Below are 288358 nucleotides of genomic sequence, written 5' to 3' on the forward strand. Positions count from 1 at the left end.
GTTTATGATCTAGAAGCTTCATTGTTTTACTTCTCACATTTAGACATACAATTACTTCCCTGCTTTGATTATTATCATTTTTCTTACCTGTAGCTACTGAATTCTTCCTCTGCTGCTGCTGCTGCTAAGTCATGTCAGTCATGTCCGACTCTGTGCGACCCCATAGACGGCAGCCCAACAGGCTCCTCTGTCCCTGGGATTCTCCAGGCAAGAATACTGGAGTGGGTTGCCATTTCCTTCTCCAATGCATGAAAGTGAAAAATGAAAGTGAAGTCGCTCAGTCGTGTCTGACTCTTAGAGACCCCATGGACTGTGGCCTACCAGGCTCCTCCGTCCATGGGATTCTCCAGGCAAGAGTACTAGAGTGGGGTGCCATTGCCTTCTCCAGTTATACTAAATACTTACTTTTCTAGATACTCTTTTTGATTTTCTTGTATTATCTGCTTGTCTTCCTATTTTTCATCCTTTCTAAATCACTATAAGGAATTCAATATAAAAATTATATTTACCTATTTCTTTAAATTGGCCAGCAAGTTCAAGTGAAATATTTCATTTGGTATTTGCCGTTTATACACAATTTGGATAAACTTGACCCAAAGTCTCTAAAAAATAATTAAATCTTCTCTTTCCTGATCATGAGGTAATTCCTTTTAATTTAATGAAAGAAATGGTGTTACTTAGTGAAGAGTACACATTTTAAATTCCACACAAGGGAAAATATCATTCTAGTGCTAGGTATGATAGAATAATGGGGTGGTGTTAGTGGTAAAGAACTCGCCTGCCAATACAGGAGACAAGAGACACATGTTCGATCCCTGGGTCTGGAAGATTCCCTGGAGGAGGGCATGGCAACCCACTCTGGTATTCTTGCCTAGAGAATCCCATGGATTGAGGAGCCTGAAGAGCTGTGATTCACAGGGTCACAAAGAGTCAGACACGAATGAAATGACTTAGGGTGGACGATGACAGAATAATAGTATTTGGGATAGTTAATAAGTCTGAACTACCAGAAGTCAACATATCTGAATTTTAAGCAAAATGATTCTCTCAGCTAATATCCTAATAAATTGTAGATTTTTTGAAAGTGTTTAGTGGATGAATGACCATGTAAAAGCCCTCTGCATACTCCTACTCCCCTCCCCTACTCATTTAATCAATGATCATAATACTAGCAACTTTCCCTTTGGCATGTCCTTAAACAGAGTTTATGAATATCTGATAATATTAAAAGCATGAAGAATTAGGATGGGGAATATGCCTTTCCAGTTGAATACTTGGAGAGTGTTGGCTTGATTATCTTTTTTTGCTCTGGCTCTTTTGTTTTGATTGTGTAAAAACTATCATCATCCAAATTTCTGTTCCATTTCATGAAGGGGCAGATATTCCCTGTAGCATCCTTCATGCCATTTGTGCATCCAATTGATTGCAGCTGTATCCAGAAGAAAGGGAACAAATGTTTTGCTGATTCTACTGCCAAGAAGTAGATTAAATTTGGAAACATATCATTGATGGATGATTAAAATTCAGAAACATAGGATTTGCTAACTTAAAGCCAGGAAGCAAAGGTAAGAGACATCACTGTGCTTTCAGACATGGTTCTGGTTTAGGTGACTATAGTCTGAATATTTAGACTTAACATTTAATGGAAAAGGTTTATTTTTCAATCATTTTTGTTCATTTTCTAGAGAATTGATTCCTTCCTATAGTGGCATATTTAAATTATCTTTTTCAAAGATATAGTTTATATACATTAAAAGCAAGACTCATCTGTTTGCAAAAAGTTTACATCTAAAACCTACCTGTGTGCATGCCCTCCCCCACTACAAACACACATATAAACAGAGTTGTATTTTAAATGTGTTTTGTGAAATGACAGTAGAAAAGGGGGTTTTCTGAATCAGATTTTTTGAGATAAGAATAAAAATCCATTTTATTTGAAATGTATTGTGCCAGAGTAATTTCTCAAAACAAACAGAAAATGTAATCTGTTTACTTGTTAACTTTAGAACTTTGAGTATCATTTATTTTAGGATACCTAGGTCTCAGACATGGGAAAAGTCCCTAAACCTCTTTTCAAATGATGTTCTTGCCTTGCTTTTTCTCTTCCTCTGTTGGAGATTTGGCCTAACTCTGTAGAGTGCTTGATTATCTCTATTTGAGGGGCTTCTCTCATCAGAAGAAATGTGTTATAGATCATCACGCTGTCAGAAATCCATGCCTCTTCAATTTGATGAAGGCACTGGCAATATTTGAGGCTGGATGGATATCCTGAAGGTTTCTCAGAGAAATCTGACAAATACTTGGCAGAGTGGTCACCATTTCTAACAGATTTTATCAGCACTGCTCTTTCAGATGGAGGAACATTTAAACACCAAAAGGGTATATGGAACACCAGAGCTGCAGAACTGGCAGCATCGCATACATTTGTGAGAGAACATTGGGATGAACTTGCAACAATCATCAAATAGCTTCAATCAACACCCAAGTCATGGGAACACATTTTTCTTCTTACTGCAACATGTCAAAACAAAAACCCATCACAAGAGGCCAATGGGAAAACTGTATGAATCCCAGGATTTAGATAATTGGGTAAGGTTTTGAGAGTCCATTTGAAAGTCCACCTTTGAAAAAAAAATAATGTATTGAGTGTGAGACACGTGCATGCTTAAAATGCCCCCTCTTCTACTTTAGAGCTAGTAGATAGCTTTTCAGTAAATGCCAGCTTTTCTTCTCTTAATAGCTTACCTCTGATTTCTCCTTTCTTTCTCAATACTCTAGCTGTTTTTCAAGGCCTAGTTGGCAAAACAGAAGATAATTACATCTTTTCCCTGAGACTTGTGTCATAATTTGACTTTTGTGGATGACCCTTGTATCAGGGTCAAAGAATAGTGCTATAGGGTTCTGGGAGTTTCTGTAACATAGACGGTAGTTCCTTTCTAGAATGAGCTGCTTTTATCTGTTATATCATCTCTTAAAAACGTATATCAAAATGACATGGAGAATTTAGGTGAATAGAAACATAATCTGGGATTCCCTGGTGGCTCAGTGGTAAAGAATCTGCCTGCAGTGAAGGATAACTGGGGTTTGATCCCTGGGTCAGGAAGATCCCCTGGAGAAGGGAATGGCAACCCATTCCAGTATTTTGCCTGGCAAATCCCATGGACAGAGGAGCCTGGTGGGTACAGTCCATAGCATCCCTAAGAGTCAGACATGAGTGGGCATGCATGCAAAGCAAAGTAATGATACATAATGAGTATAAATACATAAAGTTTACCAGAAATCACAATGTTCTTTACTGGAAAAAAAATTCCTTCCAAATATAGACCACGGTGAATGAGAGTTTAAGGTAATCTACTATTAGATGAAGATTTTCTTTAGATTTCTTTAGATCAAAGGAGATAATTAGAATTCCTTTGTTTCATACATAAAAAATAGAAATTACTTTGAAGAATTGAATTTTTGTTTATCAAAAAATGATTTTTGAAATATTTAGCAACATAATTAAACCAAGGCTAATCTTGTAGTTAATGACATTAGTGTGGTTGTTAGTGATTTGATATAATAGTATGCACGGCCAATGGTGAGTGATAAGAAATAAAATCTGGAATGATGCCCCTCCTTCAAAATCAGGATTTAAAAGTAGATCACCATTAACTAGATAAAGCTCTGTGAACAATGAGCTGTTTTACAGCCTTTCCAAATATTTGGAAGTAAATATTTGTTTGCACATAATCTCTAGATGAGATAAAATCTACAACTTGCTATGGCTATGAAACAGTAGAATTTCTTCATGCCATTTAATCTATAGAAAATCTAACTAACTGTCTTTTCCCTGATTGAGTGGTCTTGACATCCTTGGTTAAGATCATTTGGCCAAAAAGTTAGGGTTTATTTCTGGGCTCTCTATTTTATTTCATTGGTGTATTTATCTGTCTTTATTTCAGCACTACAGAGTTTTGATTACTATAGTTTTGTAATACATTTTGAAATCAAGTGTGAGTTTTCCAACTTTGTTATTCTTTTTCAAATTATTTTCGCTATTTGGAGTCCCTTGAGGTTTCATATTAATTTTGAAATTTTAAAAATTTCTGTAAAAAATGCCATTGGGTTACTGATAAGGATTGCTTTGAATCTGTAGATTGCTTTGTGTAGTATGGATATTTCAACATTAGTCTCCCAATCCATAAACATGAGGTATCTTTCTATTTACTTCTGTCTTCTTTAAATTTTTTCAGCATTATTTTGAGGTTTTAGAATTTTCTTGATTTCTTTTTTGGACAGTTAATTGATAGTGTACAGAAACATAACTGATTTTCATATGTTGATTAATTCTGTTTTGTGTGTGTGTGTGTGGAATCTTCAGAATTTTTCTACATATAAGATCATTCATCTGCAATCAGGGATAATTTTACTTCTTCTTTTCAGATTTGCATGCATGCTTAGTTGTTCAGTCATGTCCTACTCTTTGTGACCCCATTGACTGTAGCCTGCCAGGCTCCTCTGTCCATGGGATTCTGCAGGCAAGAATACTAGAGTGGGTTGCCATTTCCTCCTCCAGGGGATTTTCCAGACCCAGGGATCAAACCTAAATCTCCTGCATTGCAGGCATATTCTTTACCACTGTGCCACCTGGGAAGCATTTTCAGATTTGGTTGCTTTTTATTTATTTTCTTGACTAATCACTCCAGCTAGGACAGTCAGTGCTATGTTCAGTAGAAGTGGCAGGAGTAAGAATCTTTGTCTTGTCCCAGATCTTAGAGGAAAAGCTTTCAATTTCTCAGTATTGAGTATATTAGCTGTGGGTTTTTCATATATGGTTTTTATAGTGTTGAGGTAAATTCCTTCTATACACTTAATTTGTTGACAGTTTTTATCATGAAAGTATGTTAAATTTTGTCACTTGCTCTTTCTGCATCTATTGAGATGACCTTATGATTTTATCTATCATTCTATTAATGCAGCATATCACAATGATTGTTTCGTATGTGTTGAAACATCCTTGAACCCCAGGATAAATCCCTTTTGGGCATGGTGCATGATCCTTTTAATGTGCTGTTCAGTTTGGTTTGCTAATATTTTGTTGAAGATTTTGCATCCATGTTTATCAGAGATATTGGTCCATAGTGTTTTACTGGTATCTTTGCCTGGCATGGTATCAGAGTGATGCTGGCCTCATAAAATGGGTTTTTAGTGTTCCCTCATCTTCTGTTTTTTGGAAGAGTATAAGGAAAATTAATATTAATTCTTTGCTTATTTGGTAGAATTCACCTGTGAAGGCATTTGGTCCTGGATTTTTCTTTGTTGGGAAATTCTTTATTACTGATTCAATCCCCTTTTTATTGGTCTATTTGGGCTTTTTGTGTTTTCGTGATTCAGTCTTGATATGTTGTATGTGTCTAGGAATTTATCCATTTTATCTAGGCTGTCCAATTTTTTGGCATACAATTACTAATAATAGCTGCTTTTTATCTTTTATTTCTATGCTATCTGTTGCAGTCTTGTAAAGGTTGTAAAGCCTTGTAGCTTCTTAGCCCACCAATTTGCTGATGTATCCTTGTATTTACACATCACATACATGTGTAAATTTTATACATACATACATGTGTAAGATTAAATATACATGTGTGTATATTTAATATTGTTTCATTTTGCATTTTAAATAAATAGTATATCATATACACATATGAACATATATCTTTCTGAAATTTGCCTTTTAAACACACAATGGTTTTGAGATTTATCCATGTAAAATATACAGCTCTAGTTCATTCATTCATTTTCTGCTGTTGTTTCACAGTATTGCGTTATATGAATATGCTTCTATTTATTCAATCAATTCCTGTTGCTGTGAGTTTAAGTTGTTTTCTCTCTGTCACTATTACAATGTTGCAATGAGAAAGGTTCCCACTTGTGATAGTTTTCTAGGTTTTACAGCAAAAAGTAGACTTGCAGAGTCACACACTACACATGTCCTCAAATATAGTAGCTATTCCCAAATTTCTCCCCTAATGGATATACAATTTGCACTCCTGTAAGCAGAGTATGATAATCTCTCTTCTGCATTCTCACTAATTGGTATTTTGCATTCAATTGTTATGAATCTGAGGAATATAAAATCACATCTTAATTTGCATTTACATAATTAATAATTTACATAATTAATACTTTACATAATTAATGAGATTGAACCCATGTTATCTGGCTATTGGTATTTCCTTTATATTCTATAAAATTCCTGTTAGCACAAATTTTATAAGCATAAATTTAGGGTTATATTACTAAAATTTAGGGTTATCTTGCTTAAACCGTTGTACTGGTGCTGCATGAGATGATACATAGGTAACCAAAGTAGCTATACGTTCTCCAATTTTCTGGATTCACTTTTTTCCCTTATCCTTTCCTTTACTTCTGTGCTCAGGCAAATTAAATTTATTCCCACATTTCATATATTGTTGGACTATCGTCAAGCTCCACAATATTTCCAAGCATTCATGAAAAGAGCAGATCCGTGCATATGTGTGTGGGTGGTTCATATATGCATAATAGTGTTCTGCTCTCCTATTACTCTCTCCAAATTGTTAGTGAACATTTGTTTCCAGATTCCTGGTGTCATTTTGTTTCCTGTATCTGCTACACAGTGTCTGGTCTATATCATTCTAATTAAGGAAATTAATCTAGTTAATCTCTTCTTCAAAAAGAGTTTATCAAAAAGCTGCTGTGTATAACCAAAATGCATGAGATGATTTACAGAAATGATAGGTAAGTTTGCCCAAGAAGGGAAAGTATCTAATGAAAGTTATATATCACTGTTCAAAAAATTTTACTGGCAGTTTCCTTCACCTGAGAAATGTAATATGTCTGCCCTTAGGAACACATCTGCTGACATTTTGCTAGACTCCCAGAGCCACCTCTCATCTCTTTCCTTGATGATTTTTCTGATATTCTTTGAATTTCACTTTCAATCCTCTGATAACAAATCCAAAGTTATTGTTCTGCAGCACACAGATTATATATTTGTCTGTGTCTCAAAACTCTCAAATTATTGTGAGAGGAACATTCTGGGTCAGGAATGGCTTAGTTTCAACTACAAGGGCCAATCATGAAGTGTTCTTAAAGCAAAATGTACAATCTAACCTGAGTATATGCAGCCCAAAATCCCCAACATATTTAAAACTTACTGGAAAAAACAGAGGTAAAATATTTATTTATACTAGAGAGCCAAGCCAGTGTAGTAAGGTAAGAAATAAATATTACAAAGCATAAAGATGTGAAAGGAAAAAGTAAAATAACTATTAACATACATTATCAATTTTAATGTAAAATATTATATTAAAATATAATGTTTAAAGTTAAAGCATGACTCACGTTAATAATAAATACAAGTCACACATTTATTTGACTCATTAATGAAAGAGGGATCCAGTAAGTTTTTAACAGTGGTGCAAAAGGAAAATTGAGAGACAAAGATTTACATAGTCAAAGTCCTACTAAGACAAATTTGCTAATAAATGCAAAATAGTTAATATCCCAAATAAAAATAAACTATATTTATCTTTTCTACTGGGTAGAAATGAATTGCATCTGGCTGCATAAAATTCATGTGCATGCCATGAACAGGAATCATTTGCATTATCCTCTGACAAGAATTATTTTAATTGTTATTTTTTCTACAAGGTAACTTCTACCTCTATAGAGATAAAAAATAACAATCAATAGAATCATTAAGAGGTACAGGCATACCTTGTTTTCTTATGCTTCACTGTATTCTACTTCACAGATACTGAATTTTTTACAAACTGAAATTTTCTGGCAATCCTGTATGTAGTTGAGTAAGTCTATCAGTTAGCCAAATTGTGAATACAAAGGAAATTTTCTTAAAGAAAATTAAAAATGCTAGTCTAGTGAACACATAAATGAAAAGAAAGTAAAATGGGCTTATTGAAAATGTGGAGAAAATTTTAATGATCTAGATAGTAGATCAAACCAGCCACAACATTCCCTTAAACCAAAGGCTAATCCAAAGCAAGGCCCTAACTCTCTTCAATTCTATGAAGGCTGAAAGAGATGAGGAAACTGAAGAATAATGGCAAAACCAATACAATATTGTAAAGTAATTAGCCTCCAATTAAAATAAATAAATAAATAAAATATTTGAAGCTAGTAGATATTGGTTCATGATGTTTAAGGAAAGAAGCTGGCTCCATAACATGAAAGTACAAGGAGAAGCAACAGATCCTGATGTTGAAGATGCAGCAAGTTTCCCAGAATATCTAGCTAATAGAGTGAAGGTGGCTACATTACACAACAGATTTTTGATGTAGATGAAAGAGCCTTCTTTTGGAAGTAGACCCCATCTAGGACTTTTGTAGCTAGAGAGGAGAAGTCAATGCCTGACTTCAAAGTTTCAAAGGATCGGCTGACTCTCTTGTTAGGGGCTAACACACCTGATGATTTTAAGTTGAAGACAGTGTTCATTTACCATTCTAAAAATCCTAGGGTCCTTAAGAATTACACTAAATCTTGACTGTACTCTCTAAATGGAACAACAGAGCTTGGATAACAGCACTTATATGTTTATAACATATATTATAAACATTAATAACAAATATTTTAAGACCACAGTTGAGATCATAAAAAAGATTCCTTTCAAATTATTACTGCTTATTGACAATATATGTGGTCTCCCAGGATCTCTGATGGGGATGGACAAAGAGATTAATATTGTTTTCATGCCTGCTAACACGGTATCCATTCTGCAGCCTATGGATCAACAAGTAATTTTGACTTTCAAGTCTCATTATTTCATAAGAGTATTTCTGCCATAGAGAGTATTTCCTCTGATGGATCTGGGCAATGTAAATTGAAAACTTTCTGGAAAGCATTCACCATACTAGATGCCATTAAGAACATTAATGATATATGGGAAGAAGTCAAAATACCAATGTTCACAGAATTTTGGAAGAAGCTGATTCCAACCCTCATGGATGACTTTGAGGGAGGCAGAACTTCAGTGGAGGAAGTCACTGTATATGTGGAAATATAGAAATAGAACTAGAATTCTAAGCTGAACCTGAAGATGTGATTGAATCCCTGAAATCTCATGATAAAGTCTTATGGACTCTGTGGGAGAGGGAGAGGGTGGGAAGATTTGGGAGAATGGCATTGAAACATGTAAAATATCATGTAAGAAACGAGTTGCCAGTCCAGGTTTGATGCACGATACTGGATGCTTGGGGCTAGTGCACTGGGACGACCCAGAGGGATGGTATGGGGAGGGAGGAGGGAGGAGGGTTCAGGATGGGGAACACGTGTATATCTGTGGCGGATTCATTTTGATATTTGGCAAAACTAATACAATTATGTAAAATTTAAAAATAAAATAAAATTAGAGAAAAAAAAAACTTGAAAGAATAAGGAGTTACTTCTATGGATGAGCAAAAGAGGTGGTTTCTTGACATGGAAACTGCTGGTGAAACAACTGTGAAGATTTTTGAATGACAACAAAGAATTCAGAATATCTCTTAAACTTAGCTGCTAAACCAGAAGTAGGGTTTTAGAGGATTGACTCCAATTATGAAAGAAGTTCTACTGTGGGTAAGTGCTATCAAATAGCTTTGATTGCTACAGAGGAATGAGAAGAAGAGTAAATTGATGGGGCAAATTTTATTGTTGTCTTATAGGAATAATTTTCCCTAGCCACCCCAGTCTTCAGCAACAACCGCCCTCATTGGTGAGCAGCCATCAACATCAAGGCAAGAACCTTCACCAGCAAAAAAATTATAATTTGCTGGAGGCTCAGATTATGGTTAGCATTTTTTATAAATAAAATATTTTTAATGAAGATGTGCATTTTTTAGACATAATGCTATTGCACACTTAATAGAGTATAGTATAGTGTAAACAAAATTTTACATGACCTGGGAAATGAAAAAAAAATTCACATGACTCATTTTATTGAGATATTTGTTGTATTGCTGTGGTCTGGAGCTGAATCTACAGTATCTCTGAGGTCTACCTGTATATTTATACTTTAAACAGTTAATCCCCAGAGGTTCTGCTAAACTAGGAATCTGAAATCTCTAGTTCTATAGCCAAATCTGTTTTTATAAGTAAAGTGTTATTGTTACACAGCCACAGTCTGTGTTGTCCATAGTTGCTTTTGGAATATAGTGACAGATTTTAGTGGTTGTCACAGAGGTTGTATGCCCCTAAACCTAAAATATTTACTATTTTACCTTTTACAGAAAAAAGTTGCTAACCCTTGCACAAGACATTACACAGAACTCCATTGAAAAGGCATCCAGCCATCTCTTTTACCCATTTCCAAAATTTGGATGAATATTCTTTAAAATCCTATGGATATTGAAATAGAGTGAAATTAGCAATGTCACAACATACAAATCAAAATGAAAAAAGTGTATCTCTCTATAGTAGCATAAAAAAATTGGAAAATAAATATTAGGGACAGGAGGGTGAGTGTGGCTATAAAGGGGTAGCACAAAGGAGCCTTATGGGGATGGAAGAGTTCTAGATCTTGACAGAGTTATGGTTTCATGAATCAACACATGTGATAAGCCTGCATCAGACTACACACACACATACAAGTACATGTAAAACTGGTGAAGTCTTAATAAGCTCTGTGGATTATACCAAAGTCTCTTTCCTGGTTTTGATATGATTGTGCTATCATTCAAGATGTCACTATTGGGGGAAGTTGTGAGAAGTATACATAGGATCATGTATTTATTTGAAAAGTCCTATAAGTTTATATTTCAAAATAAAAACTACATATATGCTCAAAAAATCATAGTTTTCACAAAAGAGTTGTTCTTCTAGAATGTTCGTACCAGCTTTATTAACAATAGCAAAAACCTGGAAAAAACTCAAATATCCATCAGCTGGAGAATGGATAAAGGGATTATAGTGTATTCATTAATGGAATACTACTCAATAATGAAAAGAACTTCTGATACATGGAATAACATCAATAAATCACATGGATATTATGTTCAGGAAAAGCTGAACTCAAATATATCCATACTATGTGATGCATATGTAGCTCTAAAACAGGTTAGAAACACAATATAAGAAATGACATATGGTTGTCTTTAGATAAAGGTGGGGTGGTGGGATTGATTTAGAAGGGGCAAAAAGGAACTCTCTCAGGATATAGAAATATTTTGTATCTTGCTAAAGAGTAGGTTACATAGATGTAAATTTTACAAAAAGCATTAAAAAATAAGTATTAAGGTTAGAAAATTTTCATTGTTGGTGGTATATTTTAGACTGGAGCCAATGAATAGATAATTTGAGCATAATGAAACCAGTGTTTTCAAAGTAGAGAACAGAGGTACTAATATGCAAAGGGGGGATATTAGGACATACTTTGTAATTTTTTATTGGGTTTCAACATATTATTTATATATATATATGTATATCTATATATATCTATATATCTATATCTCTATCTCTATATATATATCTGTGTTACCTCTATGGGCCTGGAAGCAATTCCACACTGACACCAATGAGCACAACTAGGTCCCAGATCTTTAGTTATAAATTCCAGATAGTACAAGATGACCCAGGAATAGCTCATTGTTCCAAAAAGTAGGGAAGACCCCCCAAAACGATGGAGACAAATCAAAATGACACTGAAGCTAGCTGGGAGTGTTTTCACTAGACAAATCTAGAATGATTTGAAAATCAAAACTAATAATGAGGTTACTGGTTTGTAGCCCATTGAGTAAAATAAGAATCTATGAATAAATACTGATAAAAGTAGTCAGTTATTTAATAAGCCAGTGAATGAGAAGGAAAAGCTCTTTCTTACAGTAGATTTCCATTAGAAAGCATGATTGAGTAGGAAATCATCAATAAATGTTAAAATTACTGGGCAAAACTTTGATGAAAAACAGGATATATGCATAATTTCAACACATCTCTCCACAAATCATTAATTGTAAGTGAAAGATTAGTAAATTTATAATGAAGAAACTTGGCATTCATTAAGTTAACTAATTGATCAAAGTTATTATCATCAATTATGGAGCATATCAACATCATGTACTTCCTGATATTATATGCTGAGAAGGATATTAATCCCTCTGCAGTATTTCTGCCAAAGTATATAGCTTGAATATATTCATGAGGACACATCCAACACATCCAAATTTAGAAATATCCTACAAAATAATTGTCCCATACTATTAAAATATTAATTAAAAAATGTCAAGGTCAACGAAGGTAAAGAAATACTGGGAGACTGATTTAGATGAAAGGATACAAGGCAAATAAATACAATGTTTGATCTTAATTGGATCCTGGACTAGGAAAAATAGATAAAAATGTTACTTCACTGAGACAATTGACACAATATGGTTATGACAAGAATTTTGTGTTTTTAGGAAAAACATACTAAAATGTTTAGGGATAAAGTGGCAAAACATATCCATAGTGATTCCAGCTTGCTCTCAAACAGTTAAAATTTTTTTTAAAATGTGCATGTGTGTATATATATGTGTGTGTGTGTAGGGAGAGAGAGAGATTATAAACAATCAGTGAATCTGGATACAGAATATACAGAAATTCCTAATACTGCGTTCAATGCTTTACTTTAAATGCAAAATTATATAAAAATACATAGTTACAAAAATCAAATACTTGCTTAGCTCTTCATGGGTCATTTTCTTAGACATCAGAACTTTGGTACCAATAGTTTGCAAATGGAAGAATGGGGAGAGAGTATTAATAGACACTGATTTCCCTCTGAGCTCTAGGAGGCATTTTGATGTTTTTCCCTGGTACATACATAAAGTATTTGCCACATAATAAGTACTTGAGGACATGTAAGCTGTTGATATTATTACGGATATTAAGATAGCAGATTTGTTTTCATTTCCTATACAGTGGGCCTAAAATAAGTGCTCTTTGTCTCTAGGCTCTTCATTTATCTTGGTGGAGAATTACACGGTCTTCTTAAGTTGTATCATCTCAGTGCTCCTACTGAGTAACAGTACTCAGTACTCCAGTAACAGTAACTCAGTACTCCAGGCTGAGTAACAAACTGCCTCAAACATAATGATGTAAAACAATAAGTATTTTATGTTTCATGGACACTGTTAGATCAAGTATTAGGAAAGGATGCAGGGAGAACAGCTTGTCTCTGCTGTATAATATTCAGGACCTCAAGTGGGAAGGCTGACAGGCTGGCTGTAACTTGATTTTGGGGATCAGGATCATTTGAAGCTTAGGATGGTCAGTGGGAGCATCTACATGTGGCTTGTCTGTGTGGCTTGGTTTCCTCCCAGCATGGAGGACTCTGGGTAGTCAGACTGTCTGTGGTGCCTCAGGAATCCAGACAGGTGTCTTCTGAGAACAAGGTGGAGGTTGCACTGCCTTTGCTGACCTCGCCTCAAAAGTCAGGAACTCATGTGGCTCCTCTTCTGCAACATTCTTTTGATTACAAGGAAGTCAAAAACCCACCTAGATTCAAGGGAAGTGTACATAGATCCCCACCTCTCAATAGGAGGAGCATCAAGTTTATATCATAGAAAAGCAGGTAGGATGGGAATTATTGTTTAAGTCATTTTGGGAAAATGCAATCAATCACACCAAATATTTTTCATTTCAAGGAACCACTCATCTGCCTTAGACCATTTAGATTTCTCACCATTTGCTACAATTTCTTCTTAATTTTACTGAAAGATTCCAGAAAAGCTGTTCTCTAAAGACTTTCTATACGATATCAATGGTAACTATATCAATCCTTCAAAAATCAATCTAAAAAAATTTGGTAACAGAGAGTGACCAAAAGAATGTAGATCTATTGAATGTATTATAGATGCATTCCTTTAAGTTGCAAATATATTCCTATTCTACTGATGTAAGAATCTATGGGATGGGACTTATGAATCTATCATGTAATAGCTTTTCTAGCATCACTTGGGAGCTTATAGAAATGCAGAATATTAGGTTCCCTCCCAGATACACTGAATCAGAATCTACATTTTAACAGGATCCTCAGGAAATTGGTATGCACTTGAAAGTTTGGGATGCTCTTGCTAAGTAGTTATGATAATCTTCAAGGTATGAAACCAATTTATTTAAAACCAGTGCTCATTAGAATGTGGTTTACCAGGACCACCTGCAGCAGAATCATTATAAGCTCTACAAGTTGATGCCTTGAAATCTAACTCAGTCAGTTATGAATCTGCCTGTAATAGGGGAGACCTGGTTCAATCCCTGGGTGCAGAAAATCCCCTGGAGAAGGAAATGACAACCAACTCCAGTATTCTTACCTGAGAAATCCCATGGACAGAGGAGCCTAAGGGGCTACAGTCCATGGGGTTGCATACAGTCCATGGGGTCGCAAGACTTGGACACAACTTAGTGACAAAGCCACCACCCCCACCTCAAGTGATTCTTATGTAATTGAGGTTGGAGAACCACTTCTCTTAAGCAGTGTTCTCAGCTTGGGCATCACACCAGCAGCATTAGTATCACCTGAGAACTTAGAAATTCATTCTTTTAAAATTTTTTGTTGTAGTTGACTTACAATGTTATGTTAATTTCTGCTATACAGCAAAGTGATTCATATATATATATATATATATATATATATATATATATAAAGTGAAGTCGCTCAGTTGTCTGACTCTTTGCGACCCCATGGACAGTAACCTACCAGGCTCTGCTGTTCATGGGATTTTCCAGGCAAGAATCCTGGAGTGGGCTGCCATTTCCTTCTCCAGGGGATCTTCCCAACCCAGTGATCGAGCCCGGGTCTCCTGCATTGCAGACAGACGCTTTACCATCTGAGCCACTAGAGAAGCCGTATACACACACACACACACACACTTTTTCATATTCTTTTCCATCATGGTTTATCACACAATATTGAATATAGTTCCCTGTGCTATACAGTGCATGTGTGCTAAGTCATTCAGTTGTGTCCAACTCTGCGACCTTATGGACCATAGCCCACTAGGCTCTTCTATACATGGGGATTCTCCAGGCAAGAATACTGGAGTAGAATGCCATGCCCTCCTCCAGGGGATCTTCCTAACCAAGAGATCGATCCCGCATCTCTTATATTCCCTTCATTGGCAGGTGGGTTCTTTACCAGTAGTGCCACCTGGGAAGCCAAGTGCTATATAGCAGGACCTTGTTATTTATTCTTTCTATATATAATAGTTTACACCTGCTAATCCAAAACTCCCAGTCTTTACCTCCCCCACCCCACCCACCCCTTGGCATCCATCAGTCTGTTCTCTATGTCTGTGAGTTTGTTTCTGTTTCCTAAATACATTCGTTTGTGTTGTATTTTACATTGCTCATATAAGTGATATCATATTATATTTGTCTTTCTTCATCTGGCTGACTTACCTTAGTATGATAATCTCTAGGGCCTTCCATGTTGCTGCAAATGGCATTAAGAAATGTACATTCTTAGGAGTGATTCCAGACCAACTGGATCAGAAACTCTAGGAGTTAGGCCCAGCAATCTGTTTTAACAAGCCTTCTGGATGAATCTCATGTCCACTAATCTGACAAACACAAGTCTAGGCAATGTACCCAGAAATGGTTAATGTCAGATTATTAGTTTACCAGACCCCAGTTTGTATTGCTGACAGTAAAGGATTTCACTTAGTTTTCTGAACATTGTTCATTACTTTAGCGAAAAATTATGAAAAAATATTTTTTATCATGGCAGTGCTTCTATAGGAAAACCAATCTATTGTCATGATTACATTTTGGCTGAGTATTTTCATTTAAATTTTCATTCCAGGTATAGTTTTGCTTTTTCCAGTTTGTCATATGCACTTCATGAATATTGAATAGCATACAATATTGGCATATAACCCATTTCTGTCATATAATTTACTGTTACAGATGAGTGACAAGTGTAGTCCTTTCAAATCATATACAAGTAAATGGTAGCCCACCTGTATCTGTTGTCTACCAACTGTTTGGTTGTCACGGTGTGACAGTGTGTTGAAAAGCCTGAATAGACCCAGTGTTAATGAAAAGGAACACCTGAGAAGAGCAGAGTCTCTGATCTTTACCCCATCAGTTGAAACAGCTGTGATCTACAGCCTGCCAAGAAAAGGTCAAGAAGGGCAAGCAAGCTTTGTTAGAAAGAAAAAAAATAAATTAAAAGAGGACACAGCTTACACTCCTCTAAGTAAACTGGTCCCACTGAATATGAGAGAATGACTGTAAAATGTTCCAAGAGGTGTCTCTGGAGAATGGGTTTAAAAAGAAATGCAACACTCTGTAGACATGAAATATATTCTTGAGTAGAGGAGATCCTACCTCTGTCTCCACTGCATATGCAGTTATGACATCATTATAATACTTGTGGTATACCACATTTCAAGGTTTTATAGAATTATCACTGTTTTGTGTTTCATGGTTTAGATAACCAGCTGTGAGGTTGCTGTGTGTCTGATAGCTGGTATTTTACCCAAAGTTCTGCCTGGTGGATATGTCTGGGATGAAATACATTATTTGGATATGATAGAAAACTGAGTTGCAGCAGTGTGAGATGGTCTAGATATGGTTGGTAAAATGAAATGGATAGTAAAATATCCATTTTATAAAAATAGATGTATGTGCCCTGAAAAAAGACTGGAAGTAAATAGAGCCATATGTGAGTAATAGTTATGTCTGAATGGTCAGATTATGTTAATTTAGTCTCTTGACTTATCTGGCTTTCCAAGTTATCCATTAAAAAAAAAAAAGTATGACTACTGTCACTTCTTTACAGAATTTTGTTGTTTTCTGTCAAACCTCAACATGAATCAGCCATAGGTGTACATATATCCCCTCCCTTTTTAACCTCCCTCCCATCTCCCACCCTTCTAAATTGATACAGAGCCCCCATTTGAGTTTCCTGAGCCATACAGCAAATTCCCGTTGGCTATCTATTTTACATATGGTAATATAAGTTTCCATGTTACGCTTTCCATACATCTGACCCTCGCCTCCCCTCTCCCCATGTTCATAAGTCTATTCTCTGTCCATAAGTCTATTCTCTATGTCTCTTTCTCAGTTGATCTCCTATAAATAAACTCCTCAGTACCATTTTTCTAGATTCTGTATATATGTGCTAGAATATGATAGTATAACTTTCTCATTCTGACTCACTTCACTCTGTATAGTAGGTTCTAGGTTCATGCATCACAGAAGGCAATGGCAACCCACTCCAGTACTCTTGCCTGGCAAATCCCATGGACGCAGGAGCCTGGTAGGCTGCAGTCCATGGGAGTTGGACACGACTGAGCGACTTCACTTTCACTTTCATGCATTGGAGAAGGAAATGACAACCCACTCCAGTGTTCTTGCCTAGAGAATCCCAGGGACAGGGGAGCCTGGTGGGCTGCCATCTATGGGGCTGCACAGAGTCGGACATGACTGAAGTGACTTAGAAGCAGCAGCAGCAGGTTCATCCATTGCTTCAGAACTGACTCAAAAGTATTTCTTTGTATGGCTGAGTAATATTCCATTGTGTATATGTATCACAGCTTCTTTATCCATTCATCTATCGCTAGACATCTAGATTGTTTCCATGTTCTAGCTATTGTAAATAGTGCTGCAATGAACAATGGGGTACATGTGTCTTTTTCAGTTTTGGTTTCCTCAGGTTATATACCTAAGAGTGAGATTGCTGACTCATATGGTGGTTTTATTCCTAGTTTTTATTTTATTTTTTATTATTATTATTTTTTTACTTTACAATACTGTATTGGTTTTGCCACGCATCAACATGCAACTGCCACGGGTGTACACATGTTGATGCTCAACATCGCTCATTATTAGAGAAATGCAAATCAAAACTACGATGAGATATCACCTCACACCGGTCAGAATGACCCTCATCAAAAAGTCTACAAACAATAAATGCTGGAGAGGGTGTAGAGAAAAGGGAATGCTCTTGCACTGTTGTTGGGAATGTAAATTGATACAGCCACTATGGAAAATGGTATGGAGATTCCTTAAAAAAACTAGGAACACATGTTCAGGATGGTGAACACTTTTTGATGAGGGTCATTCTGACTGGTGTGAGGTGATATCTCATTGTAGTTTTGATTTGCATTTCTCTAATAATGAGCGATGTTGAGCATCTTTTCATGTGTTTGTTTTAGCCATCTGTATGTCGTTTTTGGAGAAATGTCTGTTTAGGTCTTTTTCCCATTTTTCGATTGGGTTGTTTGTTTTTCTGGTATTGAGTTGTATGAGCTGCTTGTATATATTGGAAATTAATCCTTTGTCCATTGTTTCATTTGCTATTATTTTTTCCCATTCTGAGGGTTGTCTTCACCTTGCTAATAGTTTCCTTTTCTGTGCAAAAGCTTTTAAGTTTAATCGGGTCCCACTTGTTTACTTTTGTTTTTATTTCCGTTACTCTCGGAGGTGGGTCATAGAGGATCTTGCTTTGATTTATGTCATTGAGTGTTCTACCTATGTTTTCCTCTAAGAGTTTTATAGTTTCTGATCTTACATTTAGGTCTTTAATCCATGTTGAGTTTGTCTTTGTGTATTGTGTTAGGAAGTGTTCTAATTTCGTTCTTTTACATGTAGCTATCCAGTTTTGCCTGGGCTCCAAAATCACTGCAGATAGTGATTGCAGCCATGAAATTAAGACACTTACTCCTTGGAAGAAAAGCTGTGACCAACCTAGATAGCGTATTCAAAAGCAGAGACATTACTTTGCCAACAAATGTCTGTCTAGTCAAGGCTATGGTTTTTCCAGTGGTCATGTATGGATGTGAGAGTTGGACTGTGAAGAAAGCTGAGTGCCAAAGAATTGATGCTTTTGAACTGTGGTGTTGGAGAAGGCTCTTTAAGTCCCGTGGACTGCGAGGAGATCCAACCAGTCCATTCTAAAGGAGATCAGTTCTCGGTGTTCTTTGGAAGGAATGATGCTAAAGCTGAAACTCCGGTACTTTGGCCACCTCATGGCAAGAGTTGACTCATTGGAAAAAACTCTGATGCTGGGAGGGATTGGGGGCAGGAGGAAAAGGGGACGACAGAGGATGAGATGGCTGGATGGCGTCACTGACTTGATGGATGTGAGTTTGAGTGAACTCTGGGAGTTGGTGATGGACAGGGAGGCCTGGCATGCTGCAATTTATAGTTGCAAAGAGTGGGACATGACTGAGCGACTGAACTGAACTGAACTGATCCAGTTTTTCCAGCACCATTAGAGGCCATCTTTGCCCCATTGTATCTTCTTGTCTCCTTTGTCAAAGATAAGATACCCATAGGTGCATAGGTTTATCTCTGGGCTTTCTATCTTGTTCCATTGGTTTATATTTCTGTTTTTGTGCCAGTACCATACTGTCTTGATGACTGTAGCTTTGTAGTATAACCTGAAGTTAAGAAGGTTGATTCCTCCAGCTCCATTCTTCTTTCTCAGGACTGCTTTGGCTATTTGGGGTCTTTTGTGTTTCCATATGAATTGTGAGTTTATTTGTCCTAGTTCAGTGAAAAATGCCATTGGTAATTTGATAGGGATCACATTGAACCTGTAGATTGCATTTGGTAGTATAGTCATTTTCACAATATTGATTCTTCCTATCCAGGAACATGGAATATCTCTCCATCTGTTTATGTCATCTTTGATTTCTTTCATTAGTGACTTATAATTTTCTGTATACAATTATTTTGTCTCATTAGGTAAGTTTATTCCTAGATATTTAATTCTTTTGTTGCAATGGTGAATGGATTGATTCCTTAATTTCCCTTTCTGATTTTTCATTGTTAGTATATAGAAATGCAAGTGATTTCTGTGCATTGATTTTGTATCCTGCAACTGTGCTAAATTGATTAGATCTAGTAATTTTCTGATACTATCTTTAGGGTTTTCTATTTATGGTATCATGTTGTCCGCAAACACTGAGAGCTTTACTTCTTTTCTGATCTGGATTCCTTTTATTTCATTTTCTTCTCTGATTGCTGTAGCTAGGACTTCCAGAATTATGTTGAATAATAGTGGTGAAAGTGGACACCCTTGTCTTGTTCCTGATCTTAGGTGGGGATGCTTTCCATTTTTCACCATTGAGAATAGTGTTTGCTGTAGGGTTATCATATATTGCTTTTACTATGTTGAAGTAGATTCCTTCTGTGCCCGTTTTTTGAAGTTTTGATCATAAATGGGTACTCAATTTTGTCAAAGCCTTTTTCTGAATTTATTGAGATGATCATATGGTTTTAATCTTTCAATTTGTTAATATATTGTATCACATTGATTGATTTGCATAAATTGAAAAATACTTGAATTCCTGGAATAAACCCAACTTGATCATGGTGTATGAGCTTTTGGATGTGTTGCTGAATTCAGTTTGCTAAAATTTTGTTGAGGATTTTGCATCTATGTTGATCAGTGAAACTGGTGTAGTTTTATTTATTTATTTATTTTTGCTGTCTTTGGTTTTGATATCAAGGTGATTGTGGCTTCATAGAATGAGTTTGAGTTTCCACATTGTCTGTTGTACCTCTCCTTTTTCATTTCTAATTTTGTTGATTTCATTCTTCTCTCTGTTTTTGTTGATGAGTCTGGCTAAAGGCTTGACAATTTTGTTTATCTTCTCAAAGGACCAGCCTTTAGTTTTATTAATCTTTACTATTGTTTTTTTTTTTTTTCATTACTTTTTCATTTATTTCTGATAGGATCTTTATGATTTCTTTCCTTCTACTAATTTTAGGGTTTTGTTGTTGTTGTTGTTATTTTTTTCCCAGTTGTTTTAGGTGTAAAGATAGGTTGTCTGGTCGATGTTTTTCTTGTTTCTTGAGGTACGATTGTATTGCTATAAACTTCCCTCTTAGAACTGCTTTTGCTGCATCCTATAGGTTTTGAATCATTGTGTTTCCATTGTCATTTATTTCTAGAAATTTTTTGATTTCCCTTTTGATTTCTTCAGTAACCTGTTGGTTATTATAGAAACGTTTTGTTTCATCTCCAGTGTTTGTGTTTCTTACAGATTTTTTTCCCCTTGTAATTGATATCTAGTCTCATAGCATTGTGGTTGGAGAAGATGCTTGATATGATTTCAATTTTCTCAAATTTACTAAGGTTTGATTTGTGACCATGATGTGCTCTATCCTGAAGAATGTTCCATGTGCACTTGAGAAGAAGGTGTACTCTTTTGCTTTTGGATGGAATGTCCTGAATATATCAAAGAGATACATCTTATCTAATGGATCATTTAAGACTTGTGTTTTCTTATTAATTTTCACTTTTGATGATCTGTCCATTGGTGTGAGTGCAGTGTTAAATTCTCCTACTATTATTGTGTTACTTTCAATTTCTCCTTTTATGTCTGTTAGTGTTTGTCTTATGTACTGGGTGCATAGCTATTTACAATTGTTATGTCTTCCTCTTGGATTGATCCCTTGATCATATGTAGTGTCTTCCTTATCTTTTGTAATCTTTATTTTAAAGTCTATTTTGTGTGATATAAGGATTGCTAATCCAGCTTTCTTTTGCCTCCCATTTACATGGAATATATTTCTCCATCCTCTCAGTTTCAGTCTATATGTGTCTTTAGATCTGAAGTGGGTTTCTTGTAGATAGCGTGTATATGGGTCTTGTTTTTGTATCCATTCAGCCAGTCTGTGTCTTTTGGTTGGAGAATTTAAACCATTTACATTTAAAGTAATTATTGATATATATGTTCCTATTGCCATTTTCTTAATTGTTTGGGCTTGATTTTGTAGATATTTATTTTCTTCTGTTATATTTCTTGGCTATATAAATCCCTTTAACATTTGTTGTAAATCTGGTTTGGTGGCACTGAATTCTCCTAACTTTTGCTTATCTGAAAAGCTTTTTATTTCCCCATCAATGTTAAATGAGATCTTTGTCGAGTACTATAATCTTGGTTGTAGATTTTTCCCTTTCAGTACCTTAAATATATCCTGCCATTCCCTTCTGGCCTGCAGAGTTTCTGCTGAAAGATCAGCTGTTAAGCATATGGGGTTTCCCTTGTATATTACTTGTTGCTTTTCTCTTACTGCTTTTAATATTCTTTCTTTGTATTTATTCTTTGTTAGTTTGATTAGTATGTGCCCTGGCATGTTTCTCCTTGGGTTTATCCTGTAAGGGACTCTTCGTGCCTCCTGAACTTGATTGACTATTTCATTTTCCATATTGGGGAAATTTTCAACTATAATCTCTTCAAAAATTTTCTCATACCCTATCTTTTTCTCTTCTTCTTCTGAGACCCCTATAATTCAAATGTTGGTGTGTTTGATATTGTCCCAGAGGTCTCTGAGACTATCCTCAGTTCTTTTCATCCTTTTACTTTAATCTGTTCTTTGGAAGTTATTTCCAACATTTTATCTTCCAGCTCACTCATTGGTTCATTTACTTCAGATATTCTACTATTGATTCCTTCTGGAGTATTTTTAATTTCAATAATTATTTTGTTTGTCTCTGTATGTTTATTCTTTAATTCTTCTAGGTCTTTGTTAATTTATTCTTGCATTTTCTCCATTTTGTTTTCACAGTTTTTGATCATTTTTGCTATCATTATTCTGAATTCCTTTTCAGGTAGTTTGCCTATCTCCTCTTTATTCATTTGGACTTCTGCATTTCTAGATTGTTCCTTAATTTGTGTAGTATTTCTCTGCCTTTTTTCATTTTTAAAAAACTTAATGTGTTTGAGGTCTCCTTTTCCCAGGCTTCAAGGTTGAATTCTTTCTTCCTTTTGGTTTCTGCCCTCCTAAGGTTGGTCCAGTGGTTTGTGTAAGCTTTGTATAGGGTGAGATTTGTGCTGAGTTTTTGTTTGTTTGCTTTTCCTCTGATGTGAAAAGCTGAGTGAGGGATAATCCAGTCTGCTGATGATTGGATTTGTATTTTTGTTTTGTTTGTTGTGTAAAAAAGGAGTCCTGCACAGGGTAATACTGGTGGTTGGGTGATGGCAGGTCTTGTAGTCAAGTGGTTTCCTTTGTGTGAGTTCTCACTATTTGATACTCTCTAGGGTTAGTTCTCTGGTAGTCTAGGGTCTTGGAGTTAGTACTCCCACTCCAAAGGCTCAGTGTTTGATCTCTGGTCAGGAGCAAAGATTCTACAAGTGGTTTATTATGGTGTTAAGTGAGATTAAAACAAATATCCAAAATCGAGAAACCAAAGATGAACCCCACACAAATAGCAGTTACAAAATCAGGCAAATAATAACTAAAATAATAGAATATACACATATAAATATACACCCATGAGCAAAGTCAAAACAGTCTGACAGAAATAAAGTATAGTAGATTGACTGGTGAACAAAGGAAATTAAAAATTATATTTACCAGTTAAGAACAAAACTAACTAAAGCACAAACTGGAAAATGAAACTAAAGCAAGGTTCCAAGTGGGAAATAAAGCAATGAAAACAAAACTAACAAATATGTTGAGAGGAAAGGATAGAAAGAAAAGAAATAAAGAATAGATATGCAAAGTTATATAGAGGTAGATTATATAGAGGTAGATGAAGAAGATTTATATACATTAAAGATTAATTGCAAGGGGGAAAGAACAGTAGGAAAGGCAAACAAAGGAATAAATGTAGAAAAAATATGATAGGTTTAAAAAAATTAAAATTTAAAAAAAGAGAAAAGGAAAACAAACAAACAGAAGAAGAAAGAAAAAAGGAAAACTCCACAGAGCTGAAAAAGCCCAACGTGGAGACAGAGGTTTATAGCAACAATAAAGAGTGTGACTGAATATACACACATACATATACACCCATAAGCAAAATCAAGACATTCCAACAAAAATAAAGTACAGTAGATTGACCCAGCTAACAAAGAAAACCAAAAAATTATATCTACCAGAACAAAACTAACTAAAGCACAAACTGGAAAACAAAACTAAAGCAAGGTGTCAATTGGGCAATACAACAATGAAAATAAAGCTAATAAAATGTTGAGAGGAAAGGAAAGAAATAAAAGAATGGAAGAATAGATATGCAAAGTTATATAGAGGTAGATGAAGAAGATTTATATACATTAAAGGTTAACTGCAAGGGGGAAAAGAACAGTAAGAAAGGCAAACAAGGGGATAAATGTAGAAAAAATAATAAAAGGTTTAAAAAATTTAAACAAGAGAAAAGAAAAAAAAAAAAAGGAATACTCCACAGAACTTCAAAAGCCCAACATAGAGGCAGAAGTTTATAACAATAAAAAATGTGATTGAGAAAAAGAAAAAGTAAAAGCTCAAAAGCTTAATTAGATTTCATAGTGTCAATAAAAACAACTACAACAGAGGGGGAAAAATGAAAGAAAAAAAAAAAAGAAAAATCCAGAAGAATCTACAGAGCAAGTCAAAACATAAGAATAATAAATGTTTTTCTTGAGTCACTGTTGTTAGAGTCCTTTCCCTCGCTGGGAGTCACCATCCACCTCACCTCCCTAGGATGCCCTTCAACACTGTGCTGATCTCTGGATCTGCTGTGGGGGCGACTCAGATTCCAATCTGGTCCTATTCCTATGTGTTCTTGCCTCCAATGTCCACAGCTATCAGAACTAGTGTGTTTTCTTTGGTGGGAGCTCTCAATGACCTTTTATATATTCCATAGACACACAATCTGCCTAGTTGATTGTGTAGATTTAATCTGTAGCTTGTATAGCTGGTGCGAAGGTTTTGGGTCTTCATCCTTAGCCACACTGCCCCTGGGTTTTAATTGTGGTTTTATTTCCACCTCTGCATGTGGGTCATCCACTGGGGTTTGCTCCTGAGGCTGCCCTGGAGGACTTGGGTTTGCCCTGGTGAAGGTCAGGTGTGGAGTTCGTGGAGCTGCTTAGGTCGCAGGGGTTTTGGCAGCACCAAGTACTCAGGGGAGTTGGCGGCTAAGGCAGCAGGAAATATAGTGCTCTAGAAGGGTATGGCCAATATACTCCAGTATTCTTGCCTGGAGAACAGGCCCCCCACCCCCCCACCGCCCCGACAGAGAATCCTGGCAGGCCACAGTCTACAGGGTCAAGAGTCAGATACTACCGAAGTGACCCTGCATGCACAGATGCAAGACTTCTGTGGCAGCTCTGCCCCAGTGAGAATTGAGCATGAAGGTGGTGCAGCTGCTTGCCTTGCAGGGACCCTTGCAGCGTCAAGTGTGCAGGGACACGGACTGCCTCCACCATAGGAGTTATGGCACTATCAGAGTCTTAATTTTTGAGTCTCTTGTAGGTGGCGATCAGAAAGCCTCTTTGGTCAGTCTTTCTCTGTAACTCTGCCTGTTCAGGCACTTAGAGGGCTCCCTTTCCTGGGGTCCTTCTCTGTTGTTTGGTATGTCAGGCACATAGAGGGGCCCCCCGGCTGGGGTCTTACTCTGTAGTTCGGGGCACCAGTCACTTAAAGGAGCACCTGGGTAGGGTCCTGCTCTGTAGTTCAGTGCATCAGGCGTTTGATGGGCCAGCCTCTCTATTGTTCAGCTGTCAATGCTGGCGTGTGGGGAGAGAGAGGCTATGGTGATGGCTCCACCCTGTACGCATGACTCAGCAGTATCACCTTGCTTCCATGGCTGCCTGACTTTCCCCCGCAGGCATTTCCCACCACAGTCTCTTACCTTACTTCCCCTCGATTGGTCTCCATGCAGTCAACAGCAGCCCTACCTCTGGGATTGCTCAAAAACCCCTAAACTTCAGCTCCCAGCTGCTGTGCCTTCCAGGAAACTTGCATCCCTGTCCGGGGTATGTATGGCTGCGGCAAGTACTGTCTGATTCTCATTCCATTTAGGCTGCCACAGACCAGCTGTTTCACTCTCAGCCTTAAATGTTTCTCCTCTGACTCAGACAATTGCCCCAATGTGGGGATCAGACCCCTATTTCAGTTCCCCCACCAGCTGAGGGCAGGTCCAGTCCTACCCTACTAATACTCCTATTTCCCCCCCTCGTTTCTTCATCCTACTGAATTTTGCATGGTTCTGTATATTCTTTTCCTCTGGTCAGGTACTCCTGTCTGCTCTCAGCTGGTATTCTGCATGCACTTTTGTGTCTGAAGATGTATTCCTGATGTATCCGTGGAGAGTTGTACTCCACATCCACCTACTCCTCCGCCATCTTGTTCTCTGTCATTTTTACAGTATAATTTTATAAGATAACCTAGTTTTGCTTAATGAAAAAAGGTACATGTTTCAAAACTGCTAAATTACATGTAGTGTCTTCTCTTCACTATATGTATAGTGATATCTTGAGCCAGGAGCAATGACATCACTTGGAATGTTATCTGTAGAAATGCACCCAAGTATAACTGAATCAGAATCTTCAATTTTATGAGATTCCCAGGTGATATCTGTGCACAAAAATTTTGGAGAAACATTGAGGCATTAGTCTCATTAGCCTTAGGAAAGAGAATCATCTTTGCTAAAAATGTTTAATTCCTGTATCAGGTATGGCTTTCAGATAAACTCTACTGAAAGTAGAATTTTCAAATTGAGTTAGTCTACTTAATTTAAATGTTACCTATACATAAGATGTATGCATGTGTTCTAGGTCGCTTCACTCATGTCCAACTCTTTGTGACCCTGTGGACTGTAGCCTGCCAGCTCCTCTGTCCATGGGATTCTCCAGGCAAGAATACTGGAGTGGGTTGCCATTCCCTCCTCCAGGGGATCTTCCCGACCCAGGGATGGAACCGATGTCTTTTATGTCTCCTACAATGGCATAAGTGTTCTTTACCACTAGCACCACCTGGGAAGCCCATAAGATGTTTAGGTTAAAGGAAATTAAAGAATCTATAGTAGAGAAAATGTATTAAGGAGGGAAAATGAGACCAGATGCAGCCTTTTTTTCTCATTTGGTTTTCTTTCTCACTAACATCCCTTTGGATTGCAGTGGCCTAGCACCTGGAAATAAAGTTTACTGCCAAACAAAAGTAATGGTAAATGTATATAAATATCATGAATTCCCATGGCACCCTCGTTTCTGCTGTTTCAGGGAAAATAGCTTATTGAAAAGCTTGGATTATAATTATTATAGCTGGTGGGTTTTCTAACGCCACAGCTATTCAAGAATCATTTGTAATTGCTAATGTACTTATACCAAAGTGTGGAGCACAGCAAATCCAGACTCTTGCTTTTTAAAATATGATTTATGTCTCTATTCTTTCTCTTTTTATGCTCTCCTATAAGCCTAATGTAATACATTCCATTTCCCCCCAAATATTTCCCTAATGTGTTATTTAGTAAACACTTCAGAATCTCAATAGGTGATAGAATATATATCTATGCAGTTTTAAAGACCCGGTTTACAAATGCATCCAATATTTACATAGGTTGTTGGAAAAGAAAGGTGTATTGCTACTTTTTTAGTAGATAGATACTTACAGTGCTTCCTCTCCCCTAACCCCTATTCTGTGTGTGAGTATGTTTGTGTGTTTGACTGAAACAGAAGGAAAACAGCATGTTGTGTAGCCTAATACAGTGCTTTTCCAATTTAATGTGCAAGGAAGCACCTGGATATCATGTTAAAGTGCAGACCCTGAATATTTCCTTAGCAAGATTGTAAAGGAAAGAGCCCAGAACTCTGAGGCAAGAGAAGACCAAAATTGAACAAACAAACAAACCAAAAAAACCCTCAAAAAACAACAACAAAAAACCCCACACAACTTAGCCCAGGTAATTGATCTTGTGTAAGACCCTGAAGCTGGAAAATATTGAAGGCAGGAGGAGAAGGGGATGACAGAAGATGAGATGGTTGGATGGCAGCTCAGTGGACATGAGTTTGAGCAAGCTCTGGGAGTTGGTGATGGGCAGGGAAGCTTGGTGTGCTGCAGTCCATGGGACTGCATAGAGTGGGACATGACTGAGCAACTGAACAACAAACAAGAACAAAAGTTACTTCAATTCTCTGATTAACTCTTGGATTTCATCATCTGTAAAACGGGGTTAAAAATTGTGAGGATTCAAAAAACAAAACACCATTTGTAAAGCATCTGACACATGAGAGAAACACTGTAAACAGTCATTGCATTATTGCCATTAGATGAGTGGTCTGGGATTTCCAGTAGATTGAAGGGAAAATAATGAATGAAACATTCAAATGAAACATCTAATGTATGTCATGATGTAAAATCTCAAACTTGCTTATATTTGATCCTTTCTGGTTCCATTAACTGCAAGAATTACCCCCTGGGATATGAACTGACAGAGAAGAAAAATGGGACACTAATATCATTTCAGCATTCCCAAGTTCAGTCCAGAGCCTGGATTGCACCAATATCAGTTTCAGATATCATTTTTTGAGGGATCTTAGTTCCCAGTACGGGGATCGAACCCATGCCCCCTGACGTGGAAGCACAGAGTCCTAACCACTGGACTTGTAGGGAAGTCACTTGGATATCATTTTTATTCTCCTTTAACAATGAATAGTAGTGTTGAGCTGCACTCCACAGGCCTACAAGGCTTGTGTTTGCCCAGCTTCAAGACCTAAAAAAGAGCCCAGAGTCAGTAAGAGACATCAGTGGTTTAATGGATGGGGGAGCTTACATGTCTGAAGCAAGGTCCTGAAGAGATACCCCGTCCCTTGTAGTGAATAGCAGGCAGGACATGGTGGTAGTCTTCACTCCTGGCGAGAAGGGGAGACTACCATTTATAGGGGAATTGAAATCAGGTGTGCTTATTAGTTACCAAGAAAACCAGTAGACGGGCACTTCCCTCATCACCTCTTTGATAAAAGCAATCACTAGCTGGGGCCTGGGACAAGTATGTAGGAAGGTCAGCCATGTGAGTAGAGTATGGGTAAAGTAGGCACTGTTTGGAGAGGAGATGTACAGAGAGCAAGAGAACAACCATCGTGAGTGGCCTGACCATACAAGTAACACCTAACCTTTTGGACTTCATAAACTTCTAATTTTCTTTACTATAACCTCATATTACTTTTGTTTTTAGTTTTTGTTCTTTTTGTTTCTTGGTTTTGGATAAGAATTAGATTTCTTCCTCTGGCTAAGTTGCCTTAGGCTTCCTTGCAATTCCAGAAATACTCCAGTTCCAACTCAGGCTAATCCTATGATAGTCCTTGGGTTTACCCCAATACTTGGAGACAACCAGATTGTTTTAGACTTGCCAGTTTGAGTAGAATTATCAGGCAACTATTTCAGCCTCTGGTTGCACATAGAAATGCCCACACAAAATTCCCTGAACATTTGCAAAATCATTCCCTCATGCATCCTGTTTGTATTATACTAGAATGGCACACTCAAAAGACAGGAAGGGTAAGAAAGTGAGTTTCAGCCTTGTATGTTGGTGGTTTGCTTCCCAGGAGTTCTATTTCCTTGGACTGATTTTATACAATATAGGATTAGTACTCAGGTAGCCTTCACACATTGAGATGTTGTGAGTTAAAACTGTACTTTTTTCTTAGTCAGGATTGAGTGTCTGATTTCTCTTTTGACATCTAACCTTCAGTGAATTGTTCTGAAATCTCATCAGTTGGGTATCTTATTAGGTCCAGAATGGCTAGTTGGATGCATTTTTTATTTAGCTCTCGTTGGACTTATTCATGTTAAGTAGTGTTAAAACTTTTCTCACACTTGTCCTATTTTTCTGGTAAACTGAAAGTCGCATTTTTCATTTTCCATAATCACACATATGACTTAGTTTTATTTTACTTCTGACTGACCTACTGGCAAACAGTTATCACTCTATCTACAATTATTATGATGCATCTATTGAAAATTTATCAAGGCTTAATACTAATATTAAACATCACATGCTGCAGTCCATAGGGTTGCAAAGAGTCAGATATGACTGAGTGTCTGAAGTGAACTGAACTGAACTGAATATTATCTATACTAATACAATTGGTATTGCATTATCACTAGCCATGAACACTATTGTTTTTTTAATGTTTATTTATTTTCTGTGTTGGAACTTAGTTTTGGAGCATGGGATCTTTCCTTGTGGCACATAGGAGTAGTTGCCCCTTGACATATGGGATCTTATTAATAGTTCCCCAACCAGGGGTTGAACTCATGTCCCCTGCATTGCAAGGCAGATTCCAAACCACCAGGGAAGTCCCAAACACTATTATTAATATACAAGCATAACTTGTGCTTTGCTTTATTATGATTTGAAGATACTGTAATTTTTATTTTTAAATATAAATTTATTTATTTTAATTGGAGGCTAATTATTAAACATTGATATGAATCTGCCACAGGTGTACATGTGTTCCCCATCCTGAGCACCCCTCCCACCTCCCTCCCTATCCCATCCCTCTGGGTCAACCCAGTGCACCAGTCCCGAGCATCCTATATCATGCATCAAACCTGGACTGGCGATTTGTTTCACATATGATAATATACATGTTTCAATGCCATTCTCCCAAATCATCCCACCCTCACCCTCTCCAACAGAGTCCAAAAGACTGTTCTATACATCTGTGTCTCTTGCTGTCTTGCATACAGGGTTATTGTTAACATCTTTCTAAATTCCATGCTGCTAAGTCACTTCAGTCGTGTCCAACTCTGTGCGACCTCATAGACGGCAGCCCACCAGGCTCCCCCGTCCTTGGGAGTCTCCATACATATGTGTTATTATACTGTATTGGTATATTTCTTTATGGCTTATTTCACTCTGTATAATAGGCTCCAGCTTCATCCATCTCATTAGAACTGATTCAAATGTATTCTTTTTAATGGCTGAGTAATACTCCATTGTGAATATGTACCACTGCTTTCTTAACCATTCGTCTGCTGATGAATATCTAGGTTGCTTCCATGTCCTGGCTATTATAAACAGTGTTGAGATGAACATTGGGGTACATGTGTCTCTTTCAATTCTTGTTTCCTCAGTGTGTATGCCCAGCAGTGGGATTGCTGGGTCATATGGCAGTTCTATTTCCAGTTTTCTCAAAGAATCTCCACACTCTTCTCCATAGTGGCTGTACTAGTTTGCATTCCCACCAGGAGTGTAAGAGGGTTCCCTTTTCTCCACACCATCTCCAGCATTTATTACTTGTAGACTTTTGGATAGCAGCCATTCTGACTAGTGTGAAATGGTACCTCATTGTGGTTTTGATTTGCATTTCTCTGATAAGGAGTGATGTTGAACATCTTTTCATGTGTTTGTTAGCCATCTGTATGTCTTCTTTGGAGAAATGTGTGTTTAGTTCTTTGACCCATTTTTGATTGGGTCGTTTATTTTTCTGGAATTGAGCTGCAGGTGTTGCTTGTATTTTTTCAGATTAATTATTTGTTGGTTGCTTCATTTGCTATTATTTTCTCCCATTCTGAATGCTGTCTTTTCAACTTGCTTATAGTTTCCTTTGTTGTGCGGAAGCTTTTAAGTTTAATTAGGTCCCATTTGTGTATTTTTGCTTTTATTTCCAATATTCTGGGAGGTGGGTCATAGAGGATCCTGCTGTGATGTATGTCAGAGAGTGTTTTGCCTATGTTCTCCCCTAGGAGTTTAATAGATTCTGGTCTTACGTTTAGATCTTTAATCCATTTGGAGTTTACTTTTGTGTATGGTGTTAGAAAGTGTTCTAGTTTCATTCTTTTACAAGTGGTTGACCAGTTTTTCCAGCACCACTCGTTAAAGAGATTGTCTTTTCTACACTGTATATTCTTGCCTCCTTTGTCAAAGATAAGGTGTCCATAGGTGCGTGGATTTATCTTTGGGCTTTCTATTTTGTTCCATTGATCTATATTTCTGTCTTTGTGCCAGTACCATACTGTCTTGATGACTGTGGCTTTGTAGTAGAGCCTGAAGTCAGGCAGATTCATTCCTCCAGTTCCATTCTTCTTTCTCAAGATTGCATTGGCTATTCGAGGTTTTTTGTATTTCCATACAAATTGTGGAATTATTTGTTCTAGTTCTGTGAAAAATACCATTGGTAGCTTGATAGGGATTGCACTGAATCTATAGATTGCTTTGGGTAGTATACTCACTTTCACTATATTAATTCTTTTGATCCATGAACACGGTATATTTCTCCATCTATTAGTGTCCTCTTTGATTTCTTTCTCCAGTGTTTTATAGTTTTCTATATATAAGTCTTTTGTTTCTTTCAGTCAGTTCAGTTCAGTTGCTCAGTTGTGTCGGACACTTTGCGACACCATGAATCACAGCACGCCAAGCCAGCCTGTATATCACCAACTCCTGGAGTTCACTCAAACTCACATCCATCGAGTCGGTGATGCCATCCAGCCATCTCATCCTCTGTCGTTCCCTTCTCCTCCTGTCCCCAATCCCTCCCAGCATCAGGGTCTTTTCCAATGAGTCAACTCTTCGCATGAGGTGGCCAAAGTACTGGAGTTTCAGCTTTAGCATCATTCCTTCCAAAGAACACCCAGGACTGATTTCCTTTAGAATGGACTGGTTGGAACTCCTTGCAGTCCAAGGGACTCTCAAGAGCCTTCTCCAACACCACAGTTCAAAAGCATCAGTTCTTTGGCTCTCAGCTTTCTTCACAGTCCAAGTCTCACATCCATAAATGACCACTGGAAAAACCATAGCCTTGACTAAACAGATCTTTGTTGGCAAAGTAATGTCTCTGCTTTTGAATATGCTGTCTAGGTTGGTCATAACTTTCCTTCCAAGGAGTAAGCATCTTTTAATTTAATGGTTGCAATCACCATCTGCAGTGTTTTTGGAGCTCCACAAAATAAAGTCTGACACTGTTTCCACTGTTTCCCCATCTATTTCCCATGAAGTGATGGGACCAGATGCCATGATCTTTGTTTTCTGAATGTTGAGCTTTAAGCCACTTTTTCACTGTCCTCTTTCACTTTCATCAAGAGGCTTTTTAGTTCCTCTTCACTTTCTGCCATAAGGGTCGTGTCATCTGCATATCTGAGGTTATTGATATGTCTCCCAGCAAACTTGATTCCAGCCTGTGCTTCTTCCAGTCCAGCATTTCTCATGATGTACTCTGCATATAAGTTAAATAAGCAGGGTAACAATATACAGCCTTGATGTATTCCTTTTCCTATTTGGAACCAGTCTGTTGTTCCATGTCCTGTTCTAACTGTTGCTTCCTGACCTGCATACAAATTTCTCAAGAGGCAGGTCAGGTGGTCTGGGATTCCCATCTCTTGAAGAATTTTCCACAGTTTATTGTGATCCACACAGTCAAAGGCTTTGGCCTAGTCAAAAAAGCAGAAATAGATGTTTCTCTGGAACTCTCTTGCTTTTTCAATGATCCAGCGGATGTTAGCAATTTGATCTCTGCTTCCTCTGACTTTTCTAAAACCAGCTGGAACATCTGTAAGTTCACGGTTCACGTATTGCTGAAGCCTGGCATGGAGAATTTTGAGCATTATTTTACTAGCGTGTAAGATGAGTGCAATTGTGTGGTAGTTTGAACAATCTTTGGCATTGCCTTTCTTTAGGACTGGAATGAAAACTGACCTTTTCCAGTCCTGTGGCCACTGCTAAGTTTTCCAAATTTGCTGGCATATTGAGTGCAGCACTTTCACAGCATCATCTTTCAAGATTTGAAATAGCTCACCTGGAATTCCATCACCTCCACTAGCTTTGTTCATAGTGATGCTTTCTAAGGCCCACTTTACTTCACATTCCAGAATGTCTGGCTCTAGATGAGTGATCACATCATTGTGGTTATCTTGGCTGTGAAGATCTTTTTTTGTACAGTTCTTCTGTGTATTCTTGCCACCTCTTCTTAATATCCTCTTCTTCTGTCAGGTTCATACTATTTCTGTGCTTTATCGAGCCCATCTTTGCATTAAATGTGCCTTTGGTATCTCTAATTTTCTTGAAGAGATCTCTAGTCTTCCCCATTCTGTTGTTTTCCTCTATGTCTTTGCAGTGATCACTGAGGAAGGCTTTCTTATCTCTCCTTGCTATTCTTTGGAACTCTGCATTCAGATTCTTATATATTTCCTTTTCTCCTTTGCTTTTGCTTCTCTTCTTTTCACAGCTATTTGTAAGGCCTCTCCAGACGGCCATTTTGTTTTTTTGCATTTCTTTTTCTTGGGGATGGTCTTGATCCCTGTCTCCTGTACAATGTCACGAACCTCCATCCGTAGTTTTTCAGGCACTTTATTTGTCAGATCTAGTCCCTTAAATCTATTTCTCACTTCCACTGTATAATCAAGGAATTTGATTTAGGTCATACCTGAATGGTTAGTGGTTTTCCCTACTTTCTTCAATTAAGTCTGAATTTGGCAATAAGGAGTTCATGATCTGAGCCACAGTCAGCTCTTGGTCTTGTTTTTGCTGACTCTATAGAGCTTCTCCATGTTCGGCTGCAAAGAATATAATCAGTCTGATTTCGGTGTTGACCATCTGGTGATGTCCATGTATAGAGTCTTCTCTTGTGTTTCTAGGTAGATATATTCCTCAGTTTTTTATTCTTTTTGTTGTAATGGTGAATGGAATTGTTTCCTTAATTTCTCTTTTTATTTTCTCATTATTAGTGTATAGGAATGCAAAGGATTTCTGTGTGTTGATTTTATATCCTGCAACTTTTCTATATTTATTGATTAGCTCTAGTAATTCTGGTGGAGTCTTTAGGGTTTTCTGTGTAGAGGATCATGCCATCTGCAAACGGTGAGAGTTCTACTTCTTCTTTTCCTATGTAGATTCCTTTCATTTCTTTTTCTTCTCTGATTGTTGTGGCTAAAACTTCCAATACTATGTTGAATAGTAGTAGTGAGAATGGGCATCCTTGTCTTGTTCCTGACTTTAGGGCAAATGGTTTCAATTTTTCACCATTGGGGATAATGTTTGCTGTGGCTTTGTCATATACACCTTTTATTATATTGAGGTATGTTCCTTCTATTCCTGCTTTCTGGAAGGTTTTTTATCATAAATGGATGTTGAATTTTGTCAAAAGCTTTCTCTGCATCTATTGAGATAATCATATGCTTTTTATCTTTCAATTTGTTATCTTACATTGATTGATTTGCAGATATTGAAGAATCCTTGCATCCCTGGGATAAAGCCCCCTTGGTCATGATGTATGATCTTTTTAATGTGTTGTTGGATTTTGTTTGCTAGCATTTTGTTAAGGATTTTTGCATCTATGTTCATCAGTGATATTAGCCTGTATTTTTCTTTTTTATGTGGCATCTTTGTCAAGTTTTGGTATTGAAGGTTTGTAGCAACACTGTATCTTTCAAAAGTCTATCAGTGCCGTTTTTCCAAAAGCATTTGTTCATTTCATGTATATGTGTCACATTTTGCTTATTCTCACAATATTTCAAACTTTTTCATTATTATTATATTTGTTATAGTGATCTATAATGTTACTATTGGATAAGATAATGACTTGCTGAAGGCTCAGGTGATTCCATGTTTTAGCAATACCTATTTTTCAGTTATAGTATGAACATTTTTTAGGCATTGTGCTATTGAACACTTAATAGACTATAGTATAGTGTAAACATAGCTTTTGTATACACTGAGAAACCACAAAATTACATCTACTATATTACAGATCCAGAGCTAGAAGCCAAGGATATGTAGAGATTTCAAAGTTCAGGCCTCTAAGAAGCTTATAGTCCAGGTGGGAAGATAAAGCACATCAAAAATCAGAAAATACGTGGGTGGAAAAAGCCCCTGTCTACAACCGCATAAAATAATCACATAATCTCTTATTAAGTATTCCCAATAGCAGTTGTTGTTATTCCATCACTGAGATATGTCCGACTCTTTGTGGCCCCATGGACTGCAGCATGCCAGGCTTCCATGTCCTTCACTATCTCCTGGAGTTTGCTCAAACCATGCCCTTTGAGTTGATGATGCCATCAAGCCATCTCATCTTCTGTTTTCCCCTTCTCCTCAAGCCTTCAGTCTTTCTCAGCATCAGGGTCTTTTCCAGTGATTCAGCTCTTCACATCAGGTGGCCAAGTATTGGAGCTTCAGCTTCAGCATCAGTACAGCCATTGAATATTCAGCGTTGATATCCTTTACAATTAACTGGTTTGATCTCCTTGCTATCCAAGGGACTCTCAAGAGTCTTTTTCAGCACCACAGTTTGAAACCAACAATTCTTTGGCACTCAGCTTTCTTTATGGTCCAACTCTCACATCTATACATCACTACTGAGAAAAACATAGCTTTTACTATACAGATCTTTGTTGGAAAAGTGATGTCTCTGCTTTTTAATATGCTATCTAGGTTTGTCATAACTTTTCTTTCAAGGAGCAAGCATCTTTTAATTTCATGGCTGCAGTCACTGTCCACACTGATTTTGGAAGCCAAGAAAATGAAGTTTGTCACTGTTTCTGTTTTCCCCCCATCTATTTGCCATGAAGTGATGGGACTGGATGCAATGATCTTAGTTTGTTGAATATTGGGTTTGAAATAAGATTTTTCTCTCTTCTTTCACCCTCACCAAGAGGCCCTTTAGTTTCTCTTAGCTTTTTGCCATTAGAGTGGTATCATTTGCATGTCTGAGGTCATTGATATTTCTCCTGGCAGTCTTGATTCCAGCTTGTGATTCATCCAGCCCAGTATTTTGTGTGATGTAGTATGCATATAAGTTAAATAAGCAGGGTGACAATATACAGCCTTGTCGTACTCCTTTCCCAATTTTAAACCAGTCTATTTTTCCATGTCTGGTTCTAACTGTTGCTTCTTGACCTGCATACAGGTTTCACAGAAGGCAGGTAAGGTGGTCTGATATTCCCATCTCTTTAAGAATTTTCCATACTTTGTTGTGATCCACACAGTCAAAGGCTTTAGTGTAGTCAATGAAGCAGAAGTAGATGTTTTTCTGGAATTGTCTTGCTTTTTTCTATGATCCAATGGATGTTGGCAATTTGATCTCTGGTTCCTCTGCATTTTCTAAATCTAGCTTTCCTCAATAGCAGGGACTTTTATCTACTGAAGTAGTGGCCAATTCTGTGTTGAATCACTTCTGACTATTAGAAATTTCCTTTTCAACTTGAGTTGAAAGTGATTCCCAGTAGTTTTTCACCATTGGCCCATGTTCTATCTTTTGGAGCCTTGAGAACCCCTGTATTTACCCCACATACAGGAGTACTTAGAACAGTCAAAAATAATGAGCATATTGCCCTTTGCAATAGCTTTTCTTGTAAGATTCCTCAGAAATTCATTTTGTGCAAAGTCATGGTTTTAATTTTTCTAAGGCTCCTGGACGCTGGCCTTTCTGCATGTGTAAAATGTCAAATAATAGTAGGAGAGTGTATACATTAAGTGCCTAATAAGTAATTCATACAATGAGATTTATGGGAATTCAAAGACAGAATATAATCTGAGGACCAAGTGACTGGGCAGGGTTTAGTGGATGAAGTCATTCTTTCATTGTTCCTTAGACACATGAAAATAAGAGAGGGTAATGTGAAAAAAAGGCCCCAAAGTTGCATTGTTTGTGTCTACTTCAGGAACCAAATTCAGATCAGTTTGCCTCAGTCGTGTACCAAGTATGGGCATTGAATCATTTCACTGAAATCCATGTAAAAAAATATCTGTACCACAGAATTGAAAGAGACATATGTACCCCAGTGTTCACTGTAGCACCACAATGTTCACAGTAGCTAGGTCATGGAAACAACCTAGATGTCCATCAGCAGACAAATGGATAAGGAAGTTGTGGTACATGTACACAATGGAATATTAGCTATAAAAAGGAAAACATTTTAGTCAGTTCTAATGAGGTGGATGAAACTTGAGCCTATTAGTCAGAGTGAAGTAAGTCAGAAGGAGAAACAAAAATACTGTATATTAACACATATATATGGAATTTAGAAAGAGTAATGATGATTCTATATATAGGTCAGCGAAAGAGACACAGATGTAAAGAACAGAGTTTTGGACTCTGTGGGAGAAGGAAAGGGTGGGATGATTTGAGAAAATAGCATTGAAACAGGTATATTACCATATATTAAATAGATGACCAGTGCAAGTTCTATGCATAAAGCAGAACATCCAGAGCTGGTGCTCTGGGACAACCCAGAGAGATGGAGTGGGGAAGAGGTGGGAGGGGGGTTCAAAGTGGGGGGACACATGTGTATATGTGGCTGATTCATGTCGATGTATGGCAAAAAACATCACAATATTGTAAAGTAATTATCCTCTAATTAAAATTAATTAATTAAAATGTTATAACACACAAAAAAACTGTATCAAAGTTTAATTTGTCCTACATTTTCCTTAATTAATAGTCAATTTTCTATGTAAAGAAAGAGGCAGATGTATCTAAATTTCAGTGACTTATCTCAGTTTTAAGAACACCTCAGGAAAGTTTTAAATGGATTATTTTGAGTGGGGTGATTTCCTTGTGATGTGATTTCCTATGTAGAGACCTTCCCTACCATGATTTAGATTAGGGCTTCTCTGGTGGCTCAGATGGTAAAGAATCCATTTGCAATGCAGGAGATAGATGTGGGTTCAATCCTTGTGTCAGGGAGACCCCTGGAGGAGGAAATGACCACCCACTCTAGTATTCTTGGCTGGGAAATCCCATGGACAGGGGAGCCTGGCGGGCTAAATTTGGGGTCACAAAGAGTTGGACACAACTGAGGATTAAGCACATACAACATACAAAGAAGAAGGTTCTGATGAAAACACCAAATTTTCTAAGCTTTGGTTTCAATGGAGTCCAGTCAATTCAAGACCTAAACATATATGACATATTCAAGGAAACTTTCACTGACTTTCACCAGCTGGAAGTACAAATTACTAAGGAAAGGAAAGAGAATATGGGGTCATGATGAACAAGGATACATTAGTGTACTTATGGGGTAAGCTTTGGGTAGAATACATGTACTGTGCTAGAACATATGGTCTTCAAAAGCTGGGTTTCATGTATCGACATGGGATAGTATTTTTATGATATATGTTGTGTAGCCTGTGTGGTGGAGTCATGTATCTGGCAATGGCAGCGCATATGTTAGATTTATCTACTTAGGTCAGAGGATAGCTGTCTGTATTGGGATGCGTGAACTATGTTTTTAACATTTTATTGAAGTATAGTTGATTTACAAAGTTGTGTTAATTTCTACTGTACAGCAAAGTGACTCAATGATATACTTATATATGTATAATTTTTCAGATTTTTTTCCCTTATCACTTGTCACAGGATATTTAATATAGTTCCCTGTGCTATACAGTAGGAGCTTGTTTATTCAGCCTATATATACTAGTTTGTATCTGGTAATCCCTAACACCCAATCCTTCTTTCATCCAGACCCCCCTCTCCCTTGGCAACCACGAGTCTGCTCTCTATGTCTGTGTGTCTGTTTAATAAATATATTCATTTGTGTCATATTTTAGATTCCACATATGAGCAATATCATATGGTATTTGTCTTTTACTTAGTATGATAATCTCTAGTTCCTTCCATGTTTCTACAAATGACATTATTTCATTCTTTTTTAGGACTGAGTAGTATTCCATTGTTCCACATCTTCTTTATCCACTCATCTGTCGAGAAACATTTAGGTTGTTTCCATGTCTTGCTTACTGTAAATAGTGTTGCTGTGAACATTGGGGTTCACATATCTTTTTGAATTGTAGTTTTGTCTGAGTATATGTCCCATGAGTGGGATTGCTGGATCATAAAGTAACTCTATTTTTACTTTTTAAGGAACCTTCATACTATTTTCCATAGTGGCTACATCAGTTTACACTCCCACCAACAGTGCAAGAGTGTTCCCTGGTAAACTATTTGAATGAAAATCTAAGAAGTAGCTTGTCAGAAGGGCCAAGTTCAAGCTACTGATATTGTGTGAAGGATGTCATAACAAATCTCTTCCTGTAGCTTGAAAGCATTTGTTCATTACTTACCAAATAATAACTGACCATTTCTTCTATGTCAGCAATCTAGTAGACCCTGGAGATGGTGAACCAAAACAGACAAATCTCTTTTTTCAAGGTTCTCATGGTTGAGCATGAGAGACAAGCATTCATATGATAATCACATGAAGAACTGTTAACCTAACTGTTCCAAAGAAAAAGAAAAGGTGCTATGAGAATAGCATGACTTGTGTTCTTTGTGTGTTCTGTGTATTCTCTACTGAGAGACACCAGCTAGGTGCTGCTGCAGACCTCAGTGGGGTGACCCTCAATTGGCTGCTGCTTTATTTGGGCCCTCACAATACTCAAGCCACGTCATTCTTAATTTATGATACTGACTCGGATGTTAGTGTAATTAGCCATTTACACATTGTCTCCCCAAGTAGAATGAGAGCACCTGGAAAGATGCTCATGTATATCAGCCCTGTATTCCTAGCCCAATTCTTGGCACACAGTAAGGGTCCAATCAGTGTTAGCTGGAGGACTAAATAAATCCTATTGCAATATTAACCAGCTTAAAATTATATCCTGAGCCAGCATTTTTTCAACAATAATGCAGAACCACCAGACCTTTTTACCTTAGTTATGTTCTCATTTTCCTGTATATCCGATGGTACTGTTTCACTGTAGAATGAAACTTCATAAGTGCCATTCTTTTTAACTCTATGCTCAATCTCAAAGTATGCATTTGAAGCTCAGTTAGAGATCTATACATCAAAAAATATTTAGGAGAGGAGCCAAGATGGCGGAGGAGTAGGACAGGGAGAACACTTTCTCCCCCACAAATTCATCAGAAGAGCATTTAAACGTCGAGTAAATTCCACAAAACAACTTCTGAATGCTGGCAGAGGACATCAGGCACCCAGAAAAGCAATCCAACTCTTCGAAAGGAGGTAGGAAAAAATATAAAAGACAAAAAAAGAGACAAAAGAGGGAGGGACGGAGCTCCATCCCGGGAAGGGAGTCTTAAAAAGAGAGAAGTTTCCAAACACCAGGAAACCTTCTCACTGCCGAATCTGTGCCGAGCTTTGGAAGCACAGAGGGCAACATAACAGGAAGAAAAAATAAATAAACAATTAAAACTCGAAGATTGCGAGTCCTACGATAACTCCCCCAGCGGAGAAGCAGCGCAGACGCCTGCAGGCGCCATTAACAAGCGGGGGCTGGGCAGGGAGGCGCAGCGCGGGCTGCATCGCTTAGAGTAAGAATCTGGCCTGAATACCCTAAGCACTATCTGAGCGAAATAATTTGGGCTAACAAACCAGACTGTGGGATATCTACCACGCGAAAAGCCAGCCCCAACCTAAGACCGCCAGGCCCGCGCACGGAACAAAGAATTGAACAGAGATAGCCGGCTGCAGACCTTCCCCCTCCGGTGACAGGCAGCCAGAGCCGGAAGGGGGCAATCGCAGCCCCAGAGAGACAGTATCTATAAAACTGTAAGCAGGCTTCTTTGCTAACTAAAACTTCTTGGGGGTCTCGACGGTTAACATCTGCCTAAGAAGGTGCGCCGGTTTTGCGCCCAGATAACCGAGTGGCGGGGAGGCGATAAGTCGCAGCATTGGCGCTCGCCAAACACCTCATCACTTGAGCTGCTCGGACCTGGGAAGAACACAATACTCAGGCCCAACTGAGTCTGCGCCTCTGAGGACTACCCGAGTGCCTGAACCTGAGCGGATTGGACCTGGGAGGTACATACAACCCAGGGCCAGCCTCGGATTGTTCCTGGCGGAACAACCTAGAGCCCGAGCAGTGTGGGCAGGGAGGCTACACGCGCAGTGAGCGGGGGCAGACCCAGTGTGGCTGAGGCACTGCGAGCGCACGCCAGTGTTATTTGCTTGCAGCATCCCTCCCTCCCTCCCCACAGCGCGACTGAACAAAGAGAAGAAATACAGTTCCACCCATCAGAACACTGACACAAGCTTCCCTAACCAGGAAACCTTGACAAGCCACCTGTACAAACCCACACACAGAGAGGAATAGCCACAATAAAGAGAACTCCACAAACTGCCAGAATACAGAAAGGACACCCCAAACTCAGCAATTTAAACAAGATGAAGAGACAGAGGAATAGCCAGCAGATAAAGGAACAGGATAAATGCCCACCAAACCAAACAAAAGAGGAAGAGATAGGGAATCTACCTGATAAAGAATTCCGAATAATGATAGTGAAATTGATCCAAAATCTTGAAATTAAAATGGAATCACAGATAAATAGCTTGGAGACAAGGATTGAGAAGATGCAAGAAAGGTTTAACAAGGACCTAGAAGAAATAAAAAAGAGTCAATATACAATGAATAATGCAATAAATGAAATTAAAAACACTCTGGAGGCAACAAATAGTAGAATAGCAGAGGCAGAAGATAGGATTAGTGAATTAGAAGATAGATTGGTAGAAATAAATGAATCAGAGAGAATAAAAGAAAAACGAATTAAAAGAAATGAGGACAATCTCAGAGACCTCCAGGACAATATTAAATGCTACAACATTCGAATCATAGGGGTTCCAGAAGAAGAAGACAAAAAGAAAGATCATGAGAAAATACTTGAGGAGATAATAGTTGAAAACTTCCCTAAACTGGGGAAGGAAATAATCACCCAAGTCCAAGAAACCCAGAGAATCCCAAACAGGATAAACCCAAGGTGAAACACCCCAAGACACATATTACTCAAATTAACGAAGATCAAACACAAAGAACAAATATTAAAAGCAGCAAGGGAAAAACAACAAATAACACACAAGGGAATTCCCATAAGGATAACAGCTGATCTTTCAATAGAAACTCTTCAAGCCAGGAGGGAATGGCAAGACATACTTAAAATGATGAAAGAAAATAACCTACAGCCCAGATTATTGTACCCAGCAAGGATTTCATTCAAGTATGAAGGAGAAATCAAAAGCTTCTCAGACAAGCAAAAGCTGAGAGAATTCTGCACCACCAAACCAGCTCTACAACAAATACTAAAGGATATTCTCTAGACAGGAAACACAAAAATGGTGTATAAATTCGAACCCCAAACAATAAAGTAAATGGCAACGGGATCATACTTATCAGTAATTACCTTAAACGTAAATGGGTTGAATGCCCCAACCAAAAGACAAAGACTGGCTGAATGGATACAAAAACAAGACCCCTACATATGTTGTCTACAGGAGACCCACCTCAAAACAGGGGACACATACAGACTGAAAGTGAAGGGCTGGAAAAAGATTTTCCATGCAAATAGGGACCAAAAGAAAGCAGGAGTAGCAATACTCATATCAGATAAAATAGACTTTAAAACAAAGGCTGTGAAAAGAGACAAAGAAGGTCACCACATAATGATCAAAGGATCAATCCAAGAAGAAGATATAACAATTATAAATATATATGCACCCAACACGGGAGCACCGCAGTATGTCAGACAAATGCTAACAAGTATGAAAGGAGAAATTAACAATAACACAATAATAGTGGGAGACTTTAATACCCCACTCACACCTATGGATAGATCAACTAAACAGAAAATTAACAAGGAAACACAAACTTTAAATGATACAATAGACCAGTTAGACCTAATTGATATCTATAGGACATTTCATCCCAAAACAATGAATTTCACCTTTTTCTCAAGTGCACATGGAACCTTCTCCAGGATAGATCACATCCTGGGCCATAAAGCTAGCCTTGGTAAATTCAAAAAAATAGAAATCATTCCAAGCATCTTTTCTGACCACAATGCAGTAAGATTAGATCTCAATTACAGGAGAAAAACTATTAAAAATTCCAACATATGGAGGCTGAACAACACGCTGCTGAATAACCAACAAATCACAGAAGAAATCAAAAAAGAAATCAAAATTTGCATAGAAACGAATGAAAATGAAAACACAACAACCCAAAACCTGTGGGACACAGTAAAAGCAGTCCTAAGGGGAAAGTTCATAGCAATACAGGCACACCTCAAGAAACAAGAAAAAAGTCAAATAAATAACCTAACTCTACACTTAAAGCAACTAGAAAAGGAAGAAATGAAGAACCCCAGGGTTAGTAGAAGGAAAGAAATCTTAAAAATTAGAGCAGAAATAAATGCAAAAGAAACAAAAGAGACCATAGCAAAAATCAACAAAGCCAAAAGCTGGTTCTTTGAAAGGATAAATAAAATTGACAAACCATTAGCCAGACTCATCAAGAAACAAAGGGAGAAAAATCAAATCAATAAAATTAGAAATGACAGTGGAGATATCACAACAGACAACATAGAAATACAAAGGATCATAAGAGACTATTATCAACAATTATATGCCAATAAAATGGACAACGAGGAAGAAATGGACAAATTCTTAGAAAAGTACAACTTTCCAAAACTCGACCAGGAAGAAATAAAAAACCTTAACAGACCCATCACAAGCATGGAAATTGAAACTGTAATCAAAAATCTTCCAGCAAACAAAAGCCCAGGTCCAGACGGCTTCACAGCTGAATTCTACCAAAAATTTAGAGAAGAGCTAACACCTATCCTGCTCAAACTCTTCCAGAAAATTGCAGAGGAAGGTAAACTTCCAAACTCATTCTATGAGGCCACCATCACCCTAATACCAAAACCTGACAAAGATGCCACAAAAAAAGAAAACTATAGGCCAATATCACTGATGAACATAGATGCAAAAATCCTAAACAAAATTCTAGCAATCAGAATCCAACAACACATTAAAAAGATCATACACCATGACCAAGTGGGCTTTATCTCAGGGATGCAAGGATTCTTCAATATCCGCAAATCAATCAATGTAATACACCACATTAACAAATTGAGAAACAAAAACCATATGATTATCTCAATAGATGCAGAGAAAGCCTTTGACAAAATTCAACACCCATTTATGATAAAAACTCTCCAGAAAGCAGGAATAGAAGGAACATACCTCAACATAATAAAAGCTATATATGACAAACCCACAGCAAACATTATCCTCAATGGTGAAAAATTGAAAGCATTTCCTCTAAAGTCAGGAACAAGACAAGGGTGCCCACTTTCACCATTACTATTCAACATAGTTTTGGAAGTTTTGGCTACAGCAATCAGAGCAGAAAAAGAAATAAAAGGAATCCAAATTGGAAAAGAAGAAGTAAAACTCTCACTATTTGCAGATGACATGATCCTCTACATAGAAAACCCTAAAGACTCCACCAGAAAATTACTGGAACTAATCAATGAATATAGTAAAGTTGCAGGATATAAAATCAACACACAGAAATCCCTTGCATTCCTATACACTAATAATGAGAAAACAGAAAGAGAAATTAAGGAAACAATTCCATTCACCATTGCAACGAAAAGAATAAAATACTTAGGAATATATCTACCTAAAGAAACTAAAGACCTATATATAGAAAACTATAAAACACTGGTGAAAGAAATCAAAGAGGACACTAATAGATGGAGAAATATACCATGTTCATGGATTGGAAGAATCAATATAGTGAAAATGAGTATACTACCCAAAGCAATTTATAGATTCAATGCAATCCCGATCAAGCTACCAACAGTATTCTTCACAGAGCTAGAACAAATAATTTCACAATTTGTATGGAAATACAAAAAACCTCGAATAGCCAAAGCAATCTTGAGAAAGAAAAATGGAACTGGAGGAATCAACCTACCTGACTTCAGGCTCTACTACAAAGCCACAGTTATCAAGACAGTATGGTACTGGCACAAAGACAGAAATATAGATCAATGGAACAAAATAGAAAGCCCAGAGATAAATCCACGCACATATGGACACCTTATCTTTGACAAAGGAGGCAAGAATATACAGTGGATTAAAGACAATCTCTTTAACAAGTGGTGCTGGGAAATCTGGTCAACCACTTGTAAAAGAATGAAACTAGAACACTTTCTAACACCATATACAAAAATAAACTCAAAATGGATTAAAGATCTCAACATAAGACCAGAAACTATAAAACTCCTAGGGGAGAACATAGGCAAAACACTCTCTGACATACATCACAGCAGGATCCTCTATGACACACCTCCCAGAATATTGGAAATAAAAGCAAAAATAAACAAATGGGACCTAATTAAACTTAAAAGCTTCTGCACATCAAAGGAAACTATTAGCAAGGTGAAAAGACAGCCTTCAGAATGGGAGAAAATAATAGCAAATGAAGCAACCGACAAACAACTAATCTCAAAAATATACAAGCAACTCCTCCAGCTCAACTCCAGAAAAATAAATGACCCAATCAAAAAATGGGCCAAAGATCTAAATAGACATTTCTCCAAAGAAGACATACAGATGGCTAACAAACACTTGAAAAGATGCTCAACATCACTCTTTATCAGAGAAATGCAAATCAAAACCACTATGAGGTACCATTTCACACCAGTCAGAATGGCTGCGATCCAAAAGTCTACAAATAATAAATGCTGGAGAGGGTGTGGAGAAAAGGGAACCCTCTTACACTGTTGGTGGGAATGCAAACTAGTACAGCCACTATGGAGAACAGTGTGGAGATTCCTTAAAAAACTGGAAATAGAACTGCCTTATGATCCAGCAATCCCACTGCTGGGCATACACACTGAGGAAACCAGAAGGGAAAGAGACACGTGTACCCCAATGTTCATCGCAGCACTGTTTATAATAGCCAGGACATGGAAGCAACCTAGATGTCCATCAGCAGATGAATGGATAAGAAAGCTGTGGTACATATACACAATGGAATATTACTCAGCCATTAAAAAGAATACATTTGAATCAGTTCTAATGAGGTGGATGAAACTGGAGCCTATTATACAGAGTGAAGTAAGCCAGAAGGAAAAACATAAATACAGTATACTAACGCATATATATGGAATTTAGAAAGATGGTAACGATAACCCTGTGTACGAGACAGCAAAAGAGACACTGATGTATAGAACAGTCTTATGGACTCTGTGGGAGAGGGTGGGAAGATTTGGGAGAATGGCATTGAAACATGTGAAATGTCATGTATGAAACGAGATGCCAGTCCAGGTTCAATGCACGATGCTGGATGCTTGGGGCTGGTGAGCTGGGAAGGCCCAGGGGGATGGTATGGGGAGGTTGTGAGGGAGGAGGGTTCAGGATGGGAATTTAAAAAAGAAAAAAAACAAAACAAAACAAAACAAAAAATATTTAAAGATATCATTTAGAAAATCCGTGCTTTTTATTAGAGAGTGAAGTTCACTTAATTATTGGTTTGGGAGTAAAGCTTTAAAATGCCAAATAAATTCCGAATGTCTTCAGTGAATGTATTGGGCAGATTGTGATGTTGCTAAATGTAAGCTTGATTGGGAGTGTGGTGATGGGTTTGAAAAATTTACACCATGATTAATGTTTCTTTTTTTTGCGGGGGGGGGAAGGGAGTTAATTGTTTTTAATAGACATCCAGTTTACTGCTTCATCAGCCCTTTTGCATTTCAGTTTTACTAATAATACTTCTTCTGAAAGTCTTTCCAGAGGCTAAAATGTGTCTGCATGTGTCCTAAAATGTGTCCTCATGATGGAGACCTCAATTCATCAGCCAACTTGAGTTCGGTCAAGGAAATAATAGACTCCCACAGAAGCAAAATTCTCCTTAATGAGCTGTTAATTGTTTACATGTATCAGAAGTTGCCTGATATTTCTTTTAATTTAATGTATTCCTGGCCCTGCTGCTTTGATGGCTTCAGGAAAACTCTTATCATAAAAATGCAGGTGTGCTTAGCAGGTATAATAAAAGTATAATAAAAGTGCAGATGTGCATAGCAGGTTTGTCAGTTGATATGCTCATATCAGCTTAAAAGAATTTCACATTTCTATAAATTAAGAAATGAATCAGTGCTGTGCTGATTCTCTGATTGCCCTCTCTTCATCATTTTCTCTGCAGGCCCAGACTGACTAAGCTATTTTATGGGAGCTGGAGATGACTCATTACCTCACATTACTTTGTCTCACAGATGGCATCATTTTATCTTAGGCACAAAGAGACTGACAAGTGACATTGTTGCAGTGATTTTATTGTATTAGGCTGTGGAGAGCACTGGATGTGATGAATATATAATGTGAGGCTGGAGTTTGCATTTGAGACTTGGGGCTTTGGTAGGATAGAGGGAGATAAAAAGGGAGATTTTCAAAAAGGGCATACAGAGGGTGGAAAGGAAGAAGTGTTAAGAGAGAACGTATTCCTCCATAAGCAAGATAGTATTTTCTATACATCAGGAAATACTGAAGACCCACAGATAGTTCTCAGGATAATCCAGTAATTTGGCACTGAAAAATGGTTTTTAAACCATGCTTAAACTGTTGACCCAAGGCTTTTCAATTCCTGCCTATAGTTATAGATTTGCTGGTAATTTTCATTAAGCCAAGGAACCTAGGGATGCTGTAGGGCTCAGCTAAAGGTTGGCTTCTTGCCAATGCTAAAATGATAGGGCAGTAATTTCCACCATGAGGTCAAATATAAGAATCCTCTAAAATGTTTATGTGTATGTGTGGTTGTGTGAGTGTGTGTGCATGTATGTGTTTATGCGCATGCTTTTCTGATTGCATGTGTGGAAGGAGTAGGAATATGTGGAAATTTAAAAGAAATACAAATTTTATCTGATCAGGTAGGAAGAGTCAAGAATAATTTTGTACTTTATTCTGACATATTCAGGGGTGAAAACTTTCAACTAGGTAGAATCCTCTGTCTAGTTCTTCTGTTGGAGAGCTATATTTTTTGTTATAGGTACTTGCCATTGAGTGAATGGAATTGTCAAAGATTGCTGTTACACAAAAAGGGCCCATTATTCTCAGCAAAGCATGAAAATACCAGCATAATTTACTATCATAGCCAATAACAAAGTGCTCTTTTAAGAAACTTAATGCCACCTGTTAAAACTCAGGTTTTCCAGATCAGAGCCTGAGATGCTTTCCTGCTAGTATATCAGGTATTAATTTTACTCCATCACAAGATTTCTAGATACAAGAAATATCCTATTATTTTCTAAACCAAATTAAATCTGACATGAGGTCCCATTTGTGGGGACTGTAGAATGATCTAATATCACTCATTATCGGATCTCCCGTCCCACCTCCCCAGGGTTATGGGAAAGCTATAGGGGATTATTCAATCCAAAGTTTGAGAAAGTCCCTGAGTTTACCAAGTGGCTCAATGGTAAAAAAAATCTTCCTGCCAATGCAGGAGATGAAGGTGACACGGGTTCCATCCCTGGGTTCAGAAGATCTTCTGGAGAAGGGAATAGGTACCCACTCCCGTATTCTGGCCTGGAGAATCCCATGGACAGAGGACCCCTGGTGGGGTCACAAAAAATTTGACGACTGAGCATGCACACACACAGTGTCTTGGTCCACAAAGTTTCCAAGCCTTCATTTTCCATTGGGAAGGAGAGGTGGTGCTGCTGCTTCTTTGACTGGGGCACAGGATTTGGAACTGGGATGGAAGGACTAGTGTATTCATTCTCTTGATGGAACTCACCTGAGGTTCCATCTCTTCCCTATTGACTTAGGGATTAAAAGCATATGTCCCAGCCCTGTGGGGACACAAGAAGCACAGTCACTTTCCAGTCTCGGAGACTCTCTCATAGACCCAGAGTTGTCTATTTTGTCTGCCTGTCTCTATAAACACTTCTAATTCATCCTGTCTCTCTTTGGGATGATTTTTCATAATCCCTTCCCAGTGAGACATATTTGCCACTTTCTCCAGTGGGAGAGTGGGGCTAGAAATATTGAAATCAGTCTGTTTCATTCACATTATCTGATCCTAATAGCAGTAGTTACCTGAACTCAAAAACAGTGGCTCTTATCACTGCAAAGTGAATAATTGTTCATGACAGAGAGGTAGACAGTGTCTCAGACTAAAAGCTCTTGGAGAGTAATATTCCCAAGACATGGCACCTTTGCACCACTCCCCTCCTTTAAAAAATTAGTGTTCAACTGAAACAGAATCAAAGACATAGAGAACAGACTTGTGATTGCCAAGGGGGAAGGGTGTGGGAAAGGGATGGACTGGAGTTTGGGTTAGCAGATGCAAGTTATTATATATAGAATAGAAAAATAACAAGATCCTACTGTATAGCACAGGGAATTATATTCAATATTCTGTGATAAACCATAATAGAAAAGAATATGAAAAAGAATGTGTATATATACTGGGCTTCCCTGGTGTGGTTCAGTAAAGAATCTGCCTGCCAATACTTGCGAGTGCAGGAGATGCGGATTCACTCCTGGGTTAGGAAGATACCCTAGAGAAGGGAATAGCAACCCACTCAATTATTCTTGCCTGGAGAATTCCATGAATGGAGGAGCCTGGCAGGCTACAGTTCATGGGTTGCAAAGAGTCAGACATGACTTAGTGAGTAAACAACAACAGCAATATATATGTATATATGTAACTGAATCGTTTTTCTGTAAAGTAGAAATTTGTACAGCATTGTGAATCAACTCTACTTCAAAAAAGTAATTTTTTTAAAAATTAATGTTTCTCATTGACTATCAGAATGAAGCTATTCTCACCTCTTCAGCATAGTTTCAACTTACTTTTTCAGGTTTTTTTAGCAGTTTAAAAGATTTTTAAATATAAATTTATTTATTTTAATTGGAGGCCAATTACTTTGCAATATTGTAGTAGTTTTGCCATACATTGACGTGAATCCACTACGGGTGGACATGTGTTTCCCATTCCGAAACCCCGCCCACCTCCCTCCCCATCCCATCCCTCTGGGTCATCCCAGTGCACCAGCCCTGGGATGGGATACAGGGAGCACCCTGTATCATGCATCAAACCTGGACTGGTGATCTATTTCACATATGATAATATACATGTTTCAATGCTATTGTCTCAAAACATCCCACCCTCACCCTCTCCTACAGAGTCCAAAAGACTGTACTATATATCTGTGTCTCTTTTGCTGTCTCATATATAGGGTTATTATTATCATCTTTCTAAATTTCATATATATGCATTAGTATACTGTATTGGTGTTTTTCTTTCTGGCTTACTTCACTGTGTATCAGTTCAGTTCAGTTCAGTCGCTCAGTCGTATGTGACTCTGTGGCCCCACGAAATGCAGCATGCCAGGCCTCCCTGTCCATCACCAACGTGCAAAGTTCACTCTGTATAATAGGCTCCAGTTTCATCCACCTCACTAGAACTGATTCAAATGTATCCTTTGTAATGGCTGAGTAATACTCCATTGTGTATATGTACCACTGCTTTCTTATCCATTCGTCTGCTGATGGGCATCTAGGTTGCTTCCATGTCCTGGCTATTATAAACAGTGCTGCAATGAACATTGGGATACACGTGTCTCTTTCAGTTCTGGTTTCCTCGGTGTGTATGGCCAACAGTGGGAGTGCTGGGTCATATGGCAGTTCTATTTCCAGATTTTTAAGGAATCTCCACACTGTTCTCCATAGTGGCTGTACTAGTTTGCATTCCCACCAACAGTGTAAGAGGGTTCCCTTTTCTCCACACCCTCTCCAGCATTTATTGCTTGTAGACTTTTGGATAGCAGCCATTCTGACTGGCATGAAATGGTACCTCATAGTGGTTTTGATTTGCATTTCTCTGATAATGAGTGATGTTGAGCATCTTTTCATGTGTTTGTTAGCCACCTGTATGTCTTCTTTGGAGAAATATCTGTTTAGTTCTTTGGCCCATTTTTTGATTGAGTCATTTATTTTTCTGGAATTGAGCTGCAGGATCTGCTTGTATATTTTTGAGATCAATTCTTTGTCCATTGCTTCATTTGCTACTATTTTCTCCCATTCTGAATGCTGTCTTTTCAACATGCTTATTGTTTCCTTTGTTGTGCAAAAGCTTTTAAGTTTAATTAGGTCCCATTTGTTTATTTTTGCTTTTATTTCCAGTACTCTGTGACATGGGTCATAGAGTATCCTGCTGTGATTTATGTCACAGAGTGTTTTGCCTATGTTTTCCTCTAGGAGTTTTATAGTTTCTGGTCTTACGTTTAGATCTTTAATCCATTTGGAGTTTATTTTTGTGTATGGTGTTAGAAAGCGTTCTAATTTCATTATTTTACAAGTGGTTGACCAGTTTTCCCAGCACCACTTGTTAAAGAGATTTTCTTTTCTCCATTGTATATTTTTGCCTCCTTTGTCAAAGATAAGGTGTCCATAGGTGTGTGGATTTATCTTTGGGTTTTCTATTTTGTTCCATTGATCTATATTTCTGTCTTTGTGCCATTAACATTACTGTCTTGATGACTGTGATTATGTAGTAGAGCCTAAAGTCAGGCAGGTTGATTCCTCCAGTTCCATTCTTGTTTCTTAAGATTTCTTTGGCTATTCGAGGTATTTTGTATTTCCATACAAATTGTGAAATTATTTGTTCTAGTTCTGTGAAAAATACCATTGGTAGCTTGATAGGGATTTCACTGAATCTATAGATTGATTTGGGTAGTATACTCATTTTCACTGTGTTGATTCTTCCAACCCACAAACATGGTATATTTCTCCGTCTATTTGTGTCCTCTTTGATTTCTTTCATCAGTGTTTTATAGTTTTCTATATATGGGTCTTTTGTTTCTTTGGGTAGATTTATTCCTAAGTGTTTTATTCTTTTCATTGCAATGGTAAATGAAATTATTTCCTTAATTTCTCTTTCAGTTTTCTCATTGTTAGTGTATAGGAATGCAAGGGATTTATGTGTGTGAATTTTATATCCTGCAACTTTACTATATTCATTGATTAGCTCTAGTAATTTTTTGATGGAGTCTTTAGGGTTTTCTATGTAGAGGATCATGACATCTGCAAACAGTGAGAGTTTTACTTCTTCTTTTCCAATCTGAATTCCTTTTATTTCTTTTTATGCTCTGATTGCTGTGGCTAAAACTTCCAAAACTATATTGAATAGTAGTGGTGAGAGTGGGCACCCTTGTCTTGTTACTGACTTTAGGAGAAACGCTTTCAATTTTTCACCATTGAGGATAATGTTTGCTGTGGGTTTGTCATATATAGATTTTATTATGTTGAGGTATGTTCCTTCTAATCCTGCTTTCTGGAGTGTTTTTAATCATAAATTGTTGTTGAATTTTGTCAAAGGCTTTCTCTGCATCTATTGAGATAATCATATGGTTTTTATCTTTCAATTTGTTAATGTGGTGTATTACATTGATTGATTTGTGGATATTGAAGAATCCTTGCATCCCTGAGATAAAGCCCACTTGGTCATTTTGTATGATCTTTTTAATATGTTGTTGGATTCTGTTTGCTAGAATTTTGTTAAGGAGTTTTCCATCTATGTTCATCAGTGATATTAGCCTGTAGTTTTCTTTTATTGTAGCATCTTTGCCAGGTTTTGTTATTAGGGTGATGGTGGCCTCATAGAATGAGTTTTGAAGTTTACCTTCCTCTGCAGTTTTCTGGAAGAGTCTGAGTAGGATAGGTGTTATGTCTTCTCTAAATTTTTGGTAGAATTCAGCTGTGAAGCCGTCTGCTCCTGGGCTTTTGTTTGTTGGAAGATTTCTGATTACAGTTTCAATTTCTGTGCTTGTGATGGGTCTGTTAAGATTTTCTATTTCTTCCTGGTTCAGTTTTGGAAAGTTGTACTTTTCTAAGAATTTGTCCATTTCTTCCAAGTTTTCCATTTTTTTGGCATAGAGTCCTGATAGTATTCTCTTATGATCCTTTGTATTTCTGTGTTGTCTGTTGAGGTTTCTCCATTTTCATTTCCAATTTTGTTGATTTGATTCTTCTCCCTTTGTTTCTTAATGAATCTGGCTAATGGTTTGTCAATTTTATTTGCCTTTGTTGATTTGTGCAATGGTCTCTTTTGTTTGTTTTGCATTTATTTCTGCCCTAGTTTTTAAGATTTATTTCCTTCTAGTAACCCTGGGGTTCTTCATTTCTTCCTTTTCTTGTTGCTTTAGGTGTAGAGTTAGGTTATTTATTTGACTTTTTTTCTTGTTTCTTGAGTTAAGCCTGTATTGCTATGAACCTTCCCCTTAGCACTGTTTTACAGTGTTCCATAGGTTTTGGGTTGTTGTCTTTTCATTTTCATTCCTTTGTATGCATATTTTGATTTCTTTTTTTATTTCTTCTGTGATTTGTTGGTTATTCAGCAGTGTGTTGTTCAGCCTCCATATGTTGGAATTTTTAATAGTTTTTCTCTTGTAATTGAGATCTAATCTTACTGCATTGTGGTCAGAAAAGATGCTTGGAATGATTTCAATCTTTTTGAATTACCAAAGCTGGATTAATGGCCCAGGATGTGATCTCTCCTCGAGAAGGTTCCATGTACACTTGAGAAAAAGGTGAAATTTATTATTTTGGGGTGAATGTCTTATAGATATCAATTAGGTCTAAGTGGTCTATTGTATCATTTAAAGTTTTTGTTTCCTTTTTAATTTTCTGTTTAGTTGATCTATCCATAGGTGTGAGTGGGTTATTAAGGTCTCCCACTATTACTGTGTTAGCTTTTCAGTTTTGTCTCCTGTTCATACTCCTTACTCAGTCAAAATGGACTCTTTTAATCTGAATATTCTGATATCTGATCAGTATCACATGCAGGCCTTTGTTCTTGCTTTTTTGACACAAATGCCCTCCCTTTATATTTGCCTTTTGAGATCCTACTCATTACTCAAAGTTCAGCCAAGATGCTATTTCCTGCAGGGATTCTTTCCTGATTCCTTTTATTTGACTTTCTTTCTCCTTTGAACCTGAGAACGTTTAGTTTGTCCTTGTCTTTTTATAATTCTCATATTCTTACACTGTAGACTGTAGTTGGTTATATTTTTTACTCTAACTTTTCAGTTGGATTGAACATTTCCTGATGGTAGACACTGTGACCAAGGGCTGACTGATTTCTTAGCAAAGTGCCTTGAGATGCTAGATATTTGACAATTATTTTGAAATTAGTTGATCATATCCCAAGCTATTTTTAGGTCAGACATTGTTTTCTCTTTCTTCTCATAGCGCCTCCAGATGTTTAAGGCTCTGTTTTTATACATGTGAATTTCTCCAACATTTTTTTACACCTTGGCCTCCTGCATAGTAAAAACATACCTAGCTGTTTGTACCTGGTTGGTTTTTTTTTTTTTTTTTTAAATTTTATTTTATTTTTAAACTTTACAATATTGTATTAGTTTTGCCAAATATCGAAATGAATCCGCCACAGGTATACCCACGTTCCCCATCCTGAACCCTCCTCCCTCCCCTACCCTCCCTCTGGGTCGTCCCAGTGCACCAGCCCCAAGCATCCAGTACCGTGCATCGAACCTGGACTGGCGACTCATTTCATACATGATATTATACATGTTTCAATGCTATTCTCCCAAATCTCCCCACCCTCTCCCTCTCCCACAGAGTCCATAAAACTGATCTATTGTTTTTGTTAGAGTTCTCCTTGTAGTTTCTGTTCTGATTTTTTATTGACAAACCTTTTCTTTGTCCCTTTTGCTATGTTTCTCTTGGATGTCATTCCATTGTATTGGAATAGAAGAGGTAATTCTAGACTCCACATTTATCTAACTTTTTTAAAAAGTTGACATAAACTTCTAGGCATCACAAAATAATTCTAAAACAAGCAAGCAAGCAAAATAACATTGTAGCTTTTTATTTGAAAGGGGGAAAGAGAACTGTTCCAAACTAGAAGGACCTTAATTTTTACCTTTGTGAATGCTGGCTCCCCTGCTTTTCATACTATTCTTTTCCACCTTGAAAACTCTTATACATGTTCCTGTTCAAGTAACCTTTTTAGTAAAATTAGTTCCATTTGGTGTGTGCTACTACTTTACCTTTTATTAGTACGAAATATAACAAGTATCACATTGTACTGTCTCTTTAAAATACTCCTATTTTTAAAAAAATATTTTATTCATATATAGTTAATTTACAGTGTTGTGTTAATTTCTGCTGTACAGCAGAGTGATTCAGCTATACATATGTTTATGTATGCATTCTTTTTCATATTCTTTTCCATTATGGTTTATCACAGAATATTGAATATAGCTCCCTGTACTATATAGTAGGACCTTGTTATTTATCCATTCTATATATAATAGTGGGAACCTGCTAATCCCAAACTCCCAATTCATTTCTCCTCCAGCCCCCTCTTGCCTGGCAACCAACAGTCTATTCTGTAGGTCTGTGAGTGTGTTTGATAAATAAGTTTATTTATGTCATATTTTGTATTCCATATATAAGTGGTACTATATAGCATTTGTCTTTTTCTTCACTTAGAATGATTATCTCTAGGTTTGTTCACGTTGCTACAAATACTCCTCACTGTTGTAATGAATTATTTTATGAATATTATTTAAACATAGACACTGCCATTAGACTATGATTCCATAAGGTAGATAGCACTTCTCTTTGTCAGTTAAAATCCCAAGTGCTTGCCATTTAATGGACTATTCATAACAGTTTGTTGCATAGGATGTGCCAATATTTCTTTTGTTTACTAACTTTTCTTCCCTATTCAGCCTTACAGTCATTATCTTCATTTTTGTTGTATGCCGAGCACCTAGTTCAGCACCTAAAACATAGACAACACTTAGCATGTGTTTGATAAAAGACATATTAGTGAATTATAAGATATGTGTATCAGGTCTAAAATATTTCTTTCACCAGAGTCATTGCTTTTCAAAGGTATGGTTGGACCCAACTCGTTTTTGTTTCTCTCCAGAATGTAACATAGAACCTAAGGAATTGATGGTAATCAATAAAGATTAAAGAACCTCTAATTCTAAATTCTAATGCTAATCTGCTCTGTATCTCAGTAAATCATTTACTTAGTACATATCAATTCAGTGTTTACTGGGTGGAAGGCCCTTTACTACCTTCTAAATTTTCCTATGTTTCATAAATGAAGAAAATATTTTCTGGATTTTGTATAGTCTGGGATATTATGTAATATTGAAGATACTGCTAGCAATATTTTGAAAGTAGGGAAAGTGTAGCAAATAGTGAACTTGCCGTAACCTGAGTATTTTGGTTAATTTCATATTCATGATAGTTAAATGTTGCCATATACACAGTTTCCATTTCTCAAACCATTGAAATAAAACAACAGAACTTAACCCTAATACTATCATGAGTTCATTTTTTTTGCTTTTGATTTTGAAGGATTTCTGAACACCTGCCAATGCAGGAGTCATAAGAGCCATGGATTAAATCCCTGGGTCAGGAAGATCCCCTGGAGAAGGGCATGACAACCCACTCCAGTATTGTTGCCTGGAAAATACCATGGACAGAGGAGCCTAGTGGATTACAGTTCATAGGGTCGCAAAGAGTTGGACATGACTGAAGAGACTTAGCATGCATGACTGAAGAGACTTAGCATGCATGCACTGGATTTTAGAGTACTTCTGAGGCATGTCAGAACTGGATGATTTGTCACTAGCTTGATTTTCAATCTATAGACCTAGCATGCATAATCTTGGGAAGACAAATCCTTGGTTTTTCTAAGCTAGAGCAATAATGATTTAACCCCATGTACTGCCCCTATGTACTGCTGTGAGGCCCCCATGTAGCAACCTTTCCCAAGCATGTTATACATAAGAAGCAAATCCATACTTTTGGCCAGTGCATAGCCTTTGACTGTGTGGGTAAATTGCTAACAATCTTAGATAAGCCTCTCTATAATACAAAAGGAGAAAAGGTCTGGAAATATAGATATCTGAGCCCTTCTGTGTAAAGAGGTCTGTTGAGAAGTTTAACTCATGCTGTAAAAAGCCAAACAACAAAAAATTGTGTAAAAGAAAACAGTCTCACATACCAAAAGAAAAGAGTTCTGTTTGCACACTATAAAACTTCCAATGTTGTGCCATTAATCACCCCAACAGTTTGCTTTATTCAAAACTAAAAGTCACATGTCATGATCATAATAGCCTGAAGAGGGAGGGAGGAAGGGAGACAACATTAAACATAATCATTATGCAAAAAGTCACTTTATATAACGGGTAATGAACATTTATGATCATCCAGAGACAGAACCTCTGGTGAGAATGAGGCAGTGCTAAATGCATGCTAAACAAATGATAGGTGCAGAATCTTGATTTGAGTTAGTGAAGTCGCTCAGTCGTGTCTGACTCTTTATGACCCCATGGACTGTAGCCCACCAGGCACCTCCCTCCATGGGATTCTCCAAACAAGAGTACTGGAGTGGGTTGCCATTTCCTTCTCCAGGGGATCTTCCCAACCCAGGGATCGAACCCGTGTCTCCTGCATTCCAGGCAGACGCTTTAATCTCTGAGCCACCAGGGAAGTTGAATCTTGATTTAATACCATTTAAAAATAAGCCTCTGTGATGCCAAATGAGTATCTAATTATGAAATATTGTTAACATGTTTCACAAAGAGTGAGAGATTTATTTGAAACCATATTTCCATTGCAAACACAGAGGCCCAGTATTTCAAGAATGAAAAACTTGTTTCCCTATCTGGCTAATATACCCATTTTAATTAATTTAATTGTATTTTATGCATTTACTAATCTCTATGTGGAAAAATGTTCAGGATTAGAATCATCTAATCACCAAATGAAACTATTACTGGTTTCATTTTACATTTTCTTGGTTTTCATATAATCCAAGGAGAGATTTTTTTAAAATCTAAATTCCTTAAAAGTTGAAATAATGAAGTGTACAATATGTACTATTTCTATAAGTAATCCTTATGGATTACTCATGGATTACTGTTAACCTTATAATGGAAGTAAATATTAAAATGCAGACTCTGTTACTGAGGAGATTAAATATGATTTTATTGTAAAACTAGTGAAATTAATCAAAATTTCAATGTTATTCTGACCTTGATATAATGATAATATATGAACACAAGCCATAGTATATGAACACAAGCCATCAACATGTTTTTCATCTTCTATTTTTAGTTTTTCTTTTTTATTTAAGAGAAATGAAATTTGAAGTTAAAATGGGGTATTAGTAAAACTTGTTCATTCTGGAAAAAGCCCCAAGCTATATAGGTCCTGTTTCTGTCGTTAACTAGTATATATGGCTTTGAATAAGTCCCATCTCATTCTAAGTCATTTTTTCATTTATAAGTTTATTCTTGAAATACCAATATTCCATAATTCTAAATACATGAGAAGACTAGGGCTTTGCTCTCCTGACAATACTTAAAGAATGGTAGGAACATCTTATGGTAGGAACATCTGGGTAGGTACTTTACCTGACTGAATTTTTCTTGAAAGTCATTGATGTTGAAATCTCAGTTTCTCTGTGTACCAGTGCCAAATCAAATCTGAGACTGAGTTTTTCATGATGTAGAAGAGAATAGCTATTTGCTTTTCCAGGCAAAAGGGGACACAGTGGTCTCCTGCCCCAACCAGGAAAGATTTGGTTAGGAGTTTTATAGCCATGGTTTTTGGGTGGGGTTGCTAATAAAGATTAGGATGTGTCCAGGCCCTGCACTCCTTTAATCTCGTCTCAGGTGGTCTCCTGATGAGCTTCTCTGGTTATCAAACTGATCTCTGGAATGAAGAATTCTAGCATCTTCCATTTGTTGGGGGAGTTTAGTTCTGTAAAGGCCTCAGATACTGTTATGTGTATCCCTTGAGGTAGAACCAGAATATTGCCCCAAGGCTACACTACTGTTTCTTAACTGCTCTCCCCTTGTCTCTGTGTCCCCTTCCTTCCCTGATTAGCAACTGCTTAAAAGACTACCCTGCCCAGGAGCTCCACAGGATCCTGCTTGGTTTCACTGGGTCAGAGCTGGGTTCCCTTTTAATTTGTTTTCTGAAATTTCCCTAACACCATTTTGGACCCCATATTCTTAATTTAAAACAAATGAGGTGTTTTACAGCTTGTTTTCAATGCTTAACACCTTCAATGAATTAGGTTCCCTAAATAGCTCTCCTTATGGGGCCCTTTTAGAACTAACACCCAAAAAAGATGTCCTTTTCATTATAGGGGACTAGCATGCAAAAGTAGGAAGTCAAGAAACACCTGGAGTAACAGGCAAATTTGGCCTTGGAATACAGAATGAAGCAGGGCAAAGACTAACAGAGTTTTGCCAGGAGAACGCACTGGTCATAGCAAACACCCTCTTCCAACAACACAAGAGAAGAATATACACATGGACATCACCAGATGGTCAACACCAAAATCAGATTGATTATATTCTTTGCTGCCAAAGATGGAGAAGCTCTATACAGTCAGCAAAAACAAGACCGGGAGCTGACTGTGGCTCAGATCATGAACTCCTTAATGCCAAATTCAGACTTAAATTGAAGAAAGTAGGGAAAACCACTAGACAATTCAGGTATGACCTAAATCAAGTCCCTTATGATTATACAGTGGAAGTGAGAAATAGATTTAAGGGACTAGATCTGATAGATAGAGTGCCTGATGAACTATGGAATGAGGTTTGTGACATTGTACAGGAGACAGGGATCAAGACCATCCCCATGGAAAATAAATGCAAAAATGCAAAATGGCTGTCTGGGGAGGCCTTACAAATAGCTGTGAAAAGAAGAGAAGTGAAAAGCAAATGAGAAAAGGAAAGATATAAGCATTTGAATGCAGAGTTCCAAAGAATAGCCAGAAGAGATAAGAAAGCCTTCCTCAGCAATCAATGCAAAGAAATAGAGGAACACAACAGAATGGGGAAGACTAGAGATCTCTTCAAGAAAATTAGAGATACCAAGGGAACATTTCATACAAAGATGTGCTCGATAAAGGACAAAAATGGTATGGACCTAACAGAAGCAGAAGATATCAAGAAGAGGTGGCAAGAATACACAGAAGAACTGTACAAAAAAGATCTTCATGACCTAGATAATCACTATGGTGTGATCACTGACTGAGAGCCAGACATTCTGGAATGTGAAGTCAAGTGGGCCTTAGAAAGCATTTCTACGAACAAAGCTAGTGGAGGCGATGGAATTCCAGTTGAGCTATTTCAAATCCTGAAAGATGATGCTGTGAAAGTGCTGTACTCAATATGCCAGCAAATTTGGAAAACTCAGCAGTGGCCACAGGACTGGAAAAGGTCAGTTTTCATTCCAATCCCAAAGAAAGGCAATGCCAAAGAATGCTCAAACTACTGCACAATTTCACTCATCTCACATGCTAGTAAAGTAATGCTCAAAATTCTCCAAGCCAGGCTTCAGCAATATGTGAACCGTGAACTTCCAGATGTTCCAGCTGGATTCAGAAAAGGCAGAGGAACGAGAGATCAAATTGTCAACATCTGCCGAATCATCGAAAAAGCAAGAAAGTTTCAGAAAAACATCTATTTCTGCTTTACTGACTATGCCAAAGCCTTTGACTGTGTGGATCACAATAAACTGTGGAAAATTCTGAAAGAGATGGGAATCACAGACCACCTGACCTGCCTCTTGAGAAACCTATATGCAGGTCAGGAAGCAACAGTTAGAACTGGACATGGACCAACAGACTGGTTCCAAATAGGAAAAAGAGTATGTCAAGGCTGTATATTGTCACCCTGCTTATTTAATTTAGATGCAGAGTACATTATGAGCAACACTGGGCTGGAGGAAGCACAAGCTGGAATACAGATTGCCTGGGGAAATATCAATAACCTCTGATATGCAGATGACATCACCCTTAAGGCAGAAAGTGAAGAGGAACTAAAAAGCCTCTTGATGAAAGTGAAAGAGGAGAGTGAAAAATTTGGCTTAAAGCTCAATATTCAGAAAATGAAGATCATGGCATCTGGTCCCATCACTTCTTGGCAAATAGATGGGGAAACAGTGGAAACAGTGTCAGACTTTATTTTTTGGGACTCCAAAATCACTGCAGATGCTGACTTCAGCCATGAAATTAAAAGACGCTTACTCCTTGGAAGAAAAGTTATGTGTGGCAAAATCAGTACAATATTGTAAAGTAAAATAAATAAATAAATACTAAAAATAGGCAAGAAAAAAAAAGTAAACTTATGACCAACCTAGATAGCATATTGAAATGCAGAGACATTACTTTGCCAACAAAGGTCCATCTAGTCAAGTCTATGGTTTTTCCAGTGGTCATGTATGGATATGAGAGTTGGACTGTGAAGAAAGCTGAGCACTGAAGAATTGATGCTTTTGAACTGTTGTGTTGGAGAAGACTCCTGAGAATCCCTTGGACTGCAAGGAGATCCAAGCAGTCCATTCTGAAGGTGATCAGCCCTGGGTGTTCTTTTGAAGGAATGATGCTAAACCTGAAACTCCAGTACTTTGGCCACCTCATATGAAGAGTTTACTCATTGGAAAAGACTCTTATGCTGGGAGGGATTGGGGGCAGGAGGATAAGGGGAAGACAGAGATGAGATGGCTGGATGGCATCACCGACTTGATGGACATGAGTTTGAGTGAACTCCGGGAGTTGGTGATGGACAGGGAGGCCTGGCGTGGTGTGATTCATGGGGTCACTAAGTGTCAGACACGACTGAGCGACTGAAATGATGGGGCCTACAGCCCTGAAATTAAAAGTAACTTGCTCCTTGGAAGGAAAGCTATGATAAACCTAGACAGCATATTGAAAAGCAGAGACATCACTTTGCTGACAAAAATCGCTATAGTGAAGCTATGGTTTTTTAAAGTAGTCATATATGAATGTGAGAATTGGACCATAAAGAATGCTGAGCACCGAAGAATTGATGCTTTCAAATTGTGGTGTTGGAAAAGACTCTTGAGAGTCCTTTGGACTGCAAGGAGATCAAACCAGTCAATCCGAAAAGAAATCAACCTTGACTATTCATTGGGAGGAGAGATGCTGAAGCTCTAATACTTTGCCCACCTGATGCAAAGAGCCGAGTCATTGGAAAAGACCCTGATGTTGGGAAAGATTGATGCAGGAAAAGGATTGATGCAGGAAAATAGAGGATGAGATGGTTGGCTGGCATCACTGACTCAATGGATCTGAATTTGAGCAAACTCCAGGAGACAGTGAAGGACAGGAATGCTGCAGTCCATGGGGTTGATAAGAATCGGAATTGACTTAGTGACCGAACAACAAAGAAATGGAATCTGAGAAGGCATTTTTGTCATTAGAGGGTCAATATCCAATACATAGGGACAGATTTCTGCTTTGGTGATGGAAGACACAGTTTTTATGATAGCATTTAGGGTTTCTCACTGTGCCTGGGGTACAACTTGATTATACTTCTTCCACCCCAACCTCAATCCCCACCACCACACAAACACATTCTTTTCAACCTATTAGGTATCTGAAACTATAAACTACAAATCAATATATAAAATAGAAATGTAAAAGTGAATATGTTACCTGAAGACACTGTCTTTCTAGATATGACTTTTATAACTACTGGTCCTCAACTGCTATAATTGTATTAATACTTCTAAAGAATTGAGTTCTTATATAAAGAAAATGTTTCCTTTGATTGCAGTTAGAAACAAATATATTATAATTGAATGTAAATACTTAGAATGACCTTTTCCTTCATATATATTAAGATAGTTTCTTTCATCTGAGAATCACTGGTTATCATCATAAGATTCATAAGGATATCACAAGGATAATGGTAGTAGAGTTAGGAGGAAGAAGTCCAGAAAGAAAAATTATATTCTGTAAACCTTTTTTTTTTTTTTTTTTTTTTTTGTACAAAGGTGCCATTGTATTACAGTCAGAGAAAAAGAAAACTTTCCTCTACCCTTCTAGGTTCTTCAGGCTAGTTAAGTATTCAATTGACATGAGACAGATTGAAAGGAAAAAATCAAATTTACATTAATATATACAGAAACCCCACATATATGAGATCATCAGAGATCCCACATTCATGAGAGGCTCAGAGACAGACAGGTAACATTATATATATATATATATATATATATATATATATATATATATGCCATCTTGAGCTGCAGAATAGGATAGGGGCCTGAGACTTTCAAGGACAGGTGGGTCATTCACAGGACCATGGTGTTAACAAACAAAGTTCATATGTTTAATGCACTGTGAGGCCAAATAAACTGAAATACTGGAATCTGGAGCAGTGTGCTGTGTGTTAAGTTGCTTCAATCATGTCTAACCCATGAACTATAGCCTGTCAGGCTCCTCTGTCCAAGGGATTCTCCAGGGAAGAATACTGGAGTGGATTTCCATGCCCTCCTCCAGGAGATCTTCCTGACTCAGGGACTGAACCTACATCTCTTATGTCTCTTGCATTGTCAGGCAAGTTCTTTACCACTAGTGCCACCTGGGAAGCCCAATCTGAAGCAGAGAAAGGTTTATTGCAGGGCCATGCAAGGAGCTCATTCTCAAAACCCCCAAACTCTGCAATGGACTTGGGGGAAATTTTTTATAGGCAAAATTTGAGATTAGGGCTGCAAGTTGTGTGGCTTTCTCCTGATTGGTTGGTGGTAAAATAATAGGGTGGTCCTCTAGGAGTCTTGTGTTCAGTTTGAAGTTACCAGTCTCAACCTGGCAGGGAAGCCTTAGTTCCTGCTGAAGAGCTCAAAGATATTATCATGTATATTCCTTGAGGAGTAACCAGAACCCTGCCCTAAGGCTGTATCCCCACTTGACTATTCCTCCCCCATTTCTGCCTCCCCTCCCTTCCCTGATGAGCAGCTGTTTGAATCTGCCCTTTGAAACTCGAGGAAGGTCATGGAAGCTGAATAAAGCCTATTTCCTACAAACAAGAAGCAGGGCATACAGAAAGGATTTGTACCCAAAAGTTTTGTTGGGTCATACTTGGCTTCAGTAAGAAAAGCAGATGTCTGGTGGTTAGATGTTTGCCTGGCTATACAGTTGGTAGATAAATTTTTTCTCTGATAATAACTCTTTTTTTTTTTTTTTTCTGGGAAAATCCCCAATTTAAATTCTTCTAGGTAGTTACATGCATACTAAGTCACTTCAGTTGTGTCCAACTCTTTGTGACCCTATGGACTGTAGCCCACCAGGCTCCTCTGTCCATGGGGATTCCCCAGGCAAGAATATTAGAGTGGGTTGTCATGCCCTCCTCCAGGGGATATTCCTGACCCAGGGATTGAACCCACATCACCTGTGGCTCCTGCATTGCAGGCAGATTTTTTACCACTGAACCACAGGGGAAGCCCCAGTCAATATTCCTCCTCCTCCAAAACTTGCCTGATAGGGAGTGACATATAGTCCCATGTTTCAGAGTATACTAGAGAAAACTTTTAATTAAAGTTTGAAAATACATTATTAGTTAGCTTTGACTATGATTGGTACAAAATGAAAGAGGTTTGTAACTATTTATTTATTTGTAGTTGTTTACTTATATTCTAGGCTGATTCCTTTAAAACTATTTAATGTATTTATAAATATATTAATTATGATTACATTAATTTATTTATTTTACTCAGTAATTGTGTTTAACTTCAGTTCTTAAAATAGCAATTTTATTAATTTTTAAAACTAATGTATGTAACATTTTTATTTCAGTTTAAACCTCTGTTAAATTTTATGATTTGTAGTTCAAATGTAGACCTATATCATTCAGTTAAGTTCAGTCGTGTCCGACTCTGTGACCCCATGAACTGTACCACACCAGGCCTCCCTGTCCATCACCAACTCCCGGAGCTTACTAAGACTCGTGTTCATTGAGTCTGTAATGCCATCCAACCATCTTATCCTCTTTCGTCCCCTTCTCCTCCCACCTTCAATCTTTCCCAGCATCAGCGTCTTTTCAAATGAGTTAGTTCCTCGCATTAGGTGGCCAAAATATTGGAGTTTCAGCTTCAGCACCAGTCCTTCTAATGCATATACAGGACTGATTTCCTTTAGGATGAACTGATTTGATCTCCTTGCTGTCCAAAGGACTCTCAAGAGTCTCCTCCAACACCACAGTTCAAAAGCATCAATTCTTATGCACTCAGTTTTCTTTATAGTCCAAGTCTCATATCATTACATGACTACTGGAAAAACCATAGCTTTGATTAGATGGACCTTTGTTGGCAAAGTAATGTCTCTGCTTTTTAATAAGCTGTCTAGGTTGGTCATAACTTTTCCTCCAAGGAGCAAGCATCTTTCATGGCTGCAGTCACAATCTGCAGTGATTTTGGAGCCCCCTCAAATAAAGTCTGTCACTGTTTCCATTGTTTACTATATCACTATTGGTGACAATATATTCTGAAGCTGATAGAAAATCAAATTGGGAAAGAAAGATCTCATAAGAATTGAAAGTGTATTCTAAAACTATCAAGTGACAGAAACATTACAGCATGTGTGAAAATGAATGTATACTTCAAAATCTGAGCTGAAGTAAATATAACAATGTTACATGTGCTGTGCTGTGCTGTGCTTAATCACTCAGTTGTGTCCAACTCTTCATGACCCCATGGACTGTAGCCCGCCAGGCTGCTCTGTCTATGGGGATTTTCCACACAAGAATGCTGGAATGGGTTGCCACATGCTCCTTCAGGGGATGTTCCCAACTCAGGGACTGAACCCAGGCCTCCCACATTGCAAGCAGATTCTTTACTGTCTGAGCCACCAGGGAAGCCCATGTTCCGTACTTGACTGAAATATATTGGTGGCCTTTGAGGGTAATAATAAACATTAGCAATCAACAAAAATATCCCAATCTCTTTATGTAGTGAATAGTAAAGTTTTTAACTGTGCATAATCAGCATGACATTTTGCAACTTTAATAATTAGCTCAAGTTCAAAACAATATTCCTCCAAATTGTTGTCTGTCTTCAACTCCTAGTTGAGTTTTCCTGTGGAAGAAGATAGTCTTTGAAGTCACTGAAGCTCTGCAAGAATGATGATGAAAATTTAGTCATTTATATTTAACAAAACAGATATTTCGAGTGCCACTATCTTTGCAAGCTTTATTGAAATCCTTAGATGTCTTCTTTTTCCCAAGTTCTAAATGAACAATATGCTACCAACTTAACTAAGCAATAGTGTATGCTTTCATGAATTGTCAAATAGCTGAAGTACTCTTTTAGTGGAAAATATTTTTCTTTTGCCTGTGCTAGCTAAAGAGTGTGGTATACATAGTAAACATAGTCCCAGGGCTGGGACTAACTCACTGTGTGACTTTAGGAAAGCTGCCTTCTCAGGTTCTCTGGGTACCCATTTGTGAAATGAACAGGTTGGACAAGTCAATCACTTCAATTCTTTTCAGTACTAATATTCTATGACTATATTGTTCAGTGTTTCAGATGATAGGTGGCCATCAAGTAATAATGAGAATCTCTCTCAATTAAAAATTTCATGGTTTGATCACAAAATAAAAAACAAGAGCACCACACAAAACAGATATATAGTTTAATGAGTTATTGTAAGTGGAGCAGGTGTGTACCCACCATCTGGTTCAAGAAATAAAACACTGACAACCTCCCCCATGAACATTTTCATGTGCTGCATCTCAATATCAGTTTCATCTTTCTTCCTCTTCAAAATAACCACTATCTTCACTTTTAAAATACTTAGTCATTCTCTTGCATTCATTCAATTCAATGGTTATCTATACTTTGTAAATCAACTTTATTGATGCATGATTTGCTAATGATAAAATGCACTTATCATAAGTGTTTGGTTGCTTTTAACGAATGTATGTACTTATGTAACCAGCAGCCAAATCCTTATGTAGAACATTTATTTTGATAGAGCCTAAATGATTTCTTTTTACTCTTTTGCAATCAGTTTACCTCCCTTCTCCATTCTCAGTCCCAGGCAATCTCTGTTCTCTTTGAGAACATTCTATGTGAAAGTCACTGTTTCAGAGAGTAAAATAATGAATTCATCCAGGCTTTTCCATCAAGAAACTTGTAAGACAATTGCCATTTCTATTTTTCTCACCAATGTATCACCTAACACCAAGTATTGTTTAGTTGTCAAGTTGTGTCTGACTCTTTTGCAACCCCATAGACTGTAGCCTGCCAGGCTTCTCTGTCCATGGGATTTTCCAGGCAAAAATACTGGAGAGGGTTGCCATTTCCTCCTCCAGGGAATCTTCCTGACCCGGGGATCAAAGTTGCATCTTCTGCATTGGCAGGTGGATTCTTTACCATTGAACCACCAGGGAAGCCCAACACCAAGTATCAGTTCAGTATAGTTCAACTGCTAAGTCATATCCGACTCTTTGCGACCCCATGAATTGCAGCACGCCAGGCCTCCCTGTCCATCACCAACTCCCGGAGTTTACCCAAACTCATGTCCATCCAGTCAGTGATGCCATCCAGCCATCTCATCCTCTGTCGTCCCCTTCTCCTCCTGCCTCCAATCCCTCCCAGCATCAGAGTCTTTTCCAATGAGTCAACTCTTCATATGAAGTGACCAAAGTATTGGAGTTTCACCTTTAGCATCAGTCCTTCCAAAGAACACCCAGGATTGATCTCCTTTAGAATGGACTGGTTGGATCTCCTTGCAGTCCAAGGGACTCTCAAGAGTCTTCTCCAAACCACAGTTCAAAAGCAACAATATTTCGGCGTTCAGCTTTCTTCACAGTCCAACTCTCACATCCATACAAGACCACAGGAAAACCATAGCCTTGACTAGATGGACCTTTGTTGACAAAGTAATGTCTCTGCTTTTGAATATGCTATCTAGGCTGGTCATAACTTTCCTTCCAAGGAGTAAGCGTCTTTTAATTTCATGGCTGCAGTCACCATCTGCAGTGATTTTGGAGTCCAAAAAAAAAAAAAATAAAAATAAAGTCTGACACTGTTTCCCCTGTTTCCCCATCTATTTCCCATGAAGTGATGGGACCAGATGCCATGATCTTCGTTTTCTGAATGTTGAGCTTAAGCCAACTTTTTTGCTCTCCACTTTCACTTTCATCAAGAGGCTTTTTAGTTCCTCTTCACTTTCTACCACAAGGGTGGTGTTATCTGCATATCTGAGGTTATTGATATTTCCCCCAGCAATCTGGACTCCAGCTTGTGCTTCCTCCAGCCCAGCATTTCTCATGATGTACTCTGCATATAAGTTAAATAAGCAGGAATAGCAAATGTCAATAACAACTACTCAATAAATATCTATAAAATGACAGTTCAGGGAGTCTACAGATAAATACACAGTAGAATGTTACAAAAACTATAAGAATGAAACAAACAAAAGTTTTACATTAGGCAAAACATAAAATACATGACAGCATTTCCCCAGTGGCTCAGTGGTAAAGACTTTATCTGTCAATGGAGGAGACACAAGTTCTATCCCTGGGTTGGGAAGATCTTCTGAAACAGGAAGTGACACTCTCTCCAGTATTCTTGCCTGGAAAATTCCATGGACAGAGGAGCCTGGCAGCCTATAGTCCACGGGATCACAGAGTTGGATGTGACTGAGCACACACACACACTCAGACACACATGCACAAAATACAGGAAAGATTTGAGGTAAGGCTTAAAAAATAGATGGAAGCTTATATAATGAACAGCTTTGAAAATTATACTCTTTTTCTTTATTTCTAAGTAGTGGGACAATCATTGAAACTTACGGACAGGGAAGTGATATAATTACATTTATACTTCAGGAAGATGAAATATGTGGCAGGGTATAGGATACATCAGAAAGGAAGAGACAGTTGGCAAAGACTAGCAAGGAGATAATTATGGTTGCCCAGACATGAAATCGGAGACAGCAATGGCACCCCACTCCAGTACTCTTGCCTGGAAAATCCCATGGACGGAGAAGCCTGGTAGGCTGCAGTCCATGGGGTCATGAAGAGTCGGACATGACTGAGTGACTTCACTTTCACTTTTCACTTTCATGTATTGGAGAAGGAAATGGCAACCCACTCCAGTGTTCTTGCTTGGAGAATCCCAGGGACGGGGGAGCCTGGTGGGCTGCCGTCGATGGGGTCGCAGAGAGTCGGACACGACTGAGCGACTTAGCAGCAGCAGCAGCAGCAGACAGGAGATAATGAGGGACCAAACTTTGTAGTAGGAGAGGATTTTGAGAAGATGCACTCTATAGACCATTGTTCCTACCATACAGAAATCTTCTCCACTGAGTGGCCATTTTTTTCTTCAACTAGAAGAATACTGGGTAAAACTATGAACATTTTTCTAATTCAGTAGTTTTACATCTATGCTGTTGTTGTTGTTCAGTTGCTAAGTCTGGTCTGATTCTTTGTGACCCCATGTATTGCAGCATGCCAAGCTTCCCTGTCCTTCACTGTCTCCTGCAGTTTACTCAAACTCATCTCCATTGAGTCAGTGATACCATTCAACCATCTCATCCTCTGCCACCCTCTATTCCTCCTGTCCCTAATCTTTCCGAGCATCAGGGTCTTTTCCAATGTCAGCTCTTTGCATCAGCTGGCCAAACTATTGGAACTTCAGCTTCAGCATCAGTCCTTCCAATGAATATTCAGGGTTGATTTGCTTTACAGGGTTGATTTGATCTCCTTACTGTCCAAGGGACTCTCAAGTGTCTTCTCCAGGACCACAATTTGAAAGCATCAATTCTTTGGTGCTCAGCCTTCTTTATGATTCAACTCTCATATCTGTACATGACTACTGGAAAAACCATATCTTTGACTATACTGACCTTCATCGGTGAAGTGATGACTCTGCTTTTTTATATACTGTTGAGGATTGTCATGGCTTTTTTTTTTTCCCCCAAGAAGCAAGCATCTTTTAATTTCATGGCTGCAGTCACTGTCCACAGTGATTTTGGAGCCTAAGAAAATAAAATCTGCCACTGTTTCCACTTTTTCCCATTCTATTTGCCATGAAATTATGGGATCAGATAGAATGATCTTAGTTCTTTGAATGTTGAGTTTTAAAGCAACTTTTTCATTCTCCTCTTTCAGCCTTATCAACAAGCTCTTTAGTTCCTCTTCACTTTTTGCCATTATGGTGATATTATCTGCATAACTGAGGTTATATATATTTTTCTGGCAATCTTGATTCCAGCTTGTGATTCATCCAGTCCAGCATTTTGCATGATGTAATCTGCATATAAGTTAAACAAACAGGGTGACAGTATTCAGCCATGTCATACTCCTTTCCCAATTTTGAACCAGTCAATTGTTCCATGTCCAGTTCTAACTGTTGCTTCTTGACCTGCATACAGGTTTATCAGGAGGCAGGTAAGGTGGTCTGGTATTCTCATATCTTTAAGAATTATAGCTATAGTGCATATCTAGTTTCTCAATGAAAATATTGGTGTCATTTTCTTTTCTAGCTATATAGGCTGCAGATATATACCATGACACACTTGCAGACTCCCCAAGGATTTTCCCTTAAACATAGTAATGAATTATGAAAATTCTTCCTGTATTTGCCAAAATTTTACAGTGTGGCATTTCAGAAATTTGTATCCCCTTCCCCCTGAAATAACCTCTTTTTTTCAATCTTGTAAAATCCGGGTAAGTTACTTAACCTATATGAGTCTCCGATTTTTTTTTTCTATTTATAAAATGTAAATGATATTTTCTAACTTAGAGAGCTATTTAAAGATTAAAATTATTCTTCTAAAGTGCTGAGCCTGCTGAGCAGCATGTTTTGCATATAGCAAAAGCTCAGGAAATCTTAAATACTATTGATATTATTATTATTTTTTTTCACTGTTAATCATGTAGCAAAAACAATTCACACAACTTCTATTAGTATGAGCACAGCATGTAAAGAATTGGGCATTGGTAATCAAGTCTCTTTGTTCTCAAAATTAAAATTCTCATCATCAGTGGAGCTAAAATATACCTCGTAATGATCACTGTCTTTTGTTTAGAGGAAATATGTCAGGGTAATAGTCACAGTTATTTTTTAAAATAACTTCGTTTACTTTTGGAAGATAGAGAAAATGAGAATATTTACGTTTTTTTCTCTTTTCCCTGTGCTTCTAGTTCTCTCATTGTCATCTGTTCATTTTCTCCTTTTGTGACAAACAGGTTGGTGTCAAGTTTGAAAATCAGTTTTCTAGAGCTATTTCTTAAAACACAGATTTTTCATGACTTGGATAGAGGTGGGCTAGTTCAATATCTCATGAAATCAATTGGAATTCCTCTGAATATAATAATGCTTTTTTTTGGACTCACTAATGCACTTTATTTTATTTTTTTAATTTATTTATTTATTTTAATTGGAGGCTAATTACTTTACAATATCATAGTGGTTTTTGCCAAATATTGAAATGAATCACCCATAGGCATACATGTGTTCCCCATCCAGAACCTGGCTTCCACCTCCCTCCCAATCCCATCCTCCAGGGTCATCCCAGTGCACCAGACCTGAGCACCCTGTTTCACGCATCGAACCTGGACTGGCGATCTGCTTTACATATGGTAATATACACGTTTCAACGCTACCCTCTCAAATCATCCCACCTCACCTTCTCCCACAGAGTCCAAAAGACTGTTCTTTACATCTGTGTCTCTTTTGCTGTCATGCATATAGGGTCATCATTACCATCTTTCTAAATTCCATATATATGCATTAGTACACTGTATTGGTGCTTTCCTTTCTGACTTACTTCACTCTGTATAATAGGCTCCAGTTTCATCCACCTCATTAGAATTGATTTAAATGCATTCTTTTTAATGGCTGAGTAATACTGCATTATTCCATGTTCAAGGTCATGGGCATCGGCAGAGAGGAGCTACCTCACGTCCAAGGTCAGGAGCAACAGCTGCACTTTGCTGGAACAGCCGTGAAGAGATACCCCATGTCCAAGGTAAGAGAAACCCAAGTAAGACAGTAGGTGCTGAGAGAGGGCATCAGAGGGCAGACAGACTGAAACCACAATCACAGGCAACTAGCTAATCTGATCACACAGACCACAGCTCGTCTAACTCAGTGAAACTAAGCCATGATGTGTGGGGCAATCCAAGACAGACGGGTCATGGTGGAGCAGTCTGACAGAATGTGGCCCACTGGAGAAGGGAATGGTAAACCACTTCAGTATTCTTGACTTGAAAACCCCATGAATAGTATGAAAAGGCAAAAAGATAGGACACAGAAAGATGAATTCCCCAGGTTGGTAGGAGCACAATATGCTACTGGAGATCAGTGGAGACATACCTCCAGAAAGAATGGAGGGATAGAACCAAAGCAAAACCAGCACCCAGTTGTGGATGTGACTGGTGATAGAAGCAAGGTCTGATGCTGTAAGAGCAATATTGCATAGGAACCTGGGATGTTAGGTCCATGAATCAAGGCAAGTTTGAAGTGGTCAAACAGGAGATGGCAAGAGTGAATGTCGACATTCTAGGAATCAGCAAACTAAGATGGACTGGAATGGGTGAATTTAACTCAGATGACCATTATATCTACTGCTGTGGGCAGGAATCCCTTAGAAGAAATGGAGTAGCCATCATAGTCAACAGAAGAGTCTGATATGCAGTACTTGGATGCAACCTCAAAAACTACAGAAATGATCTCTGTTTGTTTCCAAGGCAAACCATACAATATCATGGTAATCCAAGTCTATGTCCCAAACAGTAACGCTGAAGAAGCTGAAGTTGAACGGTTCTAAGAAGACCTACAAGACCTTTAAGAACTAACACCTAAAAAAGATGTCCTTTTCATTATATGGGACTGGAATGCAAAAGTAGGAAGTCAAGAAACACCTGGAGTAACAGGAAAATTTGGCCTTGGAGTACAGAATGAAACAGGGCAAAGGCTAATAGAGTTCTGCCAAGAGAATGCACTGGTCATAGCAAACACCCTCTTCCAACAACACAAGAGAAGACTCTACACATGGACATCACCAGATGGTCAACACTGAAATCAGATTGACTATATTCTTTGCAGCCAAAGATATAGAAGCTCTATACAGTCAGCAAAAATAAGAATGGGAACTGACTGTGGCTCAAATCATGCACTCCTTATTGCCAAATTCAGACTTAAATTGAAGAAAGTGGGGAAAACCACTAGACCATTCAGGTATGAACTAAATCAAATCCCTTATAATTATACAGTGGAAGTGAGGAATAGATTTAAGGGACTAGATCTGATAGACAGAGTGCCTGATGAACTATAGATCGAGGTTTCTGACATTGTACAGTAGAGAGGGATCAAGACCATCACCAAGAAAAAGAAATGCTAAAAAGTAAAGTGGCTGTCTGAAGAGGCCTTACAAATAGCTGTGAAAAGAAGAAAAGTGAAAAGCAAAGGAGAAAAGGAAGAATATACCCATATGAATGCAGAGTTCCAAAGAATAGCAAGGAGAGATAACAAAGCTTTCCTCAGTGATCAATGCAAAGAAATAGAGGAAAACAATAGCATGGGAAAGACTAGAGATGTCTTTAAGAAAATTAGAGACACCAAGGGAACATTTCATGCAAAGGTGGGCTCAATAAAGGACAGAAATGGTATGGACCTAACAGAAGCAGAAGATATTAAGAAGAGGTGGCAAGAATACACAGAAGAACTGTACAAAAAAATATCTTCACAACCCAGATAAGCAACCTAGACAGCATATTAAAAAACAGAGACATTACTTTGTCAACAAAGGTCCGTCTAGTCAAGGCTATGGTTTCTCCAGTAGTCATATAAGGATGTGAGAATTAGACTATAGATTCATTTTGATATATGGCAAAACCAATGCAATATTGTAAAGTTAAATAAAATAAAATAAAAAAAACCCAAAAAACTCACACACAAAAAAATTTTTAAAAAAAGTTAAAAAAAAAAAAAAAAAAGCTAAGTGCTGAAGATATTATGCTTTTGAACTGTGGTGTTGGAGAAGACTCTTGAGAGTCCCTTGGACTGCAAGGAGATCCAACCAGTCCATCCTAAAGATATTAGTCCTGGGTGTTCATTGGAATGACTGATGTTGGAGCTGAACCTCCAATACCTTGGCCACCTGATGCGAAGAGCTGAGTAATATGAAAAGACCCTGATGCCTGGAAAGATTGATGGTGGGAAGATAAGGGGATGAAGAAGAATGAGATGGTAGGATAGCATCACCAACTCAATGGACATGAGTTTGGGTGGACTCTGGGAATTGATGATGGACAAGGAGACCTAGCTTGCTGCAATTCATGGGATCGCAAAGAGTCGGACATGACTGAGTGACTGAACTGAATTGAATATTCCATTGTGTATATGTACCACAGCTTTCTTATCCATTCGTCTACTGATGGACATCTCGGTTGTTTCCATGACCTGGCTATTGTAAACAGTGCTGCGATAGACACTGGGGTACACATGTCTCTTTCAAGTCTGGTTTATTTGGTGTGTATGCCCAGAAGTGGGATTGCTGGGTCATATGGCAGTTCTATTTCCAGTTTTAAGGAATCTCCACTGTTCTCCATAGTGGCTGTACTGGTTTGCATTCCCACCAACAGTGTAAGAGGGTTCCTTTTTCTCTGCACCCTCTCCAGCATTTATTGTTTGTAGACTTTTGGATTGCAGCCATTCTGACTGGCGTGAAATGGTACCTCATTGTGGTTTTGATTTGCATTTCTCTGATAATACGTGATGTTGAGCTTCTTTTCATGTATTTGTTAGCCATCTGTATGTCTTCTTTGGAGAAATGTGTGTTTAGTTCTTTGGCCCAGTTTTTGATTGGCTCATTGATTTTTCTGGAATTGAGCTGCAGTAGCTGCTTATATATTTTTGAGATAATTCTTTGTCAGTTGCTTCATTTGCTATTATTTTCCCCCATTCTGAATGCTGTCTGTTCACAGCAATGATTTTTGATGAATGAATTATACTAAAATTTTTTCCAAACTATATATTTGCAATGCTGTTTATGAACCAGAGATAGTTATTATTTGCTATAGAAAGACATAGTTTGGGTTCATGTCATGTAAAAAAAAAAAAAAAAAAAGACAAAAGTATAGGTGAATAACCCAGGTTGTACAGACAGTCATTAAATTAACACTGTTAAGTTCTGTTTGTTTCTTAAATACAATTTTGGAGAATATCAGTTATGGATAATTTAAAAACATTAGAGTGAGCTAATTATGCAAACTTTCATGGTCAATTTCAACTTGCATATGTTAATATTAAGTGCAATTTGATTTCTACACATTTATTATAATTGTGTATGATTTATCGGTGATGATTATCCCAGCAAGGAAAAATCAAAAATTAAAAGAAAATGAAATATACATATTTAATATTCAAAGTCCGTATTAACTCTAGTCTCCCTTTTGAGACTATATAATAAAGGTAAAATGCCACAATAAAAGCTTGGGGAACTAAATCCGATTAGGGTAGTATATTTAAAGGATAAATGAGCTCATTTTATAAGAATCTAATAAAATATCATAGTGGAAAGAAATGTTTCTTCCTCCCCATTGATGTCAATTGTCAGATTAGTTCTAGATTTTAAACTTAAATTTGTTCTTGCTGGTTTTGAAATTTTGTTTAAAGTTGAGAGTTTTTATCTTTTGTTGACCTATGCTGTCATGGATGGGATGCTTTTGATTTTGCTTCCAGCTTATATAATGGAGCTTTTCTTTTTGGAACCTGGTAATTTTAAGATTAGAATTCTTTGTTCGAAAGGAACCAACCATTGGCTGACCTCAACCCTTTTCATTTTTGATCTCAGGTTCATCTAAACCCCATGATAGCACCAAAGTCCAAAGTTTTTAAAGATACAAATTTCTTTTATTCTCTATTCTCCTTTAGAGAAAATAACGTCAACTAAAAACTCCTTCTGTCTGAAATTCTTCCTCTTTGTGTTTGAGGAAAGTTAAAATGGCTCTTAAATCTCTTTATGCAAAGGTGTTATTTCAGTGTCTTGACCCTCGAGTCTTCAGCTTCAGTTAGAGCAAGTGCTTTATTGTTAAAAGATGATTCATTCTTCAATACTAATTAATGTGGAAATTTAGTTAAAATATGTGAAATATTCTGTAATTAGAGGTAGAACTTCTAAAACACAATTTCATGATGGTCTATAATTTCTGGAAACGGATAAGAGCAAATCACGTTACAAATACAGGGTTTAAGCTTTTAAAAATAGTATATTAAACATTTTTTAAAAATATCAAAGAACTTGCTAAATAGGAAAACAGGAATGAATCAGTGTATCAGTAATCCACAGGCCTGAAGCCCACAATTCACCTGAAATTCTGTCTATTGGAACAAAAGGAAGTATAAGAGAAAAAAATTAATAGATAAACAACATCGATTCACAAGTTCCAAGATAACTATGAATGGCATTCTTTGAATATAAACAGAATAGAAGAAATGAAATAAAGAGTAATAAAAGAATACATACATTAATTCCTTTATTAAAAAAAATTAATACCATATCCCGGGTACTGTTCCAGACTCAGGGAAACACTGATAATAGTATTAAATAGTCAGACAAAAATATCTGCATTACATTCTTACATTCTTCTTGGTGCTTACATTCTTCTTGGAAAGACCTACACTAAGCAGGTTAAATAAATAAAACATAAGATATTAGAGTATGAAATGGGACAAGAAGAAAAAAATAAGTGAAGATTAAGAATTTGAGATAGTGAGGTAATTTTTTTGTTTTGGATATGATAGTCAAGAAGTTCTCACTTACCTAGAGACACATGGGCATTGATGTAATGTGGGGACATGAACCATGCTGCAGTCTATAGGAAGGGCATCCCAGATAGAGGTAATTATGAGTATGAAGACCCTTGAGTCAAGAGCTTATGAAATATGTTCAAGGAACAGAAATGCGTTTCACTCTGGAGAGAACTAGGGAAGAGTAGTAGGAGATAAGGACTTCCCTGATAGTTCAGATGGTGAAGAATCCGCCTGTAATGCAGGAGATGAGGGTTAGAATCCCAGGTTGAGAAGATCCCCTGGAGAATGGAATGGAAACCCACTCCAGTTTTCTTGCCTGGGAAATCCCATGGACAGAGGGGCCTGGCAGGCTACAGTCCATGAGATCACAAAGAGTCAGACATGACTGAGTGACTAAGTGCACACACATACACACACACACACACACACTCACACTCACACATATACTGTATGTAGGAGGTAACGTCAGAAGAAAGGAAGGACAGCTTGTGTAGTTTTGGTTGTCACAGTAAGAACTTTGACTTAATATGGAAAGCCATTGTAGGTTTTTGAGAAGAGGTGTGACAGTATCTGAAAGGTGTTAACAAGATTATAGATCATAGCTCAACATAATAAAACCTATTTATGGCAAATCCACAGCCAACATAATACTCAACAGTGAAAAGCTGAAAGCCTTCCCACTAAAATCTGGAACAAGACAAGGATTCCTAGTCTTACCACTTCTATTCAATGTAGTTTTGGAAGTCCTAGTCACAGCAATCAGACAAGAAAAAGAAATAAAACATATATATGTTGAAATGGAAGAAGTAAAATTGTCATTACATGCAGATGACATACTATATATGGGATCAGAGACAACTCTTTAATTTTTTTTTTTTTATAAAAAGAAAGAGATGTAGCCTGGTAGCTAGAGGGGAAATGGGTCAGAGAAGTTTTGTGTGTGTAATGGGAGAAGTAACAATTTATGTACCAATGGGAATTATTCCATAAAGAAGAAAAAAATTCATAATAAAAATGGGAGGATGTCCAGAGCAATGTTTTTGGATGGTAGAGTGAAGCAAAGGGCTTATTCACAGGGAGAGACATAGGCTAGGAGGATGTGTAGTCTATTTATAGAAATAGAATGGAAGTAGAATATATGGGTAGAGATAACAGTAAGTAAATAAATGTGGTGGTGAGAATACATTGAAGGTCTCATCTGATTATTTTCTCAAAGGAATAGTTAGTTTTCTCAATACAATAGGAAGCAAAGTCATCATCTGAGCATGAGGATGGGAGAACAGACACTAAGGGTTTAAGAGCAGAGCAAATATATTAATAGAATAGTCAGCTAGAAGTGTTGGGAGTGAATGCACTAGGGGAAATATGGCATGCTACCCATTCAGCATTAAGGGCTTTTGTGAGGTGGATAGTCATGAATTAAATGTGAGACCATTCAGTGTGACTGTGTGTTTCCTATGGCCATGTCCAGCTGTAGGGGTTGCAAGTATAATAAGTAGCTGGAAATTTTGATTTCATCAAGGTTTTAGTCTCACCAGCTGAGTAAAATTAAGTGAGAAAGCGAGACACTGGAGGTAAAGGGAAGACATAGAATATGCATAAGATTCATTATAGTAATTGACTTTGGAATTTAAGTTGCATCATGAGGGAAGGTGAGATTTCAAGGGGGTGATGGTCAGTGAAAAGGTTTGTGCTTCTTACTTCAATGGAATGATTATTGGGGTCAAGGTAGCAGAGGAAGTTAGGTGGAAAGATAAGAATTTGTGGCTTAATATTGGAATGTTTGAAATGAAAATTATGGAGTAATTTCAGTTATTTTAATTCTAAGATCAAACTTATAACTACGGAATTAAAGTGATTGGATAGGATGGAGGAGCAGATTCTGGGAGAGAAGAATGTCTGGAAACTGAGAGACTGATTTATTGGAACAATTTTCTAGGTGAAATTTTAAATCTCCAAGAATTATGACAATTAGTGTTTGAAGGTGGCAGTCAGGCAGGAGCTAAAGAAATGAGAGTGAGTGAACTGGAGATCTGCAGACTACTAATATAAGAGTGTAAGTAGGTGTTTTTATGGGGATAAAAAGAGTATGATCTCAAAGAGTCTAGATAATGGTAATGAGGAAGGGGTGCCACTGTCCCAACTCCAAGCCCTATGAAATGAGAATTATAGGAGCAAAACCATGTGTGTACTCTGGTTTTGTTTATTTATGAAATAATAAAATTGTTTATTTATTTGTAGTTGAATAGCTGAAATAGGGGGCTTCCCTGGTGGCTCAGATAGTAAAGAATCTGCCTGCAATGTGGGAGACCTGGGCTCAATCCCTGGGTTGGGAAGATCCCCTGGAGAAGGAAATGGCAACCCACTCGATTATTCCTACCTGGAGAGTTCCATGGACAGAGGATCCTGTGGTGCTACAGTCTATGGTGTGGCAAAGAGTCACACACAACTGAGCAACCAAACACAACAGCTGAAATAATTCATAATCTGCAATAAAAGGACATTAAAAACACTCAGACTAAAAACAGAACCTGTCCGCCAAAATTAGACATGATATTTGCCTCATATAAGACCAATTCATATACATGTGTAGAAACATGATTTATTGGGGAGTTTTCAGGGTTATTGATGAGTCAACTAAATGCTTGTAGGGAATCTGCCTAGAAGAAGAAAGCTATGCTTTTCTTTAGTTACAGTGGCTTCTACCAAAACTGTTTGGCTAGCTTTGCACTCCTGTGACAAGGTTCTCCTGAGGGTGTAAGCTAATGATTTTTTTGCCTTGTAGACAAATTTACCTGTGTGAACTTGACTGTGTCATTTAAGTTTGAGAATATCTTAACTGCAGTGCTTTCCCAAGTAGCAATTCTTGTATAAACCTCAGACTGGCTGCTCAAACCTCAATCCTGCCTACAGCTGAAGCTCTACTATTTCTAGTTTTTTTTTTTTTCTCCCTAGTTTTGAAATATTTCCACACTATTAAATATAGAATATTTGTGGACCTTTGTGGTAGCTCTCTATGATTGTGGGGGTTTTGTGGCTATTATTACTATTAAAATGTTTTATGTCTTCATTTATTGAGTACTATTTTATTTATTTCCCATTACTCTTTTTTAAATTTTTTAAAACATATTTTTTGATAAAAATGTAGTAGGAATACAATTTTATTATTATTGTATTTATTTATTTTTCTGCTTTACAATATTGTATTGGTTTTGGCATATATCAACATGAATCCACCACGGGTGTACATGTGTTCCCCATCATGAATCCCCCTCTCACTTCCCTCTCTGTACCATCCCTCTGGGTCATCTCAGTGCACCAGCCCCAAACATCCTGTATCTAGCATCGAACCTGGACTGGCGATTCATCTCTTATATGATATTTTACATGTTTCAATGCCATTCTCCCAAATCATCCCACACTCTCCCTCTCCCACAGAGTTCAAAAGAGTGTTCTATACATCTGTTCATCGCAGCACTGTTTATAATAGCCAGGGCATGGAAACAACCTAGATGTCCATCAGCAGATGAACGGATAAGAAAGCTGTGGTACATATATACAATGGAGTATTACTCAGCCATTAAAAATAATACATTTGAATCAGTTTTAATGAGGTGGGTGAAAATGGAGCCTATTATACAGAGTGAAGTAGGCCAGAAAGAAAAACACCAATACAGTATACTAATGCGCATATATGGAATTTAGAAAGACAGTAACGATAACTGTGTATGCGAGAGAGCAAAAGAGACACAAATGTATAAAACATATTTTTATTGAGTTTTTACTGAAGTATAATTGACATACTGGAGACTTCCTAGGGGACCAGTGGTTAAGACTCCATGCTGCTGACTCAGGGAGTGCATGATTGATACCTCTTCAGGGAACTAAGATCCTGCATGCTGCAGGGCACAGCCAAAAAGATTAAAAAAAAAAAAGATAAAAATGTGTATATATATAAACAATTTACCAAAAAATCTGTTAACTGACATATAGGACTGTGTAAGTTTATAAGGTGTACAACATAATGACTTGACACATATATTATGAAGTGATTATCACAATAAATTTAGTGAATATTTGCTGCGCGGGCACAGGAGGGCCTAGAGGAGCTATCCCATGTTGAAGGTCAGGAAGGGGGGCGGTGAGGCAATACCCCTCATCTAAGGTAAGGAGCAATGGCTGCACTTTGCTGGAGCAGCTGTGAAGAGATACCCCACGCCCAAGGTAAGAGAAACACAAGTAAGACCATAGGTGTTGCAAGAGGGTATCAGAGGGTAGACACACTGAAACCATACTCACAGAAAACTAGTTAGTCTAATCACACTAGGACACAGCCTTGTCTAACTCAATGAAACTAAGCCATGCCAGTGGGGCAATCCAAGATGGGCGGGTCATGGTGGAGAGATCTGACAGAATGTGGTCCACTGGAGAAGGGAATGGCAAACCACTTCAGTATTCTTGCCTTGAGAACCCCATGAACAGTATGAAAAGGCAAAATGATAGGATACTGAAAGAGGAACTCCCCAGGTCAGTAGGTGCCCAATATGCTATTGGAGATCAGTGGAGAAATAACTTCAGAAAGAATGAAGGGATGGAGCCAAAGCAAAAAGAATACCCAGCTGTGGATATGACTGGTGATAGAAGCAAGGTCTGATGCTGTAAAGAGCAATATTGCATAGGAACCTGGAATGTCAGATCCATGAATCAAGGCATATTGGAAGTGGTCAAACAAGAGATGACAAGAGTGAATGTTGACATTCTAGGAATCAGCAAACTAAAATGGACTGGAATAGGTGAATTTAACTCAGATGACCATTATATCTACTACTGTGGGCAGGAATCCTTCAGAAGAAATGGAGTAGCCATCATGGTCAACAAAAGAGTCCGAAATGCAGTACTTGGATGCAATCTCAAAAACGACAGAATGATCTCTGTTAGTTTCCAAGGCAAACCATTCAATACCACAGTAATCCAAGTCTATGCCCCAACCTGTAATGCTGAAGAAGCTGAAGTTGAATGGTTCTATGAAGACCAACAAGATCGTTCAGAACTAACACCCAAAAAAGATGTCCTTTTCACTATAGGTGACTGGAATGCAAAAGTAGGAAGTCAAGAAACACCTGGAGTAACAGGCAAATTTGGCCTTGGAATATGGAATGAAGCAGGGCAAAGACTAATAGAGTTTTGCCAAGAAAATGCACTGGTCATAGCAAACACCCTCTTCCAAAAACAGGAGAGAAGATTCCACACATGGACATCACCAGATGGTCAACACCAAAATCAGATTGATTATATTCTTTGCAGCCAAACATGGAGAAGCTCTATACAGTCAGCAAAAAGCAAGACCAGGAGCTGACTGTGGCTCAGATCATGAACTCCTTATTACCAAATCCAGACTTAAATTGAAGAAAGTAGGGAAACCCACTAGACCATTCAGGTATGACCTAAATCAAATCCCTTATGATTATACAGTGGAAGTGAGAAGTAGATTTAAGGGACTAGATCTTATAGACAGAGTGCCTGATGAACTATGGAATGAGGTTCATGCCATTGTACAGGAGACAGGGATCAAGACCATCCCCATGAAAAAGAAATGCAAAAAAGCAAAATGGCTGTCTGGGGAGGCCTTACAAATAGCTGCGAAAAGCAGAGAAGTGAAAAGCAAAGGAGAAAACGAAAGATATAACATCTGACCACAGAGTTCCGAAGAATAGCAAGAAGAGATAAGAAAGCCTTCTTCAGCAATCAATGCAAAGAAATAGAGGAAAACAGCAGAATGGGAAAGACTAGGGATCTCTTCAAGAAAATCAGAGATACCAAAGGCACATTTATTGCAAAGATGGGCTCGATAAAGGACAGGAATGGTATGGACCTAACAGAAGCAGAAGATATCAAGAAGAGGTGGCAAGAATACACAGAAGAACTGTACAAAACAGATCCTCACGACCCATATAATCTCAGTGGTGTGATCACTGACCTAGAGCCAGACATCCTGGAATGTGAAGTCAAGTGGGCCTTAGAAAGTATCACTACAAACAAACCTGGTGGAGGTGATGGAATTCCAGTTGAGCTATTCCAAATCCTGAAAGATGATGCTGTGAAAGTGCTGCACTCAAAAGTCCAGCAAACTGGGAAAACTCAGCAGTGGCCACAGGACTGGAAAAGGTCAGCTTTCATTCCAAACCCTAAGAAAGGCAATGCCAAAGAATGCTCAAATTACCGCACAATTGCACTCATCTCACATGCTAGTAAAGTAATGCTCAAAATTCTCCAAGCCAGGCTTCAGCAATATGTGAACCGTGAACTTCCTGATGTTCAAGCTGGTGATAGAAAAGGCAGAGGAACCAGAGATCAAATTGCTAACATCCGCTGGATCATGTAAAAAGCAAGAGAGCTGCAGAAAAACATCTATTTCTGCTTTATTGACTATGCCAAAGCCTTTGACTGTGTGGATCACAATAAACTGCAGAAAATTCTGAAAGAGATGGGAATACCAGACCACCTGACCCGCCTCTTGAGAAATTTGTATGCAGGTCAGGAAGCAACAGTTAAAACTGGACATGGAACAACAGACTGGTTCCAAATAGGAAAAGGAGTACGTCAAGGCTGTATATTTAATGTATATGCAGAGTACATCATCAGAAACTCTGGGCTGGAAGAAACACAAGCTGGAATCAAGATTGCCAGGAGAAATATCAATAACCTCAGATATGCAGATGACACCACCCTTATGGCAGAAAGTGAAGAGAAACTAAAAAGCCTCTTGGTGAAAGTGAAAGACGAGAGTGAAAAAGTTGGCTTAAAGCTCAACATTCAGAAAACGAAGATCATGGCATCCGGTCCCATCACTTCATGGGAAATAGATGGGGAAACAGTGGAAACAGTGTCAGACTTTATTTTTTTTGGCTCCAAAATCACTGCAGATGGTGACTGCAGCCCTGAAATTAAAAGATGCTTACTCCTTGGAAAGAAAGTTATGTCCAACCTAGATAGCATATTCAAAAGCAGAGATGTTACTTTGCCAACAAAGGTCCGTCTAGTCAAGTCTATGGTTTTTCCTGTGGTCATGTATGGATGTGATAGTTGGACTGTGAAGAAGGCTGAGCGCCAAAGAATTGATGCTTTTGAACTGTGGTGTTGGAGAAGACTCTTGAGAGTCCCTTGGACTGCAAGGAGATCCAACCAGTCCATTCTGAAGGAGATCAGCCCTGGGATTTCTTTGGAAGGAATGATGCTAAAGCTGAAACTCCAGTACTTTGGCCACCTCATGCGAAGAGTTGACTCATTGGAAAAGACTCTGATGCTTGGAGGGATTGGGGGCAGGAGGAGAAGGAGACGGCAGAGGATGAGATGGCTGGATGGCATCAGTGACTCAATGGACGTGAGTCTGTGTGAACTCCGGGAGCTGGTGATGGACAGGGAGGCCTGGCGTGCTGCGATTCATGGGGTCGCAAAGAGTTGGACACGACTGAGTGATTGAACTGAACTGCTTGGGGCTGGTGCACTGGGACGGCCCAGAGGGATGGTATGGGGAGGGAGGAGGGAGGAGGGTTCGGGATGGGGAACACATGTATACCTGTGGCGGATTCATTTTGATATTTGGCAAAACTAATACAATTATGTAAAGTTTAAAAATAAAATAAAATTGGAAGAAAAAAAAATTAAAGGAATAGAAAACAAATGTTTTCCTTGTGATGAGAACTCTTAGGATTTGCTGTTTTAACAACTTTTCATTTATTACATACAACAGTGTTAATTGTATTAATTATGCTTTATATTTAGTCCATAGTACTTATTTTATCTTGTAACTGGACGTTTGTACCTTTTTACCACCTTCATCCAACTCACCCTCCCTTCAAATTCCACCTCTGGTTACCACAAATCTGATCTTTACTCAATTAATTTGTATGCTTTTGAACTATAATTGACCACTATGTTGTGTAGAAGGCACTATGTTAGTTCCTCCTACACAACATAATGATTTGATATTTCTATGCATTTCAAAAATAATTTCTATGATAAGTCTAGTTATGGTGTCACCACACAAAGATAGTCCATAGTTATTTACGGTATTCTCCGCACTGTATATTTCATGCGAACGAGTCATTTATTCAACTGGAAGTTTGTACCTTTTAATATCCCTACCAATTCTTTCCTTTTCTTTACCCTCCACTCTGGAAACCACCTGTTTGTTCTTTGTATCTGTAACTCTGTTTCTGTTATGTTTATTTATTTTTAAAATTCTACATATGAATGAAATCATACAGTACTTATTTTGTTTCCCTTAGCATAATACCCTCCAATCCATCCATATTGTTGCAAATTCATTCTTTTTTATGGTTAAGATAAATTGCATTGTGTGTGTGTGTGTGTGTGTGTGTGTGTGTGTGTACACACCACATCTTCTTTATTCATCCATCTATTGGTGGGCACAGAAATTGCTACCATATTTTGGCTACTGTAAATTATCCTACAATGAACATAGAAGTGCATAGATGTTTTCAAATTAGTGTTTTCATTTTGTTTAGATAGATACCAGGAGTAGAATGGCTGGATCACATTGGTAGTTCTATTTTTAATTTTTTGAGGAAACTCTACACTGTTTTCTACAATAGTTCTACCCATTTACGTTATCACCAAAAGAGCACTGTGGTTCTCTGTTCTCCATATCTTTGCCAACACTTGCTATTTGTTTTTGTTGCTTATAATAGTCATTTTGACAGGTAAGAGCTGATATCTCACTGTGGTTTTAATTTGCATTCCCTGATGATTAATGATGTTAAGCATCTTTTCCTGTGCCTCTTGACCATCTGTGTGTCTTCTATAGAAAAATATTCAGATTATTTGCCATTTTTTAATTGGTTTGTTTGGATTTTTGATGGTAAGTTGAGTTCTTTGTATATTTTGGATACTAACCAACCCTTTATTGAATATATCATTTGCAAATATCTTCTCCCATTTAGTAGGTGGCCTTTTCGCTTTATTGGCAGTTTCCTTTGCTGTGCAAAAGCTTTTTAGTTTGATGTTGACTCATTTGTTTATTTTTGCTTTTGTTTTCCTTGCTTGAGGAGACATAGCCAAAAAAATATTACTAACACCAACATCAAAGAGTGTACTTCCTATGTCTTCTTCTAGAAGTTTTATGGTTTTAGATCTTACATTTAAGTCTTTAATATATTTTGAATTTATTTTTGTGCATGGCATGAGAGAGTAGTCCAGTTTAATTCTTTTACTTGTAGCTGTCCAGTTTTCCCAACATCACTTATTTAAGTGACTATGTTTTCTCTATTGCATAATCTTGCATCTTTTGTCATAGATTAATTGAACATAAGTGTGTGGGCTTATTTTTGGGCTCTCTATTCCTCACCACTGATCGATGTGTCTGATTTTGTGCCAGCTCCATACTCTTTTGATTACTACAGCCTTATAGTATGGTTTTAAATCAGGTAGTGTGATACCTCTAGCTCTGTCCTTCTTTCTCAAAACTGTTTTGGGGTATTTTAGGTTTCTACAAAAAATTTAAAAATCATTTATTTTAGTTATGTGAAAAATGCCATTAATATTTTGATAGAGATTACACTGAATTTGTAGATTGCCTTTGGTAGTATTGTCACTTTAACATTAATTATTTTAATCCATCAACATGGTTTGTCTTTCCATCTCTTTCTGTTATCTTCAATTTTTTTCATCAGTGTCATAGCTTTCCAAGTATGAGTCTTTTACCTCCTTAGATTTTTTCCTAGGTTTTGTATTCTTTTTGATGAGATTATAAATGTGATTGCTTTCCCCATTTTCTCTAATAGTTCATTATTAAGTGTCTAGAGATGAGAAAGATTATGCATAGAAATGAGACAGATTTCTGTATACTAATCTTATTTACTCAGTTTAAACAAATTCATTGATGAGTTCTATTAGGTTTTTAGTGGTGTTTTTAGGATTTTTTACGTATAATATCATGTCATTTGCAAACAGTGACAGTTTTATCTATTCCTTTCCAATTTGGATTCCTTTTATTTCTTTCTCTTGTCTTATTCCTGTGGCTAGAACTTGCAATTGTATGTTGAATACAAGTGGTAAGAGTGGGAATCCTTATCTTGTTTTTGACTTTAGAGGAAATTATTTCAGCTTTTCAATGTTGAATGTGATGTTAGCTGTGGATTTCATTTCTTGTTTAGTTGCTCAGTCATGTCCAACTTTTCCATGACCCCATGAACTTTAGCCCATGAGGCTCCTCTGTCCATGGAATTTTCCAAGCAAGAATACTGCCATTTCTTACTCCAGGATATCTTCCCCATACGGGGATCAAACCTGAGTCTCCTGCATCGGCAGGCGGATTCTTTACTGCTTTGTGTTGATGCATGTTCCCTCTATATTTGCTTTGATGAGAGTTTTTTCATCATAAACAGATGTTGAATTTTGTCTACCATTTCATCCTTGGGAGAAATCCCATTTGATTATGGTGTATGATCCCTTTAATGTATTGTTGAATTTGGTTTGCTAATATTTTATTGAGGGTTTTTGCATCTATGTTCATCACTGATATTGATTTGTAATTTGTATGTGTGTGTGTGTGATATCTTTGTCTGATTTTGGTATCAGGGTGAAGTTTACCTCCAAGAATGAATTTGGAAGCATTTCTTCCTCTGCAATTTTTCAGAACTGTTTGAGAAGTATAGGTGTTAACTCTTCTCTAAATGTTTGGTAGAATTCAACTGTGAAGCCACCTGGTCCTGGACTTTTGTTAGTTGGGAATCACTTTATTACTAAGTCAGTTTGATTACTGATATTAAACTGCTCATATTTTCTATTTCTTCTTGGTTATTTCCCCCTTACACTTTTATCACTGTAAAACGGGGAATACAAAATGTAGTGCAGAAAGTCAAGGAAGAACAATTCATGACCAATCAATGGAAGTCACTTGTCATACTTTTTCCCTCTGATTAGGTCTTCAAAGATTTTTCCTGAACTTCCAAAGAGACTTCTCTAGGTAAATTTTATTTCTCTGTAAAGTTTACTTAGGCACTTAGTAATAGCTAATCACATTATCTAGGTGAATCAGAAGAACATCAGCCATAATAGCTGAAACAATTCATTCTTTTTAAAAAGGTATTCAGTATATCTATCTGTAAGGATATACACGAACTAAAAATTATGGAGTTTGATACATACACACACACATACACACACATGTGTATATATATATATGTGATATATATATATGTTATATGTGTATATATATATATATATATGTGATATATATATATATGTTATATGTGTATATATATATATATATATATATATATATGTGATATGTATATATAGCTGATTCAGTGGAGAAGGCAATGGCACCCTACTCCAGTATTCTTGCCTGGAGAATCCCATGGACGGAGGAGCCTGGGAGGCTGCAGTCCACGGGATCGCTAAGAGTCAGACACGACTGAGCAACTTCACTTTCACTTTTCACTTTCATGCATTGGAGAAGGAAATTTTTGCCTGGAGAATCCCAGGGACGGGGGAGCCTGGTGGGCTGCCGTCTATGGGGTCGCACAGAGTTGGACACGACTGAAGTGACTTAGCAGCAGCAGTAGCAGCTGATTCAGACAGTTTTTCTAAGGAGTCTACACACAGATAGATAAGGAAGTAAGAGAAAAAATTAGTATAGAAGGATCCTGCAATGATACTACAACAGCCTTTATACAAGAGAAGAACAATGCGGTTTGAAACATCCTTTGAAACAAAACAATAGACAATAAACTTTATGACTATAACTAGGCTTTTGAAATTTCTTTTATGCTCGCCTGTCTTTATGATAAAGTGAACTGAAAATCAGAGATGCAAAAGAATTATACTTTTGTGTATGAATTTTCAGTACTTCTAGTCATCTTAAATAAGAAGAGCCTAGGTATGGCTGAAACCATCTTCAGTAGAGATTTTTAGAAAGGTGGTTGTTTTTCAACTTATGTCTCTCTGCCTCATGAAAATTTTCTATGATTAAAACCTGAATAGAATGCTAGACTGAAAATTCAAGGTGCCTTTTGACCCTATGATCATCTACACCCTTCTCAAAATGAGAATAGGATATCCTAGAGGTCTACAAAAGATGATTAATCAAGGCTTTAAGCCTTGGCATTCATTCTCCCGATAAAAAGCCTTTTTACCCAAGTGAACTTATCAAACTTCAACTCAAATTTCTCTTCACTACTCCATCTAGAACACTGTTTCACCTGTGAATTTTTTAAAGTTGATAGCTGTTAACATCTCAAAATATGATCACTATTTTTTCCCCACGCTCTCTTTTGCTCAAACTTCTAGAAGTGAAGTGAAAGTGTTAGTTGCCCATTCATGTCCTACTCTTTGCGATCCCATGCACTGAAGCCCACCAGGCTCCTCTGTCCATGGAATTCTCCAGGCAAGAATGCTGGAGTGGGTTTCTGTTTTCTACTCCAGGATGTCTTCCTGACTGAGGGATTGAACCCGGGTTTTCTGCATTGCAGGCAGATTTCTTACTGTCTGAATCACCAGGAAAATGCTTGAAGCTATTAATATTTTACTTCCTCCTCCATTTTCACTCTGAGAATTACCAAAATATCAGTCTTCAGAGGCTATTAACTACAAAGGAATATACCTTTGTTCCTTCAATCAGATCAGATCAGAGCAGATCAGCTGCTTAGTCGTGTCCGACTCTTTGCGACCCCATGAATCACAGCACGCCAGGCCTCCCTGTCCATCACCAACTCCCGGAGTTCACACAGACTCACGTCCATTGAGTCACTGATGCCATCCAGCCATCTCATCCTCTGTCGTCCCCTTCTCCTCTTGCCCCCAATCCCTCCAAGCATCAGAGTCTTTTCCAATGAGTCAACTCTTCACATGAGGTGGCCAAAGTACTGGAGTTTCAGCTTTAGCATCATTCCTTCCAAAGAAATCCCAGGGCTGATCTCCTTCAGAATGGACTGGTTGGATCTCCTTGCAGTCCAAGGGACTCTCAAGCGTCTTCTCCAACACCACAGTTCAAAATCATCAATTCTTTGGCGCTCAGCCTTCTTCACAGTCCAACTCTCACATCCATACATGAGCACAGGGAAAACCATAGCCTTGACTAGACGAAACTTTGCTGGCAAAGTAATGTCTCTGCTTTTGAATATGCCATCTAGGTTGGAAATAACTTTCTTTCAAAGGAGTAAGCGTCTTTTATTTTTTTATTTTTATTTTTTTAATTTTAATTTATTTTTAAACTTTACAAATTGTATTAGTTTTGACAAATATCAAGATGAATCTGCCACAGGTATACATGTGTTCCCCATCCTGAACCCTCCTCCCTCCTCCCTCCCCATACCATCCCTCTGGGTGGTCCCAGCGCACTAGCCCCAAGCATCCAGTATCATGCATTGAACCTGGACTGGCAACTCGTTTCGTACATGATATTATGCATGTTTCAATGCCATTCTCCCAAATCTTCCCACCCTCTCCCTCTCCCACAGAGTCCATAAGACTGTTCTATACATCAGTGTCTCTTCTGCTGTCTCGTTCACAGGGTTATTGTTAGCATCTTTCTAAATTCCATATATATGTGTTAGTATACTGTATTGGTGTTTTTCTTTCTGGCTTACTTCACTCTGTATAATAGGCTCCAGTTTTATCCACCTCATTAGAACTGATTCAAATGTATTCTTTTTAATGGCTGAGTAATACTCCATTGTGTATATGTACCACTGCTTTCTTATCCATTCATCTGCTGATGGACATCTAGGTTGCTTCCACGTCCTGGCTATTATAAACAGTGCTGCGATGAACATTGGGGTACACGTGTCTCTTTCCCTTCTGGTTTCCTCAGTGTGTATGCCTAGCAGTGGGATTGCTGGATCATAAGGCAGTTCTATTTCCAGTTTTTAAAGGAATCTCCACACTGTTCTCCATAGTGGCTGTACTAGTTTGCATTCCCACCAACAGTGTAAGAGGGTTCCCTTTTCTCCACACCCTCTCTAGCATTTATTGCTTGTAGACTTTTGGATCGCAGCCATTCTGACTGGTGCGAAATGGTACCTCATAGTGGTTTTGATTTGCATTTCTCTGATAATGAGTGATGTTGAGCATCTTTTCATGTGTTTGTTAGCCATCTGTATGTCTTCCTTGGAGAAATGTCTATTTAGTTCTTCAGCCCATTTTTCGATTGGGTCATTTATTTTTCTGGAGTTGAGCTGGAGGAGTTGCTTATATATTTTTGAGATTAGTTGTTTGTCAGTTGCTTCATTTGCTATTATTTTCTCCCATTCTGAAGGCTGCCTTTTCACCTTGCTAATAGTTTCCTTTGATGTCCAGAAACTTTTAAATTTAATTAGGTCCCATTTGTTTATTTTTGCTTTTATTTCCAATATTCTGGGAGGTGGGTCATAGAGGGTCCTGCTGTGATGTATGTCAGAGAGTGTTTTGCCTATGTTCTCCTCTAGGAGTTTTATAGTTTCTGGTCTTACATTGAGATCTTTAATTCATTTTGAGTTTATTCTTGTGTATGGTGTTAGAAAGTGTTCTAGTTTCATTCTTTTACAATTGGTTGACCAGATTTCCCAGCACCACTTGTTAAAGACATTGTCTTTAATCCATTGTATATTCTTGCCTCCTTTGTCAAAGATAAGGTGTCCATCGGGTGCATGGATTTATCTCTGGGCTTTCTATTTTGTTCCATTGATCTATTCTGTCTTTGTGCCAGTACCATACTGTCTTGATAACTGTGGCTTTGTAGTAGAGCCTGAAGTCAGGTAGGTTGATTCCTCCAGTTCCATTCTTCTTTCTCAAGATAGCTTTGGCTATTCAAGGTTTTTTTGTATTTCCATACAAATTGTGAAATTATTTTTTCTAGGTCTGTGAAGAATATTGTTGGTAGCTTGATAGGGATTGCATTGAATCTATAAATTGCTTTGGGTAGTATACTCATTTTCACTATATTGATTCTTCCAATCCATGAACATGGTATATTTCTCCATCTATTAGTGTCCTCTTTGATTTCTTTCACCAGTGTTTTACAGTTTTCTATGTATAGGTCTTTAGTTTCTCTAGGTAGATATATTCCTAAGTATTTTATTCTTTTCATTGCAATGGTGAATGGAATTGTTTCCTTAATTTCTGCTTCTGTTTTCTCATTATTAGTGTATAGGAATGCAAGGGATTTCTGTGTGTCGATTTTATATCCTGCAACTTTACTATATTCATTGATTAGTTCCAGTAATTTTCTGGTGGAGTCTTTAGGGTTTTCTATGTAGAGGATCATGTCATCTGCAAATAGTGAGAGTTTTACTTCTTCTTTTCCAATTTGGATTCCTTTTATTTCTTTTTCTGCTCTGATTGCTGTGGCCAAAACTTCCAAAACTATGTTGAATAGTAATGGTGAAAGTGGGCACCCTTGTCTTGTTCCTGACTTTAGGGGAAATGGTTTCAGTTTTTCACCATTGAGGATACTGTTTGCTGTGGGTTTGTCATATATAGCTTTTATTATGTTGAGGTATGTTCCTTCTATTCCTGCTTTCTGGAGAGTTCTCATCATAAATGGATGTTGAATTTTGTCAAAGGCTTTCTCTGCATCTATTGAGATAATCATATGGTTTTTATTTTTCAATTTGTTAATGTGGTGTATTACATTGATTGATTTGCGGATATTGAAGAATCCTTGCATCCCTGGGATAAAGCCCACTTGGTCATGGTGTATGATCTTTTTAATGTGTTGTTGGATTCTGATTGCTAGAATTTTGTTAAGGATTTTTACATCAATGTTCATCAGTGATATTGGCCTGTAGTTTTCTTTTTTTGTGGGATCTTTGTCAGGTTTTGGTATTAGTGTGATGGTGGCCTCATAGAATGAGTTTGGAAGTTTACCTTCCTCTGCAATTTTATGGAAGAGTTTGAGTAGGATAGGTGTTAGCTCTTCTCTAAATTTTTGGTAGAATTCAGCTGTGAAGCCGTCTGGACCTGGGCTTTTGTTTGCTGGAAGATTTCTGATTACAGTTTCAATTTCCGTGCTTGTGATGGGTCTGTTAAGATTTTCTATTTCTTCCTGGGCCAGTTTTGGAAAGTTGTACTTTTCTAAGAATTTATCCATTTCTTCCACGTTTTCCATTTTATTGGCATATAATTGTTGATAGTAGTCTCTTATGATCCTTTGTATTTCTGTGTTGTCTTTTGTGATCTCTCCATTTTCCTTTCTAATTTTATTGATTTGATTTTTCTCCCTTTGTTTCTTGATGAGTCTGGCTAATGGTTTGTGAATTTTATTTATCCTTTCAAAGAACCAGCTTTTGGCTTTGTTGATTTTTGCTATGGTCTCTTTTGTTTCTTTTGCATTTATTTCTGCCCTAATTTTTAAGATTTCTTTCCTTCTACTAACCCTGGGGTTCTTCATCTCTTCCTTTTCTAGTTGCTTTAAGTGTAGAGTTAGATTATTTATTTGACTTTTTTCTTGTTTCTTGAGGTATGCCTGTATTGCTATGAACTTTCCCTTTAGCACTGCTTTTACAGTGTCCCACAGGTTTTGGGTTTTTGTGTTTTCATTTTCATTAGTTTCTATGCAAATTTTGATTTCTTTTTTGATTTCTTCTGTGATTTGTTGGTTATTCAGCAGCGTGTTGTTCAGCCTCCATATGTTGGAATTTTTAATAGTTTTTCTCCTGTAATTGAGATCTAATCTTACTGCATTGTGGTCAGAAAAGACGCTTGGAAATATTTCTCTTTTTTTGAATTTACCAAGGCTAGATTTATAGCCCAGGATGTGATCTATCCTGGAGAAGGTTCCATGTTCTCCTGAGAAAAACGTGAAATTCATTGCTTTGGGATGAAATGTCTTATAGATACCAATTAGGTCTAACTGGTCTACTGTATCATTTAAAGTTTGTGTTTCCTTGTTAATTTTCTGTTTAGTTGATCTATCCATAGGTGTGAGTGGTGTTTTAAAGTCACCCACTATTATTGTGTTATTGTTAATTTCTCCTTTCATACTTGTTAGCATTTGTCTTACATAATGTGGTGCTCCCTTGTTGGGTGCATATATATTTATAATTATTATATCTTCTTCTTGGATTGATCCTTTGATCATTATGTAGTGACTATCTTTGTCTCTTTTCACAGACTTTGTTTTAAAGTCTATTTTATCTGATATAAGTATTGCTACTCCTGCTTTCTTGTGGTCCCTATTTGCATGGAAAATCTTTTTCCAGCCCTTCACTTTCAGTCTGTATGTGTCCCCTGTTTTGAGGTGGGTCTCCTGTAGACAACATATGTAGGGGTCTTGTTTTTGTATCCATTCAGCCAGTCTTTGTCTTTTGGTTGGGGCATTCAACCCATTTACGTTTAAGGTAATTACTGATAAGTATGATCCCGTTGCCATTTACTTTATTGTTTTGGGTTTGAATTTATACACCGTTTTTGTGTTTCCTGTCTAGAGAATATCCTTTAGTATTTGTTGGAGAGCTGGTTTGGTGGTGCAGAATTCTCTCAGCTTTTGCTTGTCTGAAAAGCTTTTGATTTCTCCTTCATATTTGAATGAGATCCTTGCTGGGTAGAATAATCTGGGCTGTAGGTTATTTTCTTTCATCATTTTAAATATGTCTTGCCATTCCCTCCTGGCTTGAAGAGTTTCTATTGAAAGATCAGCTGTTATCCTTATGGGAATTCCCTTGTGTGTTATTTGTTGTTTTTCCCTTGCTGCTTTTAATATTTGTTCTTTGTGTTTGATCTTTGTTAATTTGATTAATATGTGTCTTGGGGTGTTTCGCCTTGGGTTTATCCTGTTTGGGACTCTCTGGGTTTCTTGGACTTGGGTGATTATTTCCTTCCCCATTTTAGGCAAGTTTTCAACTATTATCTCCTCAAATATTTTCTCATGGTCTTTCTTTTTGTCTTCTTCTTCTGGGACCCCTATGATTCAAATGTTGTAGCGTTTAATATTGTCCTGGAGGTCTCTGAGATTGTCCTCATTTCTTTTAATTCGTTTTTCTTTTATCCTTTCTGATTCATTTATCTCTGCCATTCTATCTTCTAATTCACGAATCCTATCTTCTGCCTCTGTTATTCTACTATTTGTTGCCTCCAGAGTGTTTTTAATTTCATTTATTGCATTATTCATTATATATTGACTCTTTTTAATTTTTCTAGGTCCTTGTTAAACATTTCTTGCATCTTCTCAATCCTTATCTCCAGGCTATTTATCTGTGATTCCATTTTGATTTCAAGATTTTGGATCAATTTCACTATCATTATTCGGAATTCTTTATCAGGTAGATTCCCTATCTCTTCTTGTTTTGTTTGGTTTGGTGGGCATTTATCCTGTTCCTTTATCTGCTGAGTATTCCTCTGTCTCTTCATCTTGTTTAAATTGCTGAGTTTGGTGTGTCGTTTCTGTATTCTGGCAGTTTGTGGAGTTCTCTTTATTGTGGCATTTCCTCGCTGTGTGTGGGTTTGTACAGGTGGCTTGTCAAGGTTTCCTGGTTAGGGAAGCTTGTGTTGGTGTTCTGGTGGGTGGAGCTGTATTTCTTCTCTCTGGAGTGCAATGAAGTGTCCAGTAATGAGTTATGAGATGTCTATGTTTTGGGGGTGACTTTGGGCAGCCTGTATCTTGAAGCTCAGGGCTGCGTTCCTTTGTTGCTGGAGAATTTGCTTGGTATGTCTTGCCCTGGAACTTGTTGGCCCTTGTGTGGTGCTTGGTTTCAGTGTCGGTATGGAGGCGTTTGATGAGCTCCTGTCAATTAATGTTCCTTGGAGTCAGGAGTTCCCTGGAGTCAGGGTTTAGATTTAAGCCTCCTGCTTCCAGTTATCGGTCTTATTTTTACAGTAGTTTCAAAACTTCTCCTTCTATACAGCACCATTGATAAAACATCTACGTTAAAGATGAAAAGTTTCTCTACCATGAGGGTCACCCAGAGAGGTTCACAGCATTACATGGGGAAGAGAAGAGGGAGGAGGGAGTTAGAGGTGACCCGAATGAGATAAGGTGGAATCAATCGTGGAGAGAGTGGACTAGCCAATAATCACTTCCTTATGTGCACTCCACAACTGGACCACTCAGAGATGTTCACGGAGTTATACAGAGAAGAGAAGAAGGAGGAAGGAGACAGAGGTGGCCAGAAGGAAAAAAGCGGGGAATGAAAAGGAGGGAGACAGATCCAGCCAGTAATCAGTTCCCTAAGTGTTCTCCACCATCTGGAACACACAGAAATTCACAGAGTTAGGTAGAGTAGAGAGGGGTTAGGGAGGGGACACAGGCGACCTGGTGGAGAAAAAGTAGAGTCCAAAGGGAGAGAGAGCAGTTAAGCCAGTAATCTCGTTCCCTAGTGAAAAATGGGTACTGAAGATTGGGTTCTTAAAGGTACAAAATTGGTAATAAATACATAAAAGCAAAAATTAAAAATCTAGAGTTGAGTTTGGAATTTTAAAAATACGATGTTAAAGAAAAGAAGAAGGAAAAGAAAGAAAAAAAACAAACAAAAACAAACAAGGTAGTGAAAATTATAAAGAAAATAAAGGTACAAAATTGATATCAAATACCAAAAAGCAAAAATTAAAAATCTAGAGTAGAGTTTGGAATTTCAGATATACAGTGTTATATAAAAGAAGAAGAGAAAGAAACAGAGGAGAAAAAAAAGTCACAGAAATTATAAAAAAACTATAGGTACAAAATTGATAACAAATACCAAAAAGCTAAAATTAAAAATCTAGAGTACAGTTTGGAATTTCAAAAATACAATGTTAAAGAAAAGAAGAAGAATAAAAAAAAAAACAAGGTCAAAAAATTATAAAAATATATATATATGAAGTTTGCTGAAGAGAAAAAAAAATAGTTGTTTTTTTTTTTTTTGCAAAGTAATAGGTTATAGAACTGAAAATTAAAGGAATAATAGAGGACTTAAAATTTTCTTTAAAAATTAAAAAAAAAAAAGAAAGAAAGAATTATCGTAAAAATAGTAAAAAAAATATATCAAGGACTTTCTCTGGTTTTGTTGTGAGTATTGTGGATTCAGCTCACTTTTGGCTAGTTCCTTGGTCCGACTTTTATTTCTCAAGATCTATAGGCCCCTTCCTATGTAGTCGGTAGTAACCACAGGGTTTTAATCTATTGCCTGTAGCTTCCAAGGCGGTTCCCTCTGTTATAGCTTCTTCTGTTTGCTGGACTCTTCAGTGTCTGGTTTCCGCCCTGACACAAAGGGGACGGTGGAGGACACTTTTTTTTTTTTTTTCTTTTTAGGCTCACTTGTTCAGTTGCGCTCTGGGGAGGGAGGGAGGGATGCTGCAAACAAGAAACACAGCGTGTGCTCGCAGTGCCTCAGCCACACTGGGCCTGCCCCTGCTCACGGCCCGTGTAGCCTCCCTGCCCAACTGCTCAGGCTTTAGGTTGTTCCACTGGGAACCATCCGTGGCCGGCCCTGGGCTGCCTGCACCTCCCAGTTCCAAGCCGCTCAGGTTCAGGCACTCGGGTAGTCCTCAGAGGCGCAGACTCAATTGGGCCTACGTTCTGTGCCCTTCCCAGGTCCAAGCAGCTCAGGTGATGAGGTGTTTAGCGAGCGTGATTGCTGAGACTTATCACCTCCCCGCCACTCGTTATCTAGGTGTAAAACCGGTGCACCTTCTCAGGGAGATGTTGACCGTCCAGACCCCCAAGAAGTTTTAGTTAGCAAAGAAGCCTGCTTACAGTTTTATAGATAATGTCTCTCTCAGGCTGCGATTGCCCCCTTCCGGCTCTGGCTGCGTGTCACCGGAGGGGGAAGGTCTGCAGCCGGCTATCTCTGTTCAGTCCTTTGTTCCCTGCGCGGGCCTGGCGGTGTTTTAGGTTAGGGCTGGCTTTTCACGTGATAGATATCCCACAGTCTGGTTTGCTAGCCCAGATTATTTCGCTCAGATAGCGCTCAGGGTATTCAGGCCAGGTCCTTACTCTAAGCGAGGCAGCCCGCGCCGTGCCTCCCTGCCCAGCCCCCACTTGCTAATGGCGTGTGCAGGTGTCTGCGCTGCTTCTCAGCTGGGGGAGTTACCGTAGGGCTTGCAATCTGCAAGTTTTGATTGTTTATTTATTTTTTCTCCCTGTTATGTTGCCCTCTGTGCTTCCAAAGTTCGGCACAGATTCAGCAGTGAGAAGGTTTCCTGATGTTTGGAAACTTCTCTCTTTTTAAGACACCCTTCCTGGGACAGAACTCCGTCCCTCCCTCTTTTGTCTCTTTTTTGTCTTTTATATTTTTTCCTACCTCCTCTCGAAGACTTGGGTTGCTTTTCTGGGTGCCTGATGTCCTCTGCTGGCATTCAGAAGTTGTTTTGTGGAATTTACTCCACTTTTAAATGCTCTTTTGATGGATTTGTGGGGGAGAAAGTGTTCTCCCCGTACTACTCCTCCACCATTTTGGCTCCTCCTCCGCGTCTTTTAATTTTATGGCTGCAGTCACCATCTGCAGTGATTTTGGAGCCCAAAAAAAGAAAGTCTGACACTGTTTCCACTGTTTCCCCATCTATTTCCCATGAAGTGATGGGACCGGATGCCATGATCTTAGTTTTCTGAATATTGAGCTTTAAGCCAACTTTTTTACTCTCACCTTTCACTTTCACCAAGAGGCTTTTTAGTTCCTCTTCACTTTCTGCCATAAGGGTGGTGTCATCTGCATATCTGAGGTTATTGATATTTCTCCCGGCAATCTTGATTCCAGCTTGTGTTTCTTCCAGTCCAGCATTTCTCATGATGTACTCTGCATATAAGTTAAATAAGCAGGCTGAAAATATACAGCCTTGACATACTACTTTTCCTATTTGGAACCAGTCTGTTGTTCCATGTCCAGTTCTAACTGTTGCTTCTTGACCTGCATACAAATTTCTCAAGAGGCAGATTAAGTGGTCTGGTATTCCCATCTCTTTCAGAATTTTCCACAGTTTATTGTGATCCACACAGTCAAAGGCTTTGGCATAGTCAAAAAAGCCGAAATAGATGTTTTTCTGGAACTCTCTTACTTTTTCCATGATTCAGCGGATGTTGGCAATTTGATCTCTGGTTTCTCTGCCTTTTCTAAAACCAGCTTGAACATCAGGAAGTTCACGGTTCACATATTGCTGAAGCCTGGCTTGGAAAATTTTGAGCATTACTTTACTAGCGTGTGAGATGAGTGCAATTGTGCGGTACTTTGAGCATTCTTTGGCATTGCCTTTCTTAGGGATTGGAATGAAAACCGACCTTTTCCAGTCCTGTGGCCACTGCTGAGTTTTCCAAATTTGCTGGCATATTGAGTACAGCACTTTCACAGCATCATCTTTCAGGATTTGAAATAGCTCAACTGGAATTCCATCGCCTCCACTAGCTTTGTTCATAGTGATACTTTCTAAGGCCTACTTGACTTCACATTCCAGAATGTCTGGCTCTAGGTCAGTGATCACACCATCGTGATTACCTGGGTCTTGAAGATCTTTTTTGTACAGTTCTTCTGTGTATTCTTGCCACTTCTTCTTGATATCTTCTGCTTCTGTTAGGTCCATATCATTTCTGTCTTTTATCGAGCCCATTTTTGCAATAAATGTTCCTTTGGTATCTCTGATTTTCTTGAAGAGATCCCTAGTCTTTCCCATTCTGTTGTTTTCCTCTATTTCTTTGCATTGATTGCTGAAGAAGGCTTTCTTATCTCTTCTTGCTATTCTTTGGAACTCTGTGGTCAGATGTTATATCTTTCCTTTTCTCCTTTGCTTTTCACTTCTCTTCTTTTCACAGCTATTTGTAAGGCCTCCCCAGACAGCCATTTTGCTTTTTTGCCTTTCTTTTCCATGGGGATGGTCTTGATCCCTGTCTCCTGTACAGTGTCACAAACCTCATTCCATAGTTCATCAGGCACTCTATCTATCAGATCCAGTCCCTTAAATCTATTTCTCATTTCCACTGTATAATCATAAAGGATATGATTTAGGTCATACCTGAATGGTCTAGTGGGTTTCCCTACTTTCTTCAATTTAAGTCCGAATTTGGTAATAAGGAGTTCATGATCTGCGCCACAGTCAGCTCCCAGTCTTATTTTTGCTGACTGTATAGAGCTTCTCTGTCTCTGGCTGCAAATAATATAATCAGTCTGTTTCTGGTTTTGACCATCTGGTGATGCCCATGTGTAGAGTCTTCTCTTGTGTTGTTGGAAGAGGGTGTTTGCTATGACCAGTGCCTTCTCTTGGCAGAACTCTATTAGCCTTTGACCTGCTTCATCCTGTACTCCAAGGCCAAATTTGCCTGTTACTCCAGGTGTTTCTTTGCTTCCTACTTTTGCATTCCAGTCCCCTATAATGAAAAGAACATCTTTTGGGGGTGTTAGTTCTAAAAGGTCTTATAGGTCTTCATAGAACCGTTCAACTTCAGCTTCTTCAGCGTTACTGGTTGGGGCATAGACTTGGATTACCGTACTATTGAATGGTTTGCCTTGGAAATGAACAGAGATCATTCTATTGTTTCGGAGATTGCATCCAAGTACTGCATTTCAGACTCTTTTGTTGACTATGATGGCTACTCCATTTCTTCTAAAGGGATTAAGGTCTTTTCAAAACGCTTCTAAGGAGGCCCTCTGATGGTCAGACATTGCTTGACATTGGTAATTAAGTAATCTTAGCCTTTCATTTGCTTTCTTCAAAGTATCAGTGGTGCTTAGCAGCAGCCATCCAAAACCAGTCTGAATAGTTACTAAGCTCTGTATATTTTGCATACACCAGAGACTTAACAAAAGCTAGTGCATCTCTGAATTCCGCCTACCACTACTAATGAATACTACTCACCATTTATCCACGGAGATGCTTTTCTACATCCTCTTGTGATACTAACTGTATTAGTTCTTATTTCATCGAAGATAGCCTGAAATGTGATTTTTGAGAAATTGATTTATTGAGGGATCACTTGCCAGTAAATCCTTTAAGGGAGTGAGGAAAACCGGTTACATGGAGGAAGATCCATGGCAAAGATGTGTAGTCTAACTTGCTCCAAGTGTAAAGCCCAGGAACATGAATGATACCACAGAGTTATTCCACCTTGAGACAGTGGTCTGACATTTTGCACTATAAACTCCCAGGCATTTCCAGGAAAGAGCTTCTTGCTGCTAAGCATATTCTCAAGAGGAGACAGATATATAAAACAAAAGGTACAGTACATTATGACTTATTCAACATAGAGTGAGAACATAATAGATGTTATTGTCAATTTTACCTAGTTTAGCAGGAAAGTCTTTTTCTGAGATTATGGTGGAGATAACACTGAAGATGAATCTTCAGATCTGCATGCATGTTTGGCAGGCAAGCAAGAAAAGACCCTTGCAGGCAGAAAGAGCAGCATGAACACATCTCTCTGTAGGTGTAGTGGTGGAGATTGCTAATTGACCCCTGAAAATTCATTCTTACTTTCATATATAGGAATGGAATTTTTGTTGGGCACATGATCAACATAAATGTCAAAGACTACATTTTATGGGCTCTGCAATAGTTATGTAAGGCTAGCCACGTGACCAGGTTTTGGTCAATGGAATATGAACAGAAGCGATGTGTCTCATGTCTAGACCATTCATTTAAAAGAAAGGGAAATCTCCTGTCTTGTGTCTTTATGTCCTTCCTTTAGGCTGGAATGTAAGCATGATAACAGGAGCTATAAGACTTTCCTGGACAAGTAGATGGTAGCTATGTATTGATGATATCTGATCAGTATGCTTGAAGGAACCAGGATCCCTGCTGATTTTGAAACTGCCTACCCAAGTTCTGATGTGAAAGAAAAATAAATCTCTCTTATTTAAGCAGCTAGTATTCAAGGTTTTACTTTATAACAGCCAACACTGTATTTAATATAACATAGGCACTATTTCTAGAAAAGGATTAGAAGAAATTCTTAGTGATTGTGGACTTGTCAATAAGTGAACCAACAGATCAAAATGAGAATTCTGCATTGGTAACCTTGGCAAAGGCTCATAAAACAGAGAACTCTGCTGTACATCTCTCTCCATGTATAATGGAGAAAATACTTAAAGCAGATTTTATTTTCATAGTTGAAATTTGTCAAATTACACAGGAAATATTTTTCATGTATTGACAGAATTAACACTAAAATAAATGTAGTAGTTACTGGGAGGGAATTTCCCCAATGTGGCATGAAAATAATATATAAAATTAAACATATGTATTGATTAATCTACTTCTGACCTATTGTTCAGAAAAAGTAAAAAGAAAAATAATCATCTCAGTGCCATTCTAAGCCCTTAGAGGGATGTCTTCATACTTGCAAGGAGCAGAGGACTTTGTGCCTGATAATTTTGCTCAGAATGATCAGTAGGAGAAAACGGAGGTTTTGAATTTAACAGATGGCTTTAAAATTTCTCCTTTTGACAAGGAAAGCAAAGCAAGCTGAAAATTTATCAACAGAAATGTTGATCTGTAAAGGTAGTACAGCTGGTGAACTACTATAGGATGAATCAATAATTAAAGGATGATTTCCATTTTTCTGTGATACACAAAGCAATAATTGACTGTTGAGATTAATTAATAATTAACTTGAAATGAAAGGTTTTAATCTACCCTGAATGCTGCTTATTGTAAGCATACCACAACCAAACACACATATCAAAACAGAGAAAATTCTATTCAACTAGCAGGTTTGGGAAACATCATACTTACTTTCTGAAAAGTATCCCAGGGAGATGCTGATTAGTCAAAAAAAAAAAAATGACTGATCAAATGTATAGTTAAAAGAGGGAACACTTTTTAAAAATATCAGCTCAAAAGACTGAATTATGTTTGATAAGGGATTTGGAATGAGTGATTATTTTAGAAATGATATTATTTAGGTCTTTTGTATAATTGGTGATTTAAAATATCCATTGCAACCAATTGAATACAATCAGATTTCTTTGAGCCTTTGATGCTGCAAATAAATCATTGGTTATATGGAGAAGTAGTGTCAGCATTAGTTGTTGTTTTTTAGTTTTTAAGTTGTGTCTGACTGTTTTGCGACCCCATGGAGTGTAGCCCACCAGGCTCCTCTTTCTGTGGGGTTTCCCAAGCAAGAATACTGGAGTGGATTGTCATTCCCTTCTCCAGTGGATCTTCCCAGCCTAGGGATCAATCCTGCATCTCCTGCATTGGCAGGTGAACTCTTTACCACTGAGTCACTGGGGAAGACCTTCAGCAGTAGAGAAAACACTAAAATGGGAAAACATGAAGCCGAGGGTCTTGTCCTAGCTCTGCCAATAACTCAGTGTTGCCAAAGGTCTCTTCTAATTTTGAATTCTGTGATTTCCAAAAGAAATCTTAGTCTTGCCAATGATAAAATTTTGTTATGTATGTTCCTGAATTTGAAATTTGCATGGAAAAGGATTTAGAAAATTTATTCCGCTACCCATTATGATTCAGATCTTAAAATTCAGACCTCAATTAATGAATGAGAGAATAATTTTTCTGGTTAAGGTTGATAAAGAGCCAATTAAAACTGTATTTACCTGATTGGGACCATTCGTAAATACAAACAACTCTATTTTAGGAGAGCAAAAGAGGTTACATCTGCTTATTATAGGGGGAAATGACTTGTGTTTTATTAAAAACAATAGCTTGCTCATAAGTATTATGAATAGCATACATGGGTTTGCTTTTCTCAGAGATTTAAGAGTGAAATGATACTTAAAACACTGGAATGTGGCAAAGCATTTGATTTTGAAGAAAGGAATTTTTATGTTTCAGGTTTTCCGGGCTTTTGGTTTTTAGGAGAACTTCATTAAATGGACTATAACCATATATTCTCAACTCACAGCCCACATAATGAGCGATTCCATAAAGTCACCCTTCTTTATATGATTGTAAAGTATTAAACCAGAGAAGGCAATGGCACCCCAGTCCAGTACTCTTGCCTGGAAAATCCCATGGATGGAGGAGCCTGGTAGGCTGCAGTCCATGGGGATCGCTGAGTCAGATACGACTGAGTGACTTCACTTTCACTTTCACACGTTGGAGAAGGAAACGGCAACCCACTCCAGTGTTCTTGCCTGGAGAATCCCAGGGACCGGGGAGCCTGGTGGGCTGCCATCTATGGGGTCGCACAGACTCTTTGGACACGACTGAAGCGACTTAGCAGTGGCAGTAAAGTATTAAACAGAGTGGTGGCCTGGTATCATTACTATTATCTACTTGTGATCATTGAAGAATCATTGAAGAACTGAAAAACTCTCACTACCCTACCACAGAACACTACATGAGAAAGATAAGAGGATACCACGAATTATACTTTTATTTACATGAGCTAATGATTTTCTTAAAACAAGGGCTGAAAGGTATTCGCTTAGAACTAGTCCCAGTAATAGAGTGACAACTCCATATATTCCTTCTAGACTCTTATTTTATAATGATACTAACTTTATTTCATTAGCAGAGAAGAATACCCTGAAAGTTGCCTTAGTACTTGGCAACATTCAAAGTCGCACCAATCAGTGGCAGCTACTTCTGTCAATCTTTAGAAGCAAAAATTAAATTAAAATGAATTTTACCCCTCAACTGTCATATTCCATGTCAGTAGTATTCTTTATTTGCCAAGATACTTTTTAACTGAGTTAAACAGATGGTTGTCTCTCTTTGAAATACATGGCAAAAAGCCAAAATAAAAATTACCAAAATAGCATGCTTCTATTAGAAATAGGAATTTTGGGATTTTCTATGTTTGAAGTATATTATCTGGAGGCTTAAAATATCATTTTTAAAGAAAAATAAGCTTATAAATCCAAACGTATAAGATGCAGACTTATACCTTGTTAAACTTGAAGCTTAGGGTACTGTATGCATAATAATAGTGTGAATTATAAGCTACAGAGCTAAATCAGAGTGTTATGGGTTCAGTTAACCCCTCCCCCCAAAAAAAAGAATAATGAAGTTCTCCTCGTAGTACCTGTAATGTGACTTTATTTGGAAATAGGATCTTTGTAGATTTAATCAGGATAAGTTGAGGTCATACTGGATTAGAGTGAGACCTGAACCCCATGACTAGTGCCTTTGTAATGGGAGAGATATTTAAAGATGACATGCGAAAAGGGAAGAAGGCTATGTGAGGACAGAGGAAGAGATTGGAGTGATGTTACTATAAGTCAAGAAATGCCAAGGATTGCATTAACCACCAGAAACTAGGAGAGGAGCGTGGGACAGAGTCTCCCTCAGAGCCCCTAGAAAGAACCAGTCCTGCCCACACCTTGATCCGATTTCTGAACTCCTGAAGAGTTAAGATACTACTCTTTTGTTATTTTAAGCCACCTGGTTTGGGGCACTTTGTTGAGGCAGCCCTACCAAACTAATACTGAAGATATTTAGCTAAAGAATACTTAGGGAATGGGGGCTTCCCCAGTGGCTCAGCGGTAAAGAATCTACTTGCAGTGCAGAAGCTGCTGGAGACGTGGGTTTGATCCCTGCATCTGGAAGATCCCCTGGAGGAGGGCATGACAGCACACTCCAGTATTCTTGTCTGGGAAAACCTATGGACAGAGGAGCCTGACGGGCTATAGTCCATGGGGTCACAAAGAGTCGGACATGACTGAAGCGACTAAGCATGCATGCACTTAGGAAGTGAGTGGGGAGAAGGAAGGAGAAAATTTAAAGATTGTATGCCTATAGTATTTGTCTTTCTGTTACTGGCTTATTTCACATAGCATGATGTCTTCCAGAATTATCCATGTTGTCACAACTGGCAGGATATCCTTATTTTTCAAGGCTACATAATGTTCTATTGTATGTATATAGCATACTTTTTTGATCCATTCATCTGTCAGTGGACATTTAAATTGTTTACATATTGTGATTGTTGCCGATATGGCAATAAACATGGGAAAGCAACTATCTCTTTGATATCCTGACTTCTATTCTTCTATATACCCAGAGGTGGGTATACAGCTGGATCGTATTTTTAATTTTTAGAGAAACCTACTTTTACTGTTTTCTATAGCTGATCTAGCATTTTACATGCATACCAATAGAGTACAAGAGTTCCAAGTTCTCTACACTTTTGCCAGCACTTACTTTTCGTTTTTATTTAGCATGGTTTTGATTGGCATTTCCCCGATGATTGGTGATGGTGCACACCTTTTCATGTACCTGTTAGGGCATCTGGATATCTTCTTTGGAGAAATGCCTATTCAAGTACTTTGTCCCATTTTTAGTCAAGTTATTTGGACTTTTGAATTATAGGAGTTTATTTCAGACATTAACTCCTTATCATTTATATGGCTTGCAAATGCTTTCTCTCATTCCATAGATTGCCTTTTCATTCTGTTGATTAGTTGTTTTGCTGTGCAGAAACCTTTTAGTTTGATATAGTTCCTTTTCTCTATTTTTGGTTTTATTGCCTGTGCTTTTGGTGTCATAGCTAAGAAATCATTGCCAAGACTAATGGTTCCATTTGTATGAACTTGTTGCTGTTGTTCAGACACTAAGTTATGTTCTACTCTTTGTGACTGCATGGAATGTAGCATGCCAGGCTTCTCTATGTTTCACTATCTCCCAGAGTTTGCCTATATTCATGTCCATTGAGTTGGTGATGCTATGTAACCATCTCATCCTCTGCCACCCCCTTCTCCTTTTGCCTTCAGTCTTTCCCAGCCTCAGGGTCTTTTCCAGTGAGTCAACTCTCTGCATCATGTGGCCAAAGTATTGGAATTTTAGCTTCAGCAACAGAACTTCCAATGAATATTCAGGGTTGATTTCCTTTAGGATTGATGTGATTTGGTCTCTTTGCAAGGGACATTCAAGATGCTTCTCCAGCACCACAATTCAAAAGCATCAATTTTTCAGCACTCAGCCTTCTTTATGTTCCAACTCTCACATACATATATGACTACTGGAAAAACCATAGCTTTGACTATACAGATCTTTGTCAGCAAAGTGATGTCTCTGTTTTTTAATATGCTGTCTAGATATGTTGTAGCACTCCTTCCAAGGAGCAAGCATCATTTAATTTCATGGCTGCAGGCATGGTCTGCAGTGATTTAGGAGCCCAAGAAAGGAAAATCTATCACTGCTTCCACTTTATCCTTTTCTAATATTTGCCATGAAGTGATGGGGCCAGATACCATGTTCTTAGTTTTTTTGAATATTGAGTTTTAAGCCAGTTTTTTCACTCTACTTTTTGACCCTCATCAAGAAAGTCTTTGGTTACTCTTCACTTTATGCCATTACACTTGTATTATCTGCATATCTGAGGTTGTTGATATTTCTCCTGGCAATCTGGATTCCAGTTGTGATTCATCCAACAAGGCATTTCACATAATGTATTTTACATATAAGTTAAATAAGCAGGGTGACAGTATACAGCCTTGTTGTGCTTCTTTCCCAATTTGGAACCAGTCTGTTGTTCCATGTTTGGTTCTAGCTGTTTCTTCTTGACCCACGTACATGTTTCTCAGGAGACAGGTAAAGTGGTCTGGTATGCCAGTCTCTTTAAGAATTTTCCACAATTTGTTGTGATCCACACAGTCAAAGGATTTAGCATAGTCAATGAAGCAGAAGTAAATTGTTTTCTGAAATTATCTTGCTTTCTCCATGATCAAGCCAATGTTGGCAATTTGATCTCTGGTTCCTCTGCCTTTCCTAAATGCAGCTTGTGCATTTGGAAGTTCTTGGTTCATGAACTGCTAAAACTTAGCTTGAAGGATTTTGAGCATAACCTTGCTAGCATGTGAAATGAACATAATTTGCAGTAGTTTGAACTTGCTTTGGCATTGCCTTTCTTTGGGATTGGAATAAAAGCTGATCTTTTCTAGTCCGTGTCCACTGCTGAGTTTTCCAGATTTGCTTACATATTGAGTGCAGCACTTTTAAGGCATTATCTTTTAGGATTTTATTTTATTTGTAATTTTAATTTTATTTTATTTTTAAACTTTACATAATTGTATTAGTTTTGCCAAATATCAAAATGAATCCATCACAGGTATACATGTGCTCCCCATCCTGAACCCTCCTCCCTCCTCCCTCCCCATACCATCCCTCTGCTCATCTGAAATTTCATCACCTCTACTAGCTTTGTTCATAGCTGCTGCTGCTGCTACTGCTAAGTCACTTCAGTCGTATCCGACTCTGTGTGACCCCATAGACGGCAGCCCACCAGGCTCCCCCATCCCTGGGATTCTCCAGGCAAGAATACTGGAGTGGGTTGCCATTTCCTTCTCCAATGCATGAAAGTGAAAAGTGAAAGTGAAGTCGCTCAGTCATGTCCAACTCTTAGCGACCCCATGGACTGCAGCCTACCAGGCTCCTCCGTCCATGGGATTTTCCAGGCAAGAGTACTGGAGTGGGGTGCCATTGCCTTCTCCATGCTTCCTAAAGCCCACTTGACTTCACACTCCAAGATGTCTGGTCCTACGTGAGTGACCACACCATCATGGTTCAGTTCAATTCAGTTTCTCAGTAATGTCTGACTCTGCAACCCAATGGACTGCAGCATGCCAGGCTTCTCTGTCCATCACCAACTCCTGGAGCTTGCTCAAACTTATGTCCATCGAGTCGGTGATTCCATCCAACCATCTCATCCTCTGTCGTCCCCTTCTCCTCCTGCCTTCAGTCTTTCCCAGCATCAGGGTCTTTTCCAATGAGTCGGTTCTTCGTGTCAGGTGGCCAAAGTGTTGGAGATTCAACTTCAGCATCAGTCCTTCCAATGAATATTCAGGACTGATTTCCTGAATATTAACCATCATGGTTATCTGGGTCATTAAAACTGATCTTGTATAGTTCTTCTGTGTATTCTTGTCACCTATTCTAATCTCTTCTACTTCTATTAGGTTCTTACTGTTTCTGTTCTTTATTTTGCCCATCTTTGCATGAAATGTTCCCTTTATATCTTCAATTTTCTTGAAGAGATCTCTAGCCTTTTCCAAATATCTTGCTTTCTTCTATTTCTTTGCATTGTTCATTTAAGAAAGCCTTTTTATCTCTTCTTGCTATTCTCTAGAACTCTGCATTCATTTGGGTATATCTTTCCCTTTCTCCATTGCCTTTCACTTCTTTTCTTTCTTGAGCTATTTGTAGAGCCTCCACAGACCACCACTTTGCCTTCTTGCAATTTTTTTTTCCCTTTGAGATGGTTTTGTCACTGCCTCCTATACAATGTCATGAACCTCTGTCCATACTTCTTCAGGCACTCTGTCTACCAGATCTGATCCCTTGAATCTATTTATCAACTGCACTATATAAACATAAAGGATTTGATTTATGTCATAACTCAATGGCCTAGTGGTTTTCCCTACTGTCTTCAGTTTAAACCTGACTTTTCCAATAAGGAGCTGATGATCTGAGCCACAGTCAGCTCCAGGTCTTGTTTTTACTGACTGTATCAATATCTAAAATTGTCAACTCACAGAAGCTGAGAATACGATGATACTTGCCAGCAGCTGGAGGGATAGGGAAATGGGGAGTTGTTTTATGGGTATAAAGTTTCACTTATGTAAGATGAATAAATTCTAGAGACCTACTGGCACCCTACTCCAGTACTCTTGCCTGGAAAATCCCATGGACGGAGGAGCCTGGTGGGCTGTAGTCCATGGGGTTGCTGAGAGTCAGACATGACTGAGTGACTTCACTTTCATTTTTCACTTTTCACTTTCATGCATTCAGAAGGAAATGGCAACCCACTCCAGTGTTCTTGCCTGAAGAATCCCAGGGATGGTGGAGCCTGGTGGGCTGCCATCTATGGGGTCACACAGAGTCAGACACGACTGAAGCGACTTAGCAGCAGCAGCACTGTACAAGAATGTCCCTATATCTAACAAAACTGTATAGTGGGAGTGGTGGAGGAAAGAAATAGGTGAGGGAGATTAAGAGGTACAAATTTCCAGTTGCAAAATAAATGACACACAGATATAAAAAATATAGTGTGGAAGATATACTAAATAACTATGTCATATATTTGTATGGTGACAGGTAGACTTGTGGTGATCATTTTGAAATGTATAGAAATATTGAATCACTGTGTTGTGTAATGGGAACTAACATAGTACTGTAGGTCAACTATACTTACAAACAAATAAACAAACTCATAGAGAAAGAGTTCAGATTTGTGGTTACCAGAGACAAAGATTGGGAGAAGAGGGAATTGGATAAATGCAGTCAAAAGGTACAAATTTCCAGTTAAAAGATAAATAAGTACAAAGGATGTAATGTACAACATGCTAAAGATAATTTACGCTGCTGTATACTACATATGAAAGTTGGTAAGAGAGAAAATCCTAAGAGTTCCCATCAGAAGGAATTTTTCCCCCATTTCTTTAATTTTGAATCTATATGAGATGATGGATGTTCAGTAAATTTAATATGATCATCTTCATGATGTATGTAAGTCAAATCATTATGCTATACACTCTAAACTGTATGTCAATTATATATCAATAAAATTAGAAGGAAAAAACATGGAATATAAAAAAAATGAACAAGAACAAAAGCCCCACTAGGAAACTTTTGGAGGGGATACATATGTCTGCTACTTTGATTCATGATGGTTTCATGGGTGTATGCAAAAGTCCAAACTCATTATATTGTATATATTAAATATGTGCAGTTTATTATATATCAATTATGGCTTCAAAAATCTATCAAGAGATCATATACTTTATAATTCAGTTCATATAACAGTCTTTGTTTTGGGGATGTGTACATCCAATTTCACCAGCCTATGGTTGAAAGAGGAGGTGGTTTATTTTATATTTTACATAGATATATTTTTATTTTGGGAAGACTCTTTGCCCTATAAACATCTACTTCATGCTTGTTAAGAATTTTGGCAAACTTAAATTCATAGTAATCTACCAAGCCTTTCTTACTTCCAAGGATATTATATCACTTCTAAGTGGAAATATTACCACATTGGCCTGGAAAATTCAAGCCACAAAATGGTGTGTCTGTCTGTCTATCTATTTGTCAGTCTATGATTTTGGGTTTTTTAAATGTAGACTACTCTATAATTGGAATAAGGCCCTTAATTGTGTTTCCTGTTCCACTTTTGGTGACCTCATGTAATCACTCCCCATATTTGCCATGTGTTTGAATTTGTATACATATACATAAAAGTATCATAGTGAGTCTGTTAAAAATCTTTATTGAGCACCTATCATGGTACAGATGCTTTCTAGGTACTAAAGACCCTGTGCTAAGGATTCAAGATGGACTTGGTCCCTGTTCTCAAGGAACTTACATTTCAGTGGGAAAGACAGAGCATAAAATGCAAATAAATGAGAATATTTCTAGCTCTTAAAGTAATAAGAACTGTCATACTTTTGCAGAGGTGGCCAATTTAGCCAGGGTGGTTGGGAAAACCCTTTGTGGAGAAATGGTGTTTTACTTGAGACTGGAAAGATGAGAAAGAGGCAGCTATGTAAATATTTGAGGAAAAAATCATCCAAGCATAAATATCTCTTTCTGTATATCAAAATATATATATTTGATATATATTTCAAAGTCAGGTGGCGCTAGTGGTAAAGAACTCACCTGCCAATGCAGGAGGCATAAAAGATGCAGGTTCAGTCCCTAGGTAAGGAAGATCTTGTGGAGAAGGGCATGGCAACCCACTCCAGTATTCTTGCCTGGAAAATCCCATGGACAGAGGAGCCTGGCATGCTACAGTCCATAGGGTCATGCAGAGTCTGACATGATGGAAGTGACTTAGCACACACAGCACATTTCATATATATTTATTTATTCTATTTCAAAGTCCCTGAAACATAAATAAACTTACTATGTAAGAAGAACCAATCTAACTGGAGCATAATTAATGAGGGGGAGGGAGTGTAGATACAGAAAGAAGCTATATCACATACAAGTTGTAGTCCAAGATAAAGAGTTTGTATTTTATGTTAGGTTTCATGGAGAGACACTGGGAGGTTTTAACCTGTGAAGCACCATAGTTTTCACAAAATTATGAGAGGTATTATAAAGAAGATAAGTTGTATGGGGAAATAAATAGAAACAGGGAGACAAATTAGGGGACTATTTCAGTAGTCCAGATGAGAGATGATAGTGCCGTGGACTGGTATTTTAAAATCCAGTGGAAACGAATTTGAAACATTTCAAGGGTAGAAATACCTTTGGAAATTGATTTTTGGAGATATGACGGGACTTACTGATGGATAGACCTGAAATTTGATGGAAAAAGAAGAATCAAGGAAGACTCCTACATTTTGTTTTAGTCTCAAGAACTGGGTGTTTACTCAAAAGGAGATGGGTTGGCCAGGAGCAGATATAGAAGTAAAACTCTGTAATCCTATTTGCATTTTATTAAGGTTGAGAGGTCCATTAGACTTTTCAAGTGGCAATGTGGAGTAGGGAGTTGTGTATATATGATATGATTTCTAAAGTTCAGGAGAGCAGTGCAGGCTGGAGCTACAGATTTGACAGGCATCAGTGTATAGATTTGAACTCTTGGTACTGGATGAGATAGCTTAGGGAGAGTGTATATAGAGGAAATGAAGGGTAAGGAAAGACTCCCGAGGTACTCTAACTTCTAAAAGTCTTATCCAGAAGGAGACTGAGAAAAAGTATCTAGTGAGATAGAAAACAAGACAATGATTAAAAAAAAAAGCCAAGTGCTATTCATGGGTCAATAAAATTAGTCAGAGATCTCTGCATTGGCTTGGGCAAAATGTAAGTCATTGGTTTCTTTGGTGAGAGCTTTTACAAGACAGAAGGGATTGAGTTACTGAATATAGATAAATATGTGGAAGAGCATTTCAATACCATGTTTTGAAAAATAAATGAAGAAATTTAGTTAGTGAGTAGAGACAAATATTTGGAGAATTTGTACCATAGAAGGAGAGATTAAGAGATTTTTGTTTGTCATGTTTTTAAAGTGTATGTTGCTGCTGCTGCTGCTAAGTCGCTTCAGTTGTGTCCAATTCTGTGTGACCCCAGAGACAGCAGCCCACCAGGCTCGCCATCCCTGGGATTCTCCAGGCAAGAACACTGGAGTGGGTTGCCATTTCCTTCTCCAATGCATGAAAGTGAAAAGAGAAAGTGAAGTTACTCAGTCATGTCCGACTCTCAGCGACCCCATGGACTGCAGCCCACCAGGCTCCTCCATCCATGGGATTCTCCAGGCAAGAGTACTGGAGTGGGGTGCCATTGCCTTCTCCAGTTAAAGTGTGATAGTGATACATATTTGAATGACAATGAGAGGAAGAAACTGATAGTTGAGTAGAGGTAGGGAAGATCCCCTGGAGAAGGGAATGGCAACACACTCCAGTATTCTTGCCTGGAGAATCCCATGGACAGAGGAGCCTGTCAGGTTACAGTCCATTGGATCACAAAGAGTTGGACATGATTGAAGCCACCTAGCATGCACTTGACATAATTACAGGAGTAAAGTCTTTCAGAAGGTAAGAGGGGTTGAGATTCAAGGAAGGCACAAGGAAGAATACTCCTAGAGGACTCTTCTATAATAGCAGCAAGACAATTGAGTATGGAGTTGAGTTAGTCTGGAGGCAGACTTTCTGGGTTCAGATCCTATGTTTGCCATCTGTGGTTTGTCTGTTTGTTTGTTTTTGGTAAACCTAGATGAATGCTTTCATTTCCTCATCTCTAAAATGGGGCTGATACATGGTATCTGAAAAAAAAAAAAAAAAACAAACATATCAAAACAGAGTTAGGGTTACTGTTAGATTGGTGGTTGCACAAGACAGTGGGTGGGGGAACTGGGTGAAGGTGGTCAAAAGGTACACATTTCTATTTAAAAGATAAATAAGTACTAGAGATGTAATGTACAACGTTGTGACTATAGTTAGCAGTCTTATATATTTGAAATTTGTAAGAAAGTAAATCTTTAAAGTTCTTATCACAAAGAAAGAAACTCTTTTTAACTATGTGAAGTGATGGATATTAACTAAACATATTATGTCACCATTTCACAATATATACATATATCAATCATTATGTTGTAAATCTTAATCTTAAAATATTATATGTCAATTGTGTCTCAATAAAAGTTGAAAAATTAAATACGGAGGATATAATAGCACTTACCTCATAGAGTTATAAATGTTGAATAGGTCAAATTGGATCAAGTGCATGGTCTTCCCAGGTGGCACTAGTGGTAAAGAACCCTCCTTCTATGCAGGAGACATAAGAGATGTGGGTTCTATCCCTGGATCAGAAAGATCCCCTAGAAGAGGGCACAGCAACCCACTCTAGTATGCTTGACTGGAGAATCCCATGGACAGAGGAGCCTGGCGGACAATAGTCCATAGGGTCAAAAAGAGTTGGATACTACGGAACACAACACAGGGATGGATGAAGTGCATAAAGTAGTACTTGGCAAATGGCAAGTTCTCAGTAAAACCCAGCTATTGTTGTTGTTGTCGCTGCTGTTATATGGGAACAGATGCAACTGTGTGGGTGAAATTGTTGATGGGAAGATGAGGCAGTTATCAGCTGACTGTACCCATTATGTCTAAGAAGAATGCCATAGGATTGTCAGATGAATTAGTGGGAAAAAAGTTGAAAATTTAAAGAGAAAGGAGAAGGTATTAAATGGTTATTTTTTTCTAATTAAGTAATTCTAGTATCATTGAGACTAATCTAGTACTAGGAATTCTGTATCATTGAATTGTTATGAGGAATAAATGAGATAATGTTTAAAAACACTTTAAAAGCACCATATAAGTGGAATTATTATTTTGTCAGCATAGGTAGTTGTAAAGTGAAATGTCTCCTCAATCAATATGAGTAAGGAAATGGTAAGGGACATTGTGTAATTGGTTTGATTTTGCTCCCTGATTCATCAAACTATTTTTTAACATTTCATAAACATTAACTATATTACAGGATATCTTTTCTTATTCATATAGATTTCATTTTTACTAAGTTTGAGCAAGAAATAAAGTCCATAAATTCAACATTTATTTAGGTAATGAAGGATTACAGTCTCAAAATATAGAATATGCCACTTAGCATTTGCAGTTCTTTTATACTCCAAATGTGACTATTTAACAGGCTAAGTTTATTTTAAAACAAGACTTAGGTATTCATGTTTGTAGCAGATAAAAGGCATCTAAAACTTCTGCCAAAGTTACCATTTTGACAACATGAAATTTTCCCATCCAGCTGGTCATTAGGCCTTTCCAACTGTCAATGTCTTTTGCAATCTGCTCTAATAGTAGCATATAATTAGCTTTATACAGATCAGAGACATCGGGGGGTAATATTCCAATGCAAATATCAAAATCCCAAGAAAGCTAACTCAAAGAGACATATGTCCCCACCATCCTTCATGACAGTCTTTAGCTCTGAAGGCTGTAGCAGTTGATTTGTGTAAGGTACTTTGAATCATAATTTGGAAATATTGTAATTAAATACCTATTGGAGTTCTGGAAAATATATTCAGGAGAGTGATATAAGTAGCAATATGTTATTAATGTACATTGTCTTTGCATATATAGTTCAGTAATCACTTCAAAGAAATGTGCCAGATAATTGGGGAAAAATGATTTCTAATGCTAGAGTGAATTTTTCAAGGTTTGATTATATGGGGAGTTTAAAATAAGCACAACTTTATTTTTAAGGTAATGTATTGTCTGACTGATTTAAAATTAATCTAATTTTAATGTATCACAGTGAGTTCTGTGTACATTTCCACACCTATACACATAGACACATGAAAGCTCTCTAGGTTCAAAATATGTCACTTTAAAGGGGACAAGATTGTTATGCTCAAATAGAATTTGAGACATCTTTTTATCTCTTGAGTTAAGGAATTCCATTTTGTAACTTTAAGAATTCAGCACCTAATGTCTTTAATTCTCCTTTAATAAGAATGTCTTCATCCTTGAGTAGTTTTGCACTTCCGTAGAAAGGTTTCTGCCTTTATGAGATTAATCTTTAGAGTGTCTAGTAGGTAGAACTAGTCGGCTGTTTTCCAGACTGTTTAGGTGGAAGTATTCACAATAGTTCTTTGTGAAAGTGTTGTCTAAGCAGAGGACTAATGGCAAAACTGTGAATAAGACATATCATGTGTGTGCAGAATATGACTTTTCACTAGCAGAGAAAAGAGAGAGTTTCTGTTGCTTTGCAAGAAATTCATTTGAGGACTATCAATAATTAAATATTCCTGTTCAGTGATAAATGGAATCTACCAGACTTCAAACCTGCCCATAGGAAACTTGCTGTTTAGCAGAACAAGTCCAAGACACCAACCGTGTGTCTCAGCTTATTACTTAGCCAGGTCCATAATGCCAACTCACACGAGAGTAGTGAGTTTACCATATACTGAAGACTAGCATTGGCTTTATTACAGTTGCTAATGATGAATTGGGCAATAACCAGAACCCATTGACAGTAAGAAGGAAACTGCAGTCTGGAATTTACATGTGAATATCATAAGTGAAAAATGTTCACTAATAAAGTCTGAAGTAAATGTCAGATGGGATTTGCACTGGGATGACCCAGAGGGATTTCTTTATTCCTTCTGAGTTTTTCATAAGCCTGTACCCCAGAGAGATGACAAGAAATTCCTGACTTGAGTTTCTCATCCTCCATCTATTTATTTGTGTCCCTTGATGTGTATACTTTTGTCATAAAACCATACTCATTTTCTGGCTAGGATCTTAAAATTTGTTTACAAACTCATTTGTGTTTCTGTATAATCCACATATTCTAGCTCCTGGTAGTCCCTATAGTGGACTAAGGATGTGAAGGACAAGCATTCTCATTCATCTTTGATGCTTGCTGGTAGCTCATTAGATGCTCGAGTGACTGAGATTTTAGACAAGTCAGGACAGGCAAGGGACAGAGCAGGGATCTTATATTAATTTCCCCACTTGATGGCTGAAAACTGGGAAACACAGAAAAGATAAGTGATTTGTCAGAGGTAAATTATTAGTTGCATTCAAACACTCATTAGGAAATAATAGGTCCTAGTTTTGATTATTTTCCATCACTTTATTTGACCTTTAATATCTTATGGCAACATATAGCGAGCCTACTGTGCTACATACAGTTCATAGGGTCTCAAAGAGTTGGACATGACTGAAGCGACTTAGCACACACACAAGTACAGCTTATTTCCATCCCTGATTTCTCAGTCACAATTCAAGAGTGTATTCTATGTAGACAATATATCCCCAAGGAGGGGGGATGATTTGGGAGAATGGCATTAAAACATGTATAATATCATATAAGAAATGAATTGCCAGTCCAGGTTTGATGCAGGATACAGGAAGCTTGGGGCTGGTGCACTGGGATGACCCAGAGGGATGGTAAGGGGAGTGGGGTGGGAGGGGGATTCAGGATGAGGAACACATGTACACCCGTGGCAGATGCATGTTGATGTATGGCAAAACCAATACAATATTGTAAAGTAAAAAATAAATAATAATGATAATAAATTAAAAAAAAACAATGAAAATAGATCCCCCTAGTTTCAGTGAACTATAGAATATAATGATTGCCTTGCAGTAAATGGGCTTCCCTGATAGCTCAGCTGGTAAATAATCCATCTGCAATGCAGGAGACCCTGGTTCAATTCCTGGGTTGGGAAGATCTGCTGGAGAAAGGATAGGCTACCCACTCCAATATTCTTGGGCTTCCCTTGTGGCTCAGTTGGTAAAGAATCCACCTGCAATACGGGAGACCTGGATTCAATCCCTGGGTTGGGAAGATCCCCTGGAGAAGGGAAAGGCTACCCACTCCAGTATTCTGGCCTAGAGAATTCCATGGACTGTATAGTCCATGAGGTCACAAAGAGTCTGACATGACTGAGAGACTTTCACAATTGCAATAAATAAACCCTAATATAAATTCCACAAATACTGCAACATGTGAATATATTAATGAAAGATTTAAAATCTTCTACTAAAAAAGTTATTTTTTTGAATATTTCTGTTACCTGGCCATGACACATGCCACCTAATTGATGATTCAGCTGATATAGCTGTTAAGCTGGATGTCCTCCTGCTTCCCTTAAGATTCCTGCTGAAGCCACATACACTTCCTAGTGTTGCTTTTTTGGTCATAGTTCCGTATACCTTGAGCAAGTGATAAGCATATATAAATATTGAGAAGATTACAGACCTTCCAATTACATAGCACTTATAGTCTCCCAGAGATCACGGCAGTTCACTAATTTCACCTCCAAAGGACACAATTATACAATGGTTAAGTGCATAACTTCCAGAGTCAAATGGCCCTGGGTTTAAATCTGAACATAGGTTGATCTCTTTATTAGCTGTCTGACTTTGACCAAGTTACTTAATCTCTCTTGTTCTTCTTTTTTTTTTTTTATCTGCAAAAAGGGAAAAAGACTGGTAGCTGCCTCTGAGCATTGAGGAAAAAGGTAGCTAATTAATTATTGTAAAGGGTTGAGCAAAATACTAAGTATGTATTATGTAGTCAATATCTAAATGATAGCTGCTGTTGCCACCACCACTGCTGCAGCTGTTCTTGTTATTAGAGCATCATTAGAAATCCCACAGAAGCAAATCAGGAAGGGAAAAGGACAGGCAGAGAATAAGGAATAAGTAGAAGAAAATAATGGTTTATTAGCTAATTTCATGAACTTTCCCACATCATTCTGAAGACAATAAAGTGCCCTTTCTGGGATTCGGCAAGCATTTTTGCTTTTCTTTTAAAGTATATGCCACATGCTTAGAAGAAATTTAATCAATTGATGATGATTCACATATTCCTAAATCTTCACAACTGAATATGGGAAAGTCTTTTGATAGTCAAGAGAGCTTTTTACTCTTGTTATAATCAGACAATCTCTCCTACGGAAAAGTAGGTTATATTTCTTAAATAAATGTATTTGACATGAATGATTCAGTTTCAAACTCTGAATTTATTGATTAGGGGGTGGAGGGGACACGGGTGAGTTTTGAACATTGTAGAATGAGCATTTCTATCCATAAGAAAGAATTCTGATAGACAGATTGCTTGAGTATGAGGCGATTATACAACAGAAACTTATTTCCTGTCTCTTTCTTCTCCTGAACACCCACAGGATACTTAGAAACATCCATCTGAAGGTATTTTAACTAACCTAGTGGCACAGAATGTCACAGACAAACATCTGAGTGACAAAGTAATTGTAAATGGACAAGACTGGTATAAACATGTAAAAGAGCAGGAATAATGGTGCTTATGCCAAGCAACTGATACTTAAGATCATAAGAGGAAGTTGAAGAACAAGTCAAAATCTGTATAATTACGATGTTTTGTCATGGATAGTGGGGCTTCCTAAGTAGTGCTAGTGGTAAAGAACCCGCCTGCCAGTGCAGGAGATGTAATAGCCTGGAGTTTGATGCCTGGGTCAGAAAGATCCCTGAAGGAAGGCATGGCAAACCATTCCAATATTCTTGCCTGGAGAATCCCATGGATAGACAGAGCCTGGCAGGTTACAGTCCATAGGGCTGTAAAGAGTCGGACACAACTGAAGTGACTTAGAACGCACGTCATGGATAGAATAATACCTTAAAAAAGGAGCTTTTGACTGCAAAAATACTCTTTGTATGGTATGGGGAGACATTTATTATTTGACATAACTCCGAACACGATTAAGTGGCCACAAAATGATAGGTCTAGTCCATTTATTTCCTGGGCAAGTACGATCTTTTACCCTCTGTGAAGTCTTTACCAAGATTTTGTTCCAAGGTCCTGCCAAGAAACATGATTGGTATAAAATTGCTTCCCCTAGTCTAGCAGCCTATATTCTTCTAAGTGTTCCTCAATACATTAGGTATTATAGTATAGAATTTCAAAATAGTAAGAACAAGCTACAGGTAGTCCAAGGCCTTGCCTTCAGAATCTTGTTGTTAATAACACACCTAAAGAAGACAAATATCTCAAGAAAGCACTTCTATTTAACCAAGTCATAATAGCAAAAACATAATGGCTATTTATTAGTTTGCAGTGATTAAAAAAAAATAATCACAGTTACTGGAATATTTGAAGCCTGTATATTCCCTCTTGTTAGCACTTATATGAAACCCAAGTTATAGTCAGAAAGTTGCTTGGCAAGAATGGAATAAAAATGAGACATTAAAGTTTTGATGTTATCAAGCTGAAATAGATAATCACAATAAAATGGATCTTACTAATAGAATTAAAATTATTGACTCTGGGGTCAGCAATATCCTGTCTCCATTTTCACACTGGAAATAGCTGTAAATATGAAAAGTTATGATTAAAGACCCTTTCTCTATTGGCCAGTGCTGTACAGTCTCTACCCACCTTTGCCATTGTGGTGCTCCTTCTCCATTTCAGTGACTCACCTTTCCTTACCACCTTCTCATTTAACTTCAATTTGACAATAACTTCAAGCAAATTAGAATAAATCCTATGGGCTCTGGAGTTGTATCAGTCAGGGCTTCAAGAAATAAGACCACACTTTAGATGGTTCAAATGAAGAAGCATTAATAAATGGATGTAAATTACACAGAAACTATCACTAGTTAAAGGGCTTCCCAGGTGGCACTTAGTGGTAAAGAGTCTGCCTAATGACACAAGAGATGTGGGTTCAGTTCCTGGGTTGGGAAGATCCCCTGGATGAGGAAATGGTAACACACTCCAGTATTCTTGACTGAAGAATCCTATTGACAGAGGAGCCTGGCAGGCTAGAGTCCATGGAGTCACAAAGAGTTGGACACAACTGAGTAACTGAGCACACACCACTAATTAAAAGTTGTTGAAATATGAAAAAAGTGAAAGTGTTAGTCCCTCAGTCATGTTCAACTCTTTGTGACCCCATGGACTGTAGCCAACCAGGCTCCTCTGTCCATGGAATTCTCCAGGCAAGAATCCTATAATGTTTACCCATTCCCTTCTCCAGGGGATCTTCTTGACCCAAGGATTGAACCCGTGTCTCTTGCATTGCAAGCAGATGCTTTGCCATCTTAGCCACTAAGGAAGCCCTAAAAATTATTACAACCACTAATCTTAAAGGTACTGAAGGTAGCTGAATAAAAACAGGAACCTTGGAGGACACACTTAAAGGCAGAAGGTGAAATCTCTGAGGGGCTTTAGTACCTCTAGTGACAAGGTGCTGAAGTAAGAAGGTCTGAGGGAAGGACTCTGACCTTTTAATTCTCCTACCCTAACATTTCCTGCTAGTGCCTCCTGTTTGCCTAACCTCATGGAAAGGTAGCTGGCAAGGGAGCATGAGCAATTTAGTCCATAGAAGTCAACCTCCCAGGAAACAAAGCAGGAAAGAAAAGGGTGGAAGTGGATATTGCTGGTGATTGTGAGAGAGGAACAAAACATAATAACCAGCGTAGGAGACATAGTCCATCTTTCTAGAGACCTTTTTGTCTTAGTTTGCTATGGCTTCTCTAAAAGTCTGGGTATTATACCATAGCCTAGGTGACTTATAGACAGTAAAATTTATTGTTCATAGTTTTGGAGGCTAGAAGTGCAAGATCAAGGTGCCATCATGCTCGGGTTCTGGTGGGTGCTCTCTTCTGAGTTGTAGGCTGCAACCTTATTGCATCCTCACATAGTGAAAAGGGACAAGGGCGCCTTAGGGGTTAGGATTTCAACAGGTGAATTTATGATGGACATAAACATTTACATCACAGTGCCCTTTTTATGATCATCTGGCTCACTGTGTCCTGATCTTATGTTCTCTCAAAGGAAAGTCTTGTTTATCTCATATCTGATGTCTTTATCACATGTTTACTGTAGTCCCTCAAACACTGAAATCATAATCTATAAGAATATAACTGGTTCATAACTGAGAACCATAGAACTAGTGAACATTGGGAGCATATCTAAAAGCCAAAGCTGAATTTGCTTATTTTCTAATCTAGAACAGAATAGAAGAATTAGAATGATAGAAAGGAAGAAGATGGGTATGGTGGTTAGAATACATGTGTGATGGGAATGAATGTGATCCATGGGCCTGAATCATCATTGCCCATCAAGACACAGGAGTTTTTGTCTGCTTTAATTGTGCGGTAACTAGTACTCTGCAGTCCTACATACTCAGAGATTCTCAAGCAGAGGAGAGAAAAGAGAGAAAAAATGATAGGGTTTGTTGGAAAGACAAAACCACTGAGTGAATTCTAGGGAGAAAAATAGAGAAACATTGATTTTGACATTGCTTTCAAATAATTATCATGCAAGCCCACCACTACTGTTGGCTGAAATATGCAATGACCAAGGCAGGGAATGTTTCCTATTTTTAACTTCTTTCAAGTATAATCATATCCTCCTACATAACATATACTCTAACCAAGCTGGATTTTTTGTCATTTCCTTGCTTTCTCTACTCTAATACATTTTACTCATTTTGTTTCTTCATCTTTATCTATTGAAATTCTGTCCATCCGTAAAGATTTATTTCAATATTACTTTTGATCTTTGGTGAAACCCCCTAGTGGTTCAGATGGTAAAGCGTCTGTCTGCAATGCAGAAGACCTGGGTTCGATCCCTGGGTTGGGAAGATCCCCTGGAGAAGGAAATGGCAGCCCACTCCAGTATTCTTGCCTGGAAAATCCCATGGATCTTGGAGCCTGGTAGGCTACCATTCATGGGGTCACAAAGAGTCAGACATGATGGAGCGACTTCACTTTCACTTCACTTCTGGATCAACTTGTATTACTATGTATTCTTCCTATGTAATTGATCACTTTTTTCATTATTTTAAAGTTTACTGTAAGATCTTTGAGAGTGGAGGCAGTATCGAATTAATCTTTGTTTTCTCTGCAACCACTAGCATAGTGCCTAGGATACACATCTTTGGTGTAAAGAGCCTGTTGTTGTTCAGTTGCTAAGTCCTGTATAACTCTTTGTAAACCAATGGACTGCAGCACAGCAGGCTCCTGTGTCCTCCACTATCTCCCAGAGTTTGCTGAGACTTATGACCATTGAGTCACTGATGCCATCTAACCACCTCATCCTCTGTTGCCTCCTTCTCCTCTTGCCCTCAGTCTTTCCCAGCATCAAGGTCTTTTCCAATGAGTTGGCTCTTCACATCAGGTGGCCAAAGTATTGGAGCTTCAGCTTCAGCATCAGTCCTTCCAACATAGTGGGTGTAGCTTTTTGTTAGTGTGATGGACAACTGTGGAATCATTATGTATGTTAATAGAAACCATGAAAGATGTTCTTAGGAGTAAGGATTTAAAATGTCAGTGGATATGGATGATTTGAAAACATCTGTCTTCATAAGACTGAGTTTCCCTCACAGAATGCTAACACTTCTGTTACTTTTATGAGCACTTTTTTCCTTATAAATCACCTATTTCATAAAACTTTTTAAAGTTATCCTCAAGTTCTATAAAGAATAAAAAATGAAGATGATGTTCTTTTCTAATTTGGGACTGTTCACCAGCATGATTCCCAGTTCGTTACTTACACCCTAGCAGGTATTCTCTATCACAGGATCTATTTACAAGAGATAATATGCATTCTAACTGGATCCTTGTTATCTATCTAAAAACTGCAAATGAAATAACTACTTAACATTCTGCCTTCAACATTTTATCCATTTTCAATGACTAAATTCTTTCACATTAAAAAATTTAGCACTTATCAGCAATTATGAATATAAAAATAAAGTCTAATGATGTAATAAAATACAGTACATAAAATAGTGCAGAAATGTAACTGGTGGTTAATTAAGAGATAATGCCTGCAGTACTGAATAGTGTCATCCTTTGGCACAAATGTTTAGGTGAAAGAAAGAAAGAAAGTGTACTCAGTCATGTCCAACTCTTTGCGACCCCATGGACTGTGGCCTATCAGGCTCCTCTGTCCATGGGATTTTCCAGGCAATAGTACTGGAGTGGATTGCCATTTCCTTCTCCAGGGGATCTTCCCGACTCAGGGATCAAACCCAGGTCTCCTGCATTGTAGACAGACGCTTTACCACCTGAGCCACCAGGGAAGCACCATGTGAAAGAAAGTCATTATTTTAAGAGCAGAAAAGTAATTTATAAACATATTTATGCTGCAGCCTGATTTAGGAATACCACTGGATGACAAAGACAAGGAGGGTTATGTAGAAGAATGGTGTTCTTGTGCCCATCTACTCTGCAACAGAATGCTTTTCTGTTCTAATACAAAGTGCTCTATCTTGAGTTGAATTTTCTTCTTTGTAAAATAAAGAACACATCTCTGCTTTAATTACTTCATATGGTTTTTATGATTTCAAACTAAAGAAAAAGAGAGAATATTGACAAGTTAAGCAATGTTATATAAATGTGAGAGAAGGCACATGCACACACACATACACACAAACACAGAACAGATGTAAGCTGCACTGGTATTGGTTTTTCCTTTTTTTTTTTTTTTTGAATTGAAGTATAGCTGATTTACAATATTGTGATAGTTTCAGGTGTATAGCAAAGTGATTCAATTATAAATATGTATCTATTTTTTCAATTTATTTTCAATTATAGGTTATTATAAGATATTGAATGTAGTTTCCTGTGCTATATGGTAGGTTCTTACTGTTTATCTGTTTTATATTTAGTAATGTGCATCTGTTAATCCCAAGCTCCTAATTCATTCCTCCCCTGCCTTTCACCTTTGGTAACCATAAATTTGCTTTCTATGCCTGATTCTTTTTCTATTTTGTAAATAAGTTCATTTTTATCATTTTGTAAGATTCCACATATAAGATATCATATGATATTTGTCCTTCTCTGTCTGACTTACTTCACTTAGTATGATAATCTTTAGATTTGGTTTGTAAAAGGGCTGTTTTAGTCCTTTAGAAGACAATGTATGCTTCACAGTAATTTTCTTAACTATTCCCTGGTATTTGCTCTGGGACACATATATGACTAAGATTTAAGGTAAAACAGAGAGTACTTAAAGTTACCCATTCCTGAAAAAAATATATGAACTCACTAGGGACTTGAATGATATATTTCCTAGGTCACTTGTAAGATGGACTCCCCAGGTCATTTCCAAGATTCAAAATCCCTAATTTTAGTTAAAAAATAATATTTGAAATAATTTTAGCACAGGATTATAAAGAATATAAAATTATATAACAAATATTAATATATGAGATCAAGCCAATAAGGTGACCAAATATAGAGCAATTAAATATGTCCTTTAAATGATTTTCAAAAACACTGTAGTGAATCAAAGACCAGTTTAAGAAAGGCTTTCTAGGTGTGAGTTGAAATTTTATTTATATATCTATTATAGGTTGAAATATTATGATTTCAAGGGGAAAATATGTATATATATTTGGTAATTCAGATGACCAAAATATATTTCTCATATATATTTGGTCTTCATTCATATTTCCAGGCTTATAGCTCCCCAAACCCTTAGAATTTCCTGAGCAATAAGACCAAAGGGAGCATCTCTTGTTATAATATTTGGTATCTTTTCCTCAGTTCTTGAAATCACTTCAGAGCCATAAAGCTGAAATGGGTATCATGTTACTTTTACAAGTCCCTTTCCACCATAACTGGGCTTGTGTTTATGAAGATAACTTTTGGAAAGAAACTAAGGATGGGGGCTGGTTGCCAGGGTAACTAATCATGAATAAAGAGTTGAAACTTTCAGTCCCACCCCTTGATTTCCAGAGAGGGGCAAGGAGCTGCAGGTTGAATCAATCAGCAATTGCCAATGAGTTCATCGACTATGCCTATGTAGTGAAGCCTCCATAAAAATCCAAAAACAGGGGATTTGGAAAGCTTCTAGATCAGGGAACCAGAATGTTTTCATGTGTGATTGTGCTGGACCCAAAGCTCCACTAGGACAGAAGGTGCTTTGTTTAGGACTTCACCCTATGTATCTCTTTATCTGGCCATTGATTTGTATCCTTTAATACCATTTGTAATAAATTGGTAATCTTGTGAGCAATAGAGTTTCCAGGGTTTCCCCCATGGCTCAGCAGTAAAGAATCTGCCTGCAATGCAGGAGATGCAGGAGGCCTGGGTTTGATCCCTGAGTCAGGAAGATCCCCTGGAGGAGGGCATGGCAGAAGTTGGTTATCAACCTGGAATCATGATTGGCATCCTGAGTTGGAGGAAGTCATTGGAAGCTCCAATTTGTTGCTGGTAGGTCAGGTAATATCCTGAGCTTACAATTGGTGTTTGAGGTGGAGGGCAATCTTATGGGACTAAGCCTTTTACCTGTGGAATCTGATTCTATTTCTGGGTAGATAGTTTCAGAATTGACTTGAATTCTCAGATATCTTGAATTCAGTGTCCAAGGATTGCTTGTTGGTGTGGGCAAGGCTCCCTACACATGTTGGAATTGGGTCCAGGAACCCAAAAAAACTAACCATTTAAATCAAATAAATATCTAGTATTTATAATAATACTAGTTTTGATATATTAGTCAGTGATTAACCTGTTGTTTGACAATCAGTTATAACAACAAAAAGAATCAACAATGATAATGATCAATGAATACGTATAGATATGGCACTTGAAAGTCTGTAATGTGTTATAATCAGATACCATATAATGAGGTTTAATAAGTTTTTTGAATGAATAAATAAACATTAGAGATTCTCATCACTCATTCAGCAATTTTGTTTCTGTTTTCATGTGTTATACTTCCTTGCAATAAATAGTGTACATATAAATACATATGAGTGCAGGTATACAATCTCATGGGGGTAGATGTATTTTGAAATTCAGAAGTTTATTTTAGAAAAGTGATACGGAGTATACTGATTTGGGGTAACAGCTCAAGTGGGTCTGAATCAGCACCTCGTCCAAATATTTACAGTATATGGGAAACATAAAGTTTATGAAATACAAACCTCAGTCAGTATCAGTTCAAATTTTGCTGAACTGAATATGTTGGGCACCAAATTTGAAGAAACCCTCTTTTCAGAGCATTTTATTTTATTTATTTTTTTTGCTTCTTTTTTTAATATTTTATTTTATTTTTTAACCTTACAATATTGTATTGGTTTTGCCATATATCAACATGAATCCGCCACAGGTATACACGTGTTTCCCACCCTGAACCCTCCTCCCTCCTCGCTCCCCATACCATCCCTCTGGGTCATCCCAGTGCACCAGCCCCAAGCATCCAGTATCGTGCATCGAACGTGGACTGGTGAATCATTTCATATATGATATTATACATGTTTCAATGCCCTTCTCCAAAATCATCCCACCCTCTCCCTCTCCCACAGAGTCCAAAAGACTGTTCTATACATCAGTGTCTCTTTTGCTGTCTCGTATACAGGGTTATTGTTACCATCTTTCTAAATTCCATATATATGTGTTAGTATACTGTATTGATGTTTTTCTTTCTGGCTTACTTCACTCTGTATAATAGGTTCCAGTTTCATCCACCTCATTAGAACTGATTCAAATGTACTCTTTTTAATGGCTGAGTAATATTCCATTGTGTATATGTACCACTGCTTTCTTATCCATTCATCTGCTGATGGACATCTAGGTTGCTTCCATGTCCTGGCTATTATAAACAGTGCTGCGATGAACATTGGGGTACACGTGTCTCTTTCAATTCTGGTTTTCTCAGTGTGTATGCCCAGCAGTGGGATTGCTGGGTCATGAGATAGTTCTATTTCCAGTTTTTTAAGGAATCTCCACACTGTTCTCCATAGTGGCTGTACTAGTTTGCCTTCCCACCAACAGTGTAAGAGGGTTCCCTTTTCTCCACACCCTCTCCAGCATTTATTGCTTGTAGACTTTTGGATTGCAGCCATTCTGACTGGCGTGAAATGGTACCTCATAGTGGTTTTGATTTGCATTTCTCTGATAATGAGTGATGTTGAGCATCTTTTCAAGTATTTGTTAGCCATCTGTATGTCTTCTTTGGAGAAATATCTGTTTAGTTCTTTGGCGCATTTTTTGATTGGGTCATTTATTCTTCTGGAATGGAGCTGCAGGAGTTGCTTGTATATTTTTGAGATTAGTTCTTTGTCAGTTGCTTCATTTGCTATTATTTTCTCCCATTCTGAAGGCTGTCTTTTCACCTTGCTTATAGTTTCCTTTGTTGTGCAAAATCTTTTAAGTTTAATTAGGTCCCATTTGTTTATTTTTGCTTGTATTTCCAATATTTGGGGAGGTGGGTCATAGAGGATCTTGCTGTGATGTATGTCGGAGAGTGTTTTGCCTATGTTCTCCTCTAGGAGTTTTATAGTTTCTGGTCTTACGTTTAGATCTTTAATCCATTTTGAGTTTATTTTTGTGTATGGTGTTAGAAAGTGTTCTAGTTTCATTCTTTTACAAGTGGTTGACCAGTTTTCCAAGCACCACTTGTTAAAGAGATTGTCTTTAATCCATTGTATATTTTTGCTTCCTTTGCCAAAGATAAGGTGTCCATAGGTGCATGGATTTATCTCTGGGCTTTCTATTTTGTTCCATTGATCTATATTTCTGTCTTTGTGCCAGTACCATACTGTCCTGATGACTGTGGCTTTGTAGTAGAGCCTGAAGTCAGGCAGGTTGATTCCTCCAGTTCCATTCTTCTTTCTCAAGATTGCTTTGGCTATTCGAGGTTTTATTTGTATTTCCATACAAATTGTGAAATTATTTTTTCTAGGTTTGTGAAAAATACCATTAGTAACTTAATAGGGATTGCATTGAATCTGTAAATTGCTTTGGGAAGTATACTCATTTTCACTATGTTGATTCTTCCAATCCATGAACATGGTATATTTCTCCATCTATTAGTGTCCTCTTTGATTTCTTTCACCATTGTTTTATAGTTTTCTATAAAACTTTAGTTTCTTTAGGTAGATATATTCCTAAATATTTTATTATTTTCTTTGCAATGGTGAATGGAATTGTTTCCTTAATTTCTCTTTCTATTTCCAAAACTGGACCAGGAAGAAATAGAAAATCTTAAGAGACCCGTCACAAGCACAGAAATTGAAACTGTAAACAGAAATCTTCCAGCAAACAAAAGCCCAGGTCCAGACGGCTTCACAGCTGAATTCTACTAAAAATTTAGAGAAGAGCTAACACCTATCCTACTCAAAGTCTTCCAGAAAATTGCAGAGGAAGGTAAACTTCCAAACTCATTCTATGAGGCCACCATCACCCTAATACCAAAACCTGACAAAGATCCCACAAAAAAAGAAAACTACAGGCCAATATCACTGATGAACATAGATGCAAAAATCCTTAACAAAATTCTAGCAATCAGAATCCAAAAACACATTAAAAAGATCACACACCATGACCAAGTGGGATTTATCCTAGGGATGCAAGGATTCTTCAATATCTGCAAATCAATCAATGTAATACACCACATTAACAAATTGAAAGATAAAAACCATATGATTATCTCAATAGATGCAGAGAAAGCCTTTGACAAAATTCAACATTCATTTATGATTAAAAACTCTCCAGAAAGCAGGAATAGAAGGAACATACCTCAACATAATAAAAGCTATATATGACAAACCCACAGCAAACAGTATCCTCAATGGTGAAAAACTGAAACCATTTCCCCTAAAGTCAGGAACAAGACAAGGGTGCCCACTTTCACCATTACTATTCAACATAGTTTTGAAAGTTTTGGCCACAGCAATCAGAGCAGAAAAAGAAATAAAAGGAATCCAAATTGGAAAAGAAGAAGTAAAACTCTCACTGTTTGCAGATGACATGATCCTCTACATAGAAAACCCTAAAGACTCCACCAGAAAATTACTAGAGCTAATCAATGAGTATAGTAAAGTTGTGGGATATAAAATCAACACACAGAAATCCCTTGCATTCCTATTTTCAGAGCATTTTAGATTTTGGAATTACAGATGAGGTATAGTGCCCTGTATGGTAATGAATCTACCTGAAAGTGCTGGAAACGAAGGAGATGTCAGTTCAATCCCTGGGTCGGGAAGATCCCTTGGAGGAGGAAATGGCAATCCACTCCAGTATTCTTGCCTGCATAATCCCATGAACAGAGTATCCTGGCAGGCTATGATCCATGGGGTTGCAAAGAGTTGGACGTGACTGAGAACACACAGAGAGAGAGGGTAGCTAGTGAGTGCTGCGTTAGGTTGCTTCGGTCATGTCCGACTCTTTGCAACCCCGTGGACTATAGTCCATCAGGCTCCTCTGCCTGTGGAACTCTCCAGGCAAGAATACTGAAGTGGGTAGCCATTTCCTACTCCAGGGGATCATCCCAACCCAGGAATCGAACCCACGTCTCTTATGTTCACTGCATTGGCAGGCGGGTTCTTTACCACTAACACCACCTGGGAAGCCCAGAAATTCTTACCAAATCTAATTGAAATGACTAGTATGATTATGTTGGCTTTGTTTCAATCTTTGAAGTTTTATTAACCCCTTTTTTAGCTGAAGGAGGGCTTCAAGTTGACTTGAGATTCCTTTGGAATATGAAGGGGATGGTTTGGAGTCCTTCTGATGGTGCCAAAGGCAGAATCAGAGGCAACTCTTTCCATGAGGGGATCTCAGTGAACCAGCTTGAGAATGCCACAGAGTGGGAGAAAGACAATTTCTCCGTTTTTGCTCGGAACACACCATGGCTCAGTCAGACCCGAGTCCTGAAGCCTGAATATGGAACAGTGCTATTTCTGCACCTCAAAATGTTGTGCTGCTTTAAGAAGCACAGGGAGGCAGCACTGCAGTGGTGAGACCACTCTCAAGTGGATTTGACCAGTAGTGCACATGGACAAAAAAAAAAAAAAAAAATCCTTAAATTACCATGAGAAAAGATTTTCCCTGCAGTTGGAATAGGGATGGGGGGCTCTCAGGAATTTCCAGAAGTGGGTGAATTTGGTGGGAGCTTGAGATCTAATTGTGGTCTGGTGAATGTAAAAAGCTAGTAAGATTTGAGCATTAATGTTATTATGACTCTTTAATACAGTGCAAATTGGAAAATCCTGAGGAAGTTTTGGTTACAAATACACTTCCAAGAATTGCATGTTTAGGCTTAAAATGCAACTTTCATATCATCATAAACTAAAGTTATTGACAATATGATTATTTAGCAGATGTGGTGGCAGAGGCGTGGGTGAGTTGCAGAACTGTTTGTTGTTGCTCAGTCTCTCAGTCATGTCCAACTCTTTACAACCCCATGGACTGTAGCACGCCAGGCTTCCCTGTCCTTCACTGTATCCCAGAGTTTGCTCAAACTCACCTGCATTGAGTCGTGATGCCATCTAACCATCTCATTCTCTGTTGCCCCCTTCTCCTCCTGCCTTCGATCTTTCCCAGCATCAGGGTCTTTTCCAGTGAGTTGGCTCTTCCCATCACTTGGCAAAAGTATTGGAGCTGCAGCTTCACCATCAGTCCTTACAATGAATACTCAGAGTTGATTTCCTTTAGGATTGACTAATTTGATCTCCTTGCTGTCCAAGGGACTCTCCAGCACCACAATTCGAAAGCATCAATTCCTCAGTGCTCAGCCTTCTTTATGGTCCAACTCTCACATCCTTACATGACTACTGGAAAAAACATAGCTTTGACTATACAGACTTTGTCAGCAAAGTGATATTTTTGCTTTTTAATATGCTGAATAGGTTTGTCATAACTTTACTTCCAAGGAGCAAGAATCTTTTAATTTCATGTCTGCAGTCACCATTCACAGTGATTTTGTAGCCCAAGAAAATAAAATCTGTCACTGTTTCCATTGTTTCTCCATCTATTTGCCATGAAGTGATGGGACTGGATGCCATGATCTTAGTTTTTTGTATGTTGAGTTTTAAGCCATCTTTTTCACTGTCCTCTTTCACTTTCATCAAGAGGCTCTTTAGCTCCTCTTCACTTTCTGCCATAAGGGTGGTGTCATCTGCATATCTGAGGTTGTTGATATTTCTCTTGGCAGTCTTGATTCCAGCTTGGACTTCATTCAGCCCGGCATTTCACATGGTGTACTGTGCATATAAGTTAAGTAAGCAGGGTGACAAGATACAGCCTTGACAAACTCCTTTCCATTTTGAACCAGTTCATTATTTCATGTTCGGTTCTAACTATTGCTTTTTGACTTACATACAGGGTTCTCAGGAGGCAGGTAAGGTTGTCTGATATTCCCATCTCTTTTAAGAATTTTCTGCAGTTTTTTGTGAGCCACACAAATACTTTATCATAGTCTATGAAGCAGAAGTAAATGTTTTTCTTGAATTCTCTTGATTTTTTCTATGATCCAACAGATGTTGTCAATTTGACCTCTGCAGAACCATACTGCCACCTAAATGAGAACTTCCATTTGGTTAATAATTATTTTAGAATAAAAATTATATGGGACCAAAGAAAATGTTACACTTCTCCCATCCCCAAAGTAACCAAACAGAAAAACAGTCAAAAATACTGTCAGTGTGAATATGTGGGTTAAGAAGGAGGGATGGACTTGTGCTTGGCCAGTGACCATCCAAATGTTAATCTGGTGTTTAAAACAATCATTTAGTTTGTTATTCCATTAGTATTCACTCTCTAAGTAATAGTTATCCTTCTAAGAATCATGGTTGACCAATTTTGTTTTGTGGGGGCATTTTTATCTCATTCAGTTCAGTTCAGTTGCTCAGTCATGTCCTACTCTTCGTGACCCCATGAACCTCGGTACGTCAGGCCTCCCTGTCCATCACCAACTCCCGGAATCCACCCAAACCCATGTCCATTGTGTCAGTGATGACATCCAACCATCTTTACCTCATTATTGAGTACATTTAAGAAAAAAGAAACATATTCAGAGGGAATGATCAGGGTCATTTCCATGATATCCTAAGTAATACAAATGAGTAATAAAAGACATTGATTAAAGTCTTTTAAGACAAATTGAATAGAATAATTTGGAATTTTAATTTCAGAAAGTTATTGAAGCAATATAAAAATCACTGTGTTCATTTGTATTTAGTTGAATGTGAATTAATAATGTATATTTATTTTATTCCCTGTAAAAGATTTTTAATACCAGCAATTATAATCTTAGAAATATGGAATTCAATTAAGAACTAATTTTTCCTCTAAGTATCAAAGTCATTTTCAGTATATAAGAAACATTTTCTTTTTTTTAATATAAATTTATTTATTTTAATTGGAGGCTAATTACTTTGCAATATTGTATTGGTTTTGCCATACATCAACATGAATCCACCACGGGTGTACACATGTTCCCCATCTTGAACCCCCCTCCCACCTCCCTCCCCATACCATCCCTCTGGGTCACCCCTGTGCACCAGCCCCAGGCATCCTGTATCATGCATCAAATTGGATGCAACTGTTTATATGAACAGAACAAGCTAAACCAAAAAAACATGCAAAGACATTTTAATTTGAAAAAAATGTCAATGGAAACAACCTTATAAAGATATATCAGTTTGCAGCCAAAAAAGCCAATTCTAATGTCAGGAAAATAAACTTCCACAATAAGAATTTATTTAGGAAAGAGTGGCGTTACCTTTAGAAGTTCAATTACATATTCACTGAATGCAATCATTTGTTAAAACTCTAGTCTGTCTGTTCTAATTTGTTTTTGATAAGCCACTAATATGGTTCCTATCACTTCTCTTCAAAGCTCTTTTTATGGGGTTTTCTCTTTGTTCTACAACATTACCATTAGTAAGAGATTTCAATTGTGTAAAAGAAAGAATGGCTAAAAATTCTGTTGATTCATTGTTAACCGGAAAGCACTGAAGAGTCACCTGAAAGTTATGTGGAATGGTAACAGATTTGAGACTGAAAAGAAAGAAAGAAAATAAATGTAAATATTAGTGAACTCATTTTCCCTGTAGGAGTATTGATTTCATTCATCTTGCTTGATAAATGGGATGGCTAAGCAAAAATCCAAATCTAAAGCCATCAATTGAACAGGAATCAGGAGTGGAGTAGAGGAAGGGTGAAATGATGAATGTTACTTTGTTAAAAGAAGAAAAAATGCAATCCTTCTTGATGAGGGATTCATCATTTTTCTTGTTTTCAAGCCACTTAATAAGCATTTGATAAATGCCCATTTAGGTATAAGAGAAAAATTATGTTTAAAACTTAGTTCATGGGTCATCTTTCAAATATTTCATTATAATAAATAAAACAACTTTATCACATTCCCTGTATGATTATTTAATGCCTTGGCTTTAACTTTTCTAATAGTAATAGAGAAATACTAAGAAATTTCATCATGAACAATAGCAAATTTATGAAAAAATAGTGTGTCATATGTATTTCCTTAGCAACATTGAGAACAGTTTGTATGAAACTTTCACCACAGATATTGGTCTCAGTAGATAGCACATTATTCCAACTGCATATATGCAGAGTTAAGATGATGCTATTCTCACAGGAATTCTATAATATTAAAATGTGGGGGGTTGTGAAAATTATAAAATCTGTGGAATGAAGTTTGAGAATACAAATGTTTACAACTGTTAGTGGGCATGCCAGCTATCATAGACATACATATGGAAGTTTCAGAATTAATTGGAAGGGATAAAAGAACAATCACGGTTTCTCTCATTTCATATAGAATGCTGCTGCTGCTAAGTCACTTCAGTCTTGTACGACTCTGTGTGACCCCATAGACAGCAGCCCACCATGCTCCCTTTTTCCTGGGATTCTCCAGGCAAAAACATTGGAGTGGGTTGCCATTTCCTTCTCCAATGCATGAAAGTGTAAAGTGAAAGTGAAGTTGTCAGTCGTGTCTGACTCTTAGCGACCGCATGGACTGCAGCCTACCAGGCTCCTCTGTCCATGGGGTTTTCCAGGCAAGAGTACTGGAGTGGGGTGCCATTGCCTTCTCCAATGTAGAATGCTAGTCTTTCCATTTATATCCATTGAGTAGGTTGTCTATTCCAGATAGTTGTGCTAGAAGACATTTTTCTAGCAAAATTGTATTATATTCAGCATGAAAATAAAAGGATAAACAAAGATTTATTTAAGTTTTTATTGGCCAGATTGGGAAGATAGAATCTATTTGAAAAAAAAAATACATGTAAAAGTAAGATATTATGTGCACAACCTAAAAGTCTTCAGTGGTATCTAAACATTTGTTCCCCTGATTGCAATAGTACACATTTAATGTCTAAGCAAATAACCAATATTTTGTATGACTTTACTGAGAAAAATATAGCATTTGATCTGACCACATCCCTAATAAGTAAAACTATGAGGGAGTGAGAAATGAATAATCTGTTTGCAAAGGCATCTTTGTTAAGTAGGAAAATAAATATAATTTGGATGACATTCCAGGCAACAGCTACTCTGAATTTAGTTCCTATTCTTTGGCAGGAAGTTTACAGATTTAGAATATGTAATTATCAAAATATTCCAGCAAGGTATTACGAGTACCCCTCCTTTTTGAAAGTATGCTTTAAGTAATTTCACTTTACTTAAAAGCTACATTAATACCAGTTTTCTCTAATGGAAAGAAATCCAAAGAAGGTTTTACTTTTATGGGAAAAAAAGTGAAAAGCAAAAATAGTGCTCAGTATTTGCTTTCTAGCAAGCTAAAGGCAGCACAAACCCTGAGCAAGAGAAGTGGCACTGCCAAGCTCCTTCCCAGACAGATACACTTGGCCTCTCAGCATTAAGTCACCAGAGCTTTGAGCTGTGTCTCTGAGCGTTTGTGCTTTGTCTTGATTTATTTTGTGTATCTGTTAGCAAGATGTGATAAAATCATTGCTTCTTTGCTTTATGCCATTTTGGAGTAGGGCATGGGAGAACCTGTGTTATTATTATCAATGTTGTCTCCAAATTACAAATCTGCTATAGAAGCTCAGAGAGAGCACATGACTTGCCCACGTTTGCATAGCTAGTCAATGACAGAGTTGGAATTCAGACCCAGATGTTATTCAACTAAGTTTGCCTGAAAGCAAGTACCTTAGCTTTTAACAGTGAGACATCAATCTTGGGGAATGGGTATAATGCAGGGTTATTTGAGAGCAGGGAGAGAGCATTAGGTCTGCAGTATTTTGAATTTTCCCATTGTTTAAGGGAAATAGAGTAAAAACGTCAGCCTTCTTACCTGGAAATGTTTATCTGAAATGAAGTAAACTAGCTGAAATTCCTACATGGGTCTTTGCGATATGAGCACACACAGATGACAAGGGAAAAGTCATTCTGGGGTTGCAGAGCATCATCAAATATTTTGCAAAAGATTGAAAATGTAATAATAATAATACTTTTTCCAAGATAGATTTAGGTGGTCAGAGATAATTTGTTCATTAAGTTAGAGAGTCACCTAGTGACCCATCTCTAGTGGGTTTTAGCAGCTGGACCTATTTAATTTGTGTCATCTAGACATGGCTTTCTCAGTAAACTTACAGACAAATAAAACTACTTTTTAATGGCGTGCATGATCATTAATTACAAAAGGCAGCTGATGTTCCAAGAATGTTATATGTATTTCACCTCACTTAATGAAACCATAGTATTTCCTTTGTATTTCTCATCCAAAATTACAAACACCAGCTCTGGATATGCATTTGCAGTGTTGTATCCAGAATAATTTGCACCAGACAATGTGGATGTTTGACTACTTTATTTAGTCAAATTTGATCTAGTTAATTAGTACTGTTGTACCACTCTGTTTCATATGGAAAACAATTCATTGTGGGGGAGCTGTTGCTCACCCTTGGATCTCTTGCTAATATTTTTGATTGAAGAGAGATTCTACTAATTTTGGAAAATCCCTTACACATTTACTTTAATATGATGAGCACTTTTAAAATTAGAGTGAGGAAATCTTACAAAAGCAAAATTGACCACCTGTGGCTATCTCCTTATCACTACTTCTTAGATGAATTACACTTACTGGTAAGTTAGGATGCCCTAGAATTCCTGGTTCTTACCCTAATAAGTTCATGAGGTAAATATGACCAAAGGCAGGATCCAACTTTAATCATGTGCTTGTGTGCCAATATATTTGTAAAATTTGTAATGTGTTCCTTACAGCACGTTGGTGCTGGGAAGCACTGTTAATGTAACTTAATTAGAGGAAAATGAGGTCCACAGAAGCTGGTTTGTGACAGAATTAGGACCAGAATCAATAATTTCTCTCTCCCCATCCAGAATGTATTATATGTTGAACCTTTTAAATTTTATTTGAAGATATGGGAAACATAATTATCTATTTTCTTTGTACTATTTATTCATTTAAGAAATGTGCTCATGTAAAATATTTCCTGAAAAATGTGATTTAAGAGACAGTTTCTGAGGACAATTTAGGTTTTATTTTAAGCATCCTTTTTATTGTAATACTCTTCTGCATCCTAGGGAATGCTTCTATATGTTTATTATTGAAATTCATTTCTTACACTTAACATTCAGGTGCTTATTACATAATTTATAAAGATTCATTGAAAGAGAAATATTTAATTTTTTTAATCTATGGAACAAAGAAAATGATCATCAAACAAAATCCTAAAATATTTATGGAGTATAGTGTCCCCTTTCGGAAAGGATTAAGGACAATGGAAAAAGGAGAGGAAAAGCCCTTTTGTTTTCTGATATTGAATGAAAATACTAAATGATAATGCTTGTTTTGCTTAACTTCATGTCATTTCATGTATGCTTCACAGTATTACTATACACTGACATTAAATGCCTCAGGATCCCATCCCCAATTGAATGTTTCTTATATAAGTGAAAATAATTCATAACTTTATGAATATGGATGATTGGTGTAGAAAATGTGCAGCTTAGAATTTGCCATTTGGGGTTTTATAACATTCTAAACATACATATTTCAGGCTCTTCTCTTTGTAAATGCTCTTTTGCTTAATTCCATCAATGCTTTTCTTTGAAATACTCTTTTCTCATCTTCTCTCCTTTCCTTCTCCCTTCTCACATCTCCTGTATATGCTAGTGTTTCCATCAGTCAGTCCTATTAGATTCCCTTTACTTCCTTCCTTTGATATTTTCTTATTGAAGGTCCTAGATGCTGTGGTGATTAAGGGCTCTGAATTCACAGGATGGCTAAGATAGATAGGTTTATCACACATTAGCAGTGGAGCCAGTTACACATTCTTAGTGCCTCTGAAGTGGAAATGGCTTCATAGTATAGTAGCCCAAGTCGTCCTTTGAAACAGGTGCCCTTAATTTTTCTTCAACTAAATGCAGTATGGCTTTATTGATATGGCTTAAATTTCTTTGATTCAGGTTTCTGACAGGCACATCTGAGGGGTTTCTGGATTCAAAGGGGGAAGGGGACTAGAGAGATAGAAATGATTAAGATTTTTAAAGAAGCATTGGCAGATACACAAAATAGAACCTCCATATCAACCAAAAAGAGTCCCTGAACCAGTTAGATGACAGACCAATAAACAGAGGTGAGAGAAATTTCAAGTAAGACATGTACACATGTATTTTGATGGTCCAGGCTTAATAACATTACCACTCACTTCAGACCTGTTGGCCTTGTAAATAATAGAATCCAGAATTAAAGACTGACTGACCTGATTGTTATCAGTAGGAATGAGCTTAAATAATACATCCGTAGGCATTTTAGTCTGAATCCTCAGAATCCAGAAGAGGCCAAAGCCTTTTCCCAACCAACCACTGGATATTCTCGGACAGGACTTTTCTCTCTTAAATAAAAATAGTATGTACCTTTGTTTCAACAGTTGTAAAGATGACACTTGTTAACATAGGAAATTGTCCAGAAAGGGTTGTGGGTAGCCTTTCAGTTCAGTTCAGTCACCCAGTCATGTCTGACTCTTTGCGACCCATGAATTGAAGCACGCCAGGCCTCCCTGCTGCTAAGCCACTTCAGTCGTGTCCGACTCTGTGCGACCCCATAGACAGCAGCCCACCAGGCTCCTCTGTCCATGGGATTCTTCAGGCAAGAACACTGGAGTGGGTTGCCATTTCCTCTTCCAATGCATGAAAGTGAAAAGTCAAAGTGAAGTCGCTCAGTCGTGTCCAACTCTTAGCGACCCCATGGACTGCAGCCTACCAGGCTCCTCCGTCCATGGGATTTTCCAGGCAAGAGTACTGGAGTGGGGTGCCATTGCCTTCTCCAAAGGCAGGCATTGCCTGCCTCCCTGTCCATCACCAACTCCTGGAGTTCACTCAAACTCATGTCCATCGAGTCAGTGATGCCATCCAGCCGTCTCATCCTCTGTCGTCCCCTTCTCCTCCTGCCCCCAATCCCTCCCAGCCTTTAAGCATTCATTTCTTTGCTCCTTGTAAATAAAGTTTGTGTTATCAGAAGGCCTTTTTTTTAGAAGACCTTTCTTCTTAGACTCCTGTGTTCTTAAAAATGTGACCTGATCTATTAAATTAAATCATCATCAAAAACGTTTCGGGTTGAGTGGCATTTAAAAATACTCATAAACACTGTACTGCATTGTTCTTTTAGAAATGAAACAATATTGGGCTTGTGGAAAATAATAATGCCATACTTGATTTATCTCACCTTAAGACTCAGATGCCAACATATGGGAACATAGAAGCTAAGATATTCTTGTTCCTTTGTTTACGTACAGTATTAACTTACTGTTTATTGACCATACTTTGTGTATCATCTTCTTAGTAATTATATTACTAAGCTTATTATGTTTTATATAGTAGAACTGACATATTCACAAGCACATTTTCAGTAAAATAAAGATGACTTCCATGATCAGTTCAGTTCAGTTCAGTCACTCAGTCCTGTCCAACTCTTTGCGACCTCATGAACCACAGCACAGCAGGCACAATGGCACTCATCTCACGCACTGGTAAAGTAATGCTAAAAATTCTCGAGGCCAGGCTTCAGCAATATGTGAACCATGAACTTCCTGATGTTCAAGCTGGTTTTAGAAAAGGCAGAGGAACCAGAGTTCAAATTGCCAACATCCGCTGGATCATTGAAAAAGCAAGAGTTCCAGAAAAACATCTACTTCTGCTTTATTGACTATGTCAAAGCCTTTGACTGTGTGGATCACCACAAACTGTGGAAAATTCTGAAAGAAATGGGAATACCAGACCACCTGATTTGCCTCTTGAGCAACCTGTATGCAAGTCAAGAAGCAACAGTTAGAATTGGACATGGAACAACAGACTGGTTCCAAATAGGAAAATGAGTACGTCAAGGCTGTATATTGTCACTCTGCTTATTTAACTTATATGCAGAGTACATCATGAGAAATGCAGAACTGGAAGAAGCACAAGCTGGAATCAAGAATGCTGGGAGAAATATCAATAACCTCAGATATGCAGATGACACCACCCTTAAGGCAGAAAGTGAAGAACTAAAGAGCCTCTTGATGAAAGTGAGAGAGGAGAGTGAAAAAGTTGACTTAAAGCTCAACATTCAGAAAACTAAGATATTGGCATTCAGTCCCATCACTGCATGGCAAATAGATGGGGAAACAGTGGCTGACTTTATTTTTCTGGGCTCCAAAATCACTGCAGATGATGATTGCAGCCATGAAATTAAAAGATGCTTACTCCTTGGAAGGAAACTTATGAGCAACCTAGACAGTGTATTCAAAAGCAGACATCAGAGACATTATTTTGCCAACAAAGACCCATCTAGTCAAGGCTATGATTTTTCCAGTAGTCATGTATGGATGTGAGTTGGACTATAAAGAAAGCTCAGCACCAAAGAATTGATGCTTTTGAACTGTGGTGTTGGAGAAGACTCTTGATAGTCCCTTGGACTGCAGGGAGATCTAACCATCCTAAAGGAGATCAGTCGGTTGTCCATCCAACCATCTGGACATGGAGATCCAGTCCATCCTAAAGGAGATCATTCCTGGGTGTTCATTGGAAGGACTGACGTTGAAGCTGAAACTCCAATATTTTGGCCACCTGATGCGAAGAGCTGACTCATTGGAAAAGACCCTGATGCTGGGAAAGATTGAGGGCAGAAAGAGAAGGGGACGACAGGGGATGAGATGGTTGAATGGCATCACCAACTCAATGGACATGAATGTGGGTAAACTCCGGCAGTTGGTGATGGACAGAGAGGCCTGACTTTCATGATAGTTATATCTATATAAGCTTAATTGAAACTATTTAGACCTAATTTGTCTTCAAACTGCCATGAATTGTATACATCTTCCCACTCTATTGTTACTGACTGAAACTGTAACTCGTAAATGGCATTCACACCTTTAAATTGCCATAATCAACTTTACAATTGCTTGTGATAGTTTGTAATTTCTCTTTGAATACTGCTTGCATTTATTGTAGAAGTGAAACTGAATGGAAACCATGAAAGTAAATAAATGAAGTGAGTAAAATATATCTTTCTAATATATATTCTCAATTATCTAGAACAGATTGCTAATTTAATTTTCTTTGGTCCTTTTAAAAAAAGGTCACTTTTGGGTCTTTTCTTCTCTCTTTGTATTCTCTCTCTAGTTAAAAGATTACATCTGTCATACAGCATTATCAATTGCTGCATGCCTGCCTCTCCATGTATACTGTGTCATCTAGTTTATTATCACATCTTGTTCTGGATACTTATTGCTTCATAAAAAATACTCTAAAACTTGATGGTTTAAAGTGGCTTGAAACAACAACATTCTTCTTCTCTTATTCTGCTGCTTCTTGTTAATACTAGTGGTAGTAAGAGTTGTAGTTGTAATAGTGTTATATTTTATGAATTTGTGGGTGAAAAATTTGGCAAGAGCTTGGCTGGGTGGTTCAACTCTGACCTACATGGCATAAGTCTAGGCAGTTGATGCTGGACGACCTATGTAAAATATGATTTCTTGACACAAATATCTTCTGATATCTTGATGCTCCTTGACTTCTCCCTCTTTCTTCAACTGGTGTCTCATTTAGTCAGGACTTCTCTGTGTGGCCTGGGCTTCTCACAGCGTGGTAGTCTCAGAATGATCACGCTTCTTATATGGTAGCTGGCTTTCCCCAGAGCAAGTGTTCCCAGAGGCCCAGGCAGAAGTGGCAAGACTTGCTTTGACCTAGCTTCAAAACTCTTAGAACATCACTTCTCCCACACTGAATTAGTAAAATGTGTTTTTAAGCCAGCTTTCATTCAAGAAAAGGGGAGAAATAATTTCTGCCTCTCCATAAAAGGATGGTGGATGAGCTTCCCAGGTGGCGCTAGTGGTGAAGAACCTGCCTGCCAATGCAGGAGACATAAGACATGCAGGTTCAGTCCCTTGGTTGGGAAGCTCCCCTGGAGGAGGGCATGACAACCCACTCCAGTATTCTTGCCTGGAGAATCCCATGGACAGAGGAGTCTGGCGGGCTACAGTCCATAGGATTGCAAAGAGTTGGACACGACTGAAGCGACTTTGCACACACATGAAGGGAGGGTATACACATATAAGGAAGGGAAGTAATTCATGATGGCCACCTTGAAGACAAGCTGCCACACATCTCCAACTTTTTGATGGCAAAATGCTGTGTTATTATTCATCTTTATTTCTTCAGTGCCTTGTAGAATGCTGGTATATCCTTGGGTTCAGTAAATGAATAAGTGACTGACTATAGTTCTCAGAAAATGCAATATCCCTCCCAAAAAGAGTTACTGAATTTACAATTGCCTACTGAATACCTCTATCTGGCATCTCTTTCTGGTGTCTAAAATTCTACAGGCCCAAAATGGAGCTCATGAAAATAGCTTCTCTTATCTCACCATTTTCCCAATCATTCTGGCTCAATATATAAGAATCCTGGAGTCCACCATTCTTAAAGCCTTTCACGTTCATCGGCTTCTTTTGATTGACCCTTCTCTCATCTGTCCCCTCCTTTCCATTCCTTTGGCTACTGAATCACCTCACACCCTCCTAACTTCTCTTTTCAACTATTATGGTAGCCTTCTAATTTTCTTTCTCTCCACCCTGACTTCTAAAATTTATCCTGTACTGCCAATTAAAGTTTTGTAATCCATATCTCTGATCATGTCACTTCTCAACTCCATGTTATTGTGGGTTACAGTACTCAGTCATGCATGATCATGCTTTGTGTTTGTGTGAAAGTCCTGTTTGCTGCCCATTGGTAGGTGAATGCTGAAGCCCTCAATCTTGTTAGATAGCAAGTGAGCCTTCTAGAGGTCCACATAGCAAGCTGCGCTGTGTTTTGTAGTGCCATTTTGTTTCTGTGTCCCTTTGTCTCTATGTCTCTCACTGTCTCTTTCTTTCTCTGGATCTCTCTGCCTTTGTCTCTCACTTTGTGTGTGTGTGTGTGTGTGTGTGTAGGTGTATGTGTGTGATTTCTTCACTGAACATTAAGGGAGGGACTATATTGTGTGTGTTTATGTTTTAAGGGCCAAACACAGTTCCTTACACATAATAGGTATATAAAAATATGTGATAGAAAGATAAAAAAATAAATGGTGGCATATTATTACCTATGCCTGGATAAATCATGTATGATGGATAGGCATCAGGGACAACTGCGTTGGGAGAGAGGTGCTTTTGAAAGCTTCCATTCTCATCTTTCAGTGCCATAGTTCATGGGCCCTACCCTGGCTTCTCAGGATTCTCATTAGTGTGTGCCAGTTGATGGATTCCTTGGAGGTAGCCAATAATACATTAAACTATATTTACGATTGTGTGTACTCGTGTCCCTCAGCTAAGGATGAGCATCATCATGGTACAGGGGGCACTGGACTTCTCCCAGTTTTGAGACTCTGTGGCAAAAGAGGGATGGCAATTGGATGGTGAGAAATACCTGGCAAAGTTTCTCCTTTTCTTACCCAGAGTCCACCCTCTTTGCCTGATTTGCAACCCAGAATCTTTTAGATGCCAAATTGTCTGCATTCAAACATCTCTACCATTTCTCCATGCATAAATTTTCACTCCTGTTCTGCTTTCCCTTTCTTCTCTTTTTCTAAATCCTTTATTACTAAAAGTGTCACATTTCACTTCAAAACCAGAATAACAATATCAATAAGTGGTCATTCACTCTGAGGGGTTGGCTGTTGTTATTATTTTAACATTTAATAAAGTTTATATACTTTCAAAAATTGTGTTTATTGTGTGTGTTTCTAGTATATAGCATAATAATTTGATATTTCTATATATTGTATTATGAAAATCCCCACAATTAGTTTAGTTATCACCCATCACCACACAGTTTCAATTTTTTTTTCTTGAAATGAAAACTTTTAATATTTACTCTTTGAGCAATTTTTAGGTATTCAATACAGTATTATTATCTATAGTTACTATGTTGTATATTACATCCCCAGGACTTATTTATTTTATAACTGGAAGTTTGTACATTTTGACTCACTTCACACATTTCCCCCACCCTTATCCCCATCTCTGGCAACCACCAATTTGTTGTCTATATCTATTAGGTGTTTTTATATTTTAGATCTTACATATAATTGAAATCATATGGTATTTGTCTTTCTCTTAGCATATTTCACTTAGCATAATGCCCTTGAGAAGGTTTATCCATGTTGTCACAAATGGCAGGGGTGCTTTCTTTTTATTGCTGAGTAACATTTCACTGCATATGCATATATATATATATATATATATATGTATATATGTCTGTGTATGTGTGTATATGGCACATGTTTATCCATTCATCTTTCAACAAGTTGTTTCCATGTCTTGGCTACTGTAAATAATGCTACAACAAACACAGGGGGATAGGTATCTTTTCGAATTAGTTCAATATATTATTATGTTAATATCATAAATATCACCCTTGTTATGTCAGAAAGACATGACCTAAAATGGTATATCTTTATCTATTATAATTTGTAATGTCTGGTAGTGTGTTATATACAGGTATATTTTATTTGAATCTCAGCAATATCATATACTAGTTATCACTTTTTATCTCTGAATCTCAGTTTTCATGTCTGAAAAAAATGGGGACAATAATACCAATTACAAAATATTTTTATGGAGAGTAAATTAGGTAATATATATAAACCACTTACGGTACACGTTCATTTCTATTAAGTGTTAGTTCTCACTTAGACTAGTTGAAAATATATTTATTTAACTGTTCTGTGCCTTAGGTCTTCTTCTGTATAATGTGAAACATGAATGAGAAAACAGATATAAAAACCTTAGAATAGTGCCTTGCAAACTATAGTGCCTTGCAAACTCAACAAATGTTAGGTATTGGTATCAGTGTTATGGCAGATTGGACTTTGCACATTTTGTCAGCCTTCTGTTTTTTTTTTTTTTTTCTAATATGCATTCTTTGTAGTTTACCATAAAGATCAAAATATCTTACATTTTTATCAGTGTCTTATAAAGATTTTGTCACAGTGAGGCAATAACTACCGATGATGAAGAGTGTCACTTCTACATGCATATGCTTTTACATTTTAGCAGAAATAGCAAATATAGTATTTTATTTGCCTTATATTGATACTTAAGTTAGAAATCTTATACATTTTTATTTAATGTTGACTTCTATTTACACTTGTCTTTGTGAGAACAAACATTTAAGAAGAAATGACTAAAGGGAATAGGAAAGGAGCCATGGAGGAAAGTCAGAATTTTCAAGAGTTGCTATAATCTTAGGAAAGTTCCCTGAATTTTTTAGTTCAGTAGTACTACTTTTAAAATCAGCCACCTTCTTTAGCCAGGCTGATTTGCAAAATGTCAGAGAGAGTGTCATTTTGCTTTTTTCACCTTTTTTTTAAAAATAAAAGTTGTATATATTTAATGTTTAAAACATGATGCTATTTTTATATAAATACATATAGTGAAATGATTGTTACAGTAAGGCTAATTAGTATATCCATCCCTCACATAGTTACCATTTTGTGTGTATGTGTGGTAAGAACAACTGACATCTACTTTTATTGTTTTAATTTTATTGAAGTACAGTTGATTTACAATGTTGTTTTAATTTTTTCTGTACAGTAGAGTGATTGAATAATGCATATATTTATTATTTTTCATATTATTTTCCATTATGATATACCACAGGATATTCCCTGGTGGCTTATACAGTAAAGAATCTGCCTGCAATGTGGGATACACAGGTTTGATCCATGGGTTGGGAAGATCCCCTGGAGAAGAATACCACTCTGTATTCTTGCCTGGAGAATTCCGTGGACAGAGGAGCCTGGTTCATTATAGTCCATAGGGACACAAAGAGTCAGACATGATTAAATGACTAACACTTTCACTTTCATTGATTGTAGTTCCCTGTGCTATACAATAGGATCTTGTTGTTTATCCATCCTATATAAAATGAGTCCGCTAATTCCAAACTTCCAATTCTTCCCTCCCTCACCCTACTCCCTCTTGGTAATCAGAAGTCTGTTCTCTATGTATCTGACTCTGTTTTTATTTTGCAGGTATGTTGATTTTTGTCATATTTTTGATTCCATATATAAGTGATATCATATTGCATTTGGCTTTCTCTTTCTTACTTTGTATGATAATCTCTAGATCAATCCATGTTGCTGTAAGTGAAATTATTTCATTCTTTTTTATGGCTGAGTAGTATTCCCCTGTGTATATGAGTGTATATGCTGTTGTTTTTCAGTCACCAAGTCGTGTCTAACTCTTCATGACCCCACAGACTGCAGCACACCAGGCCTCCCTGTCCCTCACCATCTCCCAGAGTTTGTCCAAGTTCATGTCCATTGCATCAGTGATGCCATCCAGCCATCTCATCCTCTGTCATCCCCTTCTCCTCCCACCTTCAATATTTCCCATCATCAGGGTCTTTTCCAATGAGTCAGCTATTCAGATCAGGTGGCCAAAGTTATTGGAGATTCAGCTTCATTATCAGTCCTTCCAAAGAGTATTCAGGGTTGATTTCCTTTAGGACTGACTGGCTTGATCTCCTTGCTGTCCAAGGGACTCTCCAGAAAGTCTTCTCCAGCACCACAGTTATTTATTTATTATTACAAGTAGAAATATGTAATTTTTATTTACATATAAATCCAGCTTTGTCTGGATATATGCCCAGGAGTTGTTGGATATATGCCCAGTATTGCTGGATCATACAGTAATTCAATTTTTAGATTTTTGAAGAGCCTCCATACTGTTTCCATAGTGGGTGCAATAATTTATATTACCACCAATAGTGTAAGAGGGTTCCCTTTTCTCTACAGCCTGTCCTGCATTTATTATTTGTAGAATTTTTAATGATGGCCATTCCGACTGGTGGGAGGTGATACTTCATAATAGTATTGATTTACATTTCTCTAATAATTAGTGATGTTGAATATTTTTTATGTGCTTGTTGGCCAGCTGCACTGAAGTCTACTCTTTTACTAATAGTAAATTTCTCAGCTTTCTTTTGAGGTTTCCATGATGATAGCAAGGTTTCATTCTTGTGGTTGTTACCATCCCTTATTATTATCCATTTCTACTTTTCTAGATAATACACAGAATAATACTCATGGGGGCCAATGAAATGTACCTCAGAGTGATGTGTTACAGGAGGTTGCATTTCTATTGTAATGATACAGAGTTTCTTCTTCATTTTCGTAATAAGACACAGTGAACTAGATTTGTCTTTAATTATGAAAATATCCGTCCATAGTTCTTCAGGCACTCTGTCTACCAGATCTAATCCCTTGAATCTATCCCTCACCTCCAGTGAATAATCATAAGGGATTTGATTTGGGTTATATCTGAATGGCCTAGTAATTTCCCCTATTTTCTTCATTTTGAGCCTGAATTCTACAATAAGGAGCTCATGATCTGTGCCACAGTCAGCTCCAGGTCTTGTTTTGCCAACTCTATAAAGCTTCTCCATCTTTGGCTGCAAAGAACATAGTCAACGTGATTTCAGTATTGATCATCTGGTTATGTCCATGTGTAGAGTCATCTCTTGGGTTGTTGGAAAAGGGTATTTACTATAACCAGTGCATTCTCTTGAAAAACTCTGTTGGCCTTTGCTGTGCTTCATTTTGTACTATAAGGGCAAACTTGCCTGTGGCTCCAGGTATCTCTTGATCTCCTACTTTTGCATTCCAGTCCCCTATGATGAAAAGGACATCTTTCTTGGTGTCAATTCTAGAAGGTCTTGTAGGTCTTTATAGAACTGGTCAACTTTAGCTTCCTCAGCATCAGTGGTTGGGGCATAGACTTAGGTTACTATGATGTTGAATGGTTTGTCTTGGAAATGAACTGAGATCATTCAGTCATTTTTAAGGTTGCACCTAAGTACTGTGTTTTGAACTATTTTGTTGACTCTGAGGGCTACTCCATTTCTTCTAAGGGATTCTTGCAAACAGTAGTAGATATAATGGTCGTCTGAACAAAGTTTGCCCATTCCCATCCATTTTAGTTCATTGATTCCTAAGACGTTGATGTTTAGTCTTGCTATCTCATGATGACCATGTCCAATTTACCTTGATTAGTGGACCTAACATTTCAGGTTCCTATACAATATTGTTCTTTACATCATTGGACTTTACTTTCACCATCAGGCACATCCATAACTGAGTGTCACTTCCGTTTTGGGCCAGCCTCTTCATTCTTTATAGAGCTGTTAATAATTGCCCTCTGCTCTTCTCCAGTAGCACATTGGACACCTTCTAACCTAAGAGGCTCATCTCATCTTTGCCTTTTCATACTGTCAATTGGGTGCTCTATGCAAGAATACTGGAGTGGGTTTCCATTTCCCCCTCCAAACAAAGCTAACCTCCAAACAAAGCTAATGGAGGTGATGGAATTCCAGTTGAACTATTTAAAATCCTAAAAGTAATGCTGTTCTAATGCTGCACTTAATATGTCAGAAAATTTGGAAAACTCAGCAATGGCCACAGGCCTGGTAAAAGTCAGTTTTCATTCCAATCCCAAAGAAGGGCAATGCTTAAGAATGTTCAAACTACCATACAATTGCATTTATTTCATATACCAGCAACATAATGCTTAAAATCCTTCAAGCTAGGCTTCAGTAGTACATAAACTAAGAATTCCAAAGGTACAAGCTGGGTTTTGAAGAGGCAGAGGAACCAGAGATCAAATTGCCAACATTTGTTGGCTCATGGAGAAAGCAAGGGAGTTCCAAGAGAACATCTGCTTCATTGACTATGCTAAAGCCTTTAACTGTGTGGATCCCAAAAAGCTGTGGAAAATTCTTAAAGAGATGGGAGTACCAGACCACCTTTCCTACTTCCTGAGAAACTTGTAATGAGGGTCAAGAAACAACAGTTAGAACCAGACATGAAACAATGGACTGATTCAAAGTTGGGAAAAGTGTACAATAAGTCTGTATATAATCACCTTATTTAATTTCCCTGGTGGCTCAGACAGTAAAGCTTCTGTCTATAATGCGGGAGACCCTGGTTCGATCCCTGGGTTGGAAAGATCCCTTGGAGAAGGAAATGGCAATCCACTCCAGTACTATTGCCTGGAAAATCCCATGGACAGAGGAGACTGGTAGGCTACAGTCCATGGGGTCGCAAAGAGTCGGACACGACTGAGCAACTTCACATTCACATTCAATCACCTTATTTAACTTCTGTGCAGAGTACATCATGTGAATTGCCGGGCTGGATGAATCACAAATTCAAATCAAGATTGCTGAAAGAAATATCAACCACCTCAGACATGCAGATAATACCACCCTAATGGCAAAAAGTTAAGAGAACCATAGAGCCTCTTGATGAAGGTGAAAGAGGAGAATGAAAAAGCAGGTTTAAAGCTCAACATTCAAGAAACTAAGATCATGGCATCAGTTTCCATCATTTCATCACAATAGAATGGCAAAAAATTGGAACCAGTGACAGATTTTATTTTCTTGGGCTCTGAAATCACTGCAGATGGTAACTGCAGCCATGAAATTAAAAGACACTTGCTCCTTGGAAGTAAAGCTATGACAAACCTTGATATTATATTAAAAAGCCGAGACATTCCTTTGCTGATCAAGATCTGTGTAATCAAAGCTATAGTTTTTCCAGTAGTCATGTATGAATGTGAGAGTTGGACCATAAAGAAGGCTGAACACCAAAGAATTGATGCATTCAAACTGTTGTGCTGGAGGAGATTTTTGAGAGTCTCTTGGACTGCAAGGAGATCAAACCAGTCAATCCTAAAGGAAATCGACCCTGAATATTCATTGGAAGGACTGATGCTGAAGCTGAAACTCCAGCACTTTGGCCACCTGATACAAAGAGCTGACTCATTGTGAAAAGACCCTGATCCTGGACAATTTTAGGGCAGGAGGAGAAGGAGGTGACAGAAAATGGGATGTTAGATAGCATCACCAACACAATAGACATGAGTTTAAGCAAACTCTGGGACTTCCCAGTTGGCACAGTGGTAAAGAATCTGCCCACAAATGAAGGAGACTTGGGAGACTCGAGTTCAATCCCTGGGTCAAGAAGATCCTCTGGAGTAGGAAATGGCAACCCACTCCAGTATTCTTGCCTGTAAAACTCTATGGACAGAGAAACCTGGCGGGCTACAGTCCATGAGGTCGCAAAGAATCAGATATGACTAAGAGACTGAGCATGCATGCACTGGGAGATAGTGGAGGACTGAAAAGCCTAGTGTGCTTCAGTCCATGGTGTCACAAAGAGTTGGACATGACTTGACTAAACAATAGCAATGAAAATATCACAATAGCATTTGCCTCAAAAGTAATCTGGGTTATATCTTTCTTTCTGATTTGTCTTCCTCACCTACAAGGTCCTGTATGTCTGGCCTATGCCACCCTCTTCACATTTATCTCCTTACTCCTCCTGAGAGCCTCCCTGACCATCCTCTGTCTTTCCAGTTCCCTGAGCACCTCGCTTCCTTATGACCATTGTAGATGCTATTCTCTCTCCCTGAAAAGCTTTTCCCTTCTTTATTTGGCTAAGATCTTTTTTTTTTTTTTAACTCAAGTAAACCATCTGTTCCAGACTTTAAAATTGTGTACTTGTTAGTTTCTAAGTAATTCTTTTTTTTAATTGAAGTATACTTAATTTACAATGTTGTGTTAGTTTCAAGTATTCAGCACAGTGATTTACTCGTGTGTGTATTCTTTTTCAGATTCTTTCCCATTACAGGTCATTAAAGAATATTGAGTAGACTTCCCTGTACTATACAGTAGGTCCTTGTTACCTATTTTATATATAGTAGTATGTATATGTTAATCCCAAACTCCTAATTTGTTCTCCTTCATCCCCTGCTATCCCTGTGATAACCGTAAGTTTTTTTTTCTATGTCTGTAAATGTATTTTTATTTTGTAAATACTTTAATTTGTATCAAACTTTTTTAGATTCCACATCTTAACTTCCTTTTTGTCTTAACTTAAATGCTGCTTTCTTCAGAATGTCTTTCTTGGTCTCACAGAATAGAAAAAAATTCCCAGTTATCTGCTCACCTCATTTTGCTAACACAAATTGTAACTCTTCTGCTGTTTATGCAAATCATTATTTAATGTCTTTCTTCCCCATTAAATTCTGAATTTCAGGAAGGCAGAGACTCTCCTTGTCTTGTTCATAGCGCTATCCCCGGAAACTCCCACGGGGCCTGGCATTGCAGCAGTGTTCAATAGGTATTTGTTGTATGAATGAAAGAGATTGTGGAAGAATTACAGTCTATTCCACTGTGCTTGGGTTTATACTCAGGGCATCTGCTGTTTTCAAAGGTATTAATATAGTTTACACTAAGGGTAATGAGAGATTTTCTATCATTCTCTGAGTTCAGGTGGAAAAGCCCTAATTTCACATTCATATGATACAGGCAGATATAAGCAAGTAGGATGAATAATATATTTAATTTATAACAGAACCAATTTTATGAAGGTATTTAAAACACTTAAGACCTTTTTTCCTTTTAGCTTAAGCCCAGTTCTCATCTAATATAATTCATTCACTCATTACATTAATTAAATTGGTAACAACAGGAAATGTAAGACACCTGATTTTTTTTTAAAGGCACTTGTTTCATCACTAGGTGTTCCTTCAGCATGGCTCTTCAGTGCCATTGAAAACTGCCAGGCCTAAGGTATTAGCAAATAATAAGAAAAAAAATAGAAGTGGTTAAGTTATGAGAAATGAAAGAATAGATTTGGGAGTCAGATCTGAGTTCAAACTACAGATCCTCCTTTACTTGTTGTGTGACTTGGGAAAGTTACTCAACTTTTTTAAACCTTGGCTTTTACATTGGCAACCCATTCCAGTATTCTTGCCTGGAGAATCCCATGGACAGGGGAGCCTGGTGGGCTACAACCCACCTGGTCGCAAAGAGCCAGACATGACTGAGCGAATTCACTTTCACTTTACATTTATGAAATGGGCTTACTAAAATTTGCCTTCTCTGCTCATTGTGAAAAGCATAATAGATTATATGAAAGATTAGGGAGCCTAGCATTTTATATAATAGTAACTCTTATTACAAATGAGGCAAGTTAGAGGAAAAGGAAAAATAATTCAGAGACATTTAGAAAAAGGAAAAGATGAAAGAAAATGGTGCATTTGGTTTGGAGCAGGATTAGTTTGAAGAGGCGAGTAAGCAGTTACTGAAGTGGGAGGAGACAACAGGTTAAGGTTTTACAAGTTCAGTTATAACAGGTTATCCAGCACTCTTGCCTGGAAAATCACATGGATGGAGGAACCTGGTAGGGTGCAGTCCATGGGGTCGCTAAGAGTCGGACACAACTGAGCGACTTCACTTTCACTTTTCACTTTCATGCATTGGAGAAAGAAATGACAACCCACTCCAGTGTTCTTGCCTGGAGAATCCCAGGGAAGGGGAGCCTGGTGGGCTGCCATTTATGGGATCGCACAGAGTCGGACACGACTGAAGCGACTTAGCAGCAGCAGTAGCAGCAGCATGCTAGAGTGAGGTAGAAACCATTGTCATGGACTCAGTTGTATCTATCTTTAAAGTACCAATATTGTTGACTTTAAAAAAACGCACAACGTGAGAGCTGCGAGTTAAGCTTTATTTGGGGCAAAATGAGGACTGCATCCCTGGAGACAGCATTTCAGATACTTCTGAGAAATTACTCCAGATAGGTAGGGGAGGTCAGTGTATATGTGATTTTGGTGGTGGGAAAATACATGCAGTCAAGCACATATTTTTCCAGAAAATTTCTTCTAATCTGATGTAGCCTCCTGCTAGTTATGGGAAACAGTCATCACCATGAAGGATTTTAGTGCTTTTGTAGATATCAGGAGATACAAGAATTGGGCTCATAAAATCAGCTACTGAAAATGAACTGTCTGAAGACCTGTCCTGCTAGTCCCCCTCTCCACCCCCAGCACAGAGTGACTCATTTCTTCTCTCCACCCTGAACTCCTTTCAGGGGACGTTGAAAATCAGCACCTGCTACCATCCAGTATCTCAGAATGTGACTGTAATTGGAGATCAGGCTTCTAATGAGGTAATTAAGGTAACACGATGTCATAAGTTGTTATTCAGCCTCTAAATCGTGTCCAACTCTTTGTGATCCCATGGACATGGGGTCAACATGTCAGGCTTCCCTGTCCTTCACCATCTCCCAGAGTTTGCTCAAACTCATGTCCATTGAGTCAATGATGCCATCTAACCATATCATCCTCTGCTGCCCCTTTCTCCTCTTGCCCTCAATCTTTTTCAGCATCAGGGTCTTTTCCAATGAGTCAGCAATTGTATTGGAGCTTCAGCTTTGGCATCAGTCCTTCCAATGGATATTCAAGGTTAACTTCCTTTAGAATTGACTGGTTTGATCTTCTTGCTGTCCAAGGGACTCTCAAGAGTATTCTCCAGCACCACAGTTCAAAAGCACCAATTCTTTGGCACTCAGCCTTCTTTATGGTCCAACTCTCACATCCTTATATGACTACTGGAAAAGCCATAGCTTTGCTTACATGGACCTTGCCTGCCAAAGTGATTTCTGTTTTTTAATATGCTGTCTAGGTTTGTCATAGCTTTCCTTCCAAGGAGCAAGCATCTTTTAATTTCATACGACTGGTCCCTAATCCAATAGGATTGTGTCTCTATAAGAAGAGGAGATTAAGGTACAGACAACAGGAGAGATGGGTGATCATACGAGGACACAGGGAGAAGGTAGCCATTTGCAAGCCAAGGAGAGGGGCCTCAGAATGGAACTAATCCCATGAACACCTGGACCTTGGAGTTTCAGCCTCCGGAAATGCAAGGAAATTAATTTATATTCTTTAAGTCATCCAGCCTGTGGTATTTGGTTATGGAAACCATAGCAAACTAATATAATTCATTTTTAAAATGATCCCATGAGAGATAGGGCTTCCCTGGTGACTTAGATGGCAAAGAATCTGCCTGTAATGCAGGAAACCTGTGTTTGATCCCTGGGTCCAGAAGATCCTCTGGAAAAGAAAATGGAGCCTGGCAAGGTACAGTTCATGGGATTGCAAAGAGTCTGACACCACTGAGCAACTAACACTTTCACTTTTCATGAAAGATAACACATGTGAAAATATCTACTACAGTGCTAATTTCATAGGAAATGCTCCATAAACACTGATTGAATCTTTTAGCAAGCAGAATGTTCTAAAGGAAAGGTCGTATGTTGGTGTCAGGAGTAATGACACTTTATTCCCTGTTGTGTTGCTAACTAACCTTAGGATCTTCATTTCCCTGGACCTCAGAACTTTCACCTGCAAAAAGAATGAAAGTGAAAGTGTTAGTTGCTCAGTCATGACTCAGTTGCTCAGTCTGACTCTTTGTGATCCTATTGTAGACCACCAGGCTCCTCTGTCTAAGGACTTCTCCAGGCAAGAATACTGGAGTAGGTAGCCATCCCATTCTCCAGGGGATCTTCATGACCCAGGGATCAAACCTGGGTCTCCTGCACTGCAGGCAGGTTCTTCACCATCTAAACCACCAGGGAAATCTACAGAAAGAACAGTTTAGAGCAAACAGGTTTTACTTTTCTGTAGAATTTTAGAATCAAATTGGAAAATCTGGATTTCCTAAATGTGTTAACAGTAGAGATGAACCTTGAAATAGATCTTCGGATTCTCAGAGCAGTGTTCTTTCTTGCTATAAATTTTCTGCAACCGTGAAATGTACTTTTGAGACTTAGAGGGGGATACTCCTGCTTTTATTTTTTAAGATTAAAATTTTTCAATACCAGAAAGTTGTCATTGTGTTTGCTGTGGAAATCTTCTGATTTCAATAAATACGTTGTTGAAATATTCGTTGACTGTGCTGTATTAAAGATTGCTTTCAAGAGAGCTAATTTAAATGAAATCAACATGTAAAAGAAGCCACAAGTGTGTCTGCTTTCTGATTAAGAAATTTACTTCTGTAATTGCATAGCCAAAAGAAAGGAGGGAAAACCCATTGCTGTGACCTACTTCTGCCTCAGTCAGAAGCAGCTGTTTATATTTTGAATTGATGTTATCTTGGTGATAAGGCCTCCAGGTCCAACCATGTACTGTTGCAAGATAAATTAGTGACAACTGTTAGTTTATCCAAGAAAAAGTAATATTTAACCCTTCAATTTCATCATATAAAATATTTTTTGGCTCTACAGTAATGTCAAAGTTTGTGTTTATTCCTAAGTGGTGACTGCAGCCATGAAATTAAAAGATGCTTACTCCTTGGAAGGAAAGTTATGACCAACCTAGACAGCACATGAAAAAGTAGAGACATTACTTTGCCAACAAAGGTCCATCTAGTCAAGGCTATGGTTTTTCCAGTAGTCATGTATAGATGTGACTGTTGGACTGTAAAGAAAGCTGAGCACCGAAGAACTGATGCTTTTGACCTGTGGTGTTGGAGAAGACTCTTGAGAGTCCTTGGACTGCAAGGAAATCCAGCAAGTCCATCTTTTTTTTTTTTTTTTTTGAGTTTTAGAGAAAGTTTATATATTTTAATTAATTAATTAATTTATTTATTTAAAATCTAATTTATTTATTTTAATTGGAGGCTAATTACTTTACAATATTGTATTAGTTTTGCCATTCATCAACATGAATCCACCACAGGTGTACATGTGTTCCCCATCCTGAACCCCACCTCCCACCTCCCTCCCCGTACCATCACTCTGGGTCATCCCAGTGCACCAGCCCCAAGCATCCTATATCCTGCATTGAATCTGGACTGGTGACTCATTTCTTATATGATATTATACATCTTTCAATGCCTTTCTCCCAAATCATCCCACTCTCGCCCTCTCCCACAGAGTCCAAAAGACTGTTCTATGCATCTGTGTCTCTTTCACTGTCTTGCATACAGGGTTATCATTACCATCTTTCTAAACTACATATATATGCGTTAGTATACTGTATTGGTGTTTTTTCTTTCTGGCTTACTTCACTCTGTATAATAATCTCCACTTTCATCCACCTCATTAGAACTGATTCAAATGTATTCTTTTCAATGGCTGAGTAATACTCCATTGTGTATATGTACCACTGTTTTCTTATCCATTCATCTGCTGATGGACATCTAAGTTGCTTCCATGTCCTGGCTATTATAAACAGTGATGCGATGAACATTGGGGTACACGTGTCTCTTTCAATTCTGGTTTCCTCATTGTGTATGCCCAGCAGTGGGATTCCTAAGTTGTATGGAAGTTCTATTTACAGTTTTTTAAGGAATCTCCACAGTGTTCTCCATAGTGGCTGTGCTAGTTTGCATTCCCACCAACAGTGTAAGAGGGCTCTCTTTTCTCCACATTCTCTCCAGCATTTATTGCTTGTAGACTTTTGGATTGCAGCCATTCTGACTGGCGTGAAATGGTACCTCATTGTGGTTTTGATTTGCATTTCTCTGATAATGACTGATGTTGAGCATTTTTTCATGTGTTTGTTAGCCATCTGTATGTCTTCTTTGGAGAAATGTCTGTTTAATTCTTTGGCCCATTTTTTGATTGGGTCATTTATTTTTCTGGAATTGAGCTGCAGGAGTTGCTTGTATATTTTTGAGATTAGTTTATTGTCAGTTACTTCATTTGCTATTATTTTCTCCCATTCTAAAGGCTGTCTTTTCACCTTGCTTATAGTTTCCTTTGTTGTGCAGAAGCTTTTAAGTTTAATTAGATCCTATTTGTTTATTTTTGCTTTTATTTCCAATATTCTGGGAGGTGGGTCATAGAGGATCCTGCTGTGATTTATGTCGGAGAGTGTTTTGCCTATGTTCTCCTCTAAAATTTTATAGTTTCTGGTCTTATGTTTAGATCCTTAATCTATTTTGGGTTTATTTTTGTGTATGGTGTTAAAAGTGTTCTAATTCATTCTTTTCCAAGTGTTTGACCAGTTGTCCCAGCACCACTTGTTAAAGAGATTTTCTTTTCTCCATTGTATATTCTTGCCTCCTTTGTCAAAGATAAGGTGTCCATCGGGTGCATGGATTTATCTCTGGGCTTTCTATTTTGTTCCATTGATCTATATTTCTGTCTTTGTGCCAGTACCATACTGTCTTGACTATGGCCTTGTAGTAGAGCCTGAAGTCAGGCAGGTTGATTCCTCCAGTTCCATTCTTCTTTCTCAAGATTGCTTTGGCTATTTGAGGTTTTTTGTATTTCCATACAAATTGTGAAATTATTTGTTCTAGCTCTGTGAAAAATAGCGTTGGTAGCTTGATAGGGAAATCTATAGATTGCTTTGGGTAATATACTCATTTTCACTCTATTGATTCTTCCGATCCATGAACGTGGTATATTTCTCCATCTATTAGTGTCTTATATGATTTCTTTCACCAGTGTTTTATAGTTTTATGTATATAAGTCTTTAATTTCTTTAGGTAGAAATATTCCTAAGTATTTCATTCTTTTCATTGCAATGGTGAATGGAATTGTTTCCTTAATTTCTCTTTCAGTTTTCTCATTATTATTGTATAGGAATGCAAGGGATTTCTGTGTGTTGATATTATATCCTGCAACTTTACTATATTCATTGTTTAGCTCTAGTAATTTTCTGGTGGAGTCTTTAGGGTTTTCTATGTAGAGGATCATGTCATCTGCAAACAGTGAAAGTTTTACTTCTTCTTTTCCAATTTGGATTCCTTTTATTTCTTTTTCTGCTCTGATTGCTGTGGCCAAAACTTCCAAAACTATGCTGAATAGTAGTGGTGAGAGTGGGCACTCTTGTCTTGTTCCTGACTTTAGGGGAAATGCTTTCAATTTTTCACCATTGAGGATAATGTTTGCTGTGGGTTTGTCATATATAGCTTTTAAGATGTTGAGGTATGTTCCTTCTATTCCTGCTTTCTGGAGAGTTTTTATCATAAATGGATGTTGAATTTTGTCAAAGGCTATCTCTGCATCTATTGAGATAATCATATGGCTTTTATTTTTCAATTTGTTAATGTGGTGTATTACATTGATTGATTTGTGGGTATTGAAGAATCATTGCATCCCTGGGATAAAGCCCACTTGATCATGGTGTATGATCTTTTTAGTGTGTTTTTGGATTCTGATTGTTTTAATTTTGTTAAGGATTTTTGCATCTATGTTCATCAGTGATATTGGCCTGTAGTTTTCTTTTTTTGTGGCATCTTTGTCAGGTTTTGGTATTAGGGTGATGGTGGCCTCATAGAATGAGTTTGGAAGTTTACCTTCCTCTGCAATTTTCTGCAAGAGTTTGAGTAGGATAGGTGTTAGCTCTTCTCTAAATTTTTGGTAGAATTCACCTGTGAAGCTGTCTGGACCTGGGCTTTTGTTTGCTGGAAGATTTCTGATTACAGTTTCAATTTCCATGCTTGTGATGGGTCTGTTAAGATTTTCTATTTCTTCCTGGTCCAGTTATGGAAAGTTGTACTTTTCTAAGAATTTGTCCATTTCTTCCACGTTGTCTATTTTATTGGCATATAATTGTTGATAGTAGTCTCTTATGATCCTTTGTATTTCTGTGTTGTCTGTTGTGATCTCTCCATTTTCATTTCTGACTTTATTGATTTGATTTTTCTCTTTGTTTCTTGATGAGTCTGGCTAATGGTTTGTCAATTTTATTTATCCTTTCAAGGAACCAGCTTTCGGCTTTGTTGATTTTTTCTATAGTCTCTTTTGTTTCTTTTGAATTTATTTCTGCCCTAATTTTTAAGATTTCTTTCCTTCTAATAACCCTGGGGTTCTTCATTTCTTCCTTTTCTAGTTGCTTTAGGTGTAGATAGGTTTTTTGTTTTACTTTTTTCTCGTTTCTTGAGGTAAGCCTGTATTGCTATGAACTTTCCCTTTAGCACTGCTTTTACAGTGTCCCACAGGTTTTGCGTTGTTGTGTTTTCATTTTCATTCGTTTCTATGCATATTTTGATTTATTTTTTGAAATCTTTTGTGATTTGTTGGTTATTCAGCAGCGTGTTGTTCAGCCTCCATATGTTGGAATTTTTAATATTTTTTATCCTTTAATTGAGATCTAATCATACTGCATTGTGGTCAGAAAAGATGCTTGGAGTGACTTCAATTTTTTTGAATTTACCAAGGCTAGATTTATGGCCCAGAATGTGATCTATCCTGGAGAATGTTCTGTGTGCGCTTGAGAAAAAGGTGAAATTCATTGTTTTGGGGTGAAATGTCCTATAGATATCAATTAGGTCTAACTGGTCCATTGTATCGTTTAACGTTTGTGTTTCCTTGTTAATTTTCTGTTTAGTTGATCTATCCATAGGTGTTTAGTGGGGTATTAAAGTCTCCCACTATTATTGTGTTATTGTTAATTTCCCCTTTCATACGTGTTAGCATTTGTCTTACATATTGCAGCACTCCTATGTTGGGTGCATATATATTTATAATTGTTATATCTTCTTCTTGGATTGATCCTTTGATCATTATGTAATGTCCTTCTTTGTCTCTTTTCACAGCCTTTGTTTTAAAGTCTATTTTATCTGATATGAGTATTGCTACTCCTGATTTCTTGTTCTCTATTTGCATGGAATATCTTTTTCCAGCCCTTCACTTTCAGTCTGTATGTGTCCCCTGTTTTGAGGTGGGTCTCTTGTAGACAACATATATAGGGGTCTTGTTTTTGTATCCATTCAGCCAGTCTTTGTCTTTTGGTTGAGGCAGTCAACCCATTTATGTTTAAGGTAATTATTGATATGTATTATCATGTTGCCATTTACTTTATTGTTTTGGGTTCGAGTTTATACACCCTTTTTGTTTTTCCTTTCTAGAGAAGATCCTTTATCATTTTTTGGAGAGCTGGTTTGATGGTGCTGAATTCTCTCAGCTTCTGCTTGTCTGTAAAGCTTTTGATTTCTCCTTCATATTTGAATGAGATCCTTGCTGGGTACAGTAATCTGGACTCTAGGTTATTTTCTTTCATCACTTTAAGTATGTCTTGCCATTCCCTCCTGGCTTGAAGAGTTTCAATGAAAAATCAGCTGTTATCCTTATAGGAATCCCCTTGTGTGTTATCCCCCCCCCCCCACTTGGTGCTTTTAATATTTGTTCTTTGTGTTTGATCTTTGTTAATTTGATTAATATGTGTCTTTGGGTGTTTTGCCTTCGGTTTATCCTGTTTGGGACTCTCTGGGTTTCTTGGACTTGGGTGATTATTTCCTTCCCCATTTTAGGGAAGTTTTCAACTATTATCTCCTTAAGCATTTTCTCATGGTCTTTCTTTTTGTCTTCTTCTGGGACTCCTATGATTCGAATGTTGGGGCGTTTAATATTGTCCTGGATGTCTCTGAGATTGTCCTCATTTCTTTTCATTCGTTTTTCTTTTTTCCTCTCTGATTCATTTATTTCTACCATTCTATCTTCTACCTCACTGATCCTATCTTCTTCCTCCATTATTCTACTGTTTGTTCCCTCTAGAGTGTTTTTGATCTCATTTATTGCATTATTCATTATATATTGACTCTTTTTTATTTTTTCTAGGTCCTTGTTAAACCTTTCTTGCATCTTCTCAATCCTTGTCTTCAGGATATTTATCTGTGATTCCATTTTGATTTCAAGATTTTTGGATCATTTTCACTATCATTATTTGGAATTCTTTATCAGGTAGGTTCCTTATCTCTTCCTCTTGTTTGGTTTGGTGGGCATTTATCCTGTTCCTTTACCTCCTGGGTATTCCTCTGTCTCTTCATCTTGTTTTAAATTGCTGAGTTTTGGGTGGCTTTTCTGTATTCTGGCAGTTTGTGGAGTTCTCTTTATTGTGGAATTTCCTCACTGTGGGTGGGGTTGTATCGGTGTTTCTTGGTTAGGGAAGCTTGTGTCGGTGTTCTGGAAGGTGGAGCTGGATTTCTTCTCTCTAGAGTGCACTGAAGTGTCCAGTAATGAATTATGAGATGTCAATGGTTTTGGAGTAACTTTGGGCACCCTTATATTGAAGCTCAGGGCTGTGTTCTTGTGTTGCTGGAGAATTTGCATGGTATGTTTTGCTCTGGAACTTGTTGGCCCTTGGATGGTGCTTGGTTTCAGTGTAGGTATGGAGGCTTTTGATGAGCTCCTATCGATTAATGTTCCCTGGAGTCAGGAGTTTTCTCATGTTCTCAGGATTTGGACTTAAGCCTCCTGCTTCTGGTTTTCAGTCTTATTTTTACAGTAGTCTCAAGACTTCTCCTTCTATACAGCACCATTGATAAAACATCTTTTGAAGACAATGGGCTGCTTTTCTGGGGGCCTGATGTCCTCTTCTGGCATTCAGTACTTGTTTTGTGGAATGTACTCAGCATTTAAATGTTCTTTTTGATGAATTTGTAGGGGAGAAAGTGGTCTCCCCGTCCTATTCCTCTGCCATCTTAGGACTGCCCCCACCAAGTCCATCTTAAAGGAAATCAGTCCTGGGTGTTCATTGGAAGGACTGATGTTGAAGCTGAAACTCCAGTACTTTGACCACCTGATTTGAAGAGCTGTTTCATTTGAAAAGACCCTGATGCTGGGAAAGATTGAGGGCAGGAAGAGAAGGGGATGACACAGGATGAGACGGTTGGATGGCGTCACCGATTCAGTGGACATGAGTTTGGTTAAGCTCCAGGAGTTGGTGATAGACTGGGAGGCCTGGCATGCTGAAGTCCATGAGCTCACAAAGAGTCGGACAAGACTTAGCAACTGAACTGAAGTTATATTAGTTGTTAACCTCTGGTTTTGAAACTTACAAAAGGTAACCCCTATATATACAGGGATAAAATTTACCCATTTGATCTTAACCTGGAAATATGGAATGATCTTACAAGCTTTATAACTTACTCTGTCTTGTGTGAGTTTGATTAAGTTTGAACTGCATGTATTCAGGATGGCAAGAGCCTTTGGGCTCCTTTCTTTGATTATATTACTTTTTAAAAGTCAAAATAAGGAAGAGGGGGAGGTGGTCCTAAGATGGAAGAGGAATAGGATGGGGAGACTACTTTCTCCCCCACAAATTCATCAAAAGAACATTTGAACGCTGAGAAAATTCCACAAAACAACTTCTGAATGCTGGCAGAGGACATCAGGCACCCAGAAATGCAGCCCATTGTGTTCAAAAGGAGGTAGGACAAAATATAAATGATAAAAAGAGAGACAAAATATGTAGGGATGGAGATCCGTCCTGAGAAGGGAGTCTTAAAAGAGAAGTTTCCAAACACCAGGAAACACTCTCACCAAGGGTCTGTGGGGAATCTTGAAATCTCAGAGGGCAACATAACCGGGAGGAAAAATAATTAAATAAATAATTAAAACCCACAGATTACGTGCCTAACGGCAACTCCCAGTACTGGCAGCCGCCACCAGCAAGCGGGAGCTGAACAGGGAGGTGCGGACTGCATTGCTTAGGGTAAGGACCAGGTCCGAATGCCCTGAGGGCAATCTGAGGGAGCTAACGTGAGATAGCAACCTAAACTGTGGGATAGCCAGAGAGAGAGAGAGAAAGAGAGAGAGAACTATCCTGCAAAAAGCCCTAACCTGAGGCACTGCCAGGCCCACTCACAGTAAAAAGGACTGAGCGAATACCAGAGAAGAGCTAGCAGGCTGGGGGCCAGCCCATCCCCCGCAGGAGACAAGCAGGCGGTGGGGGGTGGGGTGTGGCAGCCAGAGCCAGAAAGGGGCAATCATGGCCCCAGAGAGGCATCCTCTACCAAACTGCAAACAGGTTGCTAATCAAGAGTTCTTGGGATTTTGGACTGTTGACATCTGTCAGGAGGGTTGCAGCCAGACATCAGCTCCCCAGAAGAGACACACAGCACATCTGAAAAGGCACACCTGTTGTACACCCAGAATACCAAATGGCTGGTACGGGGGAGGTGATAAGACACACTGCCCACTTGGGGGTGACTGTGCTCACCAAGCACCTGGTCACCTGAGCTGCTTGGACCTGGGAAGGGCACAAAACGCAGGCCCAACTGAGTCTGCGCCTTTGTGGAGTATCCAAGAACCTGAACCTGAGTGGCTTAGACCTGGGAAGTGCATGCAATCCAGGGCCTGCCACAGACAGTTCCCGGCAGAGCAACCTAGAGCCTGAGAAGTGTAGACCATGAAAACACACACATCCACTGTGAGTGGGGGCAAACCCAGTGCAGCTGAAACACTGAGCACTTCCCACACACGTGATATTTGTTTGCAGTGTTCCTCCCCGCTCATAGGACAACTGAACAAGTGAGCCTAAATAAGTGACCACCTTCGCCCCCTTGTGTCAGGGTGGAAATTAAACACTGAAGAGACCGGCAAACAGAAGGAGCTAAAATAAACAGAGGGAACCACTTTGGAAGTGACAGGTGCAACAGATTAAAACCCTGTAGTTAGCACCAACTACATTGGAAGGGGCCTACAAATCTTGAGAAGCATAAGCCGGATCAAGGAACTATCTGAAACTGAACTGACCCCACACTGCCTGCAACAGCTCCAGAGAAATTCCTAGATATATTTTTACTACTATCATTTTTTTAATTTTTAAGTTCTCTATTACTTCTTTAATTTTCATTTTTATAATCTACTATTACCTTGCAAAAAAAGACCTTATTTTTAAAGCAAACTTCATATATATATTTTATAATTTTTGTGACTTTTTTGTTTTTTTAATATTGTATTTTTGAGAGTCTAACCTCTACTCTAGATTTTTAATCTTTGCTTGCTGGTATTTGTTATCAATTTTGTACCTTTAAGAATCCAATATTCAGTACCCATTTTTACTTGGGAATGTGATTACTGGCTTGATTGCTCTCTCCCCCATTTGACTCTACTTTTTCTCCACCAGGTCACCTCTATCTCCTCCCTCCCCCTTCTCTTCTCTACCCAACTCCATGAATCTCTTTGTGTGTTCTGGGCTGTGGCGAGCATATAGGGAATTGATAACTGGCTAGCTTGCTCTCGCCCCTTTTGATTCCCCCGCTTCTCCTCCTGGCCACCTTTGTATCCCTCCTCCCTCTTCTCTTCTCCATGTAACTCTGTGAACCTCTCCGGGTGTCCCTCACTGTGGAGAAACTTTTCATCATTAACCTGCATGTTTTATCATTGGTGCTGTATAGATGGAGAAGTCCTGAGGCTATTGTAAGAATAAGACGGAAATCCAGGGACAGGTGGCTTAAGTTCAAAACCTAACACCAGAGAACTCCTGACTACAGGAAACATTAATCAATAAGAGCTCATCCAAAAACCTCCAGGGCGGTTCAGGATGGGGAACACATGTACACCTGTCCCTGATTCATATCAATGTATGGCAAAACCACTACCATATTGTAAAGTAATTAGCCTCCAATTAAAATGAATACATTTATAAAAAATAATAAATAAGTACTTTGGAAGAAAATTATTTTTCCAAAGAAAAATAAATAAATAAAAGTCAAAATAATAATTGCTCATGTTTGTATTTCGCTAATCATCATCTTGATACTTCTCTACCAAGTGATGCTAGTCATAAAGAATCATCCTGCCAATGGAGGACATGGGTTAAAGTGATGGGCTAAATGAAATTTGTTTTCTTTATCATAAACTTCTCAGGGCCTTTAATACACTTAAAACATGGTCCAAATCTCCAAGAAGGGAGCTTCCCCAATGACTCAGCAGCAAAGACTCTGCCTGCCAGTGTAGGAGATGCAAAGGACACAGGTTCGATCCCTAAATCGGGAAGACCCACTGGAAGAGGCCACAGCAACCAACTCCAGTATTCTTGCCTGGGAAATCCCATGGACAGAGAAGCCTGGTGGGGTACAGTTCATGGGGTCACAAAGAGTTGGATATGACTGAACACAGCTCTACATGTTTTAACTGTGTTAACTCATTCATTCTTCACAGTAAATCATTTAATCCTCACAAATGTGAAGTAAGAGGTATGTGACAAGCTCAAGGTCTCAAAACTCGCAGTGGCAGAATTGAAATCCAGGCAGTTTGACTCGAATCTGGGATTAGAGAATTACTTTGTGAGCTGTTTTCAGGCAACACTCTTCAGTTACCAATATCCCACATGCAATAGCTCAGTCTTTTGCTGATCTTTTTGATTTTACTTCCTTAAGACTTGATAATCCTCAGACAAGTTATGTGTTCAGAGTTATATTTGAAGAACAAAGTATGAGATAGAAAGGAACATTTGTTCCTTACTAATAACTTGAAAGTGATTCTACAAAGCTGATATTTGGGCATCCAAATATGAATTGCCAATACTTCCAATCAGCCTCAGCTCCAGCTGGTCTGCTATAATTCACAATTTAGGATCTGAGTTCAGATTGCATGAAAGAGAAGATTTGAGATGATGTCCATTTTAACTGCCACACAGGCTCTACATCTGATTAGCAGAGGGTGGCTATCTTATTACATTTTTTTCTCCTGTTAGAAATAACCTTAACACACATCTTTGAAAATTTGAAGAGAGAAAATTCACACGTATCAAAATTTAGATTGTTGGCTTAATTAGATATATGACATTTTCTTTCCAAACTCACTTTATTGAATGTTTGAATTTATTTTTACCAAAAATTTTCTATCAGCAGAATGTAATGAAAACTTTAATTAAATATTTTATAAACCATATATCAGTTCAGTTCAGTTCAGTCACTCAGTCATGTCCGACTCTTTGCGACCCCATGAATCGCAGCACACCAGGCCTCCTTGTCCATCACCAACACCCGGATTTCACTCAGACTCACTTCCATCGAGTCAGTGATGCCATCAAGCCATCTCATCCTCTGGCGTCCCCTTCTCCTCCTGCCCCCAATCCTTCCCAGCATCAGAGTCTTTTCCAATGAGTCAACTCTTCGCATGAGGTGGCCAAAGTACTGGAGTTTCAGCTTTAGCATTATTCCTTCCAAAGAAATCCCAGGGCTGATCTCCTTCAGAATGGACTGGTTGGATCTCCTTGCAGTCCAAGGGACTCTCAAGAGTCTTCTCCAACACCACAGTTCAAAATCATCAATTCTTCGGTGCTCAGCCTTCTTCACAGTCCAACTCTCATATCCATACATGACCACAGGAAAAACCATAGCCTTGACTACACGGACCTTTGTTGGCAAAGTAATGTTTCTGCTTTTCAATATGCTGTCTAGGTTGGTCATAATTTTTCTTCCAAGGAGTAAGTGTCTTTTAATTTCATGGCTGCAATCACCATCTGCAGTGATTGTGGAGCCCCCCCAAAATAAAGTCTGACACTGTTTCCACTGTTTCCCCATCTATTTCCCATGAAGTGATGGGACCGGATGCCATGATCTTCGTTTCTGAATGTTGAGCTTTAAGCCAACTTTTTCACTCTCAACTTTCACTTTCATCAAGAGGCTTTTTAGTTGCTCTTCACTTTCTGCCATAAGGGTGGTGTCATCTGCATATCTGAGGTTATTGATATTTCTCCCAGCATTCTTGATTTCAGCTTGTGTTTCTTCCAGCCCAGTGTTTCTCATGATGTACTCTGCATATAAATTAAGTAAGCAGGGTGACAATATACAGCCTTGACGTACTCCTTTTCCTATTTGGAACCAGTCTGTTGTTCCATGTCCAGTTCTAACTGTTGCTTCCTGACCTGCATACACATTTCTCAAGAGGCAGGTCAGGTGGTCTGGTATTCCCATCTCTTGAAGAATTTTCCACAGTTTATTGTGATCCACACAGTCAAAGGCTTTGGCATAGTCAATAAAGCAGAAATAGATGCTTTTCTGGAACTCTCTTGCTTTTTCCATGATCCAGCGGATGTTGGCAGTTTGACCTCTGGTTCCTTTGCCTTTTCTAAAACCAGCTTGAACATCAGGAAGTTCACGGTTCACGTATTGCTGAAGCCTGGCTTGGAGAATTTTGAGCATTATTTTCCTAGCATGTGAGATGAATGCAATTGTGCAGCAGTTTGAGCATTCTTTGGCATTGCCTTTCTTTGGGATTGGAATGAAAACTGACCTTTTCCAGTCCTGCGGTCACTGCTGAGTTTTCCAAATTTGCTGGCGTATTGAGTGCAGCACTTTCACAGCATCATCTTTCAGGATTTGGAATAGCTCAACTGGAATTCCATCACCTCCACTAGCTTTGTTCATAGTAATGCCTTCTAAGGCCCACTTGACTTCACATTCCAGGATGTCTGGCTCTAGGTGAGTGATCACACCATCGTGATTATCTGGGTCATGAAGATCTTTTTTTTACAGTTCTTCTGTGTATTCTTGCCACCTCTTCTTAATATCTTCTGCTTCTGTTAGTTCCATACCCTTTCTGTCCTTTATTGAGCCCATCTTTGCATGAAATGCTCCCTTAGTATCTCTAATTTTCTTGAAGAGATCTATAGTCTTTCCCATTCTGTTGTTTTCCTCTATTTCTTTGCTTTGATGGCTGAAGAAGGCTTTCTTATCTCTTCTTGCTATGCTTTCGGACTCTGCATTCAGATGCTTATATGTTTCCTTTTCTCCTTTGCTTTTCACTTCTCTTCTTTTCACATCTATGTAAGGCCTCTCCAGACAGCCATTTTGCTTTTTTGCATTTCTTTTCCATGGGGATGGTCTTGATCCCTGTCTCCTGTACAATGTCACGGACCTCTGTCCATAGTTCATCAGGCATTCTATCTATCAGATCTAGGCCCTTAAATCTATTTCTCACTTCCACTGTATAATCATAAGGGATTTGATTTAGGTCATACCTGAATTGTCAAGTGGTTTTCCCTACTTTCTTCAATTTAAGTCTGAATTAGGCAATAAGGAGTTTATGATCTGAGCCACAGTCAGCTCCTGATCTTGTTTTTGCTTAATGTATAGAGCTTCTCCATCTTTGGTTGCAAAGATTTTATATACTTGTATTTTGTTTTTTTAAACCTTCTGTTTCAAAAATGTAAAACTAGAGTGAATCTATAAAATATATGAATATTTCCACAAAGTTGGAAGATTTCATATCTGTATTTGTGCATATGGGGCTTCCCTTATGGCTCAGATGGTAAAAAATCTGCCTGCAATGCAGTAAACCCAGGTTTGGTCCCTGGGTCAGGAAGATCCCCTGGAGAAGGGAATGGCTGTCCACTCCAGTATTCTTGCTTGGAGAATTCCATTGTCATAGGAGCCTGGTGGGCTATAGTCCATGGGGTAGCAAAGAGTCAGACATGACTGAAAGACTAACATATGTGTGTATATAATATATATATACATATGTAACATGAGTTAAATATAAATAATTGAATGTATTTTTCCCTTTTGATATTTGAGTAGTCACAAAATTTCAGTATGAGCTATTCTAGTCAATTAGATACTTTGTGCTTGATCAGTCCCCTTGGGGCAAACATTTGGATTTCTGGAGTTAATGAATGGCTATCCTCTTATTTAGGATCATTCTTTAGATAGGTCTCTTGCCTCTATCAGCTGTACACTGGCACCTTCTAACTAGTAGCTTACTGGTTAAAATCATCCTCTTCATTCAGTCTTTCAATCTCCACTAATTTCATATTCTTATCATCCCCAGCCACTTTGAGGATATCAGGGAAGCTGTATATATTGATTTGGTGCCAGAGGCCCCAGGCCTACTCCAGATCTGAAGTTCAGACTTGACCAAGGCAGAAAATATTACAAAGGCCTTGTTGTTGTTCAGTCACTAAGTTGTGTCTGACTCTGTGCAACACCATGTACTGTAGCATGCCAGGCTTCCCTGTACTTCACTGTCTCCTAGAATTTGCTCAAACTCATATCCATTGAGTTGGGGATGCCATCCAACCATCTCATCCTCTGCTACATGCTTCTCCTGTTGTCTTTAATCTTTCCCAATATCAGGGTCTTTTACAGGGTCTTTTCATCAGGTGGCCAAAGTATTGGAGCTTCAGCTTCAGCACCAGTCCTTCCAATGAATATTCAGGGTTGATTTCCTTTAGGACTGACTGGATATCCTTGCAGTTCAAGGGACTCTCAAGAGCCTCCTCTAGCACCACAGTTCGAAAGCATCAATTCTTCATCACTCAGCCTTCTTGATGGCACCCCACTCCAGTGTTCTTGCCTGGAAAATCCCATGGATGCAGGAGCCTGGTGTGCTGCAGTCCATGGGGTCACTAAGAGTCAGACACGACTGAGCGACTTCACTTTCACTTTTCACTTTCATGCATTGGAGAAGGAAATGGCAACCCACTCCAGTGTTCTTGCCTGGAGAATCCCAGGGATGGCGGAGCCTGGTGGGCTGCCGTCTATGGGGTCGCACAGAGTCGGACACACCAGAAGTGACTTAGCAGGAGCAGCAGCAGCCTTCTTGATGATCCAGCTCTCATATCTGTACTTGACTGCTTTAAAAACCATAACTTTGACTATACAGATGTCTCTGCTTTTTAATATGCTTGCTAGGTTTGTTACAGTTTCCCCCCCTCCCTCCCAAGGAGCAAGCATCTTTTAATCTCATGGCTTCAGTCACTGTTCACAGTGATTTTGGAGCCCAAGAAAGTAAAATCTAACCCTGTTTCCACTTTTCCTCTTTTCCCCCATTTTATTTGCCATGAAGTGATGGGGTCAGATGTTATGATCTTAATTTTCTCAATGTTATGTTTTAGCTTGAGAATTGAAATCATGTTTCCCTAAATGGAGTTTCTGCTGTGATCTGGGGTATGTAGCCACCAATCCTCTTTAATGCCAATACTCACTGCCACCAATGCCTAGCTTCTCACTTGGCTCAATATATATATAGTTGAGCTTCAATTTCAGTTTTCCTGTATACCATTCAAGTTGTCTATTAGAATTTAAGCCTATTTTAAGTCACAGTCCAACTATCCGGTGATTTAATGCTCTTGAAATTTCACCTACCACTATCATGAAAAGTAGACTCAATTGTCCATATCCTGAGTTTTTGGTGGAATCCTACCTTGAATTGACCCAGTACTGGCACCTTAATGATACCCCACATATCACTAATAATTACTTTAAAATTTTCTTCCCAGTGGCTCACTTTTGAGGCAAGATAATTTTCTCTGACTCAGAACTATCACTAAGTCCAAGCAAGTATAAACCTAGAGCCCCTCACCATTGTGCTATGAAAGATTTTTTTTTCTACTAAAATATGCATGACATAGAATTTACAATTTTAACCACTTTTAAGTGCAATTCAGTGGCATTAAATACATTTACATTGCTGTGCAACCATCACCACTATCCTATTCCAGAATCCTGAACTGAAACCCTGTACTTCCCGTTCTTTCTTCTCCATCGGTCTCTGGTTACCACTGTTGTACTTTCTGTTTCTATAAATTTGATTATCCTTAGTACCTCATCTAGGTAGAATCATAATATTTTTACTTTCGTAACTGGCTTTTTTCACTTAACATCATGTCTTCAAAGTTCAACCATGTTGTAGTATATCAGAATCTCATTCATTTTTAAAGCTGAATGGGCTTCCATCGTGGCTCAGCTGGTAAAGAATATGCCTGCAATGTAGGAGACCTGGGTTCAATCCCTGGGTTGGGAAGATCCCCTAGAGAAGGGAAAGGCTACCCACTCCAGTATTCTGGCCTGGAGAATTCCATGTAGAGTCCATGGGGTCACAAAGAGTCGGACACGACTGAATGACTTTCACTTTCAACATTCTAAGCAGGTGCTACATTTTGTTTATCCATTTATCCATAAATGTATAGTTGGATTGTTACCACCATTCTCATTGAAGTATAGTTGATTTATAGTGTTTTATTAATTTCAGGTGTACAACATAGTGATTCAGTAATCATAGATTATGCTTTATTAAAAGTTATTACAAGGACTTTGCTGGTGGTCCAGTGCTTAAGAATCTGTCTGCTAATGTTGGAGACACGGGTTTGATCCTTGGCCCAGGACGATTCTGCAAGCCATAGGGAAACAAAGCCCATGAGACAGAATTACTGAAGCCCACACATACTAGAGCCCATCCTCTGCAACAAGAGAAACCACTGGATTGAGAAGCCTGCACACCACAACTAGAGAATAGCCCCTACTTGCCACAACTAGAGAAAGCTCACATGCAATGACAAAGACCCAGTGCAGCCAAAAATAAATAAATAAATATTTTTAAAAAGTTATTACAAGATAGTGGCTAATAATTCCTGTGTTATGCAATACAGCCTTGTTGCTAAACATAGTAATTCCCCTTCCCTCTCCCCACTAGTAACTACTAGTTTGCTTTCTGTATCTGCATGTTTCAGTTTTGCTATATACATTTGTTTGTATTATTTTTTTGATTCCACATACAAATGGAATCATACAGTATTTGTCTTTCTCTTTCCCATTTATTTCATTAATCATAGTATTCTCTAGGTCTATTCATGTCACTTCAAATGGCAGAATTTCATTCTTTTTATGTCTGAGTAATGGTCTATTGTGTGTACAGACACACATATATATACATATATACTGTATCTTCTATATGCATTTGTCTGTTGATGGACACTTATGTTGCTTCCATATCTTAAAAAAAATTTATTGGAGGATAATTGCATTACAATGGTATGTTGTTTTCTTCCATACAACAATGTGAATCATAAGTATACATATATCTTCTCCCTCTTGAACTTCTATCCTGACTCCCCACCCCATCGCACTTCTCTAGGTTGTCAGAGAACACCAGGTTGAACTTTCTGTGTTATACAGCAATTTCCCACTAGCTATCTGTTTTACATGTAGTAATATATATGTTTCAATCTACTCTCTCAATTTGCCCTTCCCTCTCCTTCTCCCGCTGCATCCAGAAATCTGTTCTGTATGTCTACACCTCTATTCCTACCCCACAAATAGGTTCATCAGTACCATCTTTCTAGAATCAATATATATGTGTTAATATATGATATTTGTTTTTCTCTTTCTGACTTCACTCTGTATAACAGGCTCTATGCTCATCCACCTCAGTAGAACTGACTTAAATTTATTACTGTTTATGGCTGAGTAATAATCCATTGTATATATGTACCACAACTTATGCTTCCCTATCTTGAATTGCTAATTATTAGAGAAATGCAAACCAAAAGAAGATTGAAAATCACATCTGTCAGAATGGCTATCATCAAAAAGTCTACAAATGTTGGCGAGTATGTGGATAAAAAGCCACCCATGTGCACTGTTGTTGGGAATGCAAATTGGTGCAGCCACTATGGAAAACATATGAAGATTCCTCAAAAACAAACAAACAAACAACAATAAAGATACCATATGATCCAGCAATTCCATCCCTGATATTTATCTGAATAAAACAAAAACACTAATTTGAAAAGATACATGCACCCCAATGTTCACAATAGCACCATTTACCATAGCTAAAATATGGAAACAACCCAGGTTTTCCATACCTGGGATACCTTTTGAATATTGTGAATAATGATGCTATGAATACGGGTGTACAAATGTCTGTTTGAGTCCCTGATTTAAGTTCTTTTGGGTATATAATCAAAAGTGGAATTTTTCAATCATATGGTAATTCTGTTTAAGTTTTTGAAACTGTGATGTTTTGTACTGCGGCTGCACTATTTTATATCCCCACCAGCAAAACACAAGGTTTCCTGTTTCTCCACATCCTATCTTATGCTTGTTATTTCTATCTTATTTTTGTTTTTATTTAAAAATTTTTGTAATAGCCATCCTAATGGAATTGCAATGGTACTTCCTTATAGTTTTTAATTTGAATTTACCTAATAATTAGTGATGTTGAGCATCTTCTCAAATGCTTATTGGACATCTGCATATATTTGGAGAAATATCTATTCAAGGTCTTTGCCCATTTTTCAGTTGGGTTGTTTGTTTTCCCTTTGTTCTTGAATTGTGGTGGGTGGCTCAGACAGTAAAGAATAAAGAATGTGCCTGCAATGTGGGAGACATGGGTTTTATCCCTAGGTTGAGAAGATCCCATGGAGAAGGGAATGGCTACCCACTCCAGTATTCTTGTCTGGAAAATTCCGTGGACAGAGGAGCCTCTCAGGCTACAGTCCATGGGATTGCAAAGAGTTGGACATGACTGAGTGACTAACACTGTCACTGTTTTTTCTGTATGTTCTAAATAGTAATCCCTGATCAGGTGTATGACTTCAGGATATTTTCACCCATTCTCTGGGTTGCTCTTTCACTTGTGGATAGTGTCTTTTTGATACAGAAAAGTTTTTAATTTTGATGAAATATAATTTGTCTATGCTTTTAGTATCATACCAAGAAATTACTACCAAATATAATGTTATAAAGCTTTCCCTCTATGCTTTCCTCTGAAATGTTTATATCTTTAGGTGTATGTTTAGCTCTTTGATCTACTTTCTTTCTATATTAGATTAGGATCGAGCTTCTTTCTTTTGCACGTAGATATCCCATTTTCCAAGCACAATTTGTTGAAAAGTCTGTCCTTTTACCATTCAGTTGTCTTGGTACTTTTATTTAAAAAAAAAATCATTTCACCATATACATATATGTATGTGTGAGGGAGTGGGTTTATTTCTGAGTTCTCTATTCTGTCCCAATGATCTGTATCTCTGTCTTTATGCCAGTGTCACACTGTGTTGATTACTGTAGATTTGTAGTAAGTTTTGAAATCGAAAATCGTGAGTCTCCCGATTTTGTTTTTTTGTTTTGTTTTGTTTTGTTTTTAATATTTTTTGTCTGTTGTGGTCTCTTGAGATTCCATATACACTTTAGTATGAATTTTTTTATTTCTGAAAAAAGTCATTGAGATTTTGATAGTATTGCATTAAATGTGTAGATTTCTTTCAGTAGTTCAGTTCAGTTCAGTTCAGTCACTCAGTTGTGTCTGACTCTTTGCGACCCCATGAACTGCAGCACACCAGGCCTCCCTGTCCATCATCAACTCCTGGAGTTCACCCAAACTCATGTGTATTGTCATCTTAATGTTAAGTCTACCAAGCCCATTACCATGGAATGTCTTTCCATTTATACATGTCTTTTAAAATTTCTGTTAGCAGTGTTAGTAGTTTTTAGTGTATGAAGTTTTCAACTCCTTGGTTATGCTTATTCCTAAGTATTTTTGATGCTGTAGTGAATGGAATTGTTTCTTTTAAGATAGTTTAAGTGTACAGAAGAGCAGTGATTTTGTATCTTGTAACTTTGCTGGATACATTTATTAGTTCTAACAGGTGTGTGTTTGTGTGTGTGCGATATTTAGGGTTTTATATGTAGAAATGGTGAAAACGGGCTTTCTTGTCTTATTCATGATCTTAGAGGAAAAGCTTTCAATTTTGTCACTATGGAGTATGATTTTAGTTGTAGGTTTTTTAATATATGGCCTTTATTATGTTGAGGCAGTTTCCTTTTATTCTGTTTGTTGAAAAGTTTTATCATGAAAGGATGTTGAATTTTGTCAGAATTATTTAGCGCACCATGTTTTCTTTTTTTTCATTCTATTAGTGTAGTGTATGACACTGATTGATTTACATATGTTCAAACATCCCTGAATTCCAGAAATATATCTCCCTTTGTCATGGTGCATAATCCTTTTAATATGCTTCTGAATCTAGTGTGCTAATATTGTGTTGAAAATTTTACATCAGTATTCATTAAGAATAATGGTCTGTAGTTTTCTGTAGGATCTTTTTCTGGCTTTGGTTTCAGGGTAAAGCTGGCCTGATAGAATCAGTTAAGGAGTATTTTTTACTTTACCCATGTATTTGTCTTTGCTTGAGATGGGAAATAGATGGGGAAACAGTGGAAACTGTCATACTTTATTTTTGGGGGCTCCAAAATCACTGTAGATGGTGACTGCAGCCATGAAATTAAAAGACTCTTACTCCTTGGAAGAAAAGTTATGACCAACCTAGATGGCATATTAAAAACCAGAGACATTACTTTGCCAACAAAGGTCTGTCTAGTCAAGGCTATGGTTTTTCCTGTGGTCATGCATGAATATGAGAGTTGGACTGTGAAGAAAGCTGAGTGCCGAAGAATTGATGCTTTGAATGGTGGTGTTGGAGAAGACTCTTGTGAGTCCCTTGGACTGCAAGGAGATCCAACCAGTCCATTCTGAAGGAGATCAGCCCTGGGATTTCTTTGGAAGGAATGATGCTAAAGCTGAAACTCCAGTACTTTGGCCATGTCATGAGAAGAGTTGACTCATTGGAAAAGACCCTGATGCTGGGAAGGATTGGGGGCAGGAGGAGAAGGGGACGACAGAAAATGAGATGGCTGGATGGCATCACTGACTCAATGGACATGAGTTTGAGTGAACTCCGGGCGTTGTTGATGGACCAGGAGGCCTGGTGTGCTGCGATTCATGGGGTAGCAAAGAGTCGGACATGACTGAGTGACTGAACTGAACTGAACTGAGATCATTATATCTCTATAGTGAGTTTCTGTGTGTTATTTCATTTCAACCTGAAGGACTTCTTTAGTCATTTCTTACAGGGCAGGGTTAGTGGTAATGAACTCCCTAAGCTTTTGTTTTTCTGGGGATGTCTTATTTTCAAACTCATCTTTAAAAAACAGTTTTGTTGGGTATATAATTGTTAGTCGGCAGATTTTTTTTTTTTTTTTCCTTTTGGTACTCTTAAAAATATCATCCTGCTGCCTCTGGCATCCAAGATTTTGGGGAATCCAAACCAGCCACCTCTTCCAGTTTATGTGGATTGGCTCTGTACTAGAGCAGTCGAGTACTTATTAGCTGGATATGCTTTTGGTTTTAGGAAAAGCCCCAGGTGAAGGCTGAAGCTATTCTCAAGTCTTTTCTTATCTTGTCTGAGCCTGTATATGGGTTTTTGATTCCTTTATGTATATGTATGCATGTATGTATGTGTGTATATATATATATATGTATATATATACACACACACACACACACATATATATATGTGTGTGTGTGTACATAAAATATGGTTTTGAAAGTCTAAATTTCCCAAAGAGGTCCCCTTCCCATCATCCCCTAATGAGTTTAAATGGCTTATTTTATGCTTCCACCTGTGTTCTGTTGCCCTAAACCTGTGCAGGTCTGTTGCTCCCTTGCAACTTTTGTGACCAATGCTTACCACTTTGTCTCTTTTTCCACTCTGAGATCCAAGTTATCCTGCTTTACCCTGTCTGAACTATGTGTTAGGTAAAAGAGAGACTAGTTCATCATGCAACTCTCAGACAGGTTAGAAGATTACAGATAAAGTATGTTCTACCTCCTCTGGTTTGAGACTAATTTGAAACCAGATTTCAACCTTTTCCAAAGAAGATTGTGCCATACCAGGGAGGGGCTGGGACCAAGGCAAGTGAAAGTGCCACAACTACTCTACCAGCTTGAATGTGGCTTTCTCTTAATTGGGCATTTGCTTGATTGCTGAGAACTTTTACTATCTTCAAGAGTGCTTATAAAGCAAGCGTTTTTCTCCTCTCTCTCTGATCAAATATAAATTAAAACCACAGTATGACTCAGCACATACCCACCAGAATGGCTAAAATAAAAAGATGGAAGATAGCAAGTATTGCAAAGGATATGGGACAACCAGAACTCACATACTACTGAGGTGAACATGTAAATTATTATAAGTTGTTTTGGTAGTATACAATAAAATTAAATATAGGCATAACTAAGACCCAGAAATTCTATTCTTAGGTATATACCCAAAACAAAGTCATACCTATGTACCATACCTATGTACCAAAAGGTATATACTAGAATTTTCAAAACAGATCTATTTGTTACACACAAAAACTGGAAAGTGGCCCAACATCTCTGAATATAGAATGGGTCAATTGGTTGTGGTATGGCCATACAATACAATGCTCCACAGCAATAGGAATAAAGGATTTATGACTACACTAAATAATATGGATGAACATCAGAACCTTGAAAACAGCAAGACACAAAAGAGTAAATACTATATAACTTTATCTGCATTGAGTTCAAGAAAAACCAAAACTAGCCTCTGTTTTCGGAGAAGGCAATGGCACCCCACTCCAGTACTTTTGCCTGGAAAATCCTGTGGACAGAGGAGCCTGGTAGGATGCAGTCCATGGGGTCGCTAGAGTCGGACATGACTGAGCAAATTCACTTTCACTTTTCACTTTCATGCATTGGAGAAGGAAATGGCAACCCACTCCAGTGTTCTTGCCTGGAAAATCCCAGGCACGTGAAAGCCTGGTGGGCTGCCGTCTATGGGGTCGCACAGAGTCGGACACGACTGAAGCGACTTAGCAGCAGTAGCAGCAGCAGCAGCAGCCTCTGTTTTAGACTTAAAACTGTGGTTGTGCTAAGAGGAGGAAGTAACTGGACAGAACATGAGAAGGATGGGTTTTCAGTTCCCAATACTTAAGTTTCTTAACCAGACTTGTGAAAAAACATCTATCTGTATACTTTTTATCTTTCCATTTTCCTATGTGCATTTTATTTCAATAAATAAAAACAAAGTTATAAAGTAGAATTTAGAATAACCTAAATTTAAACTCCAACCATACCACTTGCTAATTTTATGAGTCTGATAACATTTCTTAATTCCTCTACAATTCACAGTATCCTTAACTGTATGATGTTGTTGATGGTGATAATAATAGAAAGAGATACAATTACTTTGTGTCAATTTCATTCCCACAATAACCCTGTTAAGTAAATAATAGGTAATAATGTTATTTCCATGTAACAAATGAGGAAAGCTGGGCACACAAATGTTAAAAAATAAATAAAATAAGCCATTGCATCCTGATCCAGAATTCAGATCTAGGCACTCTTGGTCAAGAGTCCATACTCATATCCACTATATCCTTCTCTAAGTAAGGCATATATATATTTAAAAGAATTTAGAAAACTATAACCAAATAAAAATAGGTTGCTGCTGCTACTGCTGCTAAGTTGCTTCATTCGTGTCAGACTCTGTGCAGCCCCATAGATGGCAGCCCACCAGGCTCCCCAGTCCCTGAGATTCTCCAGGCAAGAACACTGGAGTGGGTTGCCATTTACTTCTCCAATGCATGAAAGTGAAAAGTGAAAGTGAAGTTGCTCAGTCTTGTCCAACTCTTAGCGACCCTTCAGGCTCCTCTGGCCATGGGATTTTCCAGGCAAGAGTACTGGAGTGGGTTTCCATTGCCAGGCCTCCTTAATTTCCATTAATGAGAAAACATTTCTTCTACCTCTCCTTCTCATGCCCATTTTTCATAGTTGTACTTAACTGTATCCCACAGATAGCTGGTCCATTATTCCTTTGCCCACAGTTCTGGAATCCCCTCTTTCTGGTAGTGAATTGTTCCTCAAATGCCCTTTGAGGAAGCATGGTGAAGAGGTTACACTTTCCTACTTAATGCCAGTTACTTTCCACAATTACATATAGACATTTTTTATCTACTCCACAATCATATGTTTAAGGGCAGAAAACTTTTAAGTCTATATTTTCAGTTCCTAGCTGATGGTTTAGAATATATTAGGTGCTCAGTAAATGTTTGTTGAATTTTTAAATTCAAATTAAAGATCTACTCCTTAGTGACCTGTCATTATATATATGTGTGTATACACACACACACACACACACACACACACACACATATATATATATTCTTGATTAAAGACATTTTCTAATGCTATTAAACTCAAAGAATTGCTGGCGACTAGAAGGCAATGTTGTAGGTTCTTTGGAGCAGACAGGTTTTTTTTTTTTAAGCTCTAAATCATACTGTTTTGGTAATAACTTATTTAGTCTATAAACGCAGTACCAACTCAGCTAGTCACCAAAACTTTTGAATTCAGTCTGTTAAAATATCTTTTTGCTGGGCACTTATCTCAAATTTTATAATGGAAACCAATGGCAATGTAAGATTTATTTTACATAAATTAGTTATACAGCCACATTTTTGGAAACACATCTCTTCCACAAAGAAAAAGAACTTTACTTATTGCAATAACTTGCTTTGTGCAATGTGAATGATATTGTCTCTCTTGTGTTTAATGAACTTTCCCATTATCTACTTGTCAGTTGGATATAGATATTAGCAATTTTGGATCATGGCTCCAAATCTGGTATCATTCCTATACTCTGAAATCCTTGGCTGAACATCATGTTACAGTGCAACTTATTGCATTCCTTGTCAGCAAAGATAACCACAGAGCCATTCTAAATTTTGCAATTGATAAATTTCCTCTCAAAGTTTTGGTAGACTGACTGGGAGCCATCTGTAGTGTGCTTTCCTGGCTACTATCAAGTTTTCCATTTGCCAGTATTTCGCACTGCCTAGATATAAACTCATAAGCTAAATAGCTCTCTCAACTCTATAACTATATTATAGGGGCAAAAACCTGAAATGATCCATGTTTTAATTAAATTAAGAAAGAAAATAAATGGAAGAAATTGAAATTATTTGCCTGCCTTATCTCTCAGAGTTACTAGCACTTCAATAATAATTTGAGTTCTGAGAGGAAGCTTCTTTTTCTGGCCTTGGAAGAAAGCCACTTGAAAAATTAGAGTGATGACACAGGAAAAGCTATGTTTTAACTCATGAATATTCAGCTGAAGTGATTGGGGTTCTGTTTGTCATTTCTAAATGTCAGGGTGTGTGTGTTGGGGGTTGGTTTTTGCTTCTTGGGGTAAGGTTGTAGTTTTTCCTGGGGAAAACCATGGATATTATAATTGAATGCCAGTGGCCATGGAAGCTATGGCTTTTAGAAACTTACCAATAACTATGGTTTAGAACAATGCTTTTCAAGCTACAGTTTGAAAACTATTAGAGGATTATAAAATCTATTATGTAGGTTACAACTAGCATATTTAAAAAGTAGAATAGAATAAAACATATCAGTGTGCATCACATATAAAGTTCTGATTTCTAAAACCTGGTTTCAGGGGTACACGCAAAAGTATGCAGATACACATGCATGTGTACTAATTCACAATGTAAAACAGTCTCTTCATGATAAAGTAAAAAATTTTGAGCTCCTCAGATTTAGAAATTAAGAGCCTTTGTCCACCTTTCACACTCTTGTCAGAATAACAGATGATACAATTTCTCCTGAGTTGAAAGGGTTGAAAAAACACTAGTATTAACTTGTTAAAATGGATTATACATTTTCTTTTGGTGCTGAAAAATATCAAGATAATCTAAGATTTCTCTCAATTAATTCATGAGTTATATATTGAATATATATTGATGTTTCAAATCCTCTTTCTAGAAAAACTCTATTTTGAACATAAACAATAATCTAGGTAAATTAAAATTTCTGGGAGTTCTTCAGAACCCCAGGAATTTTCCAATTGCAGGAGCCTGCCTGAAGCAGAAATAGAGCTCTCCTCCTGACGGCCCTCCCCCACCCCAATGCCTGTGCCCACGTGCGCACACACACACACACACACAAATTGTTGGCTGCAGTCATCATGAAGTTGCCTGTCTAAACCCACAGTTCCAGCAGGGTTTGAACTTTTCCTTGGGCTCCTGTGATGTTCCTTTGAGGTCTCTTCAATGTAATGCTGGTGCAGCTACTCATAGCATACCTCAAGCTATTTTAGTCTTCAGTTATCTTCATTTCAATGAGAAAATTGAGTAGGCTATTTGATGATTCATTCGTTTTTGACATCCATGGTCTGAAACCAATCAGGTTTTTCTAGTCTGCAGTGCCTGTGCTAGTGTCCATCTATCTATCAGCTGTCTTTTCTAACTCTTCATTCAAGTATATGTACTCCCTGACTTCCAGATGCAGACAACTTCTAAACCCACAACTGCTTTCACCTGAATTAATAAAAAACACTTTGATTCTGTCCACATGATGTCAGATTATAATCGTGAGTAACATTTACTTTTTTTTTCCAGCTAGGCTTGCTGTTTTGTAGAAACAGTCTGAGATATTTGAGTATAGTTATACTTATGTGGCAACTGTTCTGTCTGGCACTGACAAAGTAAAGTAGCATTTTGAATGGCAAAACCATTTGTTTGCTAGTCTTGCTTATCCAGAGGATCAAAGAGAGTATGACTCTGCCAGTAGCCACAAAATAAATGGTGTATGGAAATTAAAATGCATTCATTTTATATTGCCTCAGTGATCAATGAGGATCACCACTTAATTGATCCAGGTGTGGTGATCAGAATTGATCCGGAAAATGGCTGAAATTAATGGACTGACAGTGCTATGGTATGAATTTGCCACTACCTAAAGCTACTCCTAAATCATTCAAAGAACACTCCACTTATGGTTTATTTTACTTTATTGGTATTTTTACTCAATTTTACTGTTAAAATGGGCATGTATTTTATAGTGACAATAAGCCCATTACTATGATAAATATAATAATGTAAAAGTCTCTGATTGCATTTGTAATGACCATCAATTTTCCTCTCTAATTACATTAATTGCAGCGTTACATATCTTTGAAATTTGTACAGGATTGTACTCAATTAGGTTCATGTTGTATTTCAATAAAGCATATTTTCCACCATCATAAATCTTTGGAACACTAAGTCGTGGAGGTAGTAGCAACCGAAGATTGATCTGCAGTGTTGGAATTCAGAGGGAAATCATGTCTTGTTATTGATTACTAAAAGAGTCATTAATTTATGGAAGCTGGTTGGAGATTTTGGCAAGTTTAGAACTTATTTCAAAATCATTCCCAATTCGAACCACAGCTTTTCTCAGAGAGACAGAGTGAGGAAGGGAGGGAGGTAGAGGGAGAGGAAGAGGGCAAGGGAGGTGAGAAAGAAGAGAGAAAGAGAGAATATAAATTAAAATTTTAAAATTACAAAATGATTCTGTGTTACATTTTGTTAAACAGAGTAGGGTGAAGCATGTGTATGTAGTTATATCAAGGTCAATAGCAACCTGATATTAGCAGGCCGCAATCAGGTTGAGTAATTGGTTTCTGACAGTAATCTTTCTTCTCTCATAAATGTAACTGACAGAAAATATCTAGCTCTTCAGTCTAAAAGCAGATGGCTTGCTGTAAGAATTCAAGTAGAAGGTGAAAAACAGCCCAGAGTAACCTCTTTCCTTGCTTTCAAAATGGAAATATTCTTTAAAGGTACAGTCCTGTTTTCAGACACTAATTAAAATGGTATAGAAAAGAATCTAGAAGAGTTTGTAAAAGGAAGGCAGACTTCACGCCTAGGGATTTTATAATTTGTCATTCAGCTTATGATACAGTTTTTGATTTTGGTCATGAATAATACCATGTAATAGAAGTCTTGTTTATCTCCAGGTTTCAAGTGTATGTTTTATTTACCTTATCTTCATTTAGGGCTTTGAAGTACCTGTGACTAATTATGTAAATTGACAGATTGGATATAAATAACCCTCTCTCTTTTTTTCTTCTTCTTCTTCTCATTTTTAAATTCTGAAAATGTGTTTGGAATAGTATAGGTTATGTAATGACAGGAAGCTTCTGAGCTTTTATCCTCAGGTGGAAGATTTGAACACCAGCGATGCAGCATGGCTGATAAAGAAAGAAACCTAGTATTATTGTTGCTAGATTTTTATTTCTATGGTAACCATGATGTCACTGGTGCCTGCAATGCTTAAACCTTCCATCTCTAATAACTTGAGCTGATCTGGTAGGACAGAAATGTAAAAATGAAAAAAATTCTAATTAATAGGATGTAATCACCAGATGCGATGATACAAAAAATGTTTGGGAATGTAAATGCTGAATCTTGGCTAGGACCGAAAGAAAAATGTAGCATAGGGTTTATTTATTTTTTTTAAATAAAAAACATTTTTTTAATATAATGACTATGACATGAGTGTAAAGGAGATTAAAAAATACAGTAGAGAAGAAGCTATCCATATGCTCCAGGCTTTATTATTTGTAGCTAGAGAAGAAGACGGACTGGGATGGGGGGAATCGTGTGTTGGGGATTAACGTTTAATTCCTGTTAAGAAATGCAGAAAATAAGTGACATGCATATAATACAACAGTAATATTGTTGAGAAGCATATTAATGATTTTATTATATTGCAGATGATTGTTTTCTATTTATACTCCTTTTCTTAAACTACCTTCATTCTCTCCCCAGTGCTACAGGAAACTTCTTTTTTACTCTTACCATGTTTGTCAAAGAATAAGCAGCCATTTGCTTGCTGAGCTCTAATCTATCCTCTCAGGGAGGAGTGAACTTCTTAACTGCATGGGCTTGGAAAGAAGAAAAGATATTCCAAGCCCACATTTTAAGGGAGAAAAAATAATATTGGAGGTACTAATAATAACCAGAAATCTCCCAGAGTGTTTATGAAGGAGACGGCTGAGTGACTAGGAGTGGGGCTTGAACTCCATTGTCTTCAGAGTGATCTTTCTTATTCCTCAGCAAAGGAGTTTTTTCTAGTCAAGCCATGGTTGAAAAAAAAATCACAAGTTTGCTGTGCCGGTCTTTCTCATTCTGGCCCCTGCCCTGCTTTATTCTCATGGCCAGGAAACTTGGTTCTCAAGTCCAGAAGAATAAGGGTGTCACACTGTACTGCCTCATCTACTTCATCTATTCATGGTAATTGTGGTTAAGGTGGAGCCGAGAGTAGGAATGGCATGCCAGGGGACTGGCCTTCCATTACCTTTTAACTAGCATCATACTGGTGGAGAGTTTGAGCAAAGTCCAGGAGATAGTGAAGGACAGGGAAGACTGGTGTGCTGCACGCAGTCCATGGGGTCACAAGGAGTCAGACAGTACTGAGTGACTGAACATACTGGTAGAGGGTAGGGAGGGGGTGGGTTCTAGGTGGGTCAAAGTTTGACACTCTCTTCTGGGATGCTTTTGTGAAACCACTCTACTGCAGTACTGGCTGAATTTCCAAACTAATGAAATTCCTTATTTTGGTTCTAATGTTTTAAATACTCACAGTGGATAATTCTTCCCCATTAAAGAGAGAGAATTGACTTAACTTGATCATATGCCTGCCTACTAGCACTGTTACTATTCTATTGTTATCTGATTGCAGCTATGTAGACACTAGAGTGATAGAGGGCTTCCTAGGTGGCGCTGGTGCTAAACAACCTGCCTGTCAGTGTAGGAAACATAAGAGACATGGGTTCAATCCCTGGGTGGGGAAGATTCCCTGGAGGAGGGGATGGCAACCCACTCCAGTATTCTGGTCTGGGGAATCCCCATAGACAGAGCAACCTGGCAGGCTATGGTCCATAGGGTTGCAAAGAGTCAGACACTACTGAAACGACTTAGCACACAGAGTGATAAAAATGACTCTGGTTGACATACAAGCTGAAATTCTCATGAACAAGATGCAACATTTCCCTAAAGAAAATATGGACTTGTATTTCCGGGTTTAATTGTACCAAGACTTAAAATTACCTCTCGCTTATCATTTATAAATCTATGTATCCTAACAGTAGAGACATAAACTATTTTACACGTAAAGAGATCACTAATTGTACAATGAAAACTACCCTATATTAATAATACTGATTATAGCTGACATCTATTTAGCCTTATAAAATTGTACTTTTCAAACACCAGGTGTCTGAGATTACATACTAGGCAGAGGACAGAGAAAATGACATGGACTTAATCTGTGCCTGCACTGAGAAAGGAACTAAAAAATTTCTGGCATGGTTTGCATGCAGCATCATCTAGAAAGGAAAATTAAAGACTCTATCTCTTTCATAATGCTCTCTAATTATACTAACACTCTACACTATGCACTTTAAATGAGTCGATGTGGTACAGGGTAGAGATTAAGAGGATATGCTTTAGAGACAGACTTCTGAGTTCCAACCCCACCAAGTACTGAAGTACCAAGGACAGTTTAACACTGGGCAACATTTTCAACCTCTTCATGCCCATTCTCTTAGCTGTAAAAGGAAGATCTACTTCAGAATATTGTTATGTGGGTTAAATAATTAATGCAAAATTCTAATGGAAGTGTCTGGTCCAGTTTGTGTTCAACAAATGTTAACTACTTTTATTAACTTTTTGTTTCATTGGATCAAAATTGCCCAAGTTTGAAAAACTGGTGGGAGGACAGGAAGGCAAAGAAAAAAAAAAAGTACTTCATATTTCAAAAATATTAAACTGCTATATATGTGCTTAGTATGCTAATAGGATTTTGGAAAAGTTTCTCATCTTGCCCTCTCTGTCTTTTCCCTTGCCTTTAGCTTCTCAAATTATTATTATTATTATTATTTTACTATCCCCAACCTTAAAATATCAGCTTGTTGCCACATATGGCCATCTATTTCCTATTATAGAGATCAGAATGGCCCATTTCACATTGTTCCCATTGCCCAGTGATGGACATAGTGAAATTTTTTTCTAGCATCTCATCCTTTGACCTAGAATCTTCTCCATGCAATTCTGCCCATGCCTGACAGACACATTACCATATAATTATGCTATTATTGCTAGTTGAATGATTTGTCAAGAGTGATATTCTCTGTTGGTGTTGTGTCATTGCCATTTTTTGCTAACTGTGTCTTTCATATAGTGTCACATGTTTCTAGCCTCTTTTTAGATTATTAGCAATCCGATGGAAAAGCCCTTTTTCCGTGTATCAAGCAGACTCCAGAATGCCAATAACTGTTTTGGGAATAAAAGTAAAGGAAGCCCATAGAAGTGACCACCAGATATGAGACCAAATGGTTCTAGGGAAGAAAATAAAACCTAAGGGGAATCCTATGTATTGTCACACATAATAAAGATCAGTATGTAGAGTCCATATTTGACTGTGTTGCTTAATATTTGAATGATTTCATACAAAGTAGCTAAATTCTCTGAACCTTGATTGTCTATTCTATAAAAGGGGTCAGTGATTCTACCTGTCTTTTAGAGTTGTTGTAGGGCATCAAATGAGATGACGATTAAGAAACTGCTTTGTAAACTATGAAGTGAAGTGAAGGTCGTTCAGTCATATCCAACTCTTTGCAACCCCATGGACTATATGGAATTATGGACCCCATGGACTATATGGACCCATGGAATTCTCCAGGCCAGAATACTGGAATGGGTAGCCTTTCCCATTTCCAGGGGATCTTCCCAACCCAGGGATCGAACCCAGGTCTCCAACATTGCAGGCAGATTCTTTACCAGCTGAGCCACAAGGAAAGCCCTTGTAAACTATACATTTGTCAACAAAAATTTGCTGTGGTGGCGATGGTACTTCATGCCTTAGCCTACAATGGAAGTGACACTTCTGTCAGATTTTGGTGACTAGTCCCCATGTTCCTTCAATGATGTACCACTTCTCTATTGCTGTGTAACAAACCAGCCCTGAACTTCGTGGCCTGAAACAACAGCAAAAATCTGTGATTTGGGCAGAATTGGTGAGGGCAGCTAATCTCTGTTTTGCTTGATATCAGCCTGGGGAGGTTTGAAGGCTGGCGTCGCCCGAAAACTCACTCACATGTCTGACAGTTGCTGCTGGCTGTAGGTTAGAACTTTTCATGGTTACATGAACTGGAACACCTACATATGCACTGACAGAGAGGCAGAGAGTGAACGTATGAGGAAGAAGCTATATATGCTCGCTCATATTCAGGGAAGGAGGATTCATTTTCCAAGTCTTGGTGGGAGGAATGTCAAATAATATGTAGACCACCATAGATATTACCTCCTCCCAACCACTACTAGCTAGCATTTTTTGAGTATTTAATACATGCCAGATACAATGCTGCATTATATTATTTAATTCCTACCAAATATCTATGAGGTTAACACCATTGTACCCATTTTAGTGATGACAAAAAATGACCTTCAGAATGTTAAAAAGCTTCCCAAAGTTACATAGGGAAGGCACTAGGACTAAATTTGAAGTCATGTCATTAATCACTACAATGTATATCCTTTCTCTTTGACACTACACTTGTGTGATGATAGGAATGCATTTTTTTTGTGGAATAGGAACTTACTGCTATGTAATGAGTCAGTTAATAAAATTCATTTGGCTTTATTGCTCAGATAGAGGAACACATTTGGCACCTTTAAATGATGCTGCATTAAAATAAGAACCTGCCAGCAGCTCTCTCTGAAATGAATGCCTAACTCTGGTCAGTAGAAAACAGTTGAAAATTCTTAGAGTCAGTACCCTTTGAATAATAAGCTCTCAAGAATTTATAAGATACTTAGTGTTAGAGAAGCTATCCAAAATGTAAGTGTCTAACTCATCACCAGTCAGAAAGCCTTGGGAGTATGTGGTTTAAAAATATAGAGAAAATGAAACTCAATGGCTCAGTTTCTTGGTTACTTGAGTTCTGTGCTTCAGTAACTACAGCAAGTAGGACCCTTCACTGGATGATGGCCAGAGACGTTGAATACAGTGACTGTGATGGTTTGTTTCTATTACCAATACTGAGGATTGCCTTGTGATTACAATAATCATTGCCAGTGCCATTCAACTTATGAACTCTTCCCAGCCTTGTTTATAGAGCTAAAACATTGCACACTTATTTGTTGGCTTTGAAAAATCCCAACATGTTGCCCCTGCCTGAATTGCCTTGATTGATAGTAGAGATGTAGTTAATTTAGCTAAGTAAGTGTGAGGCCCTTTGCTTTTCTTGGCTCTCTCAGCATAGCCTCATGGAGGATGGTAATTATGTGTGGTAGGCAAGCAGCTGTATATGGTTGTCCTTGAATGTGGAATGAATTTGGAAGGAGAAAGAGACCCACAAAGGAGAGAGAGATGAATTTCAAAGGATGCTGTCTGTAATACACAGTGTCAAATGAAACGGGTGAAATGAGATTGATAGCATCATTAGTTTGCCTTGCCTTTTGGGACATTCAGATTCAAAACTGCAAAAAATGCAAAAAAAATTGTTGTACAGGTAGAGTCATACATTTGTATTCATATTCTTGCTTTACTCAAATTCAGCTGTACTGTCACTGCAAGGAATATTCCCTTTTTAAAAATTCATGTATTAAAATAAGTAAACTATTTAAGCCATGGTCCAGATCTCAGTCTTTTGGTTTTGTTTTTGGTTATGGTGAAATTCAAGTGAAGCAAAGTAATACTCTTTCATACATGAGCTAAACATTTTTGAACCATCAAGTCAACTAGTAAAGACCATTTCTATAAGACTATGGTTTGTCTTAATGGAATGTTTGCTCCAGGTTGGACAAAAAAAATTCTAGAATAAAATATGTGGGGAGAAGAACATCAGTACATGAAGATGCTATAGTATCTATCATTTCTTCCTCTTGCTCAAACCTTTGTTTCTTGAAAGAAGAAACTTATTTAAACAGAAAGGATAAATCCATTGTAGGCTTATGCAGCTTGCTATCTTTTTTTTTGCCTGCTAAGCATGAAATAGTTTGTAACCTGTTAAGTGAAGTTTAAAATGGGCAGTTATCCATGAGAACAACACATGTTTTTACTCCACAGAGGCAGATATTTAATGACCATATGGGCATTTGATGAACACATAATTATCTTTTAAACATTTGTTTTGTAATGTTTTCAACAAAAATGCTACTTTTAAAGAGAGCAAGAGAAGTGCATTTGTTTAGAGCAAGAGAAGTGCATTTGTTGGTTTGTCACTATAAGTGTATTATTTCATGCCAAGATTAAAGAGGCAAAAGCAGATGCTGTACCTATCTGCCAAGCCATAGCTGTTTATTTCCAGATGACTTCTGTTTTGATAGATCTCTTAAGAAACTGCATTCAATTTTTCACTGTATCCATATAACTCCAAATATCTAAGCACTTAAGTTTCAGAAGTCAGGCCCTGGGAATCTAGACTACAGGTTTAATATTGTGGAAAATTTTAGATGTTATTAAATAGCAAGCGGCTCTTAAATTTTCTCAAGGTTTATGACTATAGCAAATGAAAAATGGAGCACAGATGAGATGTTTAGTGGTATATACTCTGTAGAGAAAATCAGCCAAGGTGTGCATCATCGTTAACTATTTCATCCCACAAAATGGCTATACTCAAAAGCCTATATTATATTGATTGATTCAGAGCTGTCTTAAGAATTCATGATGGCATCACTGACTCAATGGACATGAGTTTGAGTAAACTCTGGGAGTTGACTATGGACAGGGAGGCCTGGTGTGCTGCAGTTCATGGTGTTGCAAAGACATGACTGAAGTGAACTGAATTGAATGTGATGAGGGTATGTAATAAAGTATAAAGAATACAAATTTACTCATCAAGACTCTTCTCAAAGACTTCTCTAAACATCTGAATGCAGAGTTCCAAAGAATAGCAAGAAGAGATAAGAAAGCCTTCTTCAGCGATCAAAGCAAAGAAAGAGAGGAAAACAACAGAATGGGAAAGACTAGGGATCTCTTCAAGAAAATCAGAGATACCAAAGGAACATTTCATGCAAAGATGGGCTCAATAAAGGACAGAAATGGTATGGACCTAACAGAAACAGAAGATATTAAGAAGAGATGGCAAGAATACACAGAAGAACTGTACAAAAAAGATCTTCATGACCTAGATAATCATGATGGTGTGATCACTGACCTAGAGCCAGACATCCTGGAATGTGAAGTCAAGTGGGCCTTAGAAAGCATCACTACGAACAAAGCTAGTGGAGGTGATAGAATTCCAGTTGAGCTATTCCAAATCCTGAAAGATGATGCTGTGAAAGTGCTGCACTCAATATGCCAGCAAATTTGGAAAACTCAGCAGTGGCCACAGGACTGGAAAAGATCAGTTTTCATTCCAATCCCAAAGAAAGGCAATGCCAAAGAATGCTCAAACTACCGAACAATTGCACTCATTTCACACACTAGTAAAGTAATGCTCAAAATTCTCCAAGCCAGGCTTCAGCAATATGTGAACCATGAACTTCCAGATGTTCAAGCTGGTTTTAAAAAAGGCAGAGGAACCAGAGATCAAATTGCCAACATCTGCTGGATCATGGAAAAAGCAAGAGAGTTCCAGAAAAGCATCTATTTCTGCTTTATTGACTATGCCAAAGCCTTTGACTGTGTGGATCACAAAAGAATGTGGAAATTCTGAAGGAGATGGGAATACCAGACCACCTGATCTGCCTCTTAAGAAATTTGTATGCAGGTCAAGAAGCAACAGTTAGAACTGGACATGGAACAACAGACTGGTTCCAAATAGGAAAAAGAGTATGTCAAGGCTGTATATTGTTGCCCTGTTTATTTAACTTATATGCAGAGTACATCATGAGAAATGCTGGACTGAAAGATACACAAGCTGGAATCAAGTTTGCCGGGAGAAATATCAATAACCTCAGATATGCAGATAACACCACCCTTATGGCAGAAAGTAAAGAAGAACTAAAAAGCCTCTTGATGAAAGTGAAAGTGGAGAGTGAAAAAGTTGGCTTAAAGCTCAACATTCAGAAAATGAAGATCATGGCATCTGGTCCCATCACTTCATGGCAAATAGATGGGGAAACAGTGGAAACAGTGTCAGACTTTATTTTTCTGGGCTCCAAAATCACTGCAGATGTTGACTGCAGCCATGAAATTGAAAGACGCTTACTCCTTGGAAGGAAAGTTATGACCAACCTAGATAGCATATTCAAAAGCAGAGACATTATTTTGCCAACAAAGGTCCATGTAGTCAAGGCTATGGTTTTTCCTGTGGTCTTGTATGGTTGTGAGAGTTGGACTGTGAAGAAGGCTTAGTGCTGAAGAATTGATGCTTTTGAGCTGTGTTGTTGGAGAAGACTCTTGAGAGTCCCTTGGACTGCAAGGAGATCCTACCAGTCCATTCTGAAGGAGAAAGCCCTGGGATTTCTTTGGAAGGAATGATGCTAAAGCGGAAACTCCAGTACTTTGGCCACCTCATGCGAAGAGTTGTCTCATTGGAAAAGACTCTGATGCTTGGAGGGACTGGGGGCAAGAGGAGAAGGGGACGACAGAGGATGAGATGGCTGGATGGCATCATTGTCTTGATCGCTATGAGTCTGGGTGAACTCTGGGAGTTGGTGATAAACAGGGAGGCCTGGCGTGCTGTGATTCATGGGGTCACAAAGAGTCGGAAATGACTGAGCAACTGATCTGTTCTGATGTGATGAACAATCAGATGCATCTATTTAAAATGTAAATTTTGATGAATTTTGACAGATGTTTACCTCTGTGAAACCATCACCTCAATCAAGATATAGAACAATTCTAACAACACAAAAGGTTCCTCATACTACTTTGCATTCCACCCCTACCTCTGTCTCTGATCCCAAGGCCACATGATTTGCCTTTTGTCCTAATTTAGTTACCATCTTCTAGAGTTTTATATTAATAGAATCATACCTATGTATTCTTTTGTATCTGGCTTCAATCAGCATGACTATTTTGAGATTTATGCTGTTGTTATATGTTCCAGTTATTCATTCATCTTTATATATGAGTATGTACTACCATTGATTATTCATCTACTTATCACTGTGGATGGTGACTGCAGCCATGAAATTAAAAGACACTTACTCCTTGGAAGGAAACTTATGACCAACCTAGATAGCATATTCAAAAGCAGAGACAGTACTTTGCCAACAAAGGTTCATCTAGTCAAGGCTATGGTTTTTCCTGTGGTCATGTATGGATGTGAGAGTTGGACTGTGAAGAAGGCTGAGTGCTGAAGAATTGATGCTTTTGAACTGTGGTGTTGGAGAAGACTCTTGAGAGTCCCTTGGACTGCAAGGAGATCCAACCAGTCCATTCTGAAGGAGATCAGCCCTGGGATTTCTTTGGAGGGAATGATGCTGAAGCTGAAACTCCAGTACTTTGGCCACCTCATGCGAAGAGTTGACTCATTGGAAAAGACTCTGATGCTAGGAAGGATTGGGGGCAAGAGGAGAAGGGGACGACAGAGGATGAGATGGCTGGATGGCATCACTGACTCGAAGGACATGAGTCTCAGTGAACTCTGGGAGTTGGTGATGGACAGGGAGGCCTGGTGTGCTGCAATTCATGGGGTCGCAAAGAGCTGGACACGACTGAGCGACCGAACTGAACTGAACTGATTATAGGTATTTGGATTGTTTCCAGTTTTAGGCACTCTGAATAAAGCTGCTATGGACATGCATGTACAAGTGTTTTGTGGACATATATCTTGATTTTTCTGGGATAAATATCATTCATGGAACGTGGATAGGGTATATGATAGGTGTATGTTTGATTTTTAAAAGTAATTGCTGACCAGTTTTCTAAACTGCTGTAATATCCATTCTCACATGGACATTGCAATAGTTCTGTTCAATCCACATCTTTGCTACAATAGTTTCATTCAATCCACATCCTTGCTAATTTGTGATATTTTTCTTTTCTTTTTATAGCATTAGATTTCTAAAAGTTTTATAGTGTATCAGTTCAGTTCAGTTCAGTCACTCAGTCGTGTCCAACTCTTTGCAACCCCATGAAGCACAGCACACCAGGCCTCCCTGTCCATCACCAACACCCAGAGTCCACCCAAGCCCATGTCCATTGACTTGATGATGCCGTCCAACCATCTCATCTTCTGTTGTCACCTTCTCCTCCTGCCCTCAATCTTTCCCAGCATCAGGGTCTTTTCCAGTGAGTTAGCTCTTTGCATCAGGTGGCCAAAGTATTGGAGTTTCAGCTTCAACATCAGTCCCTCCAATGAACACCCAGGACTGATCTCCTTTAGGATGGACTGGTTGGATCTCCTTGCAGTCCAAGGGACTCTCAAGAATTCTCCACCACCACAGTTCAAAAACATCAGTTCTTCGGTGCTCAGCTTTTTTCACAGTCCAACTCTCGCATCCATACATACCACTGGAGAAACCATAGCCTTGACTAGATGGACCTTTCTTGGCAAAGTAATGTCTCTGCTTTTTTAATATGCTATCTAGGTTGGTCATAACTTTCCTTCCAAGGAGTAAGTGTCTTTTAATTTCATGGCTGCAATAACCATCTGCTGTGATTTTGAGCCCCCCAAAGTAAAGTCAGCCACTGTTTCCACTGTTTCTCCATCTATTTACCATGAAGTGATGGGACCAGATGCTATGATCTTCGTTTTCTGAATGTTGAGCTTTAAGCCAACTTTTCTACTCTCCTCTTTCACTTTCATCAAGAGGCTCTTTAGTTCTTCTTCACTTTCTGCCATAAGGGTGGTGTTATCTGCATATCTGAGGTTATTGATATTTCTCTCAGCAATCTTGATTCCAGCTTGTGCTTCCTCCAGCCCAGCATTTCTTATGATGTACTCTGCATATAAGTTAAATAAGCAGGGTGACAATATACAGCCTTGACGTACTCCTTTTCCTATTTGGAACCAATGGTATGTTTTTCTCTTAATCCGCATTTCTCTGATGTCATGTATCTCCTCATATGCTTACTGGCTATTTATGTATTTTGTGAAATGTCTGTTTAAACTTTTTGTTCATGTTTTATTGTTTTTGCCTTGTGATTATTTGAATGATTTTATATTCTAATGTAAATCATTTCTCAGAAAAATGTAATGAAAACATTATCTCCCATTTTGCATCAAGTTTTTCTTGGTATCTTTTGAAGATCAACATTTTTAAATTTTTAAAGGGTAGAGTTTATCAATTGTTTATTTTACCATTTTTGCTTTTCATTTGTATCTTTAAGAAGCCTAACTTAAATGTCACAGAGATTTTCTCCCATGTTTTCTTCTAGAATAAAACTGTTCAATAGAACTTTCTGATTGATGGAAATAGTCCATAGCTGCCCTGTCCAAAATGGAAACCGCTAGCTAATTTTGGCTACCAAGCACTTGAGATATGAGTAGTGAGACTGAAGAGCTTATTTTTTAATTTCACTTTATTTTTAACATTAAATATAAATTGAGATATATGATTGTTGTATTAAACACTGTAATTATAGAGATTTTATAGATTTAACTTTTATATTTAGATTCCTGAGGCACACATTAATTATGGTATATTGTATAAGGTGAAGGTCTATGGTCATTACTTTCCATTTGAACATCCAATTTTCCTAGTACCATTTGTTGAAAAGACTTTCCCTTCTCTACTGAAATAGTTTGGCACTTTCATTGAAAATTAATTGATCGTATATTTATAAATCAATTTTTAGATTCTGTATTATGTTCTGAATTCTGTATTATGTGGATCTGCCTACAAGCTAGGGGTGTCATTACTGGATTATTCAGTAAGATGATATTTAATCTTCTGAAAGTGAAAGTCACTCAGTCGTGTTCCTGACTCTTTGCAACCCCATGGACTTTGCAAAGTCCATGGAATTCTCCAAGCCAGAATGCTGGAGTGGGTAGCCTTTCCCTTCTCCAGGGGAGCTTCCCAACCCAGGGCTTGAACCCTGGTCTCCCACATTGCAGGTGAATTCTTTACCAACTGAGACATAAGGAATGCCCAAGAATACTGGAGTGGGTACCCTATTCCTTCTCCAGCGGATCTGCCTGACCCAGGAATCAAACTGGGGTCTCCTGCATTGCAGGCATTTTCTTTACCAACTGAGCTATTAGGGAAGACCTTTAACTATGCAGGAAACTGCAAAATTATCTTCCAAAATGGTGGTAACTTTGTGCATTCCCACCAAAAATGAATGAGATCTCCTATTATCCCATATCCCTTCAGCATTTGATATTGTCAGTTTTTTATTATTTCAGTCATTCTAGTGAGTATATAGTAGTATCTCATCATTTTAATTTAAATTTTCTAATATCATATTATGTTGAGCATCTTTTAATATGTTTATTTGCAACCTTATTTGTAGAAATACCTATTCACATCTTTTGCCCATTTTTTAAGTGAGTTACTTGTTGTATTATTGTTGAGTTTAAAGTGTTCTTTTCATATTCAGGATATAAATTCTTTATCAGATATACATTGTTCAAATATTTTTCCCAGTCCTTTTTTAGTCATTATCTTATGGTGTCTTTTTAAGAACACATATTTTTAATTTTCATGAAGTGCACTGATCAGTTTTTCCTCTCATGAGTCATACATTTTTTTTTAAATCTAAAAAGCCTTTTATGGTTCAAGATGGCAGAATAGAAGGACATGTGCTCATGCCCTGTTAGAGTATGAAAATCATAACTAGCTATTGCACAACCATTGGCAAGAAGATGCAGAAACTTATGAAAACAAACAAAGAAATAAACAAACATACCCTACATCAGAGTCAAAGGAGAAGCCACAGCAAGATAGTAGAAGGAGTGCAATCATGATAAAATCAAATCCCATACTGGCCAGGTGGGTGACCCACAAACTGGAGAATAATAATACCAAAGAAGTTCTCCCACTGTTGTGAAGGTTCTGCACCCCACATGAGGCATCCCAGCCTGGGGATTGAGCAAAGGTACTAGGGACCCCAGGGAATAAGACTTTGAAGGCCAGCAGGATTTGATTGCGGGACTTCAAAAGGACTGGGGGAAATAGAGACCCCAATCTTGTAAACAAAATCTTACATGCACGAGGACCCAGGGGAAAGGAGCCATGACCCCACAGGAAACAACCAGACCTACCTGTTGGTGTTGAAGGGTCTCCTGTGGAGGCATGGGTCAGCAGTGGCTTACTGCATGGATGGAGGCCCTGGCAGCAGCAATCCTGAGAGATCCCCCTTGGAGTTAGCCCTCTACTGTGGACAAGAATCCCTTAGAAGAAATGGAGTAGCCATCAGAGTCAACAAAAGGGTCCAAAATGCAGTACTTGGATGCCATTTCAAAAACGACAGAATGATCTCTGTTCGTTTCCAAGGCAAACCATTCAATATCACAGTAATCTAAGTCTATGCCCCAACCAGTAATGCTGAAGAAGCTGAAGTTGAATGGTTCAATGAAGACCTACAAGACATTCTAGAACTAACACCCAAAAAGATGTCCTTTTCATTATAGGGGTGCTGGTGCTAAATCGGGTCAGTCGTGTCTGACTCTGTGCGACCCCATAGACGGCAGCCCACCAGGTTCCCCCATCCCTGGGATTCTCCAGGCAAGAACACTGGAGTGGGTTGCCATTTCCTTCTCTAATGCATGAAAGTGAAAAGTGAAAGTGAAGTCTTTCAGTCATGTGCGACTCTTAGTGACCCCCATGGACTGCAGCACACCAGGCTCCTCCATCCATGAGATTTTCCAGGCAAGAGTACCGGAGTGGGGTGCCATTGCATTCTCCTCATTATAGGGGACTGGAATGCAAAAGTAGGAAGTCAAGAAACACCTGGAGTAACAATCAAATTTGGCTTTGAAATGCAAAATGAAGCAGGACAAAGGCTAATAGAGTTTTGCCAAGAGAATGCACTGGTCATAGCAATCATCATCTTCAACAACACAAGAGAAGACTCTACACATGGACATCACCAGATGGTCAATACCGAAATAAGATTGATTATATTCTTTGCAGCCAAAGAGGGAGAAGCTCTATAGAGTCAGCAAAAATAAGACCAGGAGCTGACTGTGGCTCAGATCATGAATTCCTTATTGAAAAATTCAGATTTAAATTGAAGAAAGTAGGGAAAACCATTAGACCATTCAAGTCAGTCACTCAGTCATGTCCGACTCTTTGTGACTACACGAATCACAGCACGCCAGGCTTCCCTGTCCATCACCTACTCCCAGAGTTCACTCAAACTCATGTCCATCGAGTCGGTTCTGCCATCCCAGCCATCTCATCCTCTGTCGTCCCCTTTGCCTCCTGCCACCAATCTTTCTCAGCAACAGGGTCTTTTCCAGTGAGTCAACTCTTCGCATGAGGTGGCCAAAGTATTGGAGTTTCAGCTTCAGCACCAGTCCTTCCAAAGGACACCCAAGACTGATCTCCTTTAGGATGGACTGGTAGGATCTCCTTGCAGTCCAAGGGACTCTCAAGAGTCTTCTCCAACACCACAGTTCAAAAGCATCAATTCTTTGGCGCTCAGCTTTCCTCAGAGTCCGACTCTCACATCCATACATGACCACTGGAAAAAGCATAGCCTTTACTAGACGGACTTTTATTGGCAAAGTAATATCTCTGCTTTTCAATATGCTATCTAGGTTGGTCATAACTTTCCTTCCAAGGAGTAAGCGTCTTTTAATTTCATGTCTGGAATCACCGTCTGCAGTGATTTTGGAGCCCCCCAAAATAAAGTCAGTCACTGTTTCCACTGTTTCTCCATCTATTTCCCATGAAGTGATGGGACCAGATGCCATGATCTTCAATTTCTGAATGTCGAGCTTTAAGCCAAATTTTTCACTCTCCTCTTTCACATTCATCAAGAGGCTTTTTAGTTCCTCTTCACTTTCTGCCATAAGGGTGGTGTTATCTGCATATCTGAGGTTACTGATATTTCTCCCGGCAATCTGGGTTCCAGCTTGTGCTTCTTCCGGCCCAGTGTTTCTCATGATGTACTCTGGATATAAGTTAAATAAGCAGGGTGACAATATACAGCCTTGACGTACTCCTTTTCCTATTTGGAACCAGTCTGTTGTTCCATGGCCACTTCTAACTGTTGCTTCCTGACCTACATATAGGTTTCTCAAGAGGCAGATCAGGTGGTCTGGTATTCCCATCTCTTTCAGAATTTTCCACAGTTTATTGTGATCCACACAGTCAAAGGCTTTATGACCTAAATCAAATCCCTAATGATAATACAGTGGAAGTGAGAAATAGATTTAAGGGACTAGATGTAATAGACAGAGTGCCTGATGAACTCTGGATGGAGGTTCATAACACTGTACAGGAGACAAGGATCAAGACCATCCCCAAGAAAAATAAATGGCAAAAAGCAAAATGGCTGTCTGGGGAGGCCTTACAGATAGCTGTGAAAAGAAGAGAAGTCAAAAGCAAAGGAGAAAAGGAATGATATACCCATTTAAATTCAGAGTTTTAAGAATAGCAAAGAGAAATAGCAATAAGAAAGCCTTCCTCAGTGATCAGTGCAAAGAAATAGAGGAAAACAATAGAATGGGAAAGACTAGAGATCTCTTCAAGAAAATTAGAGATACTAAGGTAACAAGTCATACAAAGATGGGCTCAATAAAGGACAGAAAAGGTACAGAACTAACAGAAGCAGAGGATACTAAGAAGAGGTGGCAAGAATACACAGAAGAACTGTACAGAAAAGATCTTCACAGCCCAGATAGTCATGAGGGTGTGATCACTCACCTAGAGCCAGAGATCCTGGAATGTGAAGTCAAGTGGCCCTTAGGAAGCATCTCTCTGAACAAAGCTAGTGGAGGTGATGGAATTCCAGTTGGGCTGTTTCAAATCCTGAAAGATTATGCTGTGAAAGTGCTGCACTCAATATGCCAGCAAATTTGGAAAACTCAGCAGTGGCCATAGGACTGGAAAATATCAGTTTTCATTCCAATCTCAAAAAAAGGAAATGCCAAAGAATGCTCAAACTACCGCACAATGTACTCATCTCACATACTAGTAAAGTAATGTTCAAAATTCTCCAAGCCAGACTTCAGCAATACGTGAACCATGAACTTCCAGATGTTGAAGCTGGATTTAGAAAAGGCAGAGGAACCAGAGATCAAAATGCCAACATCTACTGGATCATGGAAAAAGCAAGAGAATTCCAGAATAACATCTACTTCTGCTTTATTGACTATGCCAAAGCATTTGACTGTGTGGATCACAATAAACTGTGGAAAATTCTGAAAGAGATTGGAATATCAGACCACCTGACATGCCTCTTGAGAAACCTGTATGCATGTCAGGAAGCAACATTTAGAACTGGACATGGAAGAACAGACTGGTTCCAAATAGGAAAAGGAGTATGTCAAGGCTGTATATTGTCACCCTGCTTTTTGAACTTATATGCAGAGTACATCATGAATATGCTGAGCTGGATGAGGCACAAGCTGGAATCAAGATTGCTGGGAGAAATATCAATAACCTCAGATCTGCAGATGATACCACCCTTATGGCAGAAATTAAAAAATAATTAAAGAGCATCTTGATGAAAGTGAAAGAAGAGAGTGAAAAATTTGGCTTAAAGCTCAACATTCAGAAAACTAAGATATTGGGATCCAGTCCCATCACTTCATGGTAAATAGATGGAGAAACAGTGGAAACAGTGACAGGCTTTTCTGGGGGGGCTACCAAATCACTGCAGTTGGTGACTGCAGCCATGAAATTAAAAGATGTTTACTCCTTGGGAGAAAAGTTATGGCCAACCTAGACAGCATATTAAAAAGCAGAGATGTTACTTTGCCAACAAAGGTTTGTCTGGTAAAGGCTATCATTTTTCCAGTAGTCGTGTATGGATGTGAAAGTTGAACTATAAAGAAAGCTGAGCACCGAAGAATTGATGCTTTTGAATTATGGTATTGGAGAAGCCTCTTCAGAGTCCCCTGGACTGCATGGAGATCCACCAAGTCAATCCTGAAGAAAATCAGTCCTGAATATTCATTGAAAGAACTGATATTGAAGCTGAAACTCCAATACTTTGCCCACCTGATGAGAAGAGCTGACTCATTGGAGAAGTCCTTGATGCTGGGAAAGATTGAAGGTGAAAGTAGAAGGGGATGACAGAAGAGATGTTTGGATGGCATCACCGACTCAATGGACATGAGTTTGAGTGAACTCTAGGAGTTGGTGATGGACAGGGAGGCCTTGCATGCTGTAGTCCATGGGGTCCCAAAGAGTTGGACAAGACTGAAAGACTGAACTGAATGGAAGTGATAGCCTGTAGAATGGGTTGTCTCAGGTAAAACATCTACCATGGATGGAGCACAACCCTACCCATCAGCAGACAACTGGATCACCATTTTACTTAGCATGGCCCTGCCCAACAAAACAAGATCCTGTTTTTCCTACCACCAGCCCCTCCCAACCTATCTAGTTATGTCCAACCTAGATAGCATATTCAAAAGCAGAGACATTATTTTGCCAACAAAGGTCCGTCTAGTCAAGGCTATGGTTTTTCCTGTGGTCATGTATGTATGTGAGGGTTGGACTGTGAAGAAGACTGAGCGCCGAAGAATTGATGCTTTTGCACTGTGGTGTTGGAGAAGACTCTTGGGAGTCCCTTGGCCTACAAGGAGATACAACCAGTCCATTCTGAAGGAGATCAGCCCTGGGATTTCTTTGGAAGGAATGATGCTAAAGCTGAAACTCCAGTACTTTGGCCACCTCATGCAAAGAGTTGACTCATTGGAAAAGACTCTGATGCTGGGAGGGATTAGGGGCAGAAGGAGAAGGGGACGACAGAGGATGAGATAGCTGGATGGTATCACTGACTCGATGGAGGTGAGTCTGAGTGAACTCCAGGAGTTGGTGATGGACAGAGAGGCCTGGCGTGCTGCAGTTCATGGGGTCGCAAAGAGTCGGACACGACTGAGTGACTGAACTGAACTGAACTGACAGTCCGCCCCATCAGGGAGCCTCTTAGCCTCATCCACCAGAGGGCAGGCAGCAGAAGCAAGAAGAACTACAATTCCACAGGCACCACATGGAAACTACATCGCAGAAAGTTATTAGAAAAAAATTCACATAGGGTCATCATTACCATCTTTCTAAATTCCATATATATGTGTTAATATACTGTATTGGTATTTTTCTTTCTCAGTTACTTTACTCTGTGATGCATGAAAAAGGGCATTCAAAGCCAGTGCCCTGGGACAACCCAGAGGGATGGGAGGGGGAGGGAGGTGGAACAGGGATTCAGGATGAGAGGACACATGTACACCTGCAGCTGATTCATGTCAATGTCTGGCAAAAACCACCACAATATTGTAAAGTAATTTGCCTCCAATTATAATAAATAAATTAATTTTTTTAATGCAGAGAATTATGTCCCAGATGAAAGGACAAGATAAAACCCCAGAAAAACAACTAAATTAAGTGGAAATAGGCAAGCTTCCAGAAAAAGAATTCAGACTAACCATAGTGAAGATGATCCAGGATCTCAAAAAAAGAATGGAAAAGATGTAAGAAATGTTTACCAAAGACTCACAAGAACTAAAGAACAAACAGAAATGAATACTACACTAGAAGGAATCAAAAGCAGAATAATTGAGACAGAATAACAGAAAAGTGACCTGGAAGACAGAATGGTGGAAATCACAACTGCAAAACAGAATATGGACTAAAGAATGAAAATTAATGAAGAGAGCCTAAGAGACCTCTGGGACAACATGAACCACACCAACATTCACATTGTAGGGATCCCAGAAGGAGAAGAGAGAAAGGATCTGAGAAAATATTTGAAGAGATAATAGCTGAAAACTTCCCTAACATGGGAAAGGAAATAGTTAAATAAATCCAAGAATCACAGAGAGTCCCAAACAGGATAAACCCAAGGAGAAACACATCGAGATACACAGTAATCAAACTGATAAAGAAAATTAAAGACAAAGATAAAATATTAAAAGTAACAAGGGAAAAGCAGCAAATAATATACAAGGGAACTCCCATAAGGTTATCAGCTGATTTCTTGACAGAAACTCTGTAAGCCAGAAGGGAATGGTAATATATATTTAAAGTGATGAAGAGAAGAACCTATACAAGAATATTCTACCCAGCAGCCCCTCTCTCAGATTTGATGGAGAAATCAAAAGCTTTCCAGACAAGCAAAAGTTAAGAGAATTCAGCACTATCAAACCAGTTTTACAATAAATGCTAAAGGGACTTCTCTAGGCAGGAAACACAAGTGAAGAAAGACACCTAAATAAAACAAACCCAAAACAATTAAGAAAATGATAATAGGATTGTACATATTGATATATATGATTGAGCTTCCCTGGAGGCTCAGACGGTAAAGCATTTGCCTACAATGCAGGAGACCCAGGTTCAATCTCTGGATCGGGAAGATCTCCTGGAGAAGGAAATGGCAACCCACTGAAGTATTCTAGCCTGGAAAATCCCATGGATGGAGGAGCCTGGTAGGCTACAGTCCATGGGGTCACAAAGAGTCAGACACAACTAAGCGACTTCACTTCACTTCACATATTGATAATTACCTTAAATGTAAATGGATGAAATGCACCAACCAAAAGACATAGACTGCCCAGGCGGATGAAAACCTATACATGTATGCACTTCCACTTATCACATCACTCTACTTAACCCCCAATTTGTATGTAATTATTTCATATTATTAGGTTAATCATGTTTCCATTATGGCTTGGGATTGTAATTATCTTTTATTTTTTATCTGACCGTTGGCTGTGAAAACTGATAAACATCTTTTACTATTGTGAAAAAAAGCCATAGGCAAACCAAATGAATAGGGGTTTCCCCCACACCACCAAGCCGTTCTTCAACATTGTCTGGATGTACTACAATTAACTTCAATTCTGACACAAAGGGATCAGTCCTACAAGAATGTCCTCCTACTCCCTGCCCTTCATATATGAAATGGAAGTCCAGGTTATCGCCTGAGCTTCTATCCAATTGGCTGTACATCAGAGGCGCAAACCCAGGACATTTTCCCCAGGTTTGACTGATTTGCTAGAGCAGTTCACAGAACTCAGAAAGATTTAACATACTAGATCACCAGTTTATTACAAAAAGACGAAACTCAGGAACAGCCAGATGGTAGAGATGCATAGGGCAAGGGTGAGAAGGAGCAAGGAGTTTCCATGCCTCTTTAGGCATGTCACTCACTGTCCCAGCACTTCCATGTGTTCAGCAACCCAGAAGTTCTCCAAACACTGTCCTTTTGAGTTTTAGTGGAAATTTCCCATGTGAGCTGTTGGAGATTGGTTCAAACCTCTAGCCACCTTTTGGTGGAAGAGGGGGACAAGCAATCAGTATCCATCCCTAGGTGGGGTCCAAGATACCTCATTAACATGAAAAAGACACCTTTTAGCACTCCAACTACTTAGGAAATTTTTAAAAAGTTTTAGGAGTTATGTGCCAGAAACAGAGATGAAATCCAAATATATATTTCTTATTATAAATCATAATATCACAATTACCTCCTAGAAATTTTATATTTTGCATTTTACATTTAGGTTTATACTTTATTTTCAGTTAAATTTTTGATAATTAGTCTGTGTGTAGATTCATTTTTTGCATGTCAGAGTTGTTATCCCATCATCATTTATTTAAAAAAAACATCTTTCTCCATTGAATTGCATTTGCTCTTTTGTTAAAGTTTGGTTATCTATATGTGTGTGAGTCCATTTCTGGGCTTTCTATTTTGTTCCATTGATGTATTTGTCTATTCTTTCACCAATATCACACTCACTTGATAATTATGGCTTTATAGTAACTCTTCCTTGGAAGGAAAGTTATGACCAACCTAGATAGCATATTCAAAAGCAGAGACAGTACTTTGCCAACAAAGGTTCATCTAGTCAAGGCTATGGTTTTCCTGTGGTCATGTATGGATGTGAGAGTTGGACTGTGAATAAGGCTGAGCGCCAAATAATTGATACTTTTGCACTGTGGTGTTGGAGAAGACACTTGAGAGTCCCTTGGACTGCAAGGAGATCCAACCAGTCCATTCTGAAGGAGATCAGCCCTGGGATTTCTTTGGAAGGAATGATGCTAAAGCTGAAACTCCAGTACTTTGGCCACCTCATGCGAAGAGTTGACTCATTGGAAAAGACTCTGATGCTGGGATGGATTGGGGACAGGAGGAGAAGGGGACGACGACAGAGGATGAGATGGCTGGATGGCATCACTGACTCGATGGACATGAGTCTGAGTGAACTCCGGGAGTTGGTGATGGACAGGGAGGCCTGGCGTGCTGCGATTCATGGGGTCACAAAGAGTCGGACACGACTGAGCTACTGAACTGAACTGAAATTGAATAGTATCAATTTTCTGACTTTATTCATCTTCAGTCTTGTGTTAGCTATCTGCATTTTGTGCCTTTGCATATAAACTTGATAACCTGTTTGTCAGTATCCACAAAATTAATAATTGAACTTTTGTTTAAGTTAATACTGAATATTGGGAAGAATCAACATTATAATAATACTGAGTCCTCCTATCCATGAACACGGAATATTCCTCATCTATTTAAGACTTCTAAGTTTTCTGTCAATAAGATTTATATTTTTTCTCATATAGATATTGCATATATTTTATTAAATTTATTCCTAAATAATTTTTGAAGTGCTAATAAAATGGCATTGTGTTTTAAGCTTCAAATTCCAATTATTCATTACTAGTATATAGGAAAGCCACTGATTTTGTATATCGGTCATGTATCCTACAAATTTGTTATAATTACTTATTAGTTCTGGGAGATTTTTGTTGTTGATTCTTCGCATTTTCTACACAATTATGTCATCTGGAAACAGTTTTATTTTTTCATTCCCTCTCTGTATATTTTTCATTCCCTTTTCTTGTCTTGTTACACTAGTTAGAAGTTTCAGAACAATGTATAATAGGTGTGATGAGAGGGTACTTCCCTGTCTTGTTCCTGATCTTAATGAGAAAGCATTTAGTTTTTCACCATAATATAATATTAATTTTAGTGTGTGTGTGTGTTTTTGTAGATTTAAAAAAGAATCAACTTGAAGAAGTTCCTCTCTTTCTAATTTGCTGAGAGTTTTTATCACGAATGACTGTTGGGCTTATTTCATCTAGTGAAAAGATCAGGTAATTTTTCTTCAATTGCCTGGTAATATGATGGATTAAATTAATTGAAATTTAAATGTTGAATTAACTTTGAACACTTCGAATAAATCCCATTCAGTCATGGTGCATAATTCTTTTATGCATTGTTGGATTTGATTTACTAATATTTTGTTGACTTTTGCAGCTATGTTTATGAGAGAGATTGGTCTATTGTTTTCCTTTTTTATAATGTGTTTTTTCATATTAACCAGACCTCATAGAATGAGTCAGGAGTTGTTCACTGTGCTGCTATTTTTCAGAAGAGGTGTACAGAATTGATGTTTTTTTCCTTAAATATTTGGTAGAAGTTACTAACGAAACTATCTGGGCTTAGTGTGTTCTTTTGAAAGGTTATTAATTATTGATTGAATTTCTTTAATAGATGTGAGAAAAACAGATTGGCCATTTTCCCTTCTGAGTTTTGGTAGATTTTGTCTTCTACTAACTGAATGTTTGTATCTCATCAAAATTCAGATGTTGAAATTTATTTGCCAATGTTTTGTTGTTCGGAGGTAAGGCCATTTAGGAGGTTAGTAGTTCATGAAGACAAAGCCTTGATAAATGGGATTAGTGAGCTTATAAAGAGACCCTAGAAAGCTCTCTTGCCCCTTCTGCTGTGTAAACACACAGTGAGGAGACAGTCATTCATCTATGAACCATGAGGTCCTCACTAAACACTGAATCTGTTGGCATCTTAGTCTTGGACTGCCCAGCCTCCAAAATTGAGAAATTTCTGATGTTTATAAGTCACCCAGTTTATGGCAGTTTGTCATGGCAGCTCAAATGGATTGAGACAACGTTTTTCACTGTCTTTCCAATTTCAACAGAAATTCAACTAAGTTGTTGAATGTATGGACATAATATTCCTTAACGTCTATGTGATCAGTAGTGATGATCTCTCTTCACTTCTGATATTAGTAACTAGTGCAATCTCTTTTTTCTGGATTATAATATAATAGACTCTAGCCAGGGTAGTTTGTTAGACACTCAGTTGTGTCTGACTCTTTGTGACCCCATGAACTGTCAGATTCCTCCATCCATGAGATTCTTCAGTCAAGAATACTGGAGTGGGCAGCCATTCCCTTCTCCAGGACACCCTCCAGACCCAGAGATTGAACCCAGGTCTCTTGCATTGCAGGCAGATTCTTTACCATCTGAGCCACCAGAGAAGCCCAGCCAGGCTAAAATCAGATCAACTGTTTTACTTATCTTGTCAGAGAACTTTTAATTTTGTTGATTTTTCTCTATTGTTTTCTTTACATTTTATCATTTTTATTATTTATTTTCCTCTTCTTTCTTTAGATTTTCTTTTCTTTCTCTTGTTTCTAAGGTGTATACTTAGATTATTGATTTCAGATCTCTTTTCCTAATATACATACATACATAGGCACACGTGTGTGTGTGTATATCTATATAATTATATATATATATATATATATATATACACACACATATATATAGTGCTATAAATTTCCATCTAAGCACTGGTTTCACTGTATCCTACACATTTTGATAAGCTGCATTTCCATTTTCATTTAATTCAAAATATTTTTAAACTATGTATTATATACACATTCATAGTATGCATTTGTGTGTGGGTGACTTACTGTATATCCTTACTTATTTGCTTCCTGCTGAATTGGTCAATTACTTATAGAAGTATGTTGACATGTCCCAACTCTAGTAGTGGATTTGTGTATTTTGCGTTGCAGTTCTATCAACATTTGCCTCACATATTCTCATGTTCTATATCTAGGTACACACATATCCAGGACTGTTAACTCTTTCTGGAGAATCTACCCCTTTATCATTATGTAATACCCCCATTTAGTCTTGATGATTTTCTTACCTCTGAAATCTTTTTTTTTTTTTTAATAAAATTAATATAGCTACTCCATCTTTCATTTGATTATGTTACCTTGGTATATATTTCTCACTTTACTTTTATTCTATCTGGTTAGAATGCAATACTACCAAACTGATAAAGAAAATCAGGTTGAACTATTTTGAACAGAGTACTATGATAGGTTTTGGAAAATTGGCTGTTATAATTTATCTATCCCATATTACGTACTTTTGTAATTTGACTCTGCTGCTTCTCTCAAGAGATAGACTCTATATCCATCTCCCTATGAATTTAGGCTAAAATTTTGACTTGCTTAGATTCATAAAATGTGGTGGAAGTGATTTTTGGAGTTCTAACCTTAACCCTATGAACTTCTGCTCTCACTATAGTGCTGCCTGGAGACTTTCCTGTCAATAAAGCCTGGGATGATGTCTGAGGATGCGATCACATGGTCCATTTTACAGCTCATATCAACTTCCAGACAAATGAGTGAGGCCATATGGAATGATTCATTCTCAGCTGAGTCAATAGGAAGCTGAAGTTGATAGCATCAGAGGGATCGCCTAACTGAGACCATCCTATGGAATCATAAATATATAAAATAGTGGTTTTATTAAGCTTCTCAATTTGAAGATGCTTTATTATACATGACTGAAAACTGATATTCCTTTTCTATGAGCAACAAATTCCTCTTTTCTCATTTTGTTTTCTTCACTTCTTTATCTTAACTAAAACCAGGCTCTTTGCAGTTTTCTCAAATTCAAAGAAACTGTTCTTATACCACATAAACCTTAGGTAAAAGACATTGAATAATTATATTCCTTGATCCCCATTGTTCTTTATAGATCATTATTCCTCTGTTCTCCTATTTAATACTCTCTGCATTTTTTACTTTCATGCTATAATGCTGTCACCTACTGTCATCTGCTAATACTTCTTCTTTTCATCTACATCTACTGGGGAAGAGCAGAGGGCAATTGCTAATAGCTGCAGAAAGAATGAAGCAGCTGAGACAAAGTGGAAACAATGCACAGTTGTGGATGTGTCTGGTGGTAAAAGTAAAGCCTGAAGCTGTAAGGAGCAATACTGCATAGGAACCTGGAATGTCAAATAAATCAAGGTAAATTGCATGTAATCAAGCAGGAGATGGCAAGAGTGAACATCGAAATTTTAAGAATCAGTGAACTAAAATGAACAGGAATGGGCAGATGTAATTCAGATGACCATTATGTATACTACTGTGGCAAAGGATCCCTTAGAAGAAATAGACTAGCTCTCATAGTTAACAAGACAGTCCAAAATGCAGTACTTGGGTACAGTCTCAAAAATGACAGAATCACCTTGGTTCATTTCCAAGGCAAACCATTCAACATCACAGTAATCCAAGTCTATGCCCCAATCACTAATGCTGGAAAAGTTGAAGTTGAATGGTTCTGTGAAGACCTGTAAGGCCTTATAGACTTTATAGAGCTGACTCATTGGAAAAGGCCCTGATGCTGGGAAAGATTGAGGGCAGGAAGAGCAGTGGGCAACAGAGGATGAGCTGGTTGGATGGCATCACCCACTCAATGGACATGAGTTTGAGCAATCAATGGGAGATGATGAAGGACAGGAAAGCCTAGAGTATTGCAACCAATGGGGTCACAGAGAGATGGAGGGGACTTACTGACTGAAAAAGAAGAATCAACATCCTAGTCAAACTCCCTGAATCATGCATCCTGCACACTTTCCTACTCCTCATACCTAAACTTTTTATGATTTCTAGTTTTACATACCTTTCTGAATCATTCTGAATGATTCAGTAACTCAATCCCTTGATCTCACTCTCTTCCAGAAATCTTTTCATACACTTTATCGAAGTTACTGTTTGCAGTGATCATGCTACTGCTGCTGCTGCTAAGTCACTTCAGTCGTGTCTGACTCTGTGCGACCCCATAGATGGCAGCCCACCAGGCTCTGCCGTCCCTGGGAGTCTCCAGGCAGGAACACTGGAGTGGGTTGCCATTGCCTTCTCCATTGTGTGAAAGTGAAAAGTGAAAGTGAAGTCCCTCAGTTGTGTCCAACTCGTAGTGACCCCATGGACTGCAGCCTACCAGGCTCCTCCATCCATGGGATTTTCTAGGCAAGAGTACTGGAGTGGCTTGCCATTGCCTTCTCCGGCAGTGATCATAACCTGGATCTTATATTCATTCTTTCGTACTGAATTTTACTTCTCCACAAATCCTCTAAATGTTAGCATAACTTAGGGCATATTCTTAGGTACTTTTAAAACCCATGTTGGTTTAAAACCCAAGTTGGTCTTACTGATTTTTATTTATTAATTAAATGCTGCATTGGATGTATATTCCCTACTCGTATATCTTCCTGAGCCACTGCCTACTTGACATTTCCACTTGCATGTCTTGAAAACATCTTAAATGTACTGTCCAAAGTATACTCTGTTTTTCCCATTTAAGCTGATCTCCCGATTCAGTAAATCTATGGTACCCGGCTCTACAAGGCAGAGACTAGAGTGTTTGTTATTGCCTCATTCTCCTCATATTTATATCTAATTCTTCATCAGTATGATTTAAACTTCTTTTGGAATATATTTTATTAAGTCTGTATTGAATTTATTACAACATTGCTTCTGTTTTATATATTTATTTGCTTGCAAGGCATGTTGGATCTTAGCTTAGTGACCAGGGATCAGACCCACAAACCCTGCATTGGAAGACATAGCCTTAATCACTGGACCACCAGGGAAGACCCTGTAATATATCCTGTATGCATGCTAAGTCGCTTCAGTCGTGTCTGACTCTTTGTGACCCCGTGGACTGTAGTCCACCAGGCTCCTCTGTCCATGGGATTCTCCAGGCAAGAATACTGGAATGGATTGCCATGCCCTCCTCCAAGGGCTCTTCCTAACCCAGGGATTGAACATCTCCTGTATTGGCAGGTGTGTTCTTTACAACCAGTGGTACCTGGGAAGCCCAGAATATATTTTAAATCCATACAATTATCTACATTTATAGTTCACATCAAGAATCCCTTACCTGGACTATTCCAACAGCCATCTAACTGATTATCTGTTTCAATTTTTTATAACTCTATAGTTTATTCTATGCAGAGAATTCTTTTTTAAAAAAATTGAATGAAGTCACACCACATTGCTATTTTAACTCTTCAATGGCTACACATTGAACTTACAATAGATGCTGTGGTCTTTAATGTGGCCTAAAAAGGCCCTCTAGAATATGGCCCCTGTCTACCTCTCTGACCTTATCCATCATGATTCCCCTCATTTACAATGTTCTGATCACAGCAGCTCTTTTTTCTGTTCCTGAAACTTATAAAGCTTTTGCCAGGTGTAGACCATTTTTACTAACTACTCTTACTGCATGCAGTCATCTGCCCCGAACCTTCTATTCTAAATCTTCACATGGCTTTCATTACCACAAGTTTCAACTAGCTTTCCCCCCTTACTCCCTGTTTTAGCCTTCTTTATTTCTTTCACAACTTTACTATTTTAACTATGTACTGTAACAACATTTTCTTGTTTTCGTTTCTTTCCTTCATGATAATATAAGAGCAGGCACTGTGTGTCTCATGTTTAATGCTGTATTCTCGGTGTTTAACCTACTAGCACAGTGTTTCTCACATAGTACATGCTCAGAAAGTATATAATGAAAGAATGAATAAATTGAGTGACTGTGGTATTGATTGTATCGGTTGCTTCAACATTACCTCCTAGATAGAGCTTAGGATTGTGGGGTTAGAAAACAATCTATGCCATCATTAATAATTACTGAATAGCAGCTGTAGGAGTTGTGGGAGGATTTAATGTGTCCAATAAATATAGGATAAGTGATTTAGTATGTATGAGGGATTTTGCTAAATATTGTGTATTCAGTGGTAAATATAAGAAATGAGATTTATGACCTTATGGAAACTGTAGTCTTGGAAGCTTTTCAGGGAGCATTTGGTAATCTTTTCCTGCATATCACTGTTGTATACAGGTATGAGAGGGAGCATTGATTTGTGGGGCTGGCGGCTCAGCAGTAAAGAGTCTTCCTGCATTGGAGGAAGCACAGGACATGCGAGTTCGATCCCTGTGTTGTGAAGATTCCCTGAAGGAGGAAAATGGCAACTCACTCCAGTATTCTTGCCTGGGAAATCTCATGGATAGAGGAGCCTAACAAGCTATAGTCCATAGGATTGCAAAGAGTTGTACATGACCGAAGCAACTTAGCATGCACATAGGAAATAGGAGTTGGTGTAAAATTTGAGAAACAGAGAAAAATGAGCTACTAAGAGAGGTAGGACTAAAACATCATTTATTCATTCTCTGAATCTTTCATCCTATATTCTCCCAGCACACACATACACATAACACAAACACACATACAATTTACCTTTTCCCCTACATGCTAGGTTGCACAGTGTGAGGAGAAAGAGTTGATACCTAAAGTAGTTTGGTGAATTCCCTACAGATTTCTGAAAGCTCAGGTACTGGGACATTGGAGTTACTATTGGAAAAGTAACTAATTATGTGCTCAGAATCTACAACTATAGGGTCAAGAAAAGGCTGGGAAAAGGTGAGTGATATCTGATGGTAAAACTTGAGGAAAAAAGCAGAACTAAGTTTTTAGGTGGAGAGATTAAAGGATCAAGAAAAATAGATGCTCATGGAACTAAAAATGATTTTTATGATGAGTGTCTTTTGTTTGCTGAAAAAGAGAATCATATCAAGGATAAAAAATATAACTAGTTGAAAGGAGAAAAGTAACATTATTTGTAGAAAATATAATTATACACCTAAAAACCCATGAAAATAAAGTGTAAAATTGAGAGTGACATTGCAGTAAACGGCCCATTACAAGAGATATATATATATATATATATATATATATATATATATTTACATAAATAAATCAATGTCATTCCTATATACCAATAATAGTAGCTCGAGTAGGTGTAACCTTATATTTACAAAAACACAATATGCCTAGGAATACCCCCAAAACAGTAAGAAATGAAAAATAAAATTCATAGCTGAAATACATTTAAATTTTTTGAGAAAAAGAAATATGCCATGTCTTGGGTAAGAATATTAAATACAATAACCAAATCAGTTTGTAGGATGTATAGAATTAACACAATCCCTGAAATTGTTCTAAAGTCAATCTTGAAGAATACCTAAAGGAATTTTGTAAAATAAGTTATGAAGAAAGTACTTATCTTACCACAAAATATGACCTTTTCTTAAATATAATAATTAAAATCATAGCACAATAGTGCTATAATCTATAGTCAGATAAATGGAATACAATAAATTGCCATATGAGAGTAGAATAGACAAGAATTTAATATATGACAACAGAAGCATTATAAACCAATAGTAAAGGTTAGTTGAGAGTGGAAATTTGTCCATGTAATTGGCCAAAAAACATCCAGTAAGATTTTCACTTCTACCATATATTACCTCCAAATAAATTCCAAAAAGATAACATTTTGAAAATTAGTTAAATATAGGTCAGTCTAGAATGGATAGGAACTTTTTAAAACCTAAGTCATGAAAAAAGATACAGATTGCATGATAGAGTGAACTATGTGAAGTATTGCAAGTTTCTGAATACTGAAAAACACCACGAATCAACTCAAAAGGCAAGGGACAAATGAGGAACATAAATGAGGCAAATGAAAGGTTAATACCTATAACATAGACAAAGTGCATACAGTTAAAGGGGGAAAAAGGTCTTTAATACTCACATATAAAAGGTAGGCAAGGAGCACAGATGGCTAATAAACATGGATACACAAATTCCATGCCACTAGTAGTAGTTAAAAAAAGTACAAATTAGAACAGAAAAGTATCGTGTTCTTGACCAGCATATTGGATTGTTTTTGTCTCTTGTATGAGTGTTCAGTAGTACCAAGGATAATAATGGGGAGTTTAAATTGATAGTTTCTAAAATATCAAAGAAAATTATGTGTCAAGAATTTCAAAAAGGTTTTTGCCATTTAACCAAGATTCTACTTGTATGAATATATTCTATGGAAATACATTAAAGGTGTGGACAATGATTATATATATATACACACACACACACAGATATTCACAGCATTTAAATTGCACAAAAATTAAATTAAAACCATTAAATATTTGAAAACAGTTTGGTTAAATAAATATGGCAGATCTATATTTTCAAGTTATAAGCATCATATTTTTAAAATTTTAAAGGATGAAGACAAATGCTTTTAAAGATATACGATCCAGAATGTTTTAAATGGGTCATAAATCCATAAATTAAAAAAAAATACAGTACTGGAAGTACAAAATGTTAACAACAACTGTTTCTTGGATCATTATATTGGCTGATTTTACTGATTTTTGGATTGATATTTAGTCAGAAAGAAATGCATTATTTACCCTTCACATATCTTACCTTATGTGATACTCCCAATAATTCAGTGAGGTAGAGTATTGAAATTATTATATTTATTTTACATACAATGAAGAAGGAATTGATAAATCAATTGATTTATCTAAGGTCTTACAGTTCCTAAGTGAGGATCTTTTATCTCTTGTGTAGTACCTGGTATATCATAAGTACTCAATATATATCTGTTGAATGACTTAGCTAAAAGTTATTCTATAAACATACATGTAGGGTTCTATTGTTGCTCAGACTTATAAAGTAACTAATCATGGTTCAGACCTTCAACATTTGACCTTTTCTGGACTTCTTTTAAAAATATTACTATATTTTATTTGCATTCATAGAGCATATACCTGGAGCCAGAAAATTTGAGTGCCATTATGTTTCATCAATTTGGTTTGGTTATAACAATAATGTTTTAGTGATTTAGAAAGTAATTGCCTCAAGATCAGGGGTTGTGCCTTCTCTATGTCCAAGTCTATACTGAGTTACTCAATTGGCCATGGCACAATCTGTTGGGTGGTTTAGACTTTCTTAATGATTGCTTGTATGGCAGTCCATTAGTTTGAATGTGCTTTGATCCAACTGGATTGTTGAAATGGACAAAAACATTGGATTGACTATGCCATGGTACATTAATTTGGAGTCATAGGCAATGTCCTGTAAAGCATCTAACATAATGCCATGAAAATTAGAATACTCAATAGATAAATGTGATAATGATGGTAAAGGCAACTTACTGACAATTATAACTTATTTTTTCTAAATAATTAACAATTCTGCTTTGAAAATGGAAGATCATAAATAACGTTTTTTTAAACTCTTTAATTTACATCTTTAGAAATGCCAGCTGAAAGTATAACCCTGTATGCGAGACAGCAAAATAGACACAGATGTACAGAACAGGCTTTTGGACTCTGCGGGAGAGGGAGCGGGTGGGGTGATTTGGGGGAATGGCATTGAAACATGTATAATATCATATAAGAAACAAATCGCCGGTCCAGGTTTGATACAGGATGCTTGGGACTGATGCACTGGGATGACCCGGAGGGATGGTATGGGGAGGGAGGTGGGAGGGGGGTTCAGGATGGGAAACACGTGTAGGCCCGTGGCGGATTCATGTTGACGTGTGGCAGAACCAATACAATATTGTAAAGTAATTAGCCTCCAATTAAAATAAATAAATTTTTTAAAGTTATATGCTTAGTATTTTATTGTTTTATTTGTTTGTTTTCTTTATCATGGAGGCACGCTATTTTGACACATTTTACTTTTGTAACAAGGTCCAAGTGGAGTTTTGTTAAACCTCATATCATGATAGCATTTATAACAGTCTCTACAGATTTCTATTTAAATTATCATGAGACTTCAATGCATTATTTATATCAAATATCTGTTAAAAGCTTATGCTTTTGAGAAAATGTGACACACTTTACATAATTCAATGTAATTATTTCTTACAAAACAAAAAACATTTCAAACCAAAATTTTAAGCCATTTAATAGAGGTAAATGACTTGGATGACAATTCAAAGAGGAATATTGCAGTGAGGAAAGAAGTATGCCAATATTTTAGCATAACACCAGAAAGTGCATATTACAGCAGTAATAATACTCCCATACAGGATGTTATAAACAGAAGTGCTGCAAGTTGCTTCAGTCGTATCCGACTCTGTACGACCCCATAGACGGCAGCCCACCAGGCTCCCCCATCCCTGGGATTCTCCAGGCAAGAACATTGGAGTGGCTTGCCGTTTCCTTCTCCAGTGCATGAAAGTGAAAAGTGAAAGTGAAGTCACTCAGTTGTGTCTGACTCTCAGCGACCCCATGGACTGCAGCCTACCAGGCTCCTCAGTCCATGGGATTTTCCAGGCAAGAGTACTGGAGTGGGGTGCCATTGCCATGTTATAAACAGGAGTGTGTCCCCTTAAAATATATATACTGAAGCCATTAACCCCATTGTGACTATATTTGGAAACAGGGCCTTTAAGGAGATAATTAAGGCTAAATTTGTTCATAGTAGTGGGGCCCTAATCTGGTAGGACTGATGTCCTTATAAGAAAAGGAAAAGATGCCAGTGCTCCCTGGCTTGCTCTTGCTCAAGCTCATGCTTATGCTTATGGTCACTTTCCTCATGTGCACAAAAGGCCATGTAAAAATACAGTAAGGAGGCAGTTATCTGCAAGCCAGCAGGAAAAGCCTCACCAGAAACCAAGCCTGTTGGCACCTTGATCTTGAAATTCCAGCTTCCAGAACTGTGAGAAAATCAGTCTCTGTTGTTCAAGTCACCTATTCTATGGTGTCTTGTAATGGTGGCCCAAGCTGGTTAATATTCCAGAACTTGTGATATGAATACTACATATACTATTACAGGACTGTAATACTACAGGACTTCTTCAACTACTTACTTAAAATCAGAGTTTTTACCCAAACTAAGGATCACATTTCTTTTTTTTTTTATTAGTACTAATGTTTATTATGATCTTAAAATGTTCAAGGAGTCAAGAAGAATATAATACTTGCATTTATATAATGTACTGGAAAGAAGTATGTGTTCTTTAAAAAAATGTTAATGAATGTTCTGCATTTCCATATTTTAAAGTACTTCTGTTTGCAATTTTTTCACATATATCCCCCTGAGGTGATCATTTGCAGTGTTGCTGAGGCATAGATTTGAATTTAAGGTGCTGCATTAGGAGAGCTGGAACAAGTAAATTATTTGGTAAGTGAGGTTAGCTGCTACCACGAAGCACATCACAATTTGGCTCTGTGATTCTCTACTTATTAGATATGTATGTAATATTTCTTTTTTTTTTTTTAAACAGGTTTTAAATTTTATTTTATTTTTAAACTTTACAATATTGTATTAGTTTTGCCAAATATCAAAATGAATCCGCCACAGGTATACCCGTATTCCCCATCCTGAACCCTCCTCCCTCCTCCCTCCCCTACCCTCCCTCTGGGTCGTCCCAGTGCACCAGCCCCAAGCATCCAGTACCGTGCATCGAACCTGGACTGGCAACTCGTTTCATACATGATATTATACATGTTTCAATGCTATTCTCCCAAATCTCCCCACCCTCTCCCTCTCCCACAGAGTCCATAAGACTGATCTATACATCGGTGTCTCTTTTGCAGTCTCGTACACAGGGTTATTGTTACCATCTTTCTAAATTCCATCTATATGCGTTAGTATACTGTATTGGTGTTTTTCTTTCTGGCTTACTTCACTCTGTATAATAGGTTCCAGTTTCATCCATCTCATTAGAACTGACTCAAATGTATTTTTTTTTAATGGCTGAGTAATACTCCATTGTGTATATGTACCACTGCTTTCTTACCCATTCATCTGCTGATGGGCATCTAGGTTGCTTCCATGTCCTGGCTATTATAAACAGTGCTGCGATGAACATTGGGGTACACGTGTCTCTTTCCCTTCTGGTTTCCTCAGTGTGTATGCCCAGCAGTGGGATTGCTGGATCATAAGGCAGTTCTATTTCCAGTTTTTTAAGGAATCTCCACACTGTTCTCCATAGTGGCTGTACTAGTTTGCATTCCCACCAAGAGTGTAAGAGGGTTCCCTTTTCTCCACACCCTCTCCAGCATTTATTGCTTGTAGACTTTTGGATCGCAGCCATTCTGACTGGCATGAAATGGTACCTCATAGTGGTTTTTATTTGCGTTTCTCTGATAATGAGTGATGTTGAGCATCTTTTCATGTGTTTGTTAGCCATCTGTATGTCTTCTTTGGAGAAATGTCTATTTAGTTCTTTGGCCCATTTTTTGATTGGGTCATTTATTTTTCTGGAGTTGAGCTGTAGGAGTTGCTTGTATATTTTTGAGATTAGTTGTTTGTCGGTTGCTTCATTTGCTATTATTTTCTCCCATTCTGAAGGCTGCCTTTTCACCTTGCTAATAGTTTCTTTTGTTGTGCAGAAGCTTTTAAGTTTAATTAGGTCCCATTTGTTTATTTTTGCTTTTATTTCCAATATTCTGGGAGGTGGGTCATAGAGGATCCTGCTGTGATGTATGTCGGAGAGTGTTTTGCCTATGTTCTCCTCTAGGAGTTTTATAGTTTCTGGTCTTACGTTTAGATCTTTAATCCATTTTGAGTTTATTTTTGTGTAAGGTGTTGTAAAGTGTTCTAGTTTCATTCTTTTACAAGTGGTTGACCAGTTTTCCCAGCACCACTTGTAAAAGAGATTGTCTTTAATCCATTGTATATTCTTGCCTCCTTTGTCAAAGATAAGGTGTCCATATGTGCATGGATTTATCTCTGGGCTTTCTATCTTGTTCCATTGATCAATACTTCTGTCTTTGTGCCAGTACCATACTGACTTGATAACTGTGGCTTTGTAATAGAGCCTGAAGTCAGGCAGGTTGATTCCTCCAGTTCCATTCCTCTTTCTCAAGATAGCTTTGGCTATTCGAGGTTTTTTGTATTTCCATACAAATTGTGAAATTATTTGTTTTAGCTCTGTGAAGAATACCGTTGGTAGCTTGATAGGGATTGCATTGAATCTATAAATTGCTTTGGGTAGTATACTCATTTTCACTATATTGATTCTTCCAATCCATGAACATGGTATATTTCTCCATCTATTAGTGTCCTCTTTGATTTCTTTCACCAGTGTTTTATAGTTTTTTGAATATAGGTCTTTAGTTTCTTTAGGTAGATATATTCCTAAGTATTTTATTCTTTCTGTTGCAATGGTGAATGGAATTGTTTCCTTAATTTCTCTTTCAGTTTTCTCATTATTAGTGTATAGGAATGCAAGGGATTTCTGTGTGTTGATTTTATATCCTGCAACTTTACTATAATCATTGATTAGTTCTAGTAATTTTCTGGTGGAGTCTTTAGGGTTTTCTATGTAAAGGATCATGTCATCTGCAAACAGTGAGAGTTTTACTTCTTCTTTTCCAATTTGGATTCCTTTTATTTCTCTTTCTGCTCTGATTGCTGTGGCCAAAACTTCCAAAACTATGTTGAATAGTAATGGTGAAAGTGGGCACCCTTGTCTTGTTCCTGACTTTAGAGGAAATGCTTTCAATTTTTCACCATTGAGGATAATGTTTGCTGTGGGTTTGTCATATATAGCTTTTATTATGTTGAGGTATGTTCCTTCTATTTCTGCTTTCTGGAGAGTTCTTATCATAAATGGATGTTGAATTTTGTCAAAGGCTTTCTCTGCATCTATTGAGATAATCATATGGTTTTTATCTTTCAATTTGTTAATGTGGTGTATAACATTGATTGATTTGCGGATATTGAAGAATCCTTGCATCCCTGGGATAAAGCCCACTTGGTCATGGTGTATGATCTTTTTAATGTGTTGTTGGATTCTGATTTCTAGAATTTTGTTAAGGATTTTTGCATCTATGTTTATCAGTGATATTGGCCTGTAGTTTTCTTTTTTTGTGGGATCTTTGTCAGGTTTTGGTATTAGGGTGATGGTGGCCTCATAGAATGAGTTTGGAAGTTTACCTTCCTCTGCAATTTTCTGGAAGAGTTTGAGCAGGATAGGTGTTAGCTCTTCTCTAAATTTTTGGTAGAATTCAGCTGTGAAGCCGTCTGGACCTGGGCTTTTGTTTGCTGGAAGATTTTTGATTACAGTTTCAATTACCATGCTTGTGATGGGTCTGTTAAGATTTTCTATTTCTTCCTGGTCCAGTTTTGGGAAGTTGTACTTTTCTAAGAATGTGTCCATTTCTTCCATGTTGTCCATTTTATTGGCATATAATTGCTGATAGTAGTCTCTTATGATCCTTTGTATTTCTGTGTTGTCTGTTGTGATCTCTCCATTTTCATTTCTAATTTTATTGATTTGATTTGTCTCCCTTTGTTTCTTGATGAGTCTGGCTAATGGTTTGTCAATGTTATTTATCCTTTCAAAGAACCAGCTTTTGGCTTTGTTGATTTTTGCTATGGTCTCTTTTGTTTCTTTTGCATTTATTTCTGCCTTAATTTTAAAGATTTCTTTCCTTCTACTAACCCTGGGGTTCTTTATTTCTTCCTTTTCTAGTTGCTTTAGGTGTAGGGTTAGGTTATTTATTTGACTTTTTTCTTCTTTCTTTAGGTATGCCTGTATTGCTATTAACTTTCCCCTTAGCACTGCTTTTAAAGTGTCCCACAGGTTTTGAGTTGTTGTGTTTTCATTTTCATTAGTTTCTATGCAAATTTTGATTTCTTTTTTGATTTCTTCTGTGATTTGTTGGTTATTCAGCAGCGTGTTGTTCAGCCTCCATATGTTGGAATTTTTAATAGTTTTTCTCCTGTAATTGAGATCTAATCTTACTGCATTGTGGTCAGAAAAGATGCTTGGAATGATTTCTATTTTTTTGAATTTACCAAGGCTAGATTTATGGCCCAGGATGTGATCTATCCTGGAGAAGGTTCCATGTGCGCTTGAGAAAAAGGTGAAACTCATTGTTTTGGGATGAAATGTCCTATAGATATCAATTAGGTCTAACTGGTCTATTGTATCGTTTAACGTTTGTGTTTCCTTGTTAATTTTCTGTTTAGTTGATCTATCCATAGGTGTGAGTGGGGTATTAAAGTCTCCCACTATTATTGTGTTATTGTTAATTTCTCCTTTCATACTTGTTAGCATTTGTCTTACATATTGTGGCGCTCCCATGTTGGGTGCATATATAATTGTTATATCTTCTTCTTGGATTGATCCTTTGATCATTAGGTAGTGACCTTCTTTGTCTCTTTTCACAACCTTTGTTTTAAAGTCTATTTTATCTGATATAAGTATTGCTACTCCTGCTTTCTTTTGGTCCCTATTTGCATGGAAAATCTTTTCCCAGCCCTTCACTTTCAGTCTGTATGTGTCCCCTATTTTGAGGTGGGTCTCTGGTAGACAACATATGTAGGGGTCTTGTTTTTGTATCCATTCAGCCAGTCTTTGTCTTTTGGTTGGGGCATTCAACCCATTTACATTTAAGGTAATTACTGATAAGTACGATCCCATTGCCATTTACTTTATTGTTTTGGGTTCGAGTTTATACACTGTTTTTGTGTTTCCTGTCTAGAGAATATCCTTTAGTATTTGTTGGAGAGCTGGTTTGGTGGTGCTGAATTCTCTCAACTTTTGCTTGTCTGAGAAGCTTTTGATTTCTCCTTCATATTTGAATGAGATTCTTGCTGGGTACAATAATCTGGGCTGTAGGTTATTTTCTTTCATCACTTTGAGTATGTCTTGCCATTCCCTCCTGGCTTGAAGAGTTTCTATTGAAAGATCAGCTGTTATCCTTATGGGAATTCCCTTGTGTGTTATTTGTTGTTTTTCCCTTGCTGCTTTTAATATTTGTTCTTTGTGTTTGATCTTTGTTAATTTGATTAATATGTGTCTTGGGGTGTTTCGCCTTGGGTTTATCCTGTTTGGGACTCTCTGGGTTTCTTGGACTTGGGTGATTATTTCCTTCCCCATTTTAGGCAAGTTTTCAACTATTATCTCCTCAAATATTTTCTCATGGTCTTTCTTTTTGTCTTCTTCTTCTGGGACCCCTATGATTCAAATGTTGTAGCGTTTAATATTGTCCTGGAGGTCTCTGAGATTGTCCTCATTTCTTTTAATTCGTTTTTCTTTTATCCTCTCTGATTCATTTATTTCTACCATTCTATCTTCTAATTCACTAATCCTATCTTCTGCCTCTGTTATTCTACTATTTGTTGCCTCCAGAGTGTTTTTAATTTCACTTATTGCATTATTCATTTTATATTGACTCTTTTATTTCCTCTAGGTCCTTGTTAAACCTTTCTTGCATCTTCTCAATCTTAGTCTCCAAGCTATTTATCTGTGATTCCATTTTGATTTCAAGATTTTGGATCAATTTCACTATCATTATTCGGAAATCTTTATCAGGTAGATTCCCTATCTCTTCCTCTTTTGTTTGGTTTGGTGGGCATTTATCCTGTTCCTTTATCTGCTGGGTATTCCTCTGTCTCTTCATCTTGTTTAAATTGCTGAGTTTGGGGTGTCCTTTCTGTATTCTGGCAGTTTGTGGAGTTCTCTTTATTGTGGCGTTTCCTCGCTCTGTGTGGGTTTGTACAGGTGGCTTGTCAAGGTTTCTTGGTTAGGGAAGCTTGTGTCGGTGTTCTGGTGAGTGGAGCTGTATTTCTTCTCTCTGGAGTGCAATGAAATGTCCAGTAATGAGTTATGGGATGTCTATGGTTTTGGGGTGACTTTGGGCTGCCTGTATCTTGGAGCTCAGGGCTGTGTTCCTTGCTGCTGGAGAATTTGCTTGGTATGTCTTGCCCTGAAACTTGTTTCACCCAGAGAGGTTTATAGCATTATATGGAGAAGAGAAGAGTGAGAAGGGAGTTAGAGGTGACCTGAATGAGATGAGGTGGAGTCAATAGAGGAGAGAGTGGGCTATTCAGTAATCTCTTCCTTATGTGCACTCCACAACTGGACTGCTCAGAGTTGTTCACAGACTTATACAGAGAAGAGAAGAAGGAAGAAGTGGCCAGGAGGATAAATGGGGGGAATGAAAAGGAGGGAGACAGATCCAGCCAGTAATCAGTTCCCTAAGTGTTCTCCACCGTCTGGAACACACAGAAATTCAGAGTTGGGTAGAGTAGAGAGGAGTTAGGGAGGAGACACAGGCGACCTAGTGGAGAAAAAGGAGAGTCCAAAGGGAGAGAGAGCAGTTAAGCCAGTAATCTCACTCCCTAGTGAAAAATGGGTACTGAAGATTGGGTTCTTAAAGGTACAAAATTGATAACAAATACATAAAAGCAAAAATTTAAAATCTAGAGTAGAGTTTGGAATTTCAAAAATACGATGTTAAGGAAAAGAAGAAGGAAAAGAAAGAGAGAAAAAATGAATAAACAAGAACAAACAAGGTCGCATAAATTAAAAAAAAAAATACAGGTACAAAATTGATAACAAATACCAAAAAGCATAAATTAAAAATCTAGAATAGAGTTTGGAATTTCAGATATACAATGTTATTTAAAAGAAGAAGAGAAAGAAACAGAGAAAAAGAAAAACTAAAAAAGGGTCACAGAAATTATATAAAAACAAAAACAAAAAAAACCTATAGGTACAAAATTGATAACAAATACTAAAAAGCTAAAATTAAAAATCTAGAGTAGAGTTTGGAATTTCAAAAATACAATGTTAGAAAAAAGAAGGAAAAAGAAAAAAAAAGGTCAAAAAATTATTTAAAAAAATATATATATATGAAGTTTGCTTTAAAAAAAATAGGGTCTTCTTTTTTTTTTTTTTTTTTTGCAAAGTAATCGGTTATAAAAGTGGAAATTAAAGGAATAATAGAGGACTTAAAATTTTTTTTTTTTAATAGGCTCACTTGTTCAGTCGCACTGAGGGGAGGTAGGGAGGGATGTTGCAAACAAATAACACTGGCGTGTGCTCGCAGAACCTCAGTCACACTGGGTCTGCCCCCAGTTCACGGCGCGTGTAGCCTCTCTGCCCATGCTGCTCAGGCTCTAGGTTGCTCCGCCGCGAACCATCCGCGGCCCGCCCTGGGCTGCCTGTACTTCCCAGGTCCAAGCCGCTCAGGTTCAGGCACTTGGGTAGTCCTCAGAGGCGCAGACTCTCAGTTGGGCCTGCGTTTTGTGCCCTTCCCAGATCCGAGCAGCTCAGGTGATGAGGTGTTTTGCGCGCGTGATTGCTGTGACTTATCGCCTCCCCGCTGCTCGGTTATCTAGTTGTGTACCGGCACACCTTCTCAGGCAGATGTTGACCGTCCAGACCCCCAAGAAGTTTTAGTTAGCAAAGAAGCCTGCTTACAGTTTAATAGATAATGTCTCTCTGGGGCTGCGATTGTCCCCTTCCGGCTCTGGCTGCCTATCACTGGAGGGGGTTGGTCTGCCGCCAGCTATCTCTGTTCAGTCCTTTATTCCGTGCGCGGGCCTGGCGGTGTCATAGGTTAGGGCTGGCTTTTCGCGTGGTAGATATCCCACAGTCTGGTTTGCTAGCCCAAATTATTTCGCTCAGATAGTGCTCGGGGTATTTAGGCCAGATTCTTGCGATGCAGCCTGCGCCGCGCCTCCCTGCCCAGCCCCCGCTTGCTAATGGCGTGTGCAGGCGTCTGCGCTGCTTCTCTGCTGGGGGAGTTACCGTAGGGCTCGCAATGTGCGGGTTTTAATTATTTATTTTTCCTCCCTGTTATGTTGCCCTCTGTGCTTCCAAGGCTCAGCACAGATTCGGCAGTGAGAAGGTTTCCTGGTGTTTGGAAACTTCTCTCTTTTTAAGACTCCCTTCCCGGGATGGAATTCCGTCCCTCCCTCTTTTGTCCCATTTTTTGTCTTTTATATTTTTCCCTACCTCCTTTCGAAGACTTGGGTTGCTTTTCTGGGTGCCTGATGTCCTCTGCCGGCTTTCAGAGGTTGTTTTGTGGAATTTACTCGGCGTTTAAATGTTCTTTTGATGAATTTGTGGGGGAGAAAGTGTTCTCCCCATCCTACTCCTCCGCCATCTTAGCTCCTCCTCCAGGATCACATTTCTTAAAGATGGGTGGAAACATGCCAGAACAAGTCTCCAGAAATTATTTTCAAGAGAACCATAAAATACAATATTTTGCTATTGATCCTGAGAAAGTGTTAGTCACTCAGTCATGCCCAACTCTTTGCAAACGCATGGACTGCAGCCCACCAGTCGCCTCTGTCCATAAGATTTTGATCCTAGTAAGGTGAAAAAGGAAATGATATAAATTCACAAGAAATCTTCCAGAGCTCCAATATAGATATCTTCTTAAAATCGAAAATGCTCATTTATAAGGACAAAAATTTTATATTGTGTGGAAAACACTAATTTTGTGTATTTTAGTTGTACTGAGAGTGAGGCTGATATTAATTTGTGCTGGTATAATCATTTGACTTATATAAACTATTCTAACTATTCAATGTCAGTATCATCAGTCAGTTCAGTTGCTCAGTCCTGTCTGACTCTTTGCCACCCCATGAATCGCAGCATGCCAGACTTCCCTGTCCCTCACCAACTCCCGGAGTTCACTCAAACTCACGTCCATTGAGTCAGTGATGCCATCCAGCCATTTCATGCTCTGTCGTCCCCTTCTCCTCCTGCCCCCAATCCCTCCCAGCATGAGAGTCTTTTCCAATGAGTCAACACTTGACGTGAGGTGGCCAGAGTACTGGAGTTTCAGCTTTAGTATCAGTCCTTCCAATGAACACCCAGGACTGATCTCCTTAAGAATGGACTGGTTGGATTTCCATGCAGTTCAAGGGACTCTCAAGAGTTTTCTCCAATACCACAGTTCAAACACATCAATTCTTTGGCACTAAGGTTTCTTCACAGTCCAACTCTCACATCCATATATGACTGCCGGGAAAACAATAGCCTTGAATAGAAGGACTTTGTTGGCAAAGTAATGTCTCTGCTTTTGAATATGCTATCTAGGTTGGTCATAACTTTCCTTCCAAGGAGTAAGCATATTTTAATTTCATGGCTGCAGTCACCATCTGCAGTGATTTTGGAGCCCCCAAAAATAAAGTCTGACACTGTTTCCACTGTTTCCCCATCTATTTTCCATGAAGTGATGGGACCAGATGCCATGATCTTAGTTTCCTGAATGTTGAGCTTTAAGCCAACTTTTTCACTCTCAACTTTCACTTTCATCAAGAGGCTTTTTAGTTCCTCTTCACTTTCTGCCATAAGGGTGGTGTCATCTGCATATCTGAGGTTATTGATATTTCTCCCGGCAATTTGGATTCCAGCTTGTACTTCTTCCAGCCCAGCATTTCTCATGATGTACTCTGCATATAAGTTAAATAAGCAGGGTGAAAATATACAGCTTTGACGTACTCTTTTTGCTATTTGGAACCAGTCTTTCTCCATGTCCAGTTCTAAGTGTTGCTTCCTGACCTGCATACAGATCTCTTAAGAGGCAGATCAGGTGGTTTGGTATTCCCATCTCTTTCAGAATTTTCCACAGTTTAATTTGATCCACACAGTCAAAGACTTTGGCATAGTCAATAAAGCAGAAATAGATGTTTTTCCGGAACTCTCTTGCTTTTTCCGTGATCCAGCGGATGCTGGCAATTTGGTCTCTGCTTCCTCCGCCTTTTCTAAAACCAGCTTGAACATCTGGAAGTTCACGGTTCACGTACTGCTGAAGCCTGGCTTGGAGAATTTTGAGCATTACTTTACTACCATGTGAGATGAGTGCAATTGTGCGGTAATTTGAGCATTTTTTTGGCATTGCCTTTCTTTGGGATTAGAATGAAAACTGACTTTTTCCAGTCCTGTGGCCACTGCTGAGTTTTCCAAATTTGCTGACATATTGAGTGCAGCACTTTCACAGCATCATCTTTCAGGATTTGAAATAGCTCAACTGGAATTCCATCACCTCCACTAGCTTTGTTCGTAGTTATGCTTTCTAAGGCCCACTTGACATCACATTCCAGGATGTCTGGCTCTAGGTGAGTGATCACACCATTGTGATTATCTTGGTCATGAAGATCTTTTTTGTACAGTTCTTCTGTGTATTCTTGCCACCTCTTCTTAATATCTTCTGCTTCTGTTAGGTCCATACCATCTGTCCTTTATTGAGCCCATCTTTGCATGAAATGTTCCCTTGGTATCTCTAATTTTCTTGAAGAGATCTCTAGTCTTTCTCATTCTGTTTTTTTCTTCTTTTTCTTTGCATTGATAACTGAGGAAGGTTTTCTTATCTCTCCTTGCTATTCTTTGGAACTCTGCATTCAGATGCTTATATCTTTCCTTTTCTCCTTTGCTTTTGGCTTCCCTTATTTTCAAAGCTATTTGTAAGGCCTCCTCAGACACCCACTTTGCTTTTTTTGTATTTCTTTTCCACGGGGATGGCCTTGATCCCTTTCTCCTGTACAATGTCACGAACCTCCATCCATAGTTCATCAGGCACTGTGTCTATCAGATCTAGTCCCTTAAATCGATTTCTCACTTCCACTGTATAATCTTAAAGGATTATATTTAGGTCATACCTGAAATGTCTAGTGGTTTTCCCTACTTTCTTCAATTTAAGTCTGAATTTGGCAATAAGGAATTCATTATCTGAGCCACAGTCAGCTCCTGGTCTGTCAGGAGCCGCGTTAGGCATTACTGACAAAATGGAGGCACGGCCCTAAACCCCCTCCCTTTGTTCCATACACACGGATCTGGAATGAAGGAGTTAGGCTTTGTAATTCTGCCTTGTTTTTTCCTTTCCTCGGTTGAGTTGACTGAAGAGAATGTTAAGGTGCTTATTGTTTTTGAGAGGAGCATGAGAAGGCATAAAGCCTTCTGCAGCCGTGTTCAAAAAATAATTCATAAAGTTAATCACTGACATTTGTTCAAGGACTTTTACAAAAAAGTGTTCCAGGGTGAGCACACAGGCCGCAGCTTGAGGCCTTGGGACGGATTGCTATCTGAAGCCCATTTGTGAGAAAAGTGTTTATGGCAAAGGAGTGTGCTAAATTTAGGGCTTAGGAATAATTAAAATAGTTAGAAGCTAAAGATTTAAGGATTGCTGTAATGTTAGCATATTCTACTATAGCTTATAGAAATTAGAGACTTTAGAGATATTATTAGCTAGAAGCCCTTTCTAAGAAATAGTGAGCTTAGGATACTAGGGGCAAACAGGACTTAGAAAGATAAGAATTAAACTGAGGAATATGGTATGCAGCCCAGACATTAGCATGAGTTACAGTGTATTCACAAGGACACATGAGAAGAAGTAGATAAGAGAATCGCTGAGGAAGGAACTCCTTTTGAGGGGCAACAATGATTTTTGGAGAAAAATAAATCTGGGTCAATGGGAACTAAAAATATCAAACCTCAGACCTAATGCTTTTGTAAAAGTATAAAAGAGAATCATAAGCTTGAAATAAACAGGCAGTCCAATAAAAATGAGAGGCTGCCTCAGTTTTTCGCCAACACTGCTCACCCCTTCAGATTGAATCCCTGGCTGCTGGAGCTGGACTCTGGCACCAGTCTTGTTGTTGCTGACTGTATAGAGCTTCTCCATCTTTGGCTGCAAAGAATATAATCAATCTGATTTCAGTGTTGACCATCTGGTGATGTCCATGTGTAGAGTCTTCTCCTGTGTTATTGGAAGAGGGTGTTTGCTATGACCAGTGCATTCTCTTGACAAAACTCTATTAGCCTTTGCCCTGCTTCATTCCATACTCCAAGGCCAAATTTGCCTGTTACTCCAGGTGTTTCTTGACTTCCTACTTTTGCATTCCAGTCCCCTATAATGAAAAGGACATCTTTCTTGGGTGTAAGTTCTAAAAGGCTGTGTAAGTCTTCATAGAACCATTCAACTTCAGTTTCTTCAGCGTTACTGGTTGGGGCATAGGCTTGGATTACTCTGATATTGAATGGTTTGCCTTGGAAAGGAACAGAAATCACTCTGTCGTTTTTGAGATTGCATCCAAGTACTGCATTTTGGACTCTTTTGTTGACCATAATGGCTACTCCATCTCTTCTAAGGGATTCCTGCCCACAGTAGTAGATATAATGGTCATCTGAGTTAAATTCACCCATTCCAGTCCATTTTAGTTCACGGATTCCTAGAATGTTGACATTCACTCTTGCCATCTCCTGTTTGACCACTTCCAATTTGCCTTGATTCATGGACCTGACATTCCAGGTTCCTATGCAGTATTGCTCTTTACAGCATCGGACCTTGCCTCTATCACCAGTCACATCCACAGCTGAGTATTGTATTTGCTTTAGCTCCATCCCTTCATTCTTTCTGGAGTTATTTCTCCACTGATCTCCAGTAGCATATTGGGCACCTACTGACCTAGGGGAGTTCCTCTTTCAGTATCCTAGCATTTTGTCTTTTCATACTGTTCATAGGGTTCTCAAGTATCATATGAGTTGTTAATTTTTCAACTATAATTGATGTTTGGAGCAAGAACAAAAAGAGGAAGATTTGGTGAATAGCTATGTAGATACCTCAATACAGAAATCTGACCTGGTTGACTCCTTTTTCGGTCCAGTCTTCCTTTTCAAAATAAATGATTACAGATAGGGAAAAAGTCAGAAAAACTTTGATGTAAGAGAAATGATTCTCATTCTGGTGAAAGATGCTCAACCTTATGAAGAAGAATTGTCTTTAAGAGCTTTCTTAATCTAACCTTCAAGTTCACAGTTTTGCCACTATTGAGAATGCCCATGATAAAGCTACTCAACATTAATTGAGTGATATTATATGTAAGATATTAGGTTAAGCATCTGATGATAGATCAGACTCAATGCCTACACTGAAGGAATTTATATTTTGTATAATGATGATCAAAGTATGATGATTTACTAGCTATTGAACAAAGTAGCTAATGAATACTGCAAAAACATGTCTAGAATTTGTTTATTTTCAGAGTTAAATTAGGGATACAAATCTAAACTGCCCTTAGCCTTAGAGGTCAGGAAAAGAAACTCTAATCCAGCAGTGTTCAAGAGAAACATAATATAAGCCACTATTGCAATTATACATGTGTAGTTTTAACTTTTCTAGTAACCATATTAAATAAAAGAAAATGCTTAAATATTCATTTGAATATTTTTATTTATTTTCTATACACAGAATATTTCAACATGTCAGTATTAATAATGAAATGTTTTGTATTTTTTGAACTCTTTGAAATCTTATGAATATTTTACACTTACTGAATGTTTTCATTTCAACTAGGTGCTTACAAGGCACAAATAGCTAGTGGCTATCATATTAAAGTTTACAAGTCTAATTCATATGATCCTGAACTGCTCTGGGATTTTGCATATATTGTATTCTTTCTCAAGCTTGTCTTTCAGATGACCCCAATGATGAACTTTTTCTGAGATGCCAGTGTCAGTTTATTAACTCAGTTGGATAATGTATACAGATTTGATCCCAATAAGAGCTCCCTACAAAGAAGCACTATTCCACTTCTTTAGAGTCTCTTGAAACCATCAACAGTCATCTTTTGAATGTTTTATTTTATGATTTACTGGACATACTTCTATTATAGCACTCATAAAACTTCAGGGCATCTATTGAATAAATATGTCTTTTTCTATATAGCACAATATAAAAAGAGGTAAGGTTTTCACTCACACTGACCTGGATTCTAATCCCAGATCTGCCACGTGGCAAGTTTCCTAACCTCTTTAAACCCTTCTAGTCTTTAAAATGAGGATAGTATTAATACTTATTTATTATTGTAAAAGATACATGAGATAATGTTTAGAATTTTACATAAAACACTTAGCACATTGAGTATCACTAGTAAGCATTCCATAAATAGTATCCTCTATTATTGTTAATGATATTAATGAAACAATGCCCTTTTAATTTTACATTTTTTATGCCTAACAGCCTTTTAATATATTTTATTGAATTAATTAGTCAAGGTGCACCAGATAAGATAATGTATAAACTTGCTCAAGCTTTTAACTTTCCAAAAAATGGAAACCTTAGAATTATTACTGCTAAGCAATTAAATTGAACAGTCTTGGCTTAAAGTTTAGGAAATTAGCTCATAGATTATATTATTTCTCTAACACTTCAGGAAACAAGTTTTGAACTTACTTATTCAGAGAAAGTAACTAAAGCAGCCAAAATTCTGTGGGCCTACCATGGCCTTAGTGTGTATTCAGGAGCAAATGTAGTTCTTGATCTATTACTATTGTCTATTGGAAATGGGGAAGATTCTTTAGTAACCTCTTACAAAGTGAAGTAAAAGTCCCTCAGTCGTGTCTGACTCTTTGCGACCCCATGGACTATACAGTCTATGGAATTCTCCAGGCCAGAATACTGGAGTGGGTAACCTTTCCCTTCTCCAGGGGATCTTCCCAACCCAGAGATCGAACCCAGGTCTTGATTCTTTACCAGCTGAGCCACAAGGGAAGCCCTTGTGATAAAACAGTTGGTCAAAGCAAAAAGAAACAACGGAAAAATCAAAGATGAATTTTCTGACTTTAAAAAGAGTGTTCTCATTTCTTAGAAATAAAGTCTTGCTGGGAGAATAGTGTTACTGTTTAGAATCAAAGAAGGCTGAGGTCTTGTTAGAAACAGACATACTATACTCATCATATATCAGTACATTCACGTCCATTCAAAGGCATGTACAGTGTATGCACAAGCACTCAGACACACACACACACACGAGCATACAGGCTGACACCTGCTGGAATTATCTTATATTTTCAAGAATCATTAAGCAATCTGGCAGGAACTTCTTTGACTATTCCAATGTTTTAGTGGTGAACTTACAGGTTGAGTCACTGAGAAGTTTACTTCATTTTACCCTCATTACTTTGGCTGTTCTGCAGCAATGTCTAGTACAGTAGCAAACTCTGAGCTACTGTTGTCACAGTAAATGATGTGGTGGTAGGTAGACTGGACACACTCTCAAAGGCTTGCTCATTCAGATAAGCCTAGTCTGGAAATAGGCATTTAAACATCAAAAAAGGCCCACAATCATACTAGTTTTCCTCCACCCCAAATGCAAATGTTCAATTTTGAATATTAAAAATGACATCATCCTGAAGGATAAACACTAAAATTTTCCTCAGCCACAGCTGCATTTTTTTGCTACTTATTTATGTTCTCAGATTGTAAAGCCCTTATGTATATGGATGAAATTCTCAAGTGAAGGGCTAACCCACTGGGGATCAGATAGACTAAGGAAAATGAATCTCCTTATTATGTTTGATAAGAGGAGGTATTCAATAATGTTTTTGAACACTAGCTGTAGGGTCAGGTTTTTATAATTATTTAATGTTATCATTAACATTATTCTATATAGATCAGCTCTGTCACTAATAATTAGGTATAATATTACAATAAATTACAGCTTTAGGCAATTAGTAAAGCCTGGAATGACATTTCCACAGGTGCCTGGCAGGATAAAACACATGTAACAAGTGTTGACAATTCATTACTCTGGGTGATGGGTATATGGGAATTTCTTATACTATTTTTGCAGTTTTTCTGTAAGTTTATAATTGAATCAAAAATATTAAAAAGTTACAAATCTATCTAAATATGTAACACCTTTGAATTCCTATAGTGTGTTTGCCTCTAGGCAACAACCCAGAAACCAGAAACCAGAAGGTCATGGTGACCCTAAGAATTTGCAATTCATTTGGTTATAAATAGTCTGAGTACAGCACCTTTATTGGGTTTTATGCTTTTCAATACATTTGTTTTATTGCTATCATTTCTCTAACACTGAGGGAGTGGAGGGTTATCCCAATAATAATGATGTTCTCATTTTAAACACGTTTGCATCAGTGCCTCAGGGTAAAATAATGACCTCAGCTGGTGGCTTTCTCTGTGGTGTGTGGCCTTTCTGAAGTCTGGGACTCCTTTCTGCCCTGAAAAGCCCTCTAGCTGATTCCCCACCCTACCCCCATAGTTTGACCAAGGTTCTAAATAAAAAGACTGCTCATTGCAGTGTCCCTTTTCCAGCCTCCCTATCAGCTAGAAAAACACCGAAGCTTTTGAATAAATTCTCTTCCAGCCTGGAACTCTTTACCTAGAAAAGTTTTTTAACCTATTATAGAGTTTTCAAGAATAAATCTAAAACAACCATGAAAGTGCCTTTACATTGCAAAGAAAGCTTTGAATAAACTTTTCATGTGCTTCCAAATTCCCTTTCCTCAATAAATCAGACAAGGGCTGTGAAGATTCACAAACATGTCAAGGCAAACTATGCTGGTTTGATTTCACTTTTGAATTTAAAATGGGATCATCCTTGGCTGTGAAGGTCAAATTCCAGACATTAAACCCTTTGGAATATCTCCAGAAAGGCAGTGTTGTGTAGTACTTGGATATAAGAAAAAGAACTGACTGATATTTCTGTCTGTCTCGGTTTCTGTGAAAAAGCCACTTGGTTGAATCATTTCTATCTGGGAGAGATAATCAGACTTGTCTTTTGCCTATATGGAAATAGTTTGTGAGGACAAAAGCTATAAAAAGTGTTTGGGTATTTGCTTTCAGAAATACATAATGTAATTTTTTTTTTTTTTTTTTTTGCAACACCAGAAATTTTTGAAGTCTCTGTGGAAGTCCATTCAAGGAAATTCGATAGAAAAGATGTGCAAAGTTTTCATCACATGTCCAAAGTTTTCATCACATCACAAGTTTTTCTTTCTTGATAAAGAAATTTCTTGTATTTTTATCAGGAGCCTCACAATCCTAATTATTATTATACTTTTGTTGTGAACTGGGGGTAGAGAGCAATTCCTTAGTGTTATTTATTTGAGAAAAAGAGCTAGCTACCTTTGATAAATCTTTGAACCCCTCTGGCCGCATAACACCTAGGACAGAGTAAGTCTTACTAAATAAACTAAACCTTTATCAAATGCCCATACAAATTAGCATTGTAAAAGCATCTGGGATTTCTTTCTAAGGTGTGTGGTCATCATGCAATATTGATAGATAATACAACTTAAAGTTTGGTTTTGAGCTTCTGGGTTCTAAACAATTTTCTTTACCTCTAATTTGTGGCAGAGGATGGCACCTCAATCCTCAATCCTGTAATGTTCTCAGTGAACATAATATACATTCTATTTTAATAGCTTTTTATAGTTTCCATTTTTTAATACATCCTGAATATACTGTGCTTTTTATTGTGAATAACAATAAAGGATGGCAGTAAAAATAGTCATAACACTATTTTCTTCCATATTTTTATCTCCCACTGTAAACTTAGATGCCGCTCAGAAATGCAATTAAAGTAAAATGAACTCACAAAGAAAAAGATTAAGGGCTGCAACAACAGCTCATTCAGTTCCCCATGGCTTCTTTCACTGGACATATTCATAATAGCACAATGTTTGCTTAGCTTATTTCTATATATAATCTTCCTGATTTATAATTTTCTAATATCAATTATTACAAATTATTTATAGAAACTGAAGACAGGCATTTCATAGATATCTTAACTCCTAGGATCCTGGTGAATAGTAGTTACTTGTAGTGAGGGGAAAACGTTACTCTGAGACACAAATATTTCTGAAGGGTGAGTCAGTCCCTTGGAATTCAGGAGAACATTAAATGATTCCTGTCTATTAAGTTACATTACCCCTTAAATATGTTATCAGCGAATACTAAATAATCACTTATTATGTGCAAGGTATTTTTTTTTTTCATGGTACAGTCCTGGTCTTCAGGCAAGGTATAATCTGAGGGAAAATAGATGAGTAAACAATTAATATACATAAGCAATACTAGTTTCAAACTCACAGATGAGAAAGAATCTTACTTGACTTATTTTCCAAGAAAGGTTTCAGTATTAAAGTGGGATTTGGGCCAAATCTGGGTCAATTCATAGGGGTCAGCTAAATGTAGAGTAGTAAAATGACCTTGCATGTTCCAAAAGTAGGAAGGCAGGAGTGTGTTTAGGAGGACCAAAAGGAAAATATCCCCACCTCCCCCCCCTTTTTTTTTTTTTTTTTTGCAGGAATAGAGACACATACACCATGAAACCAAAGAGAAGGCTGGAAAAGAGAGGTCAGGCTAGATTAGAGATTCTTGAGTGCAAGACTGACAAATTTAGACTTAATCCTGTAGCTTGTAGAAATCCCATGGAGGGTTTTTAAGCAGAAGAGAAAGATGATTTAAGAGCAGCACATAGTGATGTATCTAGGAGAAGGCAATGGCACCCCACTCCAATTCTTTTGCCTGGAAAATCCCATGGAAAGACGAGACTGGTAGGCTGCAGTCCATGGGGTCGCTAAGAGTCGGACACGACTGAGCGACTTCACTTTCACTTTTCACTTTCATGCATTGGAGAATGAAATGGCAACCCACTACAGTGTTCTTGCCTGGAGAATCCCAGGGATGGAGGAGCCTGGTGGACTGCCGTCTATGGGGTCACACAGTAGTTGAAGCCACTTAGCAGCAGTAGCAGCATAGTGATGTGTGAGATTGGGGGAAGGGAAGAAACTGAAAGCAGGGAGGCTAGCAAGAGTTGTACTGCTTTGGACCAAGCAGGAGGATGCCCAGAAACCTGGAAGAGTGATATACTGAAGAATATAGGGGTGTTACTGACACTTGGGATCCAGTTCTCAGGGCTGAATACCTCCTTCCATGACCAAATAGCTATTTGTTTCTTCTATTATTTGTTATTTTGGTTTTATATCCCCAAAAAATAATTGGCTAACCCAAAGTCATGAAAATTCAATCTCTATTTTCTTCTAAGAGTTTTGTAGCTTTAACTAATATATAGGTTTTTGATTTATTTTGAGTTATGAAGTTTGCTTTTCAGTTGTACCACTTTTACTTTGTCTTATATGTATGTATATATATGTGTTTGTATATGTATATGTACTTTTAGACATAGACACATATTAATATATACATACATATAAACATATATTAATGTATACATGCATATGCATAGACATAAGTTAATGTATACATATACATATATATATACACACACACACACATATATAGATATGTTGTTGCTTAGTCACTAAGTCATGTCCAACTCTTTTGCAACTCCATGGACTGTAGCCCTCCAGGCTTCTCTGTCCATGGAATTCTCTAGGCAAGAATAGTGGTGTGGGTTGCCATTTCCTTCTCCAGGGAATCTTCCCAACTCAGGGATTGAACCTGAGTCTCCTGCATTACAGGTGGATTCTTTACCACTGAGCCACCAGGGAAGCCCTATACATATACATGTATGCACATATTAATGTATGTATACACACATGTGCATATTAATGATTACATGTATACCTATGCACATTTACATGTTTGTATACAGTTATATCAGAGAAGGCAATGGCACCCCACTCCAGTACTCTTGCCTGGAAAATCCCATGGATGGAGGAGCCTGGTAGGCTGCAGTTCATGGGGTCTCGAAGAGTCGGACACGACTAAGTGACTTCACTTTCACTTTTCATATTCATGCATTGGAGAAGGAAATGGCAACCCACTCCAGTGTTCTTGCCTGTAGAATCCCAGGGACAGGGGAGCCTGGTGGGCTGCAGTTCATGGGGTCGCGAAGAGTCAGACGTGACTGAGCGACTTCACTTTCACTTTTCATATTCATGCATTGGAGAAGGAAATGGCAACCCACTCCAGTGTTCTTGCCTGGAGAATCCCAGGGACAGGGGAGCCTGGTGAGCTGCCGTCTATGGGATCGCACAGAGTTGGACATGACTGAAGTGACTTAGCAGCAGTAGCAGCAGCATACAGTTATATAATTTTTTGCTAGTATTTCTGAATATACACTGCTGTAGGACTCTGTTTGATTAGCCTTGGAAATATTTTGCTGTAGTTCACACACAAGATCCCTGCACCAATCTGAGCTGTGTTTTGCAGGCATTATGTTTGCATTTGTAGTTTATAGCCAAGGCTTGTTTTCAATGAAACATGATTTGTGTGGTTTTATACATTCATTTTTTGCATTATTATTATATTCAGGAGGGAAAAAAGAAACTTTTTTATACTGCCCTAAACATACTGAAAAATATCCTCCCTCAACTTTTCCAGTCTTCTACCACCCCTGCCTTATTCCTCATTTATAATAAAGAGTAGCTTTCTTTTTCTATTTTTTAAGCAAAAATCAAAGATACAAGTGTCTTCATAAACCTTGCAACAAGCTTATCAAGTCTTTTGTCTACAATTTAGCCATGGTTGTGAGCAATATATCAAGTTGCAGTATCCAGCAGTCTTCTCTGGTAGTTCAGCTGGTAAGGAATCTGCCTGCAATGCAGGAGACCCTGGTTCAATTCCTGGATCAGGAAGATCCTCTGGAGAAGGGATAGGCTACCCACTCTAGTATTCTTGGGCTTCCCTGGTAGCTCAGGTGGAAATATCCAGCAAACAATTAGAGATAATGACTTAAGACTTGGAAAAAGGCCAAGGTTAAGAATATATCCATAACCATTAATAATGAGAGTAAGAAGAATCACTCCCGGAACCTTTGTGGAGCACTACTCATGCTCAGATTAGTTAGCATGTCTAACCTTATGTATAAGTGAAATAGTTGATCACCTCTCTACATGGGATTATTTTCTTCAACAATGATTTCTCCTTATGATCTGTGATAATATCTTAAATTATCTGTTTAGGATTTATTCCATTTGATTAAGTATTGTCCCTTGTTAAAATGTAAACTCTGTATCACAGGCAACATAATCCTCTATGTCCCAAAGTGTGTTGTTTGGAATACTATATCCAAAAGCTGTTGGTTGTTTTCCCATGATAAATAAATTTGGAGAAACTATAAATAAAATTAAGCAAGTGTCTTTCTCGGGGAGACTTCTTAGATCTTGTAGTCAGTGCACTGTGATACGTCAAAAAAAGTAAAATATTGATATGTATCAATTCCAAAGCCTATGTGATCATGAAGGCTTTTTAGAATAAATCATATATTATACTTCTGTTCTTGATATAGTTTTAGAAATTCTTGACAGTATAAGATCATTTTTCACTGACAGAATTCTGAGATAAGGCTGCTAAATGGAATATAAAACATTTATGTTTTGATATATGGGTCAGAGGATAAGAGTACAGGAGAGAGATTAGGATCTCTATGATCCAATCATGCAGCAGTGTTGGACCCGGCTTAGGTCTGTACCATTGTCCTATTTTGAGTGGCCAGTAGGGAAGAGGGGCACTGGCAGGCACGTGGGAAAATATCAGTTACACCTTTTGGAACTATCATTTTCATGGTATCAGGAAACTATTAATAGTACGGATGACAGATTAGTAGCCTTTGGATTTATGTAAATCTTCTGCAACTCTTCAACTTGGAAGTCATTTAGAAATATCTCTTGTTACGGTGACATTCACTAAGTATATTCTTTCTAATTGGTAAAATTGACAGGGAAATAATTCATATTAGGGAACATTATTTCTATTTTTAGTCAATGAAACCATCATTCTCCCAGTAACTCAGCCTTAAAAATTTGAAATCATCTATGACATTTATGTCTCCCTTGCCCCCATATTAAATCTATCACTGAGTCATGCTTCAGTAATTTTCTTACATTCTTTCCACAGTTCTTACAGCAAACTCTCATCTCCCCATTGAAAATCATTCTTCATATTATGGTCAGCTTTATCTTCATGAAAAACCTCCCCCACACCCCTCCCCACTGCCATTTTTAACAGTCTCTTGTTCAAGCACCTTCATAGATACATTATCCAAGTTCTTTCAGATAGCATTTAAGGACTTTCATTTCTTAGCCTATGCATACTTTTCTAATACTATATTCCACTGTCCTTTAATAGGATTCCTTTGCTCCTGTCAGTAATCTAAGCATTCTTTTCCTACTCATTTCCTCCTTTTTCTTACTTCTTCCCCTAAAATTGACCCATTCTTCAACACTCAGAACAAATACTATAGCTGGAAAGACTTTCACAATAACATCGGTACTTAGTGATATCTACCTCGCTGTACTAAATGAGCATTTCCCACTTCTACCACGGATTTGGGACCAAGTCCCATATGTCTTGGATTATTTGTACCTTATCTAAAGTAGATGACAAGTTCCTTGAAGGAAATAATTCTACCTTATATTTCTTTAAATCCTCTAAAATATAGAAAATGTTGTGAAGAATTCTACTAAAACAAATACAAGTTTTCGTAAGTAAAAATGCTTTAAGTGACTGTATAGATCTCTGAACACAAAATGGAGAATAATAAAAAGAACTCCACTTTTTGTTTTCCTGAAAAATTAAACATTTCTCTGTATTCTGGTTTTATATCAGTTCTTGAAATTGCATCTATTTTCCCTTGAAATATTATTTACATGTGTGATGTTGCTTTCATGCCAAAGCCTCTGATTAATAATTGATGACATTCCCATTTTTATCAGTGATTTTTGTTAAAGAAAAAGATTAGAGAAATAAATTTTTTTCTGTTGAATTTTAAAAGAGAATGTGATGCTTTTATGACATAGAATCTCCCAAACTTAGCATTTCTTTGTCTCAGAGAACTTCCTATTTCCCTAACTGCCAAATGAATAATTCATATTTGTCATAAGCAGAGATGTTGTTCTTTGTTGGGGGAGAGAGGAACTCATTTTTGATGATCTTAAATTGTTTATCAAAATCATCTTGAAAAATGTTGCCTTGATTTCCTTATTGACTAATTATAATTTGAACGTGTTTTGGCACAGCTTACTGTACATGGTCTGACTGCAGATGTCTAGTATAGCAAACTTGTCCTTTCTTTCTCATTTTTTGAAAAGTAAAATCTCTCGGAAAATGCTAGCATTTGAAGTACTAATATGAAATATGTGTCTCCCAGCAAAATTTCAAGGAAAATTAGAAGGCAGCTAGTGTGTGTGTGTGTGTTTGTGTGTGTGTGTGTGTGTGTATGTGTGTGTGTGAGCGTAGGTGAAGGAGAATGCTGTGAAGGAAGAAGGCTAGAACCAGAGCTTCCCTTAAAAAGCATGGAAACAGTTCATTATTAATATGCATATGAGACAACATCATGGTAGTTGCCTGGAAACAAGTAACAGAGAGTCAAATAATGAAAAGGACTCTGATGCCCCAGTGAATCAAATTGAACTTTAAAACTACTGGGAAAGGGGTGGTGACCAAATTAGCTTACACAATTCAGTGTTTGAAAATGTGCTTTTAAAAAAACCTTGCATTTAATTTGCCTGTCATCTTATCAGACTTTTTCCAAATGGAATACTTAGAGGTAGTGCTAATTGGCCACTCAGAGTTTAGGGAAATAGAATGGTAAAAGAGGAAGTAAATATTTTACATCAACATTTAAAATCTTGTAAATGATAGGGCATTTCTGAGGGCAACCCCTCACACTTATAACCCCATCCCTAAATATTCTGTCCTATTGAAGGAGGTGCCTGTTCATTTGACAGTTTAAGGCAATGCTTAAAAATTCCCTGTAATGACTGTTCAGAATGGCCATCGTTAAAAAATCTATGAATAACAAATATTGCAGAGATTGTGGAGAAAAGGGAACCCTCCTACACTGTTGGTGGGAATGTAAGTTGGTGCAGCCACTATGGAAAACAGTGTGTAGGTTCCTCAGAAAACAAAGCATAGGAGTACCATGTGATCCAGCATTCCTACTCCTGCAGCATATACCCAGTCAGAACTGTAATTCAAAAAGATACATGCACCCCTATTTTCACAACAGAACTATTCACAATAGCCAAGTCATGGAAACAACTTAAATGTCTATCAACAGATGAATGGATAAAGACTATGTGGTACATATATATATAGTGCAATACTACTCAGCCATAAAAAAGACCAAAATAATGTCATTTGCAGTGACATGGATGCAACTAGAGATTATTATACTAAGTGAAGTAAGTCAGAAAGAGAAAGGTAAATACCATATCACTTACACATGGATCTAAAATATGGAGCAAAACCTATCTACAAAAGAGGAAAGACTTGTGGTTGCCAAGGGGGAGGGGTGTAGGGGGAGGGGAGAACTGGGAGTTCAGGATTAACAGTTGCAAGCTGTTACATATAAGGTGGATAAATGACAAGGTCCTACTGTATAACACAGGGAACTATATTCAATATCCTGTGATAAAACATAATGGAAAAATAATATTAAAAAAGAATATATGTGTATAACTGAATCACTTTGCTGTGCAGTAGAGATTGACACAACATTGTAAATCAACTATACTTCAGTAAAAGCAATTCACTGTAATGACAATATGAGACAAATGGCTTCAGAAAGTTTGGGGTGACTTCTACAATTCTGCTCTGTGATTTTCAATGAAGGATACAGAGTATCACCCAGAGGGTTGAGAAGGTCCTTTTGGCTAAATGCCTTCCCTGATAAGCACACAGGATAATCTATGTATCAAACTTAACAGGGATAAGAAAGAAAAATGCATATGCTTTTATAGAAACACCAGATCATTTAAGTGTGAGAAAAAAGTTTAATGGAAAAAAATTAACAGAAGTTCTAACATTTTATTGCTCAAAAGTGAAATTTATGCATGGCATTATGTTTTTTCATGTTAATAAATATCTCTTTTTAAAGTACTGGAAGTGTGTTAAGACTAATACATTTTTTGCTTATTATCATTATGATAGAGTATCAATTCTCATCTATTCAATAAGTATTATTATCAATTATGTACTGAGAATCTGTTGTGTTCAGGGTACTGGTCAGGGAGAGATATGATGATGTAAGCTTCAGTGCCTAAAAGCTGGAGTTCTTAGACTACACTGGAGGTGAAGTTATATAAGTAAATAACTATAATAATGTAACAAGTGCTAAAATGGAATGTTGCACTAAGTTGTTTCAAAACACAGAGGAAATAAATTATTTTCTCAGGAAGAATTAGGAAATTTCACAAAAGAAGGTATTTGAGTTGGAGCTTAAATAATGAATAAGATATTTTGCCTAGAGAGAAAAGGGGAAAGGTTGCCTAAGCAAGATACTATCACATAAAATAAAAATCACAGAAGTCTGAAAAAAAATAAGATAAAGAAGGAAGGGTGAAAATTTGACTAAAGTGTTGGAAATCTCTGGTTGCAACTATTGAAGAGTTTTAGTAATCAGTGGAACCCAAAGCTTACTAATTATAGTAAAAAAAAAAAAGTCTTCTGAGAGCTTTGTAATACATATTGCCTCATGTTAACATTCCCCCAAATCTTAACCCATTTTAGAATCTACTCTGGGCTTCCCAGGTGGCCCTAGTGGTAAAGAACCTGCTAACCAATGCAGGAGACGTCAGAGAAGTGGATTCAATCTCTGGGCCGGGAAGAGCCTCTGGAGGAGGGCATGGCAGTTGATTCCAGTAGTCTTGCCTTGGGAATCCCATGGACAAAGGAGCCTGGAGAGCTATGGTCCATAGAGTCAGACATGACTGAAGTGACTTAGCAGCAGCAGGATCCACTCTAAGTCCAAAAGTGAAAAGTGAGTGTTAGTCACTCAGTTGTGTCTGACTCTTTGCAACCCCATGGACTATATCTCGGCAGGCTCCTCTGTCCATGGAATTCTCCAGGCAAGAATACTGGAATAGGTAGCCATTCCCTTCTCCAGGGGATTTTCCCAACCCATGGATCAAACCCAGATCTCCTGCATCGCAGACAGATTCTTTGTTCAAATGGTAAGTCCAAAAATTGCATCTAAATATAATCAGCTCAGAAAATGCCAACTATCATATTCCAATCACAGCAACCTTCTTTGTGAAGTACTATTACTATCTCTATTTTATTTTTGTAAGTCTTATCTTTTTTTTTTAACTGAAGTATAGCTGATTTACAAAAATTATATTAGATTCAGGTATACAGCAGAGACATTCAATATTTTTATGGATTATACTCCATTTAACATTATTACAGAATAGCAGCTGTAGTTCTCTGTGCTGTACCATATATCCTTGCTGCTTATTTATGTCATACATAGTATTTTGTATCTTATAATCCCATACCCTTGATTTGTTCCTTCCCCTTTCCCTCTCCCCACTGGTGTCCACCAGTTTGTTATCTATGTCTGCAAGTCTATTTCTGTTTTGTTATATACATTTGTTTATTTTTTATTATTATACATATAAGTGATAACACAGAGTATTTTTGTCTCTGTGTGTGACTTATCAATAAGCATAACACCCTCTAGGTCCATCTGTATTGTTGTAAATGACAGAATTTCATTCCTTTTAATGGCTGAATAATATTCCATTATACATGTACCACATCTTCTTTATCCATTCATCTGTTGATTGGCACTTAGATTGCTTCCATATCTCGGCTAACATAATACCTAAATAATAGTGCTATGAACATTGAGGTACATGTAATTGGTACACGAGAAGGATATGAACTTTGGGGTACCAGAGGGCAGACTGTTGTGGGTGAAATTGTGTCTCTCAAAAATGTTCAAGTTCTAATGCCAAGTACCTATGAATGTAATTTTATTTAGAAATAGAGCCTAGGTGAGAAAACCATGGCGCTGTTTAATTGTAAATAGATTGATATAAGTTTGGACCAATACGTGATGTGTACAATTTTAGTATGTAGGATTTTTGTGCTTTAAAAAAGTTCAAAAAACAAACAAAAGAGGAATAAAGCCTTTGCAGATATAATTAACATGAGGTCATACTGGACTAGAGAAAGCCTTGTCTACTTAAAATGACTTGTAAACTTAAAAGAAGAGGGGAATTTGGATACAGCCAGATAAGGAAGAAAAATGGCCATGAGAAGATAAAGGCAGAGATTGGAATTATGTTTCCCTAAACCAAGGAATACCAAAGATTGTGAAGGGTTAGCGTAACTGTGGAAGGGTCCTCCACTAGAGAGAAATATGGTCTTGGCAAAATCTTGATATTTTATTTCAAAGCTCCAGCACTATTAGAGGATATAATTTGTTTTAAACCACCCAATATGTGGTACTTTGTTACAGTAGTGCTAAGAAACTAGAACAGTTCATATCCCTTACTGAAAAAGCTTCAATGATTTCCCATTATTCTCAAGATGAAGGCAAAAACCTTTAGCAATTTTTGTCAGATTCTGCATTTTTACTTTGTCTGCCTGAGTTTGACCCTGCCTACCTCTCCAACTTCATCTCACACAACTGTCTCCTTAATTTCCCACACTCTGGACACACTAGCCTTTCCAATGGTCAGATGAACCATGGCTAGCTCAGTGATTATGTCTTATTGTTATCCCTCTCATGGCACTTTCACAGATATGAATTTACATTTTTAATGTGATCTTACAATTAACATTTTTTTTGTTTTGTTTCACTACTAGATGGTAAGCTGCATAAAGGCTGAGGATCATGCCTGTTTTTGCTCACAACTGGTATTCCAGTGCCTAGCATAATGTCTAGTTTATTGTAGAATTTTAGTACATTTTTATTAAATAATTTACTAGATGAATGAATAATAAGGCATTTTCCATAGTGCAATGGTTTTAAAGAGGTCACTGCATCTATCAATTATGACATCATTGGTGACCTTAGAAATATCAGTTTAAATAGGACTGATTACATTCAGTTCAGTTCAGAGGCTCAATCGTGTCTGACCCTTTGAGACCCCATGAACTGCAACACACCAGGCCTCCCTGTCCATCACCAACTCCCGGAGTTCACTCAAACTCATGTCCATCGAGTTGGTGATGCCATCCAGCCATCTCATCTTCTGTCGTCCCCTTCCCCTCCTTCCCCCAATCCCTCCCAGCATCAGAGTCTTTTCCAATGAGTCAACTCTTTACATGAGGTGGCCAAAGTACTGGAGTTTCAGCTTTAGCATCATTCCTTCCAAAGAACACCTAGGACTGATCTCCTTTAGAATGGACTGGTTGGATCTCCTTGCAGTCCAAGAGACTCTCAAGAGTCTTCACCGACACCACAGTTCAAAAGCATCAATTCTTTGGCACTCAGCTTTCTTCACAGTCCAACTCTCACATCCATACATGAGTACTGGAAAAACCATAGCCTTGACTAGACGGACCTTTGTTGGCAAAGTAATGTCTCTGCTTTTTAATATGCTATTTAGATTGGGGGAAAAATGGAAATTAAGGACATATGTATATAATTAATTTTAACCATATTGAAAGAACCATGAAAAGAGGTCAGTAAGTTGAGGAGGTCAAAGTCTAACAGAAGCAGGTCAAAAGCTAACAGAGTTTTTCCAAGAGAATGCAGTGGTCATAGCAAATACCCTCTTCCAACAACAAAGAGAAGACTCTACAAATAGACATCACCAGATGGTCAATACCAAAATCAGATTTATCATATTCTTTGCAGCCAAATATGGAGAAGTTACATACAGTCAGCAAAAATGAGACTGGGAGCTGACTGTGGCTCAGAGCATGAACTCCATATTGCCAAATTCAGACATAAATTGAAGAAAGTAGAAAAGACCACTGGACCATTCAGGTATGACCTAAATCAAATCCCTTACAATTATACAGTGGAAGAAGGAAATAGATTCAAAGGATTAGATCTGACAGAGTGCCTGAAGAACTTTGGACGGAGGTTTGTGACATTGTAAAGGAGGCAATGATCAAGATCATCCCCAAGAAAAAGAAATGGAAAAAGGCAAAGGGTTGTCTGATGAGACATTACAAAGAGTTGAGAAAATAAGAGAAGTGAAAGGCAAAGGAGAAAAGGAAAGGTATACCCATTTGAATGCAGAGTTCCAAAGAATAGCAAGGAGAGATAAGAAAGCCTTCCTCGATGATCAATGCAAAGAAATAGAGGAAAACAATAGAATGGCAAAGACTAGAGATCTCATCAAGAAAGTTAGAGATACCAATGGAACATTTCATGCAAAGATGAGCACAATAAAAGATAGAAATGGTATGGACCTAACAGAAGTAAAATATATTAAGAAGCGGTGGCAAGAATACACAGAAGAACTGTACAAAAAAGATCTTCATGAAACAGATAACCATGATGGTGTGCGCATTCACCTAGAGCCAGACATCATGGAATTCAAAGTCAAGTGGGCCTTAGGAAGCATCACTGCAAACAAAGCTGGTGGAGGTGATGGAATTCCATTTGTGCTATTTCAAATCCTAAAAGATAATGCTGTTAAAGTGCCACACTCAATATGCCATCAAATCTGGAAAACTTAGCAGTGGCCACAGGACTGGAAAAGGTCAGTTTTCATTCCAATCCCAAATAGAGGCAATGCCAAAAATGCTCAAACTACTGCGCAATTGCACTCATCTCACACACTAGCAAAGTAATGTTCAAAATTCTCCACATCAGACTTCAACAGTACAAGAAGCATGAACTTCCAGATATTTAAGCTGAATTTAGAAAAGGAAGAGGAACCAGAAGTTGCCATCATCTGCTGGATCATCGAAAAAGCAAGAGTTCCAAAAAAAACATCTACTTCTGCTTTATTGACCACGCCAAATCCTTTGACTGTGTGAATCACAACAAACTGGAAAATTCTGAAAGAAATGGGAATACCAGACCATCTTACCTGCCTCCTGAGAAATCTGTATGCAAGTCAAGAAGCAACAGTTAGAACTGGACATAGAACAAAAAGCCTGTTCCAAATCAGGAAAGGATTACATCAAGGCTGAATATTGTTACCCTGCTTATTTAACTTATATGCAGAGTAGAGCATGGGGAATGCCAGGCTGGATGAAGCACAAGCTGGAATCAAGATTTCTGGGAGAAATATCAGTAACCTCAGATACACAGATGGCACCACCCTTATTGGCAGAAAGCAAAGAAGAACTAAAGAACCTCTTCATGTAAGTGAAAGAGGAGAGGGAGAAAGTTGGCTTAAAACTCAGCATTCAGAAAACTAAGGTTATGGCATCCAGTCCCATCACTTCATGACAAATAAATGGGAAAACAATTAAAACGGTGAGAGACTTTATTATTTTGGCCTTAAAATCACTGCATATGGTGACCTCAGCCATGAAATTAAGACGTTTGTTCCTTGGAAGGAAATCTATGACCAACCTAGATACCATATTAAAAAAGCAGATACATTAATTTACCAACAAAGGTCCATCTAATCAAAGCTATGGTTTTTCCAGTAGTCATTTATGGATATGAGAGTTGGAGTATAAAGAAAGCTAAGTGCCAAAACTGTGGTATTGGAAAGATGCTTGAGAGTCCCTTGGACTGAAAGGAGATCAAACCAGTCCATCTTAAAGGAAATTAGTCCTGAATATTCATTGGAAGGACTGATGCTGAAGCTAAAACTCCAATACTTTGACCACCTGCTGCAAAGAACTGACTCATTGAAAAAGACCCTGATGGTGGGAAAGATTGAAGGCAGGAGGAGATAGGGGACAACAGAGGACGAGATGGTTGGATGGCATCACTGATGTGATGGACATGAGTTTGAGTTGGCGCCTGGAGTTGGTGATGCACAGGGAAGCCTGATGTGCTGCAGTCCATGGGGTTGCAAAGAGTCGGACATGACAGAGCGACTGAACTGAGCTTAAGTTGAGGAGAATGTAGCATCTATGTATGAATGGAGACTGGTTCCTAGAATAAGCAGAAGGAACCAATAAGGAGGGCACATGAATGGTAGAAGAAAGGAATAATCCAGAAGCAGTAGGAAGATAGGAATAAAGACCACAAATAAAAGAAATTTTACAACGAAGGGAACCTTATCCTCCAGCACACAAGCAGGAATTAAAAACAGGTGCATAACACTCATTCTACAGGGCCACCATCACCCTGATACCAAAAACAGACAAAGACAACACACAAAAAGAAAACTGCAGGCCAATATCACTGATGAACAAAGATGCAAAAATACTCAACAAAATTTTAGCAAACAGAATTCAGCAACACATCAGAAAGCTCATACACCATGATCAAGTTGGGTTTATTCCAAAATTCAAAGATTCTTCCATTTATGCAAATCAATCTATGTGATACATTATAATAACAAATTGAAAGACAACCACATGATCATCTCAATAGATGCAGAAAAAGCCTCTGACAAAATTCAGCACCCATTTATGATTAAAATTCTTCAAAAAATGGGCATAGAAGTAACCTCCCTCAACATAGTAAAGGCCATATATGATAAGCTTACAGCACACATTACTCTAAATGGTGAAAAATGGAAAGCATCCCCCCCCCCAAGATCAGGAACAAGAAGGTGTACTTTCACCACTGTTATTCAACATAGCTCTGGAAGTTCTAGCTACAGCAATCAGAGAAGAAAAAGAAATAAAAAGAATCCAGATCAGAAAAGAAGTAAAGCTCTCACTGTTTGCAGATGACATGATACTGTACACAGAAAACCCTAAAGATAGTATCAGAAAGTTACTAGAGCTAATCAGTGAATTTAGCAAAGTTGCAGGATACAAAATCAATACACAGAAACCACTTGCATTTCTATATACTGACAATGAAAAATCAGAAAGAGAAATTAATGAATCAATCCCATTCACCATTGCAACAAAAAGAATTAAATATCTAGGAACCAACTTACCTAAGGGGACAAAAGAACTGTATGTACACAGAAAATTATAAGACTAATGAAAGAAATCAAAGCCGACATAAACAGATGGAGAGATATTCTGTGTTCCTGGGTAGGAAGAATCAATATTGTGAAAATGACCATATTCCCAAATGCAATCTACAGATTTAATGTGATCCTTTGGCATTTTCCACAGAAATAAAACAAAAAATTTCACAATTCATATGGAAACACAAAAGACCCCGAACAGCCAAAGCAGTCTTGAGAAAGAAAAATGGAGCTAGAGGAATCAACCTTCCTGACTTCAGATTATACTACAAAGCTACAGTCATCAAGACAGTATGGTACTGGTACAAAAGCAGAAATATAGACCAATGGAACAAGATAGAAAGCCCAGAGATAAACCCATGCACCTAGGGGTACCTTATTTTTGACAAAGGAGGCAAGAAGATACAATGAGACAAAGAGAGCCTTTTCAATAAATAATACTGGGGAAACTGGACAGCTACATGTAAAAGAATGAAATTAAAACACTTCCTAACACCATACACAAAGATAAACTCAAAAAGGATTAAAGACCTGAATGTAAGACCAGAAACTATAAATCTCTTAGAGGAAAACATAGGCAGAACACTCGATGACATAAATCAACACAAAATCCTCTATGACCCACGTCCTAGAGTAAGGGAAATAAAAACAAAATAAATAAGTGTAACCTGATTAAACTTAAAAGCTTTTGCACAGCAAAGAAAACTATAAGCAAGGTGAAAAGACAACCCTCAGAATGGGAGAAAATAATAGCAAATTAAACAATGGACAAAGGATTAACTTCAAACATATACAAGCAGCTCATACAACTCAATGCCAGAAAAAGAAACAACTCAATCAAAAGTGGGAAAATGACTTAAACAGACATTTCTCCAAAGAAGACATGCAGATGGCTAACAAACACATGAAAAGATGCTCAGCATCACTCATTATTAGAGAAATGCAAATCAAAACTACAGTGAGATATCACCTCACACCAGTCAGAATGGCCATCATCAAAAAGCCTACAAACAATAAATGCTGGAGAGGGTGTGGAGAAAAGGGAATGCTCTTGCACTATTTGTGGGAATGTAAATTGATACAGCCACTATGGAAGACGGTATGGAGACTCCTTAAAAAACTAAATAAAACCACCATATGACCCAGCAATCTCACTCCTAGGCATATACCCTGAGGAAACCAAAATTGAAAAAGACACATGAATCCCATTGTTCATTGCAGAATTATTTACAATAGCTAGAACATGGAAGCAACCTAGATGTCCATAGACAGAGGAATGGATAAAGAAGTTTTGGTACATATACACAATGGAACTCATCCATAAAAGGAAACACATTTGAGTCAGTTCTGATGAGGTGGATGAACCTATAACCTATTATACAGAGTGAATGAGTCAGAAAGAGAAAGGTAAATATCAGATTCTAACGCATATATAAGGAGTCTAGACAAATGGTACTGAATAATTGATTTTCATGGCAGCAGTGGAGAAACAGACATAGAGAATAGACTTATCGACATGGGGAGAGGGGAGGAGAGGATGAGAGGTATGGAAAGAATTACATGGAAACTTACATTCAGTTCAATTAAGTCGCTCAGTCGTGTCCGACTCTTTGCGACCCCATGAATCGCAGCACGCCAGGCCTTCCTGCCAATCACCAACTCTTAGAGTTCACTCAAACTCACGTCCATCGAGTCGGTGATGCCATCCAGCCATCCTTTCCTCTGTCGTCCCCTTCTCCTCCTGCCCCCAATCCCTCCCAGCATCAGAGTTTTTTCCAATGAGTCAACTCTTCGCATGAGGTGGCCAAAGTATTGGAGTTTCAGCTTTAGCATCATTCCTTCCAAAGGACACACAGGACTGATCTCCTTTAGAATGGACTGGTTGGATCTCCTTGCTCTCCAAGGGGCTCACAAGAGTCTTCTCCAACACCACAGTTCAAAAGCATCAATTCTTTGGTGCTCAGCTTTCTTCACAGTCCAACTCTCACATCCATACATGAGTACTGGAAAAACCATAGCCTTGACTAGACGGACCTTTGTTGGCAAAGGTCTCTGCTTTTGAATATGCTATCTAGGTTGGTCATAACTTTTCTTCCAAGGAGTAAGTGTCTTTTAATTTCATGGCCGCAATCACAATCTGCAGTGATTTTGGAGCCCAGAAAAATAAAGTCTGACACTGTTTCCACTGTTTCCCCATCTATTTCCCATGAAGTGATAGGGCCAGATGCCATGATATTAGTTTTCTGAATGTTTAGCTTTAAGCCAGCGTTTTCACTCTCCTGTTTCACTTTCAAGAGGTTTTTTAGTTCCTCTTCACTTTCTGCCATAGGGGTGGTGTCATCTGCATATCTGAGGTTATTGATATTTCTCCTGGAAATCTTGATTCTTACATTAAAATGGATAGCCAATGGGAATTTGCTTTATGGCTCAGGAAACTCAAACATGGGCTCTGTATCAACCTAAAGTGATGGGATGGAGAAGCAGATGGGAGGGAGGTTCAAAAGGGAGGAGATATATGTACACCTATGACTGATTCATGTTGAGATTTGACAGAAAACAACATTTTGTAAAGCAATTATCCTTCAATAAAAAATAAATTTAAAAAAGACAGGTGCATAAATACATACATATACACATAGAGGTAGGAGAGAGGCATGTTGACAAAATTGATCACTTACAGTCTCATTTTCCTTTCACAAAATAGATGCTAGCTCACTAGCTCTGGAGAGGAGTTATGCAATTTTCCTTAGTAACTCTTTAACAATTCTTTAGCAAGAGATAGAAAAGCAAATGTTAGTGTTAATTTAGGATTAGAGAGTGGTAGGGCAGGTGGGATAGAAAGACAAAGTACTAAATATATCTACTTTGAGTTTATATTTGTATTAATATAATTGTCATAAATATAATTATCATATATATCATATAATTGCTAAAGTAATTGCCCAAGGGCTCCCATATGATATATTTTACATTCTGACATTATTGTATATGATTGATTTTCAAAATATTCTGAACACTGGGTAACCCTAAGAGAATGACTGCCACCCAAGTTTGTGTTTTTCTAGACATCTTCCATTAAAATATATCAACCAAAAAATCAAATAAAACCTCAAATAAGTCAAACCTTTAGAATAGCTAGAAGACAGAGAATACTCTGAACTTCAAATTACTTGAAAATAGAAAAATGTTTAGTCAGCAAACCTCTCTCAAGCTCCTACTGAAAGTCTTTTCAGAGAGTAAGGGGAGTCTTGAAAAATTATATTAAACAGAGAAAAGCAGTGCTAGACTCACTCCCAGAATAAGAAAGCCCACCAAAAGTGTGAAACTTCTCAAAATATAGTAGGTAGGCAAAGTAACTGACCTTGGAATTGTGTAGGACTCGTATCTCAGCCGGAGAAGGCAATGGCAACCCATTCCAGTACTTTTGCCTGGAAAATCCCATGAACGGAGGAGCCTGGTAGGCTGCAGTCCATGGGATCGCTAGAGTTGGACACGACTGAGCGACTTCACTTTCACTTTTTACTTTTCACTTTCATGCATTGGAGAAGGAAATGGCAACCCACTCCAGTGTTCTTGCCTGGAGAATCCCAGGGACGGGGAAGCCTGATGGGCTGCTGTCTATGGGGTCGCACAGAGTCAGACACGACTGAAGCGACTTAGCAGCAGCAGCAGCAGCATATCTCAGCAGGCCTTACCTCTGGGAATAAAGAGATTAAAAGAAAAGGGAAGGTGCTCTTATAAGACAGGACATTAAAGGGGAGAAAATAGAAGGGGAAAATCTTGAAAACAAAACAAGCAAATAATTATAGAACACAACTTATTCCCTCATCACTGTCACCACCACCACCAACAAAAGATCAAATCTATTTACCAAAGAATTTACACTTGCTGTACAGGGCTTCCCAGGCGGCTTGATGGTAATTAATCTACCTGCTGATGCAGGAGACACAGGAGACGTGAGTTCAATCACTGGGTCAGGAAGCTTCCCTGGAGAAGGAAATGGCAACCCACTCCAGTATTCTTGCCTGGAAAAATCCATGTATAGAGGAGCCTGGTAGGCTACAGCACACAGGTTGGCAAAGAGTTGGACACAACAGAACAACTGAGCATGCATGCACACATGCATACTTAAAGAGAGGGACACTTTTGAATTAAAAATCTTATAAACCACCCTAGACATCCACCCCTGCCTATAAAATGAATATGTGAAATCTATTTGCATCTATAAAAAATTTATTGTAATAATAAACAAGAAACTGAGTCAAAACATTTCAGGTGCTAACCCTGCTTCCTCCAACTAAAAAGTAAAAGGAATTTATCTAAAAATACTTCAGACTAGACTGAATTAAATATCCTCAATCACTTGGAGAAATGAAAATGCACCTGGAATCTAAATTCAAAAGCTGCAAATAGAAATGGATAAGCAATAGGAAGAAATGAAATTATGGTTGAACTCATGAAAGAAATCAAAGAGAAGGACAAAATCTCAGAAATCAAGACTATATTTCAAGCTATTGTGCTCAAAGCATTCTGAATGTCCAGTAATATGGTGTTTAAAAGTAAATAAATAAAGGCTATCTATTTAATAGAAACTACGTGGCCCCTAGATATAACATAGCAGGAAAATGTTTTCAGTCTGCTCTCTGAAGACTTAGTGATTACTCAGTGTGATATAAAAGGTTCCAAAAAATGAAGTGAAGACAGGTTGTCAGGTACTTTAGACCCCTATGCAGCAGTCCAAATACATCACTCCTGTTTTTATCTACTTTACAGATGGGTTCATTCTGAGAATTTTTTAATAGAGAAATGTTTTCAAAGCAAGAAGAACATTAAATATCACTGAAAGGTTTTCATGATATATTGACACAAAACAGGATGTAAAACAGTATGTATTTGCTCTCTGTCTGACTTTGACCAGGTATTTGACCTCTCTTTTCCTCACAGTCATTATTTGAGAATGGAGTTAATAATTGTATTTATCTTTTAGTATTATTTTGAAGATTAAACTATCTAATTAGCACCTGGAATTTAACAAGTGCTCTATAACAGAAAAGTTTCTCAAAGAAATATATCAAATGCATACAGTAATTAACTCAAATTATGAGATTGCACATAATTACTTCCTCCATTGGCTTATCTCAATTTTATTATTTTTTCCTACAGTGGTCACAACAAAGGCATAATAGATGTTGTAGAAAGGAATAAAGACACCTCCATGAGCAGGCAGCACTGTCTATGCTGTACAATGACAATGATTGTCTCTATGGTTTTTGTTACCATCAATAGAACTCATCACTGAATGGAACTGTTTCTTTGCCTGGTAAACTTGAAAATAGCAACTTCCTCTGTGATTGAAATGAACAAAAAATGTCCTGCTACACTGAATGATCATGTTTCACAGTTGTGTTTGAGAGTTTGTTGGGACTCTCTTTCAGTTCAGTTCAGTTCAGTTGCTCAGTCGTGTCCGACTCTTTGTGACCCCATGAATCGCAGCATGCCAGGCCTCCCTGTCCATCACCAACTCCCGGAGTTCACTCAGACCCATGTCCATCGAATCAGTGATGCCATCTAGCCATCTCATCCTCTGTCGTCCCCTTCTCCTCTGGCCCCCAATCCCTCCCAGCATCAGAGTCTTTTCCAATGAGTCAACACTTCACAGGAGGTGGCCAAAGTACTGGAGTTTCAGCTTTAGCATGATTCCTTCAAAAGAAATCCCAGGGCTGATCTCCTTCAGCATGGACTGGTTGGATCTCCTTGCAGTCCAAGGGACTCTCAAGAGTCTTCTCCAACACCACAGTTCAAAAGCATCAATTCTTCGGTGCTCAGCCTTCTTCACAGTCCAACTCTCACATCCATACATGACCACAGGAAAAACCAAAACCATAGCCTTAACTAGACAAACATTTGTCGGCAAAGTTATGTCTCTGCTTTTCAATATGCTATCTAGGTTGGCCATAACTTTTCTTCCAAGGAGTAAGTGTCTTTTAATTTCATGGCTGCAATCACCATCTGCAGTGATTTTGGAGCCCAAAAAAATGAAGTCTGACAGCCCAAAAAAGTGAAGTCTGACACTGTTTCCACTGTTTCCCCATCTGTTTCCCATGAAGTGATGGGACCAGATGCCATGATCTTCGTTTTCTGAATGTTAAGCTTTAAGCCAACTTTTTCACTCTCCATTTTCACTTTCATCAAGAGGCTTTTTAGTTCCTCTTCACTTTCTGCCATAGGGTGTCATCTGCATGTCTGAGGTTATTGATATTTCTCCCAGCAATCTTGATTCCAGCTTGTGCTTCTTCCAGCCCAGCATTTCTCATGATGTACTCTGCATATAAGTTAAATAAGCAGGGTGACAATATACAGCCTTGACGTACTCCTTTTCCTATTTGGAACCAGTTTTTTGTCCCTTGTCCAGTTCTAACTCTTGCTTCCTGACCTGCATACAGATTTCTCAAGAGACAGGTCACTCTTTACCCCACAGTCAATCAATAATGACTTCACAGTGTAACATTAAACGTCTGTATGTAAAGTACTGTGACAGCATTTTTTATAGCTTAACTGAGTCAAGGATCTTATTATTATTGAAATAGATCACATGGTTATGGAAAAAAAGAATGTCCCCCTTCAAATGTTCAATATTTTCATGACTTTTTTTTTATTTTTATGACTCTTTTAGCTCTCATTTTCTATCTTTTCCATCTGTATATTGAAATTCAGTTTAACCCACTTCTACGCTCTCAATTCTCTTGCACAAGGCTGCTGGCAAAAGAAACCACATTTATTTCATTCATGGTTGCTGCATAATTATATGGTAAGAAATAGGTAAACAGGCATACAAACTAGGTTAATTTCTAAACCCAGAAACATTTTTAATGTTTTTTTTCCCCCTAGGTGTAGACTTCTAGATTGAAAGATTTTTTTTTATTTTATTACTTTAGACATATTGCTTCACTATCATCTCACTTTCATTGTTTCTGATGAGTGATCTTCTGTAATTTTTATCTTTTATCCTCTCTACATAATGTGCCCCCCCCAAGCTAATTAATTTTTTTTTGTCACTTATTTGCAGTAGTTTGATTATGATATGCCTTGATATAGTTTCTTACAATGAGGTAATGATAGTTTCTCCAGTATCCAACTGTTTGTCAGGTGCTGTTTCTACATTATGGGAGGGAGGAAGTGATAAGAAGGCATGGAGGCAGGCAGTATTCTTGCCAAATCAGAAGTCCATCCTTTCTACTGATGACTCTTGACCCTTGGATGTTGACTCAGTGCTAACATTGTACTGGTTGTTCATAGGCTTATTGTAAAAATTAAATTGGTTAATACATGTGGAGTGTTTAAAAGGCCCTCTTATTGATACTGCAAAATTTATTTTCTATGTAGAATAGACATTATCTTGAATGACAGCTTATTCATTTTACCTTGATACTATAGAAGACCTCCAACATTTTGCTGTTAGATCAGATCAGTCGCTCAGTCATGTCCGACTCTTTGCGACCCCATGAATCCCAGCATGCCAGGCCTCCCTGTCCATCACCAACTCCCGGAGTTCACTCAGACCCACACCCATCGAATCAGTGATGCCATCCAGCCATCTCATCCTCTGTCGTCCCCTTCTCCTCCGTCCCCCAATCCCTCCCAGCATCAGAGTCTTTTCCAATGAGTCAACACTTCGCATGAGGTGGCCAAAGTACTGGAGTTTCAACTTTAGCATTATTCCTTCCAAAGAAATCCCAGGGCTGATCTCCTTCAGCATGGACTGGTTGGATCTCCTTGCAGTCCAAGGGACTCTCAAGAGTCTTCTCCAACACCACAGTTCAAAAGCATCAATCCTTCGGCACTCAGCCTTCTTCACAGTCCGACTCTCACATCCATACATGACCACAGGAAAAACCATAGCCTTGACTAGATGAACCTTTGTTGGCAAAGTAATGTCTCTGCTTTTGAATATACTATCTAGGTTGGTCATAACTTTCCTTCCAAGAAGTAAGCGTCTTTTAATTTCATGGCTGCAATCACCATCTCTAGTGATTTTGGAGCCCCCAAAAATAAAGTCTGACACTGTTTCCACTGTTTCCCCATCTATTTCCCATGAAGTGATGGGACCAGATGCCATGATCTTCGTTTTCTGAATGTTGAGCTTTAAGCCAACTTTTTCACTCTCCACTTTCACTTTCATCAAGAGGCTTTTTAGTTCCTCTTCACTATATGGTTTCTGCCAAACTCTTTTTCTTCTCAAATATCAAGGTTATGCTAAGTGTAGGCACCCTGAAGCAAGAGAGTGTAGGTATTCTAGCAAAACCAAAGAGGCTAGTGTGGATGGTGGATGGTAAGCTTAGAGCACTGTGGAAGGAAATTAGCCCGCACAGGTAGTTCTGGGGCTATAGATATTATGGTTCACTCATAAAGCATATAAAGCCATATTCAGGAGATTGGTTTTTACACTGAAGTAAGAAATCATTGGAAGATTTCAAAAGTGAAGAGACATGATACGATTTATGATATTTTAAATAATTACTCTGACTACTCTGTGAAGAAAATAGTATATGAGGAGCAAGAATGAAAGCATAAAACCTTTTCGGAGCTGTTGAAGATATTGAACTGTTAGGTCTTAATTGTTTGGTCTGTGGTGTTGGTATTGAGAAAAATAAGTGGTCAGGGTCTTGATATGCTTTGAAGATAGAGCCAATGGGATTTGCTACTGGATTAAATATGAAGTGTGATGAAAAGAGAGGAGTCGGGATGACTACAAAATTGTTTGTTTTTAAATCTCACCAGTTGAACAAATGGAATATAATTTACTATGATAAGGAAGAGGGAGAGACAGTCATGTAATAAGGTGTTATACTGAGATGCTTACAAGACAACCAAGTGAAAATATCTCATAAGAATTTGGCTGCATAAGTCTGGACATCAGGGGCACAAAGAAGGAAAATTTGGTAAAATAGAAGAATTAAGAGAGGAGTCTCAGAACCAGATGAAAAAACTGTTCAAGAAGAAGGGAGTGTCAAACTATACTGCCAGGCTGATATTACAAGATAAATATTATAAGAATTAGGAAATAACCATTGCATTTGTCAAAATATAGCTCATTGGTGACCCTAGAATAGGTGAATAGGATGGTGAAAGCCTGATTGAAATAGAGAGAAAATGAGACTTCATAGTACACTGCATAAAATCAAATGCATTACACATCCCCAAAGTAACTCTAAAGATTAATAGAACAAATTAAGCTGCCCATAACTCATTTCCATTACAAGAAGACAAAAAATACTACAAATAACAGATTATGAAGCTAAAAAGAATGGTATGAATTAGAAATGTGTCAGACACCACCTTAGCTAAGAGTGGTAGTATTAGGGATAAATTAAGAGCTTGGGATAAAAATATACACACTGCTATATATAAAATAGATAGCTAATAAAGACCTACTTTACAGCAAAAGGAGCTCTACTCAATATATTGTAATAACCTATAATAGAAAAGAGTCTAAAAAAGAATAGATACATTTATACATATGTATAACTGAACCACTTTGCTGAAACTAGCAGAACATTATAAATCAACTACATTTCGATACAAATTAAAAAAAAACGTTGAAGAATATAAGAAAAAGAATAAATGAAGGTTAAAAAAAAGAGTAGTATTATTGCCAACATTGCATAACATGGAGTTTGTCATTACGAATCATCAGAAAACCTGAAACCAAGCAAATTTTACAAAATAGCTGGCCTATATTCTTTAAATATATTAAGGTGAATAAAAATTAAGTGAGACTGAAGAACTATTCCAGATTAAAGAAGATTAAAAGACATAACTAAATGCAATGCATGATCCAGATTTGGATCTTGAATGGAAAAAACAATCAATAAAAGATATTAGTCAGTCAATTGGCAATATTTGCATTAGAAAATAATGTTTCATAAAGTTTAACTTAATTTTTCTGATGATTGTATTGTAGTTATGTAAGAGAATGTCTTTGTTCCCAGGAAATGCACACTGAAATATGTTTGGATAAAAGAACATAGTGTTGATAACTTACTCTTAAGAGGTTGTTTGGGAAAAATATGTATTTATGCATATGCATATAATTTTTTTTTTTAGTCACTAAGTCGTGTCCATCTCTTTTGCAACCCCATGACTGTAGCTCACCAGGCTCCTCTGTCCGTGGAATTTCCTAGGCAAGAATACTGGAGTGGGTTACCATTTCCTTCTCCAGGGAATCTTCCTGACTCAGAGATCAAACCTGGGTCTCCTGCATTGGCACGTGAATTCTTTACCACTGAGCCACCTGGGAAGCCCCGTGTTCATATATATTATGTGTTTAAAAAGAATGATAAAGCAAATGTGGCAAAATGGTAGCAACTGGTGAATCTGGGTAAGGGTAGAATAGACAAAGGGCTTCTTTGTACTCATCTTGCAATTTTCTGGTAAGTTTTATATCAGCATAAAAAGTTAAAATGGGAAGAGAGGAAGTAAAGATAGCAAGTATTGGCAAATTAAGAATTTGCTGTGAGGAGGAGCAGACAAAGGGGGCATTTACTGAAGGGGAATATGACATCAAATGAGACTTTAAAAAATAGTAATAGGTAGAATAATAATACTGAAATAGCCCTTACCAAGCCCCAAGTATAGTTCTAAGTGCTTCACATATCTGATTCATTTAATTCACACACACCCACACCCCCACACACAGAGATGTATATTAATAAGGAAACAGAGGCACAGAGCAGTGAAATAACTTGCTGAAGGCCATACTGCAGTATGTGGTAGCAACTGGATATTGCAGAATGTTTGTATGCTGATGAGAATGATCCAAAGAAAGAAATAAGAGACAAGGCCATCAGCTGAGAGTTAAGGATGAGAAAAGAGATATTAGAGGTTTGAAAAGAGAAAGCATAAAGTGTGGTTTAATCTTCATGGAGGGTGGAAGAGTGAACTGACCAGCAAAACGTAGTAAGATTGCAAAGCAGCTCTAATGGCTGACTTGAGGCTTTATATATATATATATATAATTGAAAATGAGATGAACTGTCATGGTTGTAATTTTCTCCAGCCATGTTCAGTCACTGGTTTAGCACAGAGTAGATACAAAATTATGGGTTTTTTTCCCCACATGATGGTAGAGGGATAAGGAAACAAGGGATTTGAGAGTATGAGCAAAGGATTTGGAATATTTAAATAGAATTTAAATAGGATAAGAAGGAAAATGAGGATTTGATGGTGAGAGGTTTTGAAAAGATAATAGGATACATACATTTTGGGCCCTAGAAAGATACAACACTCGTTATTATTGAAGAACTAATGGGAATAAGTTGGAAAGATAGAAGATAGTGGTTAGAGATGTAGATATGTGAATTTGAGATTATGGAGGCATTGCTGTTGTTGTTGTTTGGTAGCCAAGTTGTGTCTGACTCTTTTGTGACTCCTGGACCACTCCAGTACTCTTTCCTGGAAAATCCCATGGACGGAGGAGGCTGGTGGGCTGCAGTCCATGGGGTCACTAAGAGTCAGACACGACTGAGCGACTTCACTTTCACTTTTCACTTTCATGCATTGGAAAAGGAAATGGCAACCCACTCCAGTGTTCTTGCCTGGAGAATCCCAGGGAGGGGGGAGCCTGGTGGGCTGCCATCTATGGGGTCGCACAGAGTTGGACACGACTGAAGTGACTTAGCAGTAGCAGTAGCAGGACTGTAACTCACCAGGCTCCTTTGTCCATGGAATTTTCCAGGCAAGAATACTAGAGTGGGTTGTCATTTCCTTCTCCAGGGGATCTTCCTGACCCAGGGCTCTAACCCTGGTGTCTTGCTTAGCAGGAAGATTCTTTACTACTGTGACACCTGGGAAACCCGTGGAGGCATTGTAGTTAGTGGTAATGACAAGATCTAGGGTTATATATCCATGGGACTTGACAGCTGAAGTAGGTTACAAGACAAGCTAATTGGAGGAAAGATAAGAAATAGGGAAGCCATGATATTAGAAGGATCATCCATGTGTATATTGAAATCACTGAGAATATGAGTCAAAACTAAGTACTCATTCTTTTGGTAATTAATTCATTTATTCACTTAGTAAATCATCACTGAATAGTTTTTAATACATTAGGCACATTACCAGGTGCTAGCAATACAGTGAAGAAAAAAAAGGTCCAGTTCTCTAAGGAGCTTATATTTTTGTTGGAAAAATAATAAATATGTAATGTGAGGTAATGATAATGCTGTGAAGAAAAAATCTAGAATAAATGGATATTTTAATAGATATGGTAGCTCACACGGTGAAGAATCTGCCAGTGCAGGAGATGCTGGTTCAATCCCTGGGTTGGGAAAATCCCCTGGAGAAGGGAATGGCTACCCACTCAAGTATTCTTGCCTAGGAAATCCCATTGACAGAGGATCCTGGCAGGCTATAGTCCATGGGGTCACAAAGAGTTGGACACAACTTAGAGACTAACATTTTCATTTTTACTTTAATAGGTATAAGCATGGATTAATACACTATTTTAGATGGGATTTGTGTCAAAGAGCAAGGCATGCAAAAATCAGTGAAAATGCCTTTAGGCAGAGGGAAAAACAAGTAAAATGATCACAGAGGTGAGAATGAGCTTGACCTAGTCAAGGCTACTGTAACTAGAGTAAAGCAAGCAAGTAGTAGAGCACTAGGAGACAGTGTTGGAAAGAAAGATAGGGCACAGCTATTTGGAAATTTTGACCAGGACAATCGTAATCTGAGTAATGCTTTTTAAAAAAGATTTACTTTTGTTGCTGTGTGAACAGTTTAAGGATGGCACAAGTAGAAACAGATAGATTGTTTATTTTGGAGGCCATTTCTATAGTCTGGGTGAGGGATGATGAGGAGGAGGATGTTGATGATGTTTTACCACATTATTTTAAGTTAGTTCAAAAATATTTAGTATCTAATGTAGGAAAATAAAAGACCAAATCTGTTAAGTGGAGAGCTGCCTTATCTGAAAAAATGTGTCAAAAGTACTGGGGTCACCAGTTTTACTGTTAAAATCCAAATCTATATAAATTCTTCATGCAAAAATTGAGGTTGTGACATTGTACATGGAGCAGTAATCAAGACCATCCCGAAGGAAAAGAAATGCAAAAAGGCAAAATGGTTGTCTGACGAGGCCTTACAAAGAGCTGAGATAAGAAGAGAAGCTGAAAGCAAAGGAGAAAAGGAAAGATATACCCATTTGAATGCAGATTTCCAAAGAATAGCAAGGAGAGATAAGAAAGCCTTCCTCAGTGATCAACGCAAAGAAATAGAGGAAAACAATAGAATGGCAAAGACTAGAGATCTCTTCAAGAAAATTAGAATAACAAGGGAACATTTCATGCAAAGATGAGCACAATAAAGGAGAGAAATGGTATGGACTTAACAGAAGTAAAATATATTAAGAAGAGGTGGCAAGAATACACAGAAGAACTATATAAAAAATATCTTCATAAACCAGATAACCATGATGGTGGGCTCATTCACCTAGAGCTATATATCCTGGAATGCAAAGTCAAGTGGGCCTTAGGAAGCATCACTACAAAAAAGCTAGTGGAGATTATGGAATTCCAGTTGCGCTATTTCAAATCCTAAATGATAATGCTGTGAAAGTGCTGCACGCAATATGCCAGCAAATCTGGAAAACTGAGCAGTGGTCACAGGACTGGAAAAGGTCAGTTTTCATTGCAATCCCAAATACAGGTAATGTCAAAGAATGTTCAAACTACTGCACAATTGCACTCATCTCACACGCTAGCAAAGTAATGCTCAAAATTCCCCAAGCCAGGTTTCAACAGTACATGAAATGTGAACTTCCAGATGTTCAGGTTGCATTTAGAAAAGGCAGATGAACCAGAGATCAAATGGCCAACATGTGTTGGACTGTAGAAAAAGCAAGAGAGTTCCAGAAAATTTCTGCTTTACTGACTATGCCAAAGTTTTGACTGTGTGAATCACAACAAACTGTGGAAAATTCTGAAAGAGATAGGGATACCAGACCACCTTACCTGCCTCCTGAGGAATCTGTATGCAGGACAAGAAGTAACAGTTAGAACTAGACATGGAACAATGGACTTGTTCCAAATCGGGAAAGGAGTATGTCAAGGCTGTATATTGTTACCCTGCTTATTTAACTTATATGCAGAGTACAGCATGGGAAATTCCAGGCTGGATGAAGCACAAGCTGGAATCAAGATTTCCAGGAGAAATATTAATAACTTCAGAAACACAGATGACACCACCCTTAAGGCAGAAAGCGAAGAAGAACTAAAGAACCTCTTAATGGAAGTGAAAGAGAGTGAAAAATTTGGCTTAAAAAAAAAAAAAGACTAAGATCATGGCATCCAGTACCATCACTTCATGGCAAATAGATGGGGAAACGAAACAGTGAGAGATTGCTTTTTTGGGCTCCAAAATCATTGCAGATGGTGATTGCAGCCATGAAATTAAAAGACGCTTGCTCCTTGGAAGAAAAACTATGACCAACCTAGATAGCATATTAAAAAGCAGAGACATTACTTTGCCAACAAAAGTCAAGGCTATGGTTTTTCCAGTAGTCATGTATGGGTGTGAGAGTTGGACTATTAATAAAGTTGAGCACTGAAGAATTGATGCTTTTGAACTGTGGTTTTGGGGAAGACTCTTGAGAGTCCCTTGGTCAGCAAGGGGATCTAACCAGTCCATCCTAAAGGAAATCAATCCTGAATATTCTTTGTAAGGACTGATGCTGAAGCTGAAACTTCAATACTTTGGCCACCTGATGCAAATAACTGACTCACTGGAAAACACCCTGATGCTGGGAAAGACTGAAGGTGAGAAGAGAAGGGGACGACAGAGGATGAGATGTTTGGATGACATCACTGACACGATGGACAGGTGTTTGACTCTGGGAGTTGGTAATGGACATGGAAGCCTGGTGTGCTGCAGCCCATGGGGTCACATAGAGTCGGACACAACTGAGCGACTCAACTGAACTGAAAAGCTGTAGAGTGAGAAGTCTAAAATAAATAATAACATTGGCTAAGCTAATAATGGGATCACATAGGTAATCTCTGCCATATTAAGAGGGACATACCAGGGGAGTTGGAAGTTTCTTATCACACTGTCTTGAAAGAATAATTGTATCATATTTTTAAAATCTTGAAGTGCTATATAAATGTTAATATGTTTTGTCCTTATCTTGTTAACTGAAGTATAGTTGATTTAAACTGTAGTTTCAGGTATATATGGAGAAGGAAATAGCAACCCACTCCAGTATCCTTGCCTGGTAAATCTCATGTACAGAAGAGCCTGGTGGGCTGCAGTCCATGGGGTCGCAAAGAGTCATGCACGACTGAGCGACTAAGGTATACAGCAAAGTGACTCAGCAAAGTGATTCAGCTATGCATGTGTGTGTGTGTGTGTGTGTGTGTGTGTATACACAGATTATTTTCCATTATAGATTGTTACAAGACATTCAATATAGTTCCATGTGCTGAATAGTAGGTCTTTGTTGTTTATCTATTTTCTAATATATATAGTTGTATCTGTTCATCAGAAACTCATAATTTATTCCCCTCCATCCCCATTTGGTAAGGATAAGTTTATTTTCTATATCTGTGAGTTGATTTCTGTTTCATAAATAAGTTCATTTGTATCATTTTTTGAAGATTTGATATATAAGTGGTATCATATGATACTTGTATTTTTCTGATATCACTATGATGATTTCTAGATTCATTCATGTTGCTGCAAATGATATTATTTCATTCTTAATATGCATGAGTCATATTCCATTGTGTATATATACACCATATCTTCTTTATCCATTCATCTGTCAATGGATATTTAGGCTGCTTCCATGTCATGGCTATTGTAAATAGTGCTCCTATGAACAATGAGGTGCATATATCTTTTTGAATTAGCGTTTTCATCTTTTCTGAATATATGCACAGGAGTGGGGTTACTCAATCATGTGGTCACTCTATTTTTAGTTTTTTAAGGAACCTCCATACTGATCTCCATAGTAGTTTCATCAATTTACATTCCCACCAGCAGTATAGGGGGTTTCCCTCTTCTCCACACCCTCTACAGCATTTATTATTTGTAGATTTTTTGATGCTGACCATTCCGACCAGTGTGAGGTGATACCTCACTGTAGTTTTGATTTGCATTTCTCGAATATTTAGTGATGTTCAGACACATTTTCATGTGTCTAAAGGCCATCTGTATGTTTGTTTTTTTGAAGAAATATCGATTTAGGTCTCGTGCCCAGTTTTCAATTAGGTTGTTTGTTTGTTTGTTTTTTGATATTGAGCTATTAAAGCTGTTTGTATATTTTAGAAATTAAACCCTTATTTTTCACATCATTTGCAAATATTTTCTCTCATTCTATGTTATTTTTTGTTTATGGTTTCCTTTACTGTGCAAAAGCTTTTAATTTTAATTAGTTTTTTTATTTTTGCTTTTATTTCTATTACTCTAGGAGATGGATTTAAAAAATATTGCTGCAATTTATATCAGAGTGTTCTGCCTATGTTTTCCTCTAGGAGTTTTATAGTATCTGGTTTTACATTTAGGTCTTTAATTCATTTTGAGTTTATTTTTATTTGTGGTGTTAGAGAATGCTCTAATTTCATTCTTTTATGTAGGTGTGCTAAGTTGCTTTAGTTGTGTCTGATTCTTTGCAACCCTATGGACTTCAGCCTGCCAGGCTCCACTGTCTGTGGGATTCTCAAGGCAAGAATATTGCAGTGAGGTGCCATGCCCTTCTCCAAGGAATCTTCCCAACTCAGGGATTGAACCCCACATCTCTTATGTCTCCTGCATTGACAGGCAGGTTCTTTACCACTAGCACCACCTAGAAAGCCCTCTTTTACATAAAGCTGTCCCGTTTTCCCAGCAGTACTTATTGAAGAGACAATCTCTCCTTCATTGTATATTGTTGCCTCCTTTGTCACAGATTAATTGACAATAAATACATGAGTTTATATCTGAAAGCTTGAAATGAAAAAGGAGAAACTGGAATTAAATGTACTACTGTCTCAAGCAGCAGAAAATGGCTATTCTACAGATCTATGCATCTGTTTTTGTGCCAGTATGACATTGTTTGGATTACTGTAGCTTTGTTGTGTAGTCTGAAGTCAAGGAAGATAATTCCTCTAGCTCCATTTCTTTCTCGAGACTGTTTTGTCTGTTGCAGGGTTTCTCGTGTTCCCACACAAATTTAAAATTTTTTTCTAGCTCTGTGAAAAATGTTCTTGGTAATTTGATAGGGATTGCATTGAATCTATAGATTGCCTTGGGTCTTATGGTCGTTTTAACAGTATTATGATTTTTCCAAGCCAAGAACACGGTGCAGCTTTCCATCTATTTGTGTCTTCAGTTACTTTCATCAACATCTTACAGTTTTCAAAGTACAAGTCTTTTGCCTCTTTATTCCTACATATTTTACTCTTTTTGATTTTATGGTAAATGGGATTGTCTCTTAAATTCTCTTTCTGTAGTTTTGGTGTTAGTATACAGAAATGCAACAGATTTTTGTGTGTCAATTTTCCATCCTGAAAATTTACCGAAGTCATTAATGAGCTCTAATAATTTTCTGGTGGTGTCCTTAGGATTTCCTTTACATAGTATCATATCATCTGCAAATAGTTTTCTTCCTCTCCAATGTGGACTCCTTTTATGTCATTATTTGTTAAGATTCTGATTTGGAAGGAGAAAAGTTCATTTCTGATAAATAAATACAACAATATGATTTTTCTGTCTTTGGATTTTCTGGTATTAGATAAGGACAGTGTTGGATAAAGAGTGTAATTGTTCCAATGGACAAATTCTTGGAAAAGTATAACTTACCAAAACTGAACCAGGAAGAAATAGAAAATATTAACAGGTCCATCACAAACAAGGAAATAAAAACTGTAATCAGAAATCTTCCAACAAACAAAAGCCCAGGACCAGATGGCTTCACAGCTGAATTCTACCTATAATTTAGAGAAGAGGTAACACCTATCCTACTCAAGCCCTTCCAGAAAATTGCAGAGGAAGGTAAATTTCCAAACTCATTCAATGAGGCCACCATAACCCTAATGCCAAAACCAGACTACGATGCCAAAAAAAAAAAAACAAAGGCCAATATCACTGATGAACATAGATGCAAAAATCCTCAACAAAATTCTAGCAAACAGAATCCAACAACATATTAAAAAGATCATATACTAATGCATATATATGGAATTTAGAAAGATGGTAACAATAACCCTGTGTACAAGATAGCAAAAGAGACACTGATGTATAGATCAGTCTTATGGACTCTGTGGGAGAGGGAGAGGGTGGGGAGATTTGGGAGAATAGCTGTGAAACATGTATAATATCATGTCTGAAACAAGTCACCAGTCCAGGTTCGATGCACGATACTGGGTGCTTGGGGCAGGTGCACTGGGACGACCCAGAGGGAGGGTATAGGGAGGGAGGAGGGAGGAGGGTTCAGGATGGGGAACACAGGTATACCTGTGGCGGATTCATTTCGATATTTGGCAAAACTAATACAATATTGTAAAGTTTAAAAATAAAATAAAATTTAAAAAAAAAAGATCATACATCATGACCAAGTAGGCTTTATCCCAGAGATTCAAGGATTCTTCAATATTCACAAATCAATCAATCTGATACACCACATTAACAAATTGAAAGATAAAAACCATATGATTATCTTAATAGATGCAGAGAAATCCTTTGACAAAATTCAACATTTATGATAAAATCTCTCTAGAAAGCAGGCATAGAAGGAACATACCTCAACATAATAAAAAACATATGTGATAAACCCACAGCAAACATTATCCTTAATGGTGAAAAATTGAAAGCATTTACCCTAAAGTCAGGAACAAGACAAGGGTGCCCACTCTCACCACTACTATTCATCATAGTTTTAGTCACAGCAATCAGAAAAGAAAAAAGAAATAAGGGGAATCCAGATTGGAAAAGAAGAAGTAAAACTCTCACTGTTTGCAGATGACATGATCCTGTACATAGAAAATCCTAAAGACACCACTAGAAAATTACTAGAGCTAATCAATGAATATAGTAAAGTTACAGGATATAAAATTAACACACATAAATCCCTTGCATTCCTATGCACTAACAATGAGAAAACAGAAAGAGAAATTAAGGAAACAATTCCATTCACCATTGCAACAAAAAGAATGAAACATTTAGGAATAAATCTACCTAAAGAAACATGAGTTATATATAGAAAACTATAAAACACTGATGAAAGAAATCAAAGATGACACAAACAGATGGATAAATATACCATGTTCTTGGATCAGAAGAATCAATATAGTGAAAATGAGTATACTACCCAAAGCAATCTATGGATTCAAGGCAATCCCTATCAAGTTACCAACAGTATTTTTCACAGAACCAGAACAAATAATTTCACAATTTGTATGGATATACAAAAAACATCCAATAGTCAAATCAATCTTGAGAAAGAAGACTGGAACTGGAGGAATCAACCTACCTGACTTCAGACTATACTACAAAGCTACAGTCATCAAGACAGTATGGTACTGGCACAAAGACAGAAATATAGACCAATGGAACAAAATAGAAAGCCCAGAGATAAATCCACGCACCTATGGACACCTTATCTTTGACAAAGGAGGCAAGGATATACAATGGAGAATAGACAAACTCTTTAACAAGTGGTGCTGGGAAAACTGGTCAACCATTTGTAAAAGAATTAAACTAGAACACTTTCTAACACCATACACAAAAATAAGTTCAAAATGTATTAATGATCTAAATATAAGACCAGAAGCCATAAAACTCCTAGAGAAAAACATAGGCAAAACTCTCTCTGACGTAAATCACAGCAGGATCCTCTATTACCCACCACCCAGCGTAATGGAAATAAAAGCAAAAATAAGCAAATGGGACCTAATTAAACTTTAAAGCTTTTGCACAACGAAGGAAACTATAAGCAAGGTAAAAAGGCAGCCTTCAGAATAGGAGAAAATAATAGCAAACGAAGCAACTGACAAAGAATTAAACTCAAAAATATACAAGTAACTCCTGCAGCTCAATTCCAGAAAAATAAACAACCCAATCAAAAAATGGGCAGAAGAAGTAAACAGACATTTCTCCAAAGAAGACATACAGATGGCTAACAAACAGATGAAAAGATGCTCAACATCACTCATTATCAGAGTAATGCAAATCAAAACCACAATGAGGTACCATCTCATGCTGGTCAGAATGGCTGCTGTCAAAAAATCTATGAAGAATACATGTTGGAGAGGGTGCCAAAAAAAGTTAACCCTCTTACACTGTTGGTGGGAATGCAAACTAGTACAGCGACTATGGAGAACAGTGTGGAGATTCCTTAAAGAACTGGAAATAGAACTGTCATACGACCCAGCAATCCCACTGCTGGGCATACACACCAAGGAAACCAGAATTGAAAGAGACATGTGTACCCCAATGTTCATTGCAGCACTGTTTATGATGGCCAGGACACGGAAGCAACCTAGATGTCCATCAGCAGACGAATGGATAAGAAAACTGTGATATATATATGAAACGGAATATTACTCAGCCATTAAAAAGAATACATTTGAATCAGTTCTAATGAGGTGGATCAAACTGGATCCTAATATACAAAGTGAAGTAAGTCAGAAAGAAAGAAAACAATATAATATATTAATGTATATACATGGAATTTAGTAAGATGGTAATGATGACCCTATATGTGAGACAGCAAAAGAGACACAGTTGTAAAGAACAGACTTTTGGATTCTGTGGGAGAAGGTGAGGGTGGGATGATTTGAGGGAATAGCATTGAAACATGTATATTATCATAAGTGAAATGGATCACCAGTCCAGGTTCCATGCATGAGATAGGGGGCTCAGGGCTGGTGCACTGGGACAACCCTGAGGGATGGGATTGGGAGGGAGGTGGGAGGGTCCTTCAGGATGGGGGATACATGTACACCCATGGCTGATTCATGTGAATGTATGGCAAAACCACTACACTATTGTAAAGTAATTATCCTCCAATTAAAATAAATTAATTAATAAAAAAAAATAAGAGCATAGTTGTTCTGAAGAGGAAAGCCTGAAACGAAAAAGGAAAAACTGGAAGTAAATGTACTGCTGTCTCAAGGAGCAGAAGCTGGCTGTTACCGGCTGATTTGGGTGCAAAAGCTTTTATAACACCAGAGCCAGAGAAGTAGAAAACAAGGGTTTATGATTTTCCAAAAAAAGAAAGGTTTTCAACTGAGCTGTTGTAGCAATGGAAAGTGTCAGTATGGTTCTGATTTTTTTTTTTTTTTTTAGTATTTCCCCATTCTTACTTTCAGTTATCCTTAATTACTGCATCTCTTTAATGTCACATGTGTTTAATGTCAAGTAATACTTTATTTTTAATTTTAAGTAATATTTTAATTGCCAGTTTGTCCAATAAAAAGCAATGTTGAGTGTATACCATGCTGAAGTGAGGAAGGATTTGAAAATTACAAAAGTTAAAATAAGATCTCTGTCCTCTGGGACCTCAAAATTAAGAGAACAGTGGTCATTTCTAAAGATATTATTGAAATGGAAACTTTTACTTATATAGACCAAAATATGTGGTAATGTCATAAAGATAATTGCCTTAAACTCTTCAATCAAGAGCCCAGAGGTCTTAGGGTCATGCCTGCCTGATTTAGTTATGTATAGTGACTCAGACTTTAAGACCTCAGAATGTTTGTGTGTTTCAGTTGCCTGGAAAAAAGTAACTGCCAATTTTTCTCATAGTGCTCCTTTTGACTTCTTCTGAGTGCCTCAGAGAACTATATTTTTGAGAGAAATACCCATTTTTTTATGGTTACAAGCTGGTTCAATAAACAGGAGTAAGCTAGATGAAACTGAAGAGCAAATGAAAATCTATGGAATGCCTATTGGTAATAATCTATATTGCAACTCATATTTATTTACATTATATTTCAAGGGATATTTGCATATTTTGCCAACATTTTACATGAAGAACTGGAAATTTTGACCAAAAATAAGATTTAAGCCAGGCATTATAGCTAAAATGCAATGGAAATTAAAAATTAACACCTTAGTAAATGAAAACGTAGAGCAAGATTTACTGACTCAAGAAGGTCTAATCTGAGGCTGTCTTTCCTTTTTATCTTCATTCATGTGGTGATTTGCTAGATCCTGTCACAGTGAATTATAGATTTACCATTTCCCCCTAAAATAAATATTAAGTTACTTTTGACAAACACACACTAATGAAGAAAAGCATGGGGAATGATAATACTCCCTATTTTTATGGAAAAAATAATGATATAACCCACACATTGCTGCTTGATTACTTAAATGCCAGAAGTCACCCAAGTTGAAACAAAATAAACAGCAAATTCCTGTTGACTTTCCACTGGGCATGACCAAATCCTATCTCTCTCCAGCCTGAGGTTTTGAATAAAGACACTAAAAAAGAGGAATTTGGTTAATTCTTTGAAAACAGCTATGGAATGTAAAAAAACATGTAGCCCATCTTCTTGTTATGAACAGGTAATGTCTAGGGTACAGAAATAGTCTGTCTTGCAACATTATATAATGCCTTAACCATATGCTGTTTTATTTTTTCCTGCTCCTACTTGTTTTATATTTCTCATTTTAATTTTCATATAAAGGTGTAGTATTTTCTGGTTTTTAGAAAACTGACAAAGGAGGGAATATATTACATGTTAATAATTAATTTTAGTGTTTATTTATATAATTGAGCACAAGGACTACATGAAATTGCTCAAGTTTTGAGATACCATTAAATTTTCCTTCTTTCAGTGTCTTCTCTAAGGCTCCCCTGGGTACAGAAAATGTCTGGTCACTCTGCCCATGAAGGCTCCTTTTAACCATATCCTTTAATAATAAGGATCATGTGCATTGTCTGTTTCATTTGCTATGTTTTTTTCATCCGAGTTGCAGATGTTTAAAATCCCAATTTCCTGTCTTAAGTTTCTTTCTTTCCTTTCTTGTCTCCACAAGCCTGTATAGCTCAGTATTTTCTGCTTAATTTTCATCCTTTACTTTCAGTCAAGACACTCCTTTGTATATTTTGAGTGCTTACGTGTGCTCAGTCATGTCCCACTCTTTGCAACTCCATGGACTGTAGCCCACCAGGCTTCTCTGTCCATGGGATTTCCCAGGCAAGAATACTGGATTGGCTTGCTATTTCCTGCTCTAGGGAATCTTTGTGACCCAGGGGTCAAACCTGTGTCTCTTGCATCTCCTGTATTGGCTTGCAGATTCTTTACCACTTGAGCCACCTGGGTCTTATATCCTTCTAAAGCGATTGTTCATAACTTGAAAACCTTTCAAGGTATGGTGCCTGCATTGGTGGAAGGGCCATGTAAGGAGAGGAGTCATCATGCGTATCATGGTTAGAGTTAGTTGTCAGTTTCCCAAGGACAGTAATTCAGTCCTAGACATATCCCTGCCAGTTGTTTATAGCGTAAATGTTTGTTGACCACATAGTGCCTTTGTATTAGGCTTCTCCAGAGGAACAGAACCAGTAAATGTATACATCCTATTTGTTCTGCTTCTCCAGAGAACCCTAATGATAAATCACAGTCCTTATAATAAATAAACAAATAAATTTCAGAGTTACATATCATAGTCCTTATAATAAATATATATATTTATCAAAAGATAAGGTTTTATATATAATATATTTTTATCCTAAAAACTATGATTTATTATATGGAATAAGTCTCAATATTTGGTGAAAGAAAAGACAAACTGGAGAGGTGGGAGATCTGACGGTTTAGTTCTAGTTCCACTAAGAAGGCTTGAAAACCTGGAAAGCTAAAAGTGGAGTTCTGGTCCAAACGTCCACAGTCTTGAGAGTCTGGAAGAACCAATATTTCAGTTTGACTCTTGAAGGCTGATAAAAAGCCAGCATCCCAATTTGAAGCTAGTCAGCCAGGAAGAATTTTCTTACACAGAGAAGCATCGGCCTTTTATATTTCTATTTAGGACCTCAGCTGATAAGGTGAGGCCCACTCATATTGGGGATGGCAATCATTTTATTCAATCTACAGATGCAAGTGTTAATCTTATCCAAAAACACTCTCACTGACATAGAATAATATTTGACCATATATCTGAACATCCCATGGCCCAGTTAAGTTGACATATAAAATTAGCCATCACATAGCCCTAGTAAACTGATTTTAATGATTCTGACCATTAAGGAGAAAGTGAATTGTTATTCCATAATGGAAATAAGAAATAGTATGTCTGAATGGAATAAAGGAGATCCCTTAATATCTCTTAATATTATGCCCTGTGATTAAGGTCAATGGAAAACTATAACAATGCAATTTTGGCTGGATTACTAATGAATTGCAGGCAGACACTTTACCCTCTGAGCCACCAGGGAAGCCCAAAACCTTTAAAAAATTGTGAACCACTATGTTGTACACCTGTAACTTATGTAATGTTGTACATCAACTATGTCTAAAGTTTTAAAAATTAACTTGAAAAAAATTGCTACAAGTCTTGCTTGTTAAATTGTTTGATCTGTGGTAGGCACTTCCTTCTCATGCTACTCAAAGATCTGGTGTTTACTATTGCTTTATCTAGTTTATTGCCATTGTAGCAACCTCAACTCAGTTAAAAATCTCCAGTGTTAGAGATTAGTCAGATTCTTAAAAGTGTGTCTGGGGACCATCTGCATGGAAATCGTATGAAATGTTTGTTAAAAATTTCAATTCTGGGCCCCATCCTCAGTTCTGCCCAACTGACTCTGGGAGTACCATCCAGAGATTTGCCTTTAACAAGCTCTCAGATGGTTATATTATACCCTGAGGTTATATTATACCCTGAAGCTTAAGAACCACTGATTGAGAATGACTCTATAACTTGAAAAATGTATACTTCTAAAAGAAAGGAAATAATTATGGGCCAATACTGTAAAACTCCAGGGAAATGGACATTGAAATAACAAATCAGAATTCTGGGGTTTAGTGTAATTTCAGTTTTGCCATATTAAAATATGTTTAGTTATTTCCCATTATGGAACTCAACTTGCTAAATGTGTTAAAAAAGTAAGTCAAAGAAAATGTATTGTTGTGCACCAGATTTTATTTTTTGATTATTATTTTAATTTTATTTTTAATTAATTACTTTATTTTAATTGGAAGATAATTACTTTACAATATTGTAATAGTTTTTGCCATACATCAACATGAATCAGCCATAGATATACATGTGTCTCTCCCATCCTGAACCTCCCTCACACCTCTCTCCTCACCCTGTCCCTCTAGGTCGTCCCAGTATATATATATATATATTTTATCTTATCTGTTCCTCAAAACATCCTGTGAGCTAGGTACCATTTTACAGATGTGAAAACTGACTCTCAGGGACATGGAGTAACTTTCCCAAGGTTGCATAATCTGAGTGGCAGAGATATGTTTCAAATATAGGTGGGCCTGACTCCAAAGCCAGTCTTCCCTCCACTATGCATGGCTGCCTTTTATTTTTTTTTATTATTCTTTTTTTTAATTTAATTTTATTTTTAAATTTTACAATATTGTATTGGTTCTGCCATATACCAAAATGAATCCACCACAGGCATACATGTGTTCCCCATGCCTTTTAAACTTGAACTTGAAATGGTTTAAGTTGGTTTCTTCCACGTCATAACATTCTGTTCTGTTAGGCAATAGTTCTGTGATCAATGCTGTTACAATTCAGATAATAATGTACTTATTAGTTTTACTATAAATATGAATTTTATATTAGATAATTTTAAAGATTAAATTCATCAGAAAACTATGAAATAGTGGTCAAATTACCAGTCAAATAAGGCAGCAAGTAATGGGTGAGTAAAGTACTGATGACCATAAACCAAGTTTATCTAAGCAATTAGCTATTTTTGCCTTTGCTTATCTCAGAAACTGATGTTTGGCAAGCAAATTAAACTACTTCTTTTGAATACTCAATACAATTCATATTCACTTATAGTATAGTCCATTTTAAGTGATAGATATTTGCATTTTCTCTAGTAATAACTTATATAGATGCTTCACCCTCAACTCCCCATTCCTCTAGTGTGGGCTGTGTATAGTCATTTCCTGATGTCAATATGGAAAGGGTCAAAAAAGCGCACCTTTGTAGTGAATAATGCTAAGCAGCACTACCTGACCAGGTAATCGTGGTTAGCATTATCACTGACATGTTGTGTTGATGGTGTGTGCTCTTGCTGTGTGATGGGAATGGCACTTTACCTATGTGAGCTTCCTCCCCCAAATCCATAACCCTAATCTAATAATGAGAAAAACATCAGACAAATCCCAGTTGAAGGATATTCTACAAAATATGTGACAGGTACTCCATAAAGCTCTCAAGTTCATTCAAAATAAGGAAAATCTGAGATTCTGTCACAGACAAGAAGTACATGAGGAGATATGATAACTAAATGTAGTATGAAACCCTGGATGGGATCCTGGAATGGAAAAAGACATTAAGCAAAAACTAAGAAAATAAAAAGTGAGGACTTTAGTTAGTTATAATATATCAGTATTGGTTCAATGATTGTAACAGCTGTACCATACTAATATAAGATATTGATAATAGGGGAAATTGGTTGCAGGGAATGCAGTAACTCTCTGTACTAGTCTGTTATAATTTTTCTATAAATCTAAAATACTCATTTAAAAATTCAGCTGGCCAAAGCAAAAAAAGATTTGCTGTATGATTCAGCAATCCCACTCCTGGGCATATACCAAGACAAAACTATAGTTCAAAAAGATACATGCACCCTATGTTCATAGCAGCACTATTCACAGTAGCCAAATCATTGAAATAACCTAAACACCTATTGACAGATGAATGAATAAATAAAATGTGATTATATATATAATGGAATACTACTCAGCCATAAAAGAAAATGACATAATGCCATTTGCAGCAACATGGATGGACTTAGAGATTATTATACTAAGTGAAAGTGAAGTAATTAAGAAAGAGAAACACAAATGCCATATGATATCACTTATATGTGAAATCTAAAATATGACACAAATGAACTCATCCCTGAAACAAAACCAGACTCACAGACATACAGAAGAGATTTGTGATTGCCAAGGGTGAGTGAGGGGAAAGGATGGAGTGGGAGTTTGGTGTTAGCAGATGTAAGCCATTATATATGAAATGGGTAAACAACAAGATCCTACTGTATAGCACAGGGAACTGTATTCAATATCCTCTGATAAACCATCATGCTGCTGCTAAGTCACTTCAGTCATGTCGGATTTTGTACGACCCTATAGACGGCAGCCCACCAGGCTCCACCATCCCTGGGATTCTCCAGGCAAGAACACTGGAGTGGGTTGCCATTTCCTTCTCTAATGCATGAAAGTGAAAAGTGAAAGTGAAGTCGCTCAGTCATGTCCGACTCTTAGAGAGCCCATGGCCTACCAGGCTCCTCCACTCATGGGATTTTCCAGGCAAGAGTACTGGAGTGGGTTGCCATTGCCTTCTCCAGATAAACCATCATGGAAAAGAATAAAAGAAAAAAACACATATCTATATTCTCTCTATATATGTAGAGAGAGATACATACACACACACACACACACACACACACACACACACACACATGGGCTTCCCTGGTGGCTCAGATAGTGAAGAATTGGCCTGCAATGCAGGAAACCTGAGTTCGATCCCTGGGTCAGGAAGGTGCCCTGGAGAAGGGAATGGCAATTCACTCCAATATTCTTGCCTGGAGAATTCCATGGACAGCAGAGACTGGCAGGCTATAGTCCACGGGGTCGCAAAGGATTGGACGTGACTGAGCAACTAACACTTCCACTACTTTTCACTTTATACATATATATAATATATGTATATATATGTGTGTGTATGTGTATGTGTGTGTATATACATATATATATACACATATATTACATAATATAATTATATATATTGTGTGTAATATATAATATACATACATTATATATATATAATATATATATGTGTGTGTGTGTCACACACACACACACACACATAGAGGTCTTCCAAGGTGGTGTTGGTGGTAAAGAACTCACCTGCCAATGCAGGAGACATAAGAGACGTGGGTTCAACCTCTGGGTTGGGAAGATCCCCTGGAGGTGCGCATGGCAACCCATTCTAGTATTCTTGCCTGGAAAATTCCATAGGGTCACAAAGAATCAGACATGACCAAAGTGACTTAGCATGCATGCACATATATATACATATATATTATATATATATATATATATATATATATATATATAACGAAGTCACTTTTTTGTACAGTAGAAATTAAGACAATATTGTAAATCAACTATACTTCAATAAAAATTCAATTGACCATAAAAAAGTTTTTAGAAAATCGACTAAGGTTACTCATATTACATCAGTTTTATGCCATAGAGTCATTAGCATGAAAAGAATGGTTTATCTAGAACCTTAGTAAGCAATTCTTAATTTGAGCTGCCATCAAGAAATTGAAGAAGCATAATTCCTAACTTCTGATAATTTTAACTCAACTAAAAACGAACTTCTGGTAATAATTAAGCAGCCTGTCTGTTCTCTCACCTTTTCATTGTGAGCAATTCCAAGGGCACATCAAATCCAGACCATATGCGTTGCTCGTCATTTCTTCTCCTAGACACATAGTGCTGAATGCAGTCTAAGTGTGCTACATCCAGTGACCTTGTATATGTTGTAGTTATCTCACTCTGGCTAACCATAGGAAAGCATTTCTACTTTAAAAAATTGATGAAAAATTATTCAAAATCTTCTAGGAAAACATCATCTTTTTGATACACTGTTGTGTAGAACTCTTAGATTTGGAGTATGTGAGTGGATCCAATGTCGCTTTTTGTGAAAAGCCTTGGTCCTACCATCATATATCCCTATAGCCTTTTTCTGAGATGAGAAGATATGATTCTACAAATAAGCTAGAAGACAAATCAGATACTTCTGTTTTCAGAACAAAGCATTAAATAATCCACAAATAATCCACAAAATTCTCCTATTAAAATACAGTTATTTTAACCAAGTTGTTGAGCAGTGGAATCGTAGCGAATTCTGACAAACTACTCTCAGCTCTCCAGAGGCTACTCTCAGCTCTCCAGAGATTGATTGTCAGTTCAGTTCAGTTGCCCAGTCGTGTCCGACTCTTTGCGACCCCATGAATCGCAGCACGCCAGGCCTCCCTGTCCATCACCAACTCCCGGAGTTCACTCAGACTCACGTCCATCAAGTCAGTGATGCCATCCAGCCATCTCATCCTCTGTCATCCCCTTCTCTTCCTGCCCCCAATCCCTCCCAGCATCAGAGTCTTTTCCAATGAGTCAACTCTTCACATGAGGTGGCCAAAGTACTGGAGTTTCAGCTTTAGCATTATTCCTTCCAAAGAAATCCTAGGGCTGATCTCCTTCAGAATGGACTGGTTGGATCTCCTTGCAGTCCAAGGGACTCTCAAGAGTCCTTAAGCATATTGATTGCACATACAGAAGAAATAACTGTCATTAAGATACAAGCAGTTGTTCCTTTTGGGAAAGAGTGCTGGGGATAGGCCTCATTCTCAGTGATCTTGAGAGGTAAATGGGAGGTGACTAATGGCAGGAATTTCAAAAGATGATTCCATAAAACAAATGCCAGGACATTAATCCTTATGATTAAGAATCTTTGATTAAGTAATTTTTAACATAATTAGCCCCCAAATTTCAGGAATCAGTTTACTTTTGAACATGAGTCATAACAATAAACCTTCTCAAGACAGTTTACAGGAGTGTCTCCTGTATGTTTTCATTTGATCATCACAACAAACCTGTGCAGCCAGTAGGAAACCAATATAGAGGAAAATGTTGGTGCAGTTGTGTGAAATATATTCAGTTCAGTTCAGTTCAGTTGCTTAGTCATGTCTGACTCTTTGCGACCCCATGGACTGCAGCACGCCAGGCTTTGCTGTCCATTACCAACCCCAGAAGCTTGGTCAAGTTCATGTCCATCGAGTCAGTGATGTCACCCAACCATCTCTTCTTCTGTTGTCCCCTTCTCCTCCCTCCTTCAATCTTTCCCAGCATCAGGGTCTTTTCCAGTGACTCAGTTGTTTGCACTGGGTTGCCAAAGTATTGGAGCCTCAGCATCAGTCCTTCCAATGAATATTCAGGACTGATTTCCTTCAGGATTGACTGGTTTCATCTCCTTGCAGTCCAAGGGACTCTCAAGAGTCTTCTTCAGCACCACAGTTCAAAAGCATCAATCTTCAGCACTCAGCTTTATTTATAATCCAACTCTCACATCCAAACATAGCTACTGGAAAAACCATAGCTTTGACTAGATGGACTTTGTCAGCAAAGTAACGTCACTGCCTTTTAATATGCTGTCTAGGTTGGTCATAGCTTTTCTTCCAAGGAGCAATCGTCTTTTAATTTTATGGCTGCAGTCACCATCTGCAGTGATTTTGGACCCCAAGAAAATAAAGTCTGTTGTTGTTTCCATTGTTTCCCCTCTATTTGCCATGAATTGATGAGACTGGATGCCATAATCTTAGTTTTTCTGAATGTTGAGTTTTAAGCCAGCTTTTTCAATCTCCTCTTTCACTTTCATCAAGAGGCTTTTTAGTTCCTCTTCACTTTCTGCCATAAGGCTGGCATCATCTGCATATCTGAGATTATTAATATTTCTCCTGGCAGTCTTGATTCCAGCTTGTGCTTCATTCAGTCCAGCATTTTGCATGATTTACTCTGCATATAAGTTAAGTAAGCAGGGTGACAATATACAGCCTTGACATACTCCTTTCCCAATTTGGAACCAGTACTTTGTTCTGTGTCCGGTTCTCACTGTTGCTTCTTGACCTGTATACAGATTTCTCAGGAGGCAGGTAAGGTGGTCTGGTATTCCCATGTCTTTAAAATTTTTTTACAGTTAGTTGTGATCCACACAGTCAAAGGCTTTGGCGTAGCCAATAAAACAGATATTTTTCTGAAACTGTCTTGCTTTTTCTATGATCCAATAGATGTTGGCCATTTGGTCTCTGGTTCCTCTGCCTTTTCTAAATCCAGCTTGAACATCTAGAATTTCTCAGTGAAATATATTTCCTGTGCTATAATTTCTGCATTCACATTTAGTGCAAATTTAAGACTTGAATTCATTTTTTCCTTTACATGTTACGTGAGCATTTTGTGAGGTTTGAAAATAATATGCTGGTTCTGAATGTAATCCAGTTGAAGTTCTGAGATTTTTTTAAATATTTCTGAATGCTTAGTTTTCATTATTTCATTATTTATAAGAGCATTTTCTACAATTGTGAATAAAAGTGATCATCCTATAATAAAAATGTCATAATTTACCATGTTCTAGGTCAAAAGCCAAAGCCCAGACCTTCAAAGGCATAGTGAAGCAGAACTGAATGTATCAGATAACATTTATCAAGTAATGCAGAATCCTTTATTCTCACCTTCATACTTATTTGCTGTATTGGGATAAATAACTGATTTAATCTTCTGCTTTACCTCATCTGAGGAAATATCAGTTCCCAAATACCTTTATTTGCCCCAAATGTGTAGTATCTAGCAGATTCTCTGGCTAAATTTAACTGCTCAGTATTTGTTGCATGTGTTAGATGATATCAGCCCATGATGACTTGAACCACAAATTGTGAAGAAGAGGTTCTCAATCCTAAAGAATATGTTAATAATTTCCCTTGAAACTGTAAATTTTTATTACATTCGCAGTGCCTGGAGAACATCGATAGATTTCATTAGATCCTTCAAAGAGACCTTCTATTAAAATTTTGTTAAGAAGAATAAGAAACAGCACAATAGATCTAATCCCATATCATCTCCATTTTGCACTGATACATACCAGGTGGTTAGGAGGAAACCAGTGCTATCTGGGTAACATCTTTCATAGTTAAATAACTTAGTGTTACTTTCTAGTCTATACTCAAATATTGCCTTATGAAAGAAATCTCTCCTGACCAAATTTCATAAGATAATAACTGCTTTCATTCTCTTATTTTCACCACAATTTATTTTTTTTAAATAATATAGTAGCAACTGAAAATACATTTTTTTGTTTGTGTCTCCAAATTGCCCCCTTTATTAGAATGTACAAGTTGCTCTAATAGAGACTGCATTGCTCATTCTCTTATCTTTAGAGCCCAAAACTCTGTATGGGGAAAAAGCAGAAGACCAATAAATGTACATTGATAAATACATGAATTGATGCTTGGAAAAAAAAAAACTGTCAACACTTGAGAAAACAAATGTGTATGAAGCTTAATAATCATGAAGTGACCAGTAAAATTTTGAACTTTACTTTGCTAACATTTGAGATGAGTGCAATTGTACAGTAGTTTGAATATTCTTTGGCATTGCCCTTCTTTGGGATTGGGATGAAAACTGACCTTTTCCAGTCCTGTGGCCACTGCTGAGTTTTCCAAATTTGCTGACATGTTGAGTGTAGCACTTACACAGCATCATCTTTTACAATTTGAAAGAGTTCAACTGGAATTACATCACCTCCACTAGCTTTGTTAATAGTGATGCTTCCTAAGGTCCACTCGACTTTGCATTCCAGGATGTCTGGTTCTAGGTGAGTGATCACACCATTGTTGTTATCTGGGTCACAAAGATCTTTTTTGTAAAGTTCTTCTGTGTATTCTTGCCACCTCTTCTTACTATCTTCTGCTTCTGGTAGGTCCATACCATTTCTGTCCTTTATTGTGCCTATCTTGGCATGAAATGTTCCCTTGCTATCTCTAATTTGTTGAAGAGATCTCTAGTCTTTCCCATCCTATTGGTTTCCTCCATTTCTTTGCATTGATTACTGAGGAATGCTTTCTTTTTTTTTATTTTTTAATTTTATTTTATTTTTAAACTTTACAATATTGTATTAGTTTTGTCAAATATCGAAATGAATCCGCCACAGGTATACCTGTGTTCCCCATCCTGAACCCCCCTCCCTCCCCATACCCTCCCTCTAGGTCATCCCAGTGCACCCGCCCCAAGCATCCAGTATCATGCATCGAACCTGGACTGGTGACTCATTTCATACATGATATTATATATGTTTCAATGCCATTCTCCCAAATCTCCCCACCCTCTCCCTCTCCCACAGAGTCTATAAGACTGATCTATACATCAGTGTCTCTTTTGCTGTCTCCTACACAGGGTTATTGTTACCATCTTTCTAAATTCCATATATATGCATTAGTATACTGTATTGGTGTTTTTCTTTCTGGCTTACTTCACTCTGTATAGTAGGCTCCAGTTTCATCCACCTCATTAGAACTGATTCAAATGTATTCTTTTTAATGGCTGAGTAATACTCCATTGTGTATATGTACCATGGCTTTCTTATCCATTCATCTGCTGATGGGCATCTAGGTTGCTTCCATGTCCTGGCTATTATAAACAGTGCTGCGATGAACATTGGGGTACACATGTCTCTTTCCCTTCTGGTTTCCTCAGTGTGTATGCCCAGCAGTGGGATTGCTGGATCATAAGGCAGTTCTATTTCCAGGTTTTTAAGGAATCTCCACACTGTTCTCCATAGTGGCTGTACTAGTTTGCATTCCCACCAACAGTGTAAGAGGGTTCCCTTTTCTCCACACCCTCTCCAGCATGTATTGCTTGTAGACTTTTGGATCACAGCCATTCTGACTGGCGTGAAATGGTACCTCATAGTGGTTTTGATTTGCATTTCTCTGATAATGAGTGATGTTGAGCATCTTTTCATGTGTTTGTTAGCCATCCGTATGTCTTCTTTGGAGAAATGTCTGTTTAGTTCTTTGGCCCATTTTTTGATTGGGTCATTTATTTTTCTGGAGTTGAGCTGTAGGAGTTGCTTGTATATTTTTGAGATTAGTTGCTTGTCAGTTGCTTCATTTGCTATTATTTTCTCCCATTCTGAAGGCTGCCTTTTCACCTTGCTAATAGTTTCCTTCGTTGTGCAGAAGCTTTTAAGGTTAATTAGGTCCCATTTGTTTATTTTTGCTTTTATTTCCAATATTCTGGGAGGTGGGTCATAGAGGATCCTGCTGTGATGTATGTTGGAGAGTGTTTTGCCTATGTTCTCCTCTAGGAGTTTTGTAGTTTCTTGTCTTATGTTTAGATCTTTAATCCATTTTGAGTTTATTTTTGTGTATGGTGTTAGAAAGTGTTCTAGTTTCATTCTTTTACCAGTGGTTGACCAGTTTTCCCAGCACCACTTGTTAAAGAGATTGTCTTTAATCCATTGTATATTCTTGCCTCCTTTGTCAAAGATAAGGTGTCCATATGTGCGTGGATTTATCTCTGGGCTTTCTATTTTGTTCCATTGATCAATATTTCTGTCTTTGTGCCAGTACCATACTGTCTTGATAACTGTGGCTTTGTAATAGAGTCTGAAGTCAGGCAGGTTGATTCCTCCAGTTCCATTCTTCTTTCTCAAGATAGCTTTGGCTATTCGAGGTTTTTTGTATTTCCATACAAATTGTGAAATGATTTGTTCTAGCTCTGTGAAGAATACCATTGGTAGCTTGATAGGGATTGCATTGAATCTATAAATTGCTTTGGGTAGTATACTCATTTTCACTATATTGATTCTTCCAATCCATGAACATGGTATATTTCTCCATCTATTAGTGTCCTCTTTGATTTCTTTCACCAGTGTTTTATAGTTTTCTATATCTAGGTCTTTAGTTTCTTTAGGTAGATGTATTCCTAAGTATTTTATTCTTTCCGTTGCAATGGTGAATGGAATTGTTTCCTTAATTTCTCTTTCTGTTTTCTCATTATTAGTGTATAGGAATGCAAGGGATTTCTGTGTGTTGATTTTATATCCTGCAACTTTACTGTAGTCATTGATTATTTCTAGTAATTTTCTGGTGGAGTCTTTAGGGTTTTCTATGTAGAGGATCAAGTCATCTGCAAATAGTGAGAGTTTTACTTCTTCTTTTCCAATTTGGATTCCTTTTATTTCTTTTTCTGCTCTGATTGCTGTGGCCAAAACTTCCAAAACTATGTTGAATAGTAATGGCGAAAGTGGGCACCCTTGTCTTGTTCCTGACTTTAGAGGAAATGCTTTCAAGTTTTCACCATTGAGGATAATGTTTGCTGTGGGTTTGTCATATATAGCTTTTATTATGTTGAGGTATGTTCCTTCTATTCCTGCTTTCTGGAGAGTTTTTATCATAAATGGATGTTGAATTTTGTCAAAGGCTTTCTCTGCATCTATTGAGATAATCATACGGTTTTTGTTTTTCAATTTGTTAATGTGTTGTATTACATTGATTGATTTGTGGATATTGAAGAATCCTTCCATCCCTGGGATAAAGCCCACTTGGTCTAGTGTATGATCTTTTTAATGTGTTGTTGGATTCTGATTGCTAGAATTTTGTTAAGGATTTTTGCATCTATGTTCATCAGTGATATTGGCCTGTAGTTTTCTTTTTTTGTGGTATCTTTGTCAGGTTTTGGTATTAGGGTGATAGTGGCCTCATAGAATGAGTTTGGAAGTTTACCTTCCTCTGCAACTTTCTGGAAGAGTTTGAGCAGGATAGGTGTTAGCTCTTCTCTAAATTTTTGGTAGAATTCAGCTGTGAAGCCGTCTGGACCTGCTTTCTTATCTCTCCTTGCTATTCTTTGGAACTCTGCGTTCAGATGGGTATATCTTTCCTTTTCTCCTTTGCCTTTAGCTACTCTTCTTTTCTCAGCTATCTGTAAGGCCTCCTCAAACAATCATTTTGCCTTTTTGCATTTCTTTTTTCTTGGGGGTGGTCTTGATCACTCCTCCTGTACAATATCACAACCTCCATCTATAGTTCTTCAGGCAGTCTGTCCATCATGTCTAATCCCTTGAATCTATTTGTCACTTCCACTGTATAATCATAAGGGATTTGATTTAGGTCATACCTGAATGGTCTAGTGGTTTTCTCTACTTTCTTCAACTTACATCTGATTTTGGCAGTAAGGAATTAATGATCTGAGCTACAGTCAGCTCCTGGTCTTGTTTTTGCTGACTGTATAGTACACAGTGTATGAAGCACAATTGCTCTCATCTCACACACTAGCAAAGTAATGCTCAAAATTCTCCAAGCCAGGCGTCAGCAGTACATGAACCACGAACTTCCAGATGTTCAAACTGGATTTAGAAAAGGCAGAGGAACCAGGAATCAAACTGCCAATATCTGTTGGATCATAAAAAATGCAAGAGAATTCCAGAAAAAACAACTATTTCTTTTGTACTGATTATGCCAAAGCCTTTACTGTGTAGGTCACAGCAAACTGTGGAAAATTCTTAAAGTCTTGGGAATATCAAACTACCTTACCTGACTCATGAGAAATCTGTATGGAGGTCAAGAAACAACAGTTAGAACCAGACATGGAACAATGGACTGGTTCCAAGATGGGAAAGGATTACGTCAAGGCTGAATATTGTTACCCTGCTTATTTAACTTATATGCAGAGTACAGCATGTGAAATGCGAAGCTGGATGAAGCACAAGCTGAAATCAAGATTCCAGGGGAAATATTAATAACCTCATATATGCAGATGATACCACCCTTATGCCAGAAAGCAAAAAAGAACTAAAGAGCCTCTTGATGAAGGTGAAAGAAGAGAGTGAAATGTTGGCTTAAAATTCAATATTCATAAAACTAAGATCATGGCATCTGGTCCCATCATTTCATGGCAAATAGATGGGGAAACAGTGACAGACCTTATTTTTGGGGGCTCCAAAATCACTGCAGATGGTGATTGCAGCCATGAAATAAAAAGACATTTGCTCCTTGGAAGAAACGCTATGATCAACCTAGACAGCATATTAAAATGCAGAGACATTACTTTGTTAACAAAGGTCAGTCTAGTCAAAGCTACGGTTTTTCCAGTAGTCATGTATGGATGTGAGAGTTGGACTATAAAGAAAGCTGAGCACCGAAGAATGGATGCTTTTAAAATGTGGTGTTGGAGAAGACTCTTGAGAGTCCCTTGGACTGCAAGGAGATGACACCAGTCCATCCTAAAGGAAATCAGTCCTAAATATTCATAGGAAAGACTGATGCTGAAGTTGAAGCTCCAATACTTCAGCCACCCAATGCAAAGTACTGAGTCACTGGAGAAGACCCTCATGCTGGGAAAGATTGAAGGTGGGAGGAGAAGGGGATGACAGAAGATGAGATTGTCAGATGGCATCACTGACTGGATAGACATGAATTTGAGCAAGTTAGGGGACTTGGTGATGGACAGGGAAGCCTTGTCTTTTGCAGTCCATCAGGTCACAAAAAGTCAGACACGACTGAGTGAATAAACTGAACTGACCAGCAGAATACCATAATCCATCAGAAACAATGTCAGGAATAAGTATCATCTGTTTCAAAACAGGTCTAAAATGATTAGACAACACTAGGTTCTTTTGCACTGTAGATTTTGGTATGGTTCATTGTGGGAGACCTTTTCAGCTCTTTCTAAGGTAAAAATATGCTTTAAAAATTAGAAGAAAGTGGCTTCAATGTAAATTCTTGTATTGATTTAGTAGAGTCAGAAAAACTGCAGAATTGAACAGAAAGACATATCAAGAATATATGACTCAAAGAGCCCTCTGACTTGAAGGGGTACATTACTGCCTGAATGTGATTCATAGGTTGAAAATTATCTACAGCAGGAATTTTGTAAAGTGCATTAAAGTAGAACAAACATTCAGAAATTTCACAGCAGAATTGATCTTGGCAGTTACTATGGCTAGAAATATAAGTGAAGAGCATACTAGAAGTCTAAATTCTGAATGACTACATATCAAAAAAAGTACAAGAAAATATGAAGTACATAGGCCTAAATTTAACAGAAAATATAGTCTATATGATGAGGACTATAAAACTTTCTTCAGAAAAACATAATAAAAGTTTAAGAAATTATAAACCTTATTCTCACTGCAGTTTTATCAGTTTTTGCTTTCTGTATTTTGAAGTTCTATTATTAGATGCCTAAACATTTAGAATTGTTTTGTATTCTGGTTGAATAAAACCCCTTTATCACTGTAAAATGAACGTCATCCTTACTAATCTTTGCTCTGGAATGGACTTAGTCTCTCCAGTTTTATTTTAATTCATGTTAGCAAGGCATATTTTCCCCCATATTTTTGTGCTTATTTTTGTGTTATACATAGTGTGAGGTTTTTTTTTTTTTTTTTTTTTGCTGGGAGAATATATTTGGGTCTTGCTTTTTATCCAATCTGAAAACGTCTGCCTCTTAAGTGGGATGTTTAGACAATTTGTATGTGTTAGTCACTCAGTCGTGTCCAACTCTTTGTGACCCCATGGACTGTAGCCCACCAGGCTGCTCTGTCCATGGAATTTTCCAGACAAGAATACTGGAGTGGGTTGCCATTTCCTTCTCCAGCTTAGACAATTTAGATTCAATGCAATTATTGACATATGTTTAAATTGATCATCTTATTATTTATTTAGCGTCTTTCTGTCTTTTTTCAGCTAATTATTTTCTTTTATGATTTATTTTATCTTCTTGTTGGCTTATTAGCTAAAACTTTTTGTTTTGTTACTTTAGTGGTTGCCTCTGGATTGAACAAAGCTAGTGGAGGTGATAGAATTCCAGTTGAGCTATTTCAAATCCTGAAAGATGATGCTGTGAAAGTGCTACACTCAATATGCCAGCAAATTTGGAAAACTCAGCACTGGCCACAGGACTGGAAAAGGTCAGTTTTCATTCCAATCCCAAAGAAAGGCAATGCCAAAGAATGCTCAAACTACTGCACAATTGAACTCATCTCACACGCTAGGAAAGTAATGCTCAAAATTCTCCAAGCCAGGCTTCAGCAATACGTGAACCATGAACTTCCAGATGTTCAAGCTGGTTTTAGAAAAGGCAGGGGAACCAGAGATCAAATTGACAACATCCGCTGGATCATGGAATAAGCGAGAGAGTTCCAGAAAAGCATCTATTTCTGCTTTATTGACTATGCCAAAGCCTTTGACTGTGTGGATCACAATAAACTATGGAAATTCTGAAAGAGACGGGAATACCAGATCACCTGATCTGCCTCTTGAGAAATTTGTATGCAGGTCAGGAAGCAACAGTTAGAACTGGGCATGGAACAACAGACTGGTTCCAAATAGGAAGAGGAGTACGCCAAGGCTGTACATTGTCACCCTGCTTATTAAACTCATGTGCAGAGTATATAATGAGAAACGCTGGACTGGAAGAAGCACAAGCTGGAATCAAGATTGCCGGGAGAAATATCAATAACCTCAGATATGCAGATGACACCACCCTTATGGCAGAAAGTGAAGAGGAACTAAAAAGCCTCTTGATGAAAGTGAAAATGGAGAGTGAAGAAGTTGGCTTAAAGCTCAACATTCAGAAAATGAAGATCACGGCATCTGGTCCCATCACTTCATGGGAAATAGATGGGGAAACAGTGGAAACAGTGTCAGACTTTATTTTTCTGGGCTCCAAAATCACTGCAGATGGTGATTGCAGCCATGAAATTGAAAGACGCTTACTCCTTGGAAGGAAAGTTATGACCAACCTAGATAGCATATTCAAAAGCAGAGATATTACTTTGCCAACAAAGGTCCATCTAGTCAAGGCTATGGTTTTTCCTGTGGTCATGTATGGATGTGAGAGTTGGACTGTGATGCTTTGAACTGTGGTGTTGGAGAAGACTCTTGAGAGTCCCTTGGACTGCAAGGAGATCCAACCAGTCCATGCTGAAGGAGATCAGCCCTGGGATTTCTTTGGAAGGAATGATGCTGAAGCTGAAACTCTAGTACTTTGGCCACCTCATGCAAAGAGTTGACTCATTGGAAAAGACTCTGATGCTGGGAGGGATTGGGGGCAGGAAGAGAAAGAGATGACAGAGGATGAGATGGCTGGATGGCATCACTGACTCGATGCACGTGAGTCTGGGTGAACTCCGGGAGTTGGTGATGGACAGGGAGGCCTGGCGTGCTGCAATCCATGGGGTTGCAGAGTCTGACATGACTGAGCGACTGAACTGAACTGAACTGAACTGGATTGATAGTGTATACATCTTTAACTTTTCAAAGCCAAGCTTCAAATGATATACCACTTAGCAAACACAATTATGTATAGAATATGTAAGAAAGTTTATAATTTGTAATTTTTTTTAGTCAGTCAGTTATCTTTGGAAGAGATTTAAACAATAAGGATAAAAAAAAAAATCCTTACTATCTACCCAAGTTGTTGCCATTTCTAGTATTCTCCTTTTCTTTCTATAGACCCAGATTGTCATCTGGTATATTTCCCTTCTTCCTGAATGACTCCTTTCGATATTTCTTATAGTATGGGTCTGTTGCATCTAAATTCTTTCAGCCTTTATATGTCTGAAGTCGACTTTTTTTCGCCTTTATTTTTGCCAGATAAATTCCTGGAGTACAGAATTCTGGGTTGATTTTTTTTTTCTGCCTTTTAGTATTTTAAAAATGTAGCCCCACTGTCTTTCTTCTCACTTGCATTGTTTCTAGCAAGAAATTGGCCATCATACGACTGCTTTTGACATTTTCTCTACATCAGTGGTTTTGAGCAATTTGTTTATTACATGTCATGTTGTGGCTTTCTTCATGTGTTTATGCTCTTGGGACATTGTGCTTTTTGCATCTATAGAATTATGAAAAAGTTAAAGTGTTAGTCACTCAATGGTATCTGACTCTTTGTGACCACATGGAATGTAGCCGGCCAGATTCCTCTGTCCATTGAATTCTCCATGCAAGAATACTGGAGTGGATAGCCATTCCATTCTCTAGGGGATCTTCCCAATCCAGGGATTGAACCCTGGTCTCCTGCATTGCAGGCAGATTCTTTACCATCTGAGCAACCAGATAGTTTTCACTAAATATGGGAAATTTGTAGTCATTATTTCTTCAAATATTTTTCTGTCTCCCCTTTGACAGCTCCATTACATATATATTATACTGCTTTAACATGTTCTACAAATCACTGATTATTTATTATTCTTTTTTTAAAATATTATTTTCCCTATGTTTCATTTTAGATAGTTTTTATTGTTATATCTTCAAGTTTGTCACTTTTGTCTATAATATCTAACCACTCATGTATTAATCTAATATACTTATTATATCAAATATTATAGTTTTCATCACTAGAAATCTAATTTGGGCCAGTTAAAATATCTTCTATGTTTCTACTAAACTTTTGAACATGTGGAATGTAGTTATAATAATTATTTTAAAGTCCTTATCTACTAATTCTAATACCTGTGTCAGTTCCAGTTTGCCTTTCATGAACTAACTTTTGTTTTCATTATTGGTTTTATTTTATTGTTTCTTTTCATACCTGGTAATATTTGAATGGATGTCAGACATTATCCATTTTATCTTTTTGGATGCTAGATATTTTTGCATTCCTATAAATGTTCTTGAGCTTTGTTTTTTTTTTTAACTTTTTTAAAAATATAAGTTTATTTATTTTAATTGGGGGCTAATTACTTTACAATATTATAGAGGATGTGGAGAAAATGAAACCCTCTTACACTGTTGGTGGGAATGCAAACTAGTACAGCCACTATGGAGAACAGTGTGGAGATTTCTTAAAAAAACTGAAAATAGAACTGCCTTATGACCCAGCAATCCCACTGCTGGGCATACACACTGAGGAAACCAGAATTGAGCTTTGTTGTGGATAGCAGTTAAGATAATTGGAAACAGTTTGATCTTTGGGGCATGTGCTTTTAAGATTTTTCAGTCAGGACAAGAGTAATATTCAGTCTGAGGCTAATTATTCCACACTACTGAGGAACGGTACTCACTACGATTCTCAACACACCATGCATCATGAGGTTTTCCTGTCTGGCTGGTAGCTGCAGGCTCTATTCTCAGCCCGGTGTGAGTACAGTATGCCATTACTCCAAATCCTTTATGGTGCTGCTCTTCTTATTCTTGTGTAGTTTTCTAACATACTGATCAATAGCCACTGAATACTTGAGCAAGCTTTTGTGGATCTCTGAATTTTTCTCTCTTTGTAGTGCTCTCATCTCT

The 288358-nt window shown here is 37.8% G+C and overlaps 1 pseudogene; it reads left to right on the forward strand.

Moving 5' to 3' along the window:
- The first annotated feature begins 25055 nt into the window (after positions 1 to 25055).
- Positions 25056 to 163021, forward strand: LOC147340957 (uncharacterized; annotated as a pseudogene).
- Positions 163022 to 288358: the final 125337 nt, after the last annotated feature.

Source organism: Bos grunniens, chromosome X (assembly GCF_055505025.1).
Source record: "Bos grunniens cultivar Pamir isolate PY7600 chromosome X, Bosgru_T2T1.0, whole genome shotgun sequence".
Taxonomy (NCBI): Eukaryota; Metazoa; Chordata; class Mammalia; order Artiodactyla; family Bovidae; genus Bos; species Bos grunniens.